This window comes from Mustela erminea, chromosome 7 (assembly GCF_009829155.1).
Source record: "Mustela erminea isolate mMusErm1 chromosome 7, mMusErm1.Pri, whole genome shotgun sequence".
Taxonomy (NCBI): Eukaryota; Metazoa; Chordata; class Mammalia; order Carnivora; family Mustelidae; genus Mustela; species Mustela erminea.
The window spans coordinates 18,137,665-18,421,731 of record NC_045620.1 but is presented as its reverse complement, the minus strand read 5'-3'; the positions used below and the strand labels follow the sequence as shown (position 1 = coordinate 18,421,731).

Sequence of the window (284,067 nt, the reverse complement as noted above, 5' to 3'; positions counted from 1 at the left end):
TCTGTCAAATAAATAAATAAAATCTTAAAAAAAAAAAAAAAGTTACTTCATGACATGGGAAAATTGCATGAAATTGAAATTTCAGTGTCCATAATTAAAATTTTACTGTAGTGTAGCCATGCTCATTCCTTTAAATATAATCTGTGGCTGCTTTTCTGCTACAGTGGCCTTTGAGTACCTGCTACAGAAATCGAATGGGCTGTAAAGCCTGAACTAGTTACTACCTGTCCCTTTACAGAAAAATGTTGTTAACCCTTGGATTGATGAGTAGTGCCAGGTGCTTACCTGAGTGGCGCTTGTATCTGTCACAGAAAGCTCACAAGATTCTCTTTATATTACTTGGTAGCCTGTAGCTCCCAAAGGAGTCTGTATAAGAAAAATGCCAAGAGTTTACTCTAAGTTTGCAGTTTCATTGAGTCTTTAATCCATTTTTTTTCTTACTCATTTTCATTCATTTTCCCAACAGAGTCCTACTGGTTAGACTCAAGTTACCTGTCTCTTGCACTGGTTGTACAAACAACAAAGAAAGTTTATATTGGAAAGAACTTGACTTCCCTACTCCTTACTTAACTATGTTGCCTCTTACATATGTTACCTCTTACCTCTTACTATGTTACCTCTTCCTCTCAAACAGGTTGTGAGAGAGCAGGTGAAAACAACCTCTTTACTTCCTCAATTGTAGAGACTCAACATTCTCAGCTGTACGAAATAAATAAATATATAAAGTCACCAGGGAACGACTCAGCACCTTGTGCCTGCCTTTTAAAGGAATGGAGACCCAATTGAAATAGAAACTGGAAATAAAATCAGTAGCATGTCCATTATTGCGGGTGGCTGGTATTTGGTATTAATTATTGCTCAGAGGATCAAGAAACAACAAGGTGGGGTTTTTCAAAATATGATTCTGGACAATGTAGATTATGGTCACCTGGAGGGTTAAAATACACATATCTAGGGATGATCTAAGTCTCACCTGGGGAGTTAAAATATACATATCTAGGAATGATCTAAACCCCAGGTGTCAGGGAAGTTTTAAGAACCATTAGTATCAAGGATTTAATTTTTTTCTTTTTACCTTAATCTGTTTTAACTTTGAATTAAAACAAGGTTTGTTTTTTTTTTTTTTTTCCCTACAGATTTTTTTTGGTTGGGGGGAGGGAAGGGAGAGGAAGACACCCCACTGAGCTCAGAACCTGAGGCAGGGCTCAAAGCAGGGCTTGATCTCAGGACCCCAAGATCATAACCCTATCTGAAATCAAGAATTGTTTGATTTGGGGTTGATTGATTGATGATTGATTAGGGGAGCCTGATTGGTTGATTAGGGACACCTGAGCCACCCGGGTGCCCCTAAAACAAAATTTTTAAAGGACTTTATTTAATTTTTTTTAAGAATGAAAGTGAGATTGTGAGCAGGGAGAGGGGTCGAGGGGGGAAGGAGAAGGGGGAGAGAAGCTGAAGCTGTCTCTGTGCTGAGGGTGGAGCCTGCTGGAGGGCTGGATCCCACCATGTTGAGATCATGACCTGAGCTGAAACCAAGAGCCAGATGCTTAACCAACTGAGCCAGGTGTCCCTGAGTAAACAATTTCTAAGGTCATAGGATTCTTTTGACTAGAAGTGTAGGTGTCAATGGAGGTCATCCTACAGATTGGAAAGAACAGACTAGATCAGAGAAATAAATGAACCAAGTTCCCCATCAGGACTCTGCATAAAAGACTCAGTTGCTTTAAGGAATTGACCTAAAATATGTTGTTTAGTTCTGGGATGATAATATAACAGTGAACAGACTGTTCTGGACCCTAATTGTGTCTACAAACTACAGCTCAAAGGACCTTATATTTAATTAGGTAACTTTTTTTTTTGAAAATATATAATATATATTTAATATTATAATATATAGTGGTGGTCCCATCACTGAAATCTGAGTTCTTTTTAAAGATTTTAATGTAATTAATTAGTCCCTGGGAATGAGAACCAGGAGAAGATGAACTTGAATTTAAGGAGCAGAATGGAAGGAGCAGAATGGGCGAGAAGGTTGTTAAAGTAAGTTAACATAGGGTGCATAGACAGGAAGAGGCTGAAAAGACAGATTAAGGTAATTGTAGTGTTGTAAAAGCATAAAAGAAGTCCAAGAAATTTAAATGCGGAAGTAGACTGGAAGAGAAAACCCTCTGACCATTTAACCTTTTTTTGGTGTGTGGGACTAAGACCTAAAGCAAACCAGCTGGCTGCTTCATTTGTGTCTTTCATGAAAGGTCCTTAAAGACAGTGTCTGGTCACTCCTTTCACAGAGTTGCTGGTGTTTAAGAACCACAGTAAGTTCTCGTAAGGGTTTTTAAGCCAATTTGTACTGTCTCTCGTGAACTTGTAGACACTTTGGAAAATGTGACTGTTTTTAGAAATTTGAAGCTGTGTTGCAAAGTTGATAAAAAAATTTTTTTTGAAAATCGCGGGCTTCTGTCTTTGAGCAACTCTGTGTTTTCCTAATGCAGCGTACTAGAAGTTTCTGATGATGAAGTTTTTACCAAGTATTGAATTGAGGAGAAAGACTCAAGCAGTTTGCAGAATAATTGGCAAGTTTCATTTGATTAAAGTTGACCCTTTCTTTTCCTTGGCCTCAATAACTTATTGTGAAGGTCTTCTCCAGCTGAAACATTAAAGTCTGACACTGGAACTTCACAGAACAGAGCCCAGGGAAACTTGGGCTGTTAGGGAGACCCTTTTACCTCCTCCCTTTCCACAATTACTCATTTAACAGCTACTGGTGTTGGGTGGAGTTAGGGTGATTATTATGCTCTTTATGGAACTTTATGAGGGCAGAGACTTGGTATTGTTTGCTGCTGTTTCCACACCTAGAACAATGTCTGACACAGAGTTGACATTGGACATATATGCAAATGAATGAATACTGTGAACCCCAACTGCCTTAAGGTGGGAAGAAGAGATATACTTCTCAGCTGGAGTTGGTTTTTGTTTTATCAGCTTGAGAATACTAGGTCACTAATGGGAGAACCCCATTAGTTACAGTAATAAATGAGTCTGTGACTAGAGGTATTAATTTACATCTAGCACACATCTGCAGAGAACAAATGATAATTTTGACTTCAAAAGTCCTCATTCTGGATTTTCTTTAGAGCTGAATCCTCCCAGCAGTTTTCTTTTAAATTCCAGAGCTCTTTGAGCTTTCAGCCAGAATACCATCTGTCCTGCTTGCTTTGAAAGGCTATTAACTATGACCTGGAATTTTGGAAATATGGTTATTGAGAATCGCTGTAAAATATTGATAAGGACTGTTCTGTGGGCTGCAGATTGAAATTGGCCGCCATTAGGATGGATCACAGTTTCCTAGATTAAACCAGTCACATTTGGTAAAGTCCAAATTTAGACACCTGTGGTAGGGGAGAGGGAAGGGTAGAATTCTTGCATACCTCAATCAATTTCTCTTTCCACTTAATGGGCTTTGAGCCTTCCTAACTGCTTTTAGTTTGGCATTGAGTTCCTGGGGAGATTCACACAGCCCTGATATGACCACACTCCCAGATGCTGGTCTTTATCACCAAAACCAGCTTCTTATCTGTCCTAGACAAAAACAGTCTTAAAGTGTTAGAACCTACTGAGTATAGAGTTTATTTGTTTTTGGTTTTTTTGTTTTTTTAAGATTTTATTTACTTGACAGGCAGACACTGCAATAAAGGGAGCAGCAGCCCTCCCACTGAGCAGGGCGCCGATGCGGGGCTCGAACCTAGGACCTGGGAATCACGGCCTGAGTCGCCCAACGATTGAGCCATGCAGGTGTCCCGGGTATAGAGTATTAAGTGTTGATTCTGTTTAGATTCCAGCTTCTGGGGATTTGGTATCCATGGGTTTGAAAGTCAGGGAGCAAGGAGAAGATGCAAGGATTTATCCAAGTAAACATGATTTAATAAATGAGCAGCAAGTGGTGAATATCTTCTTTAGAAAATTAATTTCTTCACCCAGGGCTTTTACCCATATGATTCCCGTGCCCACCTTCCTAATGCAGTGGTTGTATATTGATGTGTCAGAGATGAGCAGAGGTTATCTTTGACAAAGTTGCCTCCTTGGGGAAGGCAGGCAGCTTTTAGTGGATAACTGTTCCTCACCCCCATCCTTCATAAACTTGATTATCTTTGGAGGAGGAACCCATCATATCATACAGCTGTTTTAAGTCTTAAAACTTGTCATCAGAGGTCACTGTACATGAGGTCTGGCTCAAAACATGGCACAGAGCTCTTCTTTTGTATCAGAAAAATCTCTACTTTTGTTTACACAGAAGCAGAGGATTCTTCTCTTCTGCCCTGATCTGATTACTCGAATAGTTTAGGAGAGTGATGGAGCACCAGAATGCTTTAAGATCATGGAATAGTTGATAAAATGATCAGTAATCTTTGCCAGTTCCATAGCCTATTCTCAAAGTGTAAATGTTCATGCCGGGGTTAAATAGCAGTTGCATTAGAAACCCTGAGTAGAATAAGCTTGGCAGTACTGTTAGCCACCTTGATTGCAGCTAACCTTATGCAAATATTTCTATGAGGATGGTGTTAACTGGTGTTATCAGTGCATCCCTTAAAACTTGTAGGTAGGTTTTTTAGGCTTCTGGGTATAGGATTGTAGAGCAAGCCAGTTTCACTTACTCGTAAGTGCTTTTCTTCCTGTATCTGTGGACAGGTAAGAAAATCAGATAGCCTTTTATCCATCATTGGCTTGTTGGGCAAGGTGAATTGGCTTGGTTGCTGTCTTAAGTGCATGTATAGAACCTGAACTCTGAGTTATTTGGAGTTATTGGGTAGGCTTGATACAGTTTTATGTAAATTAGTCATGAAGAGGGCTCAATAATAGTTGTACTTTATTGACAGTTTGTAATTTTGTAGAGATTAGCCAGGAATTCCATTACAGCCATACACAAGGATTTTGACTGTGTTTTGAAAGAAAATTCTTTAAGGTCACTTAAATATTCTGAGCCCAGGTTTCTTCATCTGTAAGAGAGGTGAGCTTACTGAGGTCACAGGTATCTTAAGTTGATGAACAGAGATTTGAAGCTCTGAATCACTGACCTGCACTGCTGCCTTATAGATCCAATAGTTAAGTGACTTCTTACCCAGTATCACACACTAAGTGAACAAGGATTCGGTCCGGTATTTTTTGCTCTGTTGAGCCAGAGTGAAACTTCCTCCCCCGTCCTTCAGAAGTCTTTTCCAGCATTCTCTGCTACTTTGTAATGTCTGTAATTGGTGTTAGGGTTTAGCCATGATATTTTGTGCTAACTGCATCATTCTTAAACATAATTTTTTATTTTTAGTTTTTGAAGATTTCATTTATTAGAGCATCCATGTGAGAGAGTGTGAGCAGGGGAGAGGGAAAAGCAGAATCAGACTCCCAGGTGAGCAGGGAGCCCAGTGTGGGGCTCAATCCCAGGACCCCAGGATCACAATCCGAGCCAAAAGGAGCCGCATAACTGACTGAGCCACCTAGGCGCCCCCATTCTTGAGCATATTTAATAAAGTGGGTTTCTTTTTTCATATAGTGTGTGTGTGTGTGTGTGTGTGTGTGTGTGTGTATCTGGTTTCTGTAGTGGGGAGTGAACTCTTCATCTTATGCCTGGTTTGACACTGATTAGGCTACTTGGAGCTGACTCTGTAGGTGGTTACCAAACCTGCAGCTTCATTGTGAGCCTGGGATTAGGCCAGCTTTCAGGGACTTGGTAACAGTTGGATTCAGTTTTGCTGGATTTATTTGATACTGGAGTTTCTTATTTCTAGGTGTTTTGTTTCCCTTCTATCTAAATTGAGATTAAGACTCTAAAGCCACAAGAAGTAGGAGTCCCATCTATATCTTTTTAAGAAACTGCTTTTGGGACACATGGCTTTAGAGATGCAAATTAAATATGCTGGATTTTTTTTTTCTTCTTAGATTTATTTATTTGAGAGAAAGAGAGAGCACAAGCAGGGGAAGCAACAAGGAGAGGGAGAATCAGGCTCCCCGCCCAGCAGGGAGCCTGACAATGGGGTTCCATCCCAGGACCCCGAGATCATGATCTGAGCCAAAGGCAGACACATTCAGTTGACTGAGCCACCCACGTGCGCCGGGATCTTGTTTTTTAATTTGTCCCTTGCAAGAATCAAGTCTACCATTTCCTACCTGGCAGAAAGTATATCTCACATAATTCTGCTCAGTCATGAGAAGTGAATTTTTCAGCAAAAAAAGTCAAACAATAAATAATAAGAGTTGACTTTAATTGCTCATCTGCCAAGAATGCCCTCTCCTACTTTGCTAACTCTTTTGCCTTTGGTAAGTCTTAGTTTAAACACTACCTCCTTCAGGGAGCCTGTGTTCACTCCTCACTGCCCTCTGGGACCCAGGCTCTTTATTTCTTCTTGTTCTCTGGTGGAATCGGGCTGTTTCCCCTCATCGTTTTACTTTTTACTTTACAAAAGAGGTATTAAGCTTAGATTCAGTTATTTTTACTCTTAAGACTCTTTTAAAAGGTAACTGTTTTACTATCCTTTCAGAAAAATAGCAGGAGGGCAGAAAAATAGAAAAGAAAATTCTGCCCCTGTGTAAGAAATGGAGGTCCTAGCACCGTATGTTTCATGTGAAGACAGTGGGGGAATATCTGTTACCATTATAAAAAGTGTGTGTAGTTTCTGAAAATAGGAGCATCGTGATGCAATGAAAACCATTACTTTAATGTTAATCATTTGACAATTGAGATTTTGGGGTTAGGAAAGGAATTTTAATACATTTTCAGCAAGTCTCAAATTTAGAAAGGTTTCTTTTCTGTTGACTTAATTTTTCTCTGCCTTCACATATGCATGGAGCAGCATAAATTTTCTGCCTTGGAAGTGTGTCTTCACACTGAATTCCTACATATGGATTGGTGGGTCATGAAAAGAGATTGTGTGTGTTAGTTTTGTTAGACACTGCTAAAGTCCCTCTCCACAGGGGTTATATGAACTATATGAACTTTTTCAAGGTGTTAAAAGAGGCAGAAATGTGTCTCAAATTTGAAATTGGCACCACCCAGAGTTTTTGGAAACCAGAGATGACCCATGAAGCATTACTACCTCAGAGTACGCACTTAGTAGGAGATAGCTATTACTGTTGTCTTTTGTGAAATGGTGGTATTTCCTTATCATAAGAGTAGTAAGAACGTTGACTAAAGCAGCATTTCTAAGTACTCTAGCATGGTTCTAGCACATAAATTAGTGCCCCATTTCTCTTGAGTGCCTTGGGCCATGGTTCTTCGCCTTCATATCTTTACCTTACTGGATTGTCAGCTCTGTGAGAGTTGAGTTCACATCTGATGAGTCTTTAGCAGGGCATTTTGGATTTAAGAAGATACTAAAAGTAGTTGTAAACTGAATTAACCCTAAGAATATAATTCCATATCCCAGTAATAAGAGATTTCCTTTTCTTTTGAACGTTAACCGTGAAGTCCTTATGTTACGCTAGTCAGCAGTTTTTCCTGAGAATATGTCCAGAGAGAACACAGATACTTTCCTCTCTTGTCTTTGGAAGTCTCTTTACTTAGAATCTTTATTAACCTAAAAGAATGCCTTAATAATAATAACAGAAGATGTTTATTCCATATATCCTTATGGAGTAACTTCCGTTATTGAGTGAAAGGAGTCAGTTGTTACGTGTCTTCTGTTTTCTCAGGGCTGCCTCATTTCACGGCTGTTCTCCCATGTCTCCATCTCAGATTCTTTAACGCATGCACTTGGAACAGTTGTTGTCAGGTTATTAGGTGACCTGAATTCACAACGAATGAGGTTTTCTGGTGATTTTATATGCAGTGGTTTGCATCTTCCATTTCTAATCTACCTGTCAAGTTCAACACAGTTCTTTTTGCATTAACAGATGCTTGAAATGGCAAAATCCTTTGTCCAAAACATTTTAACAGTCTATTCTTAGATGAATTCCAGTTCAGGGGAAAAGGTACATACTTACTTGAAGTAATCTTTAAGGCCGTTAGTCTGCTGTCTATAACTATTTCTACCATGAGGGATATAGATAAGTTTGCTCTTATTGGCTTCCCTCTCTCACTTACTGGCTTTTCTGACCAACATCTTTAGTCAGATACTCTGCTGTTGCCCAAAGTACAGTATATGACTTCAGTTAGCTTCATCATTTCTTTAGTCCTTTCTTCCTCTCCTCTCCATCTTTGTTCTGCACAGCTTTCCTGTGTCTGCGAAAGCACCTTTTTCTGCTAATCACTTGGACCCAAAGATTTTGAAACTTCTTTGATTCTTCCTCTGAATATATTTATTATACACAGCCAGTTTATGGAGTTCCTGGTAGACTGCTTAAAAACCGCTAGCTCATTTTGCTTTTACCTTTCTACCCACGTTGCCCTTCAATTAATTTTCCTTAAGTGTGGGTATTATTTTGTTCTTTTCTGCTTGTGTAGTGGCTCCCTGTCATCCTTAGGAAACCCTTGCCCTTGGGTTAATGTTATCTGTCAAACTTCACCTTTCTCTTACTGCTCCTTAACACAAATGCTCTCTTGGGCTAAGCTAGTCGTCATCTTGTTGAATCCTTATGTAATAAGAAAAAATAGGCACTGGAAGGGAAGAAGCTTAAAGATAGTGTTTAGCTTTTTGTTATTAAAAGTTTCAAACATGAACAGCAGTAGAGAGAGAGTAGTATATAATAAACTCCCGTGTGTCTTGTACCCCCAGTTCTGTAACTGTCAACTTTTTGCAGTCTTGTTTTATCTTTCCTCATACCCCCAGTTTTTTTTTTTTTTTTTTTTTGGCCTGAGGGTATTTTATTTTAAATTTTTTATTTTTCTAATTTCTTTTTAGTGTACCAGAATTCATTGTTTATGCACCACACCCAGTGCACCATGCAATACGTGCCCTCCATAATACCCATCAACAGGCTCACCCAACCCCCCCCCCCCCAAACCCTCAGATTGTTTCTCAGAGTCCATAGTCTCTCACGGTTCATCTCCCCCTCCGATTTCCCCCAACTGGATGGAGAACATCCATCTGGATGGAGAACCTCTCCATCTCCCCATGTCCTCTGTGTTATTTCTTATGCTCCACAAGTAAGTGAAACCATATGATAATTGACTCTCTCTGCTTGACTTATTTCACTCAGCATAATCTCTTCCAGTCCCGTCCATGTTGATACAAAAGTTGGGTATTCATCCTTTCTGATGGAGGCATGATACTCCATTGTGTATATGGACCACATCTTCCTTATCCATTCATCTGTTGAAGGGCATCTTGGTTCTTTCCACAGTTTGGCAACTATATGTTAAAGATTTTATTTATTTACTTGACAGAGAGAGAGAGTGCAAGAGCGAGCAACAGCAGGGGGAACAGCAGGCAGAGGGAGAGGGTGAGGGAGAAGCAGGCTTACCGAGCAGCAGGGATGTTGCGTGGTTCAGTCCCAGGACTGGGATCATGATCTGAGCGGAAGGCAGATGCATAACGACTGAGCCACTCGGGCCCCAGCCTGAGGGTATTTTAAAGTAAATTCCAGACATCATTCCCCTGAAAGTACTTCAGTACGCTATTTCTCTATCAGTTTACCCTAATGTAGATCATCTCTGCATTTCTCTGTCAGTTGGTAATTTTTGTTTGTTTATACATTGTTGGTGTTCTGTAGGTGCCCCGTATTGTTTTTCTTATCATTTCTTCTTAGAGGACCCACCCTGCCGTGTGGAGCTGTACTATGGCCGTTCAGATATTTGAAATTGTCATATGTTAAACTTTTTGGTACCTATCATACCACACACAGCACAGTTTGAGCATATGACAGACATGTACTAACTTTTGAAATTAAGGACACTTGGGACTCAGATCTTTGGTCTTTTTTGTATCACTGGAATTATTTAGCTATAGCCTTAAATTTCTTACCAGATATTCCAGTTTTTGAGTTTTTACATTTGCAATTGCTTTAAAAGACCTGGGTACCTACCTCTAAAATCAGTTTTGAAGTTTTGTGCCCTTAAAAAGATAATGTTTTAAAAAATAAAAGATAATATTATTGGCACACTAGTTATCTGAAATCTACTGGAATTACTTTCAGTTCATCTTTTACTTAATTTCCTTTTTCTTTAAATTTAGTGCTTTTTAGTGAATTAAGCTACCTTTTCCTCATGTACATGGGTATTTGCCAAATCTTCGATAAATCTTGGTTAATTTTTTATAAATAACTTTTTTTTTAAGATTTTATTTATTTATTAGAGAGAGCTAGTGCACAAGCAAGCAGAGGTAGAGAGAGAAGCGGGCTCCCTGCCAAGCAAGGAGCCTAATGCGGGACTTGATCCAGGAATCTGGGATCATGACCTGAGCTGAAAGCAGGGGCTTAACCCACTGAGCCACGCAGGTGTCCCAAAAATAACTTATTTTTTATTATAAAAGTGATTCATCATGGGGGAAATGGCAGAGTATACACACAAAATCTCAGGTTACTCATGAATTTACCACCCACAGATAAGTACTTTTACATTTGGGTATCTGTCTTCTAGTCTTTTCCATATTGTTTGTTTATGTGTTTGTTGAATTATGCACAAAGCAATTTTTAAAAAAAGATACTATGTCCCTGCCATACTCACGGGCCATAATATAGCAGATCCTGATGTTCTCTTTCTTATTTGTTAAATCTGACCTATAAACAAATTCAGATAACACATATTTCATTCCAGGTTGTAGAGCTGGTGGTATGTTTTGTTGTTATTATGGTTAAGTCCTTAGTTTCGGGTCAGTTGTCATGTGGGTTTTTTAAAAAAATGTTTTTATACTAATTATTTTTATTAACATATAATGTATTATTTGCCCCAGGGGGTACAGGGGGTACAGGTCTGTGAGTCGTCAGGCTTACACACTTCACAGCACTCACCATAGCACATACTGTCCCTAGTGTCTATAACCCACTCTCTCCACACCCCCTCTCCCCTCAGCAACCCTCAGGTCTTTTGGTAAGATTAAAAGTCTCTATGGTTTGTCCCCCTCCCAATCCCATCTTGTTTCATTTTTTCTTTCCCTACCCCTCAATTCCCCCCAGTCTGCCTCTCAAATTCCTTATATCAGGGAGATCATACGATAATTGTCTTTCTCTGATGGACTTATTTCCGCTCAGTGTAATACTCTCTAATTCCATCCAAGTCATTGCAAATGGCAAGATTTCATTTCTTTTGATGTCTGCATAGTATTCCTGTGTGTGTGTGTACATACACACCACTGCTGCTATAAACATTCGGGTGCCCATGCCCCGTCAGATCTCTACATTTGTATCTTTTTTGTTGTTGTTGTTAAAGCTTTTATTTATTTATTTGACAGACAGAGATCACAAGCAGGCAGAGAGAGAGGAAGGGAGGGAAGCAGGCTCCCTGCTGAGCAGAGAGCCCATGTGAGGCTGGATCCCAGGAGGGTGAAGGCTGAAGGCAGAGGCTTTAACCCACTGAGCCACCCAGGCGCCCCACTACATTTGTATCTTTAGGGTAAATATCCAGTAGTGCAATTGCTGGGTTGTAGGGTAGCTCTATTTTCCACTTTTTGAGGAACCTCCATGCTGTTGTCTAGAGTGGCTGCACCAGCTTGCATTTGTGTGGGTTTTTACTACTGTCAAGTGAATAGGGGTCACCTCCTTTGTGTATTGGATTAACTCAGCATTTTAGAATTGTAGACTTGAGACAAGTTAGAGGGTTCTGTATGCTACATGGAAGATTGGGTTTAAGTTCTGCTTTTTTTTGACACCATATGATTTTATTTTTCCCATTTCTGTGGGATGAGAATTTATTATACCTAGGGACACAGTCATCAAGTTTTTGTTTCCTTATGGTCTGGCACAGAGTAAATGCTTAGTGGATTATATCAAATGTGACTTTTTTGCTGTGAGCCAGGAATTGGATGAGCATATACACTGCCTGTACATTTTCATTAGTTACCTATTTCTATACAAAACATGTTACTTCAAAGTTTACAGCTTAAAACAACGAACACTTGTTTTCTCATATAGTTTCTGTGAGCCAGGGATCCAGGAGCAGCTTCGCTGGATGATTTTGGCTCAGGGTCTGTCATGAGATTGCAGTTGTCTGAAGACTTACCTGAAACTGGAGGACCTACTTCCAGGACCGTTTACTCACGTGGCAGTTTCTTGCCACATGGGCCTCTCCTAGGGCTGCTTGAGTGTCCTAACAATATTGGCACCTGGCTTCCTCCAGAGCAAGGAAAAAGATCCAGTGCCTTTATGACCAGGTGGCAGAAGTCACCTACTGACATTTCTGTCTTACCCTGTTTTTTTAGGAATGAGTTTCTAAGTCTAGCCTGTACTCAAGGAGCAGAAAATTAGGCCATACCCCTTGAACAGAGAAATACCAAAGAATCTGTTGGACTGTTAGATTTTAAAACCCATCACACATGTGTTGGGTACATAAACTTCCAATTGATGCATGTTCGACATTAGGGTGACCTGACCTCAGTGAGCCACATTTTTTTTTTTTTAAAAAAGATTTATTTATGTATTTGACAGACGAGATCACAAGGAGGCAGAGAGGCAGGCAGAGAGAGAGAGAGAGAGAGGATGAAGCAGGCTCCCTGCTGAGCAGAGAGCCGGATATGGTGCTCGATCCCGGGACCCTTGGATCATGACCCGAGCTGAAGGCAGAGGCTTTAACCCACTGAGCCACCCAGGCACCCCAGTGAGCTACATTTTAAATAGACTCTTGGGATAATTCTTAAATACAATAAAATTTGAGAGTCACTAACATAAATACATGGAGAGAGATACCATGTTCATGGATCAAAAGACCCAAAAATGTTTTGATGTCATTTTTCTCCAAATTGTTCTATGAACACACACTTCCCAGCTGGCTTTTCTTCTTCTTCTCCTTTTTGGAAATTGGCAAATTGAAACTAGAACTTCTATGAAATGCAGAAGACATAGAATAGCCACAACAGTTTTGAAAAAAAATAAGACTTAAGTGCTTTTATAACCTGATTTCAAAACTTGCTGTGAAAAAAAAAAAATTACTGTGAAGCTATAGGAATCAAAATTGTGTGTAAGGATAGAATAGAGTCCAGAAATAGACTTGGATTATATGGCCACTTCATTTTCAGTAAATAGGCCAAAGCAATTCACTGGGGGGAAGGGTCATCTTTTCAAAAAACGGTGCTACAGCTGGACATCTTTGTAAATTAAAAAATGAACCCTGTCTTTTTTTTTTTTTTTTTAAGATTGTATTTTTATTTATTTGACAGAGAGAGATCACAAGTAGATAGAGAGGCAGGCAGAGAGAGGGAAGCAGGCTCTCTGCTGAGCAGAGAGCCCAATGCGGGACTCTATCCCAGGACCGTGAGATCATGACCTGAGCTGAAGGCAGCGGCTTAACCCACTGAGCCACCCAGGCTCCCTGAACCCTGTCTTTTACTTCTGTAAAACTCAAAATGTTTTCTGTGAAAAAAATGCACAATACATATATCCAACAAAAAAATTGTAATCTATAGTGTATAAAGAACTTTTTTTTGTATAAAGAACTCTTACACAACTCAGTTATAAGACAGATACTTTTTAAATGAGTGAAAGATTGATGTATCAAAAAATTCATGTATCAAAGAAGATACATGAGTGGCAAGTAAGCAAATGAAAAGATGCCCATTATTTAATTAGGAAACTGGATTAAAACAACATTGAGATACCACTACATACCTGCTAGAATGGCTAAAATTGAAGATTGGTAATACTGAGTGTTAAAAAGAGAATTTATAGCAGTTGGAACTCCAATGCATTTTGGTTGGAATGTATAATAGTACAACCACTTTCGAAAACAGTTTGGCAGTTTTGTATAAAGTTAAAGTTACACTTACCAAATGACCCAGTGATTTCATCATTAAGTATGTACCCAAAAGATATAAAAACATGTCTACACAGAGACTTGTGTATGAATGTTTATAGCAGATTTAATCGTAATAACTATGCCTGGAAATGACTCAATTGTATTTCAGCAAGTGAATCGATAAGTATAAATTGCAGTGTATTCATAACAGTGGGATTCCACTTAGCTGTAAAATCTTAACCAACTACTGTTATATCCAGCAACATGGATGAATGTCAAAAAGAACATGTTAAGAAGGCAGATGTAAGAGTAAATCCTGTATGATTTCATTTATATAAAACTTTAGATATCATCTAATCCATAGTGCTAGCAAATTATTGGTTGCTTTGGGTGGGGTTGAAAGATTGGGATTGACTGGGGATGGGTGTAAGGGAAACTTTCTTGGATGATGTATCTTTGAAATGTATATTTTTACTGCATAGAAATTATACTTTATCGTAGTTGGTTTTAAAACATCTCTCTTAAAAAAATATCTCGAGGCTTGGATTTTCCAGAACTTACATGGATAACCATTTGATCTGAGAGTCAGTGTTCAAGATTTATCCTTTTGTATCATTTATGATTTAGTCTCAGTAGTACCAGATCTGGGAGAAGAATGCCAAACAGTTGCTTCCTTTTACAGTAGAATTAATTCCCTTTTCCCCTTCATGTTCGTTAACACTTGTCTTGGTTTTAGAGGCAGGGTAATGGGATGCCTTGTCTGTGTGGCTTTGTGAAATCTTTCCTTCCAGTGGAATGTGTTGTTAGGACTACCTTGTCATTTGAATCCTGTCATTGTGCTTCTTGACTAGCTTGTCAAGGTAGGTGAGGAGGAGATAGCTTATGGCTCTTCTTAACTGACTCATCTTTTATGGTTGCAGATTCTCATAAACACAAAGATAAACACAAAGATCGAGAACACCGGCACAAAGAGCACAAGAAAGATAAGGAGAAGGACCGAGAAAAGTCCAAACATAGCAACAGGTAAGGGTTAAACCAGCAATGTCCCTCATCATTTGGCAGTGGGGTGGCTGGCTTGGCTCACCTGGAATAGGCCTTAACTTGAGCCACAGGTAAGTCACATGGATAGCAGAGTAAACAGAGACTGTATTTGATTCCAGAGTTGCTGAAGAGTACAACCTTGATAATTCATGCCTTACTGGGCATGCTATTGTTCGGATCAAGACATACCATTTTCTTTCAATATATAGCTCATTAAAAATAAAATTGGAGGGGGAGGCACCTGAGTGGCTCAGTTGGTTAAGCATCTACCTTTGGCTCATGATCTTGGGGTCCTGGGATCAAGCCCAGCGTCAGGCTCCCTGCCCAGAGGGGAGTCTGCTTTTCCCTCTCCCTCTCCTCCTCTCCCCACTCATACTCACTTACTCTCTTGCTCTCTGTCTCTCAAATAAATAAATAACATTTTTAAAAAAGATAAAATTTGGGGGGCACCTGGGTGGCTCATTTGGTTGATGGTCTGACACTTGATTTTGGCTCAGGTCATGATCTCAGGATTGTGTGTTCAAGCCGTGCATTGGGCTCTGTGCTGGACATGGGGCCTGCTTAAGATTCTCACTCTCCTTCTCATAAATAAGCTATGAGTTGATTGTAATGCATGATATCCAGAGAACCTGCCTTGATAAAAGGTGACTGGATCGGCATTATGTACGTATATTTTTATTCTTTCTGTACTTTAGCGGGTATAAATCAAAAATTCTTACCTTGGCTTCTGTGGTATGTGAGCCCCTAAAATCCTATGCAAAAGGTTGGGTATCTGAGATTTTCCTGAAGAGAGCATTCTTAGTTTCATCAGATTATCAAGCATTTAGTTCTCACGCAAGCCAATGACCACCAATATAAATGTAACTCAGTAATGGTGCCTTTGGATTCAAGCCTCAGAAAGATGTTTTCTTTTTGTTTTGCTCCTGTTTTGGGGTATAAGAAACAAGTGGTAAACCCAAAGACTTAAGGTATCTTTGCATATGTGACCCCTTGTTGAAAATAAGGACTTAACGCTTCCGTTTTGAGGTAAAGGCAGTTGGGGAGAATGCTATCTGATATTCTCAGAGTGGCCTAAGTTTTGTTAAAAGGGAATGTAGGGGCGCCTGGGTGTCTCAGTGGGTTAAGCCTCTGCCTTTCGCTTAGGTCATGATCTCAGGGTCCTGGGATTGAGACCCACATTGGGCTCTCTGCCCAGCAGGGAACCTGCTTCCCCCTCTCTGCCTGCCTCTCTGCCTACTTGTGATCTCTGTGAGTCAAATAAATAAATAAAATCTTTTTTAAAAAGTGGGGGGAGGCAATGTAAAGACCACTTGTGCATTGGAATAAGTGTGTCCAGCCTTGAGTCTTTTGGAACTGCTTTATTAGCTTGGCTTATTGTCTCCAGACAAGTTAAAAGTGAGAATTGCTTTCTAAGTCTGTTTTTTTTAATGGACCATTAAAAACTTTAAGATATTTCTAATGGATCTTTTTATGAATAAGTCTTTGTGAATCATTAAAATAACTATATTTTCTCTAGTGGGGACATTATGTATCATCTACCACTTCTGTGGTCTTTTTTCCTTTACCGCTCACTCATTTCTTACCACTTGATCATCTAGTTAACCATTTTTGTTACTCTGGTGAATTTAATGCCAGTAGTTGATGAATTCAGTCTCAGTTCCTATGTATCTTCTCCAGTTTATAGTTGTTTAGCCCATATTGATATCGACCAAAGTAGATTTGAGAGCAAAGAATATTGCCAAGAATAAAGAAGTTCATTTCATAAAGATAAAAAAGAACCAGTTGGAAGGACATAACAATTATGCAGGTTTATATACTAATATTAGAGCCTTAAAATACATGAAGTAAACTGAAAGAACTACAGAGGAATAGACTGTTTATATTTATAGTCAAATATTACTGCCTCTTTCTCAGTTGATAGTATAAGCAGAGAGAAAATCATTATGAGGTAGAAGACTTGAACATCACCAACTAACTTGATTTGATTGAAATTCATAGAGTATTCCATGCAACAACAGCAGAATACAGATCTTTGGCACTTGGCACATTTGCCTACATACTCCATATTCTGAGTCCAGCCCTCCTTTAAGACCACTTCACTTGCCTTTCATGCCTCTCTTCTTTTCCACCTTTCTGACCACCTTTCTCATCTCCTCCTTCCAGTGCATATAGCAGTCCTCTGTCTTTGGCTGTCTCTGCTACCTCTCTTGCCGTTTGCCCCTTCTCTCATATTCCATATCCAGTCTGGTGGAACTTCTCAGTTCCTCAAACACAACATGTTTTCTGACACCCATAGGCCTTTAAACATGCTGGTTCTGGAGTTCTCTGTTGCCCACTTACTGTCCTTTTTGTTGAAGCTTAGACTTTACTTCTTTCAGGCATCCTTTCAGCCCACCCCTTCATACGGAGTGCCACTTCTTTGTGTTCTCTGGTACCTTGAACATGTTCTTATCATAGTAATTGCCAAGTTACATTGGTGTTGTGATTGTCTCTTTACTTCTCTGTGTTCCTCATTAGACTTTTAAGGTCTCTGAGAGCAGAGTTGATGTCTGTTTGATTTGTTTTACATTCTCAAGGCTTAGTATAGTATCTGGCAGATAGCTGGCACTTAACTCATCTATATGTATTAAATCAGTGAGTGCATGACCGATGGGTACATCAGTTACCATCTTCTCTCTTCTTTTCACATAGTCTTAATCTTCTACAGGATTGTTCCCCTTGGCCATCCCATTTTTCAAACAAGTTTTTACTTTTTGGTAAAATATGTATAATGTGTTTTGCCAGGGGTTTTGTTGTTTTGTTTTGCCATTTTGAAATGACTTTAAGTATGTTCACAGTATTGTACAACCATCACCAGTGTCCATTTCCAGAAATTTTTCATCATCCCGAACCCATTAAATGATAGCTTCCCGTTTTCCTCTCACGCACCCATCCCTTGGCACCTTCTAGTCTATTTTCTGTCTATGAATTTACCTATCCTAGTACCTCATATTAGTGGGAATCACAAAATATTTATCCTTTTTGTGTCTGGCTTATTTCCCTTAATTTAATATTATTACAGTTTATCCATAATTGTCTCATATCAGGATTCCATTCCTCTTTTATGGCTGAGTAATATTCCTATTGTGTGTCTACACCACAGTTAAAAATCTCTTTCCCATGTTGACGGATGTGTAGGTTGTTTCCATCTTTTGACTATAGTGAGTAACGCTGTGAACATGGGTGTTACAAGTATTTGAGTCCCTGCTTTCGATTCTTCGGATAAATACTTTGGAGTGGAATTGTTGGATCATGTCAAACATATTTTTATTCTGTCTCCATGTTTATGCTGTGCTGGCTGATGTGAAGTACCAAAAAATGAGGCAGTCTTTGACAATGAAAAACTTCATCACCCGAGGAGAATGCTAATATAAAGAAACGCTGATTTCTGTGTTACCATGAATCCATCCCAAAAAAAACTTTTAAAAAATACAGGTTAATATTTAAACATCAACATTTAAAGATTGATCCCTTTTTCTCTGCCACATCTGATTTCACCAACCAAAATTTATCGTTGTGGGAGAAAAGATTAAGTAGAAGTGGCATAAAAGGCTTTGGTACATCAGTTTGGCCCTCTCTGCTTTACCAAAATCTCCTTTTTTAAAAAATAAAGACTGTATGGGACACCTGGGTGGTTCAGTCAGTTAAGCCGCTGCCTTTAGCTCAAGTCATGATCCCAGAGTCCTGGGATCAAGTCCCACATCGGGCTCCTTGCTTGCCAGGGAGCCTGCTGCTTTCTCTACCTCTGCCTGTCACCCTGCCTGCTTGTGTGCGTGCGCTCGCGTTCTCTCTCTCTCTCTCTCTGACAAATAAATAAAATCTGTAAAAAGGAAAAAAAAAAAAAAAGAATATGGTTTTGGTGTCATTTTTCTTGAAAAGTCCATTGTAGTTTGTCTAGAAGAAAGCCTCATCCTGGTGCTTCAGCTTAGGGTCCATATGACTTGATTAGGTTACCTGACCTTTCTCAACTTAACTTTTCAGGTCCTGCATATTATTACATGCTTCAGGGGGGGAATCTAGGGTAGTCAAGAAATACAAAAGCTCTTCAACTTTGAATTGTTTCACAAATACGAGGAGGTGGTATTTTGTACCTCTCTATCAAACATACTTCCCTAAAATGATGGCATAGGCAAATTCAGGAATTTGTTCTAACACAATTTTGTGCCTTTTAATATTTTCTTCATTTCTAATCAAAATACTTAAGAAATAAGGGTCTGTTTGCCAAGAGGCATTGGAAAAACCTGGCCTGGGTTGCTGTTTACACATGACTAAGTCTAGCCCTGAATCTTAATTCACATATAAGTTTAAGACAGTTTAACCAGATGATGCGTTGTAAACAGACTTTTAAATACTTCCTGTTTTGATCTCTGCTGACACATTACCTCTTTGCAACAAAGCTAGTGTATTGGTTACATATCTGTATTTCAGTAAATCTGTACACTGTGTTCCTTTTTTACGTGACTTCTGATCTTTCTATTAGTTTTGGGCTTCTTCATTTTCCTTCTGTAGCAGCAGATTAAAGAAACTTGGACGATTGTTTAGATCACCTCTGAGGAGCCCAGGATATTTAAGGTTTAACGTGTTGTCTTCAAAAATGCTTAATTTTAGGGGCACCTGGTTAGCTCAGTCAGTTATGCATATGCATGTGCCATTGACTCAGGGCATGATGCCAGAGTGCCAGAATCAAGCACTGTGCCCGGCTCCCTGCTCAGAGGGAGTCTGCTTCTGCATCTCCCTCTCCCCACACTCATGAACACTCTCTCCCTCTCTCTCAAATAAAATCTTTTAAAAAAAATGCTTCATTTTATTATATCCATTTTATTCCAGTATTTGCTAATAAATTTGGCATGATTTTGTTGCTATTACAAGAAAACAGGTTTTATACTAAAGTGTTTCTGTGTCTTTCCTCTTCTGCTGGATATTAGCATCAATCATTTCTCATTTAGGACCCAGATCCCTCAAGAGATTCCATCTTACTCATATACTTTCTCCTATATTGTTCTTACTTAAGGTACAAAATAAGGGAGAGGTTATTAAAAGATAGTTCCATCTTATCTCTTTCTGTGGTCGGGAGTCTGAGTTGACATGCCCAAAGTCACATGATGGTGTATTAGCAGAGCAAGGATGAGCAACCAGGGCCTCTGGGTTTTTTTTTTTCTCCACTGCATTATTCCTTTCAGTAAAAGAAAAGGATCTTTCCTAAGGAGGGTTTGTTGTGTAGCTAAACTGTGTAAATACAAGCACCGCCTTCTTATATGCATGTAGTTGGCATCTCAGATTTTAAAATGCCAGATCCTTTCAGGCACTGCCTCTTTCTCTATGGGCCCCAAGTCCCTGAAGATTTTATCAATAAAGGTATTAATCTCATTAAGTTATGATCCTGCGAAAACCCCATCTCCAACTATTGCCTTTTTGGCCTATAATATTGCAGGAAGAATTTATGCCAAAGTTAAATAAAAATAATTTCTTCTATTATTTGTCTCTGACATTGCTTCTTTCTGGTGGCATTAACATTTAGCGCTTCAGGTCCTTTTAAAAAATATATAAATCCTCCCAAAAGAAACAAAGGGAATATTCTTTCTAGATGCTTAAGAATCACTGCTTATAGGATCGCACCAGATACTTTTGTTGAAAGTTGCATCTTTAGTCATAAATTATCTTCAATACTAGACCTTATATAAACAACATTATTAAAAGCAGTTGTGGGGGGGTGGTTTTAGAAATAAAGGACTTCATATGTGAAAAGGTTCTTCCTGCTAGGTCCCCCCACCCCTACCCCTCCTGCTAGTTTTTGACTGTGTGTCTCTTGCCAATTGTAAGCCTGGCACTCAGGCTGGAGTGACAAATGTGTGGAAAGCCAGGGAAGACAGAAAAGCACTGCTGTGAAATAGTAAGGGAAGTGCTTTTCCAGCCATGTTGGCAGTGCTAATCTGTACAGTAAATGCGAGAAACATCTGAGGATAAGGATGCTTTTGGTTTCTGCTTTCTGAGCTCCAAATTCTACCTGAATTAGAATTGAGAGAATGTAAGATCCTAGGCACTGGAATTAAGCAACCAGTTCTCAGGGGAAGTTTTTCTTAACAGAATCAAATTTAAAAGACATTTTTGCTCCCTAATCTGTGAACTGTTTGCCAAAGCCCTTAATTTATCTGCATATTCCTGTATCTACGTGTCTGGGGGGAGAAGTGGACAGTTAACCTGAGTAGGTAGAGAAGTTTGGTGGTTTAGAAAGAAGGAAACTGAAGTACCATCACCATTCACGGGGGACCCAGTATGATACAGTGAAAAGCACACAAAAATAGAAGTCGAGAGGCCAGGTTCTATCATTTACTAATGGCGTCCTACATTTTACTAGTTGTGTGTCCTAATTGAAGCTGTTTTAACTTCTGGGTCTTGTTTTCTGTTTTTGGTCAAGTGTTGATAGCAGTATTGATCTGGTCAAGCTTTTAGGTTTGTTGGGGAGAATTCATTGGAATTCTGCAGATGAAAGCTCTTTGGAAACAGTAACATACTAAATAATTGACATGATGGTGTGGTGGTGATTACCATAAATCCTGGTAGAGTATCATCCAGATAATTTTGGTAATCTTTGAATCTAATTTAATTTTGGTAATCTTTGTTAATTTTGGTAATCTTGGAATCTAATTTAGTAGTTAATTATTGATAACATCCAGTTTGGAACCCTAGTTTTCAGTTATATCGAGCTGTATTATAATGAACTATAATCTTTCTTTATTTTATTTTATTTTTTTAAAGTTCATGGTAGAACTATGAGTGAGCTAGCCACTGAAACATAGTTAAGATCTTGACAAGGGGTCGCCTGGGTGGTTCAGTGGGTTGGGCCTCTGCCTTCAGCTCAGGTCATGATCTCAGGGTCCTGGGATAGAACCCCGCATCGGGCTCTCTGCTCAGTGGTAAGTCTGCTTTCCCCCTCTCTCTGCCTGCCTCTTTGTCTACTTGTGATCTCTCCCTGTCAAAGAATGTATATATCTATTTTAAAAAGATCTTGACAAGGGAAGGTAATGGCTAGAAAGATGGCATCCAGACAGTGGGAAACCATTACAAAAACATGGACACTCCGTAATGTACTTTCTTCTGGGAAGAATCCAGTTACGTGGAACCCGGGTTAACAGAAGGTGGGATAGAAAATGGGGCCCAAAAAAGCAGCTTGTGGCAAATATTAAGTGTTATTTCACAAAGTTGGGACTTGAATCTGAAGGGAGCAAGAAGCCATTGAAAATAGTTGAGAGGGGCACCTGGGTAGCTCAGTGGGTTAAAGCCTCTGCCTTCGGCTCAGGTCATGATCCCAGGATCCTGGGATCGAGCCCCATGTCGGGCTCTCTGCTCCGCAGGGAGCCTGCTTCCTCCTCTCTCTCTGCCTGCCTCTCTGCCTACTTGCAATCTCTGCCTGTCAAATAAATAAATAAATAATCTTTTAAAAAAAAATAATTGAGAAAGGGAGATAGAGGACTTAGCCACCAAATGCATGAGGGGTCTATACATAATTTCTAAAATTCCATTTCACTCAAAGTTTTCATAATTCTTATGATTTTGTTTAGTAACTTGTAATTGATGATGTGCATTAGGAAACCTTCATTTCTTAGAGCCTTTCAGGAACTGACCGCTGCTTTCCAGAGACAACTTTGGAATTTACCTAGAATTTTTAATTTAGCAAATGTTACTTAAGCCGTAACTGCCTGGTTTCCTTGAAAGGGCTGTGAATATCTCCTCCCTCCATAGCCTGGAAGCTCTTGAGGCTCTTCATAGGAATTCCCTATGATTCCATGGGTTTGCACCCCGCTGTGCTCTGCTGCCCTTAGGAGTGGGCCTGTAGCAGGACATGTTTATTCTCTTAGCAGTTAGTGGCTAAGTCTTTTTCTCAGAAGATAGGAAGCAATATCCTATCTCTCTGGCAGTGTTTCTTTTTTGTTTTGTTGAGAAGTCCTGTAACTGAATGGTCAAGTGCATGATTCTGGAACTGGGTTGCCTGAGTTTAAATCCTTGTTACCTCTCATTAGAGGTGTTTTTTTGGATGAGTTACTTAACCTTTCTGTTTCAGTTTCCACATCTGTAAAATTGAGTACTAATACTTAACCTCAGAGTTTTGTCATGGTGATTTAAACTGTTTAGAAGAGTGTGTGGCCCCTTATCCTCTTCAAATATCTGTTAAATATTTTTATTGGTGATAGAGGACAGACTTTTTTTGTTTTCTTAAATAGATTTAAATAGTTTCCCACAGCCAAAATCCTAGTTTCCCAGAATGAGACACAGTTATGTTGTTGTTCCCCTAGAGGGGTAGCAGGTGCCTTCCTGGGCCAACAGGAAAATACTTTTTCCTCCTAGCTTCCTACTGCTATCTCCCTACTTCTACACCTCTGTCTCAGTGTTTTACAGGAACCCTGATCAGTCTTCTTTGTTGGCTCAACCTCAGCAGAAGTCAAAGACCAGAGGTTTCACTAAACCTATCATTTTAAAAATAGTGTAGGTTACATTTTTCCTTAGTGGAATTTAGCTAATTGAAACATAAGACAAGCATGAACACTCTGAAGATGTGGCTTTGAATCTTTCCATTTGTTCTCTTTGGCATTGACTTTTGCTTGTCCAGGTTTTGCTAGTGTGGTGGATCTTATTCCCAGAGAGACATGAGTCCTGAGCCAAGGAGTCAGCTTCTGAACCTGGCCAATAATTGGTGTTTTCTCTCCCTGAGTTCTACCAGTGAAATTCATATTTCATCCAAAAATATGACCATTACAGAGGTTCTAGGAATGCTAGCTACTATGTGTATTTTGACCTTCACTGTACCCCAGACTACACTCATTCTTAAAATGTATTTCTTCTTTTTTCTTTTTTTCTTTTAAGATTTTATTTGAGCATGAGTGAGAGAGTGGAGGAGGGGAGAGGGAGAAGCCAATTCCCTGCAGAGCCCAGGGAGTGTGATGCTGGGCTTGATCCCAGGACTCTGAGATCATAACCTGAGCTGAAGGCAGATGCTTGACTAACTGAGCCACCCAGGCACCCCAAAATGTATTTTTTCTTCAGATATTTGGGTTTCTTACTGTGGTCAGTAGTAGCCTTTCTTTTGGTTTATTGTCCCCTGTCGCCCCACTGAAGTTTTTCTAGTGCGTGCTTCAGTGATCTGTGCACTGCCTCTGAACTGGCGTATTGTAGCCTTCAGTTGTACTGAAGCTTAGTTTATGACTTTGACATATTGTGTCTATTATGTATGGAAAAGTAGCAGGATCAATATAAGGAAAAGAGTAACATCTCTTAAAACAGTCAACATGCGAACTCCTACATTGGTCAGACCTTCTGTCAACTCATTATCAGTGGAAAAGATAAGGTGTTCTTCAAGCCACCATGAAAGTCAAAACTAGTTTTAAGCCTTTTGGAAAAAGAGATACATGTTAGGAAATCCTGAATGAGGATTAGTCAATCTAACTGATCCCAGGTTGGCTTTCTTTTCTTTTCTTTTTTTTTTTAATTTTTTATTTTTTATAAACATATATTTTTATCCCCAGGGGTACAGGTCTGTGAATCACCAGGTTTACACACTTCACAGCACTCACCAAAGCATATACCCTCCCCAATGTCCATAACCCCACCCCCCTTCTCCCAGCCCCCCTCCCCCCAGCAACCCTCAGTTTATTTTGTGAGATTAAGAGTCACTTATGGTTTGTCTCCCTCCCAATCCCATCTTGTTTCATTGATTCTTCTCCTTGGCTTCATTTTCTACCACTGGCCAAATCCTGCCTCTAACCTTCCAGTGGTGCACAGCCTTAGACATGCTTCGCTATCATAGGACTTTGTCCCCCAAATGCGTTTGCTACTTACTTCAGGTAGATTTCCTAGGAAAATATGACACTGGTTCTTGCTCTTTGCCAGCCCTCCTGCCGCAATGGGAATTATGGATGAGGGGGTAGGACTCGCAGTACTCTGTGATCTGTTTCTGGAGGCAGGGACAGGATCACATTTGACAAGTAGACCTGTTAGTACCATGTTCAGGACTCCATAAACCCAAATTTTTAAGTCTATAATGGGATGCCTTGTACCACAAGATGTCCTCAGTCTTGAATTGTCTGAGCTCCCTTGGTATATAGAAACTCATACCTGCTCTCTTATATCTAAACAGTTAGGAATAGAGTGGTTTCCTTTGGAAAGACACGTTGATAGTTCCATCTCATTCTGGTCTTTGATTAATTATGACCTATAAAAAGGTTACTACTCTAGCAGGAACTTTGAATTTCCTGAATAGATTTCTCTCTGGTTAGTAGGCAGAGAAAGTATTATTGACTTTTTGCATTTTCCTGGGGGTGGCCTGGGTACCGTCTGATAGGTTTGTCATTTGCTGACTTCTCCCGATCTCTGTTCCATGTGATAATGAACAGCAAACTGTGAACTGGAGAGCTGTGTATACACTTAACAGGTGGGTGCCCTGGAAGGCCAGAAAGCCAGTTGCTAGTGAAGCAGACTAATGTTCTTTCTACGAATTGTCCCTAGGAATTGCTTTCATTGAGAAAGAGAGTGGGGGAAGGTAGAACACAGAGGAAGAGCGAGCATTCCTAAACTCAGATTCCTGAATCAACTATGTATAGTTTCATGGGAGGACAAAATAAGGAGCAGCTATCCCAAAGGTTTTATCACTTAAGATATCCGAGATCTCTGTCCTAGAAAGTTTCTAGATGGTAAAATAAAGTTTTGACCTTATATATCAAGTCTCACACTGGCCATGCATTTGTCTCTAAAACCATAATCTACTTTAAGTGGTAGGTATCAATTTCACGGACATGTGATGATACTGATTTAGCAGAAAGTACTCTGAACTTAGAGGTGGAAATACCGAGTTAAATCCAAATCTCAACTAGCCTTTCTAACATTATAACTTTGAATTAGACCTTGAACCACAGTTTCTTTTTTTTTTTTTTTTTTAATTTTTAAAAAGATTTTATTTATTTATTTGACAGACAGAGATCACAAGTAGGCAGAGAGGCAGGCGTGGGGGTGGGGGAAGCAGGCCCCCCGCCGAGCAGAGAGTCCAATGCGGGGCCCAATCCCAGGACCCTGGGATCATGACCTGAGCCAAAGGCAGAGGACCTAACCCACTGAGCCACCCAGGCGCCCCTGAACCACTGTTTCTAAATCAGTCTAAGAGGAGAATAAAGTCTTCCTCACAGGAATGTTGTGAGGATTGAATGGAATAATATGTGAAAGCTCCAAGCAAGGAGGACAGGGGGACTAGAAGAAACAGGACTACAGGTTTAGGAAGATCCAGGAACTTGTCAGATGGAAAGAAAACAATGACCACTTTCTCTTGTTTATGTACTTCTCCCTTTGTGTTGCTGTCATCATGTTGTTATTTAGTTGTGCCACGCAGTGAAGCAACACGTTTCTCCATGAACAGACTTTGAACTCATGAGGGCTACGCCTAGTTCCAGTGTACATGGAGGCAACATGGTCACCAATTTTCCCACCAGGCTTCTTGTTCTCAGCACAGTTATGATGTCACTCTCCATTGTGTGTGTTCTTGTAGTCTGTTTTTACCGAAATGCAATGTTTTACCAAAAAATCCTGTACTTTGTACAAAAATGGCTCCCAGCTTGTTAGCACTCTACTTCCAGTTCTCATTAAGCTCTCCAGCTTCAGAATGGCTGGTGAAACAGTTAAGTTGCCAAGATTGCAATGGATTCTTCAGGAGTTTACATATATGAGATCATAGCTTACATGTATGAAATCCTATTACCAGCAAAGTATGTGAGCTTCCTATTCCATTATACAAGCACTGTAGTTTTAGAGCTTTTTAAACATTAATTGTAAGAGGAATTCATGTTCATCTACACAGTTTGGAACAATTATATCCACAGTACTTAGGGATACACACTTCCCCACACAAAAAGTAAGAAAAACTCCCACTTTAATAAGAAAGCATTGTGCTTGGTGTTTTCACATATGTTATTATTATTATACATTATTATACATTATTGTTAACCCATTCGAAGGGATGTCTTCCTGCTTCTGGTTATTTATTACCCAAATACCAATTTTGAGTTGAGGCTCTTGCGTGTAAAGATGTATGTCACAAGATGCTTTTCTGATCTAGGTCCTATGGCTCTCACCTAACTGGTTGCCATCATTTTATTCTCCCTTTTTGGCCTTCGGTGTACCCAAGTGTTCTGGCGAAATTTCTTTAGAACTAACTCTGTGGGATAGACATAGTCTTATGAGCTCATTGCTGGTAATACCTACTTTTTCTGGGCTGAAGGCTAAATGTGACAGATGGGAAATTGCAGTCTCTGGTGGCGGGAAAGGCAGGAACCAATGCTTACTATATGACTGTCTCTGTCAGCTGGGGTTGCTGCCAGCTGTCTTGCGTCTGGGGTGAGCTCCCCAGTTCATAGTACTTGAATTCAAGTCCCTTTTGTTAACTTCTGGATTATATCAGTTGGTGCAGTAAACAGGGTTCCTAAACTGCCTGCCCAGTGCACAGAAGAAAACAGTCCTCCAGTGTTCTGCCACCCTAAACCATAGTTTGTAAGTGTTGCTTATTGCCTCATGCAGTGTTTTTATATAGTTGCAGTCCCTTTAGATATTCCTGTTCTCCATGTGTAGCCATAAACATTGTCTATATTCATAGGGCTCACAAAATTCATTGGAAGCCTGTGTAATTTGATACATCACACATTCCCCCTTTTGTTCCTTACCACAGTTGTATCTTCTTTCTTGGTTTTCATTGGTTTGTTCTTACTTGTTTTTTGTTATGGAAAACATCGAACATCATTTATAATGTTATTTTCCAAAGAGAAATTTCCAGGAGCGAGATCCTAGGGTATAAACCCTTTCAATGGCTCTTGCTCTCTATGTCATATTTCGTTCTCCAGAGGAGCAGTGTCTTTACGGTGCTTACCAGTATGTCCACAAACCCCTTTAGAAGAGAGGCTTTTAAATGTTTAGTGCAGGAGGACATGTCTTTGTTTCTAGCTAGATCTTTTCTTATTGTGAAGGAAGGACCAAGCAGGGTTTTTAAGCCCCATCAAGAAGTGACTAGCTTTTCCTACTTAAAGCTAACAGGAAGCATCTACTGTGTTTTGGGGCTGTTCACTGCACAGAGCCACCAAATGCTTTTCTTTTCTTTTTTTTTTCTTTTTTTTGGTGAATTGTTTTTACCTTCTCATATCAGATTTGAATGCTCAGTTTGGAGCACTCATCTGTCGTAGTTTTTGCCTGTAGAATGTAGAAACAGCAGGCTTGCTGTACATTCTTAGTGACTTAAAAAAAAAGTCCTGGTATGTTTAGAATGACTACATTTCTCTATTTGGTTCCTTTGCTCCTTCGAAAAAATAAAAACATCAAACAAGAGAAAGTCCAGTTGCCAAGAGTGTCTACTTGAACTTTCTGTCAGGACTGTTTATTTAAGGCATCATAAGTTTCCATGGTTTCATGTTATCTCAGGCTATCTTGTGAGTTGATCTTGTGAAATAAACCCTTGTGGTCCCTACTCTGGGCTAACTCTGTGTGTCTTTTTTTTTCTTTTCTTTTCTTTCTTTCCTTTTTTTCTTTCTTTTTTTTTTTTTTTTTTTTTTACAGTGAACATAAAGATTCTGAAAAGAAACACAAAGAGAAGGAGAAAACCAAACACAAAGATGGAAGTTCAGAAAAGCATAAAGACAAACACAAAGACAGAGACAAGGAAAAACGAAAGGAGGAAAAGGTACAGAACTTTCCAGTGGGGAAGGAAGAGATGGGGGTTGTACTTTTTGTTTTCTTTATCTTTAAAAGCAGGTAATGAAAGTACCTTCACTGCACAGTAAGATCCCACGGCCTTTGAGTGAAAAGTATCTTGTCAGGAAGCTTAAGCATCAGTCTCAGTCTTAAACAACAAAAACCAAAGCCCTTTACCACTGAATTTCACAGGACCAGATTAATCCACATTATTATCTTACTTTAAAGGGCAAATGGATAAATTAAAAATCTAGGGTTTCTGGAAATGCCTGTGTTCTTTCATGGGGAAAATTCTGGGTTTGGGAGAAGGTCTAGTGCCATGTTGTCTTCTGTTGAATATGGTCCTTCCTGAGTGAAAACAGTGATTGCTTTTGTGGCTTTTGGTTCTAGCATAACTAGCATAAGCTTCTCAGAATCTCTAGGCTCATCTGGCTGCAAATAAGGGTTATGGTGTATAGACTTTAAAAAAAAAAAAAATTGTTTTGGGGCACCTGGCTGGCACAGTCAGAAGAACCTGTGTGATTCTTTTTTTTTTTTTTTTTAAGATTTTATTTATTTGTCAGAGAGAGAGAGAGAGCACAAGCAGGCAAAGTGGCAGGCAGAGGCAGAGAGAGAAGCAGGCTCCGCACTGAGCAAGGAGTCTGATACGGGACTCGATCCCAGGACCCTGAGATCATGACCCGAGCCGAAGGCAGCAGCTTAACTGACTGAGCCACCCAGGCGTCCCAGGCCTGTGTGATTCTTGATCTAGGGTCATGCGTTTGAGCCCCCTGTTGGGTGTGGAGATTGCTTACATAAATTTAAAAAAAAAATTTTTTTTTTTTAAGATTTTATTTTTATTTATTTGACAGAGAGCGAGCGATCATAAGTAGGTAGAGAGGTAGGCGTGGGGGTTGGGGGGGGACAGGCTCCCTCCTGAGCAGAGAGCCCGATGCGGGGCTCGATCCCAGGACCCTGAGATCCTGATCTGAACCGAAGGCAGAGGCTTAACCAACTGAGCCACCCAGGCGCCCCAATAAAAACTTAAAAAAAATTTTTTTAATTTAAGTAAAAATAAAATAAAAATAAAAAATGTTTTTATTTTAGTTTCTGTTTGGAAAAAAGTAATTTTGGTACTTGGTAAATTCAGGCAATATGAAATAGGGAATGTAATGAAAATGACACCTTCCTTAGGGCACCTTGGTGGCTCAGTTAAGCATCTGACTCTTGATCTCAGCGCAGGTCTTAATCTCAGGGTTGTAAGTTAAAAAAAGAAAAGAAAAGAAAATTACACCTTTCTTTCACCCCCTTGCTCATTGTCCTTTATCTTTCTCTTTCTGGAGGCAGCTCTATACTATTTTTTTTTAATTCTAGAGATACCATATTTGTGTGTGTGCATGTGTGCATACATATGTGTGTGTATCCTTTTGTATGTCTGAAGATTTTTGAAAGACCAAGTGTGTCTGGAAAAGGAGGGGAAATGTGAATTTACTTTGCCTAAATCAGAGAAGGCAGGAAACAGACTGTTGCATTTTGTTTTGTTCTGTTTTTTATTTTCTCTGCACTGCCAAGGACAAATCCTTGAGAGAGAGTATATTTATTGAGGAAGGGGTACCCGCCATCATTTAAAAGTTAAAAAGCTGCCATTTTGAGGGGAAACATTTCTCAGTAAATTGGGTAATTCACCCTGAACTATAAAAAAAAACAGTCTTAGGAAAATGTCAAGACCTTTGCTTCACCTGTTCAGTTTTGCTAATAATGAGTGAGTCTGCAATCCAAGATGCTTCAAGAATTGAGGCCAAATGTTCTCAAATAAGAAAGAGGCTTTTTCAAATTTAGCCTCTTCAAGGTACTAATCAGTTACTATTATTTTCAGGTTAGAGCCTCTGGGGATGCAAAAATAAAAAAGGAGAAAGAAAATGGCTTCTCTAGGTAAGACTTTTCTGGTACCTTGGCTGCTCTCTTGGCCAGCTCCTCATGTTGTAGTGTTGTCTGAACTTACCTAAAATGTACTGACCTGGCCACCTCTAGGTTTCCAAGGAGATTGACAGTGAGAGGATTTGTTGTAAGCTAATTTGAGTTCTCTGAAGTGTCATTTAGTGAAATTGACCCCATTTTCCAGAAGGCTGTTTTGAGTGGAGGAGATTAACAGAAATTTCTAAAAATTCAGATACAATGTACATACCAGAAATTTCACCCTTTAAAACTATACAGTTTATTGGTTTTTAGTGGATTCACAAGGTTGTACAACCTCCCCCTACCCCACTATCTTAATTTCAGAACATTTACATCTCCCCAAAGGAAACATCATATTCAGTCAGTAGTAATTATGGAGTTTCCTGAAAAACCCTACTCTGAATTCCTCGTTAGTAATACAGTAGTCCTCCTCCCATCTGCCCTCTGCCCCCGACCTTAATCCACAGTTTTGATTTAGCAATGGTCAGCCATGGCCAGGAAGTAGGTGATCCTCATTCTGACATTGTCAGAAGGCCATTAGTACCCTAATGCTATGCCACATTGCCTGTGTCATTCACCTCACTTCATCTTATGACATAGGCATTTATTATATATCATCACAAGAAGGAGGATTAGTACAGTATAATAAGATACTTAGAGAAAGAGATCATGTTCTCATAAATTTTATTACAGCGTATTATTATTGTTTTGTTTTTATTATTAATCTCTTGCTGTGCCTAATTTGTAAATTAAACTTTAACCATAAGCATGTATGTATAGGAGTAATTGTGGTGTGTCTATATAGGGTTTAGTACTTATCATAGTTTCAGACCTCCACTGGAGGTCTTGGAATATATTCCCTGCGAAAGGAAGTGGACGGCTGTATTCTAAGGCTCATCTCTAGTTTATAGAACTATGCCTACTTGGTCTACATTTTAAGGATAGATGTAGAGTTGAGTAGAAATATATTATCTCTTTTCAAGAAGAGGAAAATGCATACAATCTGAGGTTGGTTTTTCTGTACTATTTTTGCCATTTTGATTGTTTTCCTCATCTGCCTCAACTACCTAAAAAAAAAAAAAAAAACTCCAGCTTTAAAAATAAGTTTATGGTCATATATTCTTACTTGCTCCATTGAATGACAGAATGGATTTTCTAGGAATTGTTGGAAGGGTTTGCATATTGACTAGAACAGAGTGTTGGGAGGTTTTGCTTCCTTGAAACTCTGACCTTTCAGTTTCATCTGGGAACATTATTGAAAATTCTGCCATCTACTCGGAGTCCCTTGACTGGGAGAAGTAGGTGCCCTCTTCAGGCATGTTTTGTAACTGTTCTAGGAATGTGGAATAATACAATTCAAGAAGCATTAGAGCTGAAAACTATCCTAGGTGTTCTGATTTCTTAGATAAAGTGATTACAGCGTGGCTGTTTTCCGCCAAAAGACCACCTAGGACTTTTATAAACTAACACTAAGGTGTGACTAGACTCTCTGGACTTGGTGTGTAGTCCAGGATTCAGTTTCATACTTCCCATGTTAGAAGATCAGGAACACCGTTTTCCAGGCCATGGCCTCTGTGTTCACCTTGCTGGACTGCTTGCTAGCTTGCATGTTTGTCTTTGTAGACCATCCAGATGCTTTACTGGGTGGAGCACAGTTTTCTGATAAATTGTCTTAGAAGTTCTTGCTTCAGGCCTAGTAACCCTTCCCACATGTTGTTAACTTCATCCATGACAGTACTAAGATCTAGCGTTTACTTAACTGGTTGAGTCAGTAGCAGTTTTCTTTCCTTCTGGTGCAAAGCATTCGGAAATGACTCTTGACTATGTTAGTGATTTCTATGGTGAGGGGAAGCAGCTATAGAGATTGGCATTTGAGGAATGTGCAGAAATAAGGAAGAAAAGCTAATCTCTTTAAACATTCAGATTCTGTCATGCAGAGGGATCCAGTATGCTTGGGGAGTTTGCAGGGTGGTAGCATTGAAACCCCACGAATATCTTGACCCTGGCAGCTAAATCTGGATGTTTCTCCCTTGGACCCCTTAGAGGTGGATGGTTTGTTGGGTGGTGGTCTCTGTACTGAGTTATTTAGCTTCATATATGCTTCTTCTGGCCATCAACAGTGAGAGGTTCTGCCTAGATGTGTTGGGCTAAGGAACATCTCAAGGCTGTGGTGATTGCTGGCGCCATGGGTTTTTGTTTTTGTCCTCCTCCCTCCCCCAAATTGTTCCTTCCTCTTTCTGGTTCAAAATAGTTGTCTAACAGAATCATCTTTTTACATTCAGAAGGCAAAAAGTCTTAACAAAAGTAGGACAAGGCACTCTTCCGTGTATAAAGTAAGTAAACCAAGGGAGGAAGTTGAACAATGACTAGAATTTGGTTTGGAATGGCTTTAGTTTGTTCACAGCCTCTTCTCTCATTTAGCACATGCCCTTCTTTTGTTGTAATGTCAGCTTAGTTATTTTCCCATATAACTAATATTGGAACTTTAAGGTTCAAGTTTGGGAAATAAATTTTTATTCCCTTCCTGTAAAAGCTATATTCAGCTTTTGGAGTACTAGAATAACCAGTTTGGATCATTGCAGGATTTAGATACATAGTAGATCCCTCCTGCAAGGTGAGGGAACAATTTAAGTTTGTTCCTGTTGTGGTTTGGGTCATGCTGGCAAAGGCAGCTAAGATGCAATAGAAAAGAATACTGACTTAGATTCTGATCCCAGAACTTGATATTGCCTGTTCATCTGTAAAGTGAGGACAGTGCTACCTACTTCACAGGGTTGTAGTGAGATACTAAGTGAAAACAAGTGCTTACAGGAAACCTTTACAACATATACAAATGCATGTTGTTAATCCTTACATTAGCTACTTCTCATCGAGGTGATTTGTTCCTACTGATTATTTAACATAATGTAGACATTCTCAGACTTAATAGTTTTTTTTTCTTTAGTCCACCACGAATTAAAGATGAACCTGAAGATGATGGCTATTTTGCTCCTCCTAAAGAGGATATAAAGCCATTAAAGAGACCTCGAGAAGAGGATGAGTGAGTATTTTTTTATTCTTTATTTTTTGAAAACAAAAAGCATTTGTTTAAAGGAGAAATGTGATATAGGTCTCTCCAGTCACAGAAAAACTATTAATTGACTTTAGTCATTTGGAATTTGTGATTAATGGACTGGGCAACTTATTTATCTTTGAATTATGAGATGCAGGATTTGCTAAGCAAATAAGTAGTGTATCTATGGAAAATACATATTTTTATTATTTTTTCATATTAAAAAGGTAATGCTTGTTTAGTATATGAATTTCAAATAATACAGAATTGATAAAGAATATTTAAATTACTTAAGTTGCCCTTAATTTATTATTTCCTGCCACAGATAATTTTTCACTGTTAAAGCAATTTTCCCTAGGATCTGTACCGGTCAGTGAATTCTAAGTGATGTTTCAGTGTATAGTTAATAAAATTGCTCTTAAAACAGTTATTTGAGGCTTATGTGTACCTCTTTCTTAGATTCCGTGAGGTTAAGTTCCATTCCTTATGTTCAGTCTTTTATAGCTTATTATGCTTCAGAAATCTACAGAGGATTTGTGGTACAAAGTGGACAGAAAGGGAGGAGAGAAATACTCGGTGAACTCATTTGTATTAATTTAGAATGTATATAGTATTTCTTTCCTCTCCTTTCCAGCCAGATACTGCCTTGTGGTAGCCATTGTTGCCCTGGGCATTTGGTGTCTGTTTCCATAGGTAGCCCTTCACTCCCTTCTCTTTCAGGCCTATGTGTAGTATAAATTGTTTTGTTCTGTGTAGGACTGTAACTGTTGGTCCTTGGTCAGGCCTTCTTTCTTCATTCCTGTTCTGACTGTAGAATGTCCAGCTAAGAATAGTTACACCTGCATTGAAAGCCTCCAAGAGGAGTTTAGAGGTCCTAATGCTGTTGGTGAGAACTACCATGTCAAAGTTGTGTTAATTGCATATTCATGTTCCCCTTTGTAGTGCTGATTATAAACCTAAGAAAATCAAAACAGAAGATATCAAGAAGGAGAAGAAACGAAAACTGGAGGAAGAAGAGGTTAGTAAAAGAAACTGTGGCCCTTGGAGGCTTGGGTTTGGAGTAGGGAGTTTTTCATAAAACAACTTTTGAATGCAGATGAATTTTAGGGAATGTATTGGTCTGTGGTAGAGGAAACACTGAGAAAAACTCATATATGTGTAATGGTGGCCGTGGTACTGTGAGTTTTAAGATCTCTCTTAGGCTTTCAAGGTGTCTGCCCGTAGTGCTGCTGCCAGCTGATGTTTTTGGAGAAACTGCACTATCTTCATACACGCAGAGGGAGTGTTAACAAATCATACTTAGGCTTTCGATCTCAAAGAGTTTTCCTTAAGATTGTTTTTTAGCACTCTCATACCTAACCTTGCTCATCACTTACTCCGGGTAACTCTGTGTGTTTAAAGGCCTTTAATTGGGTGCCCCTTGGACATATGATGAAACCCAAGCTCTTTACCACAGCTCCTCCCAATCTGACCCCTGCATCTGGTGCCTGCTTTCATCTTTTTTGCCTCTTCTCTAATTTAGCTGGTTCCAGCCACACTGGCCTCCTTTGTTTCTTTTCCACACTGGATTCTTTTGTGCTTCAGAGCTTGATGGAGCACATGCTGTTCCCTGTCTGGAACACACATGGTCTTCCTCCCTCCTTCTCCTGCCTTATCACCTTCCTTAAAATCTCAGCTCAACTTAATTACGTAGGCTTGTGGCCAATTTAAAAATACTTTAATATGGTTCCTTTTGACACTTCTTGTTTCTTGTACTAAAGAGTTGTTAGCAAGTAATTCAAGAGAGGGATGTCAGAAGTTCACAGGAGTCTTAATCTTACACTCTCCTAAGAGAAGGGGTTGAGTGAGTTCTTAGCTCTTACACTGCATTTGTGGTTAGCCGCAGTCATGGGCAGAATGGATTCACAAGTATTAAGTCAGTTGCTTATGGAAGTATGAGCAGTAAAGATAGTGATAGTAGGGGAGCAGTGAGTTTTAAGAGTGTAATCTATTGTAGTAGTAAGAATGATAATAAAAATAAAATGTAATAGATGCTTACAATGAGCCAAACACTATTAATGCTTTATATTTTTTATATTCATTTCAATTTAATCTTTACAATAGACATTATGAGGTAAATATTGCTACTATCTATTCTCTGAGGTATAGAGGCTGAGATCATTTGCCCGAAGTCACACAGCTACTCAGTAGTTAAGTAAGGATTTGATCCCATGCACTCTGTTTCCAGAACCAGTGCACTAACCACCATGTTATTCTGTCTCCGGTGTGACTTTGCTGATTCTTTAAAGCCACAGGAATTAAGAAGGGTCTTTAATGAAATCACATTAAGAATATTAACAAAGGGGTCCCTGGGTGGCACAGTCAGTTGAGTGGCTGCCTTCGGCTCAGGTTATGACCCCAGGGTCCTGCAATCAAGCCCCATGTTGGCCTCCCTGCTCAGCAGGGAGCCTGCTTCTCCTTCTCTCTCTGCTATTCCCCCTGCTTGTGCTTTCTCACTCTTAAATAAATAAAATCTTTAAAAAAATATTAATGAGTAGGTGAGCCATAGAGAGATGATCAGGTGCTAGGTTTAGAGAACTGTGGTTTTTCTAACAACAGGTCTGCTTTTGGCTGTCAGGTTTATGAGCACCAACTCAAGGAGTGAAGAGTCAAATGTTGAGGGATTATGGCAGTCACTGCACTTTTATGTAGATGATCAGTATAGACTAGTTGGTGAAGAAGTGTAAAACTTTAGCCTTCCATGCTTTCTATATTGCCTTTAGGCCTTCGTTGAGTTGTTGAATAATAACCTTTCTGTGAATTTGGAAGGAGTTAGTAATAACTATTTTAAACCATTTGGAAAAAAGGACACTTGAGGGATGCCTGGGTGGCTCAGTTGGTTGGACGACTGCCTTCGGCTCAGGTCATGATCCCAGAGTCCCGGGATTGAGTCCCGCATCGGGCTCCCAGCTCCATGGGGAGTCTGCTTCTCCCTCTGACCATCTCCTCACTCATGTTCCCTCTCAGTGTCTCTCTCTCAAATAAATAAATAAAATCTTTAAAAAAAAAAAAAAAAAAACCACTTGACTTTTTTTTTTTTTTTAATCTTTTCAGTAGCCTTCTCCCTGCAGGGGGAAAAAAATGCAGGTTGAAAGACTTAGAATTAATACACAGTCTTCTTATGGCTGGGACCCCAGATGGCAGGAACAGTCCTGAAACCTCGTTCACTGGTTGTGGTTTTTTTCATTTCTGGGAATTGTTCTGAAGTTTCTCAGTGACTGATTATCCCATTTTGAGGCTTGAAAACATAAAGTGTAGCCAGTAGTTTCCTGATGGGACCATCTGTATGCGTGTTCAGAAGCTGTTCAGAGAATGTCTTTAACTGAAAATCAGTTCCCTTTCCTGTGCTGTGTTTCAGGCAAAATAGTAAACATTATCTGAATTAATATGATCCTCTAGTACTTCTCCCCAAAATACTTATATATTGTAGTTCTCTATTCCTATTTTAAAATATGTCTAGTGTTTGTAGTCTTTCCCTTCCTCCTGTCCCAAAAATCATTTCCTTTAAAATCCGGAGTTTATCTTGATTGCTATCCTATCATGTAGTCCTAGAATGTTTTTATATTCCAGTCATTCCCATGAGACACGCTGTGATTTTTCTGGTAAACCTGGGCTCTCATCATGGTCAGTAGCAACTATATGACCTTGCCATTCCAGGGTTTTCCTTGATTATAACTGGGTATGTCAAGTCAAATGGTCTGTAAAGGTCTTTCAAGCTCTGCCATTCTGTAATTGATTTTAAGGTGACTCAAAACTGCTTTTCAGGGGCGCCTGGGTGGCTCAGTGGGTTGGGCTGCTGCCTTTGGCTCGGGTCATGATCTCAGGGTCCTGGGATCGAGTCCCGCATCGGGCTCTCTGCTCAGCAGGGAGCCTGCTTCCCTCTCTCTCTCTCTGCCTGCCTCTCCGTCTACTTGTGATTTCTCTCTGTCAAATAAATAAATAAAAAATCTTAAAAAAAAAACACACACACACACACAAAAACTGCTTTTCATAGCTATATAAAACTCGTTGAATAAAGATCTTAGATAGATAAGACAAAGGAAAATATTCTTAAAAGAATATTCTTAAAAGAGTTTAGATCCTGTGGAGCAGGACCCCACTTGTCAAATTGCACATTTTTGTCTGGATGTTTGTGTTTTGAGACTTATTTCCTGTTGTTACCAAATTATATTTGTTTATATTTGTGCCACAGTGACAGTTCATGTGAGGTCATAGTTCAAAGAAGAGCTGTAGAGAAATCCTTTCATAGGAATTGGTTATTATTTTAGAACCCCTTAACACTTGTTTACTGCTTCCTGACTTTGTGTATGCAAGCAACAGTGATAAGGTGGTGTTCTCCCACAGCCCCTCTCAGATTCAATCAGGAATTTCCTTTCAAGTTATATATTATTTAAATACAGTATCTCCTATTCCCGTTATTGGATGGTGTTTGAGGAGGATTTTGAAGATGGTGTCTGAAGATGAGTAGAATTTGAAAACAGGTGGGGATAATAACTGGGATGACTCTCCGTGGCAGTGCTTTCCCAAGCATTCCTCTGAGGGTAAAAAAAATACAGAATTTCCCAGGCTCTTGCCATGCAAAATGAGTGTTTTTAACTACTTTCTCAGGTAATCATTTGTCAAGGAGTTTGGGGAAATACTGCCCTAGAGAAAGAGACCAATAAATTTTCACTCTATCAAATTTGAGAGCATTAGATTTTAAGAACTCCAGTTTTAATATTCTGTGATTCCAGTTTTACGTCTTAATGGTTCTTCAAAACTACTTTTAAAATGTGGCTGGTACTTACTTAAGTGCTTTCTTACCATGTTTCTTTGTAGGATGGTAAATTGAAAAAACCCAAGAATAAAGATAAAGATAAAGATAAAAAAGTTCCTGAACCAGATAGCAAGAAAAAGAAACCGAAGAAAGAAGAGGAGCAGAAGTGGAAATGGTAACATCGCAGCACTGGATTACAATGTCAGCTCTCGGATTCCACAGCCTAATTAAGCAACTGTGTTACTAAAATTTAATAGCCTGATGTTTGGAGGAGGAGGGAAGTACTTTAAAAAAACTCCAGATATCAACCTTCTGAAATAAGTTTTCCAGATCCTAGTGAGAAGGCTAACTAGCTTTCAGCTTATTGAATCTAAAAACGAGGTTCCACCCTGTTGAACAGAATGAACTATGAAAGTAGACTGTGTGTAGGGATTTGGCATATGAAGAAAGTTGCATTTAAAATGATAGGAAAAACAGTAGCCAAACTATGGAAGGAACCTAGATGTCCATCAGTAGATGAATGGATAAAGAAGATGTAGGGGTGTGTGTGTATGTGTCTGTGTCATCATATATATATATATATATATATATATAGCAGGGCAGGGGGTCTAGGTGAGTAGGGAGGGAGCGAATGAAACAAGATGGGACCGGGGAGAGAGACAAACCATAAGAGACTCTTAATCTCAGGAAACACACTGAGGGTTGCTGGGGGGTTGGGGGGGCACGGGATGGCTGGGTTATGGACATTGGGGAGGGCATGTGCTATGGTGAGTGCTATGAATTGTGTAAGACTGCTAATTCATTGACCTGGACCCCTGAAGCAAATAATACATTATATGTTAATAAAAAAATAAAATGGGAGGGACACAGTTTTTAAAATGATAGGGAAAAGATGGAGTATTTTATAAATCATGTTCCGGAAACTACCTATTCATTTAAAAAAAAAAAAAAAAAAAAAACCTCCACAAGAAAATCTCGATAAATATTTTTAAATTGTAGAGTAATGAAGATCTCTTGAGGAAGGACATACCACCAGAGCCATAAGGAAAAGGTTTACAACATTGATAAATCAAAATTAAAATGTTGGTAATAAAAAAAAAGAAATTAAAATGTTGTATATGGCAAACAAACTCATGCCATTAAAAGGACAAACCATAAGTGACTCTTAATCTCACAAAACAAACTGAGGGTTGCTGGGGGAAGGGGGGTTGGGAGAAGGGGGTGGGGTTATGGACACTGGGGAGGGTATGTGCTTTGGTGAGTGCTGTGAAGTGTGTAAACCTGGCGATTCACAGACCTGTACCCCTGGGGATAAAAATATATGTTTATAAAAAATAAAAAATTAATTTAAAAAAGGGGGGAGAATATTTATACTACAAAGGGCTAAGATTCTTAATGTGAAAAAGCTCTTTTTAAAATGAAGGAAACAGTCGTAGAAAAGTGATCACTAAACATCTTAAAATATGGGCAAAGAAAAATTCCAAGAAAATGATGAATGATGAATCTTTTTGAATGATGAATCTCTAATTAGGAAACATTAATGAATATCAGAATATCTAGGATTGTGTCTGAGAAAACAGGTGGCCTCACTGGGAGTAAAGATTCAGTCTTTTCTAGAGGAGAATAGCAATAGCAGGTTACTTTTGAGATGTGTGTTTAGGTGGGAAATTTGATTTTTTTATTTAACAAATTTTGGTGTTTGGAATTGTGAAATTGAGGGTTTTTTTTTTTTTTTTAAGATTTTATTCATTTATTTGACAGAGATCACAGGTAGGCAGAGAGAGAGGGGGAAGCAGGCTCCCCACGGAGCAGAGAGCCCGATGCGGGGCTCAATCCCAGGACTGAGATCATGACCTGAGCTGAAGGCAGAGGCTTTAACCCACTGAGCCACCCAGGCGCCCCGAAATTAAGTATTTTTAATACTGGTACTTCTTAAAACTTTGTATGATTTAACTACTCTACTAATTATACATGATTTGTAGTTGTGTTGAAGAGAGTCAAATGATCCAGAGATGTGTAAGTTAGAAAAAAATAATTTCTTTCCCTGATTCCCATTTTTCCTTTCTCAGCTTTGAGGTAACCACTTTTCATAGTTTGTTATGTAGTGTTCCAGACCCATTTGTATGTGTTTACTCTATGGCTCTTATCATTTAGAATAGTAATCTCCCTAGCACAGCACGCCTAAGGCAAAGGGAGAGATAAGTGTGACCAGGGAGGTGTCTGAGAGCAGCAGAGCTATAGTGGCAGAAATGCCCAGCACAGCTGTGTAATTGGCATTGTTGGTGTGAACATATAAGGGGTTAAAATGAAAGTGTGGAAAAGAAAAATCACAGAGCAAAGGAATTCTGGGCCTTTCCAAAGCCAGAACCGGGAAACAAAAGGATAAGTGTGGTTTTTTTTTTTTTTTATTCTTTTTTTCCCTCTCCTTTTTTTCTTTGGAACTGATCAAAGTTTTTCAGAGAAAGATATTCACCTTTATTATTATTTTTTTAAGATTTTATTTATTTATTTGTCAGAGAGACAGAGCGAGTATAGGCAGGCAGAGTGGCAAGGAGAGGCAGAGGGAGAAGCAGGCTCCCTGTGGAGCAAGGAGCCCGATGCAAGACTTGATCACAGGACGCTGGGATCATGACTGAGCCGAAGGCAGCCACTTAATCAACTGAGCCACCCAGGCATCCCAAATATTCATCTTTATTAAAAACAATTTTTAGGGTGCCTGGGTGGCTCAGTTGGTTAAGCCGCTGCCTTCGACTCAGGTCATGATCCCGGAGTGCCGGGATTGAGTCCCACATCAGGCTCCTGGCTCCTCAGGGTGTCTGCTTTTCCCTCTGACCTTCTCCTCTCTCATGGTCTCCCTTATTCTCTCTCTCAAATAAATAAAATCTTTAAAAACATTTTTCTTTAAAAAATATTTTTTTTTATTTGTAGAGAGAGAGGCAGGGGCGAGGGAGGGAGAGAATCTCAAGCAGGCCCCCACTGAGCAGAGCCTGACACGAGGCCCTATCTCACAACCCTGAGATTGTGGCCTAAACTGAAATCAAGAAGTCACATACTCAACCAACTGAGCCACACAGGCACCCCTAAAACAGTTTTTGATGATAAAATGAAATACCCCCTGACCTTTTTTTTTTAAGATCTTATTTATTTATTTGACAGATCACAAGTAGGCAGAGAGGCAGGCAGAGAGGAGGAAGCAGTCTCCCTGCTGAGCAGAGAGCCGGAGGCAGGGCTTGATCCCAGCACCCTGGGATCTTGACCTGAGCCAAAGGCAGAGGATTTAACCCACTGAGCCACCCAAGCGACCCCCTTTTTTTGAGAAATAAAGAAGGGAAGAGCAAAACCAGAAGGCGAGAGAGAATCTTTTTTTTTTTTAATTTATTTTTAATTTATTTTCAGCATAACAGTATTCATTGTTTTTTTACCACACCCAGTGCTCCATGCAATCGTGCCCTCTCTAATACCCGCCACCTGGTTCCCCCAACCTCCCACCCCACCACCACTTAAAAACCCCTCAGATTGTTTTTCAGTCCATAGTCTCTCATGGTTCACCTCCCCTTCCAATTTCCCCCAACTCCCTTCTCCTAACTCCCCGTGTCCACCATGCTATTTGTTATGCTCCACAAATAAGTGAAACCATATGATAATTGACTCTCTCTGCTTGACTTATTTCACTCAGCATAATCTCCTCCAGTCTCGTCCATGTTGCTACAAAAGATGGGTATTCGTCCTTTCTGATGGAGGCATAATACTCCATACTGTATATGGACCACATCTTCCTTATCCATTCGTCCGTTGAAGGGCATCTTGGTTCTTTCCACAGTTTGGCAACTGTGGCCATTGCTGCTATAAACATTGGGGTACAGATGGCCCTTCTTTTCACTACATCTGTATCTTTGGGGTAAATACCCAGTAGTGCAATTGCAGGGTCATAGGGAAGCTCTATTTTTAATTTCTTGAGGAATCTCCACACTGTTCTCCAAAGAGGCTGCACCAATTTGCATTCCCACCAACAGTGAGAATCTTAAGCAGGTTCCATGCCCAGCAAGGAGCCTGTCATGGGGCTCCATCTCATGACCCTGAGATCCTGACCTTAAGCCAAAATCAAGATGCTTAACTGACTGAGCCACCTAGCCACCCTAAGATAAAATGAAACAATTATGGAAATTAGGGGTTGTTAGGAGTTACGAGAATGGTGGGTTAGTAATTCATTAGTCTTTTATAAGTCAGAGTTCTATTGTGGGTGCTCAATAAGTGTTCATTGAATGAACAAGATCATTTCCTTGTCATCACTAGCTCCCTACTGTCTTCCCCCTTCCTTTGGAGCCTTGGCTCTCCTTGGATTCTGTAGCAGATACACTCTTACCGAGGTCTTGCCTTGTATGGAATTAAATACTCTGAAAGGGCCTAAAAACCTAATTTTGCTTCTGTGGTTGAAATCCTTATCAGTGTTGCCACACATTAATTCTGAGAGACCTTAACCTTTGATTTTTATTTTATTTTGGTTTAAGTGGGATTGGTTAGTCTTCAAGTAAAGATGATTGGTATGCGGGTAAGCAGTCTTTTTTTTCTACAGCCTCCAGTGCATGCCGTCCTTAAGTCTGATTGTTAAATTTTGTGCTTTCCTTAAGCACATTGCTTGATGGCACACTGTAAGTTTTGTAAGTAGAAAACAAAAATTATCAGCCTCTTAGCTGATAGCTTGCCCTTTCTTCCCATCATGGTAGGCTGCCTGCTGTACTCTGAAATCAGTGGTCCAGTTCTCAGTGACTGCCACTGAGCAGATACCAGCTTTTTTTCATTATTCCTCTTGCTCTCCCACTGAAAGACATACTTCATCAGTTTGGCAAACATGCAGACTTTTTGCTTTCTCCAAAGTCTAAAGATTTGTTAATGTTGCCAAAAAGAAACCGGCAAAACTTTGATCTTTATCTCTTCTTTGGTAATTGTGAAGAAGGGAAAATGGTTCAGATCCCCTCTGGGTTTCTTTATTGTATCACATTTTCCCCATAGAGACAATGTTACAAGTGGTGCTGGTATCCTCAGGCCTGTGGGAAAACTTAATTAACTGAGATCCCCCTGTATTTAAGGGTTACCCATTATAGGTGTGCTGGGAGGTTCAGGTCTGCCTTGAGTTAAATATACTTTTTTTTTTTTTTTAATCAGGGCTGACCTGTTAGAAGTCCCGTGTTTGTTCTTCACAAAAAAGACCTAGAAATTGGGAAATTCCTTGCTGGTGTTAGGTGACTTTTAACTAGAGGTTTCAGTTTTTTTTAGCAAAGGCAAAATGCTGTTAGGAGTTAAGGTTATAATGTAAGGAATTAGTGTTCAAAGACCAGGACTCACAAATAAAGTCAGTCATAGTGCTAAGGTATTTATGGGATATGGATTGATCCTCTTCTCAAACCAGAGAAACTGTCCTTGATTCCACCTTCCCCTTTTCAAGTCTGTTTTACTGTTTTACTGTCAAATGCATAACTGCCTTGAATTCATAAGCCTGTTGTAGAGGAGTCATTTTGATGTCTGAGTGCTTGTTTTTCTTTTTTTTTTTAAATTTCTTTTTTTTTTTAATTTTAAAGATTTTTATTTATTTATTTGGTAGAGAGAGTATAAGGTAAGGGGCCAAATTCATTCTTCTGCCAGTTTCTTCTTCATTCATCGAGTTTTCCCAACACCATTTGTTGGAGAGATTTCCTTGCTCCATTGAATGCTCTTGGATCCTTGTCAAAAATCACTTGACCGTCTGTGTTGACTTTGATTTTTTAGTGGTGCTCTTATTATAGCAGTTTGATATGTATAATTTTTATTTAATGTTTCTAAACTTTGTTTAAAACATTGGAGTTAGAAAAAAATGCTGGAGTTAAAAGATGATCAGAAGTAATAGAATATGCATAATTAGCCTTTATAAGGATTCTGTAGAACTTTAGGGCTTTTAGTTTTAAAGTAGAAATAGTGAAGATTAAAATCTGAAGTTTTTTGTTTGTTTTTAAAGAATTTATTTGACAGACAGCGATCACAACTAGGCAGAGAGGAGGAAGCAGGCTCCGTGCTAAGCAGAGACCCCAATGTAGGACTCAGTCCCGGGACCCTGGGATCATGACCTGAGCCGAAGGCAGAGGCTTTAACCCACTGAGCCACCCAGACACCCCCAAAATCTGTGAAGTTTTAAAATATTCCATCTGTTAAGACAACTGACTGTCTCAAACAAAATGGTGGTGATGGTGAGAAGCTATGTCTAATTCCAAAAAAGGACAGACTTAGAGACATCAGCCAGTTGCAGTGCATGATCCTAAATTGTATTCTGGCCTATAAAACACATTTTGGGGACGCCTGGGTGGCTCAGTCAGTTAAGCCACTGCCTTCGACTCAGGTCATGATCAGAGTCCTGGGATCGAGTCCTGGATCGGGCTCCTTGCTCAGCGGGGAGCCTCCTTTTCTCTCCACCTCTGCCTGCTACTCTGCCTGCTTGTGCACAGGTGTGCATGCGCTTGCTCTCTCTCTCTCTCTGACAAATAAATAAATGAAATCTTTTTAAAAATTTTGAATATAATTGGGAAGTTTTTAGTATGGTCTAGGTATTAGATGCTAATTTTGTTAGATGTGATAATAGTATTGTGGTTTTGTGACAGCCTTATTTTTATGGAAATGTTTGCTAACTATTTAGAGGTGAGGTGTCATATCTGCAAAGTACATTGCTGAAAATGGTTCAGCAGAAGATAGGAAACTTAGCATAATATTAATAGTTGTTGAATGTAAGTGATGGGTATATGGTATTCCTTTTATATTTGTTTTTCTGTATGTCTAACCATTTTTAAAGTAAAAAGGCTTTTTATTTCGTCTTTATTTTTTAGTTTTTTGGTGAAAAGGTTTTTTAAAAGCTGTTTCCACTAAACTTTACATTCACTTATCAGGGTCTCCTATACAGCTCTAGCTAACCCATAAATACCTTGACCTCAGTATACCCCAACCAAACTATTATTTCCCAGTCTTCTGTTGTATTATGTACTTTCTTACAGAGTTGTTTTTCCCTCTACCTTCACCTGCCACCTCCTTCCCAGGAGGCCTTTTTCTGTGTATCAACAGCTAAGTAATACCTCTGCTATGTGTACCACTGTGGTAAAACAACTGTTTGCATTTCCATATCCTCCAGTTGCCAAGCTCCTTGAGTGGGGATCCCTTGTACTCAGTCTTAAAACTGAACTGTTGAGCTGTGTTTTCCTGTGTTCACCTGAGTATTTCACTGTATTTGTTGTGAGTGCTGGCTTTTTCAAAGTGAAGAATAATGGTTATATTGATCCAGGCCTTGAATGCGGGGCCCAAAGTTATCCTTGAGCATCAATCAATTGAGCAGATTAGTTATTTGGGCTTTTATTAGGTGATAATTTCTGTATTAGGTGATCACTAAATGAGGTTATGCTCTGTCGTTTAAAGGTGGGAAGAAGAGCGCTACCCTGAAGGAATCAAGTGGAAATTCCTGGAACATAAAGGCCCTGTATTTGCTCCACCATATGAGCCGCTTCCAGAGAGTGTCAAGTTTTACTATGATGGTGAGTTCGAAGGTTGCCTAATTCTTGGCCACGGAAAGAGTCTGCTTCTATTTAGGAATAGAAAATGAGAAGGACCTTGTGCTATATAATCCTTTTTGCTTATTTCATTTTGTTTTATTGTCCTTGTGTGGTTTGGGGGAAGGGTCTTACTTAAATCCTAAAGGCCCATTTGGTGATGAAGAAGTGCCTTGAGAAAGAGGCTGTTAATGTCTCAACTACGTGGTCCCCAAAATGTCGATCTACATAGGTCACAGCACTTGATCCCCAAAGTTAAATGTTTTTATCTGAACTTCATTTGTGAGGAGCTGCTCTTTATAAGAGTTATTAGAAAAGCTGTACTTGTATGGTAGTATTTTACTTTAGTGATACAGTGTAAGCTGACAAGCTCTTCATGATGACAAAATAGTACTAGTATTTGGTTGAAGATTAATTAGCCATCAGCCTCTAGGTAGGGCTGGTAAGTGTCTGTCATTAACTATATATGTAGCACAACACTATGCCGTTATGTGCAGTCAAATTTTATGAGCTGCTGTGAAGAAGTGCTCTGCCTGGTTCTCTTAGAACACTCAGAATTGTCCATTAACTACCATTGGTATTTCTGTCCTTGAGTAGAAGAATTTAAGAGTCTGTCTAATACCAGCTACCATTGGTATTTCTGTCCTTGAGTAGAAGAATTTAAGAGTCTGTCTTTGGGGGGAAAAAAAGAGTCTGTCTCTGACACTCCTTCTGTTTGCAGTGTAGCACTATGTGTAGCACTATGCAGATGGGAATGCTCAACGGACTTCCTTCATTCCAAGAGTTCTATCCAGAAGGGGCTAGAACATTTTCCCCTCAAACCCGTATGTGCTTAAGATTCACCAGGTAGATCTGGGCTCATTTAATAGATGTAGAATAATAGTGTTGGGTGCTTTTAAACAAAGTGGTCTGCTGACCAAACTTTGAGAAATACTGGGCAGGAAAACTGCTGGGAGAGGCATCAGTGGTCAGCAGTTGAGAGTTCTGGTGCATCTCTTTGTCCACTAGCAGGGACCTTACGGCCACAGATACTTACAGATAAAGGTAGTAGTTTATACTGGAAGGCTGGGTGTTGCAAGGGGACATGTCAGACTTGCCAAGCTGGAATTCATTTTTTAAAACACAGTTTATTCAGTGTCCCTGTGTTACACATTAAGACCCAGCAGTGGACAATATTGACTAATCCCTGATCATGTGTCCTCAGTGACAAATGCTTACATCAGATAAACATTCTGACTAAAGTTTACCAGAGCACACAGGACAGAAATCTATTAGCTCTTATAGTTGGTCATTCCTGGAGATGCTCAAATATGACTCCACAGCCAAACTCCGATGCGGAAAAAGAGCCTAGAACCTTGAAGAAGACAATCCTGAAAATCGGTGTATTCTGTAGCTCAAGTCTGGTCTTACCAAGAGCTTTAGAAAGCTCAACTAGTAAAGCCCCACTTTGAGATTCAGAGTGAGTTGAAAGAAAGCTAGATTCTGTATCTCTGGGTTCTCTCTCTCTCTCTCTATCCCTCTCTCTGTTTTTTTTTGTTTTTTTTTTTTTTTTTTTTTTTTTTTTTGATTTTTATTTGCTTTAGAGTGAGAGAAGAGGAAAGGGGCAAAGAGTCCCTGGCAAACTTCACACTGAGTGCAGAGTCTGATGCAGGGCTCAGTTCTCATGACTCTGAGACCACGATCTGGGCTGAAACGGAGAGTCAGACACCTAACCAACTGAGCCACCCAGGTGTCCCCGGGTTTCTCTTTTCTTTTTTTCTTTTTCTTTTTAAGATTTTATTTATTTATTTGACAGAGATCACGAATAGGCAGAGAAGCAGGCAGAGAGAGAGGGGGAAGCAGGCTCCCTGCTGAGCAGAGAGCCCGATGCGGGGCTTGATCCCAGGCCGAAGGCAGAGGCTTTAACCCACTGAGCCACCCAGGCGCCCGGGTTTCTCTTTTCAAGACGAGAAGCCAAGGCCTGAACCCCAGGCATCACTGGTCACTGTGGTCCCTTCGTCCATTCCTGCCCAGTCCTCCATTATAGGAACTCCAGCTATATCATTTTCTCATTTGGATTTCTGGCTGGGATTTCTTCCCTTTTGATTGTAAACTCCCACTCTGTAATAAGTCAGGATGTTGTATTAGAATTATTAGTCCGAATCAATAACTGTAGTCCTGCCTATTCTCTAGGGAAGAGAGTTCTCAGACTCCTTTGGACCTGCCAGGGAGGTAGGGCATAGGCCGGCTGAAGCAGTGACTTGCCTTTGCTGAGAACCTCTAGTTTTCAGCTCTGACTCAGCAGTTTCTTCTTCCTGGAGCTCAGCCTTTTCCACAAAGTGCTCCCACTGCCAGGAACCTTCAAGTCATCCTCCCACCACTCTGCTGCTGGGGAGCTGTCATTTCCTCTTTTGAAGGCTCATCTAAAACTGGCATCAAAGTTTCTTCCTCTGTCAGTACAGAATTCAGTAACATTGCCCAAAGAGTCTCCATTTTTTTGTTTTTCAAATATGTGTGGATACCAATTTATGCCAAACAGACCCAAGAACGGTTTAATTATTTCTTGCCTTTTGTTTCATTTATTTTTAGTCATTTAAATGTTTTCCTTTATATTAGAAGCATGTTACAACTTTACTGGCAACTTTAGTCCAGACCTGAGTTGGGGAGATCCAAAGAAGTGCAGGAAGCCCTTGAAAGCTAATAACCCTATCCCTCCCTCAAGTGTCTTCTTGGAAAGGCAGGAGCTTATGGGGTGGTTTGAAAGGGGAAAGTGGTGCCACCTGTTGGCCATTTGGGTTACGGATTTCAAGCAGGTTCTTGTCTGTCCTGACAATTTCAATTTTGTGCCACAGTTCCTTTCATCCCTGCAATTACGGATGATACCTTCCCAACCATCATAAAATGAGGTGTCTTCTGAGGTTGGAAATGAGTGGATTTCTGGTTAAGTTTTAGTTTTCTATAATGAAAGTGAAAATCCTTGTGAATCATTAGTACCTATATAATAGGCAGTGGAATGGTGTTTAACCTCATTTTAGGAACAAATTATTGTGCCGTGGATTAGTTCCGTATAGTGTTGCAAAATTGGAGAGTCAAGGAAAAAAAAATGGAAATTGGCCCTAAGAGTACTTGTTAAAAATACTGTATTTGAAAAGTAGATTAAACTCCCCAAGTACTTTCCTTTATTGCTTTATTACTTGTTAGGTATACACAAAACCCCTAGGCCTCCTTCAGATTTATTTTACAAGTTAGCAGTTTTTATTGTGTAACATCAGGATTCCTTTAGAACAGCTTTTATTGACACGTCCACACTACTAAGAACCCCAGTCATCCCTCATGCTCTGAATAAGTCTTACTTCCCTGAAAGAGGCAACCGCATAGTGCCTGTGTTCCAGAGCAATCATCTCAAACTCTACTATGCACCCGGGCCACCAGGAGGTCTCTTAAAATGCACTTGCTGAATCTGTAGCTCTGGGGTGGGGCCTGAGAGTCTGCATTTTTCTTTCTTTCTTTCTTTTTTTTAAGATTTATTTGTTCGTTCATTTATTTGAGAGACTGAGAGCATGGTGGGGAGGGGCAGTGGCAAGTCTTAAGCAGACTTCCTGCTGAGCATGGAGCCGAAGGCAGGACTTGTTCTCATGACCCAGAGATCACGACCTGAGCTGAAACTGAGAGTCACATGCAGTACTCAGGTGCCCCAGAGACTTGCATTTCTAACAGAACTCCCACGTGATGCCAGTGCTGCTGGTCTGTGAACCACACTTTGAGTACAGAGGTTTTAGAGGAAGGTCTTACTTAGATTTTCTTATGTGGGATATCTGGGCTTGCCTGCTATGGATCTATATTATTTTATTCATATTCCACCCACCTAACTTTAAAGAAGAAAGATGCCTATTTCTTTTCCCCACAATTCCTTTCTTCCACTCCCTGCCCTATCCCTTCCTCCCCTTCTTGAACAGAGGCTGCTTAGCTTAGCAGTGGCAGGAGTCCCTCTGAGGATTTGATTTTTAAAAACCATTGAAGAGGTGTAAAGGACCCTGCTTGCTGAAAGGAAAAGGAAGAGTGGCTGGGCCTCCCCCAGCTCATCCCTGTCCTGAGCAGGCACCTGGGAACAGTTTACTGGCATAGTCTCCAGAGAATGACCCAGGTAAATATCTGCTAAAGAGAAGGAGAATTTACAACTAGATATAAATCAGTGTATTGTCGTTGTTGTTGTTGTTACCATGTGTCACCAGACCTTTGTATACCTTGGGAAGGTAAACCATCAGAAGACTTCTTCAGAGTTCAGTATTTATACAGAAAACATGAATTATACACCTCAGTTTTTGGAACCGCTTTTTCCTCTAGGTAAAGTCATGAAGCTGAGCCCCAAAGCAGAAGAAGTGGCTACCTTCTTTGCAAAAATGCTCGACCATGAATATACTACTAAGGAAATATTTAGGAAAAATTTCTTTAAAGACTGGAGAAAGGTATTGTAGCCCATGTATTAATATCCTAGCACCTTGTAGAAATATTAATCAAGTACTACATAAACTGTAACTTTACAGAAAATTGTGTGGTATAAAATTTGAGCTTTATGAATTTTATTATATTTTAATATTTTCTTTTTTCCCTATTCATTCATTATATAGGGTTTCTATCCAACAAGAATACTTAATATTTCTTTCCTCTCATACTCATATGGCTGTAGGAGGGAGTTTAGTAGACCAAACAAAAAAACCTCAGGAGAAAGTTTATCTCTGCAGGAGTGCCTGTCCTCTGTCTGCTATTGCAAAGAAAGATGTTAATGTGATGTTCCATTCTCTTTTGATTCTTTCTTACTTCCTTTTGGTACTTTCTGCTCTTGATACCACATTTCCTGCATCTGTCTAGGTGATTTTAAACAATCTCATTCTCAATTTGGATTATGTGGACAGAGGCTGAGCTGAAGCTTACATTCTGAATAGCTCTGGAAATAACATTTAATAAGTGAGTAGAGCAGGGATAATGTTTCTAAGAGAGAATGAGTATGGAGATAGTTCTCTCATTACTAAAGCAAATGATATCTATTCATGTTTCTCCAACTGGGATACATATGCTTGCAGACATAGCAGGGTGTAAGGAGCCCAAGAAATTACATAAGAGTTCTGTAACCTTCTTCAAGGAAAAAATCACCTACAGCATCTTTCTGTTTAATAGAATAGAACAAAGTAATAAGGTTATGTTTCTTTTTTTCAAAACTCATGAAATTAGACTACCTCTCTAGACACCTTCAGCTGAAAAAAGTGGTGCTTTGCTGTAATCACAAAGAAACCTATGGGGTAAATGGTGTATTTACCTTCTGCTTCTGTCTCCCCCACTTTTTTTTTTTTTTTTTTTGGACTAGGAAATGACTAATGAAGAGAAGAATATTATCACCAACCTAAGCAAATGTGATTTTACCCAGATGAGCCAGTATTTCAAAGCCCAGTCAGAAGCTCGGAAACAGATGAGCAAGGAAGAGAAACTGGTACTACGGAATTTCTTAAACCTCTGGAGAACTTTGGAATAATGTTCATCTAATTTTCTTCTTGGTTCTTAAAATACAGATATGACTTTAGTAATTTCAGATGGCTCTGTACTAAGCTTTAGGACGCTTGGCCTAATGTTTAAGTTTTCTTAAGGGTTTTACATAGACTGAAGATTGTGAATAATAGGCACTTTATTTAATGGCTCAATGTAAGAACCTGGTGCTTTTGTGACCTAAAATCCACTCAGTTAACTCTAGTAATACTGTATTTAAGGATGGGCAGACCTGCACAGTGGCTCCTGAATTTTAGGGTTTTAAGACAGCTACAGTAATACTGCCTGTGTACGTTCCTGTTCGTTCTGTTTTACCCTGGAATCTAGCCATGCACGTCCATCTCCATCCCAGAAGGATCTTTCCAGTCTCTGGTGGGATATCATTTTTTTTCTAGAGTACCTGTAGGCAAACTGTATAGGCTGCCTATTTTTATTAACAAGTTTTATTGGAACACGACCGCATCTACTTGTTTACATATAATCTGTGGCTGCTTTCCTGTGACAGTGGCAGGGTTGAGTAGTTTCAAAAAGAGACTATATAGCCTTCAAATTTTTCTGTTGAGAAAGGTTTTCTTTTTCTGTTGACAGAAGGTTTGCCAACCCTTGATCTAGAGAAATCAGGCTAGAGTTCCTTTGTCTTGTCTGCCGTTTCTTCCCAAGCTGGAGGTCCAGAAATTACAGATTTTAAGGAATTTCAAAACTTTATGGTTTCAGTATTTTAAAGGACTTACACATTTATACAATGTAGGCATTTGTGATTTTTTTTAAAGATTTTATTTATTTATTTGACAGAGAGAGAGAGATCACAAGCAGGCAGAGACAGAGAGGGAAGCAGGCTCCCTGCCAAGCAGAGAGCCTGATGTGGGGCTCGATCCCAGGACCCTGAGATCATGACCTGAGTCGAAGGCAGAGGCTTTAACCCACTGAGCCGCCCAGGTGTCCATAGGCATTTGTATTTATTATCTAATTCATTGTTTGATAGTGCCTATTTGACCTTTAGTTTAAAAACTATGAATTATTATAAGAATGATAATTGCTTCAGACTTTTCAGCTCAGTTTAGTCTTCTCGATATTCCAGATTAGTGAAACTTGGTTTATTCTTTACTTCAGGGGTGTTTTAAAACTTAAAACTGCTTTGGAGCTTTGTTCTTGCAAATAGTGATCCAAAGATAGGGAGGTTTCACAAGTATCACCTTGTCAGAGCCCTGGCCAAGGACACCTGCTGCCAACAAGTTCTGAATCTCTTCCCACCGACAAGGCAGCAGGACTTAGTAAGTTGAATTTCTAAGTATAATGTGAAGATAGAGTCAGCAGAGGGCTCGGAGGCTCCATGTTCCACTCTCACACTCCTTTTTTGGAGCAAGGATCATAAAGTATGCAATGTATGTCCCCATATACCTAGGAGAAAGAATCTGTGACAGGTATGTGTGAGCCTGAAAAACCTGAAATGCTGTTCAACTAAATGTGTCTGGAACGTATTAGAAAACATGGAGATGTTTTTTGTGAGGCCTATCTATCATAGACTCTTCCCGATCTGCCATTTTGACACTGCTCAACAAAATGATGTTAGTTTTTAAAGTTATATTTAAAAATACCTAAGTAACATGTTCTCACACATAAATCCTTTAAAATAAGAAAATCAGTTTTAGGGACGCCTGGGTAGCTCAGTCGTTAGGCATCTGCCTTCTGCTCAGGTCATGATCCCAGGGTCCTGGAATTGAACCCAGCGTCGGGGTCCCTGCCCGGTGGGGAGCCTGCTTCTCCCTCTCCCTCTCCCGCTGCTTGTGTTCCCTCTCTCACTGTGTCTTTCTTTGTTAAATAAATAAAATCTTGAAAAAAATTTTTTAAAAAGAAATCTCTTTTGAATCTGTAGTTGGAATCAGTCCTCAAAGGTAGATATTTTGGGGAATTTTACTGTACTTAAAAGTTTGAAAACTGTATTATCCTTACTTGCATTCATATCACTTTTTAAAAATTTTTTTAAAAAATATTTTGTTTAATCCCTGCACCCAGTGTGGGGCTCAAACTCATGACCCTGGGATGAAGAGTCATATGCTCTTCCTACTGAGCCAGCCAGGCAGCCATATTTGCATTTATTTGTTAGTGATTTTTAGACTTTCTCTACCTCAAACTATTCTCAAATAAGAGATAAAATAAGAATAGGGAACAGCAATTTGAGCCCATTTTGATTACTTCCTTGCTGTGTTCCAGAAAATCAAAGAGGAGAATGAAAAATTACTGAAAGAATATGGCTTCTGTATTATGGATAACCACAGAGAGAGGATTGCCAACTTCAAGATAGAACCTCCTGGGCTTTTCCGTGGCCGTGGCAACCACCCCAAGATGGGCATGCTGAAGAGACGGATCATGCCAGAAGATATCATCATCAACTGTAGCAAGTGAGTGCAGTTCATTGTTTGGGCCAGAAATCAAGGTGAGGGGGTCCTTTGTTCCTGGGAGTACTTTGCTGGGATTCTTTCTAGGCTGCACAGAACTGTTGGGAACAACATGGTATCTCCATGTACGGATCTCCAAGTACTTCGCAGTTACTGACTGGTGATGTGGAGGAAACATGGAAGTAGATGCTCAGCAGAATTGTCCACTTTAGGTTACGAAAGGTCAGACTGTCCCTGGCTTCTTCTCATTTCACGTCCCTCCCGCTTTGTTATTTTCACAGAGATGCCAAGGTTCCTTCTCCTCCTACAGGACATAAATGGAAAGAGGTCCGACATGATAACAAGGTTACTTGGCTGGTCTCCTGGACAGAGAACATCCAAGGTTCCATTAAATACATCATGTTAAACCCCAGTTCACGAATCAAGGTAAGGGGTAGCTAGGAGCTACACCAGTTAGTGGGGCTGATCTTTTTTTGTTGAAATGTAGTGTTCTTGGTCTCCAGAATCACTGTGACAAATTACAAACTCTCCACAAAATAAGGCAAGTGTCTTTGTGCTTAGCATTATCTGGTGACCTTCCTAAGAAATATCCATTTTCTGCATCACTTTATAATCTGATTCATTTATTAATTCACAAATATTTAGTGAGATTCCAGTATGTACCTTGCACAGTGAATGCATGATGTTAGGAATTGTGTCGGTGAACAAAACAGATGCAGTCCCTGCCTTCATGTTGCTTACTGGCTGGTGGTTGAAATGTAATAAAGAGTACAATGAATGTGGGGCATCTGGGTGGCACAGTTGAGTGTCCAGCTCTTGGTTTTGGCTTGGTTTGTGTTCTCGGGGTCCTGGGGTGGAGCCCTGTGTCCAGTTCTGCGTGGAATCTGCCTGGGACCCTCTCCCTCTGAAATAAAATCTTTTTTTTTTTTTTAAAGAATGCAGTAAATGTAAATTGGCTTCTGTGGCTTTCTTCCTCATCTTTCTTGGCTCTGAGGAAGGGAACATGATTGCTCTGAATCCAGAAAGAAGTTGTAAAATCTACAGTCTTAACATATTTCTGGCTTCCTAGGGTTTTATCTGGGTACGTTCTACTAGGACTAAATGGGATCATGTATGTGAAAGCACATTGTAAACTATTATATACCCATGTGTTGTTATTTGTTAATAGTATTATTGAAAGAGGAAGGCTGTCTTGCAAGGGCAGTCAAGTTCTTATTAGCCTGCTAGGCATATCCTGCTTGGGAGAGTCCCATGAACTTCTTACCTCTGATGTACTATGGAAATGTGCATAGCAACCTAAAAGAGAAATGAGTTCTAAAGAAAACAGCCAACAAACTAGTTCTTTGTAGACTATGACTGTTAACATGCAGGGGACTGGGACTTAAAGACCTGCTTAATCATGGTTTATAGGTCATTAAACATCTCTTAAGACATGAAAGCCGTACCTCAAAAGGCTGTCTTGTTGACACTACAACACTCTTAGAGTTCTTTGTTCCTTTATGAAAAAGACCATCTCTTCATTTTCTGCCATTCATTCAGAAATGTCACTTTTTCTGGTTTAGAGTAAGTATAGAATCAGAAAGAAAACCTTCACAAGCAGAAATCATCTAAAGAAATGTTCTCTTCTTCAGAAATAAACGAAGGTAATGGACAATGGTGTTAGCTCTCAAAGAACTCCTAGGCTAATGGGCAAATTGGGTAAGAATTCAAGTGTATTAGAAGAAAGGTAAGCATTAAGTATCTTTAGGTAAATAACAACAATTATTCCCAGCACTTGAGACCAGGAATAAATTTGTGAAGGGAATTAGATTACAGTTAGGTCTTAAAAAGAGAGGTATTCCAAATCATTATGGACAGAGAGGAAGAAGTGTAAAAAAAAAGTAACAAAAAGAAGTAACAAGTGGTGATGTTTTCACAGCATTGTGAATGTGCTATAAATGTCACTAATGGTAACTTTTACGTGTATTCTACATACAAAAAAACCCCAAAGTAATGGATATTAGATTACTTTTAAGTGTTTTCACATAAGTTGACATTAGATTATCTTAGCAACCATATCAAATGTACTCTTGCCACTGTTTTATAGAAAAATTCGGTCTTTGGGAAGCAAGAAAACTTGCTCACAATCCAGTAGTTGGTAACTCTGACTTAGATCTTTAGCCTCCTTATACCTTTGTGTGATACCCTATTGCCAAATTGTGGCCAGCCTTAAGCGTCTTGCTAAAGAGACTGGCCCATATTCTGCATCTGGTGGCAAACTGTTGAAGGGCTTTAACAGAAGAGTGTCTTAAACATAACCCCACTTAAGCAGAATTCACAGGCTTCATATGCAGTCATACCAGTAAACATAGACTCTTGTAAATGATGCAAAGGAAAAGTGCAGGGTACCATCTGAGAGTGTACCGGGGCATCTGATTTGGCCTTGGGCTCAAGGAAGGCCTTTCTGAGGAAAAATATTTAAGATAAGACTTACAAGGGGCGCCTGGGTGGCACAGTGGGCTAAAGCCTCTGCCTTCAGCTTGGGTCATGATCCCAGGGTCCTGGGATCTCTGCTGGGATCGGTCTCTCTGCTCCATGGGGAGCCTGCTTCCTCCTCTCTCTCTGCCTGCCTCTCTGTCTACTTGAGATCTCTGTCAAATAAATAAAAATATTAAAAAAAAAAAAAAAAGATTAACAAGACGAATGGAAAGGAGAGGAGAATGGGTGTTCCAAAGAAAATAGCCTTTTGAAACCCCTGAGGTGAGAATGAGTTTGGTGGTCTTGGACTGAAAGAAGGGCAGCCTAGTTGAGGTACAGTGAGCAAGAAAGGGACATGAGGAAGAGGTTTAGAGGAGGATGCAGGCCAGATCTTCATACTGTTCCTTAAAATTGTCTATATTATCCTAAATCCAGTAGGAAGGTACTGGGTTCTAATAAGGGGAACAATACCAGGTTTGTGTTTTAGAAACCTGTGACATAACTGATCATTCTGAGTGTTAAAACTCTGTGGAGATTGGATTGGACACCTACCAGAAGTAGGGGTACCAATAGGATGCTGCTGTCATCCTCCAGGCAATGAATGGTGATGGCTTGGACAGGATGATGCCAGTGTGAGTGGAGAGAGGTGAACAGATTCCAGATACATGTATACTGCATCCTTGTAAACCTGGGATTCAGCCTGATTGTAGGACAGCCTCCAAGGGTTGACATCTTTGTTGTTGATAGACTAGTTGGAGGACCTCCAGGGCTGAGAGCCACCAGTTTATTCCTGACAATATCCAGATCACCACCATATACTGTAGGGATTTGTGCAGGTTTCTGAATGATGGTTATGGTAGTGAGTCTAGAAGTCATCCACATGTAGGCTCTGCCTAGAATTTTATACCCAAGACAGAGAACCTGTTCAGTTCAGTTTGGATCTAAGAGTCAGTAAAGATGGTTCAAGGCTTGGGAAGTCATACTTCCTGTTAAGAGAAAAAGAGATGTGATTTCTTCAGCTTTTACCAGTAGTTGTTGGCTATTTCCCACTCAACAGAGCAGTAAGAACTTTAGAGGTCGGGATTTGACAGTGCTTTGAATAGTCTTTAAATGCACTGCCATCAGGAGACGCATTCTCTCGATAAAAATAGGGAGCTGCAAGCATTAGGGGTTTTATTTTTTATGAAATATTTCAAATATACAAGAATAGATAACAGTACGGTGAAAGCCCATGCCAACCATCTGGCTGTGTCAAACTTTAACATAATGTCCTATTTGTTCAGTTACTTCGTTTTGTAAGAATATTCTGATAAACAGAGCTGAAGTCCCCTACGTACGGTTTACCTCCTTCTCTGGAGGTTACTATAAGCAACTTAATGTTTTCCTTGTGTATATTTTTTGTGTTTTTACAATATATTTCTCTGTGGGTAAACAATACGTACCATTGTTTTTACAAGGTATAATTTTAAATTAGGTATGTTATTGAGATCGTTCTGTAACTTATTTCACTTGGCTTTGGTTTTGGCATTTTTACCTTGACATACACTTCCAATTTATCCATTTTATTTGCTAGATGATGTTCTGTTTTATAAAAAATAACTCTTTTCAAGAGACATTTAGGGTTGGGGAGTGCCTGGGTGGCTTAGTCATTAAACCTCTGTCTTCAGCTCAGGTCATGATCCCAGGGTCCTGGAATAAAGTCCCACATTTGGGTTCCCTGCTCCACGGGAAGCCTCCTTCCCCCTCTCGCACTCTCTCTGCTTGTATTCCCTCTCTCACTGTCTCTCTGTCAAATAAATAAAATCTTAAAAAAAAAAAAATTTAGGGTTGTATATAATATTTTATTATAAACAGGTGCTGGAATAAATACATCTTCCTTGTATATATGAATGAAAATTTGCCTTAAGGATTCTTTGTTAGATTTTTTTTTTTTTTAAGATTTTATTTATTTATTTGACAGATCACAAGCAGGCAGAGAGGCGGGGGAGTGGGGGAGGGGAAGCAAACTCCCCACTGAGCAGAACCCAATGCAGGGCTTGATCCCAGGACCCTGGGATCATGACCTGAGCCAAAGGCAGAGGCTTTAACCCACTGAGCCACCCAGGCGCCCCTTCATTAGATATTTTTAAATTGTTCTCTAAAGTGCCCAATCAGTTTACACCACCACCATTCCCCCAATAGTGCACACGTTTCTGTCTTCCATATCTTTGCCGAAGTTCTGCTTTGTGCATTTGGATATTTGATCAACTAGAATATATTTTTGTGTATAGTATGAGGTGTAGTATAATATATTTTTTTCCAAATGAATAACCAGTTTTTCCGAACTATTTAGTTACATTACCCTCCTTGTTTATATATCAAATTTCTACGTATATGTCGGTCTGTTTGTGGGCTCTCTGTCCTGTTTATTTCTTCATCAGTGGCATACTCTCCTAACTGTTCTAGCTTTACCAACTAGGACAGGTTTCCTTCATCTTACTCTTCAGAATTGTCTTGGCTGTTCTTGGCTCTCTGCTGTTTTGCATTCATTTTGTGATAAATTTGTCACATTCTAATGAAGACTACTGAGATTTTTATTGTATTGAACTTATGGGGTTAATGGGGAAGTTTTGACAACATTGAGTCTTCCACTCTGTGAACGTGTTATGCTTCTCCATTAATTCATGTCTTAAGAGTACACCGTCTAGTATTGCTTTATAATTTTCTCCATAGTTTTACATTATTCTTTTTTTTTTTTTTTTAAGATTTTATTTATTTATTTGACAGAGATCACAAGTAGGAAGAGGCAGGCAGAGGGGGGGGTGGGGAGGCAGGCTCCCTTCTGAGCAGAGAGCCCTATGTGGAGCTTAATCCCAGGACCCTGGGATCATGACCTGAGCCGAAGGCAGAGGCTTTAACCCACTGAGCCACCCAGGCACCCCACTTTTACATATTCTTAAAACCTTTTTTTCTTAGAACCCTTAATTGTTTTTAGGTTTATATTGAATGTGACTTTTTTTCTACTACATTTCTGTTACTATTAGAGTGGTAATGCTGTTGATTTTCTTAATATTTTGTATCTGACAACATTGCTGAACTCTTGTTCTAGAAGTGTCCCTGTCTTTTGGATTTGCCACATAGACAAGTAAATTACCTATAAATCATTTCTAGTACTTATACCTCATACTTTTTTTTTTTTTTTTTAAGGGAGGGAGAGATATAGGTGGGAAGAAGGGCAGAGGAAGAGGGAGAGAGAAAAATCTCAAGGAGTCTCCTCACTGAGCAAAGAGCCTGACATAGGACTTAGTCTCAGGAATCTGACGTTAATGACCTGAGCTGAAATTAAGAATTGGATGCTCAACCAACTGAGCCACCCAGGTGTCTCTATCTCGTACTTCTTTTGTTGGAAGTATTACTTTTTATTTTAAATCCACAGTCATCCTTAAAACCTTAATCCTCTCTCCATTTAGCATTGTCAGAATGAGATATTTGGTTAATTTCTATATTAATACCTTCCCTCTAGGTTTGCTTTTCTTACTGAAATACACTGTTCAATACACTGTTCACTGTTTAGTGAGGATCTGTAGGTGGCAAATTCCCTTTGTTTCGCTGAAAAATTTATTTTCATCCTCATAATGTATCTTTTCTCCAATAAAGAGTGTATCTTTGGGCACCTGGGTGGCTCAGTGGGTTAAACCTCTGCCTTTAGCTCAGGTCATGATCCTCAGGTCAGATCAGGGTCCTGGGATCAAGGCCCATGTCAGGCTCTCTGCTCAGCAGGGAGCCTGCTTCCCTCTCTCTCTGCCTGCCTCTCTACCTACTTGTGATTTCTCTGTCAAATCCATAAATAAAATCTTTTTTAAAAAATTTTATTTTTGGGACACCTGGGTGGCTCAGTGGTTAAGCCGCTGCCTTCAGCTCAGGTCATGATCTCAGGGTCCTGGGATCGAGCCCCACATCGGGCTCTCTGCTCAGCGGGGAGCCTGCTTCCTCCTTTCTCTCTGCCTGCCTCTCTGCCTGCTTGTGATCTCTCTCCGTCAAATAAATAAATAAAATCTTAAAAAAAAAAAAATTTTATTTTTATTCTATATCTCAATGTGGATATATATGTATAGATATTTAGACTATGAGTGAGATAACGAATGTATTTTAACCTGTAAACTTTCGACTGGGAGGTAGTTTTTGTCCATGTATCATTCCGTTTTGCTCTTTGCTCTCCACTTCTCTGCTCCTTCTCCTAGGAGTCTTCTAGCTCAGCTCAGCCCAAGCTGACACAGGTGCCCTTACTTTAGCTCTCCCCATCTTGCTTGGAGCACTTTCATTGCTATATGTTTGGAACAACTTAAGGATTAAAGCATGATTTCACTTGCCTGATCTGACCCAAAAGTCTACAAAGATAAGTATTTGTTATAGAGAGTAAAGGGTAGTAATTGGTGGCTTTACTTCCTGGTGAACTTTAGGTCCAAAACATGGGAGACGACCATCATGAGGCTTTGTTCTGTACCTTTCCGCTCAGCCTCCAGAGACTTCTCCTGTTCTAAGACTCTTTTGCTTGCTTTTCAGTCTATATTTTACTTACTCACTTCCCCCATGTAATATTATTATACCATTGTACCCCATCTCTCCTCCATTAAGAAATTTAACTCAAGCATGATGTGACTTAGAGATTTTTGACAACTTAAAAAAAATTGGGTAGTCAAGGGTTTAAAAAGGGGGGGGCGCCTGGGTGGCTAAGTGGGTTAAAGCCTCTGCCTTCAGCTCAGGTCATGATCTTGGGGTCCTGGGATCGAGCCCTGCATCGGGCTCTCTGCTCAGCTGGGAGCCTGCTTCCTCCTCCTCTCTCTGCCTGCTTCTCTGCCTGCTTGTGATCTCTGTCAAATAAATAAAATAAATCTTTAAAAAGAAAAAAAGCTCAGCTGAAGTGTGTCCCTTTAATATCCCCCCTTTCTGGCAACTTGGATTGGTCTACTTGGGAGTTGGAGCCGGGGTTATAGTACAAATAGCCTCACAGATGATTGAAAGGATCAGGACCTTTGAGAGCCATAGGAACACGTGCTCCAGATGAAGACTATCCTGAGCTCATTCACATTTTTCTGTGCTCATCCTGATTTGTTCTGCTTTGTTCAGACATCTTGCAGGTATTTCCATTCCCTTCCTTTTCCACTCTGTGCTGGTACCCACAGAATCTGAAATTGCAGGAAAATGGCAGAGTCAGCCTCTTGAAACCAGTAGTTTCAGCAAAGCTGATTCCAGATAAACCGTAGATCTAGAGGTTACAAAAGGACTGCTTGTTTAAGGTACTCAGTGCTAAGTCCAACCCACTGCCAAGGTTGGAAACATTACCTAGTCTCATAACCTGTAAAGTAACCCTTAGTAAAAGTGAGGTTCTTCAACCAGTCTTAAATTTACAAACAAAATTTTTCTTCTTTTTTTTTTTTTTTTTTTCCAAATGAAGCACAACAAACTTCAGAATCAGTTGTTGATGTTATACTGCATTCAATCCTATTAAAATATTCTTAGGGCAAAAGACCCATTTCTGCCTTTTCTCTCTTTAGAGCTTATAATTCTGTGAGGTTTCCGAGATGTATATACCTACAACTTTTTATTAACCATCGGGGTGTTGAAGGGCTAGACTGAAGGAAAATGTACTTATAAAACTTTATATCCTTAGGAAGCTCTTGATTTTGGTGTTTTATTAGAGAAAATAAGAGATATGCATATTTTTAAGAAAAATCCTAACTGACTCCTTTTGTAAAATTCTAAAGTATAAGAAGTAAAACACTAAAACTTCTAGATTATATCATGGGTAGAACATTATAAGACCTTGGTGTAGATTTCCTAGGACACAAAATAAACACTTATGATAAAAAAATTTTTGACCGAGTGGACTTCATTAAAATTAAAAAACTTAGGTTTAACAGAGGATACTGTTAAACACAGACTGGGACAGAATATTAGCAGCATGTGTATTTGACAGAAAATTTGTATCCAGAATACACAAAGAATTCTGTAACTCAATAATAAAAGACAAACATCCCCCATAAAAAAGCGAGAGATTTGAATAGATATTTACAAAATAGAGGAATGGCCAATAAATTAAGCACGTGAAGGAGTTCTCAATATCATTAATTATCAGTGGAATGCAGAATTAAACCACAATGAGATACTAATTCCAGTTCTAGATATTTTTGCCCCAAATCAAATTGAAAATTTAGGCCCACAAAAAGACATGTACAAGAATGCTTATAGCGGTACTATATTTGTGCAGGTCTCAAACTGGAACATTATAGGGGTCCATCAACAGAAAAAACACATGGTCTTGTCAGAGACATTAGGGTTATTTACAGATTACACTGTATATACCAGCAGTTGAAAGCATTGAATATTGATAAATGCAGCAACATGGATGACTTTTTTTTTTTTTTTTTTAAAGATTTTATTTCAGAGAGAGTGCTGGGGGAGGGGCAGTGGGTGAGGGAGAGCAAGAATCTCAAGCAGACTGCACTGAGTGTGGAGCCTGACATAGGGCTAAGTCTCACAACCGTGAGATCATGACCTGAACCTAACTAAATCAAGAGTCGGATGCCCAACTAACTGAGCCACCCAGGAACCCCAACATGGATGAATCTAAAAACTGTGTTGAGAAACCCAGACACACGAGTCTCTACTCTATAATTCCATTTATATAATACTCTAAATTAGGCAAAACCAATCTATGATGGTAGAAATCAGATTAAAGGACCAGTGGTTGTTTAGTTGGTGATTAACTGGGAAGGGACATGAGGGAACTTTCTCGAATGATAGAAAATACTCTTGATGGGGTGTGGGTTACATGGGTTATAAATTGTCAAAACTGGGACGCCTGGGTGGCTCAGTTGGTTAAGCAGCTGCCTTCAGCTCAGGTCATGATCCCAGCATCCTGGGATCGAGTCCCATATCGGGCTCCTTGCTTGACAAGGAGCCTGCTTCCCCCTCTGCCTCTGCCTGCCACTCTGTCTGCCTGTGCTCACTCTCGCTCCTTTCTCTCTGACAAATAAATAAAATCTTTAAAAAAAAAAATTGTCAAAACTGGTCAAATTATACAGTTAAATCTGTATGACATAATCTTTTTTTAAAAGATTTATTCAGAATGGAATAGTGGAATAAAATGCACTGCTTATATCTGGAAAAGAATTTAAATACCTCTGTGTATCAGCAATAAAAAGACAAACTTTTTTTAAATGGGCATATATGAAAAGCTGGTTGGATTTTCTCTTTGAACATGGTATTAATATATATGGCCAGTTTGTTGAGTCTTTTGTTTAAAGACTCAAGTAATAGATGTTTGGAGTTCAGAATGCCAGTCACCCTTCTTTGGTGTTCTACAGAATGGCAAACTCATAGGGATCACCAGCTATGTGAAAAGAACCACTTAAGGGGCGTCTGACTGACTCAGTCAGTGGAGCTTGTGACTTGATCTCAGGGTTTTAAGTTCGAGCCCAGCATTAGGTGTAGAGATTACTTTAAAAAAAAAAAAAAAACTTAATAAAAGAAGATAAGAGCCACTTAAGAATATTGGCAAATGTCATCATTCCCCAAGACAGATCTCTGAGAGAGGGTTAGAGAATGGGATTTAGCTCATCTCCCACTTTGTATCCTGAATCCAGATCCTCACCACATTTACCCACTGTGCTTAATGAGTAAGCAGTTACATTGGAAACAGAAAATACGGTAAGCCCACCAGTTGAAAGAAAAAAAAAAATCACCCAAAGAATATCCTGTATAACTAAATCAAATTAGATTCTTATCCAAACAGAAGTTTGACTGGCTAGGGGAGGATGAGAGGAGCTTAAAGGCAGTCCCTCTATAGTAGTCTCCTTGTTTTACTGAGATGGTTTTGATGACAGCCTTGTCTGGAAGACTGGAATGGGTATTTCTATCTTCTAGTAGTCTAAGAAAACTTGTTGAGGTGCATTTAACTGTCTGGATTCTGTTTCAAGAAACTGAAGGCAGCAGGGGTAGATATGCTTCCTGGAGGCCAGACTTCCCCTAGACCTAGACAAGATGGCTTCTACCCCTACCCTCTTCTCTGTGTCTTTATTTGAAAGAACCCTGGATCCTTGTGTCAAGAGCCCAGCCAGCCTATAAAAGAAAAGTTGGTCTTGTGGTATCCTCTGTGAATGACTTACTTGTTGGGTTTTCCTAAAACTTGTTCTAGTGGCATGACTAAGGAATTGTGCAAATGTGAACCTACAGGACTTAGAAGACTTGGAGTCAGGTTTTGGTAGCCCTGTGTGCTTTAGAGTGATGGCCAAGAGCCTACTCCTGAGCTGGAGACTGTACTATTGAAGATTAGTTCTTGTCTAGTTGTATGTGTATGTGTGTGTGAGAGAGAGACATGATTGTCATGGAAATTTATTATTGACTTACACATGAGGACAGCTGGTATCACACCTTTTCCTTCGCCCTCTTAAATGTCAGTATGTACTTAGAAAAATCAGTGAGAAATTTTCAGTTTTCCATTGTCAGGACATAGAAGTTAGATATTTCTTCTTAGATGTTGTATCACCAACTGCTAAATCGCCCACTCACAACAAGTAGTTATTGAACCTCTTGTTTTGTAGCCAAACAAGTACATACGGCGTGGCCACACACAGTTGTAGGAGAGTGCTGATGAATTCTTAGCACACCTGGGTAAGCTTGCATTTCTGAGCGTTGTTAGAGCTAGAAGGAGAAGTTATTTCTTGCTGTCATATAGCCCACTTTTCTGCATGCCCAGAAGACTAGATACCTTGACCACAGTTCTTATGCTTCAAGAACCACATGTCCCATGTCCCATGTCAGGTGGGAACTAGGCATTTGTCATTAGAAATCACTACCCCTTTTTCTTGTTGTGGTTATGGGTATTAAGACCTGAGATTCTTGGGTTCTTAAATTTCATCCCTTTATTCATGTCATATAATCTGTTACAGGCCTTAGAATACTCTCTGTCCCTCTTGGGATTTAATGTTTTGGGGGGGGTTTTTTTTTGGTTTTTGAATATTGTATTTATTTATTTGACAGAGGGAGACACAGCAAGAGAAGGAACACAAGCAGGAGAAGTGGGAGAGGGAGAAGCAGGCTCCCCGCTGAGCATGTAGGGCTCAGTCCTAGGACGCTGGGATCATGACCCAAGCCGAAGGCAGAAGCTTAATAACTGAGCCACCCAAGCACCCCAAGTTTTTTTGTTTTTTTGTTTATTTTCCTTTTCTTATCTTTCACACTTGACATTATCAGTCCTTGCTTATGAATGTTTCCATTCAGCATGGTAGCAGAAATAATCATCTGTCACTATTGATTAGATTCAGTCTTTTCACACCCTTCTAAAAAAACTTGATCGGCATTAGAGTCGAGTTTTAAACCTTGTACCAAAAACACTAATGTTTAAAAAAACAAAACAAAAAAAAAAAACTTCCACTCAATCTAATAAAGAATACCTAAATGCAAAAGTTAGAAAATGGTGAATAATTACCACTGTTCCTGGAAGTCTTTGTGTTCTTAGTAATTCTGTGTTGTCATCTTCGGTTCAGCTTTCCTTGACAGTCCATCAGACTAAATGGTCGTGTTAGATTTAATGAAATTCAGTCCCAGCAGAAAACTGCTGTTGGGTCTTAGACTCTGCAGCAGAGTGGTGATACTGATAGGGGAATGGGAATGTTTCTACCCTTTGTATTGACAGAAGTCAGTTTTTAGGACATTTGGCTTTTCCCAAGAACATAAACATTTTATGGAATGAAAGTTAGAAGCTTTCTTAGCAGTTAGGAGCCGGCTGGGCTTGACAGTGGAATGGGACAGCCGAGTTCCCAGCAGGTTAGATGCTCTACAGTTTCTCTTCAGTACTCTTCTTTTTCTGCCTTGCTTAAGCTCAGGTTCCTTCTCTTTGGTTCAGAGCTCTGAACTTGGATATTCAAAGTGTATTTTTCCTCTGTCATCCCTAAGCAATCCACATTTGGAGTTGGGTCTTTGCAGGGTGAGAAAGACTGGCAGAAATATGAGACTGCTCGGCGACTAAAGAAGTGCGTGGACAAGATCCGGAACCAGTATCGAGAAGACTGGAAGTCCAAAGAGATGAAAGTCCGGCAGAGAGCTGTAGCTCTGTACTTCATCGACAAGGTGAGTGTCCTCCTGTCCAGTTACCTAATATGTTCAGCTTGTCAAAGATGTGGGGGTTGTTCACTCCTCCAGGCCTTGTGTTAGACATTTTCAAACTCTCTTTGACTAGAAGCCACCAAAAAAATTCTGTTTTTTACATCACGACCCAACACACATAAATATATTTGCATTTGTGTGTAACTGAAACAAAAGTTGCACAAAACAATGTTTAGCCTTTCTATGAGTGGTGAATTATGACATTTTAAATTCTGTTTATTGTTTTTTAATGAAGGATGGTTATAACCCTTAAAATTGGTTAAACAGTGCATTAATGTATCACAACTACAGTTTGAAGGACCATTCTCTAGCAGAGATCAGTTTGTCAGTACTTTTTTGAAGATTTGGGTTTTTTCCCAGTTTTGTACTGCCAAGCACAAAGAGACTCTTGAGTTTGATTACCCAGAATAGGAATACTCCTTCATGTGCTGCTTTATTTAAAACAAAAACGAAAACAAAACAAAGAAACCTTCCTTTCCTCCATCCCCATTGGAGAGAACAGAGTAAAGAGAAACTTGATTTTCTGAGAAAGGATAATATCACTATGATTCTCCATATTTCATTTTATAGAGGAAGAAGCAAACGGTCTAGAATCCAGAATTCCCATGCCTTGCAGACGTTGCTCTTTTTCTCCAAAGATAGCTTGGAGACTTCTGATTTGGGTTTCCTAGAGACCCAAGAGATACAGGTTTTTTCATTTGTTCTCATTTTTCCCTCTAACCCTGGACAGCTTGCTCTGAGAGCAGGCAATGAGAAGGAGGAAGGAGAAACAGCAGACACTGTAGGTTGCTGCTCGCTTCGTGTGGAGCATATCAATCTGCACCCAGAGTTGGATGGTCAGGAATACGTGGTCGAGTTTGACTTCCTTGGAAAGGATTCAATCAGATATTACAACAAAGTCCCTGTTGAGAAACGAGTAAGTTACTGTGGCCTGTGCTTTCTGGCCTTTTTTTCCTTTCATTCATTCATTCATTCATTCATTCAGGAAGCATTTCTTGAGTGCTTTTTGTATGCTCTTCACTTCACTGGCCACTAGGAAAATGGTTTTGAAAGGGGAGAGGTGTTGGTGGGTGTCTGTGGTACCTCTTTTTAGTTCCTCTCCCTCACTAGCCCCCTGTGCTACACCTTCCTGGAGATGGGGGGCCATATTCTATAGTAATACTCAACAGAGCATGCTGTAGAGAGTTGGCCCTCATGGCAAACTTCAGTTTAAGATTTAACTCACCTTATTGTAATGATGCAGCCACGTTTCAGTACCCCCTGGTCAGGTTGCACATCTGTCATGTTTGTAGCTTTACTTCAACCCCTCCCCACCTCTTGACTGAGCAGAACAGTATTCCTTTAGTCCCCAAATCTCTGAGCCTAGGGCCGAAGAGGGCGCTGCAGCTTCATGTTTTCCCCCAAGTATTGGACTTGAACCAGAGATTAGCAGGGTGCTGGGCCTCCATAATCCAGCCCTTTAACAGTCTGATGTTTAGTCAGTCAGTCAGGCTCTGCTGGCTGTGGCAGTGGTCCATACTAAACAAGGTTAAAGACATGACAACTAAATATAATACCTCACCTTAGATTGGGTTCCATCCTGGGGAGGTAGAGGACATCATTATGTAACTGACCGAATTGGAATAGGAACAATAGATTATAGTGTATATGCATGTAAATTGATGACGCTGATACATACTGTGCACATGGAAGGGAGTATCTCTAGCCTTAGAAATTTTTAGGAAATACATGGAGCTATTGAGGGGTAAAGGGCTTTATATACTACAAGTACCCATAAATGGTTCGAAAGAAATAGTTAGGTGTGTACACACACATGTAGAGAGAAGTGAGGCAAACATGTACTGTGCAGATGGTGAATGATGTGTAAAATGTTAATGGTTGATGAATCTGGTAAAGGATGTGAATGTGCCTTGGGCTTTTTTATTTTCCAAGTTTTTGTAAGCCTGCAGTTATTTCCAAACTAAAAGCTTTTTAAATAACAGGTCCTACTTCTTTCTTTTAGGTTTTTAAGAACTTACAGCTATTTATGGAGAACAAACAGCCTGAGGATGATCTTTTTGATAGACTCAATGTGAGTGGACAGAGTGCAGTGGGTTAAAGGAGGGGCCCAGCCAGAGCCTCACTACCAGCTCCTACAGGAGAGGTTTGCCTGGGGGTGACAGTGACTCTACCTTCAGTCGATCCTGTGGCATCCTATACATTCTTCCTCCTGTAGGCACACAGTGAATCCATGGGCAAAGCCCTGAGACAGGTGGACAAACCCTGCCTTTTATTCTCTTCTGGCTCTTGCAGTCTTCTCTTGGCTGGATGCTCAGCCATCTCGGGTGGAGACTAAAGGCCTATTTCTGATAGCTTCTCAGGGAAAATCTTAATAGGGAAGGATAACTTTGTTTTATTGGCCTGCTTAAGATTAAAGTACTTCATAGAGAGGTATCCTGCAAACCTATATTTTGGAATTCTTTTCTCTCTCTCTCTCATGACTTCCCACTGGCAGGGCCATAAACTTGGCAAAATTGAGATTACACTGGCATAAATGTCCTAGAGCTTGCCAGAAGGGGTGGAGTGGTATGGCTTTTGCGTAAATCCCAATATCCGATTCGTGCTTTGTCTCCTCCAGACTGGTATTCTAAATAAGCATCTTCAGGATCTCATGGAGGGCTTGACAGCCAAGGTATTCCGTACATACAATGCCTCCATCACGCTACAGCAGCAGCTAAAAGAACTCACAGCTCGTAAGTACTGCTTGGCCAGATGGGCCTGCACCCTTCCTGGTAGGTCTGCTGCCCTTGCTCAGCTAAGTCGTATATCCATTCTGCTTTTTCTCCTTAACTTTATGACTAGAAACTTTTCCTTCTACAGCTCTAATAACGAGCCAAGGCTTAGTTGTATAAACGTAAAATCAGTGCAGTTTTCCCCTTCCTACCCCACCTTCAAGATTAATGTTCATGGAATGCTGACAGGAGGGTTCTGTCTGCTCTGAAAATGCCTGCATTTGATGTTTTATATGTCTGTTACTTGAAAACTCACAGGGTGCTGTGATGTTTGATTAAATTGGAGAGAATAAGGTTATCATGGTTTGTTTGGCTTTTTTTAAAGATTTTATTTATTTATTTGACACAGAGAGAGATCACAAGTAGGCAGAGAGGCAGGCAGAGAGAGAGAGAGAGAGGAGGAAGCAGGCTTCCTGCTGAGCAGAGAGCCCGATGCGGGGCTCCATCCCAGGACCCTGAGATCATGACCTGAGCCGAAGGCAGAGGCCTAACCCACTGAGCCACCCAGGCGCCCCTCATTGTTATTTTTTTAAAATAGCACATCGGGGGCGCCTGGGTGGCTCAGTGGGTTAAAGCCTCTGCCTTCAGCTCAGGTCATGATCCCAGGGTCCTGGGATGGAGCCCTACATTGGGCACTCTGTTCAGCAGGGAGCCTGCTTCCCCACCCCCGCAACCCCAACTGCCTCTCTGTCTGCTTGTGATCTCTGACTGTCAAATAAATAAAATCTTAAAAATAAATAAATAAATAAGTAAAATAAAATAGCACATCCATGGGGTGCCTAGGTGGCTCACTGGGTTAATAAGCCTCTGCCTTTGGCTCAGGTCAGGGTCTTAGGGTCCTGAGATTGAGCCCAGTATCGGGCTCTGCTTAGCAGGGAGCCTGATTCCCCCTCTCTCTTTCTGTCTGCCTTTCTGCCTACTTGTGATCTATTTAAAAAGTAAAATAGCACATCCTTCCCCTGAGGTTACTGTCATTTTCCCCCTTAAGATAGTAGGCAGTATTCTCCTAAAAACTAAGTGCAGAAGACACAACCAAGATCCATAAGCTTGCTTTCTAGAGCCCAGTCACTGCTAAATTCCCCTGTCCTCTGTAAGTATGTCAGATGCCTTAGAATATGAGTTGGAAAATCCAAGGGTGTTTGAGAGTGGGAGAAAGGATGCCATGTGACATTAAGTAAAATATTCCTCATGCTTTTAAGTTTTCTTTGTAAAATAGGTAACTGCTTTGTGATTTTAAAATGTAAACTTTGTGATCCTTTTGTCTTACTCTCTACAGACCCTTTCTGTCCCCTTTCTGTCCACGTTTTCTTCAGGGTATATTGGGTGGCTAGGTGGGGGAGGCAGCCTTTGAGACAAATGGAAATTGACTCTTGACTCTTGGGTTTTGACTTTGTGTCTTGGGAGAACTTGATCATGAGAGCGAGATGAGGGCCGGCAAAGTCATGAGAAAGAAGAGCTGGGGAAGCATGTTGTGTGTTCTCGTGTATGCATACTGACTCTTTTACCCTCCTGTTTCTTTCTTCACAGCTGATGAGAACATCCCAGCAAAGATCCTGTCGTACAACCGTGCCAACCGAGCTGTTGCAATTCTTTGTAACCATCAGAGGGCACCACCCAAAACTTTCGAGAAGTCAATGATGAACTTGCAGTCTAAGGTACTGTAGGTCTGGATGGAGGGGTAGCAAAATTACGGGAACCCCATCTGCTGTGGATAGATAGTCTGCAAACAGGAGGCCTTCTGGGCTGGGATATGAGGCCAGTTCTAGGTCTGTTCTGAAAGAGGTCCATGCTAAGGATAAACAAATGGAAATATACTAGGAGTTACCCCTGATCAAGATACTGAGTATCAGGTACCCAGTTTAGGACATCTCCATTCTGCAAACAGAAATCCTGCAATGGCTACTTCCTGTTTTGAAAACCTAAGTTTGATGTACCTTTGAAATACTGCTAATTATTGTCTTTACTATAAATGAAGGTAAGGGATATAGAGAGAGTCTTTACACTTCCTTGCTGTGGCCCAGAAATACAACTGTTTCCAAATTAGATTGTTTCAAATTGAAAAGATGATGAAACAGTGATCTTTAATTGCCCCCTTATCCTAGCACAACTATTTTTATTTTTACACATTCCACATGAATCATATTTTTATGTAGCTCATCATCAAACATCTGTTGAATACTGGCTTTGTGCCAGACTTGCTGCCCTAGAGGGAGAGACTGACATGCAAACAAGTAGATGCTGTTCCTCCTTCGTGTGCCTCTCCTCCCTATGATTCTGCCTGGTACTGTGCTTGTAAGCTACAAGGCACTAAACATTGGGTGGTTGGCATTTCTGTGTTAGCAATGGCTACATAACCTGTTCTAGTGCCCTCACTCACAAGAGAATTTGCAATATTTCACTCTAAAGCAGACACACAGGGTTACAAAGGACCAATTATCTTGAAATAAACTTACCAAATAAATTTCAATGTCTGTGATGTGCTTCCTTATTAAGATCTTAAGTTGGGTCTGATAATGACTATAAATTTCAAGCATAGTAATGAATGTGTAAATGATACTTCAAGGTTTCTGCCACAGTTACAGTGATAGGGAGATAACCATACATACGTTGGTGGTGAAGTCCTAGGGATTACTGGTGTTACTATGGTTTGTTGCCCACACTGATAATTGAAGAAGAAATGGTGAGTTTCAGATAGAGGTTGGTGAATTTAGAGATGCAATTCTTTTCTGTCCACATTCACAGAATTCTGTACAAGGACAAATGGAGTTAAAAATGGCCACTATAGGGGCACCTGGGTGGCTCAGTTGTTAAGCATCTGCCTTCAGCTCAGGTCATGATCCCAGGGTCTTGGGATCGAGCCCCACATGGGGCTCCCTGCTCAGCGGGAAGCCTGCTTCTCGATCTCCCACTCCCCCTGCTTGTGTTCCCTCTCTCACTGTGTCTTCTATCAAATAAATAAATAAAATCTTTTTTTTAAAAAATGGCTACTATACAGTGAGGCTACATACACATTTTCAGGTCCACCATATTTTTCCTTCTACTGAAATTTCTTCTAAGATAAATACCCAGTAGTAGTAGTACATCTGGATCAGAAAATATCCACAACCTACAGTTGATCCTGCAGGAGCCATCTGGTTTTCCTGAAGGGATGCACATGTGCAGAGTAAATTAATATACATCCCTAGACCTTTCAGAGCCTTAGACCATGTGGTTGGCAGGCCAGGAACCCTATAGACCACCCTTCCTAGCAGCTCCCATTTGCTGCCACTCTTTTAAATGATCATCTGGTATCATTTACTCTCCCTGTGTTACTATTCCAAGCCAGAAATGTAAAGCATGAATATTCAGGTGCTGTTTACCCAATTCAGGCTACCCCTCCCTAGAGCATGAGGAGTTATTTTGTCGATCTTACTCTGGAACCACTGTTTGGGCAGCCTAGGCTGCCTGCCAGACGAGCCCTCCAAGCCCAGGAACCCTCTCCTGTGTGCCCACAAAGCAAACACACGCCCCTGTTTGCCAAGTGAATCAATGGAGTCTTTGATGCTTTGAGAGAATTTGAAACAGCCTGCCAGTTTAGCATCCACAGAAATGGTTAAAAGATTGTGGTCGGTTACATTTCTAGCCTGAGAAGAATCTGGCTAGTGGTGTCTGTGATGCTTTTGTGTATAAAATCCATTCCTTAAGCTTGACTTTGGACAACTTAGATGTTGGAAATAAGCCATTTATAGTAAAATGCATTTAATGATTCTCTCACAATGGTGGCCTCTGTTTCTAGTCTTAGGCTGTTTGTGTATACCTAACAGACAATTCTAGGCTGAGAGTAACAGCCCAGTGTGTGTTGAATCAGGCAAATATTTATTTACTCTTCAGAGGTTCCCTTGACCTCGCAGGTTAGCAAGGCAATAGCACGTCTGAGGGTCTGCCCCCAGCAGCATGAGCTGAGTAGTTCAGGCTCTGGTTTATGGTGGTGTCTACTGCTGTCCTTAAGAAGGAACCGAGAACTTGGGTTTTCCAGAGGTATTTCAAGGGTTCTATAAGCAAGAAAGACTGAAATTGTCCTTGTTTTCTTCCGTTATAGAAAGTGCTCCATAGCTAAAAATGTTTTCAGACCTCTTCCTGAGTGACAACTACAGTTTCCTTGCCATCTCGGCTCTCTCTTCTTTTAAAAACAGAATGCCAAAGCCAAGCCATGCCGTGTATAGGTTTGAACAGACTGGCTGAGCTATTTGCTTCCTGGGTATTTCAGTTGCCATTTTTAAGTCCCTTGGGTATTCCCTTCAGTGCATCCTTTTTTCTTGAGAAGCTCTCAGCTGCTTACCAGAATACTGGGAGAATCTGAGGAATGAGCTGGGTTCAGCAGGTGCGAGGATCCTGTTTCCACTTCAAAAAGAGTTACCTCCTGTAGTATTCTTAGAATGGAGGCCACAGCCTGCCCTAGCACAGGATATCGACCTCCCGGGTATCTAAAGCCAAAGTGTCCTAGGAGTGAAAGATTAGCACATGCCCAGTCCCGGCACATTCCTTAACCTGAGCTTCTGGATTAAGGAGGGCCTGGGTCACTGCCTATACTTATTTCTTCACTTACTTCTTGAAGGGTCAGTGAAGAACATAAATGGCCAAATAGCAGTTGAATTCAGCAGTCACTGTACATGTACTCTGTGCCTCAAGAAATCACTGCTGAGGGTTGTTACCTGGCACACCATTGACAGCCTGCCTACCTAGTGGAGACAACTTGTAGGTTTCATCTCTGGTGGAACCTGTCTTTTTTCTTTTGGGGCTGATTTTCTTAAACCTTCATGTTCTTCCTTGTTTAGATTGATGCCAAGAAGGAACAGTTAGCAGATGCCCGGAGAGACTTGAAAAGTGCTAAGGCTGACGCCAAGGTCCTGAAGGATGCAAAGACCAAGAAGTATGTACCTGGTATTGTGCAGAGCTGGGGCTTGGTCAACAGAACGATGGGGACAATATCAGGCCCCCAGGGCCCCAGCCTTTTTAGGGGTTCCGAGTGGAATCTGTTGGAAATCTCTGTATTTAGGGTTTTCCTGCTTTTGCTGCCCCTCAATGGCAGGGTGGGGTCGTAGTGTTCTTCTCCAGAGGCTAGGCCTGGTGGTTGAATGACTTCTATTCTTCCAGGGTGGTAGAGTCAAAGAAGAAGGCTGTGCAGAGACTGGAGGAGCAGTTAATGAAGCTTGAAGTTCAGGCCACAGACCGAGAAGAGAATAAACAAATTGCTTTGGGAACCTCCAAACTCAATTATCTGGACCCCAGGATCACAGTGGCTTGGTAAGTACTGAGCCCTTCCTGAGTTCCTGCTGCTGGCTTGTAAAGGGTAACGGGGCGGTGGAGGGAGAGGAAGGGGGGTTCAAGAGCATTGTAGGCCTTCACACGCCATTCCTGCACTTCACACTTGAAGTACTTGGGGAAACCCCTGCCTTTCGACTATGCATCCTACAAATGCACTAGAACTTCCTAATGGCTCTAAGTGGTCAATAATATTGCTATACTACCTTGGAATGTATTTATGTCTGTTTTTAAAAGCCAGTTGCGGCCCCTACCTTTATGGAACTTGAGGACAAGAATAGGAATTCTTAGCCTTCATTAAAGGAAAACTATAAAAGAGCCAGTCTGTCTACACTTGAACAAAACTTTTCAATAAATTTTTTTTTTTTTACAAGTGAAGGCAGAAAGGAACAAGCAGAAAAAAACAAAAATGAGAATATAGATCTCAGCAACCTACAGAAAGAGAGGAAGCTTATAACAAAGGCAGATATATTCTCTATTATTTCTATCCCTTCTTATCCCACACAGTCATAAAATGACATCCAAAATAACTGGCTTTTATTTTTTTAAAGATGCTTATTGAATTGTTCTTTTTTTTTTTTTTTAAGATTTTATTTATTTATTTGTCAAAGAGAGAGCGAGAGCGAACACAGGCAGACAGAGTGGAAGGCAGAGTCAGAGGGAGAAGCAGGCTCCCTGCGGAGCAAGGAGCCTGATGTGGGACTCGATCCCAGGTTGCTGGGATCATGACCTGAGCCGAAGGCAGCTGCTTAACCAACTGAGCCACCCAGGCGTCCCGCTTACTGAATTGTTCTAAGCTTAGGTGGAAGAATCCATCTCTGTGCTTCTCTGGGCCAGGGGTTCCGCCCAGCTGTTGCACCCTTTTTGCTCTTTTTGCCCTGTTGGATGCTAGAGGTTCGGTTAGCTTGAGGGACAGTATGCGCAGTGGTTAAGAGCATGGACTCAAGCCAGACAGCTTGGGTTCGGTTTTCAGCTCTATGCTCTCCAGCTACATGAGGATGTAAGCAAATTACTGAATTATCTCTCTCAGTTCTTTTTTCTTTCTTTCTTTCTTTCTTTCCTTTCTCTTTCTCTCTATCTCTCTCTCTCTTTCTTTCTTTGACAGAGAGTACAAGCAGGGAGAGCAGCAGGGAAAGGGAGAAGCAGACTCCCTGCTGAGCAAGGAGCCCGATGTGGGACTCGATCCCAGGACCCTGAGATCATGACCTGAGCCAAAGGCAGACGCTCTACCGACTGAGCCACCCAGGCACCCTTTCTTAGTTTTTTCACATGCACCTCTTTGATTAGGACATCTGTAGTAGCAAGTAGCATCTACCTTAGAGGTCACTGTCATGATTTAAATGAGCTAATGATGCTCTTAGAACATGTCCGGCACACTTCTTAAAATTCATTCTCACCAGATGGGATGAAGAAGGAGGTACATTCAAACCCCCTACCCTGGGTCTGGGCTGTTGCTTGCTGAGACACTAATCCCTCTCTTTCTCCTTTGTGTGCAGGTGCAAGAAGTGGGGGGTCCCAATTGAGAAAATTTACAACAAAACCCAGCGGGAGAAGTTTGCTTGGGCTATCGACATGGCCGATGAGGACTACGAGTTCTAGCCAGTCTTGAGGGGCAGAGTTCTGTGAAAAGGAACAGCGTGGTTTGGGGAAGATGGATAAACTGTGAGCCTTGCTTACCCTCACACCTGAGGGAGAGAGGCAGCAAGTCTTAACAAACCAACATCTTTGAGAAAAGATAAACCTGGAGATATTATAAGGGAGAGCTGAGCCAGTTGTCCTATGGACAACTTATTTAAAAATATTTCAGATATCAAAATTCTAGCTGTATGATTTGTTTTGAATTTTGTTTTTATTTTCAAGAGAGCAAGTGGATGGGAATTTGTCAGAGTTCTGCCAGGCAAATTCACTGTTTCACTGAAGCATTTGGATTCTCTTAGCTACTGTATACGAAGTCCGATTATATTGGTGCGTTTTTACAGTTAGGGTTTTGCAATAACTTCTATATTTTAATAGAAATGAATTCCTAAACTCCCTCCCCTTTCCCCCATTTCAGGAATTTAAAATTAAGTAGAACAAAAACCCAGCGCACCTGTTAGTGAGAATTGTCACTATCTATTGTCATGGGAATCAATTTTCATTAAACTTGAAGCAGTCGTGACATCGGCAGTGTTTTGGTTCAGACACCTGTTCACAGAAAAGCATGATGGGAAAATATTTCCTGACTTGAGTGTTCCTTTTTAAATGTGAATTTTTATTTCTTTTTAATTATTTTAAAATATTTAAACCTTTTTCTTGATCTTAAAGATCGTGTAGATTGGGGTCGGGGAGGGACGAGGGGTTGAGTGAGTCTAAGGATAATGAAATAATCAGTGACTGAAACCATTTTCCCATCATCCTTTGTTCTGAGCATTCTCTGTACCCTTCAGATAGCCATCTTTTTCATTTTAAAGCCAGTCTTTCACTTGAAAGATTTTATTGTGTAAAAAGTTCCACAAGTCAATAATTTAGAGGAAAATGAGTATTTGGTCCAAAAAAGGAAAAATAATCAAGAATTTAGGGCTTTTATTTTTTTCTTTTGTAATTGTGTAAAAAATGGAAAAAAAACATAAAAAGCAGAATTTTAATGTGAAGACATTTTTTGCTATAATCATTAGTTTTAGAGGCATTGTTAGTTTAGTGTGTGTGCAGAGTCCATTTCCCACATCTTTCCTCAAGTATCTTCTATTTTTATCATGAATTCCCTTTTAATCAACTGTAGGTTATTTAAAATAAATTCCTACAACTTAACGGAAACCTAGTGTCTGCCTCTTTGTTAGCCAGGTCCCCGGCCTGACTGGGGCTACAGGACTGGGACTCCATGTGGGATGTCGTCTCACTGCTCAGCTCAGTAAGGGTGGCTCCCTCCCTCCCCAGGAGCTGGGGCTAGGCTGGGCCTGGAAGGGGCTGCACCTGTCCTGTGCTCTGGATGTGGGGAGGGGAGCCCAAGTCCACATCTTTCGATAAAAGCAAGCCCAGGAAGTGAAGGATGGTATAGGAAATCTATAACAGGTGGGGTACAACAACTATTTGGAGCCTAGGATAGATAGTATGTATTGAGCCAAGATGTAATGAATGTATTTGGGAGGCAGACCTGCTGCTTTCTATATGTGCTGGCCACAAGCATCAGGGACCTTGTCTGGGTTTGCTTGTGTGGCTAAACTTGCAGTCAGCATGGCAGGAATTAAGGGTACCAAGCCAGTTTTAATCCAGTACTCAGTGGATCCCAGAGGCCCAAATGTAGACTCCCTATGTTAATTGGTTAATTACTCCCCAGGGCTCCTGTCCCCATGTTGGTAGGGTCCCTACAAAAATGGTTCAGGAAGAAGGATGAATTAATCCTGGCCAAACAGAGCAGGGGGCAGGAAGGCCAGTGGTCAGAATTGGTCACTTAGCCCTATACCCTCTGGCTTGCGAGCATGTACCAGGTATATTCTGAGAGGAGAGCCATCTCCTTGACAGTCTCAACTCCCTGGGACCAAGGGCTGGGCTGGTGTTGGCCCACTGAAGAGAACCCTGGAAGATCCTTCTTGGCAGTCTGCATTTCACTGGCCAGTGAGGGAGGGAGCATTCGCGCCAGGGAAAAAAGGAGGTTATGTGGCCATCAGTGCTTTGGAGCTGATGACAGCCAAGTTTTGTAAATTCTGTGGTGTTGAGGTAGCTACACCACTGAACATAAAGAATGGCAACACAGAGGCTCATGAGATAATCAATACACTTCATGGTTGAGGGGTGGGTGATAAGAATTTGGACCTAGGTTTGGGACTTGAGCAAGACTGTCCAAAACCAGGGGACAAACCTTGGTCCAGAACTAGAAATTAGGGACAGGAGTTCCTGCATGCATAAGATTTTACTGATGAGGATAAACTCGAGCCTACCTTTCCCAGTAGGGATCGTCCTACAAGTCCTCTGAGGGCAGGTGCACAGCAACTAGATCTGGTCAAGAGCAATTGTGAAGGGCACCCTTGGTGGTAGCAGGCTTGGGAGAGCAAACCAGAGGATGGAAGCTGACCTGGCCAGTGGGGATGAGGGAAGGGGTTGGACATGTAGGTGAGGGCCAGATGGGACAGGCCCTGAAAAATGCTTGAGTCCGGAGTTGGGAGAAGACCCACCCCCTCGCTTATTCCTCCAGTAGGTTATGTCCCTCCTCACACTTCCAGCCTTGTCCAGAAGCAGAAGCCTGATGTGCAGAGTCTGAAAAACTCCCTCCTAACAGGCTCTTCTGTGATGCTCGAGTCCAGCTCTGGGCAAAGTGGGATGGCTTCCGCATGCCAAGTGTATCTGTGTGCTTGCTTGGCTCCTCTTTCCCTTACCCCCTGCATCTGCTTGGCAGCTCTTGTCCAGTCTCTGTCAAGTCCACCTTGGGCCTACATCACAGTAAAAAAAATGAAAAAAAAAGGTCTCACTACTCCCAGCTGTTTCCAGCCACCACCCCCTCCATCTCCCACTTCACATACAAGTGCCTGGAGTGAGTCATCCACTCTGCCGGGTCATTCCTCCACCCACTGCAACCAGCTTCTGTCCCACCTTGACCCCGAATCCCCCCTCCCCTCTGACCACAGTCGCCAACGAATGAGTGACCAAACCCATTAATGGGCTCTGCATTGTGTATCTTCTTTGTGGCACTGAACACTTAACCGCTCTTCCATTTAACAGCTCTACTGAAAACATTTTACATATCATACAGTCTACCCATTCCAAGTGTATTTTTAGTAACTACTGAGGGCTATTGCCATCATCATAAATCAGTTTTAGTAAATCATCCTCCCAGTAAGTTCCCTCATGGCCACTTAAAGTTAATCCCCACTCCCACCACCTCCAGTTCCCACTAATCTGCTTTCTCTATAAATTTGTCTTTTCCGGTGGACATGACAGACAAATGGAACGCCACAACATGTGAGTACTCGCCTCTCCAAGCACTTCTCTGTAGCTTCCACGATGGCATCCTCTCCTGGTTCTACTCCTGTCTCTCTCGGGCTGCTTCATCTTGGTCATCTCCCCTCTCAGGTCCTGGCTGCTGTGGCTCTCTCCACTGCACAGAAGAAAGGGGCCTAGTGGATTCCATTTGCATGGAGGGCAACGACTCCCAGACCTCCGTCTCCAGCCTAAACCCCTTTCCTGAGCTCCAGACCCATGCTGGAGCTGGAAGGGAGGTCCCCAAGCTACTCACTCTCCAATCTCTGGAACGGAGCTCAGTACCAACTACTCCATGGCCACTGGGCTGTTTCACATCAGAGAGAGGCACCACTGTCTGCTCTGCCCCTCAACCAGAGTCCAGGGCCACCACCAGCCTTCTCCTTTCTTTCTCTTACTTCCACATCCAGTAAATTAGCAACTCTGAAATCACCTCCTAAACGCCACATATGCAAAAAGCTTTATAAAATTTTTTTTTTTTTTTTTTTAACTCAGAAAAGAGTTTACTTATATTTTGGTCTTTACAAAATCCCTCATATAATGGGATACTCTCTCAACTTGTTTTGAACCAAAAAGCACTTTTTGGAGAAAAGACATTACCCTGAAATGACCTCTCAAGCTAGTTTTGGACGATTATAAGTAGTCCCCTGACAAAATGTGTAAACAAGGAGGCAGAGAAATTTACCACAGACTTAGTAATTATTTCTCACAATCCCAAGTATTACATATAAACAAATCTCTTAAAGGTCACTTTAATAGCAAGACAACATTGATTTTTTTTTTAAGGCTTGGCAATGGTATGCTACATATAGATACATACACGTGTGTGTGTGTGTGTGTATGTGTGTGTATTTTAACGGTTTCAGGAAAACATACTTACTACAGACTTAACATTTGTGTCAAAATATGGAAGGTGTTGGTGGAGTCTGACGTGAAGCCAGAGTGGCCATCAGCTCAAAATTGAAGCTGGCTGATGGGTACAAGGAAATTCACTATACTATCCTGTCCACACTTACATATATTTGAAATTCTCCATAAAATTTTTAGTGCAATACAGTAAGTAGTTATTATGCAGGTCATTAATAGATACCTATGGGAGAAATGAAAAGAAAGCTGTTTTAACATTACACAAAAGGTCATTCTGCTTAGATTAAAATTTGGCATCAGATACTGACTCGGGAAGTATCGTCTCTTCAACAACACAGAGGGGTCTCAAAAACATGCTGAATGTAGACCACGGTTACATACTCCTTGGTTCCATTTTATGTGAAATTCTAGAATAGGCAAATACTATTCTGTAGTGATGGAAAGTATGTTAGTGTTGCTGGACGGGAGGGCAGGGGAGACTGACTATAAAGGGGCACCGAGAAACTTCAGGGTGATGGAAGTGTTTTGTACCTTGATTGCATGGAGGTTACACGACGGTATTACATTCATCAAAGCTCACCACACTTTACACTTAAAAAGGGGTCCACTTTTTTTTTTTGTATGTAAGTTATTCCTCAATCGAGCTGATTTTTCCAAAACTACTCTCAAAACAACTTAGAAAGCACTGAAGGTGATGTGCTTTCAGAAATTTATATTAGATGACTCAAAGTAGTTCTCCTGGGGATAACTACATAGAAATCAAAGATTTGTAGAGAGGGGCGCCTGGGTGGCTCAGTGGATTAAGCCGCTGCCTTCGGCTCAGGTCATGATCTCCGTGTCCTGGGATTGAGCCCCGCATCGGGCTCTCTGCTCAGCAGGGAGCCTGCTTCCCCCTCTGTCTCTGCCTGCCTCTCTGCCTACTTGTGCTCTCTCTCTCTGTCAAATAAAATAAATAAAATCTTTAAAAAAAAAAAAAAAAGATTTGTAGAGAGCTTGACCATAAGTTTATTACTGCAAAGGTGAGAGTGGGAAAAATACATATCCATAAATTAATATGCTGCTTTAAATATGTGATTTAGAATATGTTCATGTAACTAAATAAGCTGTCATACTGGCCATTTGAATCATGTGTCTCTAAGAATGTTTCTATTTTAGTTGCCAAGAAGCCTCAAAACATCTGGAGTGCCCTTACTGCAAAAACAAGCCATCACCTTATACTGGGTGGGAGTTTCCATATCTCTAGGCATATACATTCTCTCTCACTTAGCTCTACTCTCACAGCTAGCAATACATGTCTCTTCTCAGTGCTCCAGGGGCCCTTATCACAGCCAGTTGTCATCTGTTGACAAATTTCTGTTGGCATTTCTTTACCCAAAAGTGGAGTGAGAACTTGGTCTGATTCATCTCCGCTGTTACCACTATAGAGGAGCATCAGGAGAGTTTGTTGGAAGAAAGGAAGAGACTCAGTCGGTTAAGTGCCTGCCTTCAGCTCAGGTCTTGATCCCCCGTCCTGGGATCGAGCCCCACACTGGGCTCCCTGTTCAGCAGAAAGCCTGCTTCTCCTTCTCCCTTTCCCTCTGCCCCTCCCCATGCGCATGCTCACTCTCTCTTTCTCTCTCTCTTTCAAATAAATAAGTGAAATCTTAAAAAAAAAAAAAAAGGAAGAAGAACAAGAAACATGAGATCCAGCAACTAAGTTGGAGCCATAGATAGATATTGGGGCGAGAGGTCAAGAATCTGAACTGCAGGTTGTGAGGTGGAGCTCAAGGTACACTGAGTACACAGTACCAGCTGTATACAGAGGTACAGGTTAGCAGGCTCAAACTCAGAGATGAGCTGGTCAGACACCTAAAATAAGAAACTACCAAGCAAAAATTTTAAAGAACAGCTTTAAAGAAAAAGGATAAAGTTTTATGTGAGGAAACAAGACTGTAAGTCTATAACTCTGCCTACTTTCAATTGTGGAAGGGGCTTCATTGAGCTACACTTTTATATTATCCCTTCTATATTTATGCAAGGTATTACAAGGAATCAATGAAAACTGCATATCTGTTGGAACATTCTCCACTATCTCAATCAAATAAGTGTCCATATGAGAAACTTCTTTTATAATTTCACCCCGGGGGAGAAAATGTTTCTCCCCTGGGGAATCAGTTAACAGAATAAAAAGTTCTTGCTTTGGCTACCAGGAAGCTCAGTTACATTTGATTCTCAGTGACAGCAGTTGTATTAACCCTTACTAACCATATTCTATTCCTCCTCCTTATATAGCCTATTCCAATTCTACAGTACAATATTTTTGTTCTTTGGTTTAAATGCTCTAAATGTTTCTAAAGGACTGGAAAAGAATAGATTTGAGGTGGGCACAGCCATGTGCCACTGAGATTCTCCTTCAAGGAAGCACTTGTCACCCCCACTGCTGGGAGACCCATCAGCCCTCAAAGATCGTCTCGGTTCCAGACAGCCATGTGACCGAGGCTGCGTTCTTCCCGGGGCTGACTGAAGTGGGACTCTGAAGGCCCAGCCATTTCGAGCCAGCACTAGACAACAGAGTTCCCTGGACGTCGGCTGAGGCTGTCACCAGGCCTGTGCCACAGTTTAACTTCTCCCTGTGCTCCCTCCTCTTTCTGCCTCTCTCTCTCACAGTGTTGATCCCAAGAGCCCAAAGGTTCTGCATGCTAGCCTCTGCCATTCAGAGTCTGCTTCCAAAGAGCCTAATCTGTGACATTTAACCAAATACAGATGGTCCCCGATTTATGACAGTTTGACTCACGATTTTTCAGCTTAACGATAGTGCAAAAGTGATATGCACTCAATAGAAACTGTACTTTGGATTTTGATCTTTTCCCGGCTAGCCATATGCAGCGTGAGCCTCTCTTGCGATGCTGGGCAGTGGCCATGACTCCCAGTCAGCTGTGTAATCAAGAAGGTAAATAACCCCTACGCTTACAACCCTGCACCCATACAACAATTGTTTTTCACTTTTACTACAGTATTCAGGAAACTTCATGAGACATTCAACACCTTATTACATAGAACAGGCTTTGTGTTAGGTGATTTTTATCCAACCAGAGGCTAATGTTAGTGTTCTGAGTACATTTAAGGTAGGCTAGTCACAGTAAGTGCTTTTCAACTTATCGTATTTTCAAATTATGACGGGTTTATTGGGATGTAACCCCATCATAAGGCAAGGAAGAGCTAGAACTAAAAATAGAAAACACATCAGCTAGGGGTATTATGGAAGGGGGTGAGAGCACACAGCGAAATAGTTCATACCTACACGGGAGGCAACGTCAGCATTGACACTGGAGCCAGGCTGCCTGGGTTCGAATCCCATCTCTGCCATCTCTCAGCTGTGTGTCCACAAACACGTCTCTCAATCTCTCTGTGCCTCAGTTTTTTCATCTATAGGTTGGGAATAGTAAGAGAACTTAGAATGCTATCATAAGTAAATGAGCCAACGTGGGTAAAGCAGTTATATAGGACTTACACTATGCCAAGTGCTGTTCTAAGTGTTCGATAAATAAACACCTAAGAGGTCAGGCCCTATGAGGCCAAAGGGGCATCTGAGCTGGGACCCTTACCCAGAACACGGGCACACCCAGGTACGGTGTGGGCTGAGGCATGTTGAAGCACGAGCGCTGACAGAAATAGGCCCAAGCAGGGCTAGCCTGGGTGATGTCAGGGCGTGTATCTTGTGTAGGTTCTGGGCTGCTCCCTCCAAGCCAGCGCAGCTGCACACATTGCCAGGAACACCCACGTACCCATATGTATGCTGAGCTGGGGGAAGCCCAAACCAGCCACACCCCTCTGCATGGCCTGCTTTTCCTGAATCTCTTTTGGTGGAGGGAGGCACCTGAGGCCTGAGAAGCTAGCTCAGAAATCCCAGAAGGAAACGGGGCCTTTTTTCTGATGAAGGGCCTGGCAGCAGACTGAAAACATGAGCTCCTGTTGACAGAGCTTTCTGGAGCCCCTGGGGGCCTGCCTGGCCCTGGAGGCAAAGGCAAAAGCAAGTAAGCATGGTCTGAGTGCTAGGAAGCTCTCAGAAAATGGAGAAAGAGATTTTAAAAGTGTATCACAGCTACCCAAGTCAACACAAGAAGCTCGATGAGGACTATAGCACTTAGGAGGGGGTGTCAAGGACAAATGGACGAGAACAGATAAGCCGAGAGAGGCCCCATTCTGTCCCCACCTGTCCCTGGCTTCATCATCTGAGGTGCTCCGCCTCACTTTAACTCTAGCCTTTTCCTTCCTACACTCCTCAAGCTCTCTCTGGCCTCTGTACATGTTGTTATCTCTGCCTGGAAAGTACTTTCGTCCAGCCCACCTCTAGTAATTCACCTGACCAGCTACTCACATCCTGTAGACCTCTGTTGAGTTCTAGAGAGGCTTTCTTTTCTACTAAGAGAGAGATCAAATAGGTGTCCCTCGTGTTTTATCTCGTAGCCCTCTGTGTTCTTCCTCCCTATCTGCCATCACAGTCGTCCCTACATAACACTGTTTATCTGTTTAATGCCTGAATTCCTGGAGGGTTAGTGCTGGATTTCTTTTTCTTCCAACCCAGGACACGATGGCCCAGCACAGGGCAGCTCAGGGACAGTCCAAGCCATACTCTATGAGCATTCCCTGTGTGCCTAGAGCCAGCCATGCCCGGGGCCTCCCCTCACTGGTACTGACTAGCGAGCTAGCCTCTGTGCCCGATGAGACCACCAGGACCTATTTAAGGCTCTCTTGTGAAGCAAAAAAAAAAAAAATGCATGGACTCAAGACAGACTGGGTTCAAATTCCCACTCGTTACTTATGTGGCCTCGGGGCAAATTGCAGAAATTATCTGAATCTCAGGTTCCTCATCAGTAAACTGGGGACAATAATCCCTGATTAGATAGTAATTATGAGGATCAGGTGTGACCACACTTGTAAGCCTTGTAGTGCTAGGCCAGGCACTGGGTCGACTTTAGTGCCCTCCCTCCCACTTTAAAGGGTGGGCACTTGGGGCGCCTGGGTGGCTCAGTGGATTAAAGGGTGGGCACTAGGTGGCAGTCCACATCGGATCACTCCACCTCCCCCAGGTGGTTGAAGCCAACAAAAGGCTCAGCTTCCTGCTGGATTCTCAGCTTCCTAGGGGCCACACTTGAGGGACTCCAAATACAACCCCACACGTTACCACTGCAGCAAGACAAAGAGGCAGCCCTGGACACGAGTCACCACCCAGCTGGGTAAGGGGTCTAAGCCCACACGCGTATACTCACGAATTGCTGAAACCTGGATCTTTCTCTGGCATCAGCTGGGTGCTCGGCCGGGCCTCTGGGCTCTCAAGTTGTCCTGCTTTGCCTGACTCAACATCTGTCAGACCAGCTCCCCTGTGACCGGTGTCACAGGTGTCTTCAGTTTGTCTGTGATGGGGGCGGCTACACTTCAGGTGCAAGTCTAGGGAATGGCTTCAGGAAGACAGAGTATGAATTATTCAAATAACCACTAAAAGGCCTTGTGGCTGCAGCATGGAGAGTGAAGGGGAGGTGGTGAGAGACAAAGTGGGAGAGAGAGAAAGGGGCCCGAGCATACAGGACCAGCTGAGACAGGAGGGCCTGTGGATTTTAAGTGCGGTGGGAAGTCGTGGAGGGTTTGAGGCGGAAGGTAGGGGATCACGATTTAATTTCTTTTTAAAGATTAAAGCATGGAGAATAGATGCAGTTCAAATCAGGGAGAATAAATAGTCTGGAGGAGAAAAGATGGGCGTCAGGCTTGTGGGTGGAGTGGAGGTAGCCAAGGGTAGAGCTAAAAGGCCTTGCTAGATTGCTGGGCGGTGGAGGCCGTCAGGGGAATCAAGGATACCTCCAAGAGTCTTGGCCCAGGCGCCTTAGAAGACTTAATGCCACGTTCCGAGAAAGGGAGGACTGTGGGAAGAGCGGTTTGAGGAGGGAGGGGAGAGGCTCGTGTTAAACGGGGGGCGTGGAGCAGCAGGAGGCAGGGAATATACAGATTTGGTGCTACGGCTGAAGTCATGGGAAAGGTCGCCTTAGGAACTGGCTCAGGACCCAGCCCAGAGGAAGAGAAACTTCTGGGACCCAAAGGCAGAGGCCTGAGACGCAGGAGAAAAACACGGGGACTCAGGCCACGAAAACCAAAGCTCCGGAAAGCGTTTGCAAGAGGGGCGCGTGGAGGCGGAGCGTGAGGTGGGGCGGGCAGTGGCTGATGAGAAGCAGAGATGGAGGCCACCGGGGGCCACAGGTCTAAAGGCCCTCCAGGGGAGGTTCAGGTCTGGGGGCTTCTTCGAATGACGGGTCCATCGAAGGTCACACTGGCCAGAGGGGCAGGACAGACGTGAGTCCGGCCGTCGCAGGAGCGGCCTGAGGGCCAGCCCTGCGCGGCCAAAAGGGAGGGGCGGGACAGGCCTGCTGTCCATCAGAGGCCGCCGGCCAATCCGCAGGCTGCTCCGCCCCCGCCCCTCCCGAGGAGGGCGCGCAGAGGACCCGCCGCCGCAGCCGCCGCCGCCGCCGCTGCCGCCGCCGCGGGTGTGAGGCGGCCCGGCCTGGCCTGGCTGGCTCCCTCCGCCGGGCAGCCCGCCCAGGTAACCGGGTTTGGCCGGCGGGCCTGGGGGCGCTCTGCACCCTCGCCTCTTCTCCCGGACGCCGCGCGGGGAGCGGGGTTGAGGAAACGGCTGCGGCGGGGCCTGTGCGGGACAGTGGGCTGAGCGGCCGCCTGTGCGTGTGCGACTGACTGACGGGCCGGCGCGGGGTTGCCGCGCGTGACGGGGCCAGCCGGGGCAGCGTGAGCTTGAAGCTCTGCGGGACGGAGGGACGGGCTCATTGACCGCGAGCGGCGCGCGCGCTCCCGCCGCCATTGCGCCCCGCGCCCCCGCCCGGGGCCTGTCTGGGGGTCGCGGGGCGCAGGCGCGGCGGGCGGGGGTCCTCTCCACGGGCGCGCGGGCGCCTTTGTTCCCTGCGCGCGGGCCGGGGCGGGGCCTGCAGAGCCGCCCCGCCCCCCGCTCAGGCCCCGCCCCGTCTCCGCCCGCAGGAGCCGCCGCCGGGCCCGCTCGCCGGCCGCCTCTGCCGCCGCCGCCTGCTCCCGCCGGCCCGGCCTGCGCCGCGGCGGCGCCGCTTGCTGCCACCCTCTCTTCCACCTCCACCCCCAGTGCAGAAGCCATGGCGGGCGCCGCGTCCCCCTGCGCCAATGGCTGCGGGCCCGGCGCGCCCTCGGACGCCGAGGTGCTGCACCTCTGCCGCAGCCTCGAGGTGGGCACCGTCATGACTTTGTTCTACTCCAAGAAGTCGCAGCGACCGGAGCGGAAGACCTTCCAGGTCAAGCTGGAAACGCGGCAGATCACGTGGAGCCGTGGCGCCGACAAGATCGAGGGGGCCAGTAAGTGCGCCCCCTTCCCCGGGCCCGCTGCGCGCGGGGGCCGCGGGAGTCCGCGCCGGGCTCCCGTGCGCCCCGGCCGCTGCTGGAGTGACTTGGGTAAACTTTCGGGCCCTCCCCCACAGCCTCCGGCCCCGCCCCCGCCTCTGCCCCGGTGGTCACCGGGGGCGGGGGGCATCCGGGTCCTCAGTCACCTGACAGGACACCCCCTCCCCCAGCCTGGGAAGGGGGGAGTGTTCCAGGCGCTTTGCCCAGAGGCCTAAAAATCCTAGCCGGTTGGAGACCGGCGGGGCGGGCATCGGGTCTCCCCTGCCCGGGGAGTGGTGTTGACGGAGGCCAGGGAAGCCCGGGCGGGTCAGCCCACCCAGCCCCAGAAGCAGGGGCCGGCCCAGACGGTCACCGCCCGTGATCACCTTTTTTCCCATGGTGAAACTTTCTGGGCCCCCCGGGTTGGTTTCCATTTGTAAAGGAACCTTTGCGTTCCCTGAGTAGAACTTAGATGTTGGGGTAGGGTTGGTTTTGGATCAGAGTCAGGCCTACTCATCTGTCTCTTGGGGAGTGAGTGGAAGAAGGTGGTCCTGTTTGGTTTGGAAAAGCCCAAGAAAAGCCAGTGGCTCCCCCCCCCCTTTTGTCTTGAAGCTGAATTTTAGAGGTCTGCGTGGGTGGGCAGACACTCAGAGGCAGGACAGGGACTCTTGGTAAAGGGGCCAGGCTCCCTTTGCCCTTGGAAGCACATGCCCAAGAGCTTGGCCCAGAAGAGCCAGCTTCAGTGCCTTAGAGTCAGGTACTTTTTTCAAGAGTGTGCAGCCAGTTTGGGGTCCCGGTCTAGCCCTTTATGTCCTGTGCTCCGTCTTCCATGGCTGCAGGGAGCCGGGAGTAGCTACTTTTGGTTTCCTGCCTCTTTGCCTTCTCAGGCCTGAACTTGGCTGCTTTGGGACAGGTCTCAGTTGGGAGGAGGGAGTTGGGGGATTTTGAAAAACCCCAGATCTTTCAGTGTTATGCCACTTAGTGCATGCTTGTGCTGTGGCCGGATGGGCACCCAGCTCTGCCCTCCATTCCTCCACACTAGGTGTGAGAGGTAGTGTGTCTGCAACCCTAAGTTGTGGGTTGCTTCCTGCAAGGACTCCCCTAGAGACAGGTGTTAGAGCCAGGGTTAGAATCAGGTCCTTGTGGAGGAGGGGCATCAGGAAGTGACACCCCCCCCAAGGGAGGGTCCTACAGACCTCCTTGGGTATGGTGTGTAGATGGGTTGAGGAGATTGGGAGGAAGGAAAGTCTTGTGGTGAGGCAGCCATCCTCAACGACAAACTCCAGATCTGATACTGCTGCTGAACTTAGAAATGGCAGCTGCCTTCCTCGGTGCCTCCAACAGCCCTGTCAGCTTTGGAGAGAAAATTTTAGTGATTTGAGAGCCTGGATTCCAAAGCTGTGGGAGGACAGACACCACAGGGAACCAGCTAGTCCTGGGGACATCACCCAGGCATCTAGACTCCAGGCACATCCAGACTCCAGGCTCTCGGTTTTATGGTGCTCCCTGTGCTCTGCTCAGTTGGTGGCACTGGCCAGAGGTTCCCTGCTAGAGATTTCCTGGGTAACTAACAGGTTGCACTTCAAACCATGCATGGGATCAGCAGGCAGTAAGGGCAACACTGTGGTTGAAGGCAAGCCTGGATTTGAAGCCCATATATTAGTTGTGGGCCAGTTACGTATCTAGCCAGTTACTTATTTTTTTCTGAGCTTAGTTTCTTGATCTGTAAAGCAGGAGTAGTAATACATACACTATATATGGTTGCTCTGGAGACTAAATGAGAATTGTTGTAAAACCTCTAGCAAAGTGCCTGATACGTTGTAAGTGTTTAATAAACCTAAGCTGTTTTTAATAACAATAGAAATAATGGACTTTGACTGCCCTCCATCCTGGACTGTGAATGTTGAGAGAGAATGTGTGTGTGTGTGGCTCTCGGAGAGCCTGAGGGTATAGGAAGGGAGGAGGATGGGAACCAAGTTCACATTTCACTTAGGTCACTACCCAGAAAAAGGGAGGAAATGGTTTTGTTTTGCTTCAACCCATCTCCTCACCCACCCACCTATCATATATAGAACAGTACATGACAGAGTAAAATGTATGGAGTAAATCTATGGAGATTTGCACATCTGACTCCTGGGTGTAGCTATCTTATTTGTAAGTTGGGGCCTGAACAGGAGGGAGGGGTGTGGAGAGGGAAGAGTCTAGTGCATGGTGTGTCCCGTCTTCAGGAGACGGTGACAGGAATGCAGAGGTCCCAGCCCCCAGCGGTAGGTCAGCTAGAGAAGTACAGATTCGGAGATCTCATCAGCTGGGAGTATAGGCAAAGAATGTCAGAGTCTTGGCCCTTTGATTTCAGAGGCCCAGATTGAAGGAGTCCGAGTAAAAATGCTAGTAGATGCTTGGGTAGAGTTCATATCTTATTAATGGAGCCTCCGGCGGAAGCTGCCCAACTTCTGCCCATTTTTGGTCTACCTTGCTGATGAGTGCTGGTCCCTGCAGCCCCCTCTGCGGGCTCTGCGGAAGGTGGGTGGCCGGCTGTGTCCCCTGCCATCTGGCCTTTTCCTGCTGACTCTGCCGGGGTTCCATGTAGTGCTTGTAGCCTGGCCAGGGGGAGAGGCACTTCTGCTACCCCCAAGGTGTCTGGACCTGAATGAGGGGTACTGTGGGTCAATGAAAATGCGTAGCACCCATGCAGCAGACCTCATTCGGACCTAACTCCGCGCCTTCTCACTTTGCCACTTGTGAAATGGGGCTGCCACGTGCTCATTTCTAGAGTGGTAGTTTGGCTCAAAAGAGGGGTGGGAAAGTACTTTGGTACTAGTTGTCATGGTGATACGACAGGAACCGGGTTGATGTTTGGCTTTTTATGTAGCAGATACTGACCTAAATGAATACAGAGCAGTTACAGACTTCCTGCTGAGTGCTACAAAGACTTTTCATCATATTTTCTTGGGGGTGGGGCTGGGTCTGGAGTCCCACCCCATTTTATAAGATGCAAAATGGAAAATACGGGGAGTGAGTTGTTCCATGGGGTGATAGTGCTACTATGTGACAGTCTCACCCGGACCCAGCTCTCCAGGCCCTGACTGGCCGGCCATCCCAAAAGGACTCTCAGCCCCAGGTTTATGCTGCCAGTGGGCCTCCCCCAGGCCCCATACCCACTGATCTCTGCTGCTCCTCTAAGGAGAAATTGTTGTGTGTAGCCCTGTATTACAGATCCTCAGCCCCTCTAGGTTCTGGCTCCACATTTGTCTTCTGATACCTTTCTGGGGTTCAGTCAAGGGTCATCGTGGGCATCGTGGCCTGGGTGGAGTCTCCATGGAGGGCTCTGAATGACAGTCATGCTCATCTGTGGGGACTTTTGGAGCCTGACGCTTTCTTTCCACTTGGGTTCTTCCCCACTCTTCTAGATGCCAGGCCTTCTTAGGTGGTGAATGAAAACACGTCCTTGCCCTCAGGGAAACAGACAGTGATAATTCCTAGTTGTACCTTTGATGGGGTTGGGGAAGGAATAGTGGCGGAAGAGAGCAAACTGCTCAGACAAGGCAGTCAGGCTCATAGAGGAGGTGATATTGGGACCAGTTGTCTGGGGCTTGACCTCTGTGGCTGTCAGGCTGGTGAGGAGACAGTCCGTGAGGCTTGCTCTGCCGACTGGGCCCAAGGTGTCTGAGGTAGGCAGGCGGGGTGTCATGGGGGTTTTCTTTGTACTGGTTGATTACTCCCAGTGGGAAAGGAGCAAGAACACGTGTCCGGATCTCCAGAGCTAGCCATCCCTGCCTGTGTGTTTCCTGTCTGACTATAGTTTTTCCAGGGGAAGTCAGACCTCTTAGTGTTTCCTCAACACCCGACACTTGCCCTGATGTGTAGGTTTCCAAACCAGCTCTGCCAGGCGCCCCTGTCCAGCTGGGGCTCTATTTCCTGTGAACCTAGGAAAGGGGCCTGTTTCACAGATGACTGGGGAAGCAGAGCCCTCCCCACATTGCCCTCCCTCCATACATACCTACAGCTGAGGAGAGTCCTAGGAGAAGGAGGGGGGTACTGTTGGAGGAGGGGTGTGTTCTTGTGCACCTTGTGGACTGCTTTGTTCGGGGAAGCATGCCTCCTTGTTTGGGGGGGTTGTCTTTGAGAACAGTGTAGTAACAGGTGACAAAGATTCTAGGCAGAGCCAGGGATAAGGAATGGCCGTGAGCAGCGGTTGGTAATTGACCACAGTAACTGGAGATTTGTGGCTTTAGACTTAGTCCGATTTGGGTTCAAGACACTGTGTGTGTGTGTGTGTGTGTGTGTGTGTGTATACATGTGTCTGTGTGTACACACACAGATGCATGGTCTTGAGTCAGTGGCCAGAGATCTTGGCCACTAACCTTGTTTTGTGTAGCCTTTTGGAATGAGGGGCACTTATTCAATAAATACTGTTTGAACACCTCCTGTTTGCCCAGTGCTAGGCACAAGGGTGACTCAGATATGGACTGGGCCACTGAGGAACTCCCACATTCTTGGAAGAGACTGAATCGGGAGCGTGTGATTATAACCGTGTGTGCTGTGTACCATAATCGAGGTCTATCCCACGGTCTCTGTGAGTGCAGAGTAGCAAGCTTTGCTTGGTGAACTGGGCTTGACGGGAGAGAGCCAGGGTGGGCTTTGGGGCAGGGGCAGGGGGGTGACCTGTGAGCAGTGCTTGACTGACTGAAGAAGTTACCTGTGCCCAGGTTGAGCACGGGAGATCCCTGTGCAGGGCTCAGGTGTGTATTTAGTGTGGTAGAGATAAGGCTGGGGCTGGTTGGGAGCAGTTTAGGGAGGGCCTCAGGGTGCCATGCTCTTGGGTTTTGCTCCGTGGCTGAAGTGGGGCTGTCTTGCATTTTATCTCAGAGAGGTTGAGGGAAACCAGTAAAGCTACTGCAGTTTGCAGGAGAGAGCTGATGAGCAGGGGCAAGACTTCCTCTAGAGGCCGGCGGGACGCAGCAGCTGTGGAGGGTCGGGGCTGGGTCTGGAGGGGTGAGCCGGTGGAGCACAGCAGGTTAGCACTTGGGTTGGGAACTCAGACTGCCTCGGTTGTGCCACTTACTTGCTCTGTGACCTTGAGTGTGTGCCTTTCTCTCTGGGCTCTTTGTTTACAGAAGGGGGATGTAGTAACAAACTGCATTTGTCTCACAAGGGTTTTGTGAAGGTTTGAGGAAGATCTTCATAGAGTGGTTCACAGGGAGTGTGGTGAGGCGGGGTCTCTGACGAGGAGGAGGAGGAGGAGTAAGTACCCCAGGAGGACCCAGTAGCAGAAGGGAGCCCATGACCTGTCCTATTGAGGGGCTGGAGCGTGGCCACCAAGCCCTTTGACTGGGAGACGAGGAGGCCCACCCATTCTCTTGCTCCAGGCTCTCAGCAGCCCCGCTGTTGTCGGGGCTCCTTCCTGCTGCCGACTTTTACAAGGTGACAGAGCAGCTGGCTGAAAGCAGCTACTATGGTATTATACTGGCCTATTTCTGTGAGTCTTGCCCCAGTGAATGCTGTCTGAGCACATTGACTGGAGACCCCTCTCTCCTAGGAAGTGCTTTCATGCTACCCACTCAGTGTGATAGGGCCCGTCTCTGCGTCTTCTGTCACCATTCCTGTCAGTCTTCATTAACTCATGGCATCTCTTCCCATTCTGTACCCTTTCCTCTGATACGGCTTCAAAGAGGTCAGAGATGGATAAGTGAGGGGGGGAAGTGAGGCCTAATATCACACAGGCCTGATACTAGGGGATAGGAGAATTTCCCCCCCCCCCCCCCTCTATTCCCGTAGAGCTGGAGAAGTCAGGGGGCTTTGAGGGGAGTTATGGGGGAAATGGAGGTGGGGGTCGGAGGAGGGGACTGTGCTAGTGCTCCGTGCAGAGCGCTTTGTTCAGAGAGGCCCGGGGCCTGTGCTTCCCTGAGGGAGCTCTCTCAGAGCACCATGGTAACAGATGACCAGACTAGGCAGAGCCAAGGTAACGATGAGTGGCTTCGAGCGGCCGTTGATAACTGGGCTCTGTATGACTGAAAATTTGTGGTTAGAATCAGATTTGGTTTGAGTCTCAGCTCTTCCCATGACTGGACAAGTAACCTTAACTTACCTGAAACTGATTTTCAGCTACAAGAGGAATTTCTTCCTCACAGAGCTGTATATTAAAATGGTCAAGTGAGGTTGTATATGAGAGTAAGAGATTTTATGTGAAAGTGCTCTGCACAGCATTTGGCACTTGTGGGCACTTAATAAGTATTCGTTTCCTTTGCTTTCACCTTAGCGAACTACAGAGCTCCAACTCTTTCCCCCACCAAGTGTGGCCACTGGTGGCTGCTCTGACAGTCTGGGCTAGAAGTCTGTTTCCTGCTTCACTTCTTTGTTCCCTCCCTGAGTCTGTACACAGACGACTGGGGCATGAGGAAAATTGGTATTTGTCCTAGTGCAGTAGAGTTCATGAAGCATATTCTCATCCGTGGTATTGTTTGAGTGCCACCACAGCTCTGTGAACTGAAGGAAGCCTAGAATGGTTAGCCCTCTCTTAGAGATGAGAAACCAAGGCCCCAAGGGTAAGGTCACACAGCAAGTTCATGGCAATGCCAGGATCAGAGCCTCGGATCTCTGATTCCCACTACAACATTCAGTTATTTTTCTACACTTGAGAAAATGACAAGAAGATAGATTGTTCTGTAGGACCAGTGTGGTTTGTTTTTGTTTTTGTTTTTGTTTATATGGACAGAGTGATCTGATCTCCACTCTGCCCTCTGGCCAGATGTGCTCTTTGACCAGCCCAGGCTTCTGTCCGTGGACAAATTGGACCTAGACCCTCCATCTAGATTATCTGCTGCCTTCATCTTCCTGTAGCAACCCCATCAAGATGCTTTCCCACACTTTTGCTGGGGGTGGAGGTAGCAGGTGATCTGAGATAGGGGGACAGAAGAGCCCTGCTCTGACCTGTTGTGATGCGCTCATGATGACAACAGCACCTGAGCCTCTGCAGGGAGGTGGGAACCTGGCTCTGTGCTCCAGGTGCCCCATGAAGGGCCTCTCCAGGACCCCAGATGACAAGCTCAGGTGCACGCATTCATCCAGTGTGTCCCTGCATTTGCCCGTGTGGACTGTGGGCGTGCTGTTGTGTGTTACGTCTGCTAAGCTGGATGTGAGAACTGCAAGCTCTGGCTTGTTCCATGGTAGTAGGTCTCTGCCCTGGTGTGCTTTATCACTATAGCTACTTTTTTTCTCCTTAAAACAACAAGAAAAAGCCCCCAAACCCCAACCTTCTTGGACCTTTTGTGGCACACTGAACAAGCAGGACCCCACTGTGCTACCCTGGCTTTGGACTCCAGCATTTGCTGACATGCCAAGCACCTGTCTGGTAAAAATGGAATCTGGTAAAAATGTAAAGGTTAAGATAGGTGTAGCCAGAAAGGACACCAGCAACCGGACAGAAAAAATAATTACAGGGCCTGCAGTGTGCTGTGGAGGAAACAAACCGGAGGCTGTTCCGGCAGTCGGGAGAGGTGAGGGTGCTCTGACAATGAACGATCCAGATCTCTCAGTTGCAGACAACAACTGAGGCTCATTTTTCACTTCTGCTACACGTGTGTGACCATGACAAGCCACTCCACTTGTTTCTGCAGAATGGCCTCAGTGGCTTTGGGTCAGCCTCCTGGTGCAGGGCCCGAACGCTGGGCATACTAGGCTGGAGAGGGCTTTGGACGACAGAGGCTGGGGGGCAGGATTCATTTCCGCGGCTTGGCGTGGGCAGTGGTGTGGCTGGCTCTGCTGTGGTGGCACATGGGCTGCTGCCCGCGTGGCTGGGCTCTGCAACAGGTACTCTTGTGTTCACACTTGAAGTATCCTGTCAGGGCCGCTGCTTCATTGTCCTCTCCTGCTGTGCCCCTCCTTGAGCTGCCCCTGAGCCTCGTTTGTTGCTGCGGCGGCTTTCCTGCTGTCACCCCCGAGGTAAAGCCTCATTGCCTCCTCATAGCTGCTCCCAGAGCTCTTTGGCTGGATATGCTGGTGCCTCCACAGGGAGCCCTCGGGGAGAGGAGGAGGAGCAGTAGAGAAGTGTGGGAGAGGGGTCTTCTGTGAATACTTGGTTTGGGGGAAGAGGCACTGGGGACAGAGAATTTGTTGCTTTCAGGGAGTCGGTGGTCCCAGGAGATGGGGCTTGAGAGGCTCTGCTTGCTGTCCTCACTCCGCTCTCAACATGCTCCCTCCTCTCCTTGTAACACTGGTTCCTTTTGAGGTGGCGCTTGGCTAGCCTTGGAGAGGCTACGGTGGCTGTGTGCCCAGGCACAAGTACTAGCTCTCTCCCCCACTCATCACCTCCTAGGAACCGGGCCCATCCTGGGGGAAGCAGGGAGGGCTCCTTTTTATAGCCACATGTAGGCTTTGTGTATAGGCTCTGCTGCTTCCTTCCGGGCCCTTCCCGGTGTTGGCGGGTGGCCCTGGCTTCAGCAGGACTCAGGATGCAGAATAAATGGGCGGGACTTTCTCCTGCAGAAGACTGGCATCTCCTTTTCTGTGCCCATGCCTGGCACAGAGGAGGCTGGGGTAGCAAGCAAGAAAAGAAGGTGGCTCGATCTTCGATCCTGGGAAGCTTGCAATCTAGAACATGCAGAAAAGCATGAAAGCCCAGAGCCAGCAGGAGACAGTTGTGCCTGAAGTACTGTAGGCTGAACCCAAGGGTCCAGACACAATCAGCTTTCTCTCTGTTGCAGCCCATCCTGCCCTTGTGGAGTTCCTCCCCCTGCTGGCTGGCAAGCCAGCACTGGTTAGAGAATCTTTACAAAGGCTGTGAGGTGCCTGGGAGCAAGGCGTGGGCACAGTGAGGAGTGGGTGGTCTGACGGAAGCTCCAAGCCCTGGCAGTGAACACTGACTAGACTGGTGAGGGGCTGGGCCACAGCAAGTCTGACCACTTGTTTGTGTGAGATCTAATTCTAACTCAGTAAGGGTGGGCCGTTCACTTTGGGGTTGGCTTCCTGTTTTCTTGGACACCTGGGGATATGGCTTAGCTGAAATGTCCTGAGGGAAGTAGTTGTTTAAGGGGTGCCCCCAGGTCACAGTGTCCTTGGCTTGGCCTTGTCCGTGGGGGGAGTAGGGCACTGACCACACTGGACCTCTGGCTGTGAAGCTGTGGGTGTGTGGTGGGTGAATTCTAACCCTGCGGGACTGAATGACATCAGTCTCAGGCCCCAAGAGTACGGGCTGAGTTCATAGAGTGACTAACCCTGGGAAGGAGAGGAGTGGGCCACAGGTCCCAAAGGCCTTCAGCCTACTTGGGGGCAGAAGGTCAGCTGGGAGGTGGGCAGTGACGGGGTGCAGGGGCTCTGCACACCCCTCTCCCCACCACCCCATTCCTCCTGATGGCCTCCCCTACCCTAGCCACTCTACCTGAAGTAGGAATGGAGTATAATGTGCCTGTGGCCTTTCTTGGGAACTCTTAGTATACCCACCGAGGAGGTTAAAAAGGGTAGCATATGTCACTTTGTCAAGGATTTTACCCAGGGCCTCTTGAGGCTAGCAGTGAAATACAGAGAACATCCCTTCTAGTGACAACGGAATGCCTGATGCCTGGACCATTTCCACAAGCATGTCCTGGTCCCTGGCCTGAGAACTGGCCCACACTGGAAGGGTGAAGCTCTACAGGCTGGAGTGGGAGGCAGCAAGAAGCCTTTTAGGGGAGGTGAGGCCAGAAGTTGTCTTAAGAGTATAGAACTAGGAAATGAAAATCAGGAGTGGGAAGTCCCAAGGTAGGCATTCCTGTTGACAGGGGACGCACCCTCCAAGAATCCTAGATGGGCTTCCTGGGGAGTCAGCGACTTCCCGGTGACCTTGGAGTAGGGTCAGGGGCTAGATCTTGCATCAGGGCTTTGCCTCCCTAGGAAGCAAAATGAGGACAAGGAAAGTGTCTTGGCATGGGCTGGTGTGACCCAGAGGGAGTATGGCCAGATGCTGAGGAGTGGCTGAGCTCTGCAGTTCCAGAACGTGAGAGGGCTAGTGTGGTGCACAGAAGAGGATGTGTGGGCCAACAGACCTTGCCTTCGTGACTTCTTCATTGCTTAGCATGTCTCCAACCTCCTGGTCAGGGTTGACTCTGCTGGTGGTTTAAGGGCTGGCCCTACACCTTCTTCCTACCCCATGCCTCCAAGAATGAGCAGGATGTGTGGTGGTGATAACGTGGAAACCGAAGAGGTGGGGAGCCAGGTCAGGCATGGGGCTCCATAAGGAGCTCTGTATAGGAGGCCTCTGCTGTCTCTCCACCTGTCTTCCCACGTCAGCCCATCCCTTAGATCTCTAGTCAGAGGTTCCTACTGTTTCCTTGGAGGGGGGCAGATTTTCCTGTCTTCTAATGCATTCCATTTCCTGCTAGTCCTGGGGCCTTAAAACTGACAGGTATGGTCCATGGCCTCAAGGAGCTCGTATTCCATTGAGAAGATTGTCAGTCAGATAGCTTTAAAATGCTCATAGGGTTCCCACTCATCTAAGTGCTCAGTAAATATGGTTGTGACAAATAAAGCCAGTATTAGGGCTTGTCCAAGGATTAGATTAGGGATGGTGAGAGAAAGGTGTTAAGGATGGTTTTAAAGTTTCTAGTTTCTGTACCTGTTGGGAGGTGATGCTGTTAGCTGACCTAAGAGGTGTGGCAAGAGACCTGGGTTTTGGTGAAAGACGTGTTGAAGAGTGTGTTTGAGGTAATGTGTTTGGTTTGAGGGGTTGACTTTGAGGTGTTTTTGGGGTGAGCAGGTGAAGGTGGCAAGTAGGCAATTGGACCGAAGGACCTGAAGCTTAGAGGTGGGGACTGCGTTGTCTGTAAGAGGAGGCCATGGAATCTGTGGGCATCCATGACTGACTGAGAGGAGGTAGAGCATTAGGGGAAGAGAGGACCTTGGCCTCGGCCTGGACAAAGGCCAGTGTGTAATGTGGATAGGCCTGAAGCCCAAGAAGAAGGAGGAAACCAGAAGTCATGAGGGAGAAGCCAAGGGCAGAGCTTCAAGCAGGAGGGAGGGCATGGTGAACCATGTTTATTGCTCTGAAGGTTGGGAAAGAGGAGGATGGAAAAGTGACTTGCACTCCGTGTTCTTGTTCTCCAGGGAGCCTGAATATACTGGGGGGATGGGTGGGGGCGGGGCAGACACAAGACATCTAGAAAAAACTTGGACAGCATCAGCCTTCAGTGGAGGCGGAGTGCAGAGGACCTATGCCCTGGGGGCTGACCCGTGAACTACCTGGGGAGTTATTTCGGCCTGGGCAGCAAAGCTGGGGCAAGCCCTTGTCCATACTCACTATTGTGGGAAAGGCTCGTTGTGGGCCCAGCGTCCTTACCCCTCTACCGTGAAACTGAATGCCTCCCCCGCCAGCAATAAAACTGCTCCATTGGTGCCTTGGCTTCCACGATCCCCTGTGCCTGACATGACCCTCCAGACCTGCCTTCTGCAGAGCAATCTGAGAAATCCCAAAGAGCACTTCTCACTTTCTCTGTGCTCCCAGCACCGCAGACATCTCCCTTTTGTTCCATCTTTGCACGACCTCATGGTTATCTACTTCCCCATCTGTTTCCTCCACCAGCCCGGGGCTTTTCTGAAGGGCAGGAACTCAAGGGCCTTATTGATCTCTGTTTACCCAGGACTCAACCCAGGGCCCGACACTGAGGAGATAGGTGTCCCATACGTGTTTGATTAGATGATGGAATGAATGAACTAGTGTCAAGGGGCAACCGCTCAGCTCTCTCCCAGCTTTGAGTTCTCTGGGTGGGGCCTCTATCCCTTCCTTCCTTTGGGACCTGAGCGTGCTGATCCCACCTCTGAAATGGGTGGGGTTGGTCTAGTGTCCTAGGCAGGAGGACTGCCTGCCTGGGTGGTGAGAAGGCTCTGGGGCCACGCAGAGGGTCCCAGTTCTGCCATGAACCACTGTGTGATCCTGACAAAACCCTCTGGAGCCTCCATTTTCTCATTGCTCCAAAGAGGAGAGTCATCTAGAATCTAGATGATTCATGTGCTGGCAACAATCCTTTACAGCTGTAACCTGAAGCATTTAGTACATACGGGTTCAAGGTCCTGTGTAGGAGGACCCTGCAGACCTCCATGCAGCTGTCTGAATGGCCTTTTCCTGTTTATCAAGGTGGGAGAGGGCCAGATGCCCAGTCAGGCCTGGCTGCTCTTCTCGGTCAGGTGTTTAGGGAGCAGTGACTGATGAAACCCCAGCCAGAAGCAGATGCTGAGCTCTGCCCTGGTATACCCTGGACTCCCAGGATTCAGCCAGGACCCTGGGAAGGGGCTGTGGCCTCTCTCCCCTGCTGCTACATTGGCATGGGAAGGAGAAAAGCCCCATTCTCACCTTTTCTGTGTCGCATGGCCCTCTGACCCCAGGTCTCCCAGGCTCCAAGCTTGTCTATAAAATGGAGGTAGACAGCTCCGACCCCTCTGCTTTTGATTTCCTCTCTGGTGAGATCTGGGAGCTGCTTCTGGCGGCTTCTGTTGGAAGATAGGAGGGGGGAGTTCATAGTCTCAGAATAGAGCGGGGAATGGAAGGCGGGGGAGGAGGGGTCTCTCACTCCTTCCAGAGGTCTTGCGCAGCCCGGAAACCGCTAGCCGGTCCAGTGCCCCTCATTCCAGCTGCGTTAGGTTCTCTTCCCACCTGTGCCCAGGTTCTGTCCTTTCTTCTCCTTGGGTCACCTCCATCTTGCCCTTCAGAGGTCTGACGACTCTTTAAAAGCTGTATCTTTTAGTTACAGCTACTCTGGGGTTGCAGAGCCCCTTTGTCTTTGGCTCCCTCTGAAGGGGACTCTGGGGTGCAGTGCCTACCCTACCCTTGGGGCATCGTGCAGGAACCTGTGTGTAAGGGTGGCAGGGGAGAGGGCCAGGAATTGGCCACAGAGCGTTTCCCTTGTGGCTTCCTTTCTCCGTGTCGGCATCCTTTGAGGGAGAAGGCTCAGCTCCATTCGTGCTCCCTTGCCCTGGGTGTGTAGTCCTTGGAGGGTGATGAAAGGTGGCTGACTTGAGGGGTGGGGGCAGCCGGGAATGGCCCATTTGTTTATTCCCCGCTGGGTTTGGAGCGGGTTATAATGAGAGCATTTAGGGGGAAGTTTGTGGGGGTTTTTTGGTTTTTGTTTTTAGTAAGATTTTATTTTTAAGTAATTCCTATACCCAACATGGGGCTCAAACTCATAACCCCCAAATTGGGAGTCGCATGATCTACCAAAGGAGCCACATGCCCCATTTGGGGGAAGATTTGCACACCTTTCTTGATCCCTGGGCCTCGCTTTCTGAATCTCCTGGTGGCCTTGACTTAGAGCCAAGCAGGGCAGGGTGCTCAGGGAGCCCTGCCTTTTCTACTCCTCAAACTTCCATTAACTTCCCATGGTTCCCACCAGTTGCAGGAACCTTTGTGCAGGGACTTCCCAATGTTCCCAGATTGCCCTGACCCCCAGAGAGGCCATGCCCTCACCCCTTGCGGCAGCGGTAACTGGTCCTTCTTTTTTCTGTCCCCTTAGTAAACCTCATCAACTTCTGTATTTGCATATTTGTTGTAGCTCCTTAGCCTTTGTCGACTGCAGCACCTCTTCCAGGAAGCCATCCCTGATACCATCTTTGAGCATCTGTGGCCTTTGCTATCTTTGTTAGATAATGAACTCTGGAATCTAACTTGTGTGTTCATTCCTGCTCTTTAGCACTCTGTATACATTTTGAGGCCTTCCTAGGACCTGAATTTGGGGAACAGATAGAAGAGTTGAACATAGCTTCTGCCTTCAGGAGCTAGCTCACAGGCCAGTGACTTAGATCCCTGGAAGCACTAGAATGTGACAACAGTGTGAAGCACTGGCTACGCCACCAGCCTGGCCCGTGCAGAGGCTTGGAGGGAGGGGCATGGGCTGAGAGCTGATGTCCTGGGGTCCTTGCAGCTCATAGCCTGGATTGGACTTGGCCTTCTGGAGAGGGCTGGGCTTTCCCCACCTTCCCCCAGTGCCCTTACAGGGCTGGACAGCCAGTCCTGGAGGGGATCTGGGGGTTCACATCCCATGAGTTTAGGGTAATGAAAACCCCTAGAGGGGAAAGACCTGTGCAGGCCAGGTAATATTCACTTACCTCTTTCAAGCTCTCCAGATTAAAAAACAAGACTCTTCATGTTTACCATGAGTTGAAATTTTTTTAAGTTGCAAAACGTAGGTGCATGTATTTCTCTTTGGGTAACTTCTACAGTTTACATCAGTTAGTTTATGTACTTTGTAAAAGGAAGAATGCTCTTCTTTTTTTTTTTTTTTTTTTAAGATTTTATTTATTCATTCGACAGACAGATCACAAGTAGGCAGAGAGACAGAGGGGGAAGCAGGCTCCCTGCTGAGCAGAGAGCCCAATGTGGGGCTCGATCCCAGGACTCCGAGATCATGACCCGAGCTGAAGTCAGAGGCCCAACCCACTAAGCCACCCAGGCGCCCCAGGAAGAATGCTCTTCTTAAGAAAAATAGTTCAGGGGCACCTGGGTGGCTCAGTGGGTTAAAGCCTCTGCCTTTGGCTCAGGTCGTGGTCTCAGGGTCCTGGGATTGAGCCCTGCATCGAGCTCTCTGCTCAGCGGGGAGCCTGCTTCCCCCTCTCTCTTTGCCTGCCTGCCTACTTGTGATCTCTCTGTCAAATAAATAAATAAAATCTTCTTTAAAAATTTAAAAAAAAAGAAAAGAAAAATAGTTCAGTGAAAGCATGTTTCAGGTCCAGAAATTTGTGATATATGCCTTCTGGTTTTTTGTTGTGCCGGTGGTGGTGTTCTTGGCTCTATGTTCATCATTTGCGGGGAGGTTAATTTTCAGTGTGCCCTCCTGTCTCTTTCTGATGAGATCGCTTCAGTGTCTCTTGACATCTCACAGTCACTCAGTGAAGAAGGGCCAGGAGTGGTGATCCTCTTTTGCAGATCCTCTTTTGCAGAGGCTCAAAGGTGGGGCTGTGCCTCCCACCTGCCTTGCCGGTGCTTGGTGCTCCTGGCTCCTCTCTGTACACCCCCCTTGTCTGATGGCTAGTTAATCGGCCAGTAGGTTTGCAGGACCTCTGTCTGTGTAGGGCTGTTTGGAAGGTGACCTCACTGGCAGCACGGGATGCTAGGACACTTGTTCCTGACTCAGAAGCTTGGGTCTAATTTAGAATCTTAGATTGGATGGTGGGCTCCCTTCTGTCCCTTCCAGGGCCTGCCATGGTCAGAGTGAAGTCTGCTCTGGGGCAGGATTGGCTAGCTCTCAGGAGCTGGACTCATCAAGATACCCTGGAAAAGGCTTGGTGCCCTGCCCCCGCTCCCCGCATTTCTCTTCCCTGGGGACTCTGCCTGGTGTCCAGGAATGCTGCCTCTCTGCACCTCCCTGCCATGGCTGTCCTGATGCACTGGGCAGGGGGATGACTGGTGGGGCACTTGTGGCTCAGCTTGATGTCTGGGAGCGGGTTGGGGGCAGGATTCTAAGACCAGAAGCAGCCCTACCCTCAGAAGAACCTTGCACAGACAAGTCCTCTAGGGTCATTGTCTTCAGTCCCTTCCCAGACTGTAGGCTGGCTGCCTGCCATTGAGCTTGTCCCCTTCATGGCACCCTCTCCTCACCCAGGGGAGTAGGTGTTGTCCCTGGCTTGGGGACCTACTTTCCTGCAAAGGCAAGTTCTGATCTGGCCCTGAGAGCAACACTACTTTTTGCTGCTGTCTAGTTGCCGGCCTCCCAAAGTGCTTGGGATGAGTTGTGTGACTCAGATAAGGAAACTGAGGCTCTTAAAGGGAAAGCAGCCACCACCGCTCTTACACCCTGAAGGCAGTTGCTTTCCAGGCCCGACGGACCCAGGCTCTGTGCTTTGAGTAAGTGCTGATCTCTAGTCTCATGGTCTCTGGCAAGGAATCTGTCCCTGGGCCAAGACAGGAGACAAGGGAGGATTTCCTTGCCTGGTCCTGCAGGCTCTGGTTTTGCTGATTCGGTCTTGTGGCATTCTGCCTCAATGCTTAGGGCCGGCCCCCGCCACCAGGCAACACGCATGTTTTCTTCTGCATAAAAGTCAAAACAGAAACCAGTCCAGGGTTGGGGGTGGTCAAGGCAGGCCAGGCTTGACTCTTGCATGTGAATGTTTTTATGTAGTTGGCTGTTCACATGTGAACGGTTAATGGCTGTCCCACCCCTCATGAAAAGCTTTGCTTTATCCCTCACCTGCCAGCAAGGCCCATCTATATGCTTGCAAACAGGATTTGAGAATTGATCTTGGTGACTTCAGTCTGTTGGTCTCCCGTTCTGATACGCATCCTCTGTGAGGTGGTGGGGTGCACGTGCCGCCAACTCCTGGTGAGTGTGCAGGTTGGGTGCTGTAGGCTCAGGAAGCCACCTCTGGCTTAGAGCACAGCTGCAGGCACTGATCTGAACTCTGGCCTCAGGAGCCCCAAGCCTTCATGGTGCCCCATCCCTGCAAGACCCCTTTTTGAGCCAGAGAAATGGCTGCTTGGATTCTTTCCTGTGGGCTGAGGCAGCTACAGCCTAACTTTACCTCTCCTAGGTTTGGGCCCATCCCCAGCAAAGCCCTGGCAATTGGCTGCAGTTCTCTCCCCTGCTGCTGGCTTCTCTGGGCCTCGAGCTGATGCACTAGGCACACAGGCCAGGGGTCAGTCTCCTTCAGATATCAGTGGGATCATTTGTTTCTGACAAGGACCTTACTGTACTAATGGAGAAACAGAGGCCAAAAGAGTAAGGGCCTGCCTAGGGCTGCACAGCTAGGATTTAAGACCTGTGTGGTTCTCCTCTGCTAGGCATGGGCAGCCTTTAGGAAGGGGGATGGTCAGGGCAGGCTTCCTGAAGGAGCAAGAGGGGGCAGGTTGCCACCAGAACCCCCAGGCTTCTGCCCAGGGCACCAGGCAGTCTGGCCATCAGAAGGTCCTCAGCTCTCAGAGCTGGCCTGTGATGCCAGTCCCTGACCCAGCATGGGTAGTCCCTCATTACCCCAGAGCCCCTTGAGGAGGACTGGTGGTTTCTGTATCTTCATGAGAGCATGTGGGTGATTAAATGCCCAGGCAGTTTATCTTGTCGCTGTCTACCACAGCAATGTTTGGTGTGGTGGTACACATGCCATTCCTGAAGCATGTGCCTTGGGGACCTGGTCCTTGGAGGAATGAACATACCATGCTTGCTGATGGAACCCCAGGCCCTCTCAGGTTGGAGCGAGCTTGAAGATGGACCATTGTCATTGGTGAAGGCCTGTACCCGTCTGCTGCACAGGAGGCTGGCCTGGCCCCCTGGCTATGGGATCCTGGCCTTTCCCTCAGAGAGTTCCCCTGTCTCACTTGTGTGTCTCCAGCCTAGCAAGGAACTCTCAGCACCCTGCTTTTCTTTTCCCCAGTGTTCCTTGAATGCTGTTTTCCCACGGTCTGAGTGGGGGACGAGTGCCGGGTCACGGGTCTCCGGACACAGGCTGCTAGTCTCCTGCTCTTCTGAGCAGTTCTCCTCTCCTCCCGAAGCTCCCAGGTCCTGGGAGGGCGTCTGTCCCTGCCCTTCCTGTCCCACTGCAGTTCTGACCCAGACAGCTGGGGTGGCTCGGCCTCCCCCTGCCCCCAGCTAGGGCAGAGGCCATGCCTGTCCCAGGGAGTCTCCTCCCCTGATGGCAGTCCCTGGGGGACCGGCCCTGGCTCTCTCAGCAAAAAGGACCCTTCTGTGTTTGCCTCCCGGACAAGGAGGATGGGAAGTGGGGCTGGGAGGTGGCACAGGACATGATTTGTAAGAACGTGGTAGGGCATCGCACGCTGGCGTCCTGTCCCTTCAGCCTCCCGTTGGCGTGATGCGCTTGGAGGGCATCAGCCCCAGGCTGGCACTTCCTTATGGTGGCGTGGGGTACAAGGGACCAGGTGTGGCCAAGCCAGAGCTTGGGAAGCTTGGACGCCGGGCCTGGAGCTGCTCCGTGCCTGTGTGGTTCCTGTGTTGGGCAGGAGCCCAGTCGGCCTCCAGCCTGGTCTCCATGGGAATGTGCCCAGGAGCACAGGGCAGGCCAGAGGTTCTCCTGGGTCCTGCTGGTGGAGTGTGTGTGTGTGTGTGTGTGTGTGTGCGCGCGCGCGCGCGCGGGGCTACACGTATCCGGCCTCAGGCTTTGAACAGACCCTCCAGCTGCCTGCCAAGCAGCGGCCACGTCTTGGGCTGCTCTCACGCTGGCGGGCACTGAGCACTGAGACCCTGGCCTGCACGCATCTGTGTCTGTGAGGCGGTGTGCCTGTGCGAGAGGTGTGGGATGACGGCGGCTCTGTGCCGGAAAAGCATACGGGCTTCTGTCTTCAAGGGCAGGCTTTGTGGTTATTCTGCAGTTTCTGATCTGGGCATTTCCCCTGCTCAGCTCCTCCTTCCATCCTTGGAAACTCTCTTCTCAGGCTGGGTTTTTGTGAGTCAGTTTCCCCGACCCTCCTTGTTTCTACCCGAGTGTAACTCATTTTTAAATGCCACTGCCATTTTGTGGCCCCTCCCCCCACCTGGGTGCCTCCTTTTCTCGTTTGCTCCTTCAGTCTTCCAGCAAGTATTGCCTGGGCTCTGCCTGGCCTGGGCGGAGATGACGCGTCTCACGTGGGGTCATGAGGAGTCAAGGGCATGATTACCGCAGGAGGCCGCTCCTGAGTTGGGTCTTTGGTGGGAGAGAATGGAGCCTGGGAGGTAGACAGTCCACCCTAGGGGCCCGGAGGAAATGGCGGGGGCAGGAAGCACTGACTGTTCTTGCTCTTGGTCCGGCCTATTTCTTTTAAAGGTTTTATTCATTTATTTGACAGAGAGAGATCACAAGTAGGCAGAGAGGCAGGCAGAGAGAGAGGGGGAAGCAGGCTCCCTGCTGAGCAAAGAGCCCAATGTGGGGCTCGATCCCAGGGCCCTGGGATCCTGACCTGAGCCGAAGGCAGAGGCTTAACCCACTGAACCACCCAGGCGCCCCTCCAGCTTAGTTTAGATGGAGCAGAGAAGATGTGAGGGGAGAAGCTGGGAATAGATCACTCAGCCTCATCAGGAAGGGCCTTGAAAAGGCCACAGAAGGAACATGTTCTCCCTAGGGAGCAACCACAGGAGGAATCAGAACGGTGTTAGAAGGATTCGGAAAACTTCGGAAGAGTGGCTCCTTGGTGAGGAGGGTGGGGGCAGGGCTGCTGGCAGGGCAGGCAGGGCTTCTTCAGTGAGAGGCCCAGGCCTGAGGGTTTGATGAAGGCGCACGGAGCAGGGAGAACAGGGTCCAGTTAAAACCCGTAATGCTGTGGTGGAGAGCCGGGGTTGGGCTGGAAGCAGTGCCTCTGTTTGAGGTGGGACAGACGGGGCACAGCTGTGGCTTGGAAGGGGTAGGAAGAGAGCCTAGGGATTTGGGCCCTTTGGGACAGTGTGGCCTGGGTGGTGCACAGTTTGGACTGGGAGGGCTCTGGGACAGACACAAGCTGGCAACTTGCTGGGGCTGCTCCTGGCTCCGGAGCGAGTCTGGGTTGAGAGCACTAGAAGGGGCTCTGGTGCCAAGGCAGTGCTCAGGGAGAGTCCTCTCTGGTTACTCAGCCAGGCTTCTTCTGTTTGAACAGCTCCTCCCTAAATCTGTCTCATTATCTGACTTGAAAAGTCTGTTGTCCACCCCCCCCCCCCAGCCCCCCAATCAGGGATCCCACCCAGCACGGGGGGATCGTGTGGACGTGTGGCTGGTGTAGCCCTTCCCTGTGCTGTGCACTGCTGGGGTCCCTCTCCTAGCCTGGGTCAGAACCTGTGCCCCTAGCGGACTTTGGTGAGGCAGCGGAGGGAGGGAACCTGCATCGAATGAGCTCCCGTGTGCCATATATGGGGCTGGGCACTTTTGGCTTTTAGGACTTTGGATCTTCCCAGCACCCTCATAGTTACTGTTACCGCATTCACACATGAAGGAGTGGGATCAGAGCAGTCACTGCTGAGGTCACACAGCTAACGGAAGGTAGAGCTGGGATTCTGCTTCAGGCAGTCTGGTCCCAGAGTCCACGCATGTTTTTTCTACCCCCCTGCCTTCTAGAGAAATTCACTCAAGCCCTTGACTTTATATTTGGTAAAAGTGAGACTAGAAGTTAAATGAGTCACTCAGTGTCATCTTCCATGTTAGTGGCCAAGGCAGGTCGTCTGCCTTGGACAGCCAGGGTGGGAAACATCCCTTTGGATAGCCGCTGCCTTGGGAGACCAGGCCTCTTGCTGAGACTTGCTTGGGGATGTCTTTGGGGTGGTGGGCCATTCAGGGATGTGTCGGTTCTCCGAGCTTGACCCCTCATTCTTCCCACGGATCCTGAGACACATTTGGGTCTGCCTCACCCTAACCTGGGACTTTACAATTTGGTTCGTGTACTTTGTGTCAGGAAATCGTCCTCACAGAAGAGCCTTCAGCCCTCCCCAGTTCTCTCTCTAGACTCCAGCTTTTCTCCAGGTCAGAGTGACCTGCCTACATTCTCAGCAAGGGAAGGTACAGAGGCTGGGGCTCCCTGCTCCCCCAGACAGCTCCGCTTCTAGCAGAGGTCTGTCCTCAGACTCGGACTCCCTCTCTGGTGTCACCCAGTAGGCCTGTGAGTAGTACTCTTGGCTCTGCCCCTTGATGAGGTGTCTCTCTTTGTGGTCCCTCGCTGAGGGGGCGTGAGGAAACCAGGCTGCCTTCATTTCAGCACTGACTCAGAGACCCCAGCCTGACCTTGGTCTCTTTACCTTCCTAGTTGACATTCGGGAAATCAAGGAGATCCGTCCAGGGAAGACGTCACGGGATTTTGATCGCTACCAAGAGGACCCTGCTTTCCGACCAGACCAGTCACACTGCTTTGTCATCCTGTACGGAATGGAGTTCCGCCTGAAGACCCTGAGCCTGCAGGGTAGGAGTCATGGGGCTGGAGGGGGTTGGGGCTAGCTCCGGGCAGATAGGCACTGGCTCCAGGCTCAGCGCGGAGTGCGTGTCCCCAGCTCACCTCCCTGCCCCTTGATCACAGCTACATCTGAGGATGAAGTGAACATGTGGATCAAGGGTTTAACGTGGCTGATGGAGGACACCCTGCAGGCGGCCACGCCTCTGCAGATCGAGAGGTGAGGACCTTGCACCCCCACCCCCAGCATAGCTCCCCATGGACTAGCCAGGGGAAGGAGCAGCCTGTGACGTAAGAGAAAAGGTTCTAGGGAGCAGCAGCAAGGACACAGGCCTTTGTGTGCACAGACACCGCCTGCTGACCTCCCTGGGGCTAGCCTGGCTGGAGAAGTGCCTCTCACTTTAGGCTCCTCTCCCTCCAGGTGGCTGCGGAAGCAGTTCTACTCCGTGGATCGGAACCGTGAGGATCGGTAGGTACCGGGGGGTGGCTCTAGCTCTGCCTGTGGGTTGTTGTGGCAGCCAGCACAGTAGCCAAGCCCTGATCAGCTCTCCGGAGAACCAGAGGACTTGGGGGGCCTATGTCTAGGAGGGCTGAGGGGCAGGCAAGCATTCTGGCACAGTAACATCCTGCAGAAAGTCCTCTGAGGGCCTTGGTGCAGACTGGTGCTGGGTGTCCTGCAGAGCAGGCGGTGGTGGCCTTAGTGCGTGAGGGAGTGCCTTGAAGCTCACAGCTTTGAGGCCACTGTATGACAGCCAGGGGGGCTGGGGAGAGATGGGGGACAAAGATCAGTTCATGGTGAGGGCTTCTGACTGTTGCCGTGAAAGAGCTAGAAAACCACGGAGGGTTTTGAAAGGAAGCATCCCGTGACCTGACTTCGGTTGCACCAGACCGGCTGCGGCTGGAGAGCCCAGGACGGGGCAGAGCCGGCCAGCTTGGGCAGGGAGCTGCTTCAGCATTCTGGGTGCGAGATGAGAGGTCGTGGCTCGAGGTGGAGGGCGGTAGCACATGGTCGGATTTGGACTCTACTGTGTTTTGAAGGTAAGAGTCCAGTAAAACTTCCGAACATTGATTTTAGTGTGCAAGAGGAAGAGAGGAGTCCGAGGTAACAGTTAAGCTTTGTGGCTGGAGAACCTGGAAAGGTGGCGTTGCCATTGACTAAGATGGGGAAGGCCATGGGAAAAGCATATTTGGGGGAGCTTAGGGATGCATTTGGGCCATATTCAGTTTTATGATACCCTTAGACATCCAGGTAGAGATGTTGCATTGGCAAGTGGGTAGAATGAGTTTAAGGGAGAAGTTGGGGCGGGAGATGTTGCCGCGGGAGCATAGAGATGTTCCTTCCATAAGCCATGAGGCTGGAGATCACCTGATAGACGTAGCAAGAAAAGGGAAGAGGGCCATGACCCCAGGCCACTTGGTCACTGGGGATCAGGGAGGCGAGGAGGAGATAGCCAGGGGAAGGAGCGGCTTGTGAGGGAAGAGAAAAACTTGGAGGGTGGAGTTTTGGAAGCCTGGGGAGGAGGGGGTGGTGAGCTGTGCCAGACCTCACCAGGTATGGACTTGACAGCACAGAGATTGTTGGTGACCTTGAGGAGCAGAGAGCGGTGTTCAGGGAAGGAAAGGGAGCACGGATGGTTCCTTCAGGTGCAGCTGTGCAGGAGAGCGGAGAAGGGAGCGGTGGCGGAGAGGGCAGCAGGGTCGAGACCGGTGTTTTGGCGGAACGGATAATAGCTTGCTTGTAATGCTGACGGCAGAGAGTTGAGAGAGAGTTCGGTGATGCAGCATTTCCTAACCTGCAGGGCAAGGACCCTGAGCGCCTTGCTTCTGGGCACCTGGGGGTCAGATGAGCTGGCACGGGCAGAAGCAGCACCTGCTGAAGCACACTTGCCAGTAGCGGCCAGGGCCATGTGGTACAAGACTGAATTCTGGAAGGGAGTGTTGGTGATGTCTGCCAGGCTCTCGGGCAGGAGGAAGAGGGATGCCAGCCCTCGCCTCCCTGACACCAGCCTCCAGGAGAGAAGGCTTCCCTTTCCCTCATCTTTTCCAGCCTTTCGCCAGGCAGTGTCCCCTAGTCCCACATCCTGGGCAGGGCACCCCTCGAGGGCAGGGACACTTCCCTGTCAGACGCTGGGGCAGTGCCCAGTCGCCAGCAGTGATATTTTGTCCAGCAGGATCCCCTCTGGCTACCAGCCCCCCTCCGACCCCCACCCCATGCTGGATGCTGAGACACACACTCCCAGCATTCTAGGGTAGCGGGTCAGGACTCCCTGTGGAATTGCCCCCAGCGAGTCTGTGAGTGAGCTGTGCAGGGCCTGGAGGCTCACAGGGCAAGGCTGCCTCCTGTGTCTGGGTGAGCCAACAGCCCCTAGGATTGCCGGGGGGCCAGAGGTACAGGCTTGACCACTGAGACCTAAAGATTGGCTCCCCTCCCCCACGCCTGACCCACTTCACTGAGCCTGTTCACTCCTTTCTTGGCAGAATCTTGGCCTTTTTCTTTGCCCAGATGAGGAAACTGAGCCCTAGAGAAAGGAGGGGACTTCCTTTAGTCACCCCAAGGGTTCTGATTTAGCCCCCTCAGGACTCCAGGTGCAGGAGTAGTGCTTATCTGTCCAGCCCAGAGGGACTGAGTCCCAGATGGACTCAGCCGACAAGTCAGAGGTCATGAGAGGTTGGGTGAGGCCCCTGGGAATGTCCCTGTTTCCTCAGTATATCAGCCAAGGACCTGAAGAACATGCTGTCCCAGGTCAACTACCGGGTCCCCAACATGCGCTTCCTCCGAGAGCGTCTGACGGTAAGCACATCCTGGGCCACCCGCTGGCACTGAGGGAGCCTGGGAGCCCCTGGCCGTAGGCCTGACCGGAGTCCCGCCCTGTGCCACGTAGGACCTGGAGCAGCGCAGCAGTGACATCACCTACGGGCAGTTTGCTCAGCTGTACCGCAGCCTCATGTACAGCGCCCAGAAGACGGTGCATGAGCCACCTGCCCTCCCGTGGCCCCAGCCCCTGCTCTCCCGCCCCAGCCCCAGCCCTGCTTGCCTCAGCCCTGCCGCCCTGCTGGAGGGCTTTCCGGTGCCATTTCTCCAGCTCTTCTCTTGAGGCCCGCCCACCCCTGTCTGTTGCCCCAGCCTTTCTTCCTGAAAGCCCTTTTCCCATGTGGCCTCCCAGGGGCTCTCGCTCTGACCAGCTTCTGTCTCCTGCAGATGGACCTCCCCTTCTTGGAAGCCAGTGCCCTGAGGTTTGGTTTGAAGTGGGGTGGTGGGGTTCTCCCCGGGGCCTCCTTCCTCTCTCCCCTGGCGACTCCTGGTACAGGTGGGAGGCAGTGGGAAGGGGTAAGCCATGCTGGACCCTCTTGGTCATCTGTGCTGGCTGGGAGCTGGGCTCTGCCTTCCAGGGGACCCTTGTTGTCTGGGGGCTGCACCAGCCACCGGGCTGCCAGGTGCTTCCCTTCTCTCCCACAGGGCGGGGGAGCGGCCGGAGCTCTGTCGAGTATCCCTTCCCGAGTTCCAGCAGTTCCTCCTCGAGTACCAGGGGGTACGGCTGGGTTGGGCGGGGCCAGGGTTCCTAGCTGCGGGGGGCTGGGCTCGTCGCTGGTAGCCTCTCAGGCGCCCCCCCCCCCCCCCGCCCCACCAGGAGCTGTGGGCTGTTGACCGGCTTCAGGTGCAGGAGTTCATGCTCAGCTTCCTTCGAGATCCCTTGCGGGAAATCGAAGAGCCATACTTCTTCCTGGACGAGGTGAGCCCTGACTCTCACACCCCATACATCAGAATGGGGGGGCACTGACCGGAACCCCACCTGGGTCCCAGGAGCCAGATTCTCCTTAGGGCTACCACCTTGTTCCTCCCCGCCGTCCACCTTGTCCACCACCTTGTCCACCTCAGTGACAGACACCGAGCGTCCTCTCCTTCCCACCACAGCCAAGCCAGTGGTCTGGGGTAGTGGCTCACTCTGGTCTTTCCTTCCTGTTCCGGACAGTTTGTCACCTTCCTGTTCTCCAAAGAGAACAGTGTGTGGAACTCGCAGCTGGACGCCGTGTGCCCGGACACCATGAACAACCCTCTCTCCCACTACTGGATCTCCTCCTCCCACAACACGTGAGTGGCTCCCTTGGCACCCCCGCCCCCCTGGCCCAGGCTTCGGAGGGAGGCACTCACCCAACCACCCCTGCCTTTCCTTCCCTGTGCAGGTACCTGACCGGGGACCAGTTCTCCAGCGAGTCCTCCCTAGAAGCCTACGCCCGCTGCCTGCGAATGGGCTGTCGCTGCATTGAGTGTGCGTGGGGGCCGGGGTGGGGGAGTAGGTTGGGGGGACCTGCCCTCTTGACTGTGGTCATGTTCCTGCGCAGTGGATTGCTGGGATGGCCCAGATGGGATGCCGGTCATTTACCACGGACACACCCTAACCACCAAGATTAAGTTCTCAGATGTTCTGCACACCATCAAGGAGCACGCCTTTGTGGCCTCAGAGTGAGTGGGGGTGGGGGTCAGCTGGGCTACGGCTCCCTCCTATGACAGAGGGTCCCCTCCAGTGCTGTCCCCACTCCCCGTTCTTTCTCTTTGTCCTTCTTGGCCTCCCCTCCCTTTCTGCCGCTTGCTCGAGCCGTCCTTCCGCAGCCCTCCTGCTTCCTGCCTCCTCGGCTTCCCTTTCATGGAACAAACTAAAGCTCTACCCGTGCGCCCCACGTGCTTCCTTCCAGGGGCTGGGGAGGAACGAAGCTCTTCTCTGGCTCGCTGCCCTCTAGACACGGCCCTTGCTTCCTAACACCTTTTCTGAGCAGCTGTTTGGACTGGGTGTTGAGCCCTCAGAGTTGTAAGGTCTCCGTCCCTGCCCTGGTCCCCTACCCTGCAGGTACCCGGTCATCCTGTCCATCGAGGACCACTGCAGCATTGCCCAGCAGAGAAACATGGCACAGTACTTCAAGAAGGTGCTTGGGGACACCCTCCTTACCAAGCCCGTGGACATCGCTGCAGATGGGCTCCCCTCACCCAACCAGCTCAAGAGGAAGATCCTCATCAAGGTAGCGCTGGGGGCACCCCACCCTTCCGCGCGCCTCTCCCAGGCCGTGGCTCAGCCGGCGGCCTCAGCCTGGGTGAGAGGCGGGGGCTCGGACTGGGCTGGCGCTGCATGTCCCGCTGCTCCCACAGCACAAGAAGCTGGCAGAGGGCAGCGCTTATGAAGAGGTGCCCACGTCGGTGATGTACTCCGAGAACGACATCAGCAACTCCATCAAGAACGGCATCCTCTACCTGGAGGACCCCGTGAACCATGTGAGTGCCAGGCCGGGCTGAGCGTGCGGGCCTGGTGGGAGGAGACCTCCGTTCATGGGCCCCGCTCTGCTCTCTCCCAGGAGTGGTACCCGCACTACTTCGTTCTGACCAGCAGCAAGATCTACTACTCCGAGGAGACCAGCAGTGACCAGGGCAATGAGGATGAGGAGGAGCCCAAGGAGGTGAGGGGCCAGCCCAGGGCTGGGGGCCGGGCTGGGGTCAGAGTCACCGAGTGTCTTTGCTGTCGCCCTCCCCCCGCAGGCCAGTGGCAGCACGGAGCTGCACTCCAGTGAGAAGTGGTTCCACGGGAAGCTCGGCGCGGGCCGGGACGGACGGCACATCGCCGAGCGCCTGCTCACCGAGTACTGCATCGAGACCGGGGCCCCTGACGGCTCCTTCCTTGTGCGGGAGAGCGAGACCTTCGTGGGCGACTACACCCTCTCCTTCTGGTAACCCAGTCCCAGCGCGTGTGCTGCACTCTGTTGTGCCCCGCTGCCGAGCCCACCGCTGTCTGGTGTTGGTCTCTGTTACAGGCTCTCACATGGAGCGTGATCTCCTCACACGCATACTTTTCTGGGTGCTTTGAAGCCCCTCTGCGGGTCTGCCCAGCCGCTGAGTACCTCGGGCACCTCGCTTGGGCTGGAGCATGGCTTCTGGGCCACACCTGCTTCACCGCCTCCATGTCTTCCCGCAGGAGGAACGGGAAAGTCCAGCACTGCCGGATCCACTCCCGCCAGGACGCTGGGGCCCCCAAGTTCTTCTTGACAGACAACTTGGTCTTTGACTCACTCTATGACCTCATCACGCACTACCAGCAGGTGCCCCTGCGCTGCAATGAATTTGAGATGCGCCTCTCAGAGCCAGTCCCGCAGACCAATGCCCACGAGAGCAAAGAGTGAGGGAGGGCCTGGCGGCTGAGGGCTGGTGGGGGGACCGAGGTCGGGGAGGCCAGGGATTGACTTGGGCCTGTCCTCAGGTGGTACCACGCCAGCCTGACCAGAGCTCAGGCCGAGCACATGCTGATGCGTGTCCCCCGGGACGGGGCCTTCCTGGTGAGAAAACGGAACGAACCCAACTCGTACGCCATCTCCTTCCGGTGAGGGGCGTGGCCTGGGGTGCTCTAGGTGGTGTGGGGCCATGCCTGGATCTGGGCTTCCCTGACCCCACGTGACCGTTCTGTTCAGGGCCGAGGGCAAGATCAAGCATTGCCGTGTCCAGCAGGAGGGTCAGACGGTGATGCTGGGCAACTCGGAGTTTGACAGCCTTGTGGACCTGATCAGCTACTACGAGAAGCACCCACTGTACCGCAAAATGAAGCTGCGCTACCCCATCAACGAGGAGGCGCTGGAGAAGATCGGCACCGCTGTGAGGGCCTGGGGCTGGGGGCATCGTGGCAGGCAGGGACCCTGGGCTAGCTGCTGGGTGCTCGTGGGACAGTCTGGCTGTGGGAGCTCCTGGACAGGTCACTCTGCCCAGCTGGGGGCCATGGCATAGGTGCCAGGACAGTGTCCTGGGAGATGTGTCCTCTGCGCGGGTGTGGCTGCCAGGAAGGGCACGCGTTAGAGGAAGAGGTTAGGGGCTACGAGCTGAGTTCTGGGGTGAGGAGGTCCTAGAACTCACACAGGGAGCAGTAGGCCCAAGGCCTGAAGCTTCGCCGGCTGGGCTTGGACTAGACTGTCGCCGGGGCAGAGGGGAGAGTAGGCTACAGAAGGGCGGCTATGGAGGGAAGAGACACCGGGGTAAGGCGAGTGAGGCAGAAGGCTGCACAGATGGCCTAGGGGCCGGGAAGGGCTCAGTACTGGGACCATGGCATTGGACAGAAGGAAGGCATCTAGGACGGGAGGTCCCCTTGAGACTTGTCATCAGTGGGCACAGGTGTCCAGGGAAGGGGCTGCACCCACCGGGGCCTGGGGCTGGACTGGTGGATTGGCGGGACTGGGGCGGGGACACCCGGAGGGAGGGAGGGAGCCCCTGGGCTACATAGTTGAGTGCAGGGCACCTGCGGGAGCCCGCTGCAAACAGCTCCGCAGCAGTTTGGGCCTTGAGGAACAGAGAGGTTTCAGAATCGTGGGGAGGGTTTCAAGGGTAAGAAAGCGGAGAGTAGGGAGGGCCAGGCCACACCCATTGAGGTCTGAGATGCTGGTGGACCCGACGCCAGGGAAGGGGCAGACTTGGCCTTGTGCAGCAGGACACGTGGGCCTCCTGCACCTATCGAGGGGCCTGGGGCAGCCGGTAACCACTGTTCTCTCCGGGTGTTAACCTATCCCATTTGGTCCCGTTTGTAGGAGCCTGACTATGGAGCCCTGTATGAGGGACGCAACCCTGGCTTCTACGTGGAGGCGAATCCTATGCCAACTTTCAAGGTACAGCATCAGGCCTCTGGTACAGGAAGCGCGGAGGCGGGGGGTCCCCAGTGGCTGAGGGCTTGCATTTCTGTGTTCAGGGGCCCATCTGTGGTCGTTGTGGAGAAGTGGTGCTTGTGGTTTTCCGAGGCCTGAGAGTTTGTGAGATGTGTGGTTTGTGTATGACCACAGCTCTCCCTGGGCTGACCCCCTCCCAGACCTTGTCCCTGGGGGTCTGCACTGACCCTTCCAGATTGTTCCCCAGGGTAACTCCCGTTTCCTCCTGGGTGGCAGCAGGGCAGGGGCAGGCCACACTGGCCAGAAAACTTTTTTCTTTGCTCCTCAGTCCCTCACCTCATGAAGATCTGTCAGAGAGCATCTTCCTCTTTCTGCTCTTTTCTCTAAGGGGTAAAGGAATTGTGCCCTATTTCTCAGCCCCTTCCCTCAGCAGCCAGGGAGCCTGGGAAGGAGGTTCTTTTCTTCTGTTTTCCAGATGAGGACTGATGGGGTCCCAGCCATGCCCGTAGGCTTTCAGGTCCCAGGGGAGGCACTCCATGCACCCACACACACTCTCCGCCTAGCCTGCCAGCCCTGATTCCCGGGGACAGATGGAAGGTTCTCCCTGGGGTCCAGGTTGTGGGGCTTGCAGGGGTCCACCTGGACTTCAGGAGTCTCTGAGGCAGAGGCCCTGGGACTGTCCTCCGTCACATCTGTCCTGGAGTCTCCTGTAGGTCCAGTGGTCAGGACTGGAGCTGGGTAGGTGGCTCCAGGTCAGGAGGTGGGTGAGGACAGCTTGCTCTCACCGCTGTCCCCCTCCAGTGCGCCGTCAAGGCCCTCTTTGACTACAAGGCCCAGAGGGAGGACGAGCTGACATTCACGAAGAATGCCATCATCCAGAACGTGGAGAAGCAGGACGGCGGCTGGTGAGCCTGGTGCCCGGAGCAACAGCCGTGGATCCGGCGGTGGGGCGGACACGCCCGTGGGCTGGCTGTCGCTGGCTCCCGTGGGGGGCCTTGGCAAGGGCTCCCCTCCTGTGGAAGTCAGGGGTGGTTGCTGAGGTCCGTGCCATGTTGCTCCCACAGGTGGCGGGGGGACTACGGGGGGAAGAAGCAGCTGTGGTTCCCGTCAAACTATGTGGAGGAGATGGTCAGCCCCGCAGCCCTGGAGCCTGAGAGGGAGGTGAGTGCAGAGCCATGCGGGGGGGACATGTCAGTCACACACAGTGACACAGCCACTGTCACTTGCAGTCCACTCGCAGCCCTGAGGGGCCACAGTTTCCAGGACACATGTGCTGTTTGTGTTGTCATGTGTGTGCTTGTGGGGTGTGCTTGCGTGCACACGGGACCCCCCCATCCATGCATGTGTACAGCGGACATGCTGACGCACCTGTGGGCTTTGCTCTCCACAGCACTTGGACGAGAACAGCCCCCTGGGGGACTTGCTCCGGGGGGTCTTGGATGTGCCGGCTTGTCAGATTGGTGAGCCCCCAACCCATTTTCCAGCCCACCATACCTTAGGGTCAGGCTCTCCTTTGTGGCTGTGGGCACATGCCGAGGGAAGAAGCCAGAGGCCGCGCTCCCTCGGAGCTCTCCCTGTGCTTGGAGTCTCCCTTGATGCCCGCGTGCTCACCGGAGCCAGGCACTATGGGAGACGCAGACGGCTCGTGGACCTCCACTGTCCTCCCGGGCGGGGTCCCTGGGGTGGGACAGGGGACCCAGGGGGAACAGACGGGGTTTGAGCCCCAGCCCGCCTCTACCAGCAGGGACTTTGCTCGGAGCCCTGTGGTCCTCTGCTGTCACATGGGCCTGGCCCAGCAGCCTTGTCCGCCTCATGGTGTGTGGGGAGGAGGACAGGTGGTGAGGGGGCTCGGAGCCTAGGGAGCCCCGTGCCTGGGCTGTGGTGCGGGGGACGCAGAAGCATCTTGCCAGCTCTGTTCTCGCTCCCCCAGCCATCCGTCCTGAAGGCAAGAACAACCGGCTCTTCGTCTTCTCCATCAGCATGGCTTCGGTGGCGCACTGGTCCTTGGATGTCGCTGCCGACTCGCAGGAGGAGCTGCAAGACTGGGTGAAGAAGATCCGAGAAGTGGCCCAGACGGCAGATGCCAGGGTGAGGCACGTCTGGGGGGATGCAGGGGGTGCGTTGGCAGCCTGTCTGTGAGCCTCTTGGGGGGTGAGGCGTGCGGCATCGGGCCCCGCTCTAGGCTGGGGGCCGTGGGAGACACACGGAGCCAGCCCTGCGGCTGTCGGAGCTGAACATGGCCCTAGGACACCCCTTGGCTCTGCCTGGTGGGCACTTGCACAAGGTAGCGTGGAGGCCAGAGAAGTCCTGAGCTGGAGGCAGGAAGAATGGGCGGTGGGGTATGGGAAAAGGGCTTCACTGGCAGGGGGAGCAGCTAGATGCGGCCGGCCGGGGTGGGTGGAGTCCGATGTCTTGGGGGCTGTGGAGGTACCAACAGGCATGATAAGAACCTGAGAGTGCCCCTTGGTTTTGGCAGCAGCAGATGGCCCTAGTGCCACAACAAGGAACCGTGGCAGTATGGTGGCCAGGGTTGGGGGGCCGTGGGCAGTGGGGTGTGGCAAAGGGAGTGTGTCTCCACGGGACCAGAGCCAGGGCAGGCTCGCATGCCGACTGCTGGAGGAACCAGCGGGGAGGAGGCGGCCTCTTCTGAGACTGGGGCGACGGAGAGGAAAGTACTGGTCAGGGTTAAGGGGATGGCCGTTTCCCTAGTGGTCGGTGTGGGAGAGAAGGCTAGGAGGCCACAGGTCTGTGGCTGCTTTGGAGAACGGGGACCTTTGAGTCCCACAGTGAATGGAAGGTGCTGAGATTTTACTGGCAGACATGCTGGTTAGGGGGATGGATTCTGGGGTCTGGGCCAAAAGAGGGAGTTAAGACTATGAATGTAGGAGCCCCGGATGGAAGAAAGTGGGCCTCTGGTGGGGGGGCGGTGAGGACAGGATAGGGCGCATTTGCGAGTGGCCGTGTCGCGTAGGTGGCTGCACTGGGGTCAGGGTCGCTGAGGTGGTGAGGTTCTTAGGACTGCGAGGTAGGGGGAGTATCCTTGGCACCAGAGACTGAGCCAGAGGCCTACATCCCCATGGAAGTCAGGGGAGGCTCCCTTTTTGCCTAAGGGAGGTGGGGTACCCAGGGCTTACGCAGCATCGCTGGAGAGCGCAGCCTGCCCCAGGACCCTGAGCGGTCCCAGAGGGGTCCCAGAGGCATGGGTGGTGGTGAGGATCCCACCCTCTGAGAGTGCTGGAGGGCACGTGTGCCCTTTAAGGCAGGGAAGAGGAAGGATGGTTCTGAGGTGGGGCATGAGGACAGAGGTCTCTTGGTTACCGTCCAGTGGGGTCTGGAAGAGGCAGGGGACAGGGAAGGGCTCGGGGAACACCTGTGCTGTGGGTGCGCCCTTCTGCCGGCCGGGGGCTACAGGCTGCGTGTGTCACCAGCTCACAGAGGGGAAGATGATGGAGCGCAGGAAGAAGATCGCCCTGGAGCTCTCCGAGCTGGTTGTCTACTGTCGGCCTGTTCCCTTCGATGAAGAGAGTAAGGGCCGCGGCCCCAGCGGGGTGGGTTTGGGTGCCCTCGCTGGCAGGAGGAAGAGGGAGGAGCACTCCGTCCCTTTATATGGGGGTTGGGGGAGCTGCCTGGGGGGGTGGGCTCTGTCAGCATTCTCCCTGTTTGGCCCAGAGATTGGCACAGAACGTGCCTGCTACCGGGACATGTCGTCCTTTCCGGAAACCAAGGCTGAGAAATACGTGAACAAGGCCAAAGGCAAGAAATTCCTCCAGTACAACCGGCTGCAGCTCTCCCGCATCTACCCCAAGGGCCAGCGGCTGGACTCCTCCAATTACGACCCCTTGCCCATGTGGATCTGCGGCAGTCAGCTCGTGGCCCTCAACTTCCAGACCCCAGGTGAGGCGCTGCTCTGTGGGGCGGGGGGGGGGGGCCGGGGGGGTGTTGGGCGGGAGTCCGCTGTAACCCGGCTCTTCCAGACAAGCCGATGCAGATGAACCAGGCCCTGTTCATGGCGGGCGGCCGCTGCGGCTACGTACTGCAGCCGAGTACCATGCGGGATGAGGCCTTCGATCCCTTCGACAAGAGCAGCCTCCGGGGCCTGGAGCCGTATGCCGTCTGCATTGAGGTGCGTGCTGCTCGCCTAGGGGCTTCAGGGTGGCGGGGGTCGCTCTGCTGGGGCTCTTGTCCAGAGTCAGTGTTAGGGGGTCTGCGTGACGGGTGGGGAGGGGGACACGGGATGGTTTCTGAGCTTGAGGAAGGCTTGACCACTCTCTGAGGTGGGAGGCAACTAAGCAGCCTCCACTGTGGGGCTGGGCCCAGAGGGTAAAGGCCCAAGGCAGGTGGGCTCACTGGGGCCGGTTCTCAGCCCTGAAGAGCCACGCTGTCCAGTGAGGCCCAGCCGTGGGTAGCTGCCGCCTGGCAGGACAGGGAGCTAGTGCCAGTGCTGAGCCACCCAGAGGGGCCAGCGAGAAAGGGGCTTGAGTGAGAGTGACCCCTGCCCCCAGCTCTGTTGGAGACCCGGCCCCGAGCCACGGAGCTGGTGCCGCCTGCTCACTTCAGGGTGGGTGGGGCTGAGCCATCTGGAAGGAGGGCTGGGGAGAGCACAGGGAGGACGTGCTCCGCCCCCGAGAAGAGATTTCTGTTTCCTTTCCCTGTGGCGGAGTCCTTTAAGAGATGTCCGTGTTAGAACAGACGTGGATTTAATGAGGTAGATGCAGAAGCTCCATTGAAAGCTGCGGCTAAAGCAAAGTAAAGCAAAGATTTCAAGCGCCACTGCTCTTTTGGCCTTGATGCTGGGAGCCATTTAGCGGGTGGCCTCCTTGGGGCCCAGCAGAGGGCGCACTGCCTCCACTGCAGCGTGAGGCCTGGGAAGGAGCAGAAAGGACAGTCCCCGGCCCATCTTGGCCTGCCTTCCAGGTACTGGGGGCCCGGCACCTGCCAAAGAACGGCCGAGGCATCGTGTGTCCTTTTGTGGAGATTGAGGTGGCGGGAGCGGAGTATGACAGCGTCAAGCAGAAGACAGAGTTCGTGGGTAGGTCTGCCTTCCCCATTCGCCATGCCCTGAAGGCCCCTCCACACTAGCAGCTCTGTCCTCTCGAGCCGGTGGCCTGAGGCCTTTTGCCCTGACTTCCGCAGTGGACAATGGACTGAACCCTGTGTGGCCTGCCAAGCCCTTCCACTTCCAGATCAGTAACCCGGAATTCGCCTTTCTGCGCTTCGTGGTGTATGAGGAAGACATGTTCAGTGACCAGAACTTCCTGGCTCAGGCTACCTTCCCGGTGAAAGGCCTGAAGACAGGTGAGGACCCTTCCTAGGACAGTGCCTGGGACCTACCTAGGCGCGGGGGGCGGGCCCGCGGCCCGGATCCCCCCAGGCTGAGGGCCAGGCCTTCTCCTCCAGGGTACAGAGCTGTGCCTTTGAAGAACAACTACAGCGAGGACCTGGAGCTGGCCTCCCTGCTCGTCAAGATCGAGCTTTTCCCTGCCAAGGTAACCGCAGCGTGGCTGGGGGACGGGCGGGCTGCATCCTCACGAGGCCCCAGGGAGCCACTGACCCCACGTGCCCTCCCTGTTGAAGCAGGAGAACGGGGACCTCAGTCCCTTCGGCATGTCTCTGCGGGAGCGGGGCTCTGATGCCTCAGGCCCGCTGTTCCATGGCCGGGCCCGGGAAGGTTCCTTTGAAGCCCGCTATCAGCAGCCATTTGAGGACTTTCGTATCTCCCAGGAGCATCTGGCAGACCATTTTGACAGTCGGGAACGGAGGTGAGGGGGTGAAGGATGGGTAGCACACCGGGGAGACGGGAAGGACGACTTGCGGCCCCTTCTGGGCCCTTCTCTTGCTCCTGGGTAGAGGTTTTCCACGGCTGGCTTTCCTTGGCTTGGGCTGTTCCACGGGGCTGCAAGGCCCCACTGTTGGTAAGGACACTCCCTCCTTCTGTCCAGGGCCCCACGAAGGACTCGGGTCAACGGAGACAACCGCCTCTAGTTGTGCGCCAGCCTCGTTGAGAGCAGCAGGTGCCGCGTGCCTCATGGAGTGCCGTGAGCTGGGTTCTTGGGAAGTGGCCTGTCGTGGTGGCCATCCTGGCCCCAAGGCCCGGAGCCTGGATTCCAGCAGTGACTGCTAGACAAAACCAAGCCATTAACGAGATGTATTACCGTTTGGGGCCTCCATGCCCCCGGCTCTGGGTGAAGGCAAAAACTGTACTGTGTCTCGAATTAATTAAGCACACACATCTAGTCCTGACTTCTGGAGATGGAGCCTTCCATCTGTGGGGCCAGGACCATGGCTGTAGCCCCTTGGGAGAGGCTGCCTCAGCCCGCGGCATGGGAGGCTCTGAGGAACCCCGGACCTTCTCGAGAGAGCAGCAGCCTCACCGGGCCCGGGAAACAAACCCACGTTTACATTGTCCTGGAGCTTTAAAAGTGCAGCTGGGCAGGGGTGGGGGTGGTTGGCCCCGAGCCAGGGCGGAGCAGCACAGGACCTGCCTGCAGAGGGGCTCCGCCTGCTTGAGGAAGAGGACACAGCACAAGGGCGCGCTGCCCGCGGCTGGGGACACTACCCAGCCTGCAAGATACAGGGGATAGTGTTAGAAATAGCAGCAGCGGGTGGCCCGGCCTGCCGTGGGCCAGGGAGGGTTACCCTTCGGGCCACTGTGTTGAGGGGTCTGAGGAGGCAGAGTCCCAGGGCGCCGCCTGGAGGAGGAATAGCAGCACCTCAGGACCTCAGGAGGAGGAGGAAGACCTGGTCGCCCTGCGTCACCACGGGCCACACCGTCTGCCTGCTGCCGGAAGCCATGGGCAGCCCAAGGTGGATGGTCTGGAGGCGAACCTGGAGTACACAGACCTGCTCCCTGGGGGCCAGAATTTGTGGATGTGCTGGCTGAGCCGCGCAGCCACTCCTGCCACGTGGTTGGCGAGGGCGTGCCTCACACGCAGAAGCCACGGACACGTGCCACCGACAAGCGGAAGGTCTAATGGTAAGACTGACTGGAGGCCTTGGTTGGACACGGGTGCCAGGATGGAGGAGGAAGTGGCGGGGATCTTCCCCAGTACATTCAGGAAACTCCTGCACACACGGACCTGCCTCCTTCAGGGCGCCCTTCCGCGGGCCGCCGAGGGGGACCCCCCATCCTAGTTCCGACTGAAGACTCCTCTCCCCGGTGCAGCAGCAGACTTGGGATCAGAGCCTGCAGCCAGCACAGCACGAGGATGCAGAGACGGTCCTGGGTGTTCACTAAACCAGTTGAAAGTCCTGTTACTGGGCCTCTGTGATGTTGGAGATGGAATTTTAAAGGTTATTTTTTGCACACCCGTTTCTCACTATCTTCATTATTTCACGTAGGTCTTTGATTTTCTAGGTCTTCCACTTCTAACCGGAAAGCTGCTTGGAGGGCGGGGGAGCCAAATGAACGAACATGTCTGTGCACTGTGGCAGAACTGTTATTTTTATGGATTTTACAGCTCAACTAACAGTGTTATCTTTTCAAGATTTATATATTTATATACTCTTAAGAAAACCACTGAGCCGTTAAAGCCTTGTTATTATTCGATCCTAATAGTGATTCCATTTTCTATAGCTTACTTTTAGGGTAGAAGGTAAATTATTTAACATTCTATTAAACTTTCCATATCATGGATTGTAAACCGAAGGAAATTATACTAATTTCTGAGAAAACGTATTGGTTTATTTAAACTAATTCCGAAGTTGTCTCTGCAAGTATGATATCCCAGTCTTGTCCATAGCAAACATTTATATATGGTTGCCAGCATTTGGTTTACAATTTAAATATTAACAAAATTTTTAAGTTTTACTGGAAAAGCTTTAAAAGGACCTAAAAAAACAATAGTATTTTTCTTCTCAGTAGGCTAGTTGCTAAATTCCTTACTCCTGCTCCTCACCTGTGGAGGTATCCTTGGGGCAGAGCCCAGGGGAGGGGAGGAGACAGGCTGGCTGTGACCTGCCGCGTCCTGCGGGGACAGCTGGGCTGCAGACGGTGAGGCTGGCAGGAATGCGGTAGGTACGGATTGGAGGAAAAGAACCAGCAAAGACTATCCAGATGGTGAGGTGGTTGGTTGGTTTGAAAGCAAAGAGACCGAGTGTGCCTTCCCTTAGGAATGAAAGAGGGTTAAGTGCTCTGTGGGCAGGTGTGGGGTCAGCTGCTGTGCCTCTGGCTGCTTCTGTCTAGCTGATGCAAAGGTCCCAGAAAGGAGATGGAAAAGGTTGGGAAAGCAGCCCCACTGAAGGACAGAGGCTAGGGTCCTGGCCTGTGGGCAGAGAGGCGCCCCACGGCACAGCCAGCACACGCAAGCCCGCTGCCTACCTCTGGGCTCAGCCACTTGCTGGCCATGTTGGCGCCTTGAGATCTGGCTGCCAGCTAAGCCATCCCCGGGAGCCTGTGTGGGCTCCTCCGGGGGGACTCAGGAGAGCTACTTGTCCGGAGACCGGTACCTGTGGACTATTTGCTGGGTGGTTATTCAGCAGTGGAGGCGGGGGGAGGTTTTTGGCAACTTCCAGGTCAAGCAGATCTCCCCTCCTCTGGGTTAGGAGGTGGGGTGAGGCCACCCTCTCCTGCTTGACTGCAGACAGTATGTCGGGGTCAAGTGTGGCCACTAGCCCACCTGTGAGCTAGCCCAGCTTTCTGGGGCCTGCCAGCTGTGGTGGAGAGTGGGAAGCAACCCAAGGCTCCTCCCAGCCCGCAGAAGCCTTTCCTTTCAAAACAACGCAGTGCTCAGACCTCGGGTGAGAAAACTCATTGGCTTGCAACCCAGTCTGTGCGCCCAGACCTGGCTGAAAAGGCCGTGGCCTTACCTTCCCCGTGGTCTGTGCCGGTGTAGATCAGAAATGACGCACATACACACAGTTGCCTGCCTGGTGGATGGGTGGTGACAGGCCTAAAAAGTCAGCCCAGGGAGTCTGAACAGATCTGTCACTGAAAAGATGCAGGTAAGTGTAATTAGTTGTTCCTTAAAATGGAAATTAGTATACCCCCGTGTGGTAATTCACATACCACACGAAGTGTGGAGATACCAAGATTTTTAAGCCAAGTCCAAGGCTGATGAAGAGTCGGAGATTCCAAGCATCCCTTTGCTGTCTGACAAGTCAGACCACAAAGACCTAACAGTTCCCAAGCTCACAGATTGGGGGCCAGTCCTGGTTCACTGTAGGTCCTTCCGAGAACCACCCACCTGGAGAACTGGGATAGTTTAGAATATTTCTTGCCCACTGAGAAGGTTTGACAATCAGTATCAGGGCTCCTACCGCTCAGGTTCTTGGTGGCCCCCTGGCTTTCTTCTAGAGCTGCTCTGGCCTACTCAGGATGGTCCTTTTCTCACAGACAAGGTGGTGGGTGGGAGTTAACCTGGACTTACCCGAGCCATGTTTTCCCACTCCATGTTCTTGTGGCCAGGAGAGAGCTTTAATCTATGAAGAAAGAGGTTCTGTGCTGGTCTTTTCATCAGGAGCTGTCTGTCATCACAGGGCAGGCTTGGCTTATTGGTACTGACCATTTTTATTTTAATCAGAACATGTTCATTTACTGAACAACTGTCTTTCTAGAGTGTGACTTGGGGAGGAACAGCTCTGAAGTCCTTGCAGTGGTTTCACAGACCTGAGGCATGCCTGTCCCCTGCCACCCACCCACCTTCCCTGCAACACTGCCTTTGCCTTTCATGGCCAATGTCTTGATCTTTCATCCTGGCAGAAAACATGAGGCACAGATCAGTTTCACCTTCATTTCCTCCAGGCAGACCTAACCTCACTGATTGCCCCGGGAGGCCCCCCAAGCAGGTGGGGCAAAGGGAGACACTTGGTGAAGCCTGACGGTCTGGGCCTGTGGTGGGTAGCGGCCTCACCGTGCGTGCAGGCCCTGTCCCTGCAGCGGGAAGCTTGGGCTGGCACTGCCTCCCCCGCACTGGGTTAGGCATCACCTGGGAAGCTTCTGAAAATGCCGGTGCCCAGAGCTCAAAGAGCTATTTTCCAAAAGCTGCCCAGGTAAACCCAATGAGTAGTCAGAGTTGAGACTCACCAGTTTGTTTTTTGGGGGGTGTCCTCTGCCCAAACAAAAAAACGGCCAGGAGGAGGAAGTCCGTGGTACCAAGGGCAAAGGCAAGCCGTGGAGGGTTCCCTGCAGGGTCCCCTCTCTCACAGTCTCCAGCAGGAACTAGTCCTGGCCGGCTGGCACAGCAGGGACGAAGAGAGGGACTCGGAGCGGCAGGCCTGGACTTCCCAGCCAGTGGGCACGCACACACAGCACCACCCCGCTGAGGCCAGGGCCGTTCCCAAGGATCTGGGGTCACGAGCAGAGGACAACCCCCCCACCCCTACCCCCCAACCGGCACATCCTGAACAACACCTGAAGGCCGGGGCTGGTTCGAAACTCACTCATCTTTCCGTTTGAGCCCGTCATCTCTCACCACTGCTGTTCTTTTGAGGGGAGAAACCAGTTCAAGCAGTATCAGGTTATCCCACCAAACTAGTTCACGGAACAAAATAAGGTCCTGCCTCACATTTCAGTTCAAGAGCTCAAGCTCTGTCTCAGCCTGACAATCCTTGGGTGTTCCTGTGAGAACCCCCAGGGGACTCGTGCCCGGGAGTCAGGCAGGGCTTCTATTTCCTGCCCGGAGCCCACTGCACGGAGGCCCCGCCGAAGCTCAAGGCACCCGCCCCACCCCCCCACCCCGCACCGCCCCGCAGACTTCTGCTGCCAACTCTGTCCACAGCTGTGTTCCAAGAAGCCACCGCCTGAGCCTGCACAGACCCGGGGGCTTCGGCTGACTGGCTTCAGGGCTTCACACCAGGTTGGTCCGGCTCTCACAGACTTGCTTTACATTCGGCACAAAGCTGCTTTTCAAGGCTTAAGTTGGCCTCCACAGGGCCAAGTCTCCAGCAGGGACACACCAGGGACACACACACTCTCCAGGGACAGACCCTGGTGTCCACCTGGGACAGGAACTACCTTCCTATGTCTCTGCTCCCGGGGATATGACTTGTGGGCGCTCTTCCTCCCGTCACAGGCCCTCAGAGTCACCCCCAACAAGATGCAATCGCTCGGACTCCAGGAATGAGGCTTCTCACTTTCCTTCTAGGCCCTGAGTCCTTACGCAGGTTCACCAGCCCCTCCCTAGCAAACACAACGAGCTCTGCTTCTGGCCATTCTCATGGGGAAGGGGGAAAGAAAAGGACTTGCCAGCATCCTCTCACCAGACACCTGAGGACTCCAGCTCTGATTCATCTGCCTTTGTCTATGTGGTGTAATTTCTAAAAACATCACGGTTCCGTCATGTGGAAGCCAGTTGTGTGGACACAGCAACGTGGGAGATGCCGAGTGGGACTTTCCTCTGAAGTGGGCCAAGGCGAACGGCCCTGCTCATCCAGCCACGTTTAAGGTCAGGCTCGTCTACTAAATAAATCAGCAGATATCAAGTGTTCTTAGTTTTCCAGGCTCCGCCACAAAATAAACTCAGCAGATGGGAAATGTATTTATGTTTTTATTTAGGAACAATCAAAAGATTTGAAGTACCATTTCGGCCCATATCAAATTGTATAAGCAGTTTGGCCCTGCTCCCTTCATCCAAATCCACAGATACAAAATCTAGGAAATGTGCAATTTGCATCTTAGAAATAGCAGCATCCCCACGGGGGACCTCATGAGGCCTGGAGATTCAGCCCAGAGAGGGCAGCCCACTCCACCGCCTCGGCACAGCCACGGTCCAAAGGCAAGTTTTGTCTTTCTGTTAAAACTCTTACCCCGGGGTAAAGAACTCCCATCCCCAGGCCTGACCCGCAGAGTATGCCCCTCGGTTTGGTGCCACACCTGGGGCCGCAGGGGGTTGGGACCCTCTAGTATAGTTCGGTGAAGTTTCCATTTGCCTCTGGACAAACAGGGCAGTTGCTTCTTAGCACCAAGAGGATCCCGTCTTTCAGGCGTCTCTGGGCGACAAGAGGCGCACCGGGGCAAACTGCCCACCAGCCACTCCCGGCCTTCCCGTGGCACCGAAGACCAGAAGGTAAGTGGGCGGCAGAAAACCAGCAGGACTCAGGACCGTCGGGAAGGAACTGCAGCTGTGGCAACCTCCCTGACTTCCCCCGAGACTGTGCTCAGCAAACTTCCAATGAACGATGGCCGGCAGGGGAGAGAGAAAGGTTGGTGTGTTTTCTTCGTTGTAACAATTACGGCCGGTCCCGTCCTCCTGACAGCCGAGCGGCGCGCGTGCCCAGAAGTGCCGCAGGAACGCCTCTACTCGGGGCACGCCGTCCCCTGGCGCTCACCCGGGCTCCCTGGGCCCCCTCCAGCCGGCGCCCCTCAGCCTGGGGCTCCCGCCCAGCCAGCATCTCGAGCAAACTGCCAGAAGGAGACCGCTGTGTGGGCAGGACCCAAGGACGAGTGACAGTCTCTCTCCTTAAACACAAGTAACAGAACAGCTACCACGAGCGGCGATTCTCACTTTCCGCCAGCGGATCTACTCTGGGGTCTGACCCTTGGGAACGACCACACGCTTGCAGCTTTCTACCTCCAGTGACTCCAAACAGCCTCTACCCTGGACAATTCACCTAAGGCTCCAGCCGAATACTGGAAATACTTCCAAGTCCCCCACTTAGCATGGGAACGAAGAACAGTCCTAGGGCAGCACCGAGAAACGCCACTAACACGCAAGCGCTCCGGTGCGCGGGCGTCTGCGGCAGAGCTGGGCTCCGGAGGAGGAGGAGGCGCTAACGGCTGGTGGCTTGCAGACTCTCGGGCGCCCTGGTTTGCCCCGTCCCCCGCGGGCCGCGGGAAAGACACCCAGCAGAAGGGAAGATGACCACCCCTGAAAAGCCCTGCGCACTGTGCTCGCTCCTCCCTCTGGCTCCAGCCTGAGCAGCCACAAGGGCCAGGCTCTGAGGGCAGCAGAAGCCTCGGGGCTGGAGACAGCAAAGCAGGACTCATGTGTTTTTGGTGGATCCTGGCGGTCCTGCCAACCAAAAGACAGTGTTTTTACAAATCAAGGCGGCAGGTGCTTGCTGTCCCCCATGTCCGTGTGATGACCGGGGCCAGCTGGGCCTGCCGGGCCCGCGGGTTTCCGCCCCTGCTTGGGGCCTCTGCAGACAGAATGGCTGCTTCCTGCCGGAACCAGGCTGTCCAGTCTCCCGTCTGGGGAAGGCCTGGGGGGGGCCCGTTCAGAGGAGTGTCCAGGTTGGTGGCCAGTCTTGAGAAGTCACTCAGGACTGAGAAACAGGAAAAGCAGGCTCCGGATCACCCCTAGGACCAAATGCTCTGAGCGCTCTACCTGCCCCCCTGCATGCCCTTGCTGGGTCCACTCAGAGAAGCCCCCGCCCGGGACGACCCAGTGCCAGGAACACCACACAGGCTGGGGCAGAAACCAACTCCCACCGAGGCCTCTCCGTCCCTTCTGGACGCAGAGCTGGGCTGGGTAGCCAGCCAAGGCGCACCCGCAGTCGTCCCTCCGCGGTCACTCGGCCTAAGTCAAAACCCGTCACTTGGCTGAGAAGCTGCCTCCAGCCTCCCCAGCCCTGGCGCCACACCACTTGGCTGTTGCAAACGGCCAGAGAAGGAGCGTGCTGGTTCCCTCAGACTGAAGCCAGGCCGGGAGCGGGGCCTGCTCGGAAGAAGGCTTGGGCTCCCCCAGGCACGCAGAGATGGCCCCCCCAGGTCTGGGCAGGAAGGCTGGGCGGGCCTGTGCTCCTCAGGAAAGAGAAAAAGGAAGCAGAGTCAGGAGACCCGGACATGGGACTCCAGACGGGAGTGAGGCGAGCCCAGCCTGCCAGCGTCCCAGGCCAGGGACTGCTGGCTCCGGCCTAGAAGCTGGTCCTGTGGACCCTCAGCCACCTCCAGGGTCTTCCCCGGCATTCGACTGAGCCTCGTCTGTCAGTGGGATAAGGGAAAATTAAGGATAATTAAACCTAATACAAAAGGTGGGTCAAACCAATAACCTGCCCCAGATAAACTCTGAGCAAGGAAAGGGGGAGAAAAATTAGAAAAAGCCCAAATTCCAGGTTTGATTAAAAAAAATAAATAAAAATTTAAAAATTCCAGGTTTGGTTTGGTTTCACGCTTTCTTGTTGGCCGGTTCTCCTCTCCTACAAAGCGCCTTTCTGCACTGCAGCCGTGGTGTTTACACAGACGAGGATGCTGCGGCGCAAGGGTTGCAGTCGGGGAAGGGAACAGGAAGACCAGAGGCAACGCGGCCGGGGACCAGGCAGCCCAGCTGGGAGCTGCGGGAGGAGGTGGGGAGAGCCCGAGCGCCCAGCCTCCATGGAAGGCAGCCTGGCACAGATGTCCCAGGGCCAGAGCGGGGAAGAAGGGGACATAGGACCTGTCACTGCGCCACCGACTGAGCAGGATGAAGAGCCACATCTTAGCCTGGAAAAGATGCTGGAACTCCCTGGTGGGACAGCCCCCACGGCCAGCTGGGACGCCACCGTCCGTGCACAGGGGAGCGGACAAGCTACCAGCCCACACTGCCCGGCTCCCACACCCATGCTTCTGGAGAACAGGGAGCAGGGCCTCTGCTCGGTGCTCGCTCGGGGCACTGTGGTCCACCGGGACAGCCGCCAGTCACCTGGCGAGGCCAGGAGCTCCAAGTCACGTGGCGCTACCAAACCCCAAATGCCAAGGGCCATCCGAGCAGGGCACTCTGTTTCAGGAACGCGCGACTCCTGAACAGTACAACTCTCCTCTCAAATCAAAAAGCTCTCTCATAGTCGAGTTAAAATAAGTAACAAAATATGCAAGGTCTATGTATCATAAATCCAGATTTCCTTGATCACATGATGATCCGGTTTCATCTACTACAACTGCATCTACAACCCCAGGTAAAATATATAACAAACCAAACATGTGCCAGACACAGGAGACAAGAAACACTGAAATGTTTACTATCTGTGACGAGGCCACGTGCATACAGAGGAGAAAGAGGAGTCACCGTATACAACAGGCTTTTCTTCAGGGGGGACTAACCCCATGTCTCAACTCTGCAGCCCACAGACCGCCTTCTGCCAGAGGCGACATCACAGACACGCTTCGACAGCATGCAAAACCACGGTGACCTGTCCTGTGACGGGACACAAGGCTGCCTGCTGAGGTCCCACACTCCCCCCAAGCCCCCGCCACCACCCTCCAGGCCTGCGTGGGTCTCCGTGCTGGGTGAGCAGTATTCCCTGAGCACCCAGAGCCCTGGGCACCGGCTCGCTGACCAGCCGTCTCACTCGCCATCACCGGTGACCATGATTCTTGCGACCGTGAGGCTCCAACCCACTATTTGCTCCGGTCTAAGCCCAGAGCAAGGGGGTGGGCCTCTCTAGGCTGCTGGGGGCCTTACCTGGGCCGTCTTGCCATTCATGGGCAGGGCTAAGAGCTGTGGGGAGCACACGCCCAGGCGGGTAGGCCTGCAGCTTCTCCACCTTCTAGAGACAGGCTGGTGCTGAGTCTGGTCGCTATGTCCTGCGTGAACTTGTCCACCACGAAATTTATTTTTTGTGTTGCTGTTTGGGTTGTAAATGAAATATGAACACTAGTTAAATAACTGAGAAAATTCTCTTTAAAGCCCTCTAGCCAGTGGGGGGCTCAGAGGGAGGCCGGCAGGCCGGTGTCGCCAACACTCAGATGGTTTCCGGCTGGGCCGCCGCAGTGGCACCTTGGGCCTGGCATTCCCTCCGACACAGGCTCCTTTCCCCAGCAGCCACGTGCCGGGAGCAACCTCAGGTATATACCTCAGGTGGACATTTTACAAGTATCGAATGAGCATCTGTACTATATCTATGTGTATATATAAATTAATCTGCATGTACATAAACCGCACATAAACCCTAAAGGAAAAATTCCAGGTGTCTGTTCTCTGAAGAAAGGCAATCACTCACCACGGGCAATTCTGCCACAAGGTCTTTGGGGCTAAAGAGCTTCACACTCAAATGAAAAGGACACAAACACAGGGTGCGGAACTTGCCAAGTATTCGTACATCATGTTTGAAACAACTCAGAGGTGGTCCCTACTGGGCCTGGGAGAGCGGGAGAAGACGCTTTAGAAGAGCAGGGGCTCAAGGGCTTCTGGTGTCCGGAGAAAGCCGTCTCCTGGAAGGCAGAAGGTGCCACCACCATCTTCGTCCTTGGAGCCAAGCCAGCAAGGGGCCGCACCCTGTTCAGTTCTGGGTAGGGTCAGGGAGAAAGACCGCGCCTACCCTCCCGCCGGCCTGTGGTGCCTGAAACCCCTGCCCTCTGTCTCTGGGGCCGCTTTGTGCTGCCCCCAGCCTGGGCCCAGGAGGAGCATACTCACAGGGCCTTGGGGAAGCTCACAGGCTTAGGGAAGCAGGTGGTCTCTGGCAGGCGAGTAGAGCTGTCGGGGACATCGCCCGCTGCTCTCAGAACAGCCAGTTGGGGGAAATAGAGATTTACCAAGTAGTACAGCTTTGTAAGCAAGTTGCCCAGTGTTTCAAAAGCACCTTTTCCTGTGATTTTTCTCAATTAAAAAAATGGTTTGAGAATTAGGCTAAAGAAGATCTTGTTTCCAAATCTGGGAATATAAATGCAGAACTTAAGAAAAATCCTCACAAGGGCCTGTCCAGTGATGCCCAGCACGCAGCCAGGCCCTCGGTGCGGGGGGCCACAAGCACCCTGGGTGTCCGGCCAGGACCCCCCATCTGCAGGTCTCCGTGCTGAGGACCACCCCCGCTCTGACAGCTCCTGGCTCCCCAGATCCCAGAGCGTTCGCTCTTACTCCCAGCCGAGCGCAGGTCTTCCTTCCCAGACTGCTGGCGGCCTTGAAGGGAGTGGGGGTCAAGGGCTCCGACAACCACAGCGGCCAGAGCCGCACGCTGGGGCCATGCACTTCTGCGTTCGGCCCTACCTGCTCCTTTCCTCAGTTTTCCTCTCACTCTCAGAACATCTAGACTGAAAAACAACAATAAAAACGTGGGCACAGCGGTCAGTACATCGGACTTGACAACAAATGCTGATAACTGAAAAGTTCTGGTCCATGATTCAAACTCCCACGAACAAGCAGTGTGGCTGGAACGGCTTCCGAGCCGGGGAGCGAGCACTAGCAGGTGGCCGGCGCCCGCTGTGTCGCCCCCAGGGCAGGGCAGGGCAAGACCCCCTCGGGCAGCCGCGTGGGCGGACACCGCCTTCCTGAGGAGCGCGGGGGCACCCAGGGCTTCCGCCGGCTCTGCTCTGCACGTGCAGGGGACGCGCGGCTTCCGCGCCTGCAGAGATGAGGGAGACACCGCGCTGCTGGCTAACCCAGCTTTCTACGTGACGAAAGCGTTCGTAATCGGATGTTTTATTAAATGTGGATAGGCGGATTTATAGGTTAAAAACTTGATTCCGTGTCTATGAATATAAACTCTGAACTATTTTATCCACTGGAAGGCAAAGGAAAGGTCCTACATGGTGCGAGGAAGGACTGACAAGCGCTCTGCTCTCCCCGGGCGCACTGGGCGGCGGCGGCAGGCTCTGGGCAGGCGGCGAGGCCTCCAGAAGCTCCGGGCTAGCCCGGCAGCGGCAGCGGGCATGGGAGCGGCGTGTGGCCGAGGAGGCGGGGTGAGCCCTTCCCCGTGGCAGGCGGCGTCCCGGACGGGCCAGTCCTTCAGAGTGAGCAGTTCCCATTCAGTCTGTTTCTGAGGAGAAAACACAGGCCTGTCACCTCCACAGTGGCCGCCACCTGGACCGGCCCCCACCTCCCGGCAGCCGGGACAGGGGCCGCGCCCTCCCACCTGCCGCCCGCCCGTCCCGCAGCCCGAGGGGCCCGCAGAGCCCCCCGCCAACTGGCGCCCCCGAAGCCCGGGCCGCCGCTGGGTGCTGCAGAGGCCCACGGTCCCGGACGCTCGCCGACATGGCCCGTGCACAGAGGCTGGTGGTGGAGAAACCAAGCACAGACACACGGACAAGCCCTTCCTGAAGCCAAGGGTTATGTGCTTCAGACAGAAGAGGAGGCGGCCACAGTGCCACGCCTGCTCTGTCCCAACCGGGGACACCACACTTGGCCTAGCGGTGGATTCAGGAGCAGGGGCAGGGGACGGCAGTCCTTGTGACTCAAACCCACTCTTCCCACCTCCCGGTTAGCTTTTCTAATTGTGATAAAACATACACGACATAAAAGCTATCATTTGAATCATTTTTGAATGTAGGGTTAAATGGCTTTAAATACATTCACAAGGTTTGTAACCACCACCCTATTTCCAGCTACCCCCAAAATATACTTCAGTGAAATTTTAATTTAAAGAATCTAGATTGTTCTAGTTGCCAGCAAGCCAGGGTGCCCAGTGCTGGAGAAGGTGCCCCAGGCAACCAGCCCCGCGAAGCCAGTCCTGTTTCCTGGAGCCCACCGCTGCCTGTGAAGGCCTCGCTGACTCATGGGGGCCTGAGGAAAACAAGGCCAAGTCTGGAAATATCGGACCCGGAACCAACTTCTGAAGGACCCCAGATCGGAGAATCTGAGAATCCAGACACTTGCTCGTTTCCACGGCTGCTGGCCATCCTGTGATGAGGCTTCTACGGAGACAAACCCCCAACGATGGGGAGGGGAAGGGGAGGTGGGAGCCCGGGGTTCAGGACCTGATACTGCCAAAGTGACTTCTCTGGGGCTTCAAAACTATCTTTGGTAACTTCTAAAGTTTTCTTTCAAGCTAATACCAGGGATACGATCCAGAGAAACGGAGGAACAAAACTCAAGCTTTTGATTCCACAGATGTCTAAGAGGGAAGATGATTTTCCATTTCTCCAAATCAGAAAGAGCAACAAATGCAAATTACAGGGCTTTCACCGTTAAAGCACTTCCCACATCTGAGGGCAATCTGAGCCCCTTTCCTTCTGCTCGCCATCCTGACTTGAATTTCAACAGTCCTGTTCCTCTTTCCTTACACGCGGGGGGCTGTGGTTCCGTCTGACTCTGAGGGTGCTTTGACCTACTCTCCCACTGTTAGGAAATGTCTAGAAAAGCTTGCACACTTACAGGCCCACTGTGTTCCTTCCCCTAACGACAGAGGAAACACATCACACTGTAGGTCATATTCCATCACACTCTAATGGCTTCTGCTGCCAGGTGCCCCCTGAAGCAGCCGGCCACTTGGTCCCGCTGCCAGGGAGCTTAGGAACAGCAGCCACCCCCGTGGCCTGTCAGGAGCCCCGCCCTCCCCCCAGCGGATGGCCCCGGACCCCGAGGGCTCCTTACCCAGCTGAAGTCCAGCCTGGGGACTACGGGTGTCAAAGGGCTCCGAGCTGGCCTCAGGGGCGCCGGGCTCCCACGACTCACTGTTTTCCGACACCTCCGCATACGCGTCGCCCGTCCCTTTGTGCACGGCTGCAGGCTCACGCGCGCCCTGGTCCTCGCCGCCCGTGTCCGCCACAGCCCGGGTGTCCTCGCCCATCTTCTCTGCAAACCACTGCTTGACCTGCTGGGAGCTCATCTGGGTCTGGTCGCAGAGGCTCTGCAGGTCCTCCTCCCGCAGCGTCTTGTGCGTCCCGTAGTAGTCCTGCAGCAGCTCCCGGTTGCTAGGGGCGATGACCAGCAGCCCTGGAGGGAAGTTGCCCCGCTTATAGTCTTCGTACCACTTGAGCTGGCCGTTCTTCAGGGCGTACCTGCTGTCCCCGAACCAGCGCACCACCTCGGGCCTCGGCAGGCCGGTCTGGGCCGTGATGGCGTCATAGTCCTGGGTGCTGGGCCACCGCGTCTGCACGAAGAGCTGGCGCAGCAGGTGCCGCTGCTGGGCCGTCTTCTTGCAGCTCGCCTTGCCGGGGGGCTGCTCGGCAGGCTTGCCGGGCCCATCCTCTTCGGGCTTGCAGGCACCTGGCCCCGGGAGCTCGCTCCTGCCGTTGGCCTCCGTGACCCGCAGGTTCTTGAGGTTGATTTTGATGGGGCTGACCTTGCGCTCTGCCAGGGAGTGGCTGCCAAGCCCTTCCAGGGAGCCGTCTTCGCCGGGGACCCTCAGGTCCCCCACCAGCTCCCCTTCTCCCGCCTCGTCCTCAGCAGCCGCCACCGCCTCCTCATCCGGGCCGGGGCCCTCGTCGGCCCTCCTGGGGTCCTCGGCGCTCACTCTCTTCCGCCTCTCCGAGAACCAGCTGTCGATCTCTCTCCGGGTCATCTTGGTTTCAGTCCTCAGGCGGTCCAGCTCCTCGTCAGGAGGAAGGGGGTTTTGTGCAAAACTGCTCTCCAGGGCTCTGAGCTGCTCTGGGGCTCGCTCCTTGTACTTGGTTGGGGTGAAATCGGGGGTCTGGTGCCAGGCCTGGCGTCTGGCGGAAGGGGGTGCTGCCAGGGTGGCGGCTGGCGGGACGCAGGGCCCCTCGGGGGCCTTGGCCACCGCCGGAGAGAAGGGCGCCTCGGGCCCGGGGTCGATGACGATGGCACCAGGGTCGCCGGGCAGCACGGCCCTGGAGCCCTTCAGGTTCCGGCAGTGGTACCTGCGGTCGCTGAACCACTTGCGCACCTCCCTGGTGCTGAGGCCGGTCACTTTGGTCAGGTGCTCCACCTCGCTCTGCCCTGGGAACTGGTTCCGACAGAAGCTTCCCTTCAGGGCGGACAGCTGCTCGTGAGACTTCTTGTTCTTGTAGATGCTGGCGTCCAGGAAGGCTTGTGAGGTGATGCTGGGGCACGCCGTGAGCAGCGACTGGGCCGCGTTGACCACCTTCACCGCCGACGCCGTGTTGGAGCACACCGTGTTGATGGGCGCCGCGGGGGGCTGCTTGGGCACCGACGTGACGGCGGGCGGCAGGGACGAGCTGGGCGCCTGCAGCCCGTTGGCCATCAGCGGCTGCGTGACCAGCAAGCCGCCCGCTGTGCCCTCCGGCTGCCCCACCACGTGACCCGGGAGGGCGGCCTGGATGAGGTGCTGGACGCCGCCGGCGTTGGCGACCAGGGGCGTGTTGAGGACGGTGATCGTGGGCTGGGGAACAGACTGAATGACCGTGTTGAACATCTTCTTCCGGGCATCCTCAATCTCCTCGGGGGACCAGCTGATGCCCTGCTTCAGCCTCTGGGCTGTGAACCAGATCTTGAGCTGCTCTTCCGGGTACTTGGTGACCACGGTCAGATAGCAGAGCTCCGCTTTGGTCGGGTAGGGGAACTTATGGAACGAGTTCTTCAGAAAGCTGTTGGAGTCCATGGCCGCATTGTAGGTGGGAATGCTGCTCAGGGGGATCATCACCTTGGGGAGGGACTTGGACGTGGGCAGCGGCTGGTGCCCGTGGTGCTGGGCGTGCACGGGGGGCGGCTGCTGCAGGGGGAGGAACTGCGCTATGCCGGCCGGCAGGACCGGCACCGCTCCCAGCAGGGGCCCGTTGGCTGCATGTGGCCCTTTGGCCGAGCTGGGGGCCGGCTGATTGACCGGGACTGCCCCATTGACAAAGGGGTGGTCCCCCTCCTTCGCCTCGGTCTCCCCCGCTGGTGGGTTTGGTAAGGCCGTGTCACCCACAGGCTGACTGGACATGTTCTCCTTGAGCGTATGAATTTTTTTGGCTTCAGCTTTGCCTTTCATTATCTTCATGATTGGAGTTTTGGTAATGATGATTTCGGCCTGTCCGTCAGTCCCTTCGGCGTTGGGCTCACTCGGTACGTCAGGAGCACAGGTGCTCTCGGGGACGCTCTGCTCCACGACCACGTGATTGTCTGGCTTGGCCACATTCCACACAAAGCTGGCTTCTCCCGAGTGACACTTGGCATTGTGCAGAGAAAGGCCCTCAGGAGTTTTTGCCAGAAAACTGCATTCAGTGCATACAAAAGTTGGATCCTTATTAAAGTCTGCGTGCTCTGAGTTCATATGTCCCACAAACTGAGTTATGTCCTGGGATCTGAAATCACAGTATTTGCAGGAAAACGAATAGCCGTCCAGCGTGCCCCGGTGCCCGTTGGCCAGGGCGGGGCCATCAGTGCTGCTGGATGTCGGGGCAGCCTCGCTGCTGCTGGCAGGCGCCTCGGGGGGCAGCTCCTGCTGGGGTCCTTCCGGTAAAGCCTCGGCGGGCTGGGCCTCCGTGCTGGTGTCCTGTAGCACCACGGTCTTCACAGGGATCATGCACGGGGTGGTGGACTTCCTCTTGCTAGCCATGGCGACAATCACACTGGCTGACCAGGGGTAAGCGCCTGTCCCGTCAAGGGCCTCACAGCGTAATACGTTTCAGCTGCTCCATATGGACCAAAGAAACAGTTTCCAAGGGCAGTTTTCTCAGTTGTTTGCAGAAAGCAAGTTTTTCCTATTAAACCTAAGGAGGAAGAAAAAAAAACACTCATGATCTCTTAGGCTCTGGCTGTGTACTTCCAGACACGCAGACGAACCCTGCAGCTCGCCTTCTATCACAGGGCCCTTTTCTCAAGAAGTTCCCCAGCAGCCTGAATGTGGAGCCCCCACACACCAACAAAGTAGGGCCCTGAAGTATGACCTGGGGAGGTTCCAGTACCATTTAATAGACTTAAGACATGTGTTTTGTTTTGTATTTCCCTCTGTATTCTTGTATTAAGTAACTCAGATTCAAAAACCAAGCAACAACAATAACAATAAAATAATCCTTTTTTCGATCTCCAAATTAATTCTGACCATGTCAGAGCGAGAACAAAACATCTAGTGTAATTCTTGTTTAAATGTTTGGGCCAACAAGGGTTTTTCTTTTCATAGCCTTCCCACACATGAGAACAAGACGCCGCCTCTGCCTCTCCCAAGTCAGGCCCAGAGGCCAAAGTCAGCTGCAGTGTGTGAAATGGGGGGAGAGGGGGTGTCTGGTGACCCACAGGAGCCGGGCCCCCCTCTGTGGCCTTTCCCGGCCTGCTGCCCGGCCACACCCACCAGGATGGCTTTCATCACGATGACAGATAACAACAGGCACAGGTGAGGCCGGGGTGAGATTGGAGCCTTCCTCTGTGGCCGGTGAGATGCCTGTAAATTGGCAGAGCCGCTCTGTGAATCAGTTCGGCAGTTCTTCGAGAAGTGAAATGAAGAGTTACCGTAAGACCCAGTAAGTCCAGTGCTACGTATACACACAGAAGAAGTAACAATAGATTCACACAAACACTGTGCACAGATACGCATGACTTCATAATAATGGCTAAGAGGTAGAAGCCACCTCCGTGTGCGCTGGCAGGCGGACGCACGAACCAAGCCAGGTCCGTCCATCTGGCGGAGGGCTGAGGTGCCATCGCGTGCTACTACACGGATGGAAACATGCGAACCGCAGCTGCTCCACCCGCTGAGCTGAGTAACCGCAAGGCTGTTGAAACGAGGGCCACAGGACTTTCCAAAGTGATCTTTCCCCCCTCAATATTTATTAGGAAAATTTTCAAACATTCGACAAAGTTGAAAGAATTCTTCAGGGAACACCCAACTACTTACCACCTGGATGCTTACCATGGGACTCTTTTTAACAACATTACCCATTTAGGTAAGTTTGTCATACACCTTAGTTTAGTTTAATTTTTTTAAGATTTTATTTGTTTATTTGACAGACAGTGATCACAAGTAAGCAGAGAGGCAGGCAGAGAGAGAGGAGGAAGAAGCAGGCTCCCTGCGGAGCAGAGAGCCCAATGCGGGACTCGATTGCAGGACCCTGGGATCATGACCTGAGCTGAAGGCAGAGGCTTTAACCCAGTGAGCCACCCAGGCGCCCCTGTCATACACTTTTAAAAGGGTATCCAATAGAATAGGTACTTAAAGGGTAAAGCCCCAATTATTCAGAAAACCATTCATCCAGAAGACATTCGTGGAGCAGCTCTGACTAAGGAGATCTTAATGACCATGTGGAAACACAGTTTCCTAAATCAAGCCCTGAGTGACGGGGGCTGATATACGTGCAAGGTTTTATGCTGCCGAAGATTTACGGAGAAGGTCCAGATGACAACTACATGTTCATCATTTTTTTTTAAACAGGTTTTTTTTTTTTTTTTTTAAGATTTTATCTATTTATTTGTCAGAGAGCAAGCACACAAGCAGGGGGAGCAGCAGGCAGAGGGAGAAGCAGGCTCCCTGCTGAGCATGGAGCCTGATGTGGGGCTCGATCCCAGGACTCTGGGATCATGACCTCAGCTGAAGGCAGACGCTTAACCCACTGAGCCACCCAGGCGTCCCTCATCATTCTTTATATAATCTCTTCCACACTCTGTCATAAAAATTCCTGTCTAGTAATTTTAACAAAATGAGAACAAAAGCATGTAACTTTAAAAAAATGTGTCTTTGGGAACTGAGAGACAGTCGATCAATTCACTAACTTACGCGGGGCTTGACAAAGTATGAGTTTATAGGTCAAATTCTTAAATATAACTTTTTTTTTTTGTCTTTTTTTAATTCTGAGGAAAGAACTAGGAGGACAGTAAGCTGGACAAGATGACTGAAATGTTTAGATACGCGAGGCTCAGCAGACTCTCACCAGGTCCGGCTGCAGCACTCCGGAACAGCCCACAACTCATCAGTAAGAACAGGAATCATGAGAGCGGCTGACAGAGCCACAGAAACCTAACCACAGTGAGAGACTGTGACATGATGCTGTGGTTTTGAAAGATCAAGTAGACAACACTGAAGGCAGAGTATGTGACTCCTACTGGAGGCTAGTTTGACAGATACGGGAAGAGTTGAATATTCTACGATAATCAACTTCCTATTCTGGGGGTACAGAATAGTTTATTGATGGTGCATGACTGTGGGGGGCCCCTAAGGCTTCCTAGGCTACACTGAGGACTGGGCTGTCTCCTGCGACTTTAATAGTGACACTCACAGTCCTCCAACTTCATATTCTTTTTTAAAAAGCCATGAAACAGGGGCGCCTGGGTGGCTCAGTGGGTTAAAGCCTCTGCCTTCGGCTCAGGTCATGATCCCAGGGTCCTGGAATCGAGCCCCGCATTGGGCTCTCTGCTCAACAGGGAGCCTGCTTCCTCCTCTCTCTCTCTCTGCCTGCCTCTCTGCCTACTTGTAATCTCTGTCAAGTTAAAAAAAAAAAAAAAGCCATGAAACATATTTAGAAGTTGGTCATGCGATATAATAAACCACATGTAAATCTCAACTCACTCCAACACAAAAACTTGCAGGTAGCATTCCCTTTAAAAAAAAAATGTTAGCAATATAAATTTACATTGAAATTTATCCTTTTTACTTCCTCTTTCAAATTATGCTCTTTCTGTAGAAATTTCTTTCTCGGGCGCCTGGGTGCTCAGTGGGTTGGAGCCTCTGCTTTTGGCTCAGGTCGTGGTCCCGGGGTCCTGGGATCGAGCCCCGCATCAGGCTCTCTGCTCAACGGGGAGCCTGCTTCCCCCTCTCTCTGCCTGCCTCTCTGCCTACTTGTGATCTCTGTCTGTCAAATAAATAAAAAATCTTTAAAAAAAAATTTCTTTCTCTCTCAGAAACAATGAAGAAAAGTGAAATTCTGCCCTACTCACTCCAAAGATAGCTAGTGTCCATTACTTCAAATAATTTCTAGGCACAGATTACTATAACCACTTTTGTGTGTGTGTATGTGTACACATTTAGTTTTATTGTAACAAAGCAACTTGTACACTTTTAGTGTTTAAAACTGAGCATCATCTTTCCAGTGAAACAAAAAGAAAATTTAAAAATAAACAGGAACAAAATTTCAATAGAGAATGTCAATTCCAAGTAAGATCCTATAGGTTCTGCTGATTTTCCCATCGAGTGGCAGGGCTCAACTCATCATTAGGAGAGAGTATAACCACTTTTTTAACACACGAAAAATAGAGTTGTATTTTTACCCTTCATTCTGCTGATTTTCCTCCCACGACAATGGGAAGAGTGTTAGAGTCTACAGTATATCTCACTCTTTTAAACAATGTTCTAATTTATGGGTGCATCCTAATTTACTTCACCAATCTAGCTGTTAATAGACATTTGCATTTCTCTAGTTTTTAAACTATTACAAGCAATGGCTCAATAACTTTCCCTGCATATACTTTTGTGCCTTTGAGAATTTCTAAAATTCTGAATTTCTTACAAGAATTTGTGACCAGGGGGTGCCAGGGTGGTTCAGTTGGTAAAGCTTAGCTGTGACTTAATAGTGTCATAAGTCCAGGCCCCGCATTGGGCTTCCGTGGAGCCCACTTAAACAAAAGCAAAACAAAACAAGAATTTCTGACTAGTAAAATATTGTTAGGAAAATACAAATGTCCCTGGGGCTCCTGGGAGGCTTGTCAGTTAAGCATTTGCCTTTCACTTGGGTCATGATCTCAGGGTCCTGCGATCAAGCCCCACATCGGGCTCTCTGCTCAGCCCGGAGCAGAGAGCTTCTCCCTCTCCCTCTGCTGCTCCCCCTGCTTGTGTGCGGGCTCGCGTGCTCTCGCTCACTCGCTCTCTCTCTCTGTCTGCCTCCAAACACATGATGATTTTCACTCTCACCACCGCAGAACGAGAGTGCCCTCACTGCCACTGCGTATTGTTACTATTTCTAGTCTTTGCTAATTTGGTACATAAAGAACTGGTCACTATGGTTCTAACTTGCATTTCTTTATAGGCATGGTTGAAAATCTTTTCACTTATCACTGACATTTTGTAATAAATTATTTTTTTTGTCTACTTTTCCATGGGATTTTGCAAGTCCACCGTCTATTTTTTTAGTTCCACTATGGTTAGCATACAGTGCCCTTAACATTAGTTCCAGGTTACAATACAATGATTCAACAATTCCACATGGGACTCAACCCCTCTGGTAGCCATCACTTTGTTCTCTATAGGTTAAGAGTCCGTTTTTTGGTTTGCCTTTTTTCCCCCTCTGTTTTGTACCTTACATTCCACATATGAGTGAAATCATACGGTATTTGTCTTTCTCTGGTTTACTTTGCTTAGCACTGTAGGGAGTCCTCTCTATATTAAGGAAAATGGCTCATCTGTCACAAATGAAGCTGTGGTTTATAGGGAGATTGCAAGAGTGTCTTAAATATTAGGAAATTTCTCTCTCCCTTCTTTTAAACTATTCAAAAAGATTTATTTATTTTTTTGACAGAAAGAGAGCGCACACAGAAGCAGGATGGGGCGGGAAAAGGGAGAAGCAGGCTCTGGGCCGAGCAGGGAGCCCGACGTGGGGCTCGATTGCAGGACCCTGAGGTCATGACCCAAGCAAAAGGCAGACACTTAACCAACTAAGCCACCCAGGTGCCCCAATATTAGGAAATTTCTGAAAAAAAAAAAAAAAAGATCTTCATTAATAAAGGAGGAAAACTAAAACAGCATTTAATAAAAATTATACCCTCAATTTTTTCTTGTGGTGAAACCATGTAATATAAAATTTACCATCTCAACTACTTTTAAGTATAATACAGTAGAGTTAACTTTATGCACTTTCTTGTGCAACCGATCTCAAGAATTCTCTTCATCTGCAAAACGGAAACTGTACACCCACGAACAACAACGGGCCCCCTTTTTGCTCTCCCTAACTCCTGGCAACCACCGTTCTACTTTCTGCTTCTGTGAGTCCAACAACTTAGAAGCACGCAGTATCTGTCTGTGTGTGCCTGGCTTATTTCACTGGGCGTAATGTCCTCCAACTTCATCCATGTTATACTAATTGACAGGATTTCCTTCCTTTTTAAGGCTGAATAACATTCCATCGTACATGTATACTACATTCTCTTTATCCGTTCATATTTTGAAGATTATTTAGGTCGCTTCCATGTTTTGCCTGTTGTGCATAACGCTGCTGTGAACATGGTTATACAAATACCTCTTCAAGCCCATGCATTTGTTACTTTGGAATACATACCCTGAAGGAGGTTTGCTGGACATGCAGTAATCCTATTTTTGATTTTCTAAGAAGCCTTCATAATACTTTCCATAGCAGTTACACCATTTTACATTCTCACTGCAATGGATTTCTCCACACCGTTACCAACATTTGCTATTTTCTGTTTGTTTAGGAGGATTTTGTTTTGTTTTGTTTTACATTTTTGTTTATTTATTTGACAGAGAGGGATCACAAGCAGGCAGAGAGGCAGGCAGAGAGAGAGGAGAGAGGAGGAAGCAGGCTCCCCACTGAGCAGAGAGCCCGATGCGGGTCTCGATCCCAGGAACCTGGGATCATGACTGGAGCCGAAGGCAGAGGCTTTAACCCACTGAGCCACCCAGGCGCCCCCTGGGAGTTGTTTGATGGTGGCCATTTTAACGGGTATGAGTTGATGCCTCACATGGTTTGATCTGCGCCTCCCTAAGGATCAGTGATGCTGAGCATCTTTTCATATACTTGGCCATTTGTACAGCTTCTTTGAAGAAATATCTATTCAAGTTCTTTGTTCATTTTTCAATCAGTGAACATAATCAGAGTCACAATCAAAATACAATCAAAAACAATTTTTCAATTGTGTTGTAGGAATTCTTTAGATACCCTAGATACTACTCCTCCTCAGATGCATGGTTTATAAATTTTCCTCCTATTGCATAGGTCACTTTATCATTCTGCTGTTTCCTTTGAGGTACAGAAGTTTTTAAGTTTGATGTAGTCCCATTCGCCTTTTGCTTTTGTTGCGTGTGCTTTTCATGTCATATCCAAGAAATCATCACCAAATCAATACCATGAAGCTTTTCCCTTGTTTTTCTTCTTGAAGTTTTATAGTTCCAGCTTGTACATTTAGGTCTTTATTTTGAATTAATTTTTGAATGCGGTGTGACATAATGGTCCAACTTCATTCTTTTGCATATGAGATCCAGTTTTTCCTATACCATTTGTTGAAGGGCCTATTCTTTCTCCATTGTGTAGCCTTGGCACACTTGTTGGGAATCACTCACCCATATATGCAAGAGTTTACTTCTAGGCTCTCTATTCTGTCGCATAGGTCGATAGCCATCTTTATGCCAGTACCATACCATTTTGCTCACTGCAGCTTTCTAATATATTTTGAAAACAGGAAGCATTAGGCCTCTAGCTTTGCTTTCCTTTCTCAAGATTGTTCTGGCTATTTAGGGTCCTTTGAAATTCCATATGAATTTTAGGATTTTTCCCCCCATTTCTGAAAAAAAAAAAAAAGCAATTAGGAATTTTAACAGAAATTGCATCGAATCTATAGATGGCTTTGAGCAGTATGGGCATTTTAACAATATTAATTCTTCTAATCCATAAACATGAGATGTGTTCCTTTTCATTATGTCTTTAATCTTGTCAGGCACTGTTTTATAGGTTTTAGTGTACAAGTTTTTTGACTCCTTAATTAAGTTAATTCTATTCTTTTGATGCTGTTGTAAATGAGACTGTTTTCCTATTTGGATTTTTCACTGTTAGTATACAGAAAGACAACTGATTTTTGCAGGTTGATTTCATGTCTTTCAACTTTGTTGAATTCTTTTGTTCTGCCATTTATTTTTGTGGAATTTTTACATGGTTTTCTACATATATGATCCTGTCATCTGTGAACAGAGATAATGTGACTTCTTCCTTGGAAGATTTTTATTTTTTTGACTAATTGCTCTGCTAAGATTTCCAGTAGTATGTTGAAATGGCAGTGGTGAGATGGGCAGCTCCTGATCTTAAAGGAAAAGCTTTCAGTTTTTCATCATTAAGCATGTTAGCTGTGGGTAATTACCTTCCTAATTTGTTGAGTGTTATCATGAAATTATGTCTAATCTTTTTTTTTTTAAGATTTTATTTATTTATTTGACAAATAAAGAGAGAACCAGAGAGCACCAGCAGGGGGCATGGCAGAGAGAGGAGGAGAAGCAGGCTCCCCACTGAGCAAGACTCAGTCCCAGGACCCTGGGATCATGACCCGAGTCAAAGGCAGAAACTTAACGCAGTGAGCCACCCAGGCACCCCAAAAGGATGTCTACTCTTATCAAGTGCTTTTTCTGCATCAATTGAGATGATCATATGGTTCTGATCCCTCAATCTGTTAATGTGGTGTATTACACTGATTTTCATATGCAGAACCATCCTTGCATTCCAGGAATAATCCCACTTGCTTATGGTACATCATAATCCTTTAAATGTGCTATTGAATTTGATTTACTAATATTTTGTTCAGCACTTTCATATCAATAGTCATCAGGAAGATGATCAATAGCTTTCATGTAGTATTTTTGGTTTTAGGATCAGGGTAATGCTGACCTCATAAAAGTCAAGTGTTCCCTTCTCTTCAATTTTTGGAGGAGTTTGAGAAGGTTTGGTGTTAATTATTTTTTAAATCTGTGATAGAAATCTCCACTGAAGCTGTCTGATACTGGGCTTCTCTTTGTTGGGAGTTTTCTGATTACTGATTCAATCTCCTTACTAGTTATAAGTCTGACCAGATTTTTAATTTCTTCATGATTTAATCTTGGTAGGTCGTATGTTTCCTGGAATGTATCCATTTCTTCTAGCCTATTGAATGTGTTGGCATATGATTGTTCATAATGGTCTCCTATGGGCCTTTTTATTTTTGTGGCATCGGTGGTACTCTCTTCTCTTTATTTCTGATTTTTGCTATTGGGTCTCGTCTCTTTTTTTCTTAGTCTGGCTAAGAGTGTGCTGATTTTTTTTAAGGGTGTGTGAATTCTGTTGATCTTTTTAAAAAAAGAACTCTTTCATTGAATTTTTTCTATTGTGTTTCTATTCTGTATTTTATTTTATTTTTTTAAAGATTTTATTTATTTATCAGAGAGAGGGAGGGAGAGAGCGAGCACAGGCAGACAGAATGGCAGGCAGAAGCAGAGGGAGAAGCAGGCTCCCTGCTGAGCAAGGAGCCCGATGTGGGACTCGATCCCAGGACGCTAGGATCATGACCTGAGCCGAAGGCAGCTGCTTAACCAACTGAGCCACCCAGGCGTCCCCTGTATTTTGTTTTTGCTTTAATCTTTGTTACTCTCTTCCTGCTAACTTTGGGTTTATTTTGTTCTTCTTTTTCTAGTTCCTTGAGGTATATTGTTAGGTTGTCAATTTGAGATCTTCCTTTTTTTTTAAATGTAGACATTTATGACTGTAAATGACTCTCTTAATACTGCCTTTGCTGCATCTATAAGTTTGGGTATTTTTTTTTCATTTATTTCAAGATATTTTCTAATTTCCCTTGTGATTTCTTCTTTGATCCATTGCTCATTCAAGAGTATATTGTTCCATTTCCAACTATTTGTGGATTTCCCAGTTTCTGCTATTTTTCTTGCTTCATATCATTGTGTTTGGAAAAGACACTTGGTAAAATCTCAAATCTTCTTCAATTTGCTAAGGCTTTGTTTTGTATCCTACTATGTGATCTATCGCAGAGGAACTCCCAGGTACTCTTGAGAAGAAGGTGCATGTTCTGTTGCTGTTGAGTGTTCTGTGTATGCCCCTCAGGTCCAACTGGTCTAAAGTGCCGTTCCAGTCTAAACTTGCCTTCTTGAAAAGATTTAGCAAATAAAGGAAATGAGGGGAAAAAAGAAGGAAATGTTCCTACATAAAGAATTTCTACCAGAAACCCCCAAAACATTATACCTAATAGTGAAATAGTCAAGTCAGGAACAAGCTAAGAATTCCCACTATCATTACTTAATATTGTAATGGGATCCTAAACAGTAAAATATGATTTCTTAAAATGTGAGAGACATGTGGTAAAACAAGAGAGAGAGAGAGAGAGAGAAAGAGAGAAGACAAATTGGTTTTATTTGCATATGAGGAGACTAGCTAGCGAGAAAATCTAAAAAATCATTGTAACTAGTAAAGGATGGGGTAATATGATAAGACACATCTGTAACACACACAGTTATCACAAAGTTTTCCATATGCCGAAAATAATCAATTAGGGAAGGAAATGGGGGGTGGGGGTGGGGAGAAGAGCCCACTCACATTAGCAACCATATGTGGAAAAGATCTCAGAATAAACCTTTGTAAGATGTGCAAAATCTACATGTTAATCACTACAAAACTTCAGTAAGAACAAAAAAAGAAGAGCTAAATAAAGGGAGAAGAACAGCATATTCCTAGAGGCAAAGATTAAGAATTGTGTAGCTATCAGTCCTCTCTCTAGGTTAATCTCTAAACTCAGTACAATTACAATCACAATCACAATCAAAATGCTACCAGGTAGAGCAAATATTGTAAATATTTGTTAATAGTAAAATCTAGGTGGTGAGTATATGGATGTTCACTAAAAATAATTTAAGTTTTTCTATATGTTTGAAAATTTTATTTAAAAATGTTTGGGGCATCTGGGTGGCTCAGTGGGTTAAAGTCTCTGCTTTCGGCTCGGGTCATGATCCCAGGGTCCTGGGATCGAGCCCCACATCGGGCTCTTTGCTCAGCAGGGAGCCTGCTTCCTCCTCTCTCTCTGCCTGCCTCTCTGCCTACTTGTGATCTCTGTCTGTCAAATAAATAAATAAAATCTTAAAAAAAACTTTTAAAAATGTTTGCAGAATTGCTAATAATATAATTTTATATTATATTATAAATATAATATAAATTTTTATATTATATTATAAAATTTTAAAATTTTATTTTAAAATGTTTGAGGATTTTTTAATGCAATTTGACAAGCTGAATCTGAAATTCCTCTGGAAGGGGAAAAAAGCAGCTTACAAGTCCTAAAACAGCTATTTAGAAGAACGTGCTTTACCTGACAGGAAAACATATGTTAAAGCTTGAGTAATTAAAATAATGTGTTATCAGCGTAAGAAACTAAATGGATGGATGGCTCATCTAGCTGCACTTTGCATATATGGGATTTTCAGAGTATGAAAGCAGTGCTATTTTTAAAGACGTTGGAAAAGAGACAAATTAAGAAGTATGACAATTAACTTCAAGCCTAACTCATGTTTTAAAGAACAATAATTTCCAGGTGAATTTAACAGAGAAATATAACAAGCAAAATTGCAAATATATTAGAAAAAATATAGTAAAAAACTTAAGTTTTGCTGAAAAATTCTTCCTGTGCAAGACTGAAAAACCTAGAAACTACAAAAGAAAAGGTTGATTGATTTGACTTCATAAATGCTACAGATTTTCGAATACTAAAGGAAACCATTAACAAGGCTTACGCACAAGTCATTGGACTCTTGATTTCAGCTCAGGTCAGGATCCCAGGGTTGTGAGATTGAGCCCCTTGTCGGCTCAGCAGAGAGTCTGCTTGGGATTCTCTCTCTCTCCATCCCTCTATACCCACCCCCCCGCCCACACGTTTGCTCGCTCACTCTCTCTCTAAATAAATGAATCTTTTTTTAAAATATGAGGCTCTTCTCCCTTCCTCACAGATTGGCAAAAATCAGAAAAACAGACCTTGCCATATTCATGCACCACTGGTAAGAGTATAAATTGGTGAAATTTTTATGGAGGGCAACTTGTTTGTTATTATTTTTTTAAAGAGTTTATTTACTTATTTGACAGAAAGAGTGAGAGAGCACAAGCAGGGGAAGCAGCAGAGTGAGAGGAGGAAGCAGGTCCCCCGCCGAGCAGGGAGCCCAACACCGGGCTCAATCCCAGGACCCTGGGATCATGACCTGAGCCGAAGGCAGACACTTAATAGACTGAGCCACCCAAGTGCCCTTATGGAAGTCAATTTAGCAACAGATGAAAAGGGCTCTCCTTTCATCTAGCCATTTCCCTTTGAAGAACCCACATTATCTGATGAAGTACAAAAAAAGAGGCACATGATTGCGAAGATACCAGTCAGGTCATTCACTCCATCAGTTCACAGCACGAACAACATCCATTAGCTGAGTAGTTGGGTCGTGATAAGACAACATAACTAGTGCTTGGAAATGAACTGCAGCCATTCAAAAGGATTAAGACCTATGGGTACTGATGCAAATACATTTCTAAGACTTTTTTAAAAAGATTTTATTTATTTGATTTATTTGAGAGAGACAGTGCACATGCATGCACGAGCTGGGAGAGGGGCAGAGGGAGAGGGAGAAAGGGACTTCCCACTAAGCGGGGAGCCTGATGGGGTGGGGGTGGGGAGGGGAGGGTGGGGTGGGGGGGCTCAATCCCATGACCCTGGGATCATGACCTCAGCCAAAGGCAGACACTTAAGCAACTATGCCACCCAGGGGCCTTTCCAAGACTTATTTAATAAACTATGTAGTGTCATGCATAATAAAATATATTTCATTGTATAAAGAACAATCTGGGTAGACCTAATTTGCTTGAATAGAAACAGCATTTACAAGAACGAAGAACAGGGACACCTGGATGGCTCAGTCAGTTGAGTGACCATCTCGGTTTCGGCTGGGGCTGTGATCTCGGGGTCATGAGCCCCACATCGGGCTCTGTGCTGAGCGCGAAGCCTGCTTAGGATTCTTGCTCTTCCTCTCCTTCTGCCCACCCCCTCAGGTGTGCATTCTCTCTCAAATAAACAATAAATAAAAGAACAAAGAATAAATACTGATTCATTAAATCGTGAGTGACTTTATTAGGGAGGAATCTTTTTAAATTATTTTTTAAAAATTTATGCTTTCTATATCATTTGAATTTGTTATAATTGTGTGTTGATTATCAACAATTAAAGATTATCAGTAGGAATTAGAGAGTATCAATAAGAATTAAAATACATTAAAAGTAACAGTGTCTGTGAGCAGGACACCCTGCCCAGGCAGTGTCTGTGAGCTGCTCTCATTTAGAGCTGGGAGTTTCACGGTGACATGAACCACCTTGTGCGGGCAGGACTGGTGCCTAGGCTTTTTCCAAACGGAGGCCCTACCTGGTAGCCCTAGCTTTTCATTTGCTTGGCAACCTGGTCTTGCGGAAGTCATTCAACTAGAACAACAAACGACAATCGCCATGGGTTTATCTATCCCGGGGAGGTGGAGGGGATGTGACCATTCACTGTTTTCAAATACTAGTTTCAATCCATCAACAGACTTGACCACTTTGTAGAACCACGGACACCCTGAAATCCATAAAGGCACAAACGGAGGCAGAGTCCTTGAAATGCACTTTTGACACTTAAAAATGCCCTACTTACAAGCATCCTAAATATCACACACTTGTGAGCAGTTACACTTGGTAGCTGAAAAACATCTGTGAACCACTGCCCTCCCAGCCCCAGCGCCTCTCGACCCAACACACTGGAAGTGTCAAAAAGTGGTTCTGGGCCAGATGTGCAAACAAAACAGAATGCCCCGCAGGCTCTCATGTGAATGCAGCCGGGGCTGGGAGCAATGGAGTGTGGGAACACCTGTCTGAATCACTGTTTGGCACAACTCAGGCGGTCCCAGTAGTGGGGACCCGCGGCTGGCACTGGGAACCACTGCCAGAAGTGCCAAATTCAATCAGTGGGTTCAACCTCAAGAGACTTCTGCAGGAGAAGATAACACCACACACAAGAGGACTGACTTGCCCCAACGGCGCCATGACTATGTCGGAAAGAAAGGCTGAGAAATTTCCAAGACTAACTACGAAACCGGATTTACTATAATTTTATCACTCAAAGTGCTTCGTAGCCTGCCAAGTGCTTTCATTTCTTTTGATCCATCCCCAAAGCCTCCTGAATTGGTTATTATCACCCCTTCCCCATCTTAGCACCGAGGAGCAGTGAGCAAGGACGGGACGTGACCTGACCAACATCACAGAGCAGGTTTATGGATGAGCCCAATGTCCTGATGCTAGATCCTACTCTGTTTTTTAGGCCACATTCACTCTGAATACCAACTGAATAATAAACCCACTACCTATAATTAGTTTTACATTATTAATTATATTATATTAATTTGAGACTTATTTTTTTTTTTAAGTTTTTATTTAGTTGACAGATCACAAGTAGACAGAGAGACAGGCAGTGGGCAGTGGTGGGGGAGCAGGCTCCCTGCTGAGCAGAGAACCCGATGCACGGCTCCATCCGAGGACCCTGAGATCATGACCTGAGCCGAAGGCAGAGGCTTTAACCCACTGAGCCACCCAGGCGCCCCTAATTTGAGCCTTCTTACAGAGGGTTCAAAGGTTTTACGAGCTGATTTATTCCAATGTTATTATTGTTGTCTTAAATTAGAATGACTTGACATTATGAAGGCTACCATGATCTTTACTATGTGTGACCATCTCTACTGTCAGAAGAGGGGATACATTATTTACTCAGGTATGAGTAAAGAGTTCTGTTACAGCAGAGCCAAGTGATTAGACCAAGTCAGTCATCAAGAATCTATAACAAAAAGAGCACAAGGAAACCGTCCATCCTCAGGAATGTGTGTGGGCAGGACCTTGGCAGGCCAGCAGATCTGCCGGCTACAATTACCAGGTTTTGCTGAAACAAAGAAAGGAGTTACAAAGAATTCCAGCCTGTTTCTAAGCCAGAATCCTCAAGTGTCAAAGCCACGCCAAGCCCAGAGCTGGCCTCATTTTACTCTCTGGATATGAAGGGTCACAATACTTTCTGCATTTAGTAATCACCCTTCAGCTGAGGGCTTGCGGCCAGAGTTCTCTACTTGTTTTTTCCCCCTCGAACAATTGTTTCTGTCAAGTCACCAACAGAAATAGCCTGCTCTAGTCAGATGTTATCACCTCTTTGGTGAACACTAATTGATTCCTTCTCAAACTCAGAAAGATGATCATAATATAAATACAGAGTAATCAGAATTAGAGGGATTTTAGAGACCACATATTTCAACCTCTCATCTTTGCCTGAATCATCTCGAAAATATCTCTACGTTTGAATACTTCCAGTTGACAGGAGGGTCAGCCTCTACGGAGGTTGAAATGGTGTGGGAATGGTTCCTTGTAGTAAGCAGACAGAGACATCCCGCTTGTAGGTTTCGCTCTCTCAATTTTTCACTCAAAAATAGTTGAGGACTTACTGTGTACTAAGTACCACGTGCTTGATACTGGCTATACAAAGATTTTTAGAAAGATGTGATCCCTGTCCTCAAGAAGAGAATTGTTTGCTGTGACCTTGAGGCTCTATACCAGTATCCTGGGGCTTGCTCTTCTTCTGGACATGCTGGAGTTCTCTGCAAACCTGAAGACAGACACAACCAATGACACGCAGGCAAGTGGGCCATCTCTAGGGGAAAGCTTGATGAGAAAGGACATGCTTTGCTTCACTATTTACTCTCTGGCCCTCAACTGGCCATGTTGCAGACTACTTTGTTAGTGCAAACTGAAGACAAACGCTGACCTACAATGTAAGCAGAGTGTGAGCCAGGGATAACCTTGCTGTTGGAAGCCACTATGGTTTTCGGAGTTGCTTGTTACTACAGTGTAATCCAGCCTGTCCTGACTGATACACAGTATAAGCAAAGTCTGACAAATCATCAAGCAAAAGCAAACAATAAGCCAAGTGCCGCAGTAGAAGCAGGTACAAGATTCAGGGAGGGCAGAGGAAAAGCCGTACCATCAATCTCAGTTATCTGGAGGACTTGGCTAAGGGCTCACAGAAGAGTCAGCCTCTGAATGAGAAGTTCAAGGATGAGCGGTTACTGTTGAGAAATGAGTGTTCCCAGGGAACACTCTGCAGAGCCAGAGAGGGAAAAGAAAACAGCATGTGTGGAGGGCCACAAGGAGCTCGGTTTTGCTGGCGTATGCAGTGTGAATGGGGTGGGTTTACCACGAAACTGAGGAAGTGGGAGCTTTCAGGACCCTCCCTGGCCTGGGTACCTTCAATGACCTCTATCTATATTTTTTATAAACTTGTGCTTCTAGTCTTTATATTTCTATATTATTTATACCTTAGTCTAAGGCCTCCTTCCTAATGTTCAGGTTCCACAAAAGCTAGATGTGCTTTGGATGGGGCGCGGGGAATAAGAAAACGATTACTAGACCTGTTCATCTTGCACGTGATACCTTTGCAACATGTGACACAAGGAATCCCGTTCCCTAGCAGGCTTTACCCCCAAGCCGACCTCCCTCTCCCTGCCCTTTGTGTCACAGGTTGGAGAGTCTGCACCAGCCACTGCTTTTTTCTGAATATGCTCTTGTTTGTTTACAGCCTTCTCAGGAGTGGCCCCGAATCTACATCGAATCCTCCAGACGTAGTCTGCATATATTTATCTTTCTTTAGTGGCATTTCTTATGTCATACTTAATCCTGCCATAAAAGTTTTACCCAAATGATGCCAGAGTATTTATACTGTGAGCTTCCTCAGAAAAATATGGAGCAGTGCTCCTGGCTTTAATTCATATCACCAGTACCAAAATACACTTGTTTGATTCCGTTTAGGTTTGACAGACTCTGAGGAACAAGTCTGGTGAGGAAAAAGGAGATAGCTAATTCATTTAACAGAAAAGAGGGGATAGTAAATCCATTTAACAACTGTTTACTAAGTACCTACCCGGTGTCAGGCACTGTTCTATATATTACAATATGGGTGAGATTTAAAAAAAAAAAAAAATATATATATACATATATATATCTGCCTCCCTGGAGTTCACATTCTAGGGGGAAGAGGGAAGACGATAAACCAAACAAATAAATGAAATTGTGTGTTAAAGAGTAACAAGTGCAGGGGCGCCTGGGTGGCTCAGTGGGTTAAAGCTTCTGCCTTCAGCTCAGGTCATGATCCCAGGGTCCTGGGATCAAGTCCCACATTGGGCTCTCTGCTGTGGGGAACCTGCTTCCCTCTCTCTCTCTGCCTGCCTCTCTGCCTACTTGTGATCTCTGTCCGTCAAATAAGTAAATAAAATCTTAAAAAACAATTAATAAGTGCAATGGAGAAGAATAAAGCAGGGTAGGGGAGGAGTCCACACTGGGTGGGGAGGGGATGGGGTCGCAGTGTTACACTGGGTGTTTGGACTGGCCTCTCTGTGAATGTGACATTGCAGCAGAGACCTGGAGGTGAGGAAGTGAGCCATCTGGATGTGGGGGAGAGTGTTCTAGGCAGAGGCACAAGCTGGCGCATGGAGCTTGAAGTGGGAATGTGCCCAGCTGGTTAAAGGACAGCAAGGAGGCCAGTTAATGGGGTGGGAGCAGTCGAGAAAGCAGGAGGAGAGGGTCGGAGAGGTGAGGAGGCCCACTGCGCAGGGCCCTGTGACGACCTGTTCTGTCTGGGGCTGCAGAGCCCTGGGGAGTGCTTGGAACAGAGAGGGCTGATGGGGTCCAGCGTGCGTGCTGCGGGCGCCTCTGCTGGCCGCGCGGAGAACAGCCGGCAGGACGAGCACGTGGAGGAGGAAGAAACCTGTCAGGGGGTCATGCCAGCAATCCAGGCAGTAGAGAACCGCAGTAGGGACTGAGATGGCCCAGATGGAGGCAAAGAGAAGGGGCTGGATTCCAAATACACTTGGAAAGTAGAGCTGACAGGATTTCCTAAAGGACTGGATGGAGTGCGTGGGCACGGAATGCAGAGCAATCTGGGAGGCCTGTGAGGTCTTGGACCCGAGTGACTGGAAGGATGGCACTGCCACCAACCACCAAGATAGGTTTGAACCTGCAAAAACCCAAAGCGCGTGTGTGCTGCTAGGACTGGAAGGTCCCTGTCCAGGTGCAAGCAGATGGAGCTGGTTTGGTCCGAGGTGGTTTAGATGAGTAACAGGTCAGGCTGCTAATGAGTGGCGAGGCTGTGCCAGGCTGATACTCCCAGTGAAAAGATTTTGCTCTGTGCTCAAACCTGCTCTCACACAGAGAAACTGCAGAAAGCAAGGGAAGTCGGAAGAAGCGGGGTGGGGCCAGGGGCGAGGTGTTGGGGACAGGAGGTGGCTGGGAACAAACCTAGGATACCTTGAGAGGCAACTAGTCAGAGCCTACACCCTTGGAAGTGTGGGACAGCGCCTTTCAAAATTAAACATTATGTTACTTGCATCCTAAATTTTGTTTCAAGTACAAAAGTAAATTACTTTATTAAATTTAAAACTAAAATTTTTAAAAAACAATATAAATGGTTTGTTCTGGATGTGGTTTTACTTCTGAATTACATTTGTTTTGTTTTCATTGAATTTTTCCAGTGTGGGCCAGAGAGTTTACAGGCAAAATAGCTTGCAGGGGAGTGAGCCGGCTTGAACCTCTCAAGAACACTGATTGAAAGAAGAACTCTCTGGCTCTCCCCTGTGCATAGGATGCTCCCCTGCCTACTGCAGGCTCGGTCTGCACTGCACTGATAACAGTGGCCTTACTGCAACGAAGCCCAGCAAGATGGCACAAAAAGTGGGGAGAGGAGGCCAATCTCACTCACAGTAAAAGAAATACTAATTAAAATCACTTAGGCTCTCTTTTTTTTTGTTGTTTACTTTGGAAAAGCTCAGAATGTTTGACAACATACTGAGTTGACAAGGGTTTGAGGAAGTGAGGTACTCACACACTGCCTGCAGGAGTGAAAACTGATAAATTCTCTACTGAGAAGTACATAACAGTAGCTAATGAAATTACCAGTGCTCATTCCCTTTGATTCAGCCAGTCTGTCTCCAGAACGTAGCCTCTGGATAGGCCGGTCTGCATGTACAAGGTAACCTGCTGTCAACACTGTAATAGCACAAGTGGAAATAATCTGATTGTCCACGAAAAAGGGAACAGAATAATATGTACCTGTGAGAAAGAATGCGGGAACACTTTTTATACTAGGGCTTAATCTTCAAGATATCTTGATCATGTTGTTTTTTTAAAAAGCCAAGTGAGGAATAAAAAATAGATGCGCTTATGTGTACATATGTATACAGTATGTATATGTGCACACACTATATACACATATCCATACATGTGTATACACACACACACTATATATATACATACATATATACAGATACAGATACACATACTTAAAATATCTCTAGACACATGAGAAACTAGTACCCCTGGTTGCCTCTGGAAAGGGGAATGAGGAGTCAGTGAAGCTCTTCCCTGTGAAACCTTTTAAATGTTCCACGATGTGCAGGGCACCTGGGTGGCTCAGTTGGTTAAGCATCTGCCTTTGGCTCAGGTCACAATCCCAAGGTTCTGGGATGGAGCACAACGTTGGGCTCCCTGATCGGGGTGGGGCGTGCGGTTTGCTTCTCCCCACCCCCGCTTGCTCACTCTCTCAAATAAAATCTTTTTTTAAAATGCTCAACAATGTGAATGTGCTATGTATTCAAAACAAAAGATTAAATTTGAATTAATATATAAATGGAAAAAATGTTAGCACATTTCCCAAAGCGTGTGGGTTGTTACAAATAGCAATGAGTGAAAAGGCGAGAAGCTAATGGGTTTGGGGCAGAGGACAAGAATCTGGGGTGAAGGTTAATGCCATGCGGAGCTCCTTTACATTTCAAACTTCTAGTAAACACAGATGGGCTTTTGGCTGAACTTCTGTAGCGGTGTACATGGCCGGTTCATCTAAAACCAAATATAATACTTCCATTTAAATATATTCCATTGCCTCCAGCTTAAAGCCATAGTTCTAAGGTAACTTAGAAACAGGAATGGAACAATTCATATGGACACTATATGCCAAGCAACTGCTTTCCCAATTAAAAACTCCTATAGCAGCGTGTCACCCAGTCTCCATTTGAGTTTGCCCATGGTGTGGGAACCCATGACCACTGGTAACCATTTGTCACAAAGTTCCTTTCTTAATTGGGTCTGATTCCCAGGTTTTAGATCTGCCTTTTGAAGAAACACAGAACAAGTGAGCACTCTCCACGGTGTGACCAGTCAACCTCTTGGTCCACCCGTCAGCCTTCACACACTGGAGATGGTCATTCCCCACTCTGGCCCTCGCCTCGCAGTGTTGAGCCTCCCGACCTCATTCCACACTTTCTCTAGGGACCTGCTCTTCGGAAGCATTCGAATCTGTCCATGGTGCTCTCAAAATGTGGCGGGCAGAGCTGAACAAGCATTCAAGATGCAGCCCAACCAGAAGAGGAACAAACAGAAGCACTTTTGTCATTACCCCACTACCACTACTAACTAGTACCACCCGAAATCTCTCTAACTAGAGGGTCTTGGTCTTTTTCTCCCCATATAGATGATGAATTTGAGGACCTGAGAGGTGAAGTGGGCTGTGGGACAAGGAAACACTGCTGGAATCGGCCAGGACTAGGATTCTTCCATCAGAGGCCATTCTACAATCCTGAGACTGCAGGCTTTCTGGGCTTGCTTCCCCTTTGCTTCTTTGAATCTTACTTTCTTGTCCTTTATTTCAGCCACGTTTTCTGGGATCATAGATTTGTGGCTCTTGCAAATTCCAGAGGGCCTTGGTGGTGGTGGTATGCCTCTCTTTCTTCTCTGAGAATCACAGCCCTTGTAGGACCTTCTCTGAACACACTTTTAAATGTCTAAGACAGTCCACAACCTCCATGCTGAAGAGTGTCCATAACAGTCCTCTATTTCTTTCATACCATTTATCAGAATTCGTCACGGCATCTACATTTTTGTTCCCATCGTTTCCTGCTTTACTGTCTCTCACCCCAGCTAGGCTCTGAGTTCTGTGAGGACAGGGCCTATCTCCATGGCATCCTTAGCATGCAGCACAGGGCCTGGCACACAGTAACCATTTTTGCTGAATGAATGGATGAAGAAATGGGAGTTGAGAATGCGGTTAAGAGTCTAATATCAGACAGAACTGGGCTTGCCCCAAACCCCTACCATCATGACCTGCATATTCCCGGGCAAATGATTTCATTCTCATGATCTGACTCCTCACTGGAAAATGGAGACAGTGATGCCTACCTCCCAGGGCTGCTGTGCTGCTTGGTGAACTGACTCGGAGGGTAAGAAAGGCTAGAGTGTGCCTCCTGGTACACAGTGGGCGCTCAGCGAGTCACAGAGACTGTGGCAGCAGCTGCTGCTCTAACCCCGCCACCTCCCACACAGAAGCTGGCCATGGGCGGGTGACAATTAAGCATAACAGCAAAAGGTACATCAGTTGTTTTAGCTGGCTCGGTTTTGGGTTTTTTGTTTTTTTTTTTTAATTTTGGTTAAAAACACAGCATAAAATTTACCATCTTAACCATTCTTAAGTGCACTGTATGGTAGTGTCAACTTTATGGACACTGTTGCACGACAGATCTCCAGAATTCTTTTCATCTTGCAAAATCGAAACTCTATAACCACTGAACAACTTCCTTTCCCCCACTCCGCCAGCCCCTGGCAACCACCATTCTGCTTTCTGTTTCCAAGAGTCTGACTACTTTAATACCTCTTATAGGTGGAACTATGCAGTATTTGCATTTCTGTGACTGGCTTATTTTACTTATAATAATGTCCTCAAGGTTTATCATCTCTGTTGTACCATGTGACAGGATGGTCTTCCTTTTTTTGTTGTTGTTTTTTGCTTTTTCTAAAGATTTTATTTATTTATCTGGGGGAAGGGGAAACTCCTTCCTCTTTAAGGCTGAATAATATTCCACTGTATGTTAGAGACCACATTTTCTGTATCCAGTCACCTGTCGATGGGATATTCTGGTGGCTTCTGCATTTTGGTTGTTGTAAATAATGCCTCAATGAACATGGGTGTGCAAAACCTCTTTGGGACCCTGCTCTCAGTTCTCTTGGATACACACACCATGTTTTTGTTAAGCTCTCCACATCCAGTGATGCCAGCAGCACAGCCACCAGTCATAGCAGCCATAGCTGCCTTCACCAGCAGCTTTTGTCACTAAACTATCTTCTGTTTAAGCTCGTCCCCTAGCCCTTTCTTTTTTTTTTTTTTTTTTTTTTTTTTTTTTTTTTCCCCTAGCCCTTTCTGATGCCCTCCAGATTCCCCTATTTTTTAAGTGAATTTGACAGTCAAACCTCAAATCCATTTCCTTGTCAAAAAGGGAGGGAAGCTAAAGTAAACTTTTCCTTCACCCTCTCTGTTGGAAAATCTCCAGGGGCCTTGTCCAGAGTAGGGCAGCCCCCCCACGGCCTGAGCAGAGCAGAGCTGCAGGAGCCTGGGGCCTGGGCCCCGGAATGGGATGGTGCTGCCTCAGCAGGCCCAGGACGGTTTTAATATGCTCACCCGATGAGTAATGATTTGAAGGTAGTATTTCATCTGGAAGTTACCAGTTTCCTTTGACACGTAAGATTGAATAACATTCACTGGGTTTATCAGTCCTGTGACCTAGAACCCGGGGAGTTCCACATAGATCCACCTCCAATCTTACAATATCCAGCCAAAAGAACCAATAGGATTTGATCAATAAGTTCCACATTTTCCTGGAACTCCTCAGGGTCACAGTCACTTTCAAGCTATTGTCCTGAGGGCTGGCAGCATACAGGTGCTGAAAGTCAGATTGAACACACATTCAGGGCCTTCTGTGGGCTCTTGGAGCTATCTTGAGAAACCTTAGGAGTAAGGAGGAGAGGTAGGTCCCAGCACCTGAGCCTTCTCTAGTCTATAAATCGGTAAAGCCCACTACAATCATGAAAATAAGAGTGGCCGTCACTGTGCAAATATAAAACTCCAACGATTACTTATTCACGACTATTTTCAGACCAGGAATAACGTACACACATCTCCCTATTCCCACCTCAACCCTCTTCCTATGGTACCTGAGCACACACATAGGCACACTCACCACGGACACACTCAGGAGAGTGTGTGGGGACATGTAGCTTCTGATGCAAACTAGTAAGCATATTTATGTTCTTTCCATGAGCTTTCCAGAGCCTAAATCAAAAGTTTCTAAGAACTTCTCTTGGTGGCACATATGAGAACTGATGTGATGTGCCCACCATCATAAATTTGGTAAAAATGGTATTTGCTTATCCATTGTTTGAAGGCTACTTTAATATTACATGTTGGTTTGGTGGTGGTGGTGTTTCTATGACAATCTTGGACAACAAAATTTCATCTGACTTTACTTAAAATACCACTTAACTCTCATAAGACTAGAAATCATCCCTTTAATTGGCCCTTTCCCATCCTCTCTCCTCCCCCACAGAGCCAGCCTCCACCATCCTGCTTATTCAACTTCCTTGCTCGGTCAGTCTTTGGCACACTGCAGGCTCCATTCCCTCCTCCCACTCTGCCCAAACTACTTGCAGCAGGGTCATCGGTCAAGTGGCTCTTTCCAACTTCTCAGCCAGTCTCAGAGTCATTCAGGACCCAAAGGAGGTTACGACCCGCGCCTCTACAAGCCCTTCACAAGGCAACGGACCCCCTGCCCAGGGGCTTGTAATCTCCTGGACCCAAGTGACATCCAGATCACCCTGCCAGCTCTAAACTACCTGCCAAGCTCCAAATCCATCACTTCCAAATGCTACTGGTCCCTGTAGGTCTTTATTTTTTTATTTTTAAAAAATTTTTAAAGTAGGTCCACGCCCAGCATGGAGCACCGACACGGGGCTTAAACTCACAAGCCTGAGATCAAGACCTCAGCTGAGATCAAGAGTCAGGAGGCTCATCTGAGCGAACCACCCAGGAGCCCTGGTCCCTCTGGGTCCTTAAAAACTATACACGTAGTCTCTGCCTCCCCTTACCTTGACATTCATCCCCTCAAAAGAAACAAAACAAAATTAAAAAAAAAAATCAGCCATCATGTTTTACTGCCTAGACCTTCACCTTACTTCTCACCATCCGTCCAGATTGCCAGGCAAGAGACCTGCATCCAAATCCCTGCCGCATCCTTTATGCAGTCCTCTGGCGTCTTCCACTCTCCCATCTCCCTCTGCTGTCAAATCCTCTACATCTGGGAATGTTTCAGATCAGACCTCTTGTCTACACCCTTGCAAGACACAGCCCAGTGCTTAAGGGCTTAAGCTCTTGAGCCAGATGAGCCTGGTTTGCGTCCTGGTTCTGCTACCTATGAGTTTTGGTAACCTAAGCAAGGTGTTTTGTCTTCTGCGTTTCCATTTTCTTCTCTGTTACTGGAAGCGATAGCCTCAATCTCTTCGAGTTGATGCAGGAATAAAGACAGAGGTGTAAGGGGTGCACTCTGTGCCTTACACCCAGCGAGAGCACCATGAACAGTGGCTACTGGCATCATCCTTGTGTCTTTTACTGTAATTCAGTCCCCTGTCTGCGCTGGCTGGGAGTCCAAAACAACCTTCCAAGCTTCCAGCCCTTAGCTGTCCCTCCCTTTCTGTCCAACATCCTTAAAAACAAGTCTATTCAGGTCACTTCTTGGTTTTAAGGATGTTTGCTGGCTTCTTGCATCCAGTCAGAAGATTCTACACATCTCTGCTGCTTGATACCAGAGTCACTAGCCACATGTGGCAGTCAGCACATTGGCTGTGGGCTGTCCACAATGAGATGGATTAAACGTCTAAGGCACGCTGGATTTGAAGCCTTAGTAAGAAAAGGAATGTAAACTTTCTCACTGATAGTTTTTTAAAGACAACAGGGTTCTATATTTAAAGCAGTGACAGAACAAATTTAAAACAGGTGATCTAGTATCTTTTAAATCACCTTTAAACTATCTTTTTGAATCATTATACTTATAGTTTTTGATAGCTTCTTATTTTTCTTAGTCCCTTTACTCATGGCTCTTTTCTTCATCTCTTTTCCCATTTGAAATGTTCATGGATGGTCTCAGAAGTAATTACATCTTTTTTTGGAAGGCGAGGGAATTTTAAAAAATACTGTGGTAAGGTACACATAGTGTGAAATTTACCATCTTAATGATTTGTAAGTGTACAGTGACATTAATCACATTCCCATCGTGATGTAACCATCATCACCATCCGCCTCCAGAACACTTTTCATCTTACAAAACAGAAACTCTGCTTCCAGTAAAGACTAACTCTCACTCCCCTCCCTGTAACCCCTGGAAGCCACCATCCTGTTATCTCTAAGAATCTGACTACTGTAGGGACCTCATATAAGTGGAATCACAAAGTATTCGTCCTTTTGTTATTGGCTTATTTTACTTAGCATCATGTCTTCGAGATTCATCCATCTGTCAGAATTCCCTTGTAAGGTGGAATAATATTCCCTTGTATATATATTTATCCATTTCATTTATCCATTCATCTGCCCATGGACATTTGAGTTGCTTCCATCTTCTGACTATTGTGACGAGTGCTGCTATGAACATGGGTATACAAAGAGCTCTTTGAGTCCTTGCTTTCAATTCTTTTGGGCATATACCCAGAAGTGGAATTGCTGGGTCATAAGGTAATTCTACGTTCAACTTTTTGAGTAACTACCATACCGTTTTCCACAGCAGCTGCATGTGTGTGCTCGCGCTCTCTCTCTCTCTCTCTCTCTCTCTCTCTCCATATATATAGTAGCCATCCTAATGGGTATAAAGTAGTATCTTGCGTTTTTGATTTGCATTCCTCCAATGATTAGTGATGCTGGGCATATTTTCATGTGCTTTTTGGCCATGTACATAACTTCTTTGGAGAAATGTCTATTCAAGTCCTTTGCCCATTCTTAACAGGTTTTGTTTTTGTTGTTGTTAAGTTGTAGGAGTTCTTTCTATATTCTGGATATTAACCCCTCATCAGGGGTTATAATTCGCAAATATTTTCTTCCACTCTATGGGTTGACTTCCACTCTGTTGAACATGTCCTTTGAACCGGAGAAGTTTTTCTTTTTCTTTTTTTTAAATTAACATATAATGTATTAGTAGCCCCAGGGGTACAGGTCTGTGAGTCGCCAGGAAGTTTTTCATTTTGATGTAGCACAACTTACCTATTTCTTCTTTTATTCCTTGTGCTTTTGGTAATATATCCAAGAAATCACTGCCAAATCCATGTCATAAAGCTTTTCCTCTATGTTTTCTTCTAAGACTTTTACAGTTTCAGCTCTTACCTTTAGGCTTCTGATCCAATTTAAAGCAATTTTTGTATATGCTGTAAGGCAAGTGTCCACCATCTTTCTTTTACATGTGGATATTCAATCTTCCCAGCACCGTTTGCTGAAAACACTGTTCCTTTTCCTATTAAATGGTCTTGGCATTCTTGTAAAAAATTGTTTGACTGTATGCATGAGGGTTTATTTCTGGGCTTTCTATTCTATTCCATTGGTCTATATGTCATCATCAATATTTTTTAATATTAAGCACATATTGAAACAATATTTTGGATATAATGGGTTCAATACATTCTTAAAATTAATTTTTCTTTTTACTTTTCCAATGTGGTTCCTAAAACATTTTAAACCACACATGTGGCTTGTATTATATTTCTATTTGACAGTGTTAATCTCAATGCTCTGAACTTGGGCCACCAGGCAGTGTGGAGAGCAAGAGGTGACACCGTAGGATTAAATGATAGTCTGTAAGCTCCCTTCCTTTTGTGTTTATTATTACAGCACTTAGGGAGCAGGAAAGCAGTGTGGTTGAAAATTGAGGTATTTTTTAATCAGGCAAGCTCAAGTTTCAATCTTCAAGACCCACTGTTCTGTCCAATACAGCAGCCACTAACTACATATGCCTATTAAGTACTTGAAATGTGACTAGTGCAAATTAAGATGCACGATTAAGTGTCAAACTCAGACTAGATTTCAAAGGCTTAGTACCAAAAAAAGTGATGAGAAGTATCTCGTTAGTAACCTTTATATTAATTATGAGTTGAACCACTAACATTTTTTAAAAGATTTTATTTGAGAGTGAATGAGCACAAGTGGGGAGGTGAGGCAGAGGGAGAAGGAGAAGCAGACTCCCTTCTGAGCAGGGACCCTGACACAGGGCTTGGTCCCAGGACTCCAGATCACACCAGAGCCAAAGGCAGGGGCTTAATCGACTAAGCCACCCAGATACCCCAAACTATTAGTATTTATTTTAAAAAATGAGTTAAATAAATATATGCTAAAATTAATTTGACTTGTTTTTTATTTTTTAAAAGATTTGAGAAAGTTCACACATGTTCAGGTGCACACAAGTGGGGTGCAGGGAGCAGAGGGAGAGGGGGAAGCAGAGCAGGCTCCCCGCTGAGCGCAAAGCCGCACGCAGGGCTTGATCTCACGACCCTGATATCATGACCTGAGCCAAAAAAGAGCTAGATGTTTAACCAAATGAGCCACCCAGGCCCCTGTTTTTTATTTTTAAAAGATTTTTTGAGAGAGAAGATTTAGTTGCACAGCGAGATTCAGCAGATTTTTCCAAATCACTCCTACTCTCACGCATGTATAACCTTTGCCATTAACAACATCCCCCACCAAAGTAGTATATCTCTTACAACGGATGAACCTGCACAGACCCATTGCCACCCAGAGTCCAGAGATCACGTTGTAATGCATCCCCCGCACCGGATATTCTACGGGTTTGGACACATGTATAGTGGCATGTATCTACCATTACAGCATCACACAGAATCGCTTTATTGTCCTAAAAACCCCCCATGCCCCACCTTCTACCTTTCCCTCCCGCTAACTGCTGACAACCACTGACCTTGTTATTATCTCCGCAGTTTTGCCTTCTTCAGAATATCATATGGTTGGACTCACATAATAATGGCCTTTTTGGAATGGCTTTCACTTAGTAACATGCATTTAAGGTTCCTTCGTGTCTTTTCAAGGCTTGATAGCTCATTTCTTATTTTTATTTATTTTTTAATTTTTTAAAAAAGATTTTTTTATTTATTTGTCAGAGAGAGAGAGCGTGCACAAGCAGGGGGAGCTGCAGGCAGAGGGAAGCAGTCTCCCTGCTGAGCAAGGAGCCCTATATAGGACTCAATCCCAGAACCCTGGGATCATGACCTGAACCAAAGGCAAATGCTTAGCCGACTGAGCCACCTAGGTGTCCCTTACTTTTATTTTTAAAATGTTGCTCCTAGAATTTTAAAATGACATATGCAGCTCAGATTGTATGTCTGTTGGATACTTGCGGGCTTGGTATGGGCAGTTTTTCGGTTTGGTGTCTGCCTGCCTCTTCAGCCACTCAAGTTCATGCCTGGGTACCCCTAGGTTCACTGCCCCTGACACTCCAGCCTCCTTGCCTTCACATATACTAGAGGCCCCTCCCTTGAGACTTCTCTAACTCCCTTATTCCTGAAGACTAATACATGCTCAGATCCATTTCAAATAGGACATCTTTAGTGAAGCTTTTCTAAATTTTCTAAATTTCTACTGCACTTAAGTGTACTTTTTACTTTATATACTCTCTCTCTCTTTTTTTTAGCATGTGTCTGATATTTCCTCTAGGAAAAATCTTTGAGCTATCCTTGAACTTAGGGAAGAGGTTTTGTTCATCTTTGGGTCTTCAATCTGTAGCACAAGGCCTGACACTCTGTGGGCATTCATAGATGTTGAGTGAATAAATGAATGAAAGACACACAACAAAATGCAGACTGTCCTCCAACTAGAGATCACATATCCACTTAATAATCAGACAGCTCAGAAATTATCTTAAATGCAATAAACTAGGCTAGGGGGACAAAAAGCTAGAATTAGTCACAAGCTGTGTTTTAAGTTAAATCAGCACCTTAATAATATTTATAAAGTGTGTCACAATTAAGAGGTAGTAAACCAGCCACCTAAGGGTTAGCAGATCCTGAATGGCTTGGAAATGTGGGGACTAGCTACAGAAACTGGATGGTTAAAACCACCACATTCTGTATCCATTAGCTGACAGCCCAGATCCCACCAGAACAGAGGCACTGAAACTGAACCTTTGATGTCGTTTCCACAGAAAGCCACCAAAATGATTAAAGGGTTGGAAAATGAGATTTATGGGGAATGGCTACGGGAACAGAGACAATGCTGCCTAGACAAGAGAAAAGGCCGGAGGGTGACTTAAAAACCATCTTCAATCATTGTTATTACACAGATGATGGTGACCAGATGGTCTCCATTTCCACCAAAAAAAACCCCACAAAAAACAAAAAACGAAAAAACAAAACAAAAAAACCACCCAACACTGAAAATGGACCTTAAGCTGCAGCATAAGAAAAGTCTAATTTTAAAGAAAGAACTTAGCAGCTAAGAACTAGCAGTATACAGCAAAGCTGACCCAGAATGTCTGTGGTATGGCTACTTCCAACCAAATGCCTTTAATTATCCTAAGAAAGTGGCAAATGGGTGGGGTATGTTTAGGTCTCCAACAATCTTTGGTTGAGGGTAAATCCTCAGCTGGTTCATCTTCAAACATACAACCTTAGAATTGAAACACAGCACCCTCTGGTGTTAATAACTGTCTTTCTGTCAAGGGAAATTCTTGACATATAACAGTACTTCTCAAAATACAAAGTCCAAACCAGGAAAGAGCCAAGAAAAACTGACACTAGGTGAGAGCTCGTGTACGTTTCATTGCTACCTCCCTTTTTCTCCTGTGCCTACTGTGGAACTGTCTCATTGGGAACCAAGAAGGCTCTGATACAAACAGCCTCAGCTTCTATGAACATTAATCACGGTTATCTCCCAATCAACTTTTGAACTAATTCAGAATTTGATACATCAGCTGGCACATAAGCATTTCATTATGAGGCACAGCAATGCTTTCTACCAGATCATGTGAACCTTGCCCTGCACTCAAGAGGACATGAAATGAAGAAGTTAGGAAACACTCTTCCAGTCTGTGCCCCTGAGCTGTCATGGTGTCCAGGGCCCTGCCTTGCCAATCTCTCTCCGTCTCATGAATGCCAACAGACCACTTGTTACGTCCTCCTACGCTATATGCTCCCAGACTTTCTGCATATCCCTTCCTTGATTTTTAAGTATAAAACATATTATACCAGCTCAAAAAGTCTGGAAATCACTCAAGAACATTTTGAGGTCCTCCCCATAGCTTCAGTCCCCTTGGTGCTGGGTAGGAACTTCATTTACATGACACGCACACTTTATTCATGTGATTCATTTCTGCGAAGCAGCCGGTATATCCTAGATGAAGAAAGCACAGGCCTTGTGTCCAAGATTCACAGCCCAGTGGGGGAGACAGAGACACACAGGTATAAGTAAATACAGGTGTAAAGCAAACCCTCAAAGCTGTAAGTGCTAAGGGAGGTCAGGAGAAAGGCAGTGGAAACACCAGAGAACTATCTGAGTGTTCCTCATGGCATGAGAGTAGAACTTAGACCTGTGGGAGCAGGTCTTAAAGGGTGAGAAGACATCTCCCAGGCAAGTCACCACCGGGAGGACAGAGCCATGTAACATGCTCTCCCTCCTACTGCAAAGGTCTCCTAGAGGAGAAATGCTGGAGTGACAAATGTGCCTGAACAAACTGACCCCTACGCATTATACAAAGCCCACACCTAAGCAGCAGCAAACAAACAAAAATGATGCGGACTGGGCACTGGCCTGATGGGAGATGCAAGCGGGCCAGGGTGGAGAGGCCTGGGAGGTGAGGGGCCTGCCTGGCTGGGAAACCCCTGACCCACAAGCCAGCAGCCTTGCCAGAGCCCATCTCCCTTGCATCTCCCTTGCGGTACTGGCGACGCTGTGCTGTAACTGCGGAACTGGCTCCCTACCCCATGAGCCTGGGGGCTGAGGCAAGGGCCGTATCTTTTTTTTTTTTTTTTTTTTTAAGATGTTATTTATTTATTTGACGGAGAGAGCACAAGCAGAGGGAGAGGCAGGCAGAGGGAGCAGGAGGCTCCCCGCTGAGCAAGGAGCCCATTGCAGGACTTGATCCCAGGACTCTGGGACCACAACCTGAGCTGAAGAGAGATGCTCAACCAACTGAGCCACCCAGGTGCCCCGCAGGGCCGTATCTTATCAATGTGCCTCCATCACTCAGCACAGGAGCTGAAGCCAAACTCAATGAGTAAAGTCATTTGTCCATACGCGGGATTAGGAGGTAAAGAGCAGAGCCCTGGTCCTATGATCCCAAATACCTTCCCCTATCACTCACTTGTTCCGTTATTCTTCATAAGCTACCATCCTCACCTGGCTCATGCTTTCTGTCATTCCGCCCTCACAGAGCAACCCCTACCTCCCAGCTAACAGTGACCTATGTCAAACCGAAAAACAACCAAGCCAAAGAAGTACCAGAGAACTGGCTTCTCGAGCTCTCAAAAGAATGAGCGAGTACTGCGTCACGAGGGAAGAGAGAAACCCAAACCGATTACAGTGTAAAAATAGGTCAGTGCTTGAATACAGCCCTTCAGGTTACTGGCAGCCCCTTTTGGTTCTGACTCCAGTGTCACAAGAAAGTGGCAGCACAGTCTTAGAATAAGAGCTCCACAGCCAGCTGGCGGTCTCAGCCTGGCCTTCTAGAAGTAGCACACCGGGCCAGGCCAATACCGGAGTTCAGCAAAACTACGTCACTGCTGACATGAAAAACCAGAGTTGGTAAGTTTTGTTTTGTTTTGAACAAATTAAGATACAGTTGAAGGTTGTCCTTATGTTGCGTCTCTCTCCCTTGCATTCAGCTGTACTTTAATAGAAAAGAAATGAATAGCGTTCAGCTAGCTCACTTCCACCCATGCCGGGCCAAGAGCAGCCTCTTTTCCATGAGAGAGTTGTAGTTAGGAATATAACAATGTTCTACTTGAACAAATTCTCTGTGTGTACCTGTGTGTGCATGGCTGGGAAGGGTGTCAAAATTTTGGTTCCATGTCAAAAAACCAATGTATATTGCTCAAAAAGAAAAAAAAAAGCTAAGAATTACTGGTCAAGAATCCGTGGCAAAATAAAGAAGGTAAAGAAAAGCACATCTGAGCAACAGCAAAAGGGGTATTTCATAATAGCAGTGACTGACAGTTACCAAATGCGAGGTTCTGGAGTGCTCTTCTGGTACGGTGATTCTATAGAGGATCCAGAATGATTCACTGATATTTTCTTCTATAAAAACAGCCCTGGCTCATATAGTGTCCAGTGTATATTTGTCTTTTCAAAAAACTGCAAGATCTGAGGTAAGGGCTTTGCGCAGGACCACTCAGCCTCAGCAATGATATGTACACAGTGGGCATCTATTAAACACATTGGTTACAGGACTTAACCTGCAGTGTATTGCTTTACTAGCAAAAGAGGGTGGGGGACATAATTATAAGCATTCCCATCCAAGACCCAATTTGTTGCCTGAGACTGACCTTCAGCTCAGTTCCCTTGATACTCAAGCACTCCAGTACCCGGCATTTATTTGCCTGTGTGTAGAGCAGACAGGTGCAGGGCCTGGAAAGCTGAGCTGAAACTTAGTGTAGACATCTAAATTGCATTAATTAGAATTTATATCTCAACTATTTCTAAGAAAGGTTGAGATAGCAAGACTCGATAGAAAGAGATAAAGGGTGATACAGGATTCAGAGAAGGAACTAGAGAAAGGAGGGAGGAGGAAGAAGGGAAGCACTTAAGCAATACCTTCTCCACCAACAAATATTTTTGCAGAAATTTACATGATGCTTAACCTCTGTCCAGTATGAAAACACAATAGAAACCTATACATCCAGTAGTTTTCCTAACTTTGTATTTCATTATTCAAAATCTTCAGATAAACTTAGAAAATATTAATATATATGCAAGACATTTTCTTAATTTGCAGAAACACATAAACAATTCATGCTTTCCCAAAATGGAGCACTCTAACTCCTGCTCCCCTTGCTCCAAGGTATGTATTGGTCCACAGATTAGAATCACTAATATATACAAAATTCAAGGAAATTGATCTACCAAGTGCCATTTGGAATAAGGTATAAATCATTAAATCCACCAACTCAAACAGCTTATATCATGAAGGGGTTTTAATGGCACATGTACTGGAAAGTCTAGAGGTTGGGTTTGGTTCCATTGTTCTCCAATGAAAACAAGGGCCTGTTTTCTTTCTCTCTACTGTGTTAGCTGCGTCCTAGGAGTAGCTTCCCTAATGAGGGCAAGACGGCTATGGCAGTCCCAGGCCTCATGTCCCACACCATCCAGAGGGACACAGAGAGGACTGGCTTTGGGAAGTCCTCTCCAAACTCTGAGGAGCCTTTTTACCAAATCCTCAGCAAGCATTCTGATGGCCTGAACTCGGTCACCTGCCCAGCACTGAGCCTTGGCACTGACTGCCACTGGGTTAATCACTATAGCAACATACAAGGGGCTACCTGACTGGGTTTACGTGGCCAAAACCTACTCCTGGAGCTAACGGCGGGACTGATCACTCTCTACTGGAAGACAAAAACAAATACTGTCTCTTTGTCACAGAAGGGAGTGGGGAAGTAAAAGAGGTGCTGGGGTGGGGGGGACGGGGACAATTACAATGTTCTCCACATCTCACCTGTCACTGTAGCTGACCTGGAGATCCCTAGTATCAAGGGCAACACAGAAATGCATTTTGAGCACTTTGTTATTTAACAAAGATGGACATTCACTCTTACACAGAGACAAAGTCTCTTGGAGGTAAACTCAAGGAGAAACATGTCTCAGAATTCTTCGTAAGGGGGAACAGGTAATGGTGAGGAGGCAGGCTACATTTGGAAAGATAACAAAACACACTCAAACGGCCATTTTTTACATTGATCCTATAAAAGGCAGAGGGCATACCAGTAAATCCTCACCAGGCAAAGGGCTGAGAGGAAATGGTCTAGATGATTTCCATACAAAGATCTAACTTACTGCAAAGACCAGGGACCGACTTACCTTAGACTCCTCCTCATGTATCAGATTTTTTTTAAATGAGCTAAAAACATTTTAAAACAGGACTGCTAGAGCTTTTTTTTTTTTTTTTAAAGTTATTGTCATTATCAGATGTTCCCCTTGAACATGTATTTGTATACAGGTGCATGTTCCTGTCACTTTTTTAAAATAAAAAATATTTGAGTGCTATGAGATGTTCAGTTCAGTTCCATGCTAAGAAATATGGTAGAGATGGGAGAATTCAAATCTGCAATGTCTCTGCCCTCAGGGAGAACCACCACCACCACCACCATCACTACCACCAATGGCCAAATAAAATACTGTCAGGTACTGTGCCAACTGCTTTACATTTACTTCCTCATTGAACTTAATCCTCACAACAGCCCTATGAGCTGAGTATCATCAATCAATTTACCAAGTTGAGAAATCAAAGATAGATATCTAAGTAACTTCGCTAAGGTCACACAAGCAACACGCAACAGCTGGGATTCCAATCTAGGTCCTCCTGATTCCAAAGCTATGCTCTTACCCACGGCACCTCTGGTTGGCAAGAACACAGACACCAATATCCCGTAAGAGTGAACAGTACAGGACAGTATATTAAAGTGAAGAGCTAAGTTCTGGGATGTAGAGTTAAGCGCCCCAGGATTCAGATGAAACCAAAGCAAGCACGTTGTGCAAGGATGAGCCATCATAAGCTACTCTGAGCTGCGTGAGCCCTGCTGATGTCGCTCAGCTGATCACATACCATCCATCCCCCAGCCTCTGACTCGTGACCCACTCAGGTAATATTTCTAGATCATTTAACCACTGATAAATGGCCTATGGAATTTCTGCAGGCCTTACGACACTTCACAGCCATTGTTGAGGACGGAATCAGTTCTTTCTTTGACATGCACTGGCTTCTTTCTCTGTTCCAGAGATAAGGCCATACATAGAAAAAGTAAGTTTGAAATCCTCTGGGCAAATACTAGATGGTATTTCTACTGTTTGGGTATTTAGATGGTTTTTACAACCCTAGTCCTAGATTATGAAAACTGCCTTTGCACGTGGGATCAATTGTCACTAATCTCTTAGCACTGTGGGAAAAGGTAAAAGTAATACAATGTCTGTACAAAATGTGCTGCTACTTCCTCTGTGCTGGTCTCCATGTACCAGAAAGCCGTGGGAGTGAATGGATGATGAGCCTCCTTACAGGCAGCTGACCTGCTTACCTCAGGTCTGGGTGATCTCCTAACCTTCAGGGTATGGTTCTAGGATCCCAGTGTTCCAAGAGAAAGAAATATCTCCTTATCAAACAGTAGCAAGTCAGAAGCCAGTGACTCCGTGGAAATAGGTAAAAATTTCAACACTTTGGTACTTCTGTAATGAAAAGGCTGGGCTACTGGCCCAGAGACAGTAGGGCTTCTCATTCTCATCGGTGTAACGGCGAGGTACCACCTAGAATTAAGGTTGGTGCTATCAGGGCAATGGGAAACAATTCTGTTTTCAGGGTCATATCGGGGACCCTGGATTCATTTTTCAGTTTCAACCCACATTTGACTGACTACTGTGTCCCAGTAGTTCTGTCCTCACAGCCTCAGAAAACCTTAGGAAATGAGCGTTACCTTGATCTTGCCTGTGTGGAAGCTGAAGCTCAGGAAAGTTATGTCCACTGTCACAGAGCTGGAATGTTATAGTTGGGTATAAGACTGAATCTCCTAGTGCCAAGTCCAGTGTTCATTCCAGTGTTGTGTCACGAACTCTTCTAGGGCAAAAGATTTGGGGCCTTGAAATATTATCATTTTATAAACTGGAGTTTGGATGTTCACCATCATTATGACCAAGCTCTTACGGCGCTTGAAAGAGAAGAGTAAGCAACACTGCAGGGGCCTTTCAGAAAAGAGTGGTCAGGTGCCACAATGAAAGGGCTTAGGCAATCTGGAAATGTCTAGGCAAGGACCAACTGTGACTGGGGCGGGGATGAAGAAAAACTTCAGAGAGGTGAGGCCGCCTACCGGGAAGAGGGGCTCTGGAGGTTAACAGCTGACACCAGGCACAGACACAGAGGCAGACAAGCACAAGGACTCGTGTGGTGGGACACCTGGGTGGCCCAGTCAGTTAAGCATCTGCCTTGGGCTCAGGTCAGGATTCCAGGGGTCCTGGGATGGAGCCCCGCATCAGGCTCTCTGCCCAGCTCGGAGCCTGCTTCTCCCTCTCGCTCTGCCCCTCCCTCTGCTCATGCTCCTGGGCATGTATTCTCTCTCTCGTTCTCTCTCTCTCTCTCAAATAAATAAATAAATAAATAAATCTATCTTTAAAAAAAAAAAGAAAAGAAACTCGCTGGGAGATCCCTTAGATCAGGGTTTCTCACCTTGGTATTGATATCTTAGAACAGGTCATTGTTTTCGGGGGCTGTCCTGTGTATTGTAGGATAGTTAGCAATGTCTCTGACCTTTACCCACTAGCTGCCTACAGCACCTCCCACCTGCCCCCTCACTGTGACAATCAAAAAGGTCCGCAGACATTGCCAGCTGTGCCCTGCGGAGAACCTCTGCCTTCCATGAAGGTGGGCAGCCACGAGGGCCTGGCTGCGCGTGGGGGCTGGAGAGTAGGAAGGGGAGCAGATGTCCCCAGTGTCCTCTCATCAACTCCCCCAGGTACGGACTCGGACAACTTTCGGACAAATGGAGCCAAATGTGATCCCATGATGGGGTCCCTTTGAAGAATGCCTAGCGGGACCCTGGCTGGGAGTAGAGTGTCTGCAGGAGGAGAGAAAGGATTCTAGATGGAGGCACCTTGGTAAGGGCAAATCCTCACTCTTCTCTCCTTTCAGTAGCCTGGAGCAAGAGGCGCAGACCCACGGAAGAGGACGTGAGAGCACCTGGATGAGGAGAAACGCTGGTGTGAGATGTGGCTACGACCACAATGTCAGCTACGCCTTCACCCGCCACCTGCCACCCCCCCCTCAATCTCCCCCTTGAGCTGCTGCCGCTCAGACAAGGCAAAAGCAACTGGGATACCCACTCCTGGGAAACAGGGAGAGAAAGAGGAGAAGGCAGCAGTGCAGATGGGAGAATCTGGAGGAGAGAGGGGGAGAGAGAGGGGGAGAAAGACAGGAAAAGAGAGACAGACTGACAGAGTTCACGAGGGGGCAGTGAAGTCGTCGAACTGGCCTGGGGGTCTGCGGAAAGGAAAGAGCCAGAGGAAGGAATGTGCACAAAAGGCCCACAGAGCGCCAGTTCTGGGTCAGGCGCGTCCCATGGGTTATCACATTCGATCTTCCGGCGTCGTGGGACACCTGCGAACAGTGTGGGTGTTCATGGCGGAGGAAAGTGAGACGCAGGGATGCAACTGATGTGTCTTTGTTCGTCTTTGTTCATAGACCGTGGGCCTTGCCGTCCGACCAGAGGCCCCAGCCACGTGGGCGGCTTCCTCCGCGTTGTGCCTGCTCCTGTCTGCTCCAGGTCCACAGCCTCTTGTTCCGCGTGAGCAGGGGCCGCCCGTCTGTCTGCTGCACTAGGCTAGACCGTCAGGGGCTGTGTTTTGGGTTCTGTGTCTCCAGCACTTCCTTACGTGCCAGGCACAGGTCCTAGACGTGTGGAGGAAGCAGCGAGACCTAACCCGAGGAGACAAAGGACGCGCCGCGGCCCAGCGGTGTGAATTTACAGCCCGACGGCCCAGCACAACCGCTTCCGTAAGCGTCTCTCCTGCTAGGCTCTGCTCGGCAGCCGCTGGAGGAAAGGAGGCTGCTTTTCCCGTGCTATATATAAGCCGTTTTGGCAGGGGAGCACGCTACACTTCTACAGCTCCGTCACATTAGATATTAACTTTTTCTTTAAAAAGCCAGCAATTTTCTTTTGCTAGTGATGCCACAAATGCATGATACAGACTTAGTGTCACATTCAGATACTTTCCCCCACATTTTGAGCATTTTTCTACCTCAACAGCAGTCTTTATTTCTGGTTCCACTTTGAGAAGCAAAAAAAAGGGTGACATGAGATGCTGAAGAGACAGCTTGCGACACTCCGTAATTATCGTCTCTCATGTTGGGCTGAGGCTCCAGCCCCAAATGGGACAGTGTTTCCCTCTGGTAACTAACTAGGGGCTGATCCATTAACCAAGAACACTGTTCTGACACGGACTAGGCTAGGTTTGTTTTTTGGTTCTTTCCCTCTGCCTCCGGGGTCTTAGCCCTTGGATCCAGGCCTCATGCTTGCAGAATCAGTATTGCACAGCCAGAATCATTCGTTCTCCCTGGGACTTGACTGAGGATGGTTCTTACTTGGTAAACCTGTCCTTCAGCTAGTGTGTGGTTCCCTGAAAAAATGTTTTCTGAAACCTTTAAAAGCATACATTTACTAAAAATTACAATATTGGCTTTATGTTAGTCCTAAAAATTTCTCTAATTACTGAAAGCCATAGTTTATTATTCTAATATGAGACGTTATATATACACACTCAGTTGAACATTATAAAATTACATTTCTTTTAGGATATTCAGTTATTCATACTTTTTGCCAATTTGGCTGGGCCTTTCCCCAAATTCTTCCCACCAATTCTTCCAAAATGGTGAGATTTTAAGGAATAAAATCATGTATCTGATATTTTCATGGGAGGACAGGTTAAGAAGAAAAAGAAAAGTGGGCTTTCAAAATATGAATTGTATCATTACTACTAAAGTCTAAGTCTGAGTAGAGCTATTATTTCTAGGTATAGCTCTTACAGAGAGGATGTAAGCACTCTGAGACTTGGCTACCACTGGGGGCTCAGTTAGAGCAAAGCTGGCAGGACATTATGTCAGAGTCAGATAAACCGGAGCTCCAACCCAGACTCGGCAACTTCCTAGAGCAGGTCACTTGGGTCTTAGTGAAGTATTTAAACTCTTGAACCTCAGTTTTCTCTTTTATAAAATGGAAGTATCAGTGTATACAGGGCAAAGTTCACTAGGGAAACGAGACAAGGTAGTATATGTGAAGGTGTCCTTACCAGGCATGGAGAGAGTTCAGCAGAAGTCTCGGGGTTCCTGCTTTCTTCTGTGCTCGCCGCACTTCCCAGTCCCCAACGTGCCTCCTCCGCATGGTTTCTAAGCACCGTCCCTCTCCTCTAGCACATGGATTGTTGCGGTGACACACATGACCTGTGCATACACACCTCATCCCACATGGGCTGCTGCATCATAACCACACTGGTCTTTCATTTCTTTTCTTTCTTTCAATTTTACTGTTTGTCAGAGAAAGAGCACACAAGCGGGGCGGGGGGGTGGTAGGCAGCGGGAGAAGCAGGCACCCTGCTGAGCAAGGAGCCCAGTGTGGGACTCCATCCCAGAACCTTGGGATCATGACCTGAGCTGCAGACAGACACTTCACTGACTGAGCCACCCAGGTGCCCTCACAGTTGCATTTCTGAAACACAGTTCTCATCACCTTCTGTGATGCCCCACAGGCCAGAGTCCACCCACTCAGCCTGGGGTCCTGGTCCTTTCTCAGTCTGGTCCAACCCACTCTTCCTGAGCTCATGCTTCCTTGCAAACCCCCAGTGGACCATTCCAACTCTGCCAGGACCGCCCCCCCTTCAAGCCCTGACATGGCCCCCACGGCCTATAGTATAAACCTCCAAGGTGCGTCCCGTGGCATTTGAGACACACACAGTCTGGTCCCTGTCCCTCTCCAGTTCCACGGTCCACCACTTCTTTCCCTCCTCATACTTTGTACCCAAGCAATCCTACTCACAGTACATGGACACCCACGCTGTCTTGTCACTGTTCAACCTCACACGCACTCTCTCGTTGCCCACCGCACCCTTCTCCTCTTGTCTACGTGGCAAACTTCTAGACAACCTACAAATGGCACTCAAATGAGGCGAAGTCTGTCAGGTAATGACTTCGTGTCTTGTACAGTTTGGTTACTGCAGCTGCCACGCTGTCTCTGTTTTTCACATTTTCGTGTAACTCGCTAGCTCACTATAAAATGTCTTCCTTGGGCAATGGATTTGGGACGCAGACTGACAGAGCAGTCACTCAGGAAATGTTTGTGTGGTTAGAAGCAGCTTTCAGCCTAGACCTAGTGGGAAGATCAACTCAAGTGCAGGGCTTACGTGCTCCAAAGGCAGTCTGCGACTCAGAAAGCAGCCAAAGGGAGAATCCGACATTCCCACTGAAAATGTTCGAATGCTGGTGACTGCCAGAGCTCAGAAAAAGAAGCCCCCCCCCCAAAGTTACAACTCTAACATGCCCATTACATTTACCTAGATGTCGTGCAACTCAGAACTACATTTTTCTCCCCAAAGCCTCATTCTTTTACAAAGTTCCCTGCTCTGTGGAATGATCGTGGGCAATCGCTTTTGCAGTTTTTGGCGATGCCAGTTTATGGCTATGTTTTTCTGCTCACTGAACTGGCTCATTTCTTCAGGAGAACAAACTGTTCTGCACCGAACCAGGAATTGGCTGGGTTCTAACAAAAAGATTTTTCCCCCCTGACAGTGTTTTTGCAAAAGACCCAAGTCAATTTATAGCCAAGTAACAAAAGGTCAGAAAGGTTAGTCAAGCAATGGGCGTAATTCCTGTGTGTCACAGCCAATAAAGGAAATGGGTGGGAATAAATAGTATGCAATTTTAACCTGAAATTATTTGTGCAAAACTATTATGGTAAACTATACAAAGGGACCCGTGGCTTGTAATATTAAAGGACTTCCCACTCTGATTTTTTTTTTAAGGCACATTTTGCTGTGAAGAACTGAGATGACCTCAAATTCCACATTCACAAGTGGGAAATGTCAAAAAAATTCTCTCACTAATTTATGAAAAAACTTGGCCATTGTTTTGAAGCTCTGAAACAGAAATGTTCACACAAAAATTAAGTATCTCATAGTTAGATCACAATTAGATACAACTGCATGGCTGAATTTAATACAAAATCTTTGCCAAAAGAGAGACAAAAATCAACAAAAATGATAGGCTAAGGAAAGGCTCCACAAAGGCAATAGTTTATCTGTTTTAATCATGCTAGAAGTGTGACAAACTATTGCATTATTCAGTGAGCATAAGAACAACAACAATAAGAAATGTCTGCTTTTAAAGCAGACAAAAAGAACTGACATCACCAGCCAAGCAAGCGGAAGACAGATGAGTAACAGCCTGTGCTGGGCAGCCAACCAGGCCCAGGCCTGTGGGTCTGTGTGGTAAGGAAGCCTTTCAGATTTCCAGGCTGTTGGAAGCCACCCCCCTCTGTCATGATGTCTGCAGAATTCACTCTTTAAAACCACTGAACAATCCAAAAACAAATGGTTAAATAGAACACCATCACAGTTAAGACAAGATGAAGTAAATGGTTTCTCCCCCAAACTCCTTGCTAAGTATAACTAAAAACCCTGGAAATAACATGAGGGGCAACCAAAGGAGAAGTCTGAAAGGTGGGAAAAGGAAGGCCAACAGTGACCCCAGGACTGGAGGATCAAGGCAGCAACAAATCACCTTATGACTGCCTCCCTCCCCCAGTCCAACCGAAGAAGGTGGCCAAGACGCACTGTTTCCTAAGCCCCAACCTAGGAACAGAAGGCAGTCCAGGTCAGCTCATCCTTTCCCATTAGGGAATGGGAGTCCTGCTGGCAGCACCAACAAAGATAAATCAGGAGCCCACTGACAATCAAACAGTCTGGGGAATCACCCTCCCAGCAGGGCCCCAGGAGTTACTATTCAACCCAGCAGGATAGAGACTCCCTACCCCCACCTAGAGGCACCAGACAGCATGGCCTGGGGAAACTCCCTCCATCAGCACCAGCAGGGACCAGTGAGATAAACCAAGCAAACCAAAATAGTAAAAAAAAAAAAAAAAAAAAAAAAAAAAGGGCTCTAAAAAGAAACTGTCAGTGGGACCAAAACCCACAAAAGTAGATCCCAACCTGTGTGCTAATAAACCTTAATAGCATGACTGGTAAACTAAAAGATTAAATCACTATATATATATAAAAGAACTGAAAATCACCCATTATACCAAGAATCATGTAAATCACAACTTGAATGAGCAAAGATAACCAACCGACACCAATACCAAGATGAATCTGATGTTGGAATTAGCTTACAGAGGACTTTAAAGCAGCCATCATAAAAATGCTTCAATAAGCAAACATAAATTCTCCTGAGACAAATTAAAAAATAGAAAACCTCATCAAAGAAACAGAAGTTATTAAGAATCAAATGAAAATGACAGAACAGCCCAGAAGAGGAAATTCTTCTACTTTAAAATGCCAAGTTGGTATCAATTTAACACTCCCATTTCCCTGTCTTTTTCAAAGTCTTTTCCTAACTTTATCCAGAAGCCCTTTGATAACCTTCCTACCGTAATAGGCCCAATTTTTTCTCTGGTATTTTAAGTAAGAAACCCTCAAAGTAATCTTCAATTCTTCTTTACCCTTTACTTCTACATTCAATCTATTATCATAAAGGAGATTCAACACAGAATGCAGACGATAGCAGGTATAATGATAAATTATAATTTGTACTATTTAAAACTTTTTAAAAATTTATTTATTTGACAGAGAGAGATCACAAGTAGGCAGAGAGGTAGGCAGAGAGAGAGAGAGAGGAGGAAGCAGGCTCCCCACTGAGCAGAGAGCCCGATGCGGGGCTTGAACCCAGGACCCTGGGATCATGACCTGAGCCAAAGGCAGAGGCTTTAACCCACTGAGCCACCCAGGCACCCCTAAAACTCTTTTAACAAATCATACCTTTGCTCCTTTGTAGCACAACTAACGAATGAAATTTGTTAAAATCGAAGTTGAAATCTCTGATCAAGACTCTTTCATGTATAAGATACTTGCTTGCAGGGGCACCTGGGTGGCTCAGTGGGTTAAAGCCTCTGCCTTCAGCTCAGGTCATGATCCCAGAGTCCTGGGATCGAACGCCCACATCCGGCTCTCTGCTCAGCAGGGAGCCTGCTTCTCCCTCTCTCTCTGCCTGCTTCTCTGCCTACTTGTGAGCTCTGTCTGTCAAATTAATAAATAAAATCTTAAAAAAAAAAAAAAAGACACTTGCTTGCATCCTAAATCCTAACTCAACCACTTTGTTGCTTTGGGTAAAATTCTTAAGATTTTGTGCCCCAGTTTCCTCATTTGTTTAAAAAAAAAAAAGTGGGGGCATCTAGTATCTCTCTCAAAATAATGCCATAGGAAGATCAAAGGTGGCGTCATGGTGAGGGGGGCAGGAACTGGATGATCTGGGACCTGAAGGCACAAAAGGGCAGAGAAAGCTTGGTGATGCAAAAGTACGAGGTACACATAGCCTACTAGGGCATAACAGAAGTTACGTAGCGGTGGGCTGGAAAATTTGTGGCTGGAAAGGGATCAGGATCAGATGGTGGAAAGCTCTGCTGATGAATGTAGACTTTGTTCTGCAAAAAGTACTTTGAAAAAAAAATGACCATTTATGTACTCTAGCAGGTTAGTGGAGGTGAGCCTTCCAAATTAATTGTCAACCAATAGCTTATCCTTGATTTCTCTGGTAAATGAGAAATGCTATTTATCACTTATCTACTGTACTTTTTAAATAGAATAACTAAAAATTCATAATCATTAGTATTTTACCAGCTCAGATAATGAGGACAAGTCTCTACTTAATAAGAAAGCCCAGAGCCTCTGGAAGGAGCGCCAGGCAAGACATTACTAACAGTGCTGTGGAATCAAGTTAGTTAGCATCACTCTAGCTGGTTCATTGCTTTGAGGTTCAACTTGGAATCTGATCTGAGCAATTAAATTCAGGAAGGGAGAAGTGTCTATGCTGCAGGGAAGAGCCGGCTCCCTCTGGACACTGCCAGGTGACCAAGCTGCACCTCTCCGAGCTCACGATGCCTTGGTAAATATATTTCTGATTGCCACATGCACTGAGCAAACCCATAAAGCCTTCCCAAAGCATCTTCAACATCAGAGCCTCAGAGGAGTGGTCCAGAGAATGGAAATGGTGTTTTCTGATTAAAGTCACCAAATACTAATTCAAAGTTATATAAGTGAAATGTTGAAGTATACATGCAAACACCTTTTAAGCACTGTTGGAAGGAAATTAAAATAATAAAGTATGCATAAAGAGGTTTTTAAATTCTAGGATTATAGGGGGCGCCTGGGTGGCTCGTGGGTTAAGCCTCTGCCTTCCGCTCAGGTCATGATCTCAGGGTCCTGGGATTGAGTCCCGCAGCGGGCTCTCTGCTCAGCAGGGAGCCTGTTTCCCTTCCTTTCTCTCTCTGCCTGCCTCTCTGCCTACTTGTGATCTCTGTCAAATAAATAAGTAAAATCTTAAAAATAAAAAAATAAATTCTGGGATTATATAAGGGCAAACGTTTGTCTTGGTGTAAACCAAGCCACGTGAATGAGGGAGGTGGGTGGGTTGGTTCAGACTCAGCGGTGCAGTCTCCTGGTCTGTGAGCTCCATGCGGGCAGGGACCATGACTCTCTCGATCATCACTATATTCTCAGGGCCTAACTCAGTGCCTGGTACACAATGGCATGCTCACAAAATACTTGTTGACTGAAAATGGTCTAGTCTCCAACTTTCTAAGTTCAGAAATGCAATGTTTTTTGTTTTGTTTTGTTTAGTTTTTAGTTCACTGAGATTATGAAATTCTTAATCAGGTAGGCCAGAACTGGTTTAATATCAACCAACCTCAATGGAGACACACTAGATCTTCCCCCTCATTTTTCGAGGGGGCACAGCTTTCCGGAGCCTTTCTGTTCTGTCACTTACGTGGAGTTGTCCTTTCACTACATCGGGGCATCTGGGAAGCAGAATCCCTAAATCAGGCTATTCCTAATCAGGTAAAAATGTAGAGCTTCTAAAGAAGGTTTTCAACCCACATAAGTAGCAAGCCCAGTTTTGCAACAACCAAAATGTCTGTGCCAGGCCAGCAGGGCATCTTCCATCCTGTGGATGGACCCATCTGGACTCTGACAGAGTCCAAATCCTCCTCGACTCCATGCAGACTCCCAGTCTGCTACCGTTTGCAACATTCTTCTTTTGAACACGTTATAAACCTCTAGCTTTTATGACTTTTCTATTTACAAGCTATTTACAAGCTTTAAAGCTTGGCTGCTTCCTCGTGACCCAAGAGAGACTTTCATCTACATATGCTTCCAGAGGACCCCTTGGGTTTGGTCACCTCTGCCTGGGTGGACATCAATTCTCAAGCCCATTTTGGTCTTAGCAACAAGCAGTGAGGCAATATCCTCAGAGAATGCCAGGGTAATAATTGATAGCTTTGGACCCATTAATCTGTGTCAGTCTGGTTTGGATTTTTGTTTCTCCTTAAATGCAGTATCTTGCACTAATTTTCTGCCCACTTGGTCTCATAAAAATTTCAGAAAAATCTCTGATCAGCATAGCTTTAGAAATGTCTGGGAAATTCAACACATCACAAAATGACCCCAAGGCAACATTGTGGCAAGCCACCATTCTCATTTTCCCAGAAAGAGGGACTGAACTCCAAGCTTGCTTCCTATTCTTAACCCAGTTTCTACCCAGGACCAAATTGGTTCTCTAACCTGCGATGGCTTTTTACTGAAAAGAAAATGAGATAGGGAGGACACAGAAAAATTTGGTGACGGATCTTGTCAAAGTTTTCTTTCTTTCTTTCTTCCTTCCTTTCTTTCTTTCTTTCTTTCTTTCTTTTTAAAGATTTTATTTATTTATTTGACAGAGAGAAATCACAAGCAGGCAGAGAGGCAGGCAGAGAGAGAGAGAGGGAAGCAGGCTCCCTGCCGAGCAGAGAGCCCGATGCGGGACTCGATCCCAGGACCCTGAGATCATGACCTGAGCCGAAGGCAGCGGCTTAAACCACTGAGCCACCGAGGCGCCCCAAAGTTTTCTTTTTTTAGTTTCAGCTAATTTTAGACTTATAGAAAAGTTGCAAGAATAGTTGTTTCCATATGCCCCTCACCCAGCTTCTCCTGATGTTAACATCTTACATCAGCCTAGTGCACTGAACGGAACCAGGACACTAACAATGGAACGATACTATAAACCAAAAATCTCTTTCAAATTGAACAAGTTTTTTCCTACTAATGTCCTTTTTTTGCCCCAGGATCCTATCCAGAATGCCTACTGTATGTAGTCATTTCTTAGCCTACTGCAGCCTGTGACAGAACCTTGATCTTTCCTTGTCATTTGTGTCCTTGACACTTCTTAAGAATATTTACCAGTTATTTTAGGGGCGACTGGGTGGCTCAGTCAGTTAGGCATCTGACTTTGGCTCAGGTCATGATCTCAGGGTCCTGGGATCCCTCCCACATCTGACTCTGAGCTTAATGGGGAGTCTGCTTCTCCCTCTCCTTCGGCTCCTCCCCCAGCTTGTGTGTGCTCTCTCCCCGCCCCAATGAATAAAATCTTTAAAAAAGAGAGAATATTTATCAGTTATTTTGTTGAATGTCTCTTGATTTGGGTTTGCCTGATGTTTTCTCCTGATTACAGTGAAAAGTTATGTATTTTTTAAAAGTTTTTATTTTAATTCCCATTAGTTAACACAATGTTATATTAGTCTCAGGTGTACAAGATGTAATTTGACACTTCCACACACCACCCTGTGCTCATCACGACAAGTGTACTGCTTGATTCCCCTCCCCTATTTCACCCATCCCTCCCCCCAGGTTATACATTTCTGACAATAACACCACAGAAAATCATATCATAGGGTTCATGATATCAATATGTCTTATTACTGGTGATTGTTGACCTTGATCATTTGGTTAAGGTGGTTTCTCTGCTACAAAGTTATTACCTTTTCTTTCCTTTATAGTTAATAAACATTTTGAGAGTTTATTTGAGAAGAGGCAAATTCTGTCTTAAGGGACTATCTCCCTCACTTTCCCTAAAAAAATTGATACGATTTCACTTTATTATTTCTGTCATACAAACACTTAGCTATTACTCTTCTGTTTGTTCAAGGAGTTAAAATTTTCTTCTGCTTATAAAAATAGCATACTGTCAGGGTGCCTGGGTGGCTCAGTGGGTTGAGCCTCTGCCTTTGGCTCAGGTTGTGATCTCAGGGTCCTGGGATTGAGCCCTCCATCAGGCTCTCTGCTCAGTGGGGAGCCTGCTTCCCCCTTTCTCTCTGCCTGCCTCTCTGCCTACTTGTGATCTCTGTCTGTCAAATAAATTTTTTTTAAAAAATCTAAAAAAAAATAGCATAATGTCATTGTAAACAAATAATCATCATGGACAGCTCACAACCGTACTTTTAGAGATTAGTATTTGCTATGGACTAAATGTTTGTGTCCACCACAAAATTCATGCTGAAACTCTAACTCCGGATATAAGAGTATCAGGAGGCAGGGCCTTGGGAGATGATTAGGTCAAGATGGTGGAGCTCTCCTGAATAGGATTAGTGCCCGCACAGAGGGGACCTCTGAGAGCTTTCTCTCCTCCCCACCATATGAGGATACAATAAGAAAAAGGCCATCTGCAACCCAAGAGGGCTCTCACCAGAACTTGACCATGCTGGTACCTGATCTCAACTTCTGCCCACGAGAATTATGAGGAATAAATTCCTGTTGTTTATAAGCCACCAAGTCTGTGGTATTTTGTTATAGCAGCCTGAACTAAGAGAGCATTACAGTCTGAGATATTTATATACACACATATATGTGTGTGTATACACACACACACACACACACATATCAAAGTGAAATTTTTCCATTTTAATACCACTGAAGTCAGATACCATGGACTAAAATCCCAACCCCACCAGGGACTTCAGGCAAGTCACTCGCTCTCATGCGCTGGCTGGCCAGCATCTGTTATTTGCAGATGGGGTAAGCAAAATTAAATAACAATTTTTTTGGAAGAACTCTTCAGTAAGGTAGAAATAAAAATTTTATAGCCTTTATTTAAGTGAGAGCAATCCAACACTGCCATGGGGAGGGTGAGGTCACACAGTGGACATCTGCAACTCCAGATGCCACATCTGGACCAAGGTTAAAGTTGTTTATTGCTGAATTCCTTAAAAACTTGCGGAAACGCTACCTAGCTCCCAGAGTTTACCTCTTTCTAGTTTTTCAAGTAAGGCTCCAATAGTGTATAAATTTATCACTTATTTGTGTGGTCCAAATGACAATCAGGAAAAGGTCATTTGTCCTGTCTTCCCCAAGGACAACAGCAGCAGCAGGAATGAGAGCAGCTAACCAGCAGAGAGCACACGGCCTGCTGCGGACACTGTTCATCTGAGCACTTCAGACGCTCTAGCTCATTTACTCCTCCTCACAACCCTTGGCAGAAGGTATTACTATTGCCTTCAGTTATGGGGGAAGAAACCAAGGCACAAAAAGGCTAGGTAACTCCCAAGGGCACTCGGCTGGCTAGTAGCTGGTAGAGCCTAGTTCCGGAGCACATGCTCTTCGCACGAGGTGCTCCTGCCGTCAAAGAGTACAAGAACAAATTATCCCCCAGAAGAAAGGCACAGGCCATGAATTAGAGTTCGGGACAAAGCTGAATTGAACAAAAGATTCAAATGACAGGAGGAAGCCACTTCCAGACTGGAGAGACCTCAGAGAAGAAACAAGGAGGAATTCCCAGGATCTCACATAATTAGTGATCAAAGAGGGTCACTAAGACACAGCCTGGAAATATCTGAGAGCAATGTTCTGAAGGAAAGAGGAAAAAAAGAACTCTAAGAAGACAAGCTGAACAAGCAGATTATATGACAGAGAATCTAGCAGAGTCTTGATTTTTTTTTTTTTAGCAGAAGCCCAGAAACAAGGCGATGTAAGATGTAACACCTCAAAGGGGGGGAAAATAGATGAGCAAATCAAAATATTTCAAGCTGTCACCTGTAGACAAACAAAATGACGCCACCCTGCAGACCAGGAGTCCTGTCAATCCTGTGCCACTAAGCCATCTCCAAAAACTATAGTCAATAGCCACCTGCATCTCCTCAGCCCCTCCTGACTCCAGTGTGAGCTGACTTAGGAACTCTGTGGGAAATGGGCCGGCTCACATTGCTACCAGTTCTCTAATTGAGAAAACCAGTGGCTTGGCTTCTTCTTTTTTTTTTTAATTTTTCTGAGGGCTGTACTTTTTTTTTTTTTTTTTTAAAGATTTCACCTATCTATTTGACAGACAGAGATCACAAGTAGGCAGAGAGGCAGGCAGAGAGAGAGGGGGAAGCAGGCTGCCTGCTGAGCAGAGAGCCCGATGCGGGGCTCGATCCCAGGACTCTGGGATCATGACCTGAGCTGAAGGCAGAGGCTTTAACCCACTGAGCCACCCAGGCGCCCCTTGGCTTCTTCTTATCCTGCTGGACCTCTGGGTGGCCATTGCTGGCCACTGCCTTTGTGGAAAATCATCTCTTCCGTATGGCTCTTTTCTACTTCTCCTCGACCTCTTCCTCTAGAATAAATTTGGCATTCTGGTCTGTCTGCAATCCCATTTACTAGCTTAGTAATGATGCCATGGAGTCTTAGTTTTCTGGCCAAGTAGAGCAGCAATAATTTCCTTATACAAGCTATAGAGAAGATAAAGGAAGTCACCTGAAAAAGCTCTTGCCACCCTGTGTGGGACGTGTAGTACAGTGCTTAGTACGTCTCAGTTTCCTGCACCTAAAGAACCAGTCTTTGCCCAGAGACCATGTTAAGCCCTTTTACTTTCCGTTTACATGTTCTACCTGTGGGTTTATGTCTATTCTCATGACTTCATGACTCTGACATCCTTCAAGCAAGCATGTCCCAACACTTTATCTCCAGCCCTCACAAACTACCCCTGACTTTCTTACCCATTTTTCCAACTACCCTTAGATATGTTTCCCTAGATCTCTTCAGGGGTTCTTGAATTCAACAAATCCCAAAACAGACTCTTTTTTGTCTCTTTCCAAATGAGTTTCTGCAATCCCCTCGGCACCTTTTGCCCCGCCCCATAAGTTGGTCAATATTTTCACCATCTGCTATCACCTTCCCTAAAACAAACCAAAAAACCCCTCTCAGTCAGCCTCTCATGCCCAGTCTCACCTGAGCGAAACACTAGCATTTTTAGACACTGCTTCAAAACACGTCATGTTCTCTTCTCCATCACCTCTGCTACCACCTTGCTCGAGTTCCCACCACTGCTTACCTGGACGGCTGCCAGAGCAGCTTCACTGACTTCCTGCTGTCCGTGCTTCACACCACAGCCTGTTATCTTCCTGAACACATACCTGAGCATGGCACTTCCCTGCTTTAAAGCCTCTGGGACACAGCCCACAGGACCCATATGGTCAAACATTTGAGGTGCTTCACAATGTGGCCCGACGTTCCTTTTTTCAGTCTCATCTCCAGCCAGGCTTTGATGAACTTGGGCAACAAACATGGGCACCTTCAGGCCCTAGCCCTTTTGCTTTATCCTCTACCTCATGAAGATCTCCTGGTACAGTAGCAGCACCTCCCAGCATGCCTTTGCTGATTCACCAAACATGACTCCCTCCATCCATGTCTCCCTCCCTCCCTCTGTGTCTCCAGGACACCTGAGACATCACACCTTTTGCCATTGTTAGTCTGCGTGTGTGCCACCTCCTCAACCAGAGTGGGGACCCTGATGGCAGGGTCAGAACCACCTTTATCTTCGTATCTCCTGCACCTACCTCAGCATCCACCCAGCTCAGAGTGACACCTCGGTGGTCATTAATTAAATGAATGCAGGAAGAGCAAAAATACTTCTGAGTACCAGCTGAAGCCCAGAAGAATGAGTACACCTCACAGAACAAATGCAAAATGCGCAAGAAAAAAACAAGGGGGTAGATAAGGAATAGGGAGAGGGGATGCCAAAACAGGGAGAAACTGAGTTTCCTTATATGGAAGGAAAGGAAAGTTCCTGCTTTTGCTTTGATCATAGTAAATAAATATAGAAACAAATGTTATTCCTGGCACTAAGAAAACTCGAAAGATTGTTCACCTTTAAAATTTGTTCAAAAGTTGAAAGGAAAGAAAAGCATTTCCCCAAAACTGAAGGTGTAACAGAAAAGAGACAACTAAAAAGTATAAAAATCAAGAAACAAGTTACATACAGAAAATAGAACAAATGCAACAGCAGCCATGAATTAAAGAGGATGAATTTAGATGTAAGTCATAGAGTCTTCAAGATCGGTTGAACAGAAGACAAAATCCAACAATATTTTGCTTGGAAGAGATAAGCTCTGAAATGACAATGAAGAAGTTAGAAATTGCTACAAAATCACCACATAAAGAATCTATGGATAATGAAAAGAACAGAAGACAAACATTGCTTTGAGTTTTGTCAAGAAGCAAAAGTAAAAACTAAGTACAACTAGTAACATTGAGAAACAACCCAGAAAACCAAGAAAAACTTTTTTTTTTAAAGAAAGGAGTTAGTTATTTTTTTTTCTTTTTTTTTTTTTGAATTTTTAAAAAATTTTTTATTTTTTATTTTTTATAAACATATATTTTTATCCCCAGGGGTACAGGTCTGTGAATCACCGGGTTTACACACTTCACAGCACTCACCAAAGCACATACCCTCCCCAATGTCCATAACCCCACCCCCTTCTCCCAACCTCCCTCCCCGCAGCAACCCTCAGTTTGTTTTGTGAGATTAAGAGTCACTTATGGTTTGTCTAGGAGTTAGTTATTTTGAAAGCAAAAACCGAATACTTTGGAAGGAACCTCAAGAAACAGATAGGAGTTGCTGCTTTAGGAGAGGTAAGTGCCTGCCTGTGGAACAGGAGTAGGAAACTGATTTTTCACTGCCTCTTCCTCTTTAAAAGTTTTATGTTTCTATTACAAGTTTCTGTGAAGAGACTAAAAGTGATACTATGGTAAATTTAATTTTTTTAAAAAAAGAAATGCATGAAGTTGGAACAACTGAAAATAAAGAAAGGCAATAAAATTGTAGGGGAGGTAGCTTGTGTTTATTAAATTTGGATGGGCACCTGGGTGGCTCAGTCAGTTAAGCATCTGACCCTTGATATCAGGGTCATGGGTTCAAGCCCCATGTTGGGCTCCACATAGTGCATAGTGCCAACTTAAAAAATAAAACACTTAGATAAATGGATTTTCTATTTAAAATGTAAAATTCTAGGGGTTCCATTTGCAACAACATGGACAGATCAAGGGGGTATGATGCTAAGTGAAGTAGGTTAGAGAAAGGCCAATACCATATGATTTCACCCATATTTCACCCAATATGCTATTTAAGAAACAAAACAAACGGACAAAGAAAAAGAGAGACAAAACAGACTCTTAACTATAAAGAACAGACTCTTAACTATAAAGAACAGATGGTTACCAGAGGGGAGGCGGGGAGGAGCATGGGAGAAATGGGTGAGGGGTATTAAGAGCACTTATCATGATCGTCACTGAGTAACGTACAGAAATGCTGAATCACTGTAGCGTACACCTGAAACTAATATAACACTGCAAGTTAATTATACCGGAATTTTAAAAAATTATTTAAAAAATAAAAAACAAATAAAATTCTGATGCTGTGCCTCACCCTAGACAAACTGTCTCAGAATCCCTGGGGGTGTGAACAGGCATTAGTATTTTATAAAGCTTCTGAGATGATTCTAGTGTGCAGCCAAGTAGAGTGACCACCGGCTCATGCGTATGTGTCTAGTTATCTAAATATCTAAAAAATACAATGCAGAAAGTGTAACCGTTTGAGATATTCGCAAATGGGAAGACAAAGACTGTGTAAGGGAACAGGAGTTCAAAAGAAGAAACCTGCAAGGGGGTATAATTAGCTATTGTGCAAATATCTCCAATACACTGCAATTTAGGCAAAGAAGCGGGCAGTTGCCTAAGTTTTATTGGAAGGGGACATGACCCCTGGCCACAATGAAATGATGGCAGCAAGAGGTATTAGTCTCTGCTCAAGGGCTATGGAGGACAGGAAGCATGTATGGGGATTCAAGAGAGGCTGGGGCAGAACAGCGATACCTGCGTAACTGTATGAGGTTAGATGTGAGATAAATTCCTAGAAATGATGGGGCGCCTGGATGGCTCAGTGGGTAAAGCCGCTGCCTTCGGCTTGGGTCATGATCCCAGGGTCCTGGAATTGAGTCCCGCATTGGGCTCTCTGCTCAGCAGGGAGCCTGCTTCCCTCTCTCTCTCTCTGCCTGCCTCTCTGTCTACTTGTTATCTCTCTGTCAAATAAATAAAATCTTAAAAAAATAAAATTCCTAGAAATGCAATTGCTGAGTCAAATGTATGTGCCTTTAAAAGTGAAAGGCCAATTTTAAAAGATCTTAAAGGTGAACTAGAAAAAGCATGATGTGTAGAATAAAGAAAACTTCGTACTTGATAGGTAGGAGGAGTGGGACCGATGAGCTCAGCTGGAGCGAGACAAGAAGGCTCAGTGTTACCAGGTAGTAAGCGCAGAGACTAACAGAGAATTCTGGTGATTCTAATTTGGCTTTGCCCTTCCTATCAACTTTGTCCCCTCAGCAGAAACCTAAAGGAGAAAGAGGGCAGGAGCCACACAGCTATATCTGAGAGGAAAAGATTTTTTTTTTAAAGATTTTATTTATTTATTTGGCAGAGAGAGAAAGAGAGGGAGAGAGTGCGCAAGCATGAGCAGGGGGAGCAGGTGAAGGAGAAGCAGACCCCCCGCTGCACAGAGAGCCCATGCAGGACTCGATCCCAGGACCCTGAGATCATGACCAGATATTTAACTGAATGAGCCACCAGGTGTCCCAGAAAAGATTTTCTTATTTATTTATTTTAGAGAGAGAGCAAGTGCAAAGAGCAGGGAGAGACAGAAGGAGAGGGAGAGAGAGAATGTCAGGCAGACTCCACACGGAGCCCAATGCGGGGCCTGATCCCACAGCCCTGAGATCATGACCTGAGCTGAAATCAAAAGTCAGACACTTAACTGACTGAGCTACCCAGGTGTCCCCGAGAAGAGAAAATTTGGGGCAGGAGCATTTCTGGACTGACTGGGAGAGCAAGGCCACCGGTGTGATGAGAACAGCTGGCATGAAGGTGAGCACCAGAAAATGTGCATAAAGTTCACTTGTGAATAAGCTTGTTTTACGCCACTTCTAGTTTAGAGGACTCAGATACAAGGCCACTCAATGATTTTTATTCAGTGTACAACTCAAAGTTAGAGAATGAGCACGCTGGAAGGTGTATATATCTAACAGTAGCCCTGAGTAAATTCACCATAAGGTAGGAAGTTCCAGAAGCTATAACAGTAGAAACAAATCCGCGGACTGCGTGGCCCAAGACTTGTGGAGGAGTGGTTGCTGCCATGGAGTTGTCTAAGTCAGGGTGACGTGCACAGAACTTCCAGCATGATGCACCGTCAACGGCTCTGACTCCATTTCTTCCCCTTCTCTTTCCAAAAATTTCTAGCTAGCACATTGAAGAAAAGCTCTTAACTTTATATGAAAAATAATGCAATAGATTTCCTTTACTTAAAAAGCTTTAATGATAGCAGCAACAACCACAAAACCCCAAAGTCTGAGCACAAGCTGAGTGTCTTTTTTTTTTTTTAATATTTTATTTATTTATTTGACAGAGACCACAAATAGGCAGAGAGGCAGGCAGAGAGAGAGGAGGAAGCAGGCTTCCCACCGAGCAGAGAGCCTGATGGGGGGCTCGATCCCAGGACCCTGAGATTATGACCTGAGCTGAAGGCAGAGGCCTTAACCCACTGAGCGACCCAGGCGCCCCACAAGCTGAGTGTCTTAATAACAAAATGTATTTTCTGAACTCAGTGTACTGAGTTCACAACTCAAATAAATCAATGACCCCAAAAAACCTTAAGTAGGGCACATGTACTGCAGCGAGTGAAGGCCAGGTCCACTTACACTGGTTATTTGCCTGTCTGCTTTGTCTTTAGTTATTACATTAGCATTGAAGCATGCTTCCTATTCCAGAGGGCAGCCTGAGTGTGTGGCTTGGATAACTGGTATTCAAAGTAGTGTTCTAGTTTTTCAAGTCAGTCATTTAATGAAAAGGAAGTCTAAGTCTCGCACCCAGACTAAAAGCTGGCCTCAGACTAAACCTGCACATTACAAAGACACAATACACAACTCAACTTTTGTATAGCCAGCAGTCAGCCTAAGATATAAGAAGTTCCTATCAAGTGATCTAAGAAATCACCTAAATTTTATATTCAATGCAGATTTTTGCATTCATCAATAAAAAGAAGAATCATTTGACCAAAGAGCTCAGCAATGAAAACGGAGGGAGGAGAAGATGAGGAAGTTTAACAACAACGCAAAGACTGAATATCGCTCCGGAGACTTAGGTGCTGCAAAGTCTGGTAACCGATATGGCCAGAAACTTGTTAAAATCCAGAAGCATACTATTTACCCAGGAAACATGCTTCTTCCTCCCTTCATTGGTCTGTCCAGCGTCTCCCTTCATGTCTCGCAGCCCTGTACGCATCTTGAAAGGTCCACTTGTTGCTTCGGTAGCTGCAGTTCAGTCCTGAGAAAGAAGCAGCAAACCGTTACTTTATGAGAAGAGATAAAGCACCTCTGGGAAGTGAAGCGATCCTCGCTCGCCAATCTCCTTTCCTAATTCATTTCCACCACAACTACACACAAACAGGAAAACCAAGGCCGGGGGCGGGAGGAAGGAGAGTAAAAGGGGACGGCACAAATACAAACTAGCAATTTGAAACTATAAAAATGCTAGTAGAAACTGAAAAAATAATGAGTGGAAGTAAGACAAACTCAATTCTCTCTGATAATAGATCAGAACAAGATGATTCGTAAAATGAGTAATTTTAACACTCTTTATGCCAGTGAGTTTCCCTGTCCCTCTGTCTAGCTGCATATGAGATGGCGTAACAGAGATGAGAAAACTAACCTATGTGTGGCCTTACAACTCCAAGAAAGCACACCATTAAAAATGGGTTGTTTTCTGATATTCTTCCATTCAAAGCCCTGGGGCTTTCTGGGCATGGATTCTAGTGGTACAAAAATGGTCTGGACTGTGAGTTCCAGGCCGAGGAACCATGTTATCCCTATCTTTGTCTCTGACTCTTACCCTGATGTCGTCCCACTCTTCCCAGCGTCAACGATGGGTAAACAGTAACTCTCGGCGAATGCATGAGACAATGACTATGTGATTTCAACAAACCACGAGAGACGCTGCATGCAGTGTTAAAATTTCTTGGAAAACAGCTGAAAAACCACTGCTTTTGAGTTACTTCTTTTTTTTCCCCAAAGCATTCTCTTTGGTTGAGATGCCCATTAGCAGGAAGGTAGCCCTAAAGTGAGTGTACCAGAGGCTCTCAGAACTTCGGATAGAACAGTCCGCCGGCACACAAGACAGGGTCAGAACTAGAAGCGTCTGTGCATGTAAACAAGTCCGCCCTCGCCAAAGCAGCTCCCATTCATCCTTTGCCAATATTCTTCCATCTTCAACGTTCACATCTCACGCTTCTACTTTGTGTCAGGTACTGGTCTAAGAGCTCTGACTACACTAACTTATTCATTCTTTATAACATTCCTATGCAATAGATTCCATTATTCTAATCCCCAAGGCGAGGAAACTAAGGCACGGAAATGTTAAGTAAATTGTGCAAGGAAATGCACTAGGCTGCTGTTCAAAGGCGGGGTCCCTGGGCAAACAGAAACCCACAGTAAGCGGCAGTGTCCTCAGCATACCTCACTTTCTTCTACTGCTGTCATGGGAGGACAGCACCATGTCCAGTAAAATTCACTCTTGTGGGAGAATTTTCCTAATTAATAATTGACTGAAAAACTGAACTTTGAATTCTACACAACTTAAAAACTGATCTTTTATTTTAAAACATTATCCACAGCACCTGGGTGGCTCAGTTGGTTAAGCAACTGCCTTGGGCTCAGGTCATGATCCCGGAGTCCCGGGATCGAGTCCCGCATCAGGCTCCCAGCACCACAGGGAGTCTGCTTCTCACTCCGACCTTCTCCCCTCTCATGCTCTCATTCACTCTCTCCCTCAAATAAATAAATAAATCTTTTTTTAAAAAAAATTAAGCATTATCCAGTGAACATAACAAAAAGGAGATCTTCCTAATTTTGTGGAAGTCAAAAGCAATAATTATTATAAGCCGAACACTCACATTTACCCACACCGTCAGCATATTATATTTATTCCAGGTACTTTGCTATGCTTACCAGATCCCTTCTTCCTTTGAAATTGCGAAGAACCGGCTCAGCCAAAGCATTTATTCTCTCACACTCTAGTTCAATTGAGTGGGACACGATGCTAATGATGCCAAAAGCCATGGATTCAGTCCACTACAAATCACTTCGCTTTGTTTGCTTCATGTCTACAAACTCTTAGCTGGACGGTGCACTCTGGATCTTATAAGGAATCAGGTGGGAGTGTGCAAGACAATGAACATAAATACATCTGCTGGAGAAACTATCCACAACCATCACACAGGGGCAGAGGCAGAACCATGGGACAGAAACACCAATTTCATTATAAAGGAAAACATCACGATCATTGACAAAGCACTTCTACGTTTCTGAGAACTCTTCTCAATGCCAGATATTTTGCCAAAATCTAACCTAAATTCCTTCGTTCCAAAAACAAAGAAGTTACAAAATAAGATACTCAGATTTTTAGTTTTTGCACAAGCTCTACCTGATCTGAAAACAGAACTTTCTTATGCCTGACACCAATTCCACTGACAATAAAGCATTATGTGATCGTTTACGGTTTCAGAAATTGTCACAAAAATCTCTAGCAGTGCAGTGTGGCAAACCACTAGAAAAATCTTATTGCAATATGCATGTATATAGCTTAGATTCTTTTTTTTATTATTATTCATTTGAGAGGGAAGAGAAATTAAGCAAGCACAGGAGCAGAGGAGAGGACCAAAGGGAGAGGGAGAAGCAACCCCCCCCCCACCCCCGAGCAGGGAGCCAGAGCAGAGCTCAGGACCCCGGGATCAGGACCCAAGCTGAAAGGGGACAACTGACTGAGCTGCCCAGGCACTCCTCTTTTAAAATTGCTCTTAATCTTCATAAAACCAAAAGCTGTTCCATATCCAAAATAATATAGTTATTTTAAACACAATTTTTCAAGTTAAATGAAGAAACTAACTAACATTAGTCCATATCACATTTTAAAACCACCCAGGGCCCATTGTAGGAGTTTTACCAGCTTCCACAAATAAGAATGGAAAAGCAAAACTGTATTTCTTAATTGTTATTTTAGAAGGAAACCCACTTGGGATCATCCATCTTCCAGTTTTCCTGCCCACAGCTGGAAAGAACTTCCCCAGTGGACAAACGCCGTAAAGCACGTGGATTCCAACAGTCACCAGGTAACTATGACAGCAAAGCCACCGTTATTTATGAGATCATAAAAATGATATGACGTCATTTAAAAAAAATTCACATAACATAAAATCAACGATTTTAAAGTGAGCAATTCACGGACATTTAGTATATTCACAATATTGTGCAACTATCACCTCTACCTAGTTCCAAAACATTTCAGTGACCCCAAAATGAAACATCGTACTCATTAAGTAGCCACTGCCACCCCCCTGCTCCAGCCCCAGCAACCACTACTATGCTTTATGTCCCTATGGATTTACCAATTCTGGGTATTTCAGAAAAACGTAAATCACATGAAAGGTGACCTTTTATATCCGTCTTTTACTTAGCATGATTTTTTTTAAAAAATTTTTTTAAGATTTTATTTGTCAGAGAAAGAGAAAGAGAGAGGGAGAGAGACAGAAAGAGTACAAGCAGGGGGAGCAGCAAAGGCAGAGGGAGAAGCAGGCTCCCTGCCAAGCAGGGAGCCCAACAGGAGACTCGATCCCTGGACTCTGGGATCGTGACCTAAGCCAAAGGCAGATACTTAACCAACTGAGCGACCCAGGCATCCCTAGCATGATATTTTGAGGTTCTTCTGTATTGTAGCATAATCAGTACTTCATTCCTTTTTAAGACTGGAAAATATCCCATTGTATGGATATATCACATTTTGTTCATTCATCCAGTGATGGACATTTGGGTTGTTTTCACCTTTCCCTACTGTGGATAATGTGACTATGAACATTTGTGTACAAGTATTTGTACACAAATATAGATCTTCAACTACTTGGTGTATATACCTAGAAGCAGAATTGCTGGGTCATATAGTAATTCTATGTTGAACTTTTTGAGGAATTGCCAAACTGTTTTTCATAGTGACTACATCATTTTTCCTTCTTACCAACAAAGCGTGAGGGTTCCAATTTTTCCATACTCTCACCAACACTTATTTTCTGTTTATCACAGCCATCCTTGTAGGCATGGAGTGGTACCACACTGTAGTTTTTTATTTGCATTTCTCTACTGTCCAGTGATGTTGAACATCTTTTCATAGGTATGTTGGCCATTTTTCTATCTTCTTTGGAGAACTGTCCAATCAAGTCTTTGTCCATATTTTAATTGGGTTGTTTTTTATTGCTGAATTGTAAGAGTTTTTAATATATTAAGAATACTTGGGCCCTCATCGGATTTGCAAATGTCCTCTCCAATTCTCTAGATTTTCTTGCCACTTTCTTAATAGTGTCCTCTGATGCACAAAAGTTTTAAATTTTGATGGAGTCCAATTTAGCTATTTTTTTTTCTTTCACTGCTTGTGCTTTTGGTGCCTTTCTAAGAATCCATTACCAAATCTAAAGTCATGAAGATTTACCCTTATGTCTTCTTCTAAGAGTTTTGGCTGTTACAATTGGGTCTTTGATCCATTTTCAGTTACTTGTAGTATATAGTGTGAGGTTGGGATCCAACTTCGTTATTTAGCATGTCAATGTCTAAGTGACCCAGCACTATTAGTTGAAGAGATTGTCCTTTTCCCCATTGAATGGTCTTAGCTGCATCAAATTGCATCAAATGCAATTGATGATAGATGTATGGGTTCATTTATAGTTCAATGCCATTAATCAATAGGTCTATCCTTATGCCAGCACCCCCCATTTTGATTACTGTAGCTTTTTAAAAATTTAACATTTGAAGTTTTATGCCTGCATCATCTTTCTTTTTTAAGACTATTTTGACTATTCAGAGTCCCTTGCAATTCCATCTGAATTTTAGGATTAACTTCTCCATTTCTGCAAAAAACGCTATCAGGATTTTGGTAGAGATTACACTGTCTGTAGATCACTTTGGGTAGTACCGCCAACTTTATACTATCAAGTATTCCAATCCATGAACATGGACTATCTTTCTGTTCTATGACGTAATTTTAACTTGTCTTAAAATGTCCCTGATAAAGTAATGCAGTAATTTTCTTTAGTTGTATCTCTATGGTAATCTACCAATGCCCTGGAGTAATTCACAAATATGAAGTTTATACTTGTCATGGAGAGCCCAATATTCATATCCCAGAGAAAAAGTGTCAGTTACTCAGGGTCTTACTGCTTACTTTTGCCTACAGAAAAGGCAAGAACTCAAGGATTTTCATTTCCCTCATTTATAATTAATTTTCAGTTCCCAGTAGAGGAATTTATACACAGGAATCTTGTATGTTCACTGATAAGCCTGATGCGGGGCTCAATCCCAGGACCCTGGGATCATGACCTGAGCAGAAGGCAGAGGCTTTAACCCACTGAGCCACCCAGGTGCCCCAAGAATAAGTTGTTTTTTTTTTTTTAAGATTTTATTTATTTATTTGACAGAGAGAGATCACAAGTAGATGGAGAGGCAGGCAGAGAGCGAGAGAGAGAGAGAGAGAGGGAAGCAGGCTCCCTGCCAAGCAGAAAGCCCGATGTGGGACTCGATCCCAGGACCCTGAGACCATGACCTAAGCCGAAGGCAGCGGCTTTAACCCACTGAGCCACCCAGGTGCCCAAGAATAAGTTGTTTAATAGGCTTCATTAGAATGGTAACATAAACTTTCGTCCATATAGTTCATATCCCCCAAAAAATGATTATGAAATATTAACTACTTTGTCAAAGAATGTGTTCAAACATAGTTGGTTACTTAGAATTTAAAGACTGGCAGGGAGAGAAGAAAGATTCCAAAGGTCTTTTCTCTAAATTTTTTTTTTTGCTAAAGTCTATGAGAATACAGTTTTTGAAGTTATAAATGTAACTTGGCATGGACACAATCTGTTCTTTCCAGTTTTGGGTTTTTTTTTTTTTTTTAAGATTTTATTTATTTGAGAGAGAGAATGAGCCGGGGGAGGGGCAAAAAGAGAGGGAGAAGCAGACTCCCCACTGAGAAGGGAGCCTGATGTGGAGCTTGATCCCAGGATCCCAAGATCATGACCTGAGCAGAAGGCAGATGCTTAATCAACTGAGGTGCCCCTGTTCTTTGCTCTTACTTCAAAATTGTAACCGAAGATAACAAAGTAACCCATGAAAAATTACAGTGGTGCTTTTTTAAGACTACTAAATTCAAGCAAATGATATATACCCCACAAGTAAGAGTCATCTTAAGACTAGATTATTAGTCTGACCGGCAGTGATTGCTTCAGTTCCCACACTTAATGTCAGCTTTTCAAAGCTTCAATTTACAACTCCTCTCAACATATGGGTCACACAGGGTGCATGGTCCATGGTGATCTCAGTAATATAGAAAAGAGTTTTAAGAATCAAATTGCTTATAAACAACTTCAATCAGAAAATTCTGGTTTTTAAAAAAATATTTTATTTATTCGTTTGAGAGACTGAGCAAGTGAACCAGCAGAAGAGCACAAGTGGCAGGGAGCCCAAATGCAGGGCTCAATCCCAGGACCTTGGGATCATGAAGGCAGATGCTTAACCACCTGAGCCACCCAGGTGTTCCTTCTATCTGGTTTTTAAATAAACAACTAGAAACCAAATTCTGGGGAAAAGACACCCAATTCCATGCACTTTGGGATCTATAATGAAACCAAAGGCAATAAAAATATCTTCTGGCAGGTGCTCAGGGTCAGTGCCTTGGCAGGGAATGTTAGCTAATGCAAAATTAGAAAGTCTGATATTTGTTTTGTTTTGCTTTTTAACCAGAAAGTTTAAGTTGAAGAGGGCAAGGAAAAAGGAGGCAAGAAAAAGAAAAATAGACCAGAACAAGAAGTGAGAGCCAGAAGATAATCAGGTAAGAACCTGACACAGTGAGATAGCAGAGAGACAACAGCCCAGGGAGGTGGAAAGCCGGCCCAGGGTGTACAGGGAATGGACTCCTTGCTGGCTGAGTCCACTGCCAAGTGTCAGAGGACCCTTTCAGCACAGTTACCAACAAAGTTGGTCAATATAACATCTGTGATCAACTTACTCTTCATGGCAAGAGTTTTGCCATAAATTCTTCTATAACATGGCAGGTGAAGGGTACCCTCTCCTTTGGTCTTACCACTGCCTAATTAGGGCTGCCATGATATCCCATCCTCTAAGAGTGTCTCAACAAGCTAACTGAATAACTGTACTTCTCCCCCCACATTTCCTCAGCTCTGTTTGCACTCTGTTAACCTGAACTCTCTGTCAAGATTCAGGAGACAGATGGGATAAAAGGGCAGTGCCTGAGGAAATGGGACAAAGGCCATATTCCCCTTGGTTGGTGATGGCACAGATGGAAATGAACTCTACAACGAATGAGATTAGGGGAGGAGGTGCTGTGCCCTATTCTGTCACAGCGATACGCATCCTGGATCTCTCAGACCTAGAACTCACAATCCCTGCTCTTGGGTAACACTGAATATCTGCATGTATGATGGCCACTTGAGTCGAGGGGTGAGGAGGTTCTTCTAGTCATCAGACCATGTGCCCCCAAGGTCATGGGTTTCTTACACACCGGAAGAGTAGTCACAGGCTGCACAGCAAGTGCTTCATGTACTGCTGGAGCTCCTTACCCCAGAAGCCCCAGAAGAAGGGAGGCTAGGTGGGCACTCAGGCGGGCAACACTTGCTGCAGGGCCAGCTGGGGTGAGGAAGCACCCCACCCCACTCTCACGGTCAATGCTCAGCATTCTGAGTAACTTCAAACAGCTGCTCTGATTTGGTCTCCATGTGGTAGTGGCTCTCTTGGTCCCTGACTGGATGCCCTGAGCTCATTCACTGCTTAGATTTCTCTTTTTGCTCCCTCCCTTTCTTCCGTTCTTCCTTCCCTCCCTTCCTCTCTCTCTTCCTTCCTTCCTTTCTCCCTCTCCACCCTCCCTTGCTTCATTCTCTAAAAGGAGCTCTCAGTTAATCTTCAGGCTTGCCATTCTGTGCCCAGGAGCTGAACTCCTGCGGCATCTGCCCTGGTCAGTTTGGTCTTGTTCTCTGCTCTCTCTGTGGTGGTCGTAGTTACAAGCTCCTAGAAACAAGCCCTTAACTTCAGAGCAAGCATGGCTAGACAGAAAAAGAGAAGCAGAGTGGCATGCTGGTGTTTATAAGACAGCTACAAACTAACCATCCCTGATTTTAAACTAACCCAGGCCTGGACACATCCTACATGTCTGTCAGCATGAGCATGGAAAAACAAATTGTGGGATTTATGCAACAGAATACTGCTCAGCAATTAAAAAGAAAAAAATCCATTGCACAATATAGATGAATCTCAAAATCATGTTAAGCAAAAGAAGCCAGACATTAAAAAAATATATTATATGATTCTATTTATATGGAGTTCTAGAAAAAGTGAAATTAATCTATGGTGGTAAAAATCAGAATAAAGATTACCTTTGGATGGTGAAGACTGACAACAAGGGAGCATGATAGAACTTTTCTGTAGTGACAAAAAGGATCTACATATTGATTGGGGTGGTATTTATATGGGTATAAACATTTGTCAAAATTGGACTATACACTTAAAATCTGCACATTTTGCTGTATGTCAATGATATCTCAGTTTTTAGAAATAAAAAAGCTAAAAAGTCTTCACAAAAAATGCAAAGGGTGCCTGGGTGGCTCAGTGGGTTAAAGCCTCTGTCTTCGGCTCAGGTTATGATCTCAGGGTCCTGGGATCGAGCCCCGCATCAGGTTCTCTGCTCAGTGGGGAGCCTGCTTCCCCATCTCTCTCTGCCTGCCTCTCTGCCTACTTGTGATCTCTCTCTCTCTGTCAAATAAATAAATAAAAATCTTCAAAAAAATGCAAAAAGACAGTTTTTCATTATGTTGCACTTATGTGACTAACCATATAAGAAAATACTTGAAGGACTCAAATATACTTTAGACAAAACTAAGATAAATCTCTGTAAAGTAGTACAGAGGGACCCCTGGGTGACTTAGTTGATTAAGCATCTGTCAACAGCTCAGGTCATGATCTCAGAGCCCCACACTGGCCTCTTTGCAGGGAGCCTGCTTGTGCATGTTCTCTCTCTCTGACAAATGAATAAAATCTTTTTTAAAAATTTTTTAAAAAGTAGGGGCACCTGGATGGCTCAGTGGATTAAAGCCTCTGCCTTCTGCTCAGGTCATGATTCCAGGGTCCTGGGATCGAGCCCCGCATCGGGCTCTCTGCTCAGCAGGAAGTCTGCTTCCTCCCACTCTCTCCGCCTGCCTCTCTGCCTTCTTGTGATCTCTGTCAAATAAATAAATAAAATATTTTTTAAAAAAGATTTTTTTTTTAAAAGATTTTATTTATTTATTTGACAGAGAGAGAGAGAGAGATCACAAGTAGGCTGAGAGGCAGGCAGAGAGAGTGGGGGGAAGCAGGTTCCCTGTTGAACAGAGAGCCCGATGCGGGGCTCAATCCCAGGACCCTGGAATCATGACCTGAGCGGAATGCAGAGCTTTAACCCACTGAGCCACCCAGGTGCCCCAGAAATAAAATCTTTTAATAAAAAAAATTTTTTTAAGTAGAAATTTGTATCATTGTATACATTTAATTCTTAAGACCGAATTACATAAAGAGTCCCCTCAAATTTCCCTTACTCTAACATCCAAGTTAAGTATTTTGAGCATGTTTTAAGAGCAGAAAGTATTGTGTAGAGAATGAAAAGACTAACTTGATATTTTTTAATGTGTGAAAAATTTCCCCTGATTATAAGAACACATATTCAATGTAGGAAAACCTGGAAAATACAGAAGAATAGGGGCATAAAACTCACATAATCCAAATCACAAGTATAAAAGAGAAAATTAAAAGTCATCTGAAAGGGCGCCTGGGTGGCTCGGTGGGTTGGGCCGCTGCCTTCGGCTCAGGTCGTGGTCTCAGAGTCCTGGGATCGAGTCCCGCATCGGGCTCTCTGCTCAGCGGAGAGCCTGCTTCCCTCTCTCTCTCTCTGCCTGCCTCTCCATCTACTTGTGATTTCTCTCTGTCAAATAAATAAATAAATAAAATCTTTAAAAAAATCAATAAATAAAATAAAAGTCATCTGAAAAACATCAACTACCCAGAGATAATCACTGTCAACATTTTGATATACACACAATTTTAACAAATTGGGATCACGGTGTACATATTCTTACTTTTTTTCCACTTAAATATATGGAACAGGCATTTTCATGTCACTGAGCATTCTTCCCATTTTTCATTAATACTACTAAGGTTAAATATTTTCATGTGATCATTGGCCATTCTTATTTCTCTGTGAGACAACTTGGCAATTTAAAAACCATTTTTTTCTTACCACATACACTGTAAAAATTTGGAAAATACCAGAGTATACAAATATAGGGGGGAACCTCACATAATCCAAGCTGTAAAAACAATTACCATTTATTTTTACTTCTCTTTGCACATACATTCTTCTTACAGAATTGATATTCTGGATAAATCTGTTTTAGAGTCTATCTTTTGTTCATTTAGCATCCTTAAAAACCATACAAACATTTTCCCTATGTCATTAAAGTCTCAATATTTATTTTTGTTAGCTTCATTTTGTTCATAGAATTTTGTTAGCTGCATAGATGTACATAATTTAACAACTGTTCAGTGTCAAGCACTTGAACATGTTCTTTGTGGTTTTGTTTTTATTTCGTTTATAATGTAGAGATAAACATCTCTGAATATAAATTAGTGTCTTAACCTATGATTATTTCCTTGGGTTATTTTGCCATTTAAATCCCTGGGTTGAAAAAATGTGAACTTTTTTTTTTTTTTTAATTAGGCTCCACGCTGGCCTTGAACTCACGACCCTGAGATCAAGACCTGAGCTGAGATAGAGAGTCGGATGCTTAACCCAAAAGTATGAACATTTTTAAGGCCCTTATTGCCAAACTGCACTGACAATTATACCAATTTGCATTCTACAAACAGTATATAAGAATATCTGTACTCCCACAACCCACACCCTTGATGGCATTAAATTCTCTCTCTCTTACACATATACGCCCACATCTCATAAGCTCCCTACCACACCTTCCACCATAACTCCCCCCCCAAACACACCTTGCTAATGTGATATGTGAAAATGATTTCTTATGACTTTAAATGCATTTTTCACTAATGGAATGAAGTTGTTTTTCATTTGGTTAAACCATTATAGCTCCCCATCTCTGAAGAGTCTGCTTAATCCTTTGTATATGTGACACTTTTTGGAGGTAACCAGAAAGTGTTTGGGGATTTCTGGTTCATGACAAATAAGGGAGCAGTAGAACGTAATTCTCCCCTTCCTTAAAATGACAAATACAAAAGACTATGTAATTATTTAACAGTAAGAATATACATTATAGAAATATAAGAGGAAGCGTAAGCCCACAGCAGCACAGGATAAACTGGACACATGCCATCAGGAGGACAGCGCAGAATTCTGCTCTGCACTCCCCAAGCAATCAGAACTGAATGGTGACAAGTGCTAACCACTAAAGGAGCCTTCAACTTGAACCAAGCAAAAGACTTCCAAAAATGTCATTGTGTCCAAGAGAATCGTGGGGGGAAAACAAACCCAAATTCAGAAACAGTGGAAGCTGGATGTAGAGAAGTTGAAGTGGACCAGGGATTGTCAGGGAAGTAATAAAAGATCTGTAGAATAGCTGCAGCCCCCAACGTTCTCAGGAAGGCTAAGCTACGAGAACAGCTCTCTACAGTAAAGATGGGATCAGCAGTAGGGGACCACCACCTAAAGCCTAGGACTGGAGACCGAAGAGATAACACCACAGATGACAAGACATACATCCACCTGGAACAATCCACCCGGGGCAATACCGCAGCCACTGAGCAGTCCCGGGGTTCCTGTACTCTGAGTTCATTCCTGGAAGAACAGTTCCCACCTACAGTGCGGGAAGCTGTGACAGTTGCCACTCTGATCACATAGCCAGGGTTCCTAACAAAGCTGTACATCAGAATCATCTGGGGAGCTTTTAAAAAATACCAGTTGAGGTGCACCCGGGTGGCTCAGTCAGTTAAGCATCTCACTTTGGCTCAGGTCACGGTCTCAGGGTCCTGAGATGGAGCCCCGCATCACACCGGCCTTCCAGGTCAGCGGGCAGTCTGCTGGTCTCTCTTCCTCTGCCCCTTCCTCTGCTTGGGTGCACTCTCTTTCTCTCTCTCTCAGATAAATAAATAAACTCTTAAAAATGCTAATTGACATGCACATGGCCAATAGGTTTGTGAAAAGATACTCAGTATCAATAATTACTGGGGAAAGGCAAACCAAAGTGACAATGAGGTACCACCTTACATCTGTTACAATGGTTATTATCAAAAAAGTGGTGATGCAACATGGGGGCTTAAGTGGGTAGGAGAAGAATCAATGAAACAAGATGGGATTGGGAGGGAGACAAACCATAAGTGACTCTTAATCTCACAAAACAAACTGAGGGTTGCTGGGGGGAGGGGGTTTGGGAGAAGGGGGTGGGATTATGGACATTGGGGAGGGTATGTGCTTTGGTGAGTGCTGTGAAGTGTGTAAACCTGGTGATTCACAGACCTGTACCCCTGGGGATAAAAATATATGTTTATAAAAAAAATAAAAAAATTAATTAAAAAAAAAAAAAGAAAGAGAGAGAAAAAAAAAAAAGGCAAAAAAGAATGAGTGTTGGTGATGTGAAGAAAGGGAATCCTGTGTACCACAGGTGGGAATGTAATTTGGTGTAGCCACTACAGAAATTGTATGGAGGCTCCTCAAAAAATTAAAAACGAACTATCATATAATCCAGCAAGTGGAGTTCTGCATATTATTTGAAGAAAAAGAAAACACTAACTCAGAAAGGTATCTGCCCAGCCATGTTCACTGCAGCATTATTCACAATAGCCAACATATGAGAACAACCTCAGTATTCACCTCAGTATGAAAGGATAAAGAAAATTTAGTGTACATATACACAATGGAATATTTTTCAATCATACAAAAGAATGAAATCCTGCCATTTGAGACAACATAAATGGACTTTGAAGGCACTTTGCTAAGTGAAATAACTCAGAGAGGAAAAGACACTTAGATGGGACAGGAATCCCATTTATAGGTGGAATCTTAAAAAAAAAAAAAAATGCAGCTCATAGATACAGAGAACATATTGGTGGTTGCCAGAGACAGGGGGTGGTGAGTAGGAGGGGTAGAGGGTGGGAGAAATGGGTGTAAAATGAAACTGGAGAGAAGCTGAAAGAGAAGGCACAAAGTGACTGTGACCGCAGAAGTCTTGGGTGACAGCGGCCTGTATTTGGGTACTGGCACTGGAGACGGGTGTTCTATGTTGGAGGTAGGATCAGCAGGCCTCCCGGTAGAGTGGGCATGAAGAAGAGAGTTCTAAGGATGACTCCCAGGTTTAGGACTTTCATAGCTAAGTTCTTCAAGGTACCATTTTACCAAGATGAGGAAGACTAGAGATCAGCAAGTTGCCAAAAAATACGAAGTGCCCTTTTGGTGCTTTTCCTCTGCAGTAATTTTTCATTTAAATTCTGGATTCTGTGATATGCTGCAAACACCAAGGGCAATTACACAATTTCTCTCTCACCTTCTCTGCCAAGTAACCACCTTCCTCAAGTACACATTTTTATGCATTATTTAACACTGTAGGATCAATGCCTCAGAGGTCAGTAGACACAAGTAGGTAGGTTCTCCATGCTTCTAATGCGGTCCACCTCTAAATGACAGCCAAACATCAACTCTAGAAACCTAGGTCCATTACACTCCGTAAAACTGGGGAAACAAGAAACCTAATAAACTGTATAGTGTCTTGTGACTACTTTTCACAATTATTTTGATCAACCCCTGAATAGTACAAGTAATAACACTCAAAATTCAGGGCCTCACCAAAGATAATTCATAACTCTTTAAGTGTCCCATCTTTGTGTGTATGTGATTTTCTAATATCCTGGAAATGAGATCTTCCCCCAACCTGCATCTGTCCAGCTCTTCTTCCCAAAGTCCGTAATGCAGAGCTTCAGCTATCCACTACCTATGCAGTTGAAGGACTTCCTAAAAAGACTGCCCACCACTAAGGGCAAAGGCAAATACATCCCCTGGGGAGGCCATCGTGGAATATTACTTTATCTTATCTATGGTTTCCATGAATCAAAAACATAAGTAATTGCATGCTTCAATCTCCAAGATAAACTCTGTTCAGAACATAGCTTCTCTAAGAACAGTCTTAGGTGAGAAAAGGGTAAGGAGGTCTAAGGTGAGAGGTCTTAAGTAAGGTCTTAGGTGAGAAAGGGGTAAGGAGAAAGGGAAAAGGACAAACTTTACCCTCTGTACTTGTAAATATTTTGCCTGTTACAAGTGTGTATGTGTGTATGCTTGTGTATTACATAATTCCAAAAAGAAAAAAGGAGAAAGATTACCTAAAACCTCTACTTCTCAAACCTTCGTAATAAAAGGGTTTCTCCAGGGGTGCCTGGGTGGCTCAGTCGGTTGAGCGTCTGCCTTCGGCTCTGGTCATGGTCCTGGGGTCCTGGGACTGAGGCCCGAGTTGGGCTCCCCGCTCAGCGGGGGCCCTGCTTCTCCCTCTCCCCTGGCTTGTGTTCCCTCTCTCACTGTCTCTCTCTCTCTCTCTCAAATAAATGAATGACATCTTTAAGAAAAATAAAAATAAAAATAAAGACTTTATATTAAAAAAAGTTTCTCCAAAGTAATGAGAAATCTGTACTTGCTTCATGTTACAGTTACCAAAGAAGTAATGCTTATTACATAATTACTTTAAAAGGATTACAGTTGTTGATCAAATAAATGACTTCTAAAACATTTGGTACTTACAAGGCCCCAAGGACAGTATCACCCTAGACTGTCTCTTGCTCTCAGACCACTCACTTCCCTTGCCCTCCTCCTCTGCTCCAAGTGCTTCAAATCCCACCCCGCCAACAGTCCCCCAAGCGAGCTTTCTCTCAAGCACAGAGTGGGCTGCCTACCAGCTCTCTGCTCTTGGATGGCCCACTGCCTCCCAAGCTCAACATGTCCCAAACCTGAATCATCATTTCCTTCAGACCTGATCCATTTCCTTTATTTCATGTTTGACAGCAACTTTTGAGCTACTTATTCATGAACTTAAAATCTCCATAATGGTAGTGACTTTTTGCTCAATGCTATCATCCCTTTTGCCTAGAAAAGTGACTGGCACACAAAAGACAATAAATATTCATTGCACAAATAAATACTTAAAAATTTATGCTATAATGTTAATCATAAACTCAGAAAACTAAAAAGATCTTGGTATGTTTCCCTAGCCAATACCTAAGTTTACCAAAAAGGTGATACCTGGAGGTCCATAGGCAGAAACTGGAGTGCAGAAGTTACAGCTGACCAGAATGTTACCCGGAAAAAATAAAACCAGCCAACCAACCTGTACTTACAGAGAGGGCCCAAAAGTTTCCCATAGGCAACTACCACTCCTATCTTATAACAGACAAATTCCTACTTTATATTATATCCCTTTGACCCTAGTCTATCTCCATCACCAGGGGTGTTAGGCGTAGGTTGAGGGCATTTTTGCACTGTAAGAGTGACTATCCCAAATTATCCTTAAAGTCCCTTTTAAATTTCAGACTCTATAATTGTATTTAACTATATGTACTTAGTAAGTACTTAATATTAAGGTGTTAAATTGAATAAATACAAATATTTGGAAAGTTGTAAGAAGAAATCAATGCATTTTTTAGACATACTAAATAATGGAACCTAACAAATATTCCTGAATATATAACCATTTTCAATTACCCAGTCACTGGTGAATAACTTAGTTTCAATTGTGTTGTTTAACGTAACTGTGCTTCCGATTTCAAGTTCATGAGTGAGTGGCTCCAAAGTCACAGCCAAACAGAGAGGAAATAAAGGACCTCCTTGTTTTATTTCAGATTGGAATTTAAAGGGCTGCTCACATCATTGCACTGTTACAGATCAGAGTGTCCTCAGTACGTATCGTTTTATTCATGAAGAAGACATCTGTCTTCCTTTGGGTAACATATCAAGGATAAGATTTTGTTGTACCAATAAAAGTATTAGATAGATCTACAAAACATCCAAAGTTTTGCATTCTCCTTTCGGCAGTTTTTAAAAACGTTACTTAGTAGCCACATTGTTGACATGATCCAAGGTACTGGTGAAAGCATTTTGCCCCCTAAACTGCAAATCCCATAGGGAAATGACCCTGTCTTACTTGTTCACTGCTATTTTTCTGGTGCCTCGCAGTATGTCTAACAAATGCTAGGTGGTCAGTAAAAGTTTGGTGAACCAATAATGAAATTTCATTATGTAAATATTCACCTCTATCCTCTACTTGTAATGGTAGCAAAAACAAACACCTATAGACTAAAAACTAGTAACAGGAAGTCCAAACACATTTTGAGCAAAGGCAACATCTGAACAAGGAAGAGGGTTTCAAGATGACCCAATTGAAAGAAGAGTACTCATATGTTTGACGAAGTTCTGTTACGGTTATTGGAAAATCTGTGAAATCCGTAGTCACAACTTTGAATGCTATGAAGCTACTAAAACTCCACAGCCTTCCCTTAAAAAGACTGTAAGCCTAAAAAGAAGCAGAGGATGAAAACAGTTTGCTTGGCTGAGTGCTGAGTACGTGCCAGGTACTGTGCTCGGCAGCTTACAGACTTACTCCAGCTAATCCTCAGGAGTCCCAGACCAAACAGACCTTGTTATCTCCCTGTTACTGATAAGAAATCGGATACAAAGAGGCAAAGGGACCTGCCTTAGGTCACACAGTGGCAAGGCAGAGGTTTCAATCAAGAGTATTGTTGTTTTAGGTTTTTGTTTTGTTTTGTTTTGTTTTTAGATCTATTTATTTGAGAACAAGTGTGCGCAGGCCTGTGGGCATGTACACGAACAGCGAGAGGGGTTGAGGGAGAGGGGAGAGAGAATCTCAAGCAGACTCCCCACTGAGCACAGGGCCAGATACTGGGCTGATCCCACTACCCTGAGATCCTGACCTGAGCTGAAATCAAGAGTTAACTGCTTAACCCACGGAGCCACCCAGGCATCCCCAACCCAGAGTATGCTCTTAACCAGCTGGCTATGCTGACAAAGCCAAAGCTTCTCCTCTAATCATAAAAATTGCCAGAGCAGCTGTGAGGTCCACATGAGCACGTGGAAAAGTGGTTACAGACACTCAATAAATATTAATTACCACCTCCTTCCCTGTCTCCTCTCTCCCTTTTTCCATCTAGAGGCCTCCCAACCTGACTCCTTAGGCAATGCTCCCTAAGTTGTAATAAAGATAAGCCGTGACACAATAATTTGCCTCCTCCCTGCCTACAAGTTTGGGGAACTTTAGGATAATTTAAAGAATTTATGGTATTGTTTGATGGAAGCCACTGAAGAGAAATTAAATGTATTACTCATAAGTGGGGATGTTAAGTACACTGCCCCAGATCATACAGTTAGTAAGAGGTAGAACTGAGATTTGAACCCAGGCTTTTTTTTTCCCTATGTAGTACTCCTTCCACTACCAAAAGGGGAGTCACATAACCACAAGGTGGGTTACCACAAGAAAAAAAGAAAGATCAGAGAATAAAATTCACATTAAAATTTAATAATATGTGGAAATGGATAAGAAATTCTGCCAAAGAAAGGCAAAACTAGAATACAAATGACCTTGCCGAAGCAGGGTTATGGCAGAATCTGTAAGTAGGTATTATACTAAACCAAGTTAGTATAGGTTTGGAAAGGCTGGGTGAATCAATTTTTAAAATATTTTCTCTTCTGGGATGCCTGGGTGGTTCAATCAGCTAAGCGCCTGCGTTCAGCTCAGGTCATGATCCCAGGATCCTGGGACTGAGTCCTGCGTTGGGCTCCTTGCACTGCAGGGAGCCTGCTTCTCCCTCTGCCTTCTTCTCCCTCTGCCTGTCACTCCCCCTGCTTGTGTTCTCCCTCTCCAACAAATAAATGAATAAAATATATTTTTTTAAAAAGATCTTCTCTTCTAACCAAAGATACAATAATTATGATAGAAAGGACTACATTTTTCTTTTTTAATAACTTCGTAAGTACAGAGCCTAATTACCACATAAAACTGGGGTTATATAAAAACAATAAGAGATTTAAAATATATGTTCTGGGACGCCTGGGTGGCTCAGTTGGTTAAGCGGCTGCCTTCGGCTCAGGTCATGATCCCAGCATCCTGGGACTGAGTCCCACATTGGGCTCCTTGCTTGGCAGGGAGCCTGCTTCTCCCTCTGCCTCTGGCTGCCACTCTGCCTGTGCTCACTCGCTCTCTCTCCCTCTCTTTCTGAAAAATAAATAAATAAAATCTTAAAAAAAATTTTTTTAAATAAAATATATTTTCTGAACAATTTTTATATGGACCATCAATTAAAAGTAAAGCATGAGTCTTAAAAGACATTTTTGAGCAATCAGGAAATTTTTAATATTCTAAGTATTTAGATGATATTGCTATTTTTAGGTTAATGGCACAATAGTTGTGGGTTTAATTTCTACTATTCAATTCTCATCATTACTTTTCAAGCTGGATTGAATATGGGCATCTTTGCTTATTTTTCACTGAAAATAAAGCAGCCCAATTATTTTCAGTATCAAGGCTTAATTTCTGTTACTGTTGTCTTTCTCCTCTGATGGGGATTTTCCTAATTTAATGTCTAGTAACAGTACTCAACTTTCATGACATATTTGGAAGACATGGTATTTACTATTTAGGAGTCAGAATTATCTAAACATATTAACCAACAGTGGCTAAGTAGTCAACTCATTGAGACTAGCAACACTTGTTTTTTTATTTTAACAGAGCTGGAGTCAAATTGTGTTTCATATGTTTGGAATGAAAGCTTATTTATATTTGCCTAGTTAAATTGTGGACATACCATAAAAGCTTCAATTATGTACCAGACTAGGTTCAGAATATTCAGTAACGGACAAATTGAAGATTAACATTAAATTCACCCAGATAGTCCACAGCTTAGTGCTGGTAATGTTCTGCTTCTTTTTTTAAAGATTTTATTTATTTACTTGACAGACAGAGATCACAAGTAGGCAGAGAGGCAGGCCCAGAGAGAGAGGGGGGAAGCAGGCTCCCTACCAAGCAGAGAGCCTGATGCGGGTGCCCCAATGTTCTGCTTCTTGATCTGGGTGCTGGTTATGTAGGTTCATTCAGCTTGTGAAAATTTACCAGCTTCTACATTTACGTACATTTTTCCCTATGTATATTATACTTCAATAAAAAGGTGGTAAAAGGGGGCCCTGGGTGACTCAGTGTGTTAAGCCTCTGCCTTCGGCTCAGGTCATGATCTCAGGGTGCTGGGGTAGAGCCTCGCATCATTGTAGCAGGCTCTCTGCTCAGCAGGGAGCCTGCTTACCCACCGCCCCCACCCCCCGCCTGCCTCTCTGCCTACTTGTGATCTGTCTGTCAAATAAATAAATAAAATCTTTTTTAAAAAAAAAAGTTGTAGGGGCACCTGTGTGGCTCAGTGGGTTAAGGCCTCTGCCTTCGGCTCAGGTCATGGTCTCAGGGTCCTGAGCTCGAGCCCCACATCGGGCTCTCTGCTCGGCGGGAAGCCTGCTTCCTCCTCTCTCCCTGCCTGCCTCTCTGACTACTTGTGATCTCTACCTATCAAATAAATAAATAAAATCTTAAAAAAAAATTTTTAAAAATAAAAAAAAGTTGTAAAAAAAAATGTCTCTGTTAAGTTACATACTGAAGTGTCAGAGATAAAATGATAAGATACCTGGGATTTGCTCTAAAAGACCAGAAAAGGGGGCGGCTGGTGTATGGTGGCGGAGAGGAAAGAGGAGGAAGGATGGGGAACACGTGAAACCAGGTTATAAAAATGTTGATAGTGTTGGAATTACACGATGGGTTCATAGAAGTTTATAATACATCTTTGAAAATTACCACAATGAAAAAAATGGTTAAAGGGAAGGCATGATTGCTGCTGCAACTGTGTTTGCGTGTGAGCAGTGAAAGAACAAGAAAACTGGTTGACCTTGAAAAACCATCATTGTGGAAAGGGAGGAAATTGATGGGTGAACTACAGCAGCAATGTGACTCCTAACCTGTCCCCCATATACTCAAATGATGAACTTGGGGCTTCAGGGCTTTGAGGGTGTAGGGAGAGAGGTTTTTTTTTTTAAATATTCAGCGGGCAGAATGCTTCCCAGGGTGGAGTTCACACCTAATATACTCAAAACAAAAAGGAAAGATGGTCTACACAGATAAAATTTAAGTGTGTGTGTGTTGTGATAACTGGGACAATCAAGCTGTAAAATTGCCCTGATGAGGGCACTGGGTAGAATGCACTTTGAAAGTGACTCTGATATCCTCTCTCCTCAAGAACACTGCATCCCAAAGGTCTGCTGGGGAAAGGAGGATGCTAGTCAGTTTCTAACCACAATATCTGAGCTCAGAAGGTGCTTAACCTGCGGAGTGATTCAAAGCAAAACTTTTCTTTCGGGACGCCTGGGTGGCTCAGTTGGTTAAGCAGCTGCCTTTTCTCAGGTCATGATCCCAGCATTCTGGGATCGAGTCCCACATCGGGCTCCTTGCTCGGCAGGGAGCCTGCTTCTCCCTCTGCCTCTAGCCTGCCACTCTGTCTGCCTGTGCTTGCGCTCTGTATCTCTCTCTCTAACAAATAAATAAAATCTTTAAAAAAAAAAAAAAAAACTTTTCTTTCAAGAACTTTAGCAGAATACTTCTTTCTATTCATCCTACAGCTTTGAGGAAATAAGAGCTATCTCCAAAGAGGCAGGGAATCTCTAACATAGAAACACACCCTACTGAGCAGATCACTGAGCTCCACAAAATAAGCAAGTGTAAATGGCTCTGTCATTCAAATTCTGACATAATAATCATCTCTTAAAATGCCCCCAAAAAGTCTTGGACATAGTATTCTCTGCTTTATACAAAAGGCAAAAAAAGAAAAGCACCTGTCCCCCAAGCTAAAAGATTAAAAGTTCAGCGAAAAGGGGGATCATCAGACACTCATGACCTCCACAACCTGGGTTCTACAGAACTCATTTGCTAATCTATTACTGAAAGGCTGCCAGCTGCATGAGTATCTTTCAGTTCAGGAATTTTAGTTCAGTAATTTCAACAATGCGTCCATTTTCTCCAAATTCCAATAGAGTAAAATAAAAAAAAACAAAACCAAAAACTGGATGCTCCAAAACATTTCTTATAAAAGAATTTTATCAGTAACACTATACTTTCTAACCCATGTTTAAAAACCTATTTAGTTTCTCTTTGGGTAACTTTCTGGTATACTAAAGTATGCCAGATAAATAACTTTAAAAAGCCTTCAGTATACATGATCACTTTATCAAATGTCCAGATAGCAAGAAACTTGAAAAGATACTAAATATGTTGGATATGCTAGAACAAAGTGTCCAATCAAACATGCATGGACAGGTACACAACCACCTAGAAGCTGGTGAAATAGAACCCCTCTTGCTCTCCTCACTTACCTAGAGCGGTAAGAGACAAACCTCTGGGTATGGGGTCAAGTAACTGCATCAGAGAGCATCTGTTGGGGGCTCTGGCGGGTATAGTACAGCTATCCAGACGCCAGAGGATTTGTTTTCATGACCAACTTCAAAAATCTTGCCTCACTACTTAAGTATGACCTGACAGACCACAGCATCAGCATCACCTTGGAACTTAATAGAAAAATAGAATCTCAGGTTGCACAAAGACCTACTGAATCAGAAACTGCATTTTAACCAAATCCCCAGATAATCTGTATGCACACCCCAGGTTGAAAAGCCTGGAATTAGGGGATTACTGTCAATTTGAAGGGAGTTTTCCAAAGAGCCCTTCCATGGGCCACCCGTTTCTCATTTTTACTGATGACTCACATGAGGATATTGAACAGCCCTCATCAAATCCCAAGTGACACTAATCTAGAAGGAAACACTCAACTGCACAAGCACCTCTTAGAAGAAACCAGGCTTGACAGCAGATCACATGAAAAGATATAAACAAGCAGGGATTTGCCACAGAGGGGGAAAAAAAATTAATGCCCACTTGATTGTTATCACTGCAAATCAGACTGCTTCTAGAGAAATGGCTGGCAATCTGGCCACATATTCTAACAGAATGACTGACAGCAAACTGTGACCACGGACAATGGTGAGAAAATGACAGAGGGAAAAGGCTCTGGAAAATTCTATCATGGGGAATGGCCGAACTGGACAATATTAAACCTGAAGAAGAGGTGACTAGGTGGGGACAACATGATTATATCCATATATTTGAAAGACTGTCTTGAGACATTTCATTCTACAAATGTTTTTGAGCATCTGCTATGTGCCAGGAACTATGCCAGAAGTTAAGGACATAGAGAGGGAAAACCAGAACTGATCTCTGATTTTCTCAAGTTTCCTGGCCAGTGGAAGAAATGTGACTATTGCTCGAGAAAGCAGAACTATGGTTCAGGGAAAGCAAGTGGAGGGGCAATGGCACCGTACAAGGAAGCCCTTCTGGCCAGAGGGCTCCAGTTTTGCAAAGGAGTGGACATGCAGAAGTGGCTGAGCAGAATGGGATAGGGAGGGGATGACAACCACCCAGGAAGAGCCCAGGAGGCTGCCAGGCCAATGCTAATATTCCAAGGCTTCAGGATAACTGGGGCCAATATCATTAATCAAATACAGGAGCTGTTCAGAATTACACTGTGTTCAACTTAGTCACGAACAAAATTTTTTTAAAGCTTAATCACAACTTAGAGTTTCGGCTAAATTTTGTATGTAAATGTCAATGATATCTAATTTGTCCTTTAATAATAATTTTTAAAACACAGAACTTAATAAAAAATCCACATTAACATTTTAAGTGACAACCTTGTTTAATGAGTCATTTTAATTATAATCTTGATTCGGCAACTCCTAAAACTACCATATTTAATGTTCTTTGACATACCTTCGGAGTTGCTCATTTCAATTCTGAGAAATTATCCTAAAAATATAACAATTCCTTTCCCTCTGCCAGAAAGAACAAAAGAAGGAGGGGTGGGAAACTAGTGCATGAAGATGCAAATGAACATGCAATGTTTATAAAGAAAAATAATAAATAAACCAATGTTCAACAACACTGCCAATCTGTTTCATGACATGAAGCAGGGTAAATAAATAATATCCAAGTAGGAGAATGTTTAAGGTAAATTGGTAAACTATTACAAATAGTTATGAAGGTTACACAGCAATATGAAAACATACTCATAATGACAAGAAAACAATGTAAACTTGTATAATTCCAGCCATATAAAATTTACGCATGCGTGCAACAAAACTAGGAGAAAAAAGAAAAATTTTAAATTGATTTTCTAGAGTGTAAGGATTCCTCTTTTATTTAAAATTTCTACTTCAGAGTTCTCCTAGGGCGCCTGGGTGGCGCAGTCTGTTAAGCGTCCAACTCTTGATTTCGGCCCAGGTCATGATCTCAGGGTCATGAGATGGAGCCCCGTGTGGGGCTCTGTGCTCAGCACAGAGTACTTGAGACTTTCTCTCCCTCCCTCCTCTGAGTACTTGAGACTTTCTCTCCCTCTGCCCCTCCTCTCTCTCCCTCTCTCTCAAATAATGAAACAAACAGAAGAAAAATAAAATGTCTACTTCCTGTTGACTATTCAAAAAATACTTTTACAATGAATATATTAGGAATTAAAATAATTTCAACTCATAAGCGTACTAATTTATACATCAGGGGCACCTGGGTGGCACAGTCGGTTAAGCAACGACTCCTGGTTTTGGCACAGGTCTGATCTCAGGGTCCTGAAATCGAGCCCCACATGGGGTTCCATGCTCAGTGCAGAGTCTGCTTTGGTTTCTCTCGCTCCCTGCCCCTCCCCCACTGTGTTCACTCTCCCTCACTGAAATAATCTTTAAAAAAACAATTTATACATTAGCAAGAAATGAAATAATAAAGGTGACAGTTTGTTTTCAATTGGGCCTTGGCCTTTTATAAAGCTATTTAAGTTCATAAATAAACAAAAGTGAAAGATAATGAGGTTTGTGTTATGAAAAGGGCTCAACAGTTGTGACAAGTAAAAAGGACTTTGTACAGCAGACGCCAATGAACTCTGGGTAAGAGCAAAACTAAATTTCTGGATTCTATTTTGCTTTTCACCTTATTTGATCTCACTTAAAATCATTCATGCCAAGTTGAATTTTTTCCTTCTTTTTTCCCCTTCTCTTCAAGTTCACAGATGTGAAGAAAAAATATACAGCCCTTCTTTTACAGTCCTCTCCTGTTCTCCCAGCAATGCCACGAACTGCGGCTTTTTGGAGTGGGCTGCCGGCAGTCAGATGTGAAGGCTATCTGGCTCCCATCTGTCACCACAGTGATCGCCAGGACTGGGCTGAATTAGGGCCAAGAGATTTGGGTTCAAATTTTCCACATCTTTAACACAGAGATAATACAGCTTACCCCCAAAAGGTGATTGTATCATAAGAAAGTCCCTAGCACAGGGTGATGTTCAAGAAATGCTTACCACGTACTTTTTTTCTCCATCTTCCGCTACACATACATACAGACCACAGACACAGACCATCAGTCCCTAAACCCCTGGGACCCTGGGAACTGGAGGAGAAGTTCTAGACAGACCCATACTTCAATTCCTCAGTACAAGCAATTAATGAGTCCAGTTTTATCCTAAGCTAATAATTGTGTCCAAGTCACCAATCTCTTGGGGCCTGGGAGAAAGAGTAGCCTCCCGAAGTCCCATCCTTCCAACTGTGCCACTGTTTCAAGTGTGGAGTTGGGAAACAGGGCACAAGAACTGAATCTCCAATACCAAAGGAGCTATTTTAACCTCTGAAAGAGCGGGGAAAGAACATGGATTAACAAACTCTCCCCTCACCCACCCACTCCTCATGCCTTCTCTCTCTCCCAACTCCCAGGAAATGAGGACACTGAGGTCCACTGAGGGTGTGTAAGGCAGAGCCAGGACTGCATGCAAGTATCTGCCTGCCTGCCTAGTTTACACTACCACAGCCATACTCTGTCCCATCTGGTCTGTGCTAGTCAGTTGCCCAAAGGCAAATCAAAGGTTTAGTTCAAGCTCACCATGATAGCATTTGACTTTTATTGGTTTAAGATGGTCATATGTGTCTGGAGGGGAACCAGAGACCACTCAAGACCAAAGAATTTGTAGAGGTTTAATCTCTTTTTATTGGGTCTGGAGACCTACAACTAAGGACCTCAGGTTTACTGTAAGCACCCACCAGGTAACAGAGTACTCTTCTAAGTGCCCTGAGTTGCAAAGAACAATCCAATTCTTTCTTTTCAAAATTTACACTTTAAGTAAGAAAACCAGAAAGCTAAATATGAAGCACAGGAGAAGGGCAGTGTACACAGAGCTTTACCCAGCAAAAAAACCCCAAAAAACAAAAAACAAAAAAACAACCGCTCGAGAAGCAGTATAGTAGTGTAATAAGAACTCAAGTTCTGGCTTACATTGAAACATGGGACAACTGGGCAAGTCTGGACTCTTCTAAGCCCCAGTTTCTTCAACATTAACATGAGGTCAGTAATAGCATCTAGTATCAGTGATATCTTTATCAACAGGTGTTGTTATATTAAACTAAATGATATGCATAGCAGTCCTTGGCACAGTCCTTGGCTGGCAGGCTACGAGGGCTCAGCCGTGCTCGCTTTTATTATCAGACCCAAATGTAGTCGCTTACTTCCGCTGTGGCTAGAAATCAACTTCGGTGGGTTTACTTGCATTGTAAGGGCACTCCAGGACTTAAAAGTCTTTCTTTTCTTTGAGGGAAACATATTACAATATTACCAAATGTGACAAAATGCTTTAAGGTTAAGACCACTGAGATAAAAGGAGTCCATTAAGTACACATTTTAAAGCTTCCACTTAGAGGTGAATTTTGGCTGAGAGCACATCCAACAAGAGATTGAGCCACCAGAAAAAGACTAACAAAACCTTGGGATAATCTATTAGAATCAAAGTATGTATAAATACAATAAGGAACATCCCAAGAAATGAGCAATCACAGTCTGGAGGGGAAAGGTCTGGGGGATGAAAGTGATGATATCTGTCTTCACATACTTGAAGGGTTGTATATGTTGCCTATGGTGGGAAAAACTAAATAAATCCAATGGGTCAAAGGTCACAAAACAGATCATAGCTTATTGTGAGGGAGAATTTTCTTGGGCTAACTAACAGAGAAGTCCCCCCCTCCAACCCCGCAATGAGAAGGGGAGTTGGCATCTCACCAGTGGGCATACTGGAAAACTCTATGTCACTTCCCATCTGAGAGTCCGCAATCCTAATGTCTTGTTTGGACACCAGAAGTAAACATGCCCAGAATCAATAGAGCGCAGCTCGTGCGTAAGCATCGCTCACCCTAATAACAAGAAACTCTTGAGAGAGTAAGACGGGGGCTCAAATTCAGTCCACAATTAAGTATGCTTAGGCAGTCTTATTTCTTCTTCTAGGCAGTAGATGTCTACAGTTAAAAACAGACAACAACCCCATAGTGTTCTTTCTTAAAAACTAATCCGCTCCACAGCACATCAACAAGGCACGAGTACAACCTGTAGCATTAGAGTAATCAGAGTCGCAGTCAAAGGCATCTCTGCCTTTTGGTCAAGTCAGGCTCAGAAAACTGAACACTGAAAAAAATCCAGGAAGATCCTAAAAATCAAGCCACTCGGAAAAAAGGTGTTTCACATTTTATTTTCTTTGTTCCACCTACCAAAGAAAGGATAAAGTGGGTTCGGAACCAGGAGAACAAAAGAACGCAAAGGGTAGACAATATTTGGAGGAAGTGGGGGTTTCGTGGCCTTCACCATCCTGCTGAACTGCAGGGCTGGGACTTGCATGCCTGAGTGAACACCACTGTCTCTGCCCATCTCTCCTTTCTCTCCCACAGTGAGCTGGTTAGCAGGAGGGAGGGGATCAAGGCAGAAGCTGGTCTTTCATTCACCTCGGCTACTGCCTTTCAAGGCTATCACAGTTCAGCCAGGGAGACTTAGTGTTCATTACTGCAAGAGGCAACAGTAGCATCGAACCCAGAACTGTGAAATCACAAAATAGGAGGCACATTTCTGAAGTGGGAGCGCGGGTGTGGGGAACCAAACTGCCAGGCAGTGCAGGTTTTTAGAGGCTCTTCTGAAGCAATTCATATTCTTAAATTCTCAGATTTCTTTTCCTTTCAGAAGATGGAGACAATTACTAATTCTTCTAAGTTAATTCCTTCTGTTCAAAGAAGATATTATACTAGAATTCACAGCCCTGGGACCCAGTGAGAAATGACCCCTCTACTAAAGGACATACAATCAGGTGTAGATACCTTCATTACAAAGTGTGGCTTTCTCCTAAACTGCAGAAAGCAATCTTTGTCCTAGATCACAGGGCCTTTAGTTGTAATCCTAGCCTTCGAGCACAATTAGACTGGGGAGACGAGTAAATAAGCAGGGTACTAAGTGCTATCACATCTATTTTATGCTCCAGGAGAAATGGAAAAGGAGAAGCAGCACCTAACCCAGGCTGAGGGGTCAGGGAAGGCTTCCTGGAGGAGGGGGCACCTGAGATGAAGCTGGGAAGGCAAGTAGGTATTGGTGTAATGAAAGGGGTCGGGGCTCTCTCTATTCAGAAAGGCACAGAGGAAACTCAGAGGACCAACATCAGAGGCCTAGAGAATGCTATCATTTCTAGGCTGGGCTAAGGAGTTGGGAGACAACACAGGGGCCACAGGATGAGGAACCGGAGAGACAAGAGGCTAAGGAGAAGAGCATTCCAAAGCAGGAACAGTGTGACTGGGTGCAAATCAAGACAGGCAAGAACTAAAGGCTTGGACCTGGCTAACCACAGAGGGCCATGCCCTTTGCCCAAGACATTTCAGGGAAGCGGCATTGACAGAGGCAGGACACAGAGGCTGAGTTGAGGAGGTGAGCAAGTGGACACTGGATAAAGCTACTGGCAGGAAGCCTGGCTAAGAACAGGGAGTGAGCTAACAGGAAATACATGATCCAATTTTCTTTACCAGTCTGAACCTCTGCTTGGAGCTCCAGACTCACTTCTACTAAATTCCTTCTCTTCCCTCACCCACTATGTTCAATATGTGCCATGGCCTCCCCTCTACCCATCCTCCACAACAGCCAGAGCAGTCTTTTTTAAATTCTAAATTGGACCATGCTACCCCCTACACAAAATGTACAATGGTTTCCCACTGCCCTTAGAATAAAACCTTAACTCCTTGCCATAGCCTGACATTCTTGTGTGATGCGGGCCCCGCTTCCCTCTCTGGCATCTTTGTAGGCAAATCGCCCTCCTGCTCGCTATGCACCGAGCCTGCCACCTTTCAGTCCCCAAACCCTGCAAGCACGGGGCAACCTCAGGCTGCTCCCTCTGCCTGGAATGCTCCTGTCTCACTAAGTAGCCAGAAGGTGAAGTGCTTGTGAAAGGAGTGGCCACCACAGAGGTCCTCCTCTGCCCTGTGCCTAGAGCTTCACCACCAACCAGCTGCAGAGTGCAGCTTTCCCAGCTCCCTGCCAGGGGCTCTGATGTCGGGGACTTGAGTCCGAGCTCTTTTCTCTGCTGCTGGTTGTGCGGCTTCCGTCACGGTGCCACCTCATCAGTTTTCTCATCTTGAAGAAGGGAAACAGTGCCTGCCTCCCCAGCTGGCAGGAAGCTCATCTCAGAAGGGGGGTAAACACCAGTTCTCACCTGCCTATGTCCCCTGACCCGAGGACATCTCCCACCTTTGCAGCACTGGCCTTCCCCAGGAAACAGTTCCAGACCCTTGGCCCTTCCCACGCTCTGTCCACCACGGCAGGAGGGGCAGCCTGTCTGTTCTGTCCTAGCACTCACAGGGCCTGCCTCTTGCTCCTGCCACCACTCAGCACACGTGAAAACCCACACACTCCAAATTCACCTCCCACCCAGTAAATGCCTCCCGCAGCCCTCTCTCTTTTGGCCTTGGTCACCAGCTCCCATCCTAAGCCTTGTACATAAAAGTCTCCCAGACACATCCATGTTTTTCTCTTCCCCACTTTGCTGGTGGGACATGGGCACTCAGGGAAACCTTGGAACCCCTGTTTCCAGCATCTATCAGTCTGGGCCCCCTCCACACCCCAGAGCTGACTGGATTTGAAATGGGCATGAAAATGTCGACCGTTTTAAGCCACCGAGATTCCAGCAGGGTTTACCTTAAAGGAGCTAGCATGTCTCTATGTAATAGAGGCTGAACTCACACAGCTGGACAGAATAGGGCGGGCTCTAGTGGTAAAGAACATTTATACTAAAGCCTGGAGCTAGGGTTACTCTTGGCCTCATGACACAGCTCTGTTTATATAGTACTTACCCTCTCCATAGTACTTTAAAATACGTGTTCTCCTCTGACACAATCACCACCGCCATCACTTACTACTGTTGTTATAGCAGATGGGTAAGAATGAAGAAACAGACCTAGAGAAGGTAAGCTGTGTCCAAGGCCCCATAGCTGGAGGCGCCAAGACAAAGGACTCCTGACTCCAAATCCAATGGCATCTTCCCTATAGCATCCAGTCTCTCCAAGCATCATTCAAGGGAGTGCTATGGCAGAAACACTTGGGGTGGGTGGCTCAGTGGGTTAAGTCTCTGCCTTCAGCTCAAGTCGTGATCTCAGGGTCCTGGGATCCAGCCCTACATCGGGCTCTCTGCTGGGTGGGGAGCCTGCTTCCCCCTCCCTCTCTGCCTGCCTCTCGTCCTACTTGTGATTTCTCTATTAAATAAATAAATAAAATCTTTAAAAAAAAAAAAAGAAAGAAAGAAAGTAAGAAACGCTTGGGGCTGAAGTACAGGGGCTCTGGAATGACCCAGAAGACAGGCAGCCTGGCAGAAGTGGTTAAAGGCGGACTGTGGAGGTCTTCTGTACAAACATCAGACTGCGGAGCTTAACTTTCATTCAACAGTGGGGAGCCATAGTCAGCCTCCACCTCAAGCCCCACATACAAGCCTCCACAGCAATCACGCTACACCCTTGGAGACCTCACTGCACAGCTCATCCAGGCCATCAGTTGTTGCCAAATGTCCATGTCGCAAAGAACACAGAAGCTTTGATGAGGGCAGAACTTCTGGATCTCCTACTTTCTGTAGCCATCTCTGTATCCCCAAATAGTCTCACCTCTTTGCATACGAAGTGAAAGAGGGGCTCCCCCTCTGGCAATATTACTGACCATCCCCTATGCGTACCTTCCTACCCCTGGAGGAGCATTTGAGCAAGACTATGACCTTTCTCTCCCTGGAATCTCTGCCTTCTTCCTTTCTTCCAGTTCTAGCTCTTTAGCCTCTGAACACACTCGAGTCCCTCTCATCCTAAAATCATCCCTTCCCACAGCCCCTTCTTGTCACAAGCTTCAGAAGTGATCTCCCTGGAGAAACAGGAGCAGCAAACGTGCCTCTCCACTTCACAACCACGGGTTCTCCGTTCCACCCACTGTCATGTCTTACCACACGGAAACAATCACCTCTAATGATACCTCCTCGGAGCTAAGTTCAGTGGACATATACCAACATTTCTCTTGACCTTGAGGCTCTTGACAGTGCTACACTCCCTCCTTGAAATTCTCCCCCTGCCTTGATTTCCAGAACCCCACTCTCTCCTGGTTATCCTCCTGTCCACTCCTTCCTGGCATCCTTCCCTGGCTCCTCTGCCTCTGCCTTTCCTCCAAATGCTGGTGTTTCCTGACTTCACCTTATCCTGGTTCCCCCCTGGTCTGTCCTGGTTCCATTGTGACACCTCCTCTTACCTTACATACTCTGTGGTTGAAACCAATCATAAACATAGCTTCAACGGACAGATCCAAGCCAGTGACTTCCGAACTCCTGCATCGGCAGCCCAGACCAGTCGTGTGAGCTCTTCTAGACCTTGCTGCATCTGCCTGCGCATGTCTCCAGGTAGATTCCACGGGCACCTCAAACTCCACATGGCTAAAACCACACTAAGCCTTCTGTTTACCCCACTGTTCTTCCTCTTTCTGCATTAAATGAGAGCATTTGTCAAGTCCTGCATCAGTCTGGGGTCTCCAGGGAAACAGAACCAGTAAGATACATGTGCGTATGTGTGTTATGTATACACACACATGCACAGATTAAGAGATTTAAGAACTGGCTCGCACAATTGTAGGAACTGGCAAGTCTGAAATATGTAGGGAAGGCCTGGAGGCTGGACACTCAGATGAGAGCTGATGCTGTAGACTTGGTCTCACTCCCCACTCAAACAGGCAAGAGAAAGGTCCGGCCCTCTCGCCTCTCCACTACCAGCACCCTACACACAGCAGAAGCTCGGGAATTGTTGGCAAATGGCTAACGAGGCATAAAGTGAAATGCTATTAAGTGAGAGTGGGACCAGACCAAAAGATGTGGACGGCTGTGCATTTTAATGAGAAAGAATCAGGAAACTTGAATAAGGCCTGTATTATAAATCAAAATACAGTCCTTCTGAGACATTTATTTGCCAGAATTACCCGACCACTACACCTACACCTGAATGAGAACCATCACACAGACAGAAGCACATCCATTCCAGTCCTTTGCCTGAATGTCTCAACAACTCTGTGAAGTAGATATGGCAAAGAAAAGGCACAATTTATGGTTAAACTGAAGTTTCAAAAGACTAAAGTCTTGTCTAGGTTACTACAAAAAATATCCACAATGAAAGGTCTTAGATCTTCAGGGATATGCACGATGAGTGACCATAAAACAACAGAATGTCAGACAAAAAGGAACCAGATAGTCCAAAATGGATGATTTTGGATTTAAGATGTTTATCTACCTAAATCTGTAAAAACTAACGATACTTCTACAATTTACAAATGATACTTTTATTCTATTTTAATTATTGTTCAGAAAAACTTTTGTCTTTCTACTCTGTAAGTCCATGTTATGTATTACAATCTTAGTATCATCACAAAGCCACTGTTGGAGCAATAAATTTCTTGTTAGATAGTAAATATCTAGGAGCACTGTTTTCTGAAATAATGCCAGTATGTATTAAATCTATAGTTCATTAGGGATGACTAAATAGCTTATATTAACCCCAGACATCAAAAAATTGTTCGTTCTCTAATTCTTTAAAAGCATTAAAAATTAATGAAATATTAACAATATTTAGTTTCAGTATTACATCTGGGGATTCTCTGAAGTACACAGTGTTCCCCGAAGCCACTGAGTGTGGAAACCCTCCATTAGCCATTCCTATTAGTCAAAGCAGGGACTGATTACCCCCACTATATTTGCATATATAGTTAACTGACCTTCTCAAAGCTCTTCTAGGTAGTGTCATTTATTATAAAACTCTTATAAACCTTCTTAAAAGATTCTTTTATTACAGTTGACAGAAAAGAGAGTCAAATGCCTAAGATCATGTCATTGGTGAATGGCACAAGCAGGACTATACCCCAAGCCTTTCTGCCTCCTGGCCTACTTATGTATAAATCTATCATGGCTTCCCAGCCATGGATCCACCAGACTTGTAAGCAGCACGAGGCCAGAGAAAGACCACGTCTAATTGCTCCCCACTGGTGTCTAGCATAGAACATGATATACAGGAGGCACAAAATAAGGACATTATCAGGGAGTGACTGGATTCATTTTCTTAGAGTTGCTTTAGTTACCTGCATGGTAAAATGGGGGTGTACGGTATTGCCAAATAGCTATTAAAATGCTACTGGCATTATCAGGAATAAACAAAGAAAATACTAATTTTTTTTTTCAAACTGTATATGCTGATTCCCAAAAAAAGATCAGAATTCTGAGCCAGGGTCCTATTTCAGCACAAAGGCAGCAAATGGTATGTTTTCAACTTCCTAGAAAATTAAGTGTTGAATTGACAGGGCAAGGAGAAGAGGGGAAAATTCAGTCTTATATGGGAAAGGAAAAACTGACCACAAGGTCTCAGATCTAACAATGACCATGTGCAAAAGGGTGGCACAGTGGTCCAGCTGTAGCTAACCTATCATGGCAAGAAATGAGCTTGCCAAAGGAGGATTCACCCAAATGGACATATATCAGCCAAAGAGCCTTCACTCTGGCACAAACATGTAGCTTTGAGGCAGGCCAACCCCAGAAACAAGGCACGCAGAGGCCTGGAACAGGTAGACCCATTCTGTAAAACCCTCTGTTCTTACCCATGCTAGAACAAGGGAGAATGAGGAGGAGCTGGCCTCCTTCTGTTTATCATGGCCCCAGCCCATAGGGCTCTCCTGCCCTCACTGCCAACCACTCCCAAGAAAGACACTCGGAAATGAGATGGTGAGTATTCAAGAGGTCTCCTAACGTGGCTGACTATTCCTTTCCTATAAAGTCCTCACCAGTCTCACTTAGAGTTCCTTCTTCTCTCAAATCCTAAACCATAAACCTAAACATATACCTTCCATTATCACTTGTTATCTGGTTTTCTCTTTACCACCATAGCACTGGATTTCCAATTCTTTGGGAATCTGAGACATACACTATGATCCCAAGATTATTTTTTTTTAAGATTTTATTTATTTGGCAGACAGAAATCACAAGTAGGCAGAGAGGCAGGCAGAGAGAAAGAGGAAGCAGGCTACCCGCTGAGCAGAGAGCCCTATGTGGGGTTCGATCCCAGGACCCTGAGATCATGACCTGAGCCAAGGCAGAGGCTTTAACCCACTGAGCCACCCAGGTGCCCCTTAAGGGCTTCCATAAAAGCCCTTCTCCACCATACATTCCTAAATACTTTATACTTAATTACAAAGACCAGTTACCCAAAATAATTAAGGAGTGAGGCATTCTGGATGAGTACAAGTTAATTCAGTAAGCACCAACGTATCTCTGTAGTCTAGCTAAAATAAATGATGTCTTAGTAAACAGGGACTATCACATATAACAGTTTCAAATGTCACCAAATCTTCAAGATCCTGTGTGAATAAAACACTCTCTGAAAGCGCCCTCCCGTCCCCTCTCCCCTTCCACTCACCGCCGGAAATAACCTCTCTTTCGTCTGCGAGCCTACATTTTGATTATACCATGCAGCAAAGTCTGCTTGAGGTCAGAGATTTAAATGCGTCTTGTCTAACTCTTACAAAATGTTTGATAACAGAGACCTTTTTTAACCCCTTGCTGCCTAGTTCACAGTAGGCCTACAAACACTTCATGAACCGAGTCCATTGAGTGGTTGAAACATTATAAAGAGTACCAAAATACAGCAGAGCCTTCATAATACAGCATAATACAACAGAATCCAGGGGTTCCTGAGCTGAGTAGGGCAGTTAAGTATGATATTAAAATACTATCATGAAAATATTCATTGGCATCTGTTCAGTATTTCTCAGCTTTAGAAGATGTTTTCCTAACAGGGAAAAATATTCTGAATTTCTATTTTCTTTTTTAAAGTGGAATTACTTTATTAAAAAAATCTCAACTTGCAAAGGGGAAGTTCTGGTTGAACTGGCATTACTAAACTTCCATTGCCACGTTTTCTGGGTTTCAAGATGTGCATTCAGGTGGCGCCCTGTAGTTCACCAAGGAGATGAGGCAGTAAGTGGAAGGATGTAGTAAGTGCCAGGAGTATAACCAAGATGCTGTGCCACGTTTGGCACCCAGCTCAGCAGTTTGAAAGCCAGGCTCGTCAGCACCAGCCGTGCTCAAAGGAAATAAGAAATGGAACACATGATAGAGCAAATCGAGTTTTAGGCTTGAGGTCCATAGCAACCACTTCTAGCAAGGCTGACAGCATTCTTTTCCTGCAGCTTTAGTGTTTGGGTATGACAAACCAGGCTGGAAGTGAAGTTTAAATATTCTAAACACTGCGACTCAAACTCAAACCTCCTTACTAGCAACAGGGGATTCTAAATAGTCAGCCAAGAATGACTAACTCTAAGTTCCCTCCCAGCAGCTATTCTTTTGCAGGAGTCCTCTTTCTTGTCATGAAAAGCAACAGAATTTTCTTGGTGAAAAAACAGAGAAGGGGGTGGGGGGAGTAGGCTGCCGCCATGGTGATATTAAGTATCTAACCGCTCTTGTCTTTAGCTTGTCAAGGAGTACATGTTTTAGTCCCACATCCTCAGAGACAGAAATGGGTCACGTAAGTTAATGAGAAGGGTAACTGAAGCACTACAACATTCCAGCTTAGGACAGAAAGCATTCGAAGTTGTATTACTTCCTTCTCAGCCTCATAACCTGACCTCTTCCCGTTGAACAGGACAATTATGATTAGTTAATGTATTCCAGGACCACTGAGGCAGTGAATGTCCCCACACTGCTGTCCACTGACTTATTTCATACAGCGTTTCCAGCTCTGTCATCACCAGCTTCTCTCCTTGCTGTGGTCAACGTGTTCACCTCTAACAGTGGGTCCCTTAATTCACTGCTTCTGATATCAGACAGACCTGGCAAGCTAAGCTATTTAGAGTCATGGGCCAAGGCTCATGACTACTGGCCTCATCTCCTTCGTACCCACACAGTCAGTTTCCAGACCCCATGATCTTAAATACTATACCTGTGTTCCCCAAACTTGCCTAATTATAAAGAATTACCAGGTATGTGTGTGGCAGTGGGAGAGTTTAAAATATACATTCTCAGTCTCCTCTCCTATAAACTCGAATCCAGTGGCCCTGGGAGAGGGGCCTGACACCTGTATTTTTAACACACGGCCTCAGATGATTTTCATGACCAAGCTTAGAAACACACACAATGTGTCACGGGTGCTGCCCACTTGAATGGGGGATTTCTTCTGAAGCATAATGAACCTGGGCCAAGGCCAACTCCTTCCAGAAAGACCTTGCAACCAATAAAGTTGAAAGGTCTTTGCTCTTCCACTGTCCTCAGGCAAAACCCCCTCATCTTCTGAGGCTCCTGCAGGGTGGTCATGCCTCTTCTCTTGCTGGTACTTCATTCACTGAAGACCTGGCACACTTTTCTTCTCTCCATCCCAGATGCCTGCCATCCCCAGGATGGGCTTTCTGATCACATGGATGACCCAAACAGCTCTCCAGCCTCTCAGTTACTTGACCTCCTTGATGTCACTCATCTTCACTGAGTTCACTTCATTTTAGCCATCGTGCCTGTGGCAAAACCTAGGAGCCCGTCATGTCCAATAATTAACTGCTCCAGCTCTACAATCTTCCACTCACATGTCCCTGTCTAACCATGTGCTCCCATTACTCTATCACTCCAGTACAAACACACACTCCTTGACTTCACCAACACCCCTGGTCCTTTTCTCCTCCTCATCCAGCCTAAAAACCCTTACCTGTCATGTAAAGCACTCCCTGGCCAATAGCCAGAGCCTCTGCCCCACCAATCTTCTGCCAGCAAACCTCAGCCCTGGCTCAATCCAACCATATGCCTTCCATGCTCCCAAAACCTGGCAGCTGAATGGTGCTGATACCCCAATCCACCCACGGTCTCCGACCTCAACAGAGCCCTGTATACTGTCAGGAAATCATGGACATTGCCCTAAGTTCACTCTTCCTGACTTCAGTTATATGTCAAATCTCCTTCTTCTCCCTCTGACCTCATCTCACTCAGTCTTAGCAGACAACCTCACCCTCTACCTCACACGGTTGTTGGAAACGACCAAACGAGCACTTGATCCTAAACCAACCCACCAGAAAATTCAACTGTGCCCCAATATTTTTTTTTAATTTTTATTTATTTTAGAGGGGGGTGAGGGGTAGATGGAGAGAGCGAATCCCAAGCAGACTCATGCTAAGCCTGACGCCAGGCTCAATCCCATGACCCTGAGGATTGTGACCTGAGCCAAAATTAAGAGTCTGCTGCTTACCTAACTGAGCCACCCAAGCTCCCCCGGTGAGTATCTCTCTGATGAAAGAAAAAACCAGCCAGACTCTCAAAAACGGCCAGCCTCTCAAAAGATCTATCCTGAGAACCTGAGAATCTTTAAGATGAAAAGGAGTTTTAAAAGGAGTTAAAAAACTATCTTACCTCAAGCATTTAACAAGTATGAATCTAAACATAAAGTTCATGTATCACTAGAATGATTATAAATCACAAGCCAAATAGTAAATTCCCTGGTCATTTATATAAATTCAAAGCCAGAATCAGTGAAGCAATACTGTTAGTTATGGTCTTTCACTCTTACCCAAATTCGAATTTGTTGATGGGGCTACAAGTCTTTTCCTGAGGGCTTTTTCCCCTCCTTATAACATTAATAGCCAACATTCACTGTTTTCTGTGTATAATTATGTTACTCACCATGACCCTGTGAGATAAGAACTATTATTTTTCTCCATTTACAGCTGAAAAAACAGACTTAGACATGTTAAGTAATTTGCCCACAGGCTTACAGTTAGAAAGCAGCAAAGGCAAAATTAAAACAAAGCTCAAACTAATCTATGTGCTTTGGCATAGTGATTTTTAACAGCAATTTCCCAGGAAACGCAGCACCCTAATCCAATTTTTATACTCCAGTGTATGCTCAGAACCCTCAAACATTACTATTATGGCCTATTTCACATTCATTCATCCCTGCATTCACATCAGAAGGCAGTAATGAATAGGAGGAAAGTTTCTACAGTCAGATCACATAGATTCAAATCCGAGCTCCACCACTTTCTCAGCCTCGTAACTGTAAAATTTATTCCTCTAATCTCATTTTTTCCAAGTAGGATGCAGAAATGATAGTGCAATAATCACAGTCACCTTAATCAGTTCTCCTAAAGATTTAAAGATAATACATGATTTTTTTAAAAAAAGATAATACATGATTGCACTTAGCACTGGACCTGATACACAGTAAGTCTCCAAAAACATTAGCTGCTATTGAAACTAGTATTCAAGGGGCGCTTGGGTGACTTAGTAGGTTAAGCCTCTGCCTTAGGCTCAGGTCATGATCTCAGGGTCCTGGGATCGAGCCCCACATTGGGCTCTCTGCTCAGAGAGGAAGGAGCCTGTTTCCCCCTCTCTCTCTGCCTGCCTCTCTGCCTACTTGTGATCTCTCTTTGTCAGATAAATAAATAAAATCTTAAAAAAAAAAAAAAAAAAACCTAGTATTCAAAAGGTATTGAGGACCCGCACCTATTGGATTCAAGGCAAGAGCACTGGGTGCCAGGACTGCACCATAAACAGGCCAAGGCTCTCTCTGCCCTCGTAGGTCTTGCAGTGTCCTGGGAGAGCAGACAAAAAAGAAGGAAACATATCAATGAGATACTTAGAATATTGGTGAAGCACTAAGCAGGAAATGCACCGGTACTAAGAGGGGACAACAGGGAGGAAGCTACCAGGTAAAGGGTGATCAGAAAAGGCCCCTCCAAGGACAGACATTTTAGCTGAGAGCAAATGTGGGCGAAGGATCTTTAGGAGAAGAGTAGGGGAAGGGTGCCAAGGAAGAGAGAAGGGCCTGTACAGAAGAGGAGAGCTGGCACATTAGAGGAACTGACAGTTCCAGCCTGAAAGAATGGCTGCGCAAGTAGCAGAGGTTGGAGAGGGAGAGACAGAGGCCGAGCACCTCAGATTAAGAAGTGTGGGTGTGGGTCTAAGTGCAGTGGGAAGCCACTGCAGGGTGGGGAGGCAGGGGCCGGGGTTGGGGGGAGGATAACATGACCTGGTTTGCTTTTAGTAGCATCACTCCGGCCACAATGGGAACGAACACGGGTTAGAAGAAGGGAGGAGCAGGCCGGAGCAGAAGCTGGGAGACCAAGTACAGGCAGAAGCAGTCACCCGGCCCGAGACGCCGGCAGCCGGATTAGGAGGATGGAGGGCAGGCAGGAGTTGAGGTATTCTGAGCCCCAGTCACCAGGCTGTGCTGATGGGTTGGATGTGAGGTGAAGAATCAGGAAGGGAGTTGGGGGAAATTGGAAGGGGAGGTGAACCATGAGAGATTATGGACTCTGAAAAACAATCTGAGGGGTTTGAAGGGGCGGGAGGTGGGAGGCTGGGGGAACCAGGTGGTGGGTATTAGAGAGGGCACGGATTGCATGGAGCACTGGCTGTGGTGCAAAAACAATGAATATGGTTACACTGAAAATAAATAAAAAAAAAAAAGAATCGAAGACAACTTTCAGGTGTTTGGCTTGAACAATGGGAGGACAGTAAGGACAAAGACAGGGAAGGCAGGGGGTGAAGAAAGCTGGGAGAGAGGGGAGGCAGGAGTCAGGAATGAGGCATATAAATCTGGAGGGGGAGAGGGAGATACTTGGGGCATAGGTGGTTTGAGATGACAATGGGGCAGCAAGTAGAGACAGCAGGAAGGCTATGGGTAAAAATGCAAGACTAGCATGAGAGAAAGGTCCAGGAGGGGGTCTAACCAAGGGAAGGGGGGTAGCATCCAAAGGGTATTAAAGTCCCAGGAATGGATGAGATCATTTAGGGAGAGAATATGATGATAGAAGGGAGGTAACCAAATGACAAAAGAGAAGAAATAATAAGAAACCAGGCTGGTGTGTGCCTGGATAGCTCAGTCAGTTAAACGTCTGCTTTTGGCTCAGGTCATGATCTCAGGGTTTTGGAAAAGAGCCCTGGACCGGGCGCCCTGCTCAGTGGGGACTTTTCTTCTCCCTTTTCTGCTCCCCCTTCTTGTGCTCTTGCTCTATCTCTCTGTCAAATAAATAAAATAAAAATCCTCTGTCAAAAATGGAAGAAAAGAAAGCAGGTTGGTAATCTAAAACTGAGCGTGATTGCCATGGTCACGCAGCCCATGTACAGACACACAGAACTGCCCCAACTATGTGCTCGATAAAGGCCTAAGGAACAAGTAAAAATAAATTCTTAATGCTTTCCTTTTAGGCCATTAAAAGAAAACTTTCATTTAGAATTTTCCCCCAAGTTCTTGTATATTTGAGGCATAAAAAAAAAAAAAAACATTTTTGAAGGTCTCTGGATTGTATACAAAGGAATCTTTTTCCTTATGAGCAAAAAACAAGGATTTTTTTTTTTTTCAAAAACTAGCTTAATTGAAATTCAAACTTTTAAAAAGGCTTACATTCATGCCATTTCCTTTCTGTAAAAATTCTATCCCAAGATACAATTTTCCCCATCCTTATAATGAAAATGCAATTATGTTTTACTACAGATATCATTTCATACTGAAAGATGAAACTGTTACTTTCAAACCGTTCAAGAGTCACATGAGAGACGTAAAATGCTCAGAGATCAAGGATTTATTTTAAAATGTTGAGGGGAAAAAAAATCTGAAGTATACCTGTGAGGCCATCCAAAAACTGATAAGGAGTTGAAAAGGATAGAATTGCCAGGAAAATAAGTAAATATAACAGCTACTCCTCAAATGAAAACACATTAAAGCTGTAATTATATCTCTGGGTATCTGTTGACACAAAAAAACTCACTGTGCTCTTGAGGCTTGTACTATCACTAAGAACTACCGAATTGAAATCACAGCTGTAAACATAACTGGATACTTTATACTTTTCGAAGATTTCCAATGTGACACAAGGGATAATGCATACAAAAGAGAGCCAGTAACAACTGCCAAAAATGTTTCTTCCCTCGATTGTTCAAGTTAGATCAAGACTATAATTCTAAGATTATAAGCCTCACTTGTAAAATTCTTCTCAGATACGTAAAGGAAAGGACTATCTTGACTTCTAAGGGATTGTTGTCCCACTCCAGGATAGACCAACCGATCTAAAAGCCTAGGAGGCTACAGGAAGGTGGTAAGAATGGACAGATAACAAGCATTCATTCACTCACTCATTCAACAAATATTTAGCAGCTATAATGTGTCAGGTGCTGTTTGGAGCCCTGAGGATACATCAGTGGAAAAGTCTCACATTTCTGGGTGAATGGGGGAAAGGAGACATAAACCAACAAATAAATATGTACGAACCAGTGGGAGTAAGTGCTATGAAGAAAAGTAAGGTTAAGGCAGGTTAAGGAGAATAGGGGAATGGGGTGTATTTTACACAGAAGGGTCAGGAAAGCCTAATAAAGTTATATCTGAGCAGAGACCTGAGCCAAGAACCATGATATCCAAGGAACAGAGTTCTAGGCAGAAGGAATAGAAAATGCAAAAGCACTGAGGCTGGCATACGCTTAAAGTTTTAAAGGAATAGCAAAGACATGTGTTTGGCAAAACTGGAAGTGAGAAGAGGGAGGTAGCCTACTTAGCCAGGGCAAGGACTTGGTATTTTACTTTAAAATGACAAGCTACTGGAGCGCTCTAAGCAGAGGATCCAATTTATTTTTTTAAAGTATCACAAAGGGAACACACGTTCTTACTCATACACAAGTTTTATGAGTAATAAATAGGTCCAATACATACCTACAGAAGAGGACACAACACTTTCAGCTTCAGAGTATTTTAAAGTTGCAAATCAGATTAAGCAAAGAATTATGTATAATCACCACTAAATCCTTACATCCATCCTCCTCCTCTCATGCCTTTATGTATGAGGCATACATAATCTGTAAGATTATACATAATCTAATTATAAGTAGGAAAAAATCATATGATAAAACAATCACCTAGTATAGTAGCATTTTTGTAAGAAAAAAATACTTATGCAGAGGAACAACAGACTAAAAGGATAAATACCTAACCGTGGTTTCCTATCCTTTGTGGCATTACGATTTTTTTCTCAAGCTTTTTTTTTTCTAGTTTAATGCTTTAAAGGTGAATTACTTTTGTAATTTTTAATATTGTCTTAAAAAAAAAAAAAAACTCCTACCAGGAGACTGCTCTAGTCTGAAACCATGCTTAAATATGAAAACAAAACACAGAGAACATTTTCTGCAAAAATTACCCCATTTCCATGCAATGTTTGCCCGTTTACAAAGCACTGCACAAATCAAGCGCTGCTCCGCGTATCAAGGTCACAAAACCAACTTGGTTAATATGTTTATCATTACATAGTAGCTCTGTCCTCTACAGCTACTTTGATACCATCTTTCCAAGGCAGCAATAGAAGGGCCCTTTCATTAATTTCCTAAGACTCTTTGATACTACTTTGCTGCTTCTGGATTTTTCCACTGTATGTCTCTTAGAAACAAATTAAGCCCGAATAAGTTGTTCCAGCTAATGAAGTGCGCGTTTGGCTCTTTCCCCGCGGTTGAGGACAATCCGGCAAAATACCAATTGTTTGAGGACGCGTTTTCTCTTGGTTTCTAAATACCGCGATGCCAAGTTTACTACGAATAAAGAACGTCAACACAACAACGCACAAGCACACGGATACATGGAAACTACTGTCGCCCCTCTTTAAACCGCAGATGTGTGGAGTCTCCTGAATAAATACTATGTGTTCACATGACACAGATAAAAACAGAAAGGAGTGTGCCCTCCCCTGCTCCTCTACCTAACCTCTCCTCCCCACCACAGAACAGTTTCTCCCAGGGCACAAGCCCAGGGCAATCACTGCTCAGAAATGCAAACCACGCAGCTCAAAGTGACTCAAGCTCTCAAACACTTTCCACCTAAGCTCCACATCCCACCCGCTCCTCAATCACTTCCGACAGGCTGCTCTGAATGGAAACCCCAACCTGCGCTCACACGCCACTCTCGGCATCCGGGCTCCCCGGGCCCAGGGTGAGTGTTTTCGCGTGGGCAAACGGGGGTCCCGGGGTTCAGGGCTCTACTGTACCCCCAAGCGGCTGGAGTCCCCGGCTCAGCTGCCTCCTCCGCGGAGCTGGCGCTCTCCACGCCAGGGGCAGGGGCTGCCCCACGCCCGCAGCGGCCCGCGGGAGCCGCAGCGAGGGGCTCCGGGCGGCCCGGCATCCCCGCCCCGCCGCGCGCTCCCCCCACCCTCGGGGCTCCCGGGCGCCCACGCGGTCCCGCACCGCGCGCTGGGACACGCACCCTCGCGGGGTCGGCCGGGCATCTGCGGGCGCCCCCCTCCCCTCCGTGCCCCCTGGCGCTCCCGTCGCGGCTGCGGCCCGCGGGGTCTACACCGAGCCCCAGGACGCCCGAGCCCCGGGGCTGAGTTGGGGGGGGTGCTGACAGATGGGGCGAAGGCGGGGCTTCGGGGGGAAGGGGCGGAGCCTGCGCGCATGGGGGTGCTGGCGGCTGACAGAAAGACCCGGGGCAGCGGGCGGGAGGGGCTGGCGGCCGCCGCGGGTAGAGCCGGGGGGTCAGGCGTGGCGGGAGGCAGCTGGCGCAGACACGGGGGGCTGACAGGCAGAGAGAGACACACACACGGAGACTGACAGTCGCGGGGGCGCGCGGGGCCGGCGGGCCGCGGCGGGCGCTCACCTGGCAGCGGCGGCGGCGGCGGCGCCCGCGGCCGGGCCGCTCTCCCCGCGCTCCGGGCCTCCCTCCCGGCGGGCGGGCGGGCGGCCGGCGCAGGGCCCGCGGAGGCGGCGGCGACGCCGGAGCCTCGGACTGCTGGGCGGCGGGGACGCAGCTGCACCAACCGACTCCGGGCCGCTCGGCTCGGCTCGGCTCGGCCGCGCTCGGGGCTGCTCGGCTCCGCTCGGCCCCGCTCGGCACGGCTGGGGGCGGGGCCCGAGGCCCCCCGCCCAGGTCGCCTCCTGCGCCCGGGGGGGCGGGGCTTTAGTGCGGGCGCGAGCCCCCTGACGTCGCGGGGAGCGGACCTTGCCCCGGACGCATGCGCAGGCGTCGTCCCGCTTTTCCCCGCTTGGAGACTGAAGGGGGCGGGGAAGGAGGGCACAGGGGGCGGATGCTGCGGCCCCAGAGGTTCCCGGCTTTTGTGCTCCATATCCTGGTCTTTATGGAGGACCACCTAAGGAAGGTCACACAAGGCTACTCTTTAGGAAAGGATGTAGGCAGGGCAGGGATCCAGGTCCCTGCCCGGCCCCTCTCCCTACGGTCCAGTGTTTCCCAACAAGCATCGCCTGGGAGTTGGTGTTTCTTTCCTCCCACCAATGCTCCACTGCAGTTTTTAGTCTCTTGTTTCTAAAGGACAACAACCTCTGAAGGCTTTTTAACATTAAATCTTCGGGTACTTGAGAACTTGCAAGCATCAGTCCCCGCAGGTACAATAATGCCGTCCTTTCTTAACAGCTTCCATTGTGTCACCTGTAACACCTAGGATGGGGTTGGGCCTTTCTGTGTTTTTTTCGTCACACATCGCAGATACCTGTGTTGTCATGGAGCCCAAGTCTACGGCAGATATGCTCAGAAAGTGATCCCCACCTTTAGAATCCAGAGATTAATACACAGCAAGAGCTCTGCAGTCTGACCCATCTAAGTTGGCATCCTGGATCTCCATCGTACTCACAGATTAATAATTGGCTGGGTGACTCTGGACATGCCACTTAATCTTTAATCCAAAAAGAGCAATGAAAATATTAGTAATTAAGCCAGTAGAAGTGATTGAAAGATTTAAATGACAGCACCCATTAAGCTTTCTGCACAGTACCTGATGTTCAATAAATAAAGCTGACTTGAACATCAGGGTGCATTTTAACCCTCAGATTCTGAAAAACAGTGAACGTATAAAGTATTGAGCAATGGGGCACCTGGGTGGCTCAGTGGGTTAAGCCATTGCCTTCGGCTCGGGTCATGATCTCAGGGTCCTGGGATCGAGTCCCGCATCAGGCTCTCTGCTCAGCAGGGAGCCTGCTTCCTCCTCTCTCTCTGCCTGCCTCTCTGCCTACTTGTGATCTCTCTCTGTCAAATAAATAAATAAATAAATCTTTAAAAAAAAAAAAAAAAAGTATTGAGCAATGTGTCAAACTTGACATGTCCAAAGCCAAACTCTGGAACTGGCCCCTCAATTTTCTCGTTCCAGTCTTCCCCACCTCATTTAAGATCAGTTACATCTGTCTGGTGGCTCTGGCCAAACCTTGAAGTCATAGTTAACTCCTCTTTTCCTATCAACATATCCCACATGTAATCCAATAGCAAATACCTTTAAAATACCCTCCTTTGAGTCTTTGTCACCTTCTCCCTGGAATATTGCAGTAACCTTCTACCTGCTCTCCCTGATCCACTCTGCTCTCAGAGAGCTTGTTCTCAAGAAGCTAGAAGGATTCTGTTAAAACATAAGTCAAAGCATATTTCTGTCCTTCTCTAAAGCCTTCAATGCCTTCGCATCTCACTCAGAGCAAAAATCAAACCCTTTTTGTCAAGGGCCTCCAAGAGCCTATGGTGACCCCCACCCACCCACCCACCCACCACTCCTCCCCTTCTCTAACTGCCTCTCCCTGCATCCTACCCCTTTACCCCATTCCAGCCACACTAGCCTCCTTCCTATTTCTGAAACACGCAGGCTCACTCCTACCTCAGGATGTTTGCATTTGCTGTTTCATACCCCCAAGGTTTCAGAAAGGCATGTGCCTTTACTCCAAATTTCAAAATTTTCAAAAGTCACCGCCTCAGACTTACCTAGACCACTCTACTAAAACATCAGATCCCACCCTCCCCCATCATTCTCTCTCCCCTCATCCCGCTTTGCTTTTCCTTATAGCCCTTATGACCTTAATATCATTTGTAATGTTCTGAGGGCAGGGATTGGTGTTGCTCATCTGCAGTATCTAGAAAATGGCCTGACATGGTGAGGTGCTCACTATATATTCCTTGAATGAATAAGAGTATATATGGAGGGACGCCTGGGTGGCTCAGTTGGTTAGGTCACTACCTTTGGCTCGGGTCGTAATCCCAGGGTTCTGGGATCGAGTCCCACATCGGGCTTCTTGCTGGGCGGGGAGCCTGCTTCTCTCGCTGCCTCTGCCTGCCTCTCTGCCTGCTTTTGTGTACTTACTCTCTCTCTCTGGCAAATAAATAAAATCTTTAAAAAAAAAAAAAAAGGTATATATGGAACATGTTGCTTAGAGTTAACTTCATCTACTCAACAAACCTTTTGAGCATTTATTCCAATCCAGGTACTGTGGGATATGGAGGTAAACAAGGCATTCTCCCAAGCACAAAGGAAATCAGACTTTCAAATGAGAAAGGCATATAAAGAAGTACTTTTGGAAGAAATATGGGGCACCTGAGTCGCTCAGCCCATTGAGCATTTGCCTTCAGCTCAGGTCATGATCCCAGCGTCCTGGGATCGGCAGGGAGCTTGCTTCCTGCTCCCCTTGCTTGTGCACTCCCTCTCTGTCAAGTAAATAAAATCCTTAAAGTCCACAATAGCAACAACCAAAAAAAAACAAAACAAAACAAAAAAAAACCTTAAAAAATGGAAGGAAATCTGTAACACTACATGTATGTGCTACCTGCTTTGGGAATCAGAGAGAAGGACATAATTAATACAATATAGGAGAGTGTAGAAAGTCCTTCCATGGAAGCTGAGTCTGAAGAATTGAGGGAGGAGGGAAGGACTCCAGGCAGAGAAAACAGCATGTACTCAATAACCAGTTACTGAGTTAGGAATATAACCAGTTGGGAAGTATATCACAAATAGTATTTACCCAAGGAGACAAATTATTTTTCTTTAAAAAAAAATAAATAAGCAGATTCCAGGTGATCGCTATAATAATGTCATCTGAACCCACTCACATGCTGATGAGCTTTCCGAAGCAGGAAAGAAACTGCCAGAAGTATAGTTGATGCAATAGAATCGACACCTGACTTCTGTTTTACTGGAATAGGCTACACCTGTGATCGTGTGTGTGTGTGTGTGTGTGTGTGTGTGTGTGTGTGTGTGTGTGTGTGTTTGTGTGTGTCAAGGTCCAGAGCCAAAGAACTTGTACCATTTAGGAGTTTGCTGGCTGCGAGTACCAGTATTCTCTCAGGCCACTTAAAAAAAGGAGGAGGGATTTATCTTATGGCTTTTTAGGGGTCAAAGGGATGGGTCTCTTAGGCCAGCAAGAACCCAGATGGACTTCTGGATGGATTGGAAGCAGAGGGTTACCAGTAAGACTCTCACCACAAGCTTGTTTTCTCTCCTTCCAGGTAATACAATGGAAAAATACGTCTGCCAGCTACTCCCAAGTACATGATATAATTCCAGCTACACTAATTTTTTAGTCTCTGTGGGATCTTTCCAATCCCAAAATCTCAGAGAAGAGACTCTAATTGACCCAACTTGTGTCAGGTGTCCCTTCCCTCCCCCAGAACAATCATGACCAGCTTACAGGTCACGTAGTCCATGAGAAACTCACTTCTGTGGATCAAGACCACAAAAAAAAGAGAATTGCTTTGAGTTGAGGAAATATCTTTTTTTTTTTTTAAGATTTTATTTATTTATTTGACACAGAGAGAGATCACAAGTAGGCAGAGAGGCAGGCAGAAAGAGGAGGAAGCAGGCTTCCCGCGGAGCAGAGAGCCCGATGCGGGGCTTGATCCCAGAACCCCGGGATCATGACCTGAGCCGAAGGCAGAGGCTTTAAACCACTGAGCCACCCAGGCACCCCAAGTTGAGGAAATATTTTAAAAGAAGTCCCTCAAACAACCATTAACTCCACTTAATGGCACAACACCTGGGAGGCATTTGAATAGTCACACAGAAAGTAAGTACTGAGTTTTCCTGATTTCTGCAGAGTAGGGAGGCTTCTTTTTACATAGCAATCAAAACCATAAGTTATTCCTTTCCCAACAAAAAGTGGGCAAAAACTGGGGTGGTCTCCATAAGCCCTCTGTGGTGCGTATTCTGCTGGCCTCCTGTGGTAGTGGACATTAATGCTAGCCACCAGACTTTTCTGGTGTGTTTTCCAGGCACATGATAGGATTGTACTTCCTTAGAGTTTTGAGTCAGGGATGGCCACGCCACTTCCTTTGGTCAAATAATGTGTGAGTAGATGTATTCCCAGGTCCAAGCTTTAAGAGCTAGTAGGCAATTCTGTATAATCTCTTTCCCTCAGCAACAACAGACAACGCTGAAGATGGTGATAGCTCCATCATTCTGGGTCCTGAAGGGAGGAGACATTAAATAGTGGTCCCCCAGGGGACTCACAGTACACATGTAGTAGGAGCAAGAAATAAACTTTGCTGTTATAAAAAGACTGGGGCTTGTTTGCTACCACAGCAAAACCTAGTCTATCCCGATAGATACACCTTCTAACATCCAGTCTATCCCATTGTCCATTGTACAGCACGGAGGCAATTTGGATGGGTTAGACCCCATTCCACACATGTGAGTGTGGATTCTCTGCTAAGTCAGTTGACTTAATCCCATCTACCTTGTACTGCTTGCTTTAGGAATGATCTATTACCGAGGCCTACATTTATCCGTATCCAATATTTTCCCCATCACAATAATTGAATAAAATCCTCACTATTTCCTTGAATGTCAGTGAAGGACTGTTTGCTGCTGGCAACTATTTTGTGACCATGAAGACAGCCAGCCTAAAGATGAAGCCAACACATGAATAGGAAAAGTCAGAAGACAGAGAAACAGAGTTGGAGGGCTGATTAAGGCTTACCTGAACCAATAAAGTCAGGTAAATCAATAAATTCCCCCATATTATTGGTTCTCATTTGAGTTGGGTTTTCTAGTCCCCAGAAACATTCCCGCTGTGGCTCTCCTATCGTATTCCCTGCGTAGTTCTGAGCAGTAGGTAGCACTACAGAATCACAAGGGGGAAAATGTCTGTACTTTAAACAATCACAGGAAGAGAAGCTGAAAATTCTGTGATTTACATGCCAGCTCCTTTTCTAGAACAAGGTATCACAATGCAGGCAGAGCACAGACAAGGAACAGGAACCAGCTGAGAACCAAGGATTCGAAGGAGAAGGATCCTATAGAACCAGGAGAGTGACAGGCCTCCGGCTTAATCAATAGTACATAGTTGGTTTCATACAGTGTTCTATCCCTCTCTAAACATTTCTGTTGCATTTATCAAGTCTGGAGTGAAATAATCCAGGAGGCAGTTGCGTGCAGTAGGTAAGGAGGATTTGACTTCGAAACTACTGGGCTTGAATCCTGTCTCCCCGACTTACTTGCTGTGTGAACTTAAGTAACTTTCTTAAATCCCTAATGTAGTTATGACAATCGAGTGAGATACTTCCTCTTACTATTAACATAGTATGTGATGCATTATAAGGAATCAGTGGGTAAAAAGGATGTCCCATCAATTTTTTAAAGAAAGGTTCTGGGAGGGGCACCTGGGTGGCTCAGTGGGTTGAGGCCTCTGCCTTTGGCTCGGGTCATGATCCCCGGGTCCTGGGATCGAGCTCCGCACCAGGCTCTCTGCTCAGCAGGAAGCCTGCTTCCCTTCCTCTCTCTCTGCCTGCCTCTCTGTCTTGTGATCTCTGTCTGTCAAATAAATAAGTGAAAATCTTAAAAAAAAAAAAAAAAAAAAAAAAAAAGAAAGGTTCTGGGACATCCAGGTGGCTCAATCAGTTAAGCATCTGCCTCCAGCTCAGATCATGATCCTGGGGTCCTGGGATCAAGCCTTGCATCAGGCTCCCTGCTCAGTGGGGAGACTTCTTCTCCCTGTGCCCCTCTCCTCTGCTCACGCTCTCACCCTCTCTTTCACACACACACACACACACACACACACACACACACACATAAATAAAATCTTTAAAAATAAATTTTAAAAAAGAAAGATCCTGAATCTAGTTTGCCAACTTGTTGTCTCTTGGCTCTAAAGCCTCCCTTCTTTGGCTTGCCCTGTGATCCTGGAGCTGAATTCTGTAAACATTTCCCTTCTGCTAGTGGCACAATGTTTGGCTCTGTCAGTGGAGAAGGTTGGAGAAATTTATAAAAAATAAATAAATAAAATAAAATAAAACAAAGAAATCACAAGGGGCTTCCTGGTTCAGAACCTTCCTGATTCTTGCTCCTGTGGTTGCCCATAGTCTAGGGAGACCCAGTGGTGCTCACCCTCTAGTGAGTTATTCGGCCTGCTTCTGGTCTATAGCCTGTGGCCATCCATCAAACGTCTCCACCATCCACTGGGCTACATTCCTGCTCTAACAAGGCCCCAATCTCACCTTGGGGTTGGGGGACAGGCACTTGCTAGTTTGTCTTCTCCTTGGTCACTCTGCCTCAGCCCTAGAGATGGTAGGTACAGTCTATAGTTACTATGCCTACATTCTTGGGAGCTCTCTTTCGACCCTTTTAGTTACTGACCATCTTTCATTAGCTAAGAATTCTTCATATTAAAGGTCCCTTATTCAAATTACTGGTGTGGTTTCTGCACCCTGAGTGAGCCCTGTCGGATACACCAGTGGCCCCAACTGCCCATTAGACAAATTTCTGGTTTTAAAAACAAACTAATTTGTGGGAACAGGTAGGGGGAGTACAATTGTGTGTATAATATAGAATAGTAGTTACAAAGTCATGACTTCATCCTCAAGAGAACACTGTAAGAGACATATAATGGTGTCCTGATGTCAGAGCCAGTCCTCTGCCTGTCCTTATAAATGGGGTTCTGCTGGCCCAGCCCAGCCCAGTTCAGTCCAGGACCTGAGTCAGACATGACGGGCAGGATCCTGAGGCTTATCACAGGATCCTAGAGTCACATCTTGATTATAAATATATAGTTTCTGTTGGGTCAGAGAGGGGTTTGAATGTCCATAAAACACTCCCAGCTCAAGGCACTGTTTGTCCCCACCTACCTCCCTTCCCCCCTCCCCCCAAAGCACATTATGCCTTGCCTGGTATTAGGTTCTGAGTATGCAGCCCTGAAAAAAAATCCAGAGACCTTCATGTACCTTACGGTCTAGTAAGTAAGGCGGACATTGGTCAAATAATCAAAAACATAAATCTTACACAGTACGTGGTACCATGAGATCCACTAATAGGAGGCTTTGGCTCAAAGATGTTTAAGGAAATAGTTAGTATGGAGCCTAAAGGGAAAAATAGGGGTTAAATTAGATGTATTAGTCTGCTCAGGCTGCCATAACAAAACACTATAGACCAGGTGGCTTAAACAAGGGAAATAAATTTTGTCACAGTTCTTGAGGCTGGAAATCCAACATCAAAGCCCCAGCCAATTTGGTTTTTGGTGAGAACAATCTTCCTGGCTTGCAGATGGCTGCTTTCTTGCTATGTCCTCATATGACCTTTCCTCAGTATTTGTGCGCAGGAAGAGAGGGAAAATCAGCTCTGTGGTGTCTCTTCCTCCAAGGACACTAATTCTAGTGGATCAGGACCCTACCCTTATGACCTCAATTAATCTTAATGACCCCCTTACTCCAAATACAACCACACTGGGGGGTTAGGGCTTCAACATATGAATTTTGGGGGCATACATATATTTAGTCCATTACAATAGGCAAACAGGGGCAAGAAGAATACTCCCTATAGAGGGAACAGCACATGCATAGGCCCTGTGGTCATCAAGGATACGTGGTGCTTTAAACAAAGAAGAAGGAAAATGTATAATGAGGCAGATAATTGGAGGAGATAAGGCTGGAGAGGTGGCCAGTGGCCAGATCATGTACAGCCTTGAAGTTCTTGGTAATAATTTAAGTCCTATCCTAAGAGCAATGAGGCTTTACTGAAGTGAACTGAGTAGGGACAATATGGTGAGTGGAGACCAAAAAGGAGGGATCAGAATAGGCCCGGAGAGAACCATAATGAAGCTGTCCAGGGTATCTAGGCTCAGCCAAGATCACACAAGTTGTCACTGGCTAGCCCAGAAGAGTCACTGGCCAGAAAGGTTGCCCAGGACCAGAGAAGAGAACCTGTTTCTGACCCAAGTGAACTATGACTTACAGGTTCTCTGCAGTCTTGGTTTCTCTCCGCTATAGTCCACCTGGTAGACCCCATGCCTTATACCACATCAGCGAGGATAGACTAGCTCTCTGCCTGGTTCTGTATTCCTAGCCCACACTGGCTCAGCTTGCTTTCCTCCTTTTCCCATACTGGACCACAGAACTAAGATTCAACATGTTGGCCCCTGACAAAGCAGACTGACCAGTAACTGCCCATCCCCTCTCTAGACTCTTCAGTGTGACATTCAAGCTCTAAGCCAACAAAACTTTACACTTTACTTTAATCTAGGATCCTGACGAGCTTTAATTTAAGAGAAGTTGTGAACTGGAAGTGATCCATTCCCTTCACAGATGGTTTCAAGTCATCTGAGTGGACTAGATAAAGTCAAGCTCTGAATACAGAGCAAAAGGATCCTAAAATGTTAACCCTCCTAGGACTTAGGGGAGAAAAGTGTCTTTGGGGTGCCTGAGTGTCACAGTCCGTTAAGTGACCCACTCCTGGTTTTGGCTCAGGTCAAGGTCTCAGGGATTGAGATTGAACCCCATGTCAGGCTCCCCATTTAGTGCAGAGTCTGCTTCAGATTTTCTCTCTCCCTCTCCCTTCCTGTTCTTGCTCTCTTTCTCAATCAAATAAATACTTTTTTTTTTTAAAGAGCACCTCTTTTGAGGAGGTTTTATACCATTCTAACCTTAAAAGAGTTTCTATAAACAATTTTTAAAAAGCACTACAATGTCTAATTCACAAATGCAGCTAGACACATAAGAAGACAAGGCACCCCAAGAGGAAACAAGTAAAACAACAAAGAAGCAGATTTATGATGACCCCAAATAAAAGGAATTATCAGAGACCAAAAAACAGCCAAACACATTACATTCATGGAGATAAAAGCCAAGCTTAGACAAATAAAAATCATGAGATACCACTTCACAATCATCAGGATGGTTATTATCCAAAAAAGAAAAGAAAAAGAAAAAAACAGATGTTGGCGTAGATGCGGAGAAATTGGAACACTTGTGTGTTATTTGTGGGGATGTAAAATAGTGCAGCTGCTGTGGAAAAACAGTATGATGGTTCCTCAAAAAATTAAACATAGAACTACCATATGTACCAAAAATTCTACTTCTAGGTTTATATTGTTTCCCTCTCCCTTTTCCCCTCTTCTTACCGCATGGGTGCTCTCTCTAAAAAAAAGAGGGGGGGGATCCTGACGCATGCTACAATATACATGACCCTTGAAGATATAATGCTGCATGAAATAAGCCAGTCACAAAAGAATACTGTATGACCCCATTTACATGAAGCACCTAGAATAGTTAAATTTACAGAGACAGAAAGCAGAATGGTAATTGCCAGAGACTGGGAGGAGGAATGAATAGGAAATTATTGTTTAATTACATTTTTTTTTTAAGTTTTTAGTGTTGCAAGAAGGAAAAAAAAATTTCAGTGTTGCAAGATGAAAAGAGTTCTGGAAACTGGTTGCACAAAAATGTGAATGTACTTAAGACTAGGAAACTACACTTAAAAATAGTTATGATGTCAAATGTTGTGTTTCTTTTACCACAGTGTGGAAAAACCTAATGGGAAAGATAAAATAGAATAATAAAAAAATACTTGATCCAAAAGAAGAAAAAAAAAGAGGAAAATGGGAACAAAAACAAGGTAGGACAAAAAGCAGGCCACAGGACTATTGATGTGAATGGTTTGTCACCCTATCTATAACTATGTTAAATGTAGGTGGACTAAATAGTCTAACAAAAAGGAAAAGATCAACAGGGCAAATTTAAACAAAACACAAGATTCAACTACAGGATATTTATGACACATTTTAATATGAGGACATGTAGGTTAAAAGATAAAATACTCTAGCTAAAATTTTAAATAAGAAGTAGTACCTATCTTATACAAGTTCTCTTAGAAAATAAAGCGAACACTTCCCAACTTATTTTATAAGGTCAGCATCACTGTATCACCAAAACCTGGCAAGAACATGATAAGAAAAAATATAGTCTACTATCACTCATGGCCATCAGTACAACAATCCTAAACAAAATGTTAGCAAATCAAATACAGACCGGATTAAGAGGATAAGGGGCACCTGGGTGGCTCAGTGAGTTAAAGCCTCTGCCTTCGGCTCAGGTCATGATCCCAGAGTTCTGGAATCAAGCCCCGCATCGGGCTTTCTGCTCAGCAGGGAGCCTGCTTCCTCCTCTCTCTCTCTCTGCCTGCTTGTGATCTCTGTCTGTCAAATAAATAAATGAAATCTTAAAAAAAAAATTAAGAGGTTAAGAAGTCATAACCAAGTAGAGATTATCTCAGGAATGCAAATTGGTTTAACAGTTAAAAATCAACCAGCCACATTAGCAGACTAAAAGGGAAAAATAATTTGATTATCTGAATAGATGGTAAACAAAAGCATTTGACAAAATTCAACATTTATTCACAACAAAAACTCTCAGCAACCTAAAGACAGAAGACAATCGGGGCGCCTGGGTGGCTCAAGTGCGTTAAAGCCTCTCTCTTTGGCTCAAGTCAAGACCCAGCCAGGGTCCTGGGATCGAGCCCCAGATCAAGCTTTCTGCTCAGCGGGGAGCCTGCTTCCCTTCCTCTCTCTCTGCCTGCCTCTAGGCCTACTTGTGATCTCTGTCTGTCAAATAAATAAATAAAATCTTAAAAAAAAAAAAAAAGATAGAAGACAACTTTCCCAATCTGATATATGAGATACGGGGGGGAAATCTAGAACCAACAGCATTCTTAATGGTAAAATAGGGAGCATTTTCCTCTCTAAAATCAGGAACAGAGAAGAATATTAGTTACTACCACCTCTAATCAACACTTTACAAGCTGTCCTAGCCAGGGCAATAAGGCAAGAAAAAGAAAATAAAAAGTCATAAAGATAGGAAAGGAAAAAGTAAAACTGTCTTTCTTCAAATATGACACAATTGGGGGCGCCTGGGTGGCTCAGTGGGTTAAAGCCTCTGCTTCGGCTCAGGTCATGATCCTAGGGTTCTGGGATCGAGCCCCACATCAAGCTCTCTGCTCAGTGGGGAGCCTGCTTCCTCCTCTCTCTCTGCCTGCCTCTCCACCTACTTGTGATCTCTGTCTGTCAAATAAATAAATAAAATATTTTTAAAAATTAAATTTAAAACAATGACACAATTGTATAGGTAGAAAACCCTAAGAAATCTCAATTAAATTTTTAGAACCAATAAATTATTGCCTTGGTGTAGCTTCTATAACAAAATATCACAAACTGGATAGTTTATAAACAACAAAAATTTATTTTCTCCCATTTTGGAGGCTAGCAGGCTGAGATCAGGGTGACACCATGGTCAGGCAGGTTCTGATGAAGGCTCTTTTCCAGGTTTCAAAATCAATATACCAAACTCAACCTCACTTCGTTTTGTTTTTTTTTTTAAGATTTTTATTTATTTATTTATTTGACAGAGATCACAAGTAGGCAGAGAAACAGGCAGGGTGGGGGGAGGGAAGCAGGCTCCCTGCTGAGCAGAGAGCCCGATGCTGGGCTCGATCCCGGGACCCTGAGATCATGACCTGAGCCGAAGGCAGAGGCTTTAACCCAATGAGCCACCCAGGCGCCCTCAACCTCACTTCTATATTCCAGCTAATGTCAGAAAATTATTTTTTAAGAATAGTCAGAAGAGTTTTGAAATAGCAAAAGAAAAAAAAATACAAAGTTCCAAAAATGGATCTAACAAAAGACATGTACGACCTCTATGGAGAAAACCTTGAACATTTTAACAGACATTAAAGAACAAATGAATGGTGGAGAGAGTAAACATGTTAATAGATGAGAAGACTCAATACTGTAAGGCTTTCAATTGGTCTATAGATTCAAAGCAATCCCAGTTGATTTTCACATGGCACTTGATGAGATCATTCTAATAAAAATTTATATGTAACTGCAGAAGGCTGAGAACAGCTAACCTTACTCCTGATGAAGTATAAGGTGGAGAGGATTTATTCTATCCACTCACAAAATTTGTAATAAAGCTCTCATAATTAAGACAGTGTGGTATTGGCATAAGAGTAGGCAAAAACCAATGGACAAAAGAAAGACCCCCCCCCCCGCCCAAAAAAGACAGATTAATGTTAGATCGCAGAACAGTGTGGGGAAATGAACTTTTGAATAAATAGTGTTGAGTCAATGGAATATCCATATGGGGAAAATGGCATTGGAATCCCATCACACACCACACTCAAAAGCCAAATTTCTATTAGATTATGGATTAAAATACAAAAGGTAAACCAATAGTGCTTTAAAAGACAGCATACAGAGGGCGCCTGGGTGGCTCAGTGGGTTAAGCCGCTGCCTTCGGCTCAGGTCATGATCTCGGGGTCCTGGGATCGAGTCCCACATCGGGCTCCCTGCTCAGCAGGGGCCTGCTTCCTTCCCTTCCCCTCTCTCTGCCTGCCTCTCTGCCTACTGTGATCTCTCTCTGTCAAATAAATAAATAAAATCTTTAAAAAAAAAAAAAAAAAAAGATAACGTACAGATATCTTTATGACCTCAAGGGAGGGTAAGTTTTTTTAAACAAGACCAAAACAACACTAACCTCAAGTGAGAGATTGATATATTGGACTTCTTTACACTTAAGAACTTAGGGATGCCTGGGTGGCTCAGTTGGTTAAGCGACTGCCTTCAGCTCAGATCATGACCCTGAAGTCCTGGGGTGGAGAACTGCATCCAGCTCCCTGCTTGGCAGGGAGTCTGCTTCTCCTGCTGACTTCTCTCCTCTCATGCTCTCTCTCTCTCTCTCACATAAATAAATAAAATCTTTACAGTTAAGAACTTTTGTTCATCAAGAAACACCATTAGCTACAGAGGAGAAAGATTAACAACACACATAACTGGCAAAGGGTTTATATCCAGAATATACAAAAAACTACTATAAAGAAATATTGAAAAATACAGAGCAGTGGAAAAACAGGCAAGAACAGAGGTCTTGGCTTCACATAAAGAAAATCCAAATGGGGGGTGCTTGGGTGGCTCAGTGGGTTAAAGCCTCTGCCTTCATTCAGCTCAGGTCATAATCTCAGGGTCCTGGGATCGAACCCCGCATCGGGCTCTGCTCAGCAGGGAGCCTGCTTCCTCCTCTCTCTCTCTCTGCCTGCTTCTTTGCCTGCTTGTGATCTCTGTCTGTCAAATAAATAAATAAAATCTTAAAAAAAAAAAAAGAAAATCCAAATGGCTAATAAATGCATGAAAGTTGCTGAGCCTCATTAGTAATCAGGGAAATGAAGCAGAGAGAACACCTACTACAAACCGAACAGATGGCTAAAATACAAAGTCTGATAGTACCAGTTTCCGATGAAAACTGTTGGTGAGGGCGCCTGGGTGGCTCAGTGGGTTAAGCCGCTGCCTTCGGCTCAGGTCATGATCTCGGGGTCCTGGGATCGAGTCCCGCATCGGGCTCTCTGCTCAGCAGGGAGCCTGCTTCCCTCTCTCACTCTCTGCCTGCCTCTCTGCCTACTTGTGATCTCTGTCTGTCAAATAAATAAATAAAATCTTTAAAAAAAAAAAAAAAAAAAAAAAAAAAGAAAACTGTTGGTGAATGCACAAGGGGAGCTCTCATACATTGCTGGGGGAAGTGTACTTTGGGCAACAGTTGGGCATTATTTTTTTTAATGAAGCATAAGAATACCTATAACCCAGCAATTCTGCTCCAAAGTATATACCCAAGAGAGATACGTAGATGTGTACAAGACTGTTCACAGCAGCATTATTTAAAATAGCCCCAAACTGGAAACAACCCATATGGCAATTGGTAGAAAGGATAAATTGTGGTATATTTACTCAATGGAATGCTTTATACTGCACAAAAAACGAACCACACCTGCACACAACAACATGGGAGACTCATAAACAATGTGGAGTGGAAGAAGCCAGGGACAAAAGAACAACCACATTTAATGACTGCTTTTATATAAAACCCATAACCAGACAAATTAAACATGCCCCCTACCCCCAAAATCTTTGCCCCTCCTGTACTTATGAGATATGTGAAGAATGGTAATAAAAGATGGATTTGCGGGTGCCTGGGTGGCTCAGTTGGTTGGGCATCTGCCTTTAGCTCAGGTTATGATCCCAGGGTCCTGAGATCAAATCCCAAATTCAGCTCACTGGTCAGCAGGGAGTCTGCTCCTCCCTCTCCTTCTGCCCATCCCCCCACTTGTGCGCGCGCTCTCTCTCTCTCTCTCTCTCGCTCACTCTCTCTCAAATAAATAAAATCTTTAAAAAAATAAAAGATGCACTTGCAGGGTACCTGGCTGGCTCAGTCAGTGGTGCATGCAACTCTTGATCTCAGGGTCATGAGTTCGAGCCCCATGATAGGCATAAAGATTACTTTAAAAAAAAAAAAAAAAAGATGGATTTGCAAACAAGCTGGGGAATCACTATTTTGTCCCCAGCTGCAACCACTCCTCTGCTGGAATATCTCCAGTCTGGAGGTATGATGATTGTCCTAGATGTGAGCTGAAGGAAGTTAGTGGGGGGAAGGAAGTCTGATGTGGGGATGGAGAACAAGAGTCAGGCACGCCTTGCGTTGGGGTTCATTATGAGGACCTCAGTGACATTTTAATAAAGTTACTCAAAGTTAGAGGACCATAATGATGAATTTCTAGTGTACTAAACCTTCACAGGAGACCTGGAAACCATAAAGTAGGGCAAGAGTCCTACTGAAATGCCAGATGCACTAGCCGAACAGGGCCAGGCTATTTTCGCAAGATCCCCAACAATGAACATAATTTTGTTTTATGTGTGTTCTTCCAGATTTTTTTCAGGATATCTAATTATTTTTCATTAATGTAACTATGGGATTAAAAAAAATTTTATTTATGTATTTATTTGACAGAGAGATCACAAGCAGGCAGAGATGCAGGCAGAGAGAGTGGGGGAGGCAGGCTCCCTGCTGAGCAGAGAGCCTGATGTGAAGTTCAATCCCAGAACCCTGGGATCATGACCTGAGCCGAAGGCAGAGACTTGAACCCACTGAGCCACCCAGGCACCCCATAACTATGGGATTATATTACACACCATTGAACATTTTAAAAATTTAACCACAGGGGCGCCTGGGTGGCTCAGTTGGTTAAACAACTGCCTTCGGCTCAGGTCATGATCCTGGAGTCCTGGGATCGAGTCCCGCATCGGGCTCCTACTTCCACGGGGAGTCTTCTTCTACTTCTGACCTACTCCTCTCTCATGCTCTTTCTCACTGTCTCTCTGGCAAATAAATTAAAAAAAAATTAAAAAAAAAAAAAAAAAACTTAACCACAGGGGCACCTGGGTGGTTTAGTGGGTTAAAGCCTCTACCTTGGGCTCAGGTCATGATCCCAGGGTCCTGGGATCAAGCCCCAAATCGGGCTCTCTGCTCAGCAGGGAGCCTGCTTCCTCCTCTCTCTCTGCCTACTTGTGATCTCTGTTTGTCAAATAAATAAATAAAATCTTTTAAAAAATAAATAAATAAATAGATAAGAAAAACTTAACCACAGGTGTTAGACCTCTGTCCATTTGAATCCATACTGGTGTACTTGTACTTGGAGGTGATCGATATATTCATTATCTTGATCATGGTGGTGGTTTCATGGGTAATTACATATGTTGAAACTCAAATAGTACACCTTAAATAAGTGTGGTTTACTGTACATCGGTTACATCTCAATAAAATGAGAAGCGTTATGCTTTCAAGCTCTTGGACTGTTTTTCCCCACTGAGCTCTCTGCAAGTCCACGCTCCAGCAGGCAGACCTATTTCATTACTTCTCAGAGCTGTGTGGAATTCTGAGGTAGGCCTCCACTGTGGTTTACTAGCTCCTTCCTTGAGCACATCACTTGCCTCCCGTTCACCTATGCCATGAGTAATGCTATTCTAAATAACCTCCTCGTTTTATGTGCATCTGAGCAAACTTTCCAACTATATTACAAAGAGTGAAATGGCTAACCTCTGTGTCCTATGCATACGTAATGTTACTGAGAATTACCTGCTTATTTTATGGACGGGCTAAGCCATTTTCTGTTCCTGCCAGCCGGGCACTGAGAGTCCCCAGTCTTCCTTTGTGTTTCTGTCTCTTCACGCGACACGAACATCCGTGCCTCGTCCCCGCCCCCCCCCAACTCCCTCATTTGGTACTGACTTCATGGTCGTGGACAAATAATTCTTCAGGCTGTGGCACACGGATGTAGCCATTCCCTTCCTCATGCTTAGCAGATGGAATTTCTCTCCATTTTAACTCGGTTTTTAACCACGTTTTTTGGAAGGAAGGGTGCGGGTTCGAAAGGGGAGCTCCACAGCCCATCTTTCTGGACAGCCCCTGCCTGCCTCAAGAGGTCCTGTCTCCATGAAGGAACTGGGCCTTGGTGCTGGGGCCAGTGTTTTAAGCCGCGAGGAATGTGGTGACTCAGCTGGTCGCTCCGGGACACCTCCGTGAACAAGGCCGAGGGAAGGAAGTCATTACACAGACAGCTGGGCTGTAAAAAACAAAAATACTCCACACACCAAACTCTACAAAGTAGTGTGGCTATGTGTCCCGTGACTCAACCGGACTGCTTTGGCCACGTGGCACTCGGCTCAGGGTACGTGGCACGCAGCCCTCACCCGCGCCGGCTGGCTGCTCCTCCGAGCTGCTTGGAGGGTAGGGCTGGGTGGGGGGCCCCAAGGAGACGGGTGACGGTCCTCTCTCCCCCCTCTCCACTCTGCCCATTGCTTCCCTCATCATCTCCTTCCTCCTTCCTCCCTAATCCTCTTGCCCTTAAACAAAACACAAACAGGAATTTAGTGTCTCACGCCTGCTGGAGACGTGGCAGGAACATAGCGAGGTCAACACATTGGCGCCCCGGGAAGGCCCTCCGGAGTCCTGCAGACGCTGGCGACAAGTCGTATCACCAAGGCAGGGGCTGGAGTCCTGGGCAGAGAGGCCAGAAGGAGATGGGTCAGCGGCAGGGGATGGAGAATTTGAGTGAGAAGCAAGACCATCAACGATGTAGGACCCCCAACCAATGACCTTTACTGGAGACCTCCTCTGTGCCAGATACCGTTCTTGGGATATATCCGCAAAGACAGGTCTTGTCCTCATGGGGCCTACGTTCTTGTGGAGAGGAAGACAAACAGCAAATATCATAAATCAGTAAAGTATGTAGCATATAAAAAGGTCACTCATGGTCCTGGAAATGATTAGAACAACAGAGGTGGATAGGAGTGGTCAGGGTAGAAAAGTGGCATCTTGAGAGGGGTGAAGGCGCCAGCCATGAGGGTGTCTGGGGAAAAGGCACTGTGGGAACTGCCAGGGCAAAGTGGGGAGTGTGCCTGGTGTGCTTGTGGACCCATGAGGTGGAGTGGGGGAGGGGGCGGAGTGGAAGAGGAGGCGGGCAGTTGGAGGTGTGAGACTGGGAGCTGCAGGAGGCTTCTGAGCAGAGATCCAAGCAGATTGGATTTGGAGTTTAACAGCGTCCTGCAGTCAGATGGCTCTGACCCCTGGGAGTATGGCACATGGGGCGTACCAAGAAAAACCTGCAAATCTTGCCAGAGACGTAGAATTTATGAAATCCATGAGCATGATGTTGGCAAAGAGCTAGAATCACATGGAGCGCTGGCCAGTGAGGGCCTGTTTGTGTCAGGTCAGAAAAGGACAGTGACAGGGTGGGAGTTTCCAAAGAATGATTTAAGTCAGAGTTAAATCTTTGGGAAAATCAAAGGAGCCGCCAAGTATTTTTGGATGGTTGCGCTTTTTAGAAAACACAAAATACATGAAGGATGTCATGCCATGCGATCTACCCCCTGCTTCTAAAGCATTTCTTCTGTAGTTACACTAAAAATTAGGATACGGTGGCATATATAAACCAAAATTTGTAGGTATAAGATAATAAGATTTTGTTTAGTATACCTTCAAGTGTCTGGTAATAACTGGTTTCCTTTTCTTCGTATGTAACAACGGTTCCCACTTAGCCAGGTTGTCGTAAAGATTAAATAAGAGCATTGACTCACTAACACATGCAGCTAATACTTGTAGATTTTCTTCTGTGTGTCGGGCACCAAGAGAGAGTCTGGGGGCAAGGTGATGCGCACAATTGCCCTCACAAAGACACAGCATTCATCAAATGGTATATATACATAAATGGCCACAGGGGCACCCGAGTCGCTCCGTTGTTAAGCGTCTGCCTTCCACTCAGGTCATGATCCCAGTGTCCTGGGATCGAACCCCGCATCGGGCTCCCTGCTCAGTGGGAAGCCTGCTTCTCCCTCTCTCATTCCCCCTGCTTGTGTTCCCTCTCTCGCTGTGTCTCTTCCTGTCAAATAAATAAATTCTTAGAAAAAATATAAATAAATAAATAAATAGCCACAAAAAAGAGGAGGATGAAAAAGCACATTAAAAAAAGAAAGAGGGGCACCTGGGTGGCTCAGTGGGTTAAGCCTCTGTCTTTGGCTCAGGTCATGATCTCAGGATCCTGGGATCGAGTCCCGCATCAGGCTCCCTGCTCAGCAGGGAGCCTGCTTCCCCCCTCTCCCTCTGTTGCTCCCCCAACTTGTGCTCTCTCTCCTTCTCTCACTCTCTGTCAAATAAATAAATTCTTAAAAAAAAAAAAAAAGAAAGAAAGAAAGAAAGAAGGAAAGAAAAGGCATATGATGCTACGAGAGCCTACATCAAGGAGTTAACCTAGCCAGAAAGTGTATTAGTTAGTTACTGCTCTGTTATCAAGTCACTACTGACTTAGAGACTTGGAACAACGTACATTTATTATCTCAGTTTCTGAGTCAGTAGTCTGAACATGGTTTAGCTGGGTCTTCTACTCTGGGACTCCTCTAAGGTTACGATCAAGGTGACAGCGGGACTATATTCCCGCTCAGGGGGCTCCAGCTCCCTTGGGTTGAGGGAGGTCATTTCCTGGTGGCTGCAGGACTGAGAACCCGGACTTCTTGCTGGCCATCTGCAGGAGGCTGCCATAGGTCCTAGAACTGCCCATAGCTGCTTGCCATGTGGGCTTCCTCAACACGGTGGTTTACTTCACCAGGTTACCGAGGAGAGTCTCCAGAGCGCCTCTGCTAGCAAGACTCTTACATAACACAGGCACGGGAGTGACATCCTAACACCTTTGCCATAGTCTATTGGTTAAAAGCAAGTCACAACTCCCACTCACACTCAGGAGGAAGGAATTCCACAAAGGCATGAATGTGAGGAGGTGGGGGCACGGGGGGGGGGGGGCGGTCACCTTAGGGTCTGTCTGCCACTGAAGGTTTCCCCAAGGAAGTAACAGTGGAGCTGGGAACTAAAAAATGAGTTGGCAGGACGCCTGGGTGTCTCAGTTGGTTAAGCATCTGCTTTTGGCTCAGGTCATAATCCCAGGGTCCTGGGATTGAGTTCTGTATCGAGCTCTCTCTCAGCAGAGAGCCTGCTTCTCCCTCTGCCTGCCACTCCCCCTGCTAGTGCTTTTTCTCTCTTTCTCTCTGACAAGTAAATAACTAAAATCTTTTAAAAATAAATAAAAATAAAAAATGAAAACGGAGTCGCATTAACTACACAGATAGAGGGCAGAGGGGGAACTGTCCAGGTATAGAGAACAATAGGGCCCGCACAGTACAATAACATTCACAAAGGATCTAATCCAATGACTAGCAGTGTTGTGCCTCTCATGCCTAACAACCATCCATGGCTCCTCAGCGCCCATGGTTTTGCCCGATATTCAAGGTTAGATGGGTCATCTCCTCACATCACTTTCTCTCTCCAGCATCTGTGCCTTTACTCACCACCCCACTCACTTAGAGGGCCCTTGCCCTAGGATACACACTCCATCTATATAGAACTCAGAGCCCAGCAGGCATTGATCTTCCCTAAACAATATTTTTGAACACCTATTTAAGTGGAGGGCACCATGCTGGGCCCTCGTGGAATTGCAAAGCATGGTGAAACATGGTCCTGGATGCCAGATACTGGGTGGGGGCAGAAGGTATACCCAAATAAAAAGCGGAAGAACAGGAGGTTCTCCCGCTGAAGGTCAAGCCCATGGGGCAGCTGGTAAGTCCTGCGAGCTTTTAGACCTCAGAAAACTCCACTTCACACAGTGGTGAATGATCTTACAGTATTCTTCCCTAGTCTAGAAATTGCAAACGGATTCTAAGGGTCAGCCAAACTGACGTTTTCCCGGGAAGGACAGTTGGAATCGGGAACTGCCCAGTCTCCGTCCACACTGCCAGGCAACCTGGCCAAGCCGGGTCAGTCCTTGGCTGGCAACAAAGGCTTCATTGGCAAGAAGAGGGGATAGCTACGCAAGTGTCCTGCGCTCCAGCCCAGGAATCCCTGGCCACATCTAGGGCCTGTCCTTGAAAAGTTGGGAGAAGAGGCCCCAGGAGGCCCACGGCCTTTGCCACATCAGCAGGGAAAAGGGAACACGGGAGGCAAAAGCAACCGAGGCCAGTAGCCCAGCGCCCGGCTTCCTCTAGCCAGCGGTGGAGGGTGGAGCCAGAGGCAGGGGGCGGGGCCGGAAGCAGGCGGGGCTGGAGGGTGGGTGGGGCCAGCAGAGGGTGGGGCAGTGACGGGCCCCGCTTCCCCAGTCCCGCCTCTCAGTCCCGGAAGGAGCGGGCTTCGAGATCGGCGATGGGGGTCTTGGCACTGAGCACCTGCCCACTCCTGCGATTGGGGGTTGAGTGTCTGCAGATGCCTTGCAGGGCAGAAGCAGTCTGAGTCTAGAGGTGGGGGAAGGCCTGGCACCCCTGCATTTTCTACACTCCGCCCTCATCTTCCCTAGTGCCTGCTGCACCAGGAAGCCAGAGGGCTTTTCTCAATACCCATTAAAGCTGTTTCCTTTGCTCTGAGGGCAAAGAACCCTCCTCCCACAATCTGATACCTCCTCCGCCCCCCCCCCCCCCCCGCCGCCCCTGCCTCATCTTCAAGACTGATCCACCCTCCAGTAGCTCTGCAGGCCTTTGTACAAAGTAGTTCCTACACCTGGAACATCATATCCACCCTTCTTCATCTAACTAATTACAACTTATTTTTCAAGCCTGGGGATCTACTTGGGAAAGCCGTCCTTGACCCCTCCCATCCTGCTATGGACTCCTGTAAGCCTAGTTATGTTGGGTAGCAATTGCCAGACTACCTGTCTGTCCTTTCTTTTCTCCCCATCCATCACAAGACTGTGGGGTCTCTGCAGTATCTCTAGTGACTGGCCCAGGTAAGGTGCTCAGTGAGATCATGAACACCCTGCCTGGCAGTCTTCTGCCATCCTCTAGACCTCTGCCTGGTGCAGAGGTCTGGATGCCAAATACTGGGTGGGTAACTGCTGCAGTCACTTCACTTCTCAGAACAGCAGGTCTCGGGGTGCCTGGGTGGCTCAGTGGGTTAAAGCCTCTGCCTCTGGCTCAGGTCATGATCCCAGGGTCCTGGGATCAAGCCCCAAATCGGGCTCTCTGCTCAGCAGGGAGCCTGCTTCCTCCTCTCTGCCTGCCTCTCTGCCTACTTGTGATCTCTGTCTGTCAAATAAATTAAAAAAAAAAAAAAAAAAAAAGAACAGCAGATCTCAAACTAGAGTGCATCTGAAACACTGGCGGGGGTGGGGTGGGGTGGGGGTGTCTTATTAAAATACAGATGGGTGGGCCCCCACCCTCAGAGTTTCTGATTCATAGGTGTGGAACAGGGCCTGAGAGTTTGCATTTCTAAAAAGGTCCCAGGTGTTGCTGCTGCTGCTGCTGCTGACACAGGAACTCATTTTAAGGATCACTGGGTTGGGTCATGTTTCTTCATCAATAAAATAGGGTCACTTCTGTTCCCTGCCCGGTGTGAGGTTTTGTGAGAATCAAATGAGATTATGCAGATGAGGAACTAAGCATGGTGCCTGCACCCAGTAGGGGCTCAATAAGTGTTTGCAATTGCATCTGGAAGTGGGCGGGCCACATGCCAGCAGAGAAAACATGAGCAGTAGATGTGGGTCAGGGCCCAAGCATGTCAGCTGGGCTGGAGGAAGAGCAAGGCCCAGCACAGCAGCCAGGGAGTTCAGGTTGTGCTATGGAGGTGGATGGGAGCCATGCACAGTTCTGGAGCAGGGCAGTGACAGGTGGAAGCTAAATGTGGCAACATTGAGCAGGAGGCACAGCAGCAAATTCCCTGTGCTGGGTTTTCCTTGGCTGGTTGGCCAGGCATAGAGCAACCAGATTTAGCAAATAAAAATGAAGGATATCCAGTTAAATTTGAAGTTCAGATAAAGAATGAAATTGTTTTAGTATAAATATGTCCCAAATTGCACGAGACATAGTTACAGTAAAACAAACAAGCAAACAACAACAAAAAAAACCCCACTTTTGTTATTTATCTGAACTTCAGATTTAACCGGGTGTCCTTTATTTTTATTTGCTAAATCTGATAGTCCTAGCCAGACATCAACTGCCTGCCCCAATCCCATGCCTCCATACTGGAGGGAGTGAGCCACAGGTCCCTCTGCCTCTCTTCTCCCCTTTCAATGAGGCCATGAGGAGTGACTGAGGAGCTGCTCCCGGGGCCGGTCTTGCTGCCAAGACAAGTGGTCACAGCTGTGGGTCTGGGTGAGCAGGTCCTCCCACTTCATGTCAGGTTCGCCCAGCAAAGAAATGGTGAGGCACCGTAAATAATCACTGGGCTGTAATTTAATGAAGCACATAAAGTTACCAAGGCCCATAGAGAAGGAGGTATCACCTGTGCGTGTGGGTTATTCAAGAAACAAACAGTTGCCAATGGTACAGGCCCACCTGCTGAGAATACCCACAGAGGAGAAAATAGCCTCCTCCATCCTTAACCCCAGAAATGATCAACACAAGTGCTCAGGCTGCTCCTGTGCTTGCAGGATGCCTTGGAAATGGTTACATAAATGACAGACTAGAATGAGGGGGGGATACACCTGCCTCCTTCAGCTCAGTTGGGCATTGAGATAAGTCATACTATCAGAGGCTGCCTCAATCTCCCCCACCCCCATAATCACCAAATCCCAGATGATTCACAGTTCCGGAAACAAGCTTGTCAGAAATCCAATTTCTTTTCTTTTTTTTTTTTTTTTAAAGATTTTATTTATTTTTTTGACAGACAGAGATCACAGAGAAGCAGGCAGAGAGAGAGGAGGAAGCAGGCTCCCTGCTGAGCAGAGAGCCCGATGCGATGCGGGGCTCGATCCCAGAACTCTGGGATCATGAACTGAGCCGAAGGCAGAGGCTTTAACCCACTGAGCCACCCAGGCGCCCCAGAAGTCCAATTTCTGCAACAACCTTTATACCAACTTTTTTCCTCTAACGAGTAACAATGAAAACAATATGTGCTCCTTTCCTTAAAAAAAATTATTTTAATGTGATAAACATTACTGAATGCCTCGTTTGTGCCCTGTGGTGTGTTCAGCTTTTTATTTAGCTCAGTAGTTCTCAGCCTTGGCCGCACGTTGCAGTCACCCCCAGATTTTCCAGGTGATCCCGGTGCACGGCGATCTCAACACACACACAAGGGTTGAGAACCCCTGGTGTAGTTCAACCTGCTTAATCTTCACAATACGGTGGTATGGCAGGTGTTCTCTCCGTTTTGCAGATGGGAAAATGGAGTTTCGAAGAGTGACTGCGGCCTGTGTAGCCATAATCTTGGACTTCTCCTTTCTTCCCAGGCCCGCTTGAGGGATTCCTGTATCCACGGTTAAATATCATGGGTATATATCATACGTCCATTGGTCTGTTCCCAGCGTTGCTGCCCTGGGGCCACCTCGACATAGCTCTGCTCCCAACAGGGCTCTTCGGAGACACCAGCCAGACTCCGCCTGGGTTTAGGACTGCTACCACATGACTTTTGCTAGAGTGGGGACCCCTGAGTGTGTGACCCGTGGGTCAAAGAGCAATGGCGACCACCTCCCACTCCCGACCACCCAGGACCCTCTAAGCCGGGGTCTTTACAGTTGTGCACCGCCCCCCCCAGCTTTTCCTCGGTGCCCTCCGCCTTCACAGCAAACTCCCTCGCCTCCTGATTCTTCTCTGTGCATCTTTGCCCTGCCCATCTGTCCTGCCATCTGACCCACGTTTCTCAGTACGTCCATACAGGTTGGCAGAGGGGTCTGCTGATCCACGTCAGGCCGCGAGCTACAGATCCGAAGGGCAAGGTCGTGCCCTAGCCCGACGCCTCGGCCGTGGCTCGCAGGCCCACGGATTCTTCAGAAGTCGGCGCACCTGGGTTCACCTGTCCCCTCCCGTGGCGCCTGCGGGCGGAGAGGAAGGTCAGCTGGGCCAGAAAGCTGGTCACCGCCTGCCCTCTTCTGGCCGGTTGCAGTACTGAGCCCGCTGCCGCTCCGCCCGTCGGTCGGACAGAGGGAATGAAGGAGCGGGCATTTATTGAGCTCCTGCTGTATGTCAAGCACTGAACTGGGAGTTGGGGTGTAAGGATGAACGCGACCTGCTTTCACAAAGTTCAACTTCAAATGAGGAGGCAGACGATAATCAAATAGTCATTGAAGCAAATATGAAATTACAACTGTGGGCTATGTGAGCGTATAACGCGAGGCTCCTGCCCAGTCTAAGGGGTGTAATGCCGTGGGGGGGGGTGGGTCAGGGACGGACAAGAAAAGCTGCCCCTGAGGAGAGGACGTGTGAGTGCCAGGTGCCGCACAGTCATTTCATGTAATCTTGAAAATTCTACAAGGTGGCTAATCCAAAGAAGAAAACAGGCTCGGGTTGGGGAAAACTTACCCTAGATCATACAGCGAGGTGGAAGCAAAGCCAGGAAGGCTTAAATCGGCCCGATTCAAAAATCCATGTAGCAGGGCACCCGGACATCCCATCTAGCTGCTTTAGGGCGCGGGGCGGGGCCGGGGTGGAGCCTGAGCGGGGCGGGGCCTGAACTCCGGCTCCGCCCAGCCTCTATAGGCGAAAGGGCGCCCTTGGGCGGAGGCCTGGGCGGAGGCTGGGTCTTTTCGAGGGGTGGAGCCTGGGCGGATTGGGGCCTGCAGACACCCGCCTTGGCTCGTGGAAGGGGCGGAGCCGGGATCTCACCCGGTCTTAGAGGAGACGGAAGCTCCGACTGAGTACGGGGCGGACGATACTTACTGCTGACCCCGTGCTACTTGGGCGGCGGCTCCGGATCCCGGAGGTCCAGTGGGCAGCTCCCCAGGTAGGGCCTAACCTGGGCCTGAGAAGAGGTACCCCTTCCCTAGCCCTGCCTTGCCCCGCCCATCTGTCCTGCCATCTGACCCACGTTTTTTTCCTGTCCGCGGGCCTGCGACCATCTCTAGACATCAGAAGGTAGCCAAGGGTAGAGGGGACAGTCTCACTTCGACCCCCTCCCTGGCCCAGCTGCTGCGGGACCCCGGGCGTTCAGAATATGGAATCAGGAGATAAGAAGCCAAAACCTCTCAGGGAAGGTTGGCCCAGCTTCACCCCAGGCTGTGTGACCTTTCGGAGGTCACTCACCCTCTCTGGTACTCAGTGTCCTGTGTAGCAAAACTCACCCTGCGGAGATGGGGTGAGTCTCAGTAGGGGGGACAGCTGCTGGGGAGCCCGGAGTGACGCTTTCTCTTTTCCAGGGCTATAGGAATGCTTATCCTCCTGCTTCTTCTGGTCCTAGGAGAAGCGCTGTACCTTCACGCTTCCCCAGATCTGGGAACCCAGAAAGGCTGAGAGCCCAGACCCTGTGGTGGAGCTGTGTGCTGGCCTGGGAGGCCTGTGTGTGTTCCCAAAGTGGGCTCTGAGGCTTGGGCACCCCGTGAGGCCTGCCTGGAGTCTGCCTGCTCACTTTGCAGACAGCAGGCCACCATCGAGCAGAGGGCCTCGAATGATATGGAAAGACGTCTCTCAACAGTGGGCAGGGGCAGTGCAATGCTGCGTGAATTATCTCATTAATTACTCACACATGCCCTATCCCCATTTCAATCAAAGTTCAGAGAGACGAAGTGTTTGAGTTTAGACATGTTAGTTTGGGGTGAAGGGTGATAGGAGGGAGCCAAGCAGAGGTTTTGGAGAAGACCAAGGAGGCAGAGCTGGGTCCTGGGGGAGAGCAGATGCCTTCAAAGATGGGTACAGAGAGGGGGGCCCAGGGCTTAGCTCGCTGGAATCCCCCCCCAAATGCTGAGCAGGCAGATGTGGAGGACATCCACTCATAGTGTGGGGGGAACAGGGAGGAATGAATTCTAGGCTGAGGAGGGTTTGAAAAATTGGGGCCTTGTTTCTTAAAGGGGAAACTGAGGCTAGCGTGTGACTTGACCCATGGCTGGATCAGAGTAGGACCCAGTGCCCCCAGAGATGGTGCCATCTCTGCCACTCGGTGACTCTCTACCAAGAGCAGTTTTATTCCCTGGGGGACATCTGAAAATGTTTGGAGACAATTTGGTTGTCACAACTAGCAAGGAGGGGTGTAGTAGTCATATCAGTGGGTAGACACCAGGAATGCTGCTGAGCATCCTACAGCCCCCAAAGCAAAGGATTGTCCAGCCTCAAATGGCAACAGTTCTGAAGTTGAGAAATTCTGGACAAGGTCAGGCTGAACCTGTCACTGCCCAACCCAGATCTTTTGTCCTCAGAAGGGTAAAGAGCTCATGTCTGAGCCTTCCTCCTGGGCAGACCTTTGCCCCCACTCGTGGTCTGCCCCTCCCATACTTGCTCCTCTATTCCTGGAAGCTTCTGGAGTCTTCTCTACTTCTTCTGGGTACAGTGATCTAAAGACCTGCACATCACGTGTCTGGCCTGGTCTGTCTTCTGAGACCTTTATTCACAGATTTTGGTGTGGTAGGAAAGAACCAAAGTGGAAGTTTTCACCTAACATGCAGAAGGTGCTTTGCAGATAAACTATATATTAGCTTTGAATGCCATTTTCAGGGTCCAGAAAGCTTCGTTTTATCCCAAGTTTTCATTTGAGCAATTCTAGTTATACCTTATGTTTGCAAAATTCTAGGTTTCTAACGAGCTCCCAGGTGATGCGGACGCTGCTGGGCCACAGCCCACATCTTGAATGGCAAGGCGTTGTAGGGTTGTGCAGAGGTGGGCTGGGGTGGGGCCCTCCCTGCAGACAACTGTGGTGTGGTTTGGGAACTGTGGGGTGGCAGGAACCATGATACAGGGGCAGGAAACCAGGATACGAGTCATCACTGTCCCTGCCCCTCCCCATCTATGGCTTATAAGTCACTTAACTTCTTTGGGGAGTGGTCTTGGAGGGGTTCTGAGGCAAGGTCTGCGAAGTGGGAGTGCCATGAGGAGGTGGAATGGCCTGGATCCCGGTAGCCAGAGGGACAGAAGGCCTTTGGCCTGGCAGGCAGGGAAGGGGCCATGAGCTGCTGCTGGTGGCGTGGGCACCGTGCCAGTGTGGAAGCAGTTCTCATTATGGCCCTGGCTCTTCTCCACTGCTGCCAGGGCCTTCTGCTTCTGGCTTACCCAGCTTTGCCTGCTGTGGGAGAGCTAGAGAGACCGGTCTGACTGGGGGAAGGAGGAGCAGCTTCAATGCGGTAGGGGCCAGCCCAAGGCCCGAATGTGGGTCTCAGGGCCTGGCCAGCTGAGCCAGGGTCTCAGAAGTGGAGGTCAGGCCTGAGAACTGTGGCCTAAAGATACCGGGGTCAGGCCATAGACCTTGGATAGGATTCCTACCTATTCCAGGGAAACTGGGGAGGAGTTTGGTATTTGGGGCCATAAACGGGGAGGTCACTCTACCCCCAGCCATAGGAGATGCCCTCCCTCAAGTATCTGACCCCAGGACTAGAGCTGGGCAGAGCCTTAGGTACCTGGGGCACCCTACCCCCAGTTCTCCCCAAATCAGTCATGATGGCGCAACAAGTCCCCTTCCAACTCCTAAGACCAGGAAGCAGCAAGACAGATGAACCCACTTCCCAACTGGAAGAACTGAGACTCCTCCCTACTTCCTGGGACGAGATCCGGCTTTAGGGCTGTCACCCATTACCTAGCGGGGCCCTGGGTCTAACATATCATGAGGCTGCCACCCATCGCATCAGGGAGGGGTGCTGGCCTGCCCCCGTCCCTGCAGTTGGGCCAACTCAGTGGTTCACACTGAGGGGTCTGCAGCCACACAGGCCTGGGTCTGAGTCCTGGCTCTGGTCCTTACTAGTTGTGGTCCTGGGCCCGTCGCTCAGAGCCTCAGCTGGCTTGTCTGTAAACAGCAATAATGACACCCGCCCAGCCCAGCCTCACAGCTTGTTGTGAAGATGGAACGAGCCCTGCCGCTGAAACCATGGTCATTATCATTACTCATGGCATTTAGAGACGCAGGGCACCCCAGATCACCTTACCCGGTGCTCTCATTTGACAGATGTGGAGATCGGTGCTTGGAGAAGGAAGACAGCTGCCCAAGGGCTCCACAGCAGATCGGTGGGTGAGCCAGGGCTAGAACCCACACCTGCAGGCACAGCTGCCACCTGTCTGTGAAGGTGCTCCGAGGGCAACACACTGTAAGCCTGGGGAGACCTTTGCCCTCCACTCCTGGTCTGCCCCTTCCATGCTTGGGGTCCTGGGGATCGGGCCGCAGAACCTCCCTACTGAGGGAGGTGACCCCAGCCTTGGTACCAGCACCTCCTTCATTTGCCAGCACCAGCCATGAACTACGTGGGGCAGCTGGCAGGGACAGTGTTGGGGACGATGAAGGACATATACCGAGGCCTGAACCCGGCCACGCTGAGCGGTGGCATTGACGTCCTGGTGGTGGAGCAGGCGGACGGCTCCTTCCGATGCTCGCCCTTCCACGTGCGCTTTGGCAAGCTGGGCGTCCTGCGGTCTCGGGAGAAGGTGGTGAGTGCTGGCCAGCCGGGGACCACAGCAGGGTGGGCTCTGAAAGCCAGGGCAGTCCCAGGAGAGACCTAGACCTCCCTCAGGTAGGGATCTGCACTCTGGACAAGCATCTGTTCCTTTGCATTTTCTCCAACAGTTTTGGGTTGGTTTGGGGGTTTGGGTCCAGGAGGGTTTCCATTTTCCTGTGGGGGCAGCACAGTGGGGCAGTCCTGGTGCCGGGGCCATCTGGCCTGGCTCCAGCTTCCTAAGACCTCCCCTGTGCATTCTGGGTAAGTCTCGTCACCTAGGGAAATGGGCGCACACTCTCATCTACCTGGTGCTGGAGGGAAGATGCGGGAGAATGAGGTAGGAGCTGATATCAATGTCCCACGGCCAGGTACGTGGGAGGCACCCGACAGGTTAGCTTCCCTCCCTTCGGAAAACTGCGTTGTCTTCTCTGGGTCCAGGTAAACATGATAGCTGTTTGTTAGCACTGAGGTTTGGAGTGTGACAAGAGGTTTGGTGGGTCTGGATCCCCTTCACATTGGGGCTCCTGGGAACATGCCAGAATCCTAACAGGAAAGCGTCAGCTTCTGGGGGACGGGTGGTGGTGAAGAGCTGGGACAGACTTTGTGGCTCTCAGCTGCTCTTGGCCATCTCCCAGTACGTTTCTTAACACCCCTGGGGTCTCTCTTTCCATGTCTGTAAAGAGTATGATCGGGTATGATCGGAGCCACTACTCATTGTTGCTGGAAGGTTAAAGGGGAAAGTCCAGCTCAAACTCTCCATTTGGTGTCCAGAAAAATGGCCATTTGGACCATTGTTCATGTAATCAGCAAGGACTCTGGGGGTTGGGGACACAGTGGCGACAAGATGGGTCATGTCTTGTTCTGATGGGGTGTGGCAGAAAGAACAGAAACCAAGGCAAACACAAGGATATGAGACAGTGGTACATGCCAGAAAGCCCAGAGAATGGGGAAATGGCGGGGTGGGTGAGAACTCAGTCCAGCCTCTCTGCAAAGGGGAGCCTGAGCAGAGACCCTTGGGGTGGGGGCAGCCGGGCACACCAGCGGCTGGGGGACAGGAGTTCCAGCAAGCGCAAAGCTCCGCAGGGCAGGGGACTGGTAGACTAGAGTGTGGGGGTGAGGGACAGTGGTAGGGACTGTGCACCACCATGCCCCTTTACAGGTAGACATCGAGATCAACGGGGAGCCTGTGGACTTGCACATGAAGCTGGGGGACAATGGGGAGGCCTTCTTCGTTCAGGAGCTGGAGAGTGATGATGTAAGTACCTTGTGGCACCTGCCCCCTCTGGGCAGGATGTTGGGGCCTGTCACTGACCTGCCCCTGGGAACATCCAGCATCATCTAGGGCTGGCACTCCCAGCATGCTCTTGAAGCCTGAGTAGAATCAGGAGGGGGCCAGCAAGAGCGGATTTCCTTCCCAGGGAAAGTTGGGGAAGGTTTCTCAGAAGAGGGCACTGGAGCCAGCTCCCAGAGGGTGAAAAGGACACCTTCCCTGGGCATCCTAAAAAGGAGGAGAGTGCTACGGCATGTTTGAGGGGGGCGTCAGAAAAGCACGAGATGGATTGTTCTGGATCTCGTGCTGGCTTGGTGCAGTTAGAACGTGGAAGGATGACGGATGAGGCGAGAGGTGTATCAGAAGGGAGGCAGAGCCCAACACAAGCCAGCAGAGCTGTTCAGACAGTTGGAGCTGCACAGACTTTAATGAAGCCACTATTCCTATTCCTGACACCTTGCAGTGGACTCAGATGAGGGGTCGCCCCTGTCTGCAAAGAAGGCTCGCAGACCAGCCTGGGAGACACACATATAAACAACAGATGATGGTCATGGCAATGAAGGGCTGGAACTGGGGCTGGGATTAGTCAGGGCAGGCTTCCTGGAGGAGGTGATGTCTGGCTGACTCTTAAAGGAAAAGTAGGTGTGGGCAGAAGAAATGAGTAGCCAAGGTCCAGGGTTCTACCTGGACAGTGTGGTTTGTGTGGCACCTGGCCTGCCATGAACTTCCAGGGGTACGTGCAGTCCCCAGGACCCGGCTGCTGCATCTCTGAAAGGGAGCCAGGACGCCAGTGGCCCTTGCGAGCCCATGTTGGTGCTGCCTCCAGCCAGCCTCCATGCCTGTTTTCCTGACCCCAGATGAGCTCACACCCAGGCCCTGGGGCTCCAGCAGGGCCCAGAATGATTGGGTGGCAAGGGTGGCCCCCCCCCAGGCTATAACCCCTGGTCTGTCCCGCAGGAACACGTGCCTCCCCGTCTGTGCACATCACCCATCCCTGGCGGGGACCTGTCTGGGTTCCCCTCAGACTCCCAGCTGAGCACAGCCAGTGAGCCCGAGGCCCTCGCTGAGGGGGTGTCCTCCACGGGGCGGAAGAAGAGGCTTCGCAGGAGGAAACCCAGACGGAAAGAGGACGCAGTCGCAGCCAGTTCTAGTTCGGAGGAGCTGGAGACTGGCGCTGAGAGTGAGCTGTCCCTGCTGGAAAAGCCAAGGCCAGAGCCCTCAGGGTGTGTGCGGACCAGGTGGGGAGCTAAGGGCGTGGGAATACCACCCAGGATTCGAGCACTGTTTCCTCTGCTGATGCTCTGTGACCCTGGACAAGGGCCTTGACTTCTCTGGGCTTCACCTCCCCAAGCCCCTGACACCCAGGGGTACCTGGGCCTGTCCATGACCATTGATTTCCCTGTAGCCCCCTCAGCAGTGTCCAGTCAGAAGGGGAGTCCTCACCGCAAGCCAGAGACTTCTACCCCTACTCTGATGGCGAGTGGGGCCCCCAGGCCAGGTGAGAGTCCAGGTGGCCCGCAGGCAAGAGACCCAAGGCCAAGGTCTCTGAGTGGTTTCTATTTATATTTTCCTGATGAGTAATGACACAGAACACATTTAGTTTGTTTACCAGCCATTTCTACATCTCCTATGCCAAGTGTTTATTCAAGTCTTTGCCCATTTTTTTTTTTTTTTTTTTACTAGCTTGTCTCATTATTGTTGGTTTGTAGCAGTTCTCCATGTATTTATACATTCTGGATCGAGCAAAAGCATAAATATGTGTTACAAATATATTCCCCCCCCAAGGCTGGGGTGGGCACCAGGGGACGGGGGCAACAGGCTGGCTTGCGGGCCTCTCAGTTCTTGCTTCTCGTAGCCTCCTGCCGGGTGGGTGCACGTCCCCCAAGAGTGACTCGGAGCTGGAGCTGCGGACCCCTGAGCCCGGCCCCCCACGAGCTGAGTCCCACATACAGTGGGCCTGGGGGAGGCTGCCGAAGGTGAGTGTCTCCACGTCATTCTCCTGTCTCTGCCTTTCAGGGGCTTGGGGGGTCTCCTGCAGGTCAGAAGTACAGTGACTGAGACCTGGACCCCCAAGGCCTTGTGGGGAGCAGAAGGCAGGCTCTGCACTGGTCACATCCTCTCCCCTCCCCCATTTGTTTGACCGAAGGTGGCCAAAGCAGAGTGGCCTGAGTCCTTGAAGGTCGCTGATGGCAGGGTCGGGCCAGCCTCTCCTCTTCAGGAAGAGCCCAGCGCCCCCTCCGCATCTGTGGCCGGTGCGGACCCTTCGGGAACCCTGATCCTGCAAGCAGGGGCTGGTGCCGACCTTCCTCCTACAGACGTGGACCCTCCTGCTCTGGTGGGCTCCCCTCTCCCCACTCCCGGGAGAAAGCAGACCAAGCCTCAGAGCCGCAGGGAGGCAAGCCTGCCCCCTCCCTCGAAATCCCGGAGCTGGGCCACCCTGGAGGGCCCAGTTGCCGCCAGGCAGCCCGAGGGGAGCTCTGGGGGCAAAGGTGAGTGATGGTTGGCCCTCTCCTGGGGCTCTTTCCCTGGCCTCGCATCACCCCCAGGGTGGACTCTGGTACTTCAAGCACGTTTTGAGCACCTACTGTGTGCCTGGCACTATGCTTGGCACCAGCCCTCACAGGCTCGTGGTGAGGGAGCTAGATGAAGCCTGCGTAAGTGGGGAAGACATGTCATGGGTGACACAGGACAGAGTCGGTGGGCACGGAGGCTATTTACATCACGCGGCCGGGGAAGGCCTCTCCGAGTGGGGGAGGCGTGAGCTGAGACGCGAACATTAAAGACCCAGCCAAGTGAGGATTAGGGGGAGAGAATTCGGGGCCGAGGGAAGAGCACGTGCCAAGGCCCTGAAGTGGGAGCGAGGTTGCTTGTCTAGGAAGGGAGGCAGCTGGTATGTCTTGAGCGAGGCAAGGTTGGGGGAGGAAGCCGACGAGATGAGCAGATGCTAGAGCATTGCTGGCGCAGGAGCTGGGGTTTATCCGAGGAGTGTGGGAAGGCTTAGGACTGAAATCAGTAGCTGTTGGCTATATATGGTCATGTAAAGTGTAGTTAAAATTAATGGAAATTAAATAACATATACCCCTTCGTGTCTCCGTCACGCTGCATTTCCAGTGTGCAGATAGTGGTGTGTGGCTAGCAGTACTGGGCAGGCAGACAGGGACATGTCTACCGTCCCCCAAAGTTCTACCAGACAGTGCTGCTTTAGGGTGTTAAAAAACAAGGGGACACCTCGGGCTCATGCTGCGAAGCACGTTTTGGGACTAGACGTGTCCCCTCTGCCCTCAGGCCCCCTGAAGAGAAGCCAGCACCTGGGCCCCAGTGACATCTATCTGGACGACTTGCCCTCTCTGGATTCTGAGAATGCAGCCCTTTACTTCCCCCGCAGGTGTCCGGGTGCTGGGTGCCTGGGCGTCTTGGGGTGGGGGTCCGTGGGGCCAGGGGTTATCTACCACGGGCCTCAGAGGGGTGGGCCCCTCCTCTCAGACTCCCTGCAGTCACTTCACTGTTGACCCCTCTTCCCCTAGTGACTGTGGACTGGGGCCCAGGAGGTGGAGTGAACCCAACAGCCAGAAGCCCCTGGGCGACCCCAGCCCCGAACGGGAGCCAGAACCCACTCCGGACGTGGTGGCTATGATCGCGGTCTCCCTCTGTGGCGGGCTGGCTGACGGCCGGGACATCTCCCTGGGTATGTCCGACCCAGGCCTGAGCCCTTCCAAGGACTGGCACTGAGCCCAGGGACTGGGGGAGGGCGGGGAGGCCCCCAGAGTCTGGGGGACAGCTGAGGTGTGAGGCTAGGCTGGGCGCCCTTGCTCTTCTGTGCCCGTGGAGCCACCGCAGGAAGGGAGGAGGCCTGCTGGGTCCCGGACCCAGCCTGCAGGAGGCCTGAGTGCTGGAGTGGGGGGGACCCAGGAGGGGCTGGGGAAGCAGGTCGCGTCGGATATGTCGGCCTCGCTCCTTACTCTCTGCCTCTGTGCCCAGAGAAGTTCAACCAGCACATCGTCTCCTACCAGGACCTCGTCCAAAACCCTGGCCTCCTTGAGCACCCAAACCTGGTGGTGAAAATCAATGAGAAGTGAGTACCAAGCCTGGGCCCCTGGTGGCCCCGGGGTCGCCCGGCCCTCCACTGCCCCGTGGCTGTTGCAGCCCCGACTCTCTGTCCTATCTCCGCAGGCATTATAACTGGGCTGTGGCCGCCCCTATGATCCTCTCCCTGCAAGCCTTCCAGAGGAACTTGCCCAAGGTAATGGTTAGAGCACCACCAGGCCTGCTGAGGAAAGTGGGCCCAGCCACGGGGCCCTGGGCCAAGAAGTGGAGAGTGGGCAGAGATGGGCCTGGGGCTGAGAGGGGCAACCGAGGGCCCCTGGAGCCTCACCCCATGCCGTGTGGACAAAGCCCCATCCTGGCCTGGCTGAATCCTATCAGGGTTGGTGTTGACTTCAAAGGAGCTCGGAGAGGGTGATAACCTTCCACAGGAGGCTTTTAGATCTCAGAGATGAGGCCTGGGAGACAGAGGGCCCAGTCCTTATCTTACCCAAGGCCCTCTCCGGGCTGGACTGCAGGCACTGCTTGCTTGATTGGCCTGCATTCGTTGAGTACGTGCTGTGTGCCAGGCTGGGCACAGTCACGTCCTCCTAGAAAGACGGTTAATCCTAAGACTCAGCCAGATGAATATGAAATTCAACCGTGAGTATCGGGCAGGAGGGGCTGGGTTGCTTTGAGAAGCTAAATGGGGGTTTTCTGAGTACATGGCCCCTGCAGAGAGCTGGAGGATGAGTAATCTGTAAGCAGATGAGGGCCAGGGAACGGCATGTGCTGATCCTCAGAGGTGGGAAGGAACCTAGTCTTTTCAGCCCTTCCCAGAACTTCTACCCTCACCGACCTGCATCTGCCCCTCCCACCCTGATCTGCACCCCCCAACCCCAATCTGGCCCATTGTTCTTCAGTTAGTTAGACTTGCCCAAGAACGTCACCAACCAGATTTTGACGGCTGGCACTCGGCTCTGTCCTCTGGCTGGCTAGGGGTCCGAGCTAGGACCAGAGCCTGTGGGAGGGAGGACAGTTACTCTCCTGCTTGGCTCTCCTCACCTCCCCCAGAAAGACCCAACCCCTGAGGCCCCTGGGAGACTCCCCCCAGGCTGTTTCCAGCTCAGTGGGGTACCGTGGCTGACCTACCTCCAGGTCATGTCCTCCTAACTTCGGTTCACCTTTCTGTCTGTAGGACGCTGATAGATCTCCTGGGTGGGCCCAGGCCTGGGCTCTCCGGGGCTCCCCCTGGGGCTACCTAGCCTGAATCTAGTCAGCATCTTCCCCAGGTCACGTTGGCCCCACCAGACAGCAGTGGTAACTCGGAGAGAGGGAGGCCAAGCCTGAGACAGAGTCACTGACCTCGGGGGTTGAAGCGAGCCCTGGCGATAGACCGTTTTTCCTGTTGTCACCTGGTGGCATCACACAGTAACTAGATTCTGAGAAGCTCCCAAAGCATGGCCTTCAGTTACTCTAGGAGCCATGACCGGCCCAAGGATCTGGAGGCCAGGCCGAGGCTGGGCTAGAGCTGGGGGTCAGGCCGGGGTAGAGTGGGGATTGGCGGGAATGGCCCTTGGTCTCCCGTGCTTAGCTCCATGAGTGGCTGCGTGGAGCCCCGGGATGAAGCTGGGTGTGCTTCCTCAGCCTCCAGACGTCGGACAGCGCCTCGCTCTAGGGTCAGCCCCAGACTCTGGGTTTGTGGGGGCAACGAAAGGTAGGTTTTTGTGTTGTAGGGAAAAATGCCATGGCCTTTATCTGCCCATAGAGCACCGTGGACAAGCTGGAGAAGGAGAAGATGCCCCGGAAGGGTGGGCGGTGGTGGTTTTCCTGGCGACGCCGGGACTTCCCAGCCGAGGAGGTGAGTGGCCGTGGTCAAAGGGTGTGGGCAGCACAGGCAGGAGGCGGGGCTCACTGGATGTCTGGTCCTCCCACAGCGCAGTGCCCAGACGGAGAAAACCACGGCCAGGGAGCAGCAGGGGTGAGTCGGATCTCTTGCCCGGAGCTCTGAGGCTGGAGCCGAGCCTCGGGGAGATGCCCGTGGGGGCAGGGGCGGCGCCGGCACCTCTCCCCAGCTATGGTTCTTTGTCACTCCCCAATCACTTCTACACCCTTTCTTTGTCTTGAGGAATGTCCCCGTTTCACAGATGGGAAAACTGAGGCCTAGAGCTACACCAGAAGTCCCAGAACTGGGAACCGGGTACCCAGACTCCTGGCCCAGACAAGGGCCTACTGCCTTACAGAGGGGTGGGGCCTCCCCTCTTTGCCAGGGGCAGGCTGACCTTGCCTTCTTCACCTTTCAAGTGACCAGAACACCCAGGCTTGGGTGGGGGATAACCAAGGGCAGGTCAGCTGAAGCCAAAGCAGGTGGGATGGGTAATAAACCCTAAGACGCACCCTGAGGTTTTATAGGAAAACCTCTCCGAGGCTATCCTGGCTGCGTGCCGAGGGCCGGGATCCCTGGGTCTCCCTGCTCCAGCTCTGCGGCCCCTTTCTGGGTGTATACTGCAGGCCCCCCGTCCCCCCTCTCTGAAAGTGGGGGCACCTTGGGGGTTTTCTGATCCTCTGGAGGGGCAGAGACCGGCACCAGGTTCCTTGTGGCTTGGGCTGAGGGGTGATGGTCTGCCGGGTGTGTAGGGCCTTGGCTGGGGAGAGTGGCCTGAGAGCCGGGCTGCCCGCAGGGGGAAGACTGATGTCCTGAGTAGTGAGGATGAAGCCTCGGAGAGCCCTGTGATCCTGGAGGCCCCCTCTCTGCCGCCCTCGCCTCCTGCCTACACTCCCACCTACAAGAAGTTCCTCCGGCTCTCCTCCAATCAGATCGTGAGTGTGCGAGGCTGTGTTCGGGGCGGGGGCCCGGGGCTGAAATAATTCAGCTCCGAGGGACTTGAGTTTCCCAAAGCCCAGAATCTGTCCCCTTGGCAGTCTCCCTGGTAGCTTCTGCTTCAAAGCCTTGGGCCAAGGTCTCGCTTTACGCACGAGTCCATTTCTTTGTTGGATGTCTTATGGGGAAGGTTTTCTCTATGCCGTCTTAAAGAATCTACCTGCGGTGGGTTGCCGGCTCTGGGTCAGCTCTTGGAGGCCGCTTTGAAGGAATCAAAGGCTGATATAGCCCCTCGGATTTAGGCCATCCCTACCCCCAAGTCCTGTCTTTGAGCTTAGTCCCTGGTCCCCAAGTGGGGCTCCATCAGGGAGGTACAGCCTGGTACAGAGCAGCCACTGTCTCCTTGGTACCCCGGTGTGACACCCACCTTGGGGCCAGCCAGGGCCCCGTAGCCTTGGTCAGCGGCTGGGCTGAGAGCTGCCCTGATTCTTCTCTAAGGGCCAAGGACAGGGCTAGGTGTCCCTTTGGAGGGATGTCACATGTGCCCTAGCCCTAGGCAGGAGGCTTCCTGTGAGGATCTCCAGAAGGTCCCTTCTGTGGAGTGGGGTGTCTCCGTGCCAGGAGCGGTGCCCAACTTAGGGCTGACCTGAGCAGCGTGGGTGGGAGTCACGGCCTGTGAGCTTCATCCCGACGGGGCAGGAAGGGAGGTGAGGACTCTTGTGTCTGGGCCTGAGCAGGCCGTGACCGGCATGCCACACCCCCTCACTCCCTGAGGCCGCCCTCTACCCGTCCGGATGTGTCTGCGTGTAGCTGTCTCTGGTGAATTCAGGCAGGTTCTCTGAGTCGGGAGGAAGAGGGTAACAAGAAGCCTGTGGGGATCAGAGACCACCGTTTGCGGGGGGTGAGGGGTGGACATGCCAGGCTGTGTCAGATCACAGCTTCCCCCCCCCCAACCCTTTGCCCGGACCCAGCGGCGCCTGAACTTGCAAGAAGGTGCCAATGACGTGGTCTTCAGCGTGACCACCCAGTACCAGGGCACCTGCCGGTGCAGGGCCACCATCTATCTGTGGAAGTGGGACGACAAGGTGGTCATCTCGGACATCGACGGGACCATTACCAAGTGAGGCCTGGTTGGCCGGGGGAGAGAGGGAGGGCCTGGGACTGGCCTCCTCTACGCTGGGGGAAGGGGGACGTCAAGAAAGGCCCTCCTCCACGAGGGCTACGTGGGGCTGCCTCCGAGCGACCCCTCTTCTGTGGCTCTAGGTCGGATGCTCTGGGCCACATTCTGCCCCAGCTGGGGAAAGACTGGACACACCAGGGCATCACCAGTCTCTACCACAAAATCCACCTGTGAGTGCCTGGGCTGGGGCAGGGCCCCAGGGAGGGAATGACAGGAGGTCTGAGGCCACCACGGCCCTTGCCCCGGAAGCCAGGCTCGGGGACCCACAGGGAAAGGAACCCTGGGCATGTCCCGGGGTGGTCTTCCGTTCTCCCATGAAACACTTGTCTCCTGTTGTCTGGTCTCTGAGTCAACTGCTGGTCTTCATGGTGGAGGGGAGGCCTACAGACCTGCTTAAACCTTTGTCCGTGCTGGTCTACCTTGGGATGCTGTCCATACTCCTCCCTGAGACTGAGGCCACCTCTCCTTGATGTTTCCCCTAAGTCCCCTCCCTGCAAAGGCCTCTGGGTTTGAAGGCCAGAGCCCTGGGGTTGGGCCGAGCTGGCCAAAGCCAAGGGGGATGGGGATGGAGAACCGCTGGTCTCGCCACTCCCACCCCCGTCTGCAGAAATGGGTACAAGTTCCTGTACTGCTCGGCACGGGCCATCGGCATGGCTGACCTCACCAAGGCCTACCTGCGGTGGGTGAGCGAGCGGGGTTGCGGCCTCCCCAAGGGCCCCATCCTGCTGTCTCCCAGCAGCCTCTTCTCCGCCCTCCACAGGTTTGAGCCCAGGGGCCCTTGCGGGGGGGGGGGGGGGGGGAGTGACAGGCTCCTTGCCTGTTCAGGCCAGGCCGGCATCAGGCCTTGCTTGGGTGTCAGTTAAGTCCAACCCCATGTCACCTGACCCTGCCCTCTTCCGACGGCCGCCCCTCCTCGGTTTCTGTTCCTGCCCATGGCCCCGGCTGCCCCAGGGAGGTGATTGAGAAGAAACCAGAGGTGTTCAAAATTGCCTGCCTGAGTGACATCCGGCAGCTGTTCCTGCCCAACGAACAGCCCTTCTATGCTGCCTTTGGGAACAGGCCCAACGTGAGTGTGTCCCCAGCCCCCCGGGCTAGGCCGCCTCCTCCCTGTCCCCCAGCCCATCAGCCCCTCTGTGTCCCCCACAGGATGTCACTGCCTACCGGCAGGTGGGACTCCCTGAATCTCGCATCTTCACAGTCAACCCCCGGGGAGAGCTCATCCAGGAGCTCATGAAGAACCACAAATCCACGTGAGGCCTAACCCTGTCATGGGTCCCCAATGCCCTCCCACATCCCCATGCCCCAGCCTCTCCTTGGGTCTCCGTTCCACCCAGCGCTCCTGGTGCTGGGGGGCGGGGGCGGAGGGGACACACAATCTCTGCCTGCTCTGATGGGGACAGGAGCCTGGCGGCTGCTCAGGCTCTCGGTGCTGACCCTGTTCTGCCCACAGGTATGAGCGGCTGGGCGAGGTGGTTGAGCTCCTCTTCCCACCTGTGGCCCGTGGCCCCAGCACAGATCTGGCCCATCCTGAATACAGCAGCTTCTGCTACTGGCGGGAGCCCCTGATGACTGTGGACCTCGATGCCCTGCCGTGAGCCGGCCCCCACTGCCCCCTCCTCCCTGGCCAGGCCCAGAACTGACTGGGAGTCCCGGGGAGTGGGAAGTTGGAAGCTGGCTGCCACAGGGCCGGTCCCCTGAAGGGCGGGGGAGGGGCTGAGGGCTTGTTGGCAGACACAGAGGCCCTCTCTCCTTGCTGTCCTATCTCTTGCCTTCCCCAGCTGATCTGTGGGAGGCAGGCCGGCTGCTCCAGGCTCTTAACTGCCCTGTGGCAATTAAATGATGATGACCGGGGCCCTTGCGGGATTCTCCATGCCCTTGACGTCCCTGTCCCTGTCACTCCAGCACACTGCCTCGACCCCTGATGGGACAGGGAGAAGACAAAGGCCTGTGAGGCTCAAGACCCGTCTGCCCAGGAAGGGGCCGGCGGCAGCGGTGGGGTGTGGCCGAGCAGCGTCCAGACGGCACGGACGGTACCCGCTGAAGCCAGACCCTTGCACAAACCCGGGCTCTTCCCGCAGCTCTGGAGCCTTGTCCTCCAGGATCTCAGCACATCCCAGCCCTGGGAGCTCAGACATCAAGGAACGGGGATTCCAGAGCAGTGGGAGGGCTGAAGGTGTGTGGCTCCCCCCAGGCCTCGCCCGTACCCAGCTGCTGTTCCTGCTCCTCTGAGCACCTCCCCAAGGACACGGCCCCAAACCCTGCCAGGGCGGGTGGGGGGGGGGCGGTGACCTGCCCTCCCGCCCTAGACCTGGCCAGTCCATCCAGCGCCCACACAGCTGCTGAGCGAGCTCCTGCCCGAGGGGCTGTAGGAAGCCGGGCTGGCAGCCCACTGCAGCCTTCCAGCCTAGTGTTCTTGGGGAAGAAAATACCTTTAGACGGGCTAAAAGCTTTAATCCAGGCCTGCCCTCCCCCAACAGCACCACAGTGGAGGGAAGAAACCAGAAGGCAGGGGTATAGAGACCTGGAACATAGCACAAGAAGGCCTGTGTGGCTGTGGGGAAGCGGATGCCAGGAGCCTCGGCAGAGACGGGCATCAGGGTCTCTGGGAGCTCTGCAGGCCACATGAACACTGTTTTCAGGTTGTCTCTTGACGGTGTCAGACCTGAGTTTCTCATCACTTAGTGAACACCCACGTGGGACTGGGGTTCTGCTCAGATGCTGTAGACTGAGGCCTGGAGCCCTTTTTCTCCCGTGGCTTTCTGTTCAGAGTCTGGCCTCGTTTTAGACCATGACATCTACTCTCTGGAGATAGGCCCTAACCTAGGGGTGGGGAGGGTGGGCAGGATTCCCCCCCACATGGAAAGGAGAGGAGGCTGTGGGGACCAGAGGCCCTGAAGCATCTCTGGGAAAGAGAAGGAAAAGGATAAATTGATGTGGGTCTCGAAAGAGATGGTCTGGGGCCGGTCCTTTTCTCAGGGAATGTACAGCTGCCTAAGAAAGCCCTCACCCGAGAGGAGGGTCAAAAGGAATAAAAAGAACTCTCAGCTGAGTCTTTGTGTTTCTGCTCTGTCCAGAAGGACCAGAGGATGGGGAGAGCTGGAAACTTCTGGTCCTTGGTTCAGAAACTGTAGCCACAAAGCTGCCAGGTATGAGGACAGTGCCAGTGGGTGCCGTCTTCCTGCAGAAACTGAGCCCAGACGGCTAGGGAGAGAAGTCAAGGAGGCAAGAGAACCAGAAGCCTCCACAGGGTGGGGGCTGTTGCCAGGACCAGGGGAGATGCGGACAGGTGGCTGGGCCTGTGGGTGTTTGGCCAGTTGCTGCCCCTGGTGTTTTTGCAGAAGAGCAACGTGCACATTGGATTGTGAGGTCACTCAGGTCCGCCCTGGCCTTCAGGCGTGATGTCCTTGCCTTGACCACGATCCTGAGTTGTCCAATTGGTACGGCACTGAGTGTTGATTTTTGTGGCTGGGACAGTCCTACGGAGCTGGACCACAGCTATTCCTTCCATGGCCTCTGAAGTGGTATCCACGCTGGCCCAGGGAGGTTGGGAGTCACTGCTGTTCGAGGCTGGGCTCGAGAGGTAACCCCAGGGTTGCTGGGATCCAGGGTTGGGTTCGGTCTGGCCTGCCTAGTCAGCTGGCTGGGGCCGTGCCTGCTCGGCCAGCTGGGCCCTGCAGTCCAGGAGGTCATCCTGGAGGCGGGCAATGTCCTGCGCGTGCTGAGCCATCGTGCGATTCAGCTGGTCCACGTAGCCCCACAGGCCCTCCCTGGGCCGGGGTGACTCGGTGGGCAAGCGGTCCAGGCCTGCTGCCAGTCGGCCCAGCCTCCCACATGCACCCTCCACATCAGCCACCCTCCGGTCGAAGTGGCCCAGCACTTGCTGCATTTCCTGGGCTGTGTCCTGGCAGCGGCTCAGCCCGCCGGCCACGTCGGCCACGCCGGCCTTGAGTTGCTCCAGCTCCCCGCTCAGGCTCAGGACCTGCCTGTGGCCAGCCTGAAGCCGAGAGCCTTGGCTGCTGACCTGTTCCTGGATGGCATGGACCTCAGCCTCCACCTTGCGCTCGCGCTCGTCCAGGGAGGAGTTGGCGGCCAGGAAGGCCTCCGAGTACTGGCTGACGGAGTCGCTGAGTCCCATGAGGGACTTGCTCACGGAGTTCAGGTTGACCTTGAGCAGGGTGATCTCGCCTTGAAGGGAATGGCCGGTCGCTTCTGCCAGCTGCTCCTGGACCTCGGCCATGGTGCCGTTGAGCTGCTGGAGCAGGGCGGCGTGGCTGGCCACCTGGCGGAGGAGGGCCTCGCTCCGGCTCTGCCAGGCCTTCACCTCTGCCTCGAGCTTGTCCAGGACGGCTGAGGTGGTGCCGGGGGTGCACGAGGTCTCCAGGGAGACGAGCCGTTGTTCCAACACGGCCAGCTCTGTCTGTACCAGGGGCCGGGCCGACCTGCCTGGGGGGGCACTGTTGGGGCTCAGCTCCCCCACCAGGGTCACCAGGCGCTCCTCTAGGTTCTGCACACGCTCTTCCAGCGACGTTCTGAAGCCGCCCGCCTCCCAGCCCCCCTCCTCTGTCCCCAGGCAGCAGCCTCGCACTCCGCCCTCCGTCCCATTGAGGGTCTCCAGGCCCTCCAGCAGCCCATCCACATGGCCATCAAGCATGGCAGCCGAGAGCCGCTCGAGCTCGTCCCTGGTGAGGGGGCCGTGGCCCCTCTGGGCCTCAGTGACCGCCTGCAGGTTCCTCTCGAGGTTGTCCACGCGGGCACTGATCAAGGCCAGCCGGCCGCAGCAGCTGCCCCCGCCCGCCGCGCTCAGGCCCTGCAGTCTGGTCCCGAGCTGCGACAGCTCCCGGCGCAGGGCCAGCTCGCGGCCGTCCAGGCTCTGGTGCAGCCTCAGGCTGGCCGCCTGGCCCTCCTCACACCGCTGCCGCACCTCCTGCACCCGCAGGTCGCAGGTGCTCTGGACACCCTGGAGCTTCTGCTCGAAGCCGTCCAGGAGGCTCCCCCAGAGCCGGTGCAGCCGTCGGTCCACGTACTCGTCCAGCAGCGCCAGCGACGTGAGCGGAGACGGTCGGGCGTCCCGCAGCCGCTGCAGGTGAGCCTCGTGGCCGAGGGCCAGCCCGTGCACCTCGTCCAGCAGCTGCACTTTGGTCCGCAGTGTGTTGCTCACCTCCATCACCTTGCTCAGGATCTCGTCCAGGGGGGGCGGAAGTGGCCCTCCGGCTCTGTCTCTGGGCTTCATGAGGCCCTCGGAGATGACCCCAAAGCCCACGGGGGCGGCAGGAAGCCTTGGACTACCAGTCATCCTGTTGGGGTCCTTGTGGCCGTCTAGCAGGCCACCGAGGGTACCGTACGCTTGGGTCAGGCGCTGGACGTCACCCTCCAGGCGCTCCAGCTGCTCACCAAACAGCCCGGGGCCTTTCCTTCCTGGGAAAGAGGAGGAGAGAACCCCAGGGCCATCACTGGCCTGCCTCCCTCCAGCTGTCCTGTTGCCAGGCCACCGGAGAGAGCGTCTGTTCTAAGCTGACCTTCCCACTGTGCATACAGCTCTCTTAGCTTTGGAGGGGAGGGGATGCTCTGTGAGTTCTGTGAGCTCTGCCTCAAGCCCAGTGCGAGAGGCACCCTGCCCAGCCCTGCCAGAGCTCAGCCTGCCTGGGTCACCCCCCCGCTCCCCACCCACCCAAGAAACCTATTCACCTGGCAGGGCCTCTGTGGGCCGACTCACCATAGGGGCTGGGGGCTGCTGGGCCAGAAGAAGGCAGCCGGGGCCCTGGGCCCAGCTGCCCTGAGGGAATCTGGGGCTCAGGCTCTGGCTGGGCTGGGGTGGCCCCGTGATCGGTCAGGTGCTCGGGGCAGCCTTCTCCCGTGAGGCCAGGGCAGCAGCGCCAGGCGAGGTCTGTCACGGTCTTGTAGCCGACCTTGTATCTGGGTCTGAGCACTGTGCGGTACCTGGGCCAGGGAGGGGGGATGGGGGCAGGATCCTGTACTTGCAGGCTGAGGCTCCGGGCTCCCAGGAGAAGTTCTGGATTCCCCACCCCCCTCCACACTGTTGCCAGAGTTTTTCCTTTTTCTGCGCATGAGGGGACAGGGTGGTGGGATGGAGATGGGCTTTGCAGAGAGAGTCAGAGAAGGGTTGAGGAGCAGGTGCAGGTGAAGCCCCACCCCATCCTGTTTGCCTCGGGAGAACACTAGCAGGGATCTAGCCCCAGTGTCCCCAAGGCCCATTTGGACCCCGTTTAGCTCACGTTGCCATCAGAAATCCCACTCTGGCTTTGGCTTTTACCTAGAAGAATCCTGACACGACCTCGGCTCCTTCCCTATGGGTGTGCAAGGGGGTGCCGCCTGGGAGCTGGGATGGGCAGCCCTTCTCAGGGTGCCGGGGCCACTCTTGGCTCCCATCAGTTCCCTTCATTCTCTCTACCCTTTCCTAGTCTACTCTGGGAACTCAGCTCTGGCCACCCAGGCCGGTACAGGGTGCCCCTGATTCTGAGCACAGAAGGGAGGTCCAGGGGTGTGGGTCAGGGTTGGCCAGGGTCACTCCCACCCCCCACCCCCCAGCCACGTACCTGTTCACCCACTGACACACTGGAGCAAATGGGATTGTTTTCAGACCTGCACTGGGCATCACACCTGTGCACTATCCCACATGCCCTCACACAGCCCCGGCAACTTGCCTTCTGGCCCCTCACCCTTGGCCTGCCTTCTCCACCATCCCCTCAGCCCTCCCTGGGTCTTCCCAAGGCCCCTTTGGTACCACGGTTGTCAGTGTGACCCTCTGTCCTCTCTGATCACCTCCAACCCGCATTGCTTCTACTGCTACTTCCTTGCCTTGACCTGTGTGTCTTCTGGGAACCCTCCTGTGCCCCACACTGTGGGCCCCGACCTGAACCTGCCATGTGTCCTCCCCAGCCCTCTCCAGCCGGCCTGCATGGGAGTCCAAGGAGCTACACCCTCTTGTGGCTCTGGCTGCCACTCTGGGAGGAAGGCCGGCCTGGGGCTCTTGCCCAGCAGCCCTGAGTGGGCCAGATAGGGGTGCACTCACGTGACTGTCCCGGGGCACTTGGGCCCCCATCCACACTGTCGGTACTCGGCCTTCACGTAGCTGTCTGCTCCCTCCTGTAGGACACAGGTCACGTTCCTGTGCAGCACGTAGGCGCAGAGGGCCCTGCAAGCGGGAACAGTGGGCGTCCTTGGACTATCTGGCTGGGCCTGTTGAGGATCCTATACCTGCCTTCCTCATCTGGGGCCTCCCCAGGGGACCAGATCCCCATCTCTCTTCTCTCCCTTCTCCTTGTTCCTAGGAGACCACACTCATCCTTACTCCCCTGACTCCTTGGGAAATGGTGCCATCTTGTAGGTACCCAGCCCACCCACACACACCACCTCTCCATCTTTTGTTCCTGGTTCTTGCTCTCTGATCATTTCTTCTACTGCCTTTTCCAGGACCCCTGCCCTGATGCACCAGGCCAGCTGAATGTCATCTATGGGCTTAGCACTCTCCTGCGGTCCAATTCAGCCAGCACTCCAGCTAGAGCCCCTCACTCACCTAACTGGGACCAGTTCCCAAGCCACTGGCTACTAAAGACAAGAAACTGAGGGCCCCAGAGAGGCAAGAGCCACCTTCACAAGCTACAAGGGCTGGGGCGGTAGTGGCCTGGCAAAAGCCAGTGGCCAACGGGCTGTTATTGGGCTCTAAGGCCACAGGTGGGCCCAGGACCCAGGAGCCACTACCAGTTCTGTGGCCCCAACATGCTGCAGTTCCCAAAGGGGTGGCTGGGGTCAGGCTAACGGGGGTGGGGGCGGGCTGCAGGGCGCTGGGCTCCCATTTCCTACCTGGAGGGGCAGAGGAGAGAAGGGGGTCCCGCGCGGGGGAATGCATGGGGGAGTCCCGCGTGTGCCTCGCGCGGGCGGCCCTCCCTCCTCTCCCTCCACCTGGTGCGCTGCGCGGGGAGTTTGCACACAGCGCAGCTGGAAAATGTTACTTCGCTGGAAAGGTTTCCGCGGGCACTGCCAGGTCCCAGCCGCCGCGCCAGGCCCCCTCGGCTTATTTTTCTTCGCCGGTCCCGCAGCCTCCCGGAGCGTGGGGCGCTCGCCCCGGCCGGGGCTCGGCCTCGGGTGCCCGGCGCCCCCGTCTCCCGCGCGCTCGCGGTCCGCGCAGGTGGGAACGCCGCCCGGGCCCCATCCCGCCCGCTTCCCGCCCGGACGCGGCCCGCGCTTACTTGTGCGGCCCCGGGCGCAGCCGCGGGCGCCATCCCGTCGTGTAGAGGCTGTAGCGGGGGGCACCGGGCGGCGCGGGCCGCGCGACCAGCGGGGTGCCCTTGGCCTGCGCCCCCGAGAGCAGCGCCGCGACGGCGCACAGCCACACCGGCAGGCGGCGGCCCATCGCGGCCCGCGGCTCTCCACCTGGCCCCGCGCGGGGCCCCCGCCCGGCGTCCCCCCGCCCTGCCACTCGCCCTCCCGCCCGGGTCCCGCCGCCGCTCGCGGCCCCCGGAGCTCGCTGGCCCGGCCGCCTGGCGCTTCGCAGCGGCTGCGTCCCGCCGAGTGGCCGGCGCTGCTCGCGGCTGGGGCCGCGGAGGGGAGGCGGGAGGCGGGCTCTGCGCGGATTAGCATAAACTTGGGGCCGCGTCGCTCGCCTCCGCCGGCCCCCTCTCGGGCGCCAGCCCCCCGCCCCAGCCCCGAGCCGACGCCCGAGGGGCCGCCTGCAAGCCAGAGGTGAAGAAGGGAGCAGCCCCGGGGTGGCAGGAGCGCAGGCTGTCGCGCCCTGGGAGGCCCCCGAAACACACCCATCCACCACGGTCACCCGCGTGGTCGCCCGCGTGCGCAGCGGAGAAGCGCGGCCAGAACCCCCTGGGCTCCAGGGGAGCGCCCCCCCACCCCCACCCTGCACCGTGCGCCCCGCGCCCGGCGCGGCTCTTCAAAGCCCTGGCGTGCGGAGAGACCTAGGCCCAGGCTCGGCAGCTGAGATGACCCTGTTTGGGGGCGCCCCAGCAACACCTCCGCAGCCACCGCCTTGGAACAGGCCCCAGAAGGTCCCCGTTGGTTAGCTGTGCCTCCTCAGCCTGGAGGTGCCCAGGACTACTGATAACTAACTCTGGGGTGACCCCTCCCCGTGGCAACTTCAACTAACGCTCTGCTGCCCAGTCAGGGGCCAGGTCGTCCCTCTGGTTCCCTGCTGGGGTCCGTGTTTTCCCTGTCTCTCTTAGGTGTGGGCTGCCGGGAGCCCCAGAACCCCATCGCCTCTCCAGCCAAGCAGCAGCTGCTCTGCTTCTCTCCGGGCAATCAAAGCTCTTAGCCAGCTGGACCACAGCACTGGCTCCTTATCAGCCCCCCGGGGCAAAGCCAGCCTTTAGTTCTCTCTCACAAGGAGCTGCTGCTAAGGCAGGCTTCAGCCATATTTCCCTTGTGAGACCAACTCTTGGAGCCCAAGAGTTGGCCTTCACCCTCATTTTCATTCAACATCATCTCATGGTGTTGACTTTCTAACTTGCAAAGAGCTTCTTGAATCCTGATTCTGTCATCCCACAGGGGCGCGTTTCTTCCTGGCTTTGTCCCATCGATCTGCCCAAGTGTCGGCAGCCTTCTGTCTTTACCTAAGTAGCTGACTGATGTGTGGAAGCCACAGAACTCCAGGCATACCTGGAGAGACCCTTTCCTCCAACCCGAAATGTGAATCCACACCCTCCAGGTAAAGCGACCATATGAGGGTGTAAATGGGGACAGCTCTGAGACTCACATCTGTGCCCCCTGCCCATTCTTAGCCCCAGTGGCTCGTGGGTCCCTGGTGGGGGAAGCAGACACCTGACCAAAGTGGGCCGACTGTTCCCTGTCCTCGGCTTTGGAACACATGCGGAGGGGATCCAGCTCCCAGGAGGGGAATTTCCTGGCTTATTTGTTTCCTAGGGCTGCCGTAACAAACGATCACAAACATGGTGGCTTGAAACAACAGAAATTTACTCTCCCGTGATCCTGGAGTCTAGAAGTCTGAAATCAAGGGGTCAGCAGGGGCACACTCCCTCCAGGCGCTCAGGAGGAATCCTTGGCCTCTTCCAGCTTCTGCTGGCCTCAGGTGCTCCTTGGCTAGGAGCTGCTCACTGCATTGTCTGCTCTGTCTTTAGGTGGCCCTCTGACTTGTGTGTCTACAGACCCTTTGTCTCTGTGTCTCTGTGTCCTCTCCTCTTATAAGGACACCGATCATTGAACTTAGGGCCCAATCTAAGCCTGTCTGACCTCATCTTAACTCATTACATCTGCAAAGACCC

At 46.9% G+C, this 284,067-nt stretch overlaps 6 protein-coding genes and 1 long non-coding RNA gene across 19 annotated transcripts in view; 3 read left to right on the top strand and 4 right to left on the bottom strand.

The window, feature by feature from the left end:
• Nucleotides 1-77,130, top strand: part of TOP1 (DNA topoisomerase I) — a 96,367-nt gene extending 19,237 nt beyond the window's left edge. Inside the window, exons 3-21 of the mRNA XM_032350668.1 lie at nucleotides 14,725-14,827; nucleotides 28,463-28,586; nucleotides 30,453-30,508; nucleotides 33,477-33,572; nucleotides 34,527-34,602; nucleotides 38,442-38,554; nucleotides 45,808-45,923; nucleotides 50,262-50,383; nucleotides 51,280-51,402; nucleotides 53,667-53,854; nucleotides 54,133-54,277; nucleotides 66,275-66,418; nucleotides 67,185-67,370; nucleotides 68,457-68,525; nucleotides 69,072-69,186; nucleotides 70,753-70,880; nucleotides 74,040-74,134; nucleotides 74,359-74,508; nucleotides 76,023-77,130. Coding sequence (XP_032206559.1) covers nucleotides 14,725-14,827; nucleotides 28,463-28,586; nucleotides 30,453-30,508; nucleotides 33,477-33,572; nucleotides 34,527-34,602; nucleotides 38,442-38,554; nucleotides 45,808-45,923; nucleotides 50,262-50,383; nucleotides 51,280-51,402; nucleotides 53,667-53,854; nucleotides 54,133-54,277; nucleotides 66,275-66,418; nucleotides 67,185-67,370; nucleotides 68,457-68,525; nucleotides 69,072-69,186; nucleotides 70,753-70,880; nucleotides 74,040-74,134; nucleotides 74,359-74,508; nucleotides 76,023-76,125 — 2,252 coding nt within the window. The 3' untranslated portion in view covers nucleotides 76,126-77,130. The remainder of the gene's footprint in view (nucleotides 1-14,724; nucleotides 14,828-28,462; nucleotides 28,587-30,452; nucleotides 30,509-33,476; nucleotides 33,573-34,526; nucleotides 34,603-38,441; nucleotides 38,555-45,807; nucleotides 45,924-50,261; nucleotides 50,384-51,279; nucleotides 51,403-53,666; nucleotides 53,855-54,132; nucleotides 54,278-66,274; nucleotides 66,419-67,184; nucleotides 67,371-68,456; nucleotides 68,526-69,071; nucleotides 69,187-70,752; nucleotides 70,881-74,039; nucleotides 74,135-74,358; nucleotides 74,509-76,022) is intronic.
• A 2,343-nt stretch (nucleotides 77,131-79,473) lies between these two features.
• Nucleotides 79,474-85,621, bottom strand: LOC116594957. Its single transcript, XR_004287481.1, has 3 exons — nucleotides 85,593-85,621; nucleotides 83,620-83,748; nucleotides 79,474-79,594 (listed from the first exon to the last, which is right to left on the bottom strand). It is a non-coding gene; the product is annotated as an uncharacterized LOC116594957 (long non-coding RNA).
• Nucleotides 85,622-85,651: 30 nt separating this feature from the next.
• LOC116594956 (collagen alpha-1(XVIII) chain-like) lies at nucleotides 85,652-87,195 on the bottom strand. Its single transcript, XM_032350669.1, has 2 exons — nucleotides 86,176-87,195; nucleotides 85,652-85,781 (listed from the first exon to the last, which is right to left on the bottom strand). The coding sequence occupies exon 1, from the start codon at nucleotides 87,182-87,184 to the stop codon at nucleotides 86,372-86,374; it is 813 nt and encodes a 270-aa protein (XP_032206560.1). The 5' UTR covers nucleotides 87,185-87,195; the 3' UTR covers nucleotides 85,652-85,781; nucleotides 86,176-86,371.
• PLCG1 (phospholipase C gamma 1) lies at nucleotides 86,841-123,805 on the top strand. 2 transcript variants are annotated; one of them, XM_032350667.1, is made up of 33 exons: nucleotides 86,841-86,911; nucleotides 87,358-87,702; nucleotides 108,371-108,523; nucleotides 108,638-108,731; nucleotides 108,933-108,980; nucleotides 111,218-111,302; nucleotides 111,394-111,477; nucleotides 111,711-111,745; nucleotides 111,969-112,041; nucleotides 112,141-112,242; nucleotides 112,483-112,601; nucleotides 112,694-112,779; nucleotides 112,853-112,973; nucleotides 113,356-113,524; nucleotides 113,652-113,774; nucleotides 113,855-113,956; nucleotides 114,036-114,223; nucleotides 114,469-114,669; nucleotides 114,751-114,870; nucleotides 114,959-115,139; nucleotides 116,060-116,137; nucleotides 116,936-117,039; nucleotides 117,199-117,295; nucleotides 117,525-117,594; nucleotides 118,065-118,222; nucleotides 119,563-119,659; nucleotides 119,804-120,028; nucleotides 120,109-120,257; nucleotides 121,049-121,163; nucleotides 121,268-121,429; nucleotides 121,532-121,620; nucleotides 121,712-121,893; nucleotides 122,074-123,805. In XM_032350667.1, exons 2-33 carry the CDS (start codon nucleotides 87,486-87,488, stop codon nucleotides 122,114-122,116), a joined length of 3,870 nt encoding a protein of 1,289 aa, XP_032206558.1. In that variant the 5' UTR covers nucleotides 86,841-86,911; nucleotides 87,358-87,485; the 3' UTR covers nucleotides 122,117-123,805. The 2 variants fall into 2 exon arrangements, with proteins under 2 accessions (XP_032206558.1, XP_032206557.1); XM_032350666.1 differs by having other exon boundaries at nucleotides 121,709-121,893.
• Nucleotides 123,806-127,604: 3,799 nt separating this feature from the next.
• On the bottom strand, nucleotides 127,605-260,594 carry ZHX3 (zinc fingers and homeoboxes 3). Of its 7 annotated transcripts, none has more exons than XR_004287480.1 (5): nucleotides 235,081-235,221; nucleotides 192,484-192,600; nucleotides 135,292-138,311; nucleotides 132,400-133,738; nucleotides 127,605-131,611 (listed from the first exon to the last, which is right to left on the bottom strand). XR_004287480.1 is itself a non-coding variant. In XM_032350653.1 (5 exons), exons 4-5 carry the CDS (start codon nucleotides 138,155-138,157, stop codon nucleotides 133,728-133,730), a joined length of 2,877 nt encoding a protein of 958 aa, XP_032206544.1. In that variant the 5' UTR covers nucleotides 138,158-138,311; nucleotides 192,484-192,600; nucleotides 252,817-252,900; nucleotides 260,487-260,594; the 3' UTR covers nucleotides 127,605-133,727. The 7 variants fall into 7 exon arrangements, 6 of the variants coding, with proteins under 6 accessions (XP_032206544.1, XP_032206546.1, XP_032206542.1 ...); XM_032350653.1 differs by lacking the exon at nucleotides 235,081-235,221 and adding exons at nucleotides 252,817-252,900; nucleotides 260,487-260,594 and having other exon boundaries at nucleotides 127,605-133,738; XM_032350655.1 differs by lacking the exon at nucleotides 235,081-235,221 and adding an exon at nucleotides 235,474-235,824 and having other exon boundaries at nucleotides 127,605-133,738.
• LPIN3 (lipin 3) lies at nucleotides 234,624-275,668 on the top strand. Of its 6 annotated transcripts, none has more exons than XM_032350658.1 (21): nucleotides 234,630-234,810; nucleotides 264,046-264,100; nucleotides 264,322-264,521; nucleotides 265,689-265,784; nucleotides 266,757-267,037; nucleotides 267,205-267,297; nucleotides 267,655-267,775; nucleotides 267,946-268,288; nucleotides 269,085-269,184; nucleotides 269,324-269,484; nucleotides 269,778-269,871; nucleotides 269,970-270,039; nucleotides 271,588-271,680; nucleotides 271,757-271,800; nucleotides 272,501-272,639; nucleotides 273,612-273,760; nucleotides 273,904-273,990; nucleotides 274,428-274,580; nucleotides 274,772-274,886; nucleotides 274,967-275,070; nucleotides 275,271-275,668. In XM_032350658.1, the coding sequence occupies exons 1-21, from the start codon at nucleotides 234,751-234,753 to the stop codon at nucleotides 275,413-275,415; spliced, it is 2,703 nt and encodes a 900-aa protein (XP_032206549.1). In that variant the 5' UTR covers nucleotides 234,630-234,750; the 3' UTR covers nucleotides 275,416-275,668. The 6 variants fall into 6 exon arrangements, with proteins under 6 accessions (XP_032206554.1, XP_032206549.1, XP_032206550.1 ...); XM_032350659.1 differs by having other exon boundaries at nucleotides 234,631-234,810; nucleotides 266,757-267,022; XM_032350660.1 differs by lacking the exon at nucleotides 234,630-234,810 and adding an exon at nucleotides 260,705-260,907.
• Nucleotides 275,669-276,768: 1,100 nt separating this feature from the next.
• Nucleotides 276,769-282,379, bottom strand: EMILIN3 (elastin microfibril interfacer 3). The gene is made up of 4 exons (XM_032350665.1): nucleotides 282,028-282,379; nucleotides 280,851-280,973; nucleotides 279,534-279,757; nucleotides 276,769-279,235 (listed from the first exon to the last, which is right to left on the bottom strand). The coding sequence occupies exons 1-4, from the start codon at nucleotides 282,189-282,191 to the stop codon at nucleotides 277,449-277,451; spliced, it is 2,298 nt and encodes a 765-aa protein (XP_032206556.1). The 5' UTR covers nucleotides 282,192-282,379; the 3' UTR covers nucleotides 276,769-277,448.
• Between the last annotated feature and the right edge of the window lie 1,688 nt (nucleotides 282,380-284,067).

Coding starts and splice junctions, on each gene's coding strand:
- LOC116594956 (XM_032350669.1), bottom strand. CDS start 87,184: ATGGCGGCGGGAGCGCGCGCGCCGCTCGCGGTCAATGAGCCCGTCCCT.
- PLCG1 (XM_032350666.1), top strand. CDS start 87,486: ATGGCGGGCGCCGCGTCCCCCTGCGCCAATGGCTGCGGGCCCGGCGCG. Junction 113,957..114,035: donor ATGAGGAGGAGCCCAAGGAG/GTGAGGGGCCAG, acceptor CTCCCCCCGCAG/GCCAGTGGCAGCACGGAGCT. Junction 117,296..117,524: donor CCCTGGAGCCTGAGAGGGAG/GTGAGTGCAGAG, acceptor TGCTCTCCACAG/CACTTGGACGAGAACAGCCC.
- ZHX3 (XM_032350653.1), bottom strand. CDS start 138,157: ATGGCTAGCAAGAGGAAGTCCACCACCCCGTGCATGATCCCTGTGAAG.
- LPIN3 (XM_032350658.1), top strand. CDS start 234,751: ATGGAAACCCCAACCTGCGCTCACACGCCACTCTCGGCATCCGGGCTC. Junction 264,522..265,688: donor TGCGGTCTCGGGAGAAGGTG/GTGAGTGCTGGC, acceptor GCCCCTTTACAG/GTAGACATCGAGATCAACGG. Junction 274,581..274,771: donor CTCTTCTCCGCCCTCCACAG/GTTTGAGCCCAG, acceptor CGGCTGCCCCAG/GGAGGTGATTGAGAAGAAAC.
- EMILIN3 (XM_032350665.1), bottom strand. CDS start 282,191: ATGGGCCGCCGCCTGCCGGTGTGGCTGTGCGCCGTCGCGGCGCTGCTC. Junction 280,974..282,027: donor CTGCGCCCGGGGCCGCACAA/GTAAGCGCGGGC, acceptor TCCCGCTTGCAG/GGCCCTCTGCGCCTACGTGC. Junction 279,758..280,850: donor AAGTGCCCCGGGACAGTCAC/GTGAGTGCACCC, acceptor TCCCTGGCCCAG/GTACCGCACAGTGCTCAGAC.